We start from the raw sequence: 288,358 nt of genomic DNA, 5'->3' as shown, positions 1-288,358 counted from the left end.
CGAAGAGTATCAAACTTGAGAGTCGCCCAGGGGAGAGAGAGTAGCAGTTGCAGGTGGTGGGGCGGCCCGCGGGGAGGCGCCGCGCCGCCGGGCAGGGCCCCGCCGGGAGCGCTTCCAAGCCCAGGAGGCGGCGGAGAGACGGTGGTCGCGGGCGCCTGCTCCCTCGCCTCGGATACTTCCCATCCACGCCTCTCCCCTGCCGGACCTTCGCCCCCACCTCCCGCACGTGTGTCTTTTTCTTCGCGGGAGGGGTTCACAGCCTCTCCACCCTCCCCACCACTTCCTCCATCACTTCCTCCGCAGCCTCCTCACCCCGCCGCCCACCCCCCTGCTGGGCCGCGGGCGCTCTGGGCTGCAGACGTCCGTGCGGAGCTCCCGGGAAGCAGCCCGCCTCCCGGCGACCTGGACAGACGGAGGGGCGCCTGCCCTGCAGGGTCAGGACGGACGGAACTGGACTTGCCTTCGGGGACGTTCCAGTGCCTTCTGTCACACGTCTTGCTTGTGCTTCTAAGCAGAAAGAAACTCGACGGCCAGGTCAGTAAGTGTAAGTCCTAACTCTGATTCACCTTCTGGGAAGGAAATCCCACCAAGAGGCGCCCAGGTGCTATGAAGGGGGCGTGGGGGAGGTCCTCATGAGTGTAGGAATTTCCCCCCCTCATTTAGGTCAAAAGTGATACCACCCCCAATTCCTATCTTCCGAAGATGCTTGGCCATTTCCTTGACCCTTCCTTCCAGAATAGCAAGTTGTTATTGTTCTTGCCTCTTCTTTTTAAAATGAAACCCATGTCTAAAGGGGTTGGGGGGGTGTCGTATTGGATTCTCCCAAGCTGTTCAAGGACAAACACATTTATGTAAGCATTCACTGGTTTTCCACGTCGGCTTCACCCACTGGTAGGAGCATATGGTGGTTGGAGGAGAAGGAGACAAAAGTAAAAGCCTTAAGACTTTTTTTGGTTTGTTTTTTGCAAGAGGAACACATTATTTAAAGTTAGTGACATGAAACAGACAATGCTGTTTTCAAAGAAAAACCACAAACTCAATTGGAAGAGAGACATTGAAGCCCTTTAGCAAATCTTTTCAACTTTTTGCTTATTAGGTAAACTGCCATATCTTGTATGTAGCATTCTTGAATGTCCACTCCTCTCTCTCCTGGGACCAGCAAGTATAAGGCGCTTGACATGATTTTTGGGCTTTTCCTTTGGGAAAAGTTCCTGGAAGGTTTTGTGATTGATAAGATGTTAAGTTTTATCAAGGCCAACCTGTGACAGTAAGCACACCATTGTTAAAAGTTCCACAAATTTAAATTTATAGTTAAAGCACAGACTGGTTTCTCACTGGGATAAAGCTCTTTGAATCTCCGAAGGAGGGTGGGTAGGGACTTTGCAGCCATTTTCCTGTTCTATAAAGAAATATCACTATAACAGAATTTCTAGAGTCACTTTAAGGTAAATATTCAGTTTTCCTTAAGTGTCTTGAACGATGAGAATGGTGTTATTTCAAGGAAAGGGTTTTCCCTTGTCTACTTCTCTTATAATTTTTGTGCTCCTGAGTTTTTAACCTGGCAGCTCGCTCTCTCTCTCTCTCCTCTCTCTCTCTTTCTCTTCCGCTTTTCCAGAAGTGCGCTCATGAAGTAATCCATTCCCAGGTGAGCTCTGACCTGGCTGAAGTCCAGCACCCATATGCTAATAGCCTGTAGGTCATTAACTGTTCCTGCAGAGAAGCTTTAACTAAAGGGGCTTTGAAATAAAGAAAATGGGACTATCAAGGAAAAGAGGTTAATAAGTAAAATATGGCCCTGTTATCCTTCTATCTCAGGCTCAGTCTCGATTTAGTTTGTTGCAAACCTCTAACTCAGACCTTTGGAGTCTTGTTAGCTCTGTTAATGAATTGTCAGGACTGACTAATCCACTCTGTAAAGTCTCTCTTAGTCTAAGAGAAATGGCGCAGCCTATCAAATATACACGCCAAGATTTGGCTGGTTAGTTTCTCTTTTCCCTAATTACTAAAGAGGGGAGGCAAATGCAAATGAGGACCTGTGCTTCTTGGAACAGTCTATTTAAAATTTATACAAAGAGAACTTGAATATATTAGTAAAGCAAATATGTGAGTACATGGAAATCTCTCTGTATTATGGCTTCTGTGTGTGTGGTGTGTGTGTGTGTGTGTGTGTGTGTGTGTGTGTGTGTGTGTGTGTGTTAAGCCCTTGAGATAGAAAGTTTCCTTCTGAGTATACTGACTGCCAATTTTTTAATGTTCTAATCAGGGATTGGCTTAAGAGGATCTTGGCATCTTGGGACAACTTTCTTGTAGAAGTGGTTACCTGACCAAGAATAAGGAAATCATTACAAGGATGGCATATCAGAACAAGGAGTTCTGTACAGGCAATTACAGTCAGTAAAGGAAAAGGATCAAAATTACTTGGTGTTTTGCTGCTCTCAATTATTCAGCAAGATTATGTTTTCCTTTAGCTTCATATTTGTTTTGCCAAAGTATCGAGCACCTTTAATGTGTTGGATGGAGTGCTAAGATTTAAACAAGGGGTGGGAATGATCCAGTTTCTGTCTCACAGAGATTGCTGTGTGGGCCGGTGGAAGGGAAACAATTGCAATGTGACACGTTTAGCTTTGGGGTTAGAAGTGAGCACAGGTTGTTAGAAGTGAGCACAGGTTGTTGGGGGAAGTTGGCTTCCCACTTTGGGGCAGGGAGGGCAGAGAGACAAGAGAAAGGCTGATGTGCTGCTGGAACCGGAATAGTTTAGTGCAACAGAAGCACAAGTATGTACTGGGATGTCAGGAGAGATGAAACCAGAGGGGTAGGCAGGGATGAGTCCCAGGAAAGCTTTGAATGCCATCCAGTGGCGCTGGGATTTTCTTCATATGCCGGTGTTATCCACCTGTGGTGCAGACCTTTAGTGGGAGAGCTCATCAATGAAAGCAGCAGATCCAGCGCAACAGAAGCTATTCGAGAAGGAAAAGAGAAGGAATTACATGCAGCGAACTGGTTATATAAGTAATGGAAGCCAAATGGGATGTTGAGGCTGCCCAGGGATTAGCAAGAGCAAAGAGTCATTGCTACTTCCAGGCAGAGGGACGTGGGGAGGAGGCAGTGTGACTGAACCCCAGGGACCAGGGCCATCCACTGGGAACAGAATCACTGTGGGTCAGCCCTGCGCCAACCAAAGCCATGGATGGGCTGCGAGGCTCTGGTCGAAAGAGAGGGAAGGAGAAGAATACAGTGGCTTCTGCCTTCCTCTTGCCCTCTAATTACCTGCCAGGACTTCCCATTGGCCGTTCATTCTGATGAATCGTGAGCCCGAAAGGATAGCCTGTAACAGTCAGCCCTCCAGAGGAAGGGTGGGAAATGGGGCTGGGGCACTGCGGCCCAGCCAGCCATGGTCTGTGGGATGAATAAACATATGACTCACCAATGTAGGTAGATGCTGTTATGATGAATACAAAACAAATTCATTTAAATGAGGTTCTAAATTAATGGTGGGAGCCTTTTTTTCATTATGAATATATTCAACAGGTACCACTACTATGATCTTGGGATCTGAGTGTTTTTATTGACTTGAAAGGGGAACTATTATTAAAAGCCAATATATTAAGAAATCTGGGGGCATAAGGGAAGTAATATGATCACGTTTGAATTTCAGAAACCCCATTTTACTATCCAGTAAAATTTCAGAGCCTAGAATAGAGGTCCTATCCTGCTGTCTTTTCCCCCAACACAAATTCTTCTTCCTGACATAAGTTTTTAAATGCTTGCTCAATGCAAGGATGGAGCTATGTCTGGCATTTAGAAGATGCTCAATTATATTTGTTAAGTGAATGAATGAATGAATGAATGAATGAGGAAGTAAAGAAGGAAGGAAAGAAGGGAGGGAGGGAGAAGGAGAAGAGGGAGATAAGATAGAAGACTATTAGAGTAATTATGGTAAGAGAGCAAGGGCAAAACTAATGTGGAAGCAATGATAAGAGGATCCCTGGGAAAGATATGTGAGAGATCAGTCTGAGGGTTTCTTAAATGTGGGGGCTAAAGGAGCTGAAGAAGCCTAGAATGGTAACCTGCTTTTGAAGTTCACTTGGCTTAATGGATGGCGAGAGCATTGACTGAAGTTGGGCATGCAGAAGAAAAAGCCTTGGATTGGGGGGCTGCCATTGGGGAAGCAAAGTGTGAAAACCTTAATATTTAGGGGTTAGAGATGTAGTTCAGATTTAGACATAGTTTTTGCATAGTTCCTATGTAGGATTCTGCTGTATGTCAGGTAGAATGTTTATTTTAGAACATGAAAAAAAAAATCCAGCTGCTTTGAACAGGTTACCTATTTTTAACGCTAACCCCTACATTGGGAACAATGGCTAAGAAAGAGAATCTGCTCACTTTACCCTAAATATTTTATACTCCCAAAGTTCAGGCACCAGGCCAAAGGTTTCAAAATTTCTTTTCTGTGTAGTTTGTTGCTATATTTATAAGAACAGTCAAGATATTGAAGGACACTTTATTTTTCTAATTTAAAATTAATTTGATGAATTAATAGAAGTTATAAAATTAATTGATAAAGTTTCTAGTATTCATCTCATAAAATGGATTGAATCAGTTTAGTGGCATTCACATAGGAATTACATTTATACATAGGTACTACATTTTACCATTGTAACATACATGTCAAGGACCTGATTTAATTCATCCATATTTAGACTTAGACAAAGAATAGACACATTAAAGGGCCTGTTTTATTAAAATATTCGACTATGTGCAATTTGAGTTATCAGAAGACAGGCATTCGGAGCCCCCACCAAAATGAAACCAATCCTTTTGTGATATTCCTTTTTCTCACCCTTGCTTCACAGTTCTTTTTTTGTTTTTAATTGTAGATTCTTGTTCCTGAAAATGGGCCCAATAGGTGCAGAGGCTGATGAGAACCAGACAGTGGAAGGAATGAAAGTGGAGCAGTATGGTCCAGGGCAAACCACTCCTAGAGGTGAGCTGGCCCCTGACCCTAAGCCAGAGCTTAGAGACAGCACAACGCTGATTGAAGTGCAGATTGTCCTCATATTGGCTTATTGCTCCATCATCTTGCTTGGAGTGATTGGCAACTCCTTGGTGATCCACGTGGTGATCAAATTCAAGAGCATGCACACCGTAACCAACTTTTTCATTGCCAACCTGGCTGTGGCAGACCTTCTGGTGAACACCCTGTGCTTGCCATTCACTCTTACCTACACCTTAATGGGAGAGTGGAAAATGGGCCCTGTCCTGTGCCACCTGGTGCCCTATGCCCAGGGCCTGGCAGTACAAGTGTCCACGATCACCTTGACAGTCATTGCCCTGAACCGGCATCGCTGCATCGTCTATCACCTGGAGAGCAAGATCTCCAAGCGAATCAGCTTCCTGATTATTGGCTTGGCCTGGGGCATCAGCGCCCTGCTAGCAAGCCCCCTGGCCATCTTCCGCGAGTATTCTCTGATTGAGATTATCCCTGACTTTTCGATTGTGGCCTGTACGGAGAAGTGGCCTGGTGAGAAGAGCGTGTATGGCACCGTCTACAGTCTTTCCTCCTTACTGATCCTGTATGTTTTGCCTCTGAGCATCATTTCTTTTTCCTACACGCGCATCTGGAGTAAACTGAAGAACCATGTCAGCCCTGGAGCTGCGAATGATCACTACCATCAGCGAAGGCAAAAGACCACCAAAATGCTGGTGTGCGTGGTGGTGGTGTTCGCGGTCAGCTGGTTGCCTCTTCATGCCTTCCAACTCGCTGTGGACATTGACAACCAAGTCCTGAACTTGAGGGAGTACAAGCTCATCTTCACCGTGCTCCACATCATTGCCATGTGCTCCACCTTTGCCAACCCCCTTTTCTACGGCTGGATGAACAGCAACTACCGAAAGGCTTTCCTCTCCGCCTTCCGCTGCGAGCCCAGGTTGGACACCATTCACTCGGAAGTGTTCGTGTCATTCAAGGCTAAAAAGAACCTGGAAGTGAAAAGGAAATATGGCCCCAATGGCTCTTTCACAGAGGCAACCAATGTCTAAGGAAGCTGTGGTGTGAAAATGTATGGATGAATTCTGGCCAGAGCTATAAATCTGGTTGGGTACGGCACCCAGGTGCATCCTGAGTTCCCATTTTTAGGAAGAAAAAGAGCATCTGAATGGATGCTCTTTGGTGTCATTCACGGAAACCTCATCGGCAGAGCCGAGGTGAAAACACACCTGTTGGGAGACAGGACAACAAAACATTTCACGTACGGTTGTATGGCCGGAAGGTGGAATTACGGAAATGCCTGTGACTGTTTCCCAGGGAGAAGGAAACCTGAACAAGGAGCTGGCATTACCAGCACTGCTAAAAGGTAGTGGCTCAATCAGTTGACATTCAAATCACATTGGGGAGTAGGTTGGGGATGATGTATAATTAACTGCTCTCCCCTCATCTGATGAAAAGATGACCAAACACCAATTTCCCTAGGGAGCCCCAGGCTCTCCTTTATTGCATTTTGTGTGTGTGTCTGTTTTAATGAATCTTCCTATAGATGAAATCCACTAGGAAATGCTACAGGTAAATGTTGCCACCTCATTGTATGACTTCAAGGAAGTAAACTGAAATGTGCCATATAATTAGTGTTTTGGAAAATGATGGGGGAAGTTCTTAATACTCAGCTGATTATGCTTAAAACCAAATGCACGTTTAGTGGAAAGTTGCTTCAACTCAGAATCAAAGGTTGAAGTTCTCAGAATTATAGAAATGTAAACCATCATTTGACTTCTCATTTAAGTTGTCCCTGCTTTCTATATATAGATACCATTTCAATAACCAATAAGCATGCAATGTAATGAATTTAGTGATTTATTAAATTAATATTAATTATTATATCTTTTGAACATGTATTATTCCTATGTTTGAGCTGAGTTTGTCTTCACTAGAAATTAAACCAATTAGAAAATAATTTTGTGGCATTTAAAAAAATTTTGTGGTTATTTGTAAGCAATTTTTGCACAGGTACATAGCTCTAATGTGTTCATAGAACACTGTAGTGTTTTTTTGAAATTCATTTTCAATGGACTCATTCATGACACAGTATAATTTCATCAAAATGGAACCCCTCTGACAAGAACGATAAAGACATTGGACTCATTCCATCTTGCAAATGTTCTTTTTGGACCAATTTCAACATAAATTATGATCTTCTCAAAATTATTAGCTAAGTTATTTTGATAACATGAGTATATACCTAATAAAATTGTACCTACACAACCAAAGATGCTTAAAACCCTATTATGTTCATGACAAATAATTGAGATATTAAAATAATTGTAATTCTTTGAATGCTGTTAAGGAAGTTTCATTGTAATCATATTTTTGTAAATAGAGTCCTTAAATTAAAAAAAAAATTCCATGAGTAGTATTATACTTAGTTACAAATATTAACTTTTTGAACTGGAGAGTTTTATTTTATGGATATATTTAAAATTCATACTTTGGCTCTTTCTGAGTTACTTTCTTTCTAGAAATGAAAGACTGCTCTTGAAGAGGACAGCACTTTTGGAATACAGAAAAAGAATGAAAAATATAATATAGATTAGGCGGAAGACTGATTTAAAAGTAAACAAAAAATACTATATCTGTAACATGTCATATAATTAAAGATTTTTCTGTTGAATTTAATATATATGTCCAGAAAGAGGTTTTTTTTGTCCTTTAAATAGCAATTACTTTGCATAAGATATCAATAGAAAATTGTGGTTAAAAGTCTTTGAGAATTCTTGCACTATAGGAAATGTGTATGCTACTGTATTACTGGTGTAGTCATAAGTTATTAGAATTTAATTAATGATCCAGTAAATATACATGATCTAATTAATTCTGTTAGTTCAATAAAAACATTTTTTTTATATAGTGATTTCATCTGTTGATAGATGAATAGAATCTTGGAAACTAGAGAAATTGAGTGATACTTTATATCAGTTCGTACTAAAGATGAGATTGTAAACCTTTCACGTAGTTAAAAACAGGAAGCTAACGGTGGCTTCTCAACAGTTAGTCTATTTCTCTTTCCATATTAAACATGAACCTGGGTCAATGGACTCACTGCCACATCTGATGCCTGAATCTTTATTTTTAAGCCAGGCCTCTCATCTGAACTTGTATTTGTATCAGCTGACCTGACATGTCCACACAGCTGTCTCCTTAGCAGATCAAAACCAGGATGTCTGAAACAGAACCTTCCATTGTGATGCACATCCCAGCCTCCTCCACTTTGCTTTCTTGTATTTCCTGCCCCAGTCACTTCACTACTATCTTCCCAGGTCCCCAGAGCCTTACACTTTAGAGTTACCCTTGACTCTGTCCCTTTGTCACACATGTCCAATTAATTCCCATAGTTCCTTCTAATTCCTAGATGTTTCTTGAATCCATTCACTTTTCTCCATCTCTATGGTCCCTACCATAGTTCAGGCTGTGATTATCTCCCCAGACCACTGTTATCTCTCATCTGGTTTAATGTAGCAACTTCCTAATTTAGTCTCTCTATATCTTGTCATCTTCCCAGACAATCCAACCTTTACCCACTAGCCAGAATGATTTTTCAAAAACTCAAACTTTATGCTGTTTCATTGCCATCAGACAATTCTGGCAATCTTGAGAATTGCCCAAATAATAATTTCTAGTTTCAACCTCATTCTCTCCTCTCAGTACCTTGTTGGATTATTCAGAATTGCAATGATGTGGATAAACTATCTCGTTTTCTTTTTCTATTATGAAGGCCAATATGTTAAAAATATTCTCTAAACCTGAAGATATTAGGGGTGTTAACGATACCTAGTTGAGATGAAAATTTGTTAGGTATGATTAGACATTTCTAGCACATATTTAGGTACCTATCATTAAGCCTGAGTTGCTACATTAAAGTACTTTTTGAATGATATATAAATATCTTCAGCTTCTTCATGCTGAGATCCTCACTTTCATTCACTCCAGAATTACAATACTGTTTTTAATCCACCAGAAGCAAGTTATAAGATATTATGAACCAACCTATTTGCTTGAATAGCAACACCAATCAAAAATCCTTTAACAAACTTATTTAGTTTTGATTTATGCCAGATGTATAAATGATAATTTGAATGCTTAATATAGAACTTAAATGGAAATGCTGAAGAAGTCTGAAATGGCAGAAATGTAAGATGCTTTACAGCTCATTTTATGAAATTCTAAAGTACATTCTTTCAGCCCATTTATTTATATGGTATTGTAACTCTGATCTCAAAACCTATCCAGTCATAATAACCCTATGTTCATTTTACTTCATGTACTGTACTGTTTTCTGCCTTCATCTGTTTCACTCTGAGACACACTCTGATTAAGATAAATACTTTCAGGAAATCAATTGTTCTAAATCTCCCTTCCTCCCTCCCTCTCTCCCTCCCTATCTCTCTCCCTCTCTCTCTCCCTCCCTCCCTCCCTTCCTCCCTGAATATATTCTCAATTGTGCTGCTCTAGTAGTCAATAGTGACATCTTTTTTTTTTTTTTTTTTTTTTACTTTTCATATTTGCAATGCCCTTCTAAAGACAAGAACATACATAGTTCTTTCACAAACAGCCCTTCCCAGGGCAGCCTCACCGCTGCCCCTGGTCCCCCCTCTCGCCCAGTGGCCCCAGGACAGTGGCTTTGCAGCTTCCAGTGTGCCCTTCCCACCCGGCTTCGGAAACGCTGCCTGCAAAATCCTTCTGTTCTCTCTTTCCTTATTGGATTCCTACTTTTCCTTCGTATTTCAGTTGAATCATCACTTTCTTAAGGAAATTGTATTGCTCTTGAACTAATGTATCTTCCCCGTTGCATGCTTTCACAGTGTCATGTACTTTTCACAGTCATCATTTTAAACTTATCTGTGAGATGGACTATGTCCCTCAGTAAAGGGGGAATCTCCGAGAGTGTTAACACTGCGCTCCTCTCCCACCTGGCCTTTTTCAAAAAGGACAGACCATGTTTGCTTTTTTGCTTACCAGTTTATTTCTGAATACTGAGCACATAGTGTCTGGCACACAATAGACCTCAATAAATATTTGTTAAATTAATTTCGACTGGGTAAATCTAATGGGTACCAATTTTTAAAAAATGTATTACTGTAAAATCCTGAGCTACATTTTTATAACATTCATTTAATCTTTATAAAAAGCATATCAAGTAAGAGTTATCCAATTTTAAAGATGAAGACGTGGAGACTTGGAGATGTTGAATAAATTCACCAAAGTGTCACAGCTGATAGGAGAGCTAGACAGCTCCGACTCCAAAGCATGTGCCATTAACCAGTCTGACCTGTGATTTTACCAAGTTGTTCATTCACTGCCCGGTTTTGTTCCCCCCTTCAGCCTAGATTGATTTATCTCTTTACTTTTAAAGGACTTTCACTTGAAAAATATACTTGATTGAGTCAAAACAATTTCCCTCATAGGTACATGTTTTTTTCAAAAGACACGTACATCCTCAGCAAAAATAAGTGCTGTTTTGGGTTCTATGTGTGTTCGAATGTATACTTATATCTGTATATCTGTGTCTGTGATGGAATATTTAGACCATAAATGCCAGAAACTCATGAGTGTTGATAGGATTTATTCCTTATCTATATATATAAAAGCCTAAGCAACCATTCAACCTGTGACCATTCCACTGGTTGACCAGTTGCTATGATGCACACTGACCACCAGGAGGCAGACACTCAGCACAGGTGCTGCCCCCTCAGCTGATCGATGGGTGCCAGACACAGGGCTCATGGCCGGCCGCCACAGCCTGGAGGCCGCAGCTGAGGGGCATCAAGCCTACCTAGTGGCGACAGCAGGCATAGTCAGACCAGGATGGGTAGGAGTGGCAGGCAGGAGCTACAGGCTGCGTTGGACTACTGGTTTCACCCAATCCCTGCAGGCCACGCTGAGGGACCCCACCAGTGCACGAATACATGCACTGGGCCTCTAGTCCCAATATAAAGTAAAAAGAGGCAGAAAAGGACTTATTTTATGGTTTAGCTTTTATATTGTAGATAAATCAATAGCAATGCTAAAAATTTCAAGCTACATAATCCTATAGAATAATATGTGTTTCATCTCCAATATAATTTTCCAGTACTGGTTCATTACCAATAAATGAGATTTTCAACCCTTAATTTGTCTGTCAACTGTTTAAAGCAAGAGAACACTAAAGTATAGGCTTACTACTTTATATTCTTAATTTTAAGTTAACCAAAGCAATAAAATCCTCCCAGGCCACTTTACTTGGAAAATACTAAACTCAATGCATTTTTAGAGACTAAGAAGTTAATTCCAAGCCATTCAGAGAATAGTGTGATTCCCACAAACATGCTACCATGAGCCAAGCCCTCTTTTTTAGTCCATGGGAGCACAGCCACCTGTTGCAAAGAACTGGAGCCACCACTAATTCCCTCAGTCAGTAGTAGTCAGAATACTTGTGGCTGAGGCTGGTTTCCCCACTGGGCTTGGTGGTAGCACATGTTCAGCAAGGCGAGTAGTAATTAAGCTGTGTGAAGTCCCACTTCTCAGGCTGAGAGGTACAGGGGCTACCAGTCATTTTAAACCCATTAGTGGGGGAAGCAGCAGCAAGTAAACACTTGACTGCATTGGGCTCTGCTTGATATATTTTGGGGTGAATGAAGCCACAGGGGTACTGCATTAGCTCTAATGATAGGTCTTGGCTAAGTAACCTCAGTCTGCATTTGCCAAATGGTTAACTGCTCTTATAGTCATTTCATAAATGCTCATTCACAAGGGGCACACCGAGTCCACCCCCTTCAGCTCTTTCATGCACACTCATAAATGTATGAGATTTTCTTACCATTGCTTCAGATTCGAAAAGGAGGAACCATCCTTTATGGAAAATGCAATATTTCTTCAAGGGTGTGAGAAATGCTCCTGGGAGGACTTCTGACACCCTGAGCCAGGCTGACCACAGCACTGCCCGGGGCCCTTGGTGCCCACATAAAAGCCAAGGTGAAATAGTATCTTTATAAATGTAAGACTGGCGTCACCTGCAACACTCTCACTAAAATATAGTCTGTTTGCAGTTATAATTCAAGTGTTCCGCTGTCCCCACTGCTTAGGCCACCTGTAGTTGGAAAGGAGTCCTTTTGCGATGAGCATTAGCCCTTGCAGCTCACGTAGATGGTTCTCTGTTCATTTGTAGACCTTGTAAAACAAGGACTAAATTCTCAGTAGACCTAAGGCAACCAAAGGCCCGGTCCTCTATTTTTTAGAAAATGGTTGTTTTTGTATTTTTTTAAACTTCTCATGTTGAAGCCAAAGCACTTTAATCCTCCTAATGTGTTTACAGATTAATGAGGCACAAGTCTCCAGCTGGTGGCATGCTCTCAGTCTGCCACCCTAACCAGGCCCAAGGCTAGGAAGGCTGGAGGCAGAGAACTAAGGGGAGATGTGGCTTCGCCAAGGACCTCTTCCTGTTTCTCACCAGGAACTATGCTTGAGTTTGGGCATGAATTAGTAACCATATTCCAGCAGATGGCAGCGAAGTATTTAGCACCTGAGATTAAATACCAGGACATAATCATTAATATTTTCAAGAGACTTTACTTTGCTTAGAATGGTTTTTTAAAAATACATTGAAAAATAAACTACCTTTAAAATCATTTTATAAAACTTTTAAAATAGTAAACTTTTTCTTTATATTAGAAAGTTAGAAATTTAGTAGTTTCATGTGACAATAAGTATTTTTTATAAATATTTTTAAAAGATTATATAAGCTGTTTATCTGCCAGTCCATTTCCTACTCCCAAACTCAGCCATGATCATTGTTAATAGTTAAGATTCTTTTCCATACTATTTTTCCTGTGCACATAAAAGTGTTCACTTACATGTGTTCAATAAACTGGGTGTTTCGTGTTTTTTTTTCATTTGAATATCCTGTAATATTAATCAACAGCCAAATTGTCCAAAAGTCCATGGTTATACGATTATGTATATTAAAAACCATTATTCATGTCCCTTTAGCTTCTTTTCAATTTTGATGAGAAGCCTTGAACAAATATTGTGGCATACTTACTTATTTTGGATAAAATCCTAGGTATGGAATCATTGAGTATATAGACATTAACTATCTTTATACTTAATGCCAAAAATGCCTTCCAGAAAAGTTTTTATAACATACACTGCAATATACAGCATAAGAAAAGTTTTCACCTAAAAAAGTTTATTATTTAGCTACACTTATTCCCTCCATGTAAAATGCAATTTTGTTGGTGAATTTTTTCTTCTTCTTTTATCCTGTGCAAGTGTATTTATTGTCTTCTTTAAATATAATTTCATATATTGGTACATATAAAAAACAAAATGTCAAATAAAAACATAAATTTGAATTTTTTTTTTTTTTTTAGTTTTTAACAGAAAACATTAAGAATTAAAGGAAGGAGGAATTATTTAAATACAACTGGAAGATATTCTGTGGGTAAAAATAAAACTTTTCACATTTTCTGAATTATATAACTACTAGAGGCCCAGTGCCCAGATTCATGCACCAGTGGGGTCCCTTCGTCTTGCCTGTGGGAATCGGGCTGAAATCAGCTCTCTGACATCCCCCAAGGGGTCACGGATTGTGAGAGGGTGGTTCTCGGGTGATGCACCCCAGAATCAGGCACCCTCGTCTCTGGTTTGGGGTGAGTTACCTGAAAACTGCAGCTGCCAAGTCACCACAGCTAGGCAGCTCCTGCATTGAGTGTCTGCCCCCTGGTGGTCATTGCACATCACAGCTACTGGCCAGATGGTCAAACGGTCAGATGGTCACTTAGGCTTTTATATATAGAGATTATTTCTAGCATTGGGAAGAAACTAATACAGTTCTCTTAAGGAAATCCATTAGATCACAGGAACTAAAATTAACATAAATCAAAGCTCTTCATGTTGAAAACAGGCTATGATAAACGTTAAGGCATTACTAAATATTTTATGTAACTTCAATGGCATTACATTTGCCCACTCATGAGTTCAATTATATGTATTTTATATATACGTACTATAGTCAAAGTTAGAGTAAACTTTAATAAAAACTTTGTGATGCGAATTTCTTAGCCTTAAAATAAACTTGCAATTTCTGATGCTTTTATTTCTTGACCTGGATTTAAATGTCAACTTTTCATTTTGTCACAGCATGTTCATGCAACTCCTAGTCAACATGTTTTTTTTCTTTTCTGTTATGGAGAATGTATAAAGAATGTTCACTCTAAAATCGAATACAAACATTTTTTTCTGCATTACATATTACAATCTCTTTTTTCCTTCTATAATTGAAGGCCACAAAATTTTTCTTTTCTTTTTTATTATTTTTCTGAGATTATTTTAATTTTTATATTTAACTAAATTTTCCTTTTAAAAAGCAAATATTATATCTTTCAGATAAAGACATTTTTCCTATTAGTTATAAGTGAATCTGGTTTGTTTCTGCTTTTCTCATTTGCTTTGTTTTAAATTTTGGAGTGATATGTGTCTGGGGTTGGTAGGTGTTAGGTAAAACTCAGTGATGTATGTTAAGTTATAGATAGTACAAACTTTGTAATTTTTTTTAGAGGGCTTATATTGCAAGTTTGAACTCACATTTTAAAAAATGACAGCACATCTGTTCACAACATGGTTTACTGAATATTTTAAGCCCACTGTTGAGAAATAAAGTTTCCTTTCAAAATATGACTGCTCATTGACAATGCCCTTGGTTACCCAAGAGCTCTGATGGAGATGGACAAGATTAATGTTGTTTCTTTGCCTGCTAACATAGCATCCACTTTAAAGTCTTATTGTTTAAGAAATACATTTTTAAATCTTTATTGTGGGGAGTATTACAGCTGTCTCCCCTCTTTCCCCCATTGTCCCCTTCCATCAGGTGCTCACCCGGCCCCAGGCCTTCACCACCCTATTGTCTGTGTCCATGGGCAATGCATATATGCATATAAATTCTTTGGTTAATCTCTTCCCATCTCTCTTCCCCGCTTCCCTCTGAGATTCATCAGTCCATTCCATGTTTTCATGATTCTGGTTCTATTTTATTCATCAGTTTATTTTGTTCATTATATTCCACATAGAAGTGAGATCATGTGATATTTGTCTTTCTCTGACTGCCTTATTTCATTTAGCCTAATAATCTCCAGGTCCCTTCATGCTATCTCAAAGGATAATAGGTCCTCCTCCTCCTCCTCCTCCTCCTCCTCCTCCTCCTCCTCCTCCTCCCCTCCCTCCCCCCTCCCCCTCCCCCTCCCCCTCCCCCTCCCCCTCCTCCTCCTCTTCCTTCTTTTCTTCTTCTTCTTCTTCTTCTTCTTCTTTTCTTCTCCTTCTTCTTCTTCTTCTCCTTCTCCTTCTCCTTCTCCTTCTCCTTCTTCTTCCAGCTGCATAGTATTCCATTGTGTAAATGTACCACAGTTTTTTTTATCCATTCCTCTACTGATGGGCCCTTGGGCTGTTTCCAGATCTTCACTATTATAAATAGCACTGCTATGAACATAGGAGTGCATATATTTTTTTCTGGTTGGTGTTTTGGGATTCTCTAGGATATATTCCTAGATGTGGGATCACTGGGTCAAATGGTAGTTCAACTTTTTTTGAGGAAACTCCACACTGTTTCCCATAGTGGCTTTATCCACAGTAGAACTTCTTTCAAAAGTTGAAATCAATCCTCTCAAATCCTACCACTACTTTATCAACTAAGTTTATGTAATATTCTAAGATTGTTGTCATTTCAACAATCTTAATAACACCTTCACCGGGAGTAGCTTCTATCTCAATAAACTACTTTCTTTGCTCATTCATGAGAAGCAAGTCCTCATCTATCAAAGTTTTATCATAAGATTGCAGCAATTCAGTCACATCTTCAGTTCTAATTCTAGTTTTCTTGCTATTTCCACCACACCTGCAGTTATTTCCTCCCCTGAGTCTGGAACCCCTCAAAATCACCCACAAATGCTGAAATCAACTTCTTCTACTAACTCCTTTAATGTTGAAATGTGGAAAATCACTAAGAAATACATTTTGTAAGGCTATAGCTGCCACAGATAGTGACTCCTCTGATTCTGGGCAAAGTCAAGTGAAACTTCTTGGAAGTAATTCACCATTGTAGATGCCATTAAAAACATTTATAATTTATGAGAAGAGGTGTCCCAGCCAGTTCCCCAAGCCTCAGGTGGGAGAGGTGTCTCTCACTGAGCAGAGGTGGTACATCCTTCGGGTTAGAGCAGCTCCCTCCTCATCCACCCCTCATCCTCATCCTTCCCACCAAAGCTCCCAGTGGATTGGTGTATACAGCTCCCAGGGAGCTGAGAAGATGGATAGGAGAGTGGGAAGTTGAGCCACCACGGTCCCCCTCCTCTTCCTTGCCCCCCTCCTCCAATTTGCCCCCATAGGCATGGAAGGACAAACCCTTGTGTGCAGGGTTGTCTTTCAATAGATCTAGATTGCAGTGAGGGAGGTGCTCTGCCCCGGAGGAAACCTGACCCATAAGCATGCTGTCTACAATGGTTTAGCACTAGGTTCCCAGGAATATGTGTTGTGTGATGGACAGGGGGCATGGTGGGGGTAGGGGTGGCTCCCTTTTCCAGCTGGCCCCATTTTCAGACTGAGGGGCCCTCGGCACCAGACCCCCATCCAACCCCCTGCGGGGAACTAGCTATGGAGCCAACCCAGGCTTCAACAGTCCAGTCCAATCTTATGATAACTGGCCCTACTTAGTCAGGCTCAATGAGCTGCTGCTGCTGCTCTACCAGCTGCCCTTCGAGCTACCGCAGAGCCATCTGAACTTGCTTTCTTGCCCTCCTGTTCCAGCAGGTTTTAGCCAGTGTTCTTGGCATCACTTTGGCTGGTCACATCTAATACATCCCCTATGGCCAGTAGAGGATTTCCCCACTCACAGTGATGTCAGCCCCTTGAGAGCCTTCTTTCTAGCCCCTGACCTGGATATGAAAACAGTGGCTTTCGGGTATATATGCCCCCTCCCTGGCATTGTTCCCATATTCTGAATACTTAGTCACAGAGGTCACAATCCCCAAAATCTGTCCTTGGATTTCTTTCTCTGGAATCCCAGTCTGGAGTACACATAGCTACCCTTTCTTTTTGGATAGAGCTCACACTTGAAAATATCTCTTGACCAGAACCTGAAGCAGATCACCTGACTCAGTGCCACAGGCCTGCTGATGGTCTTTGGAGAATGTCTGAGGAAAGTGGCAATGTTTACAGCTGGTTGCAATTTCAACCACATGGTGCAGAATGGAAAATCAGAAGCCCATAGTCTGGTGTCAAGTGGAGGATATGCCTGATTCTAGCATCCTTTGGGTGGTTTCACTAGAGTTCAGAACCCCAGTGATGCGGTGCAACCCCATCTGTGACATTGGCTATGCTCTGACAGTTTGGCAAGTCTTTTGTCTCTGAACAGAAGAGGAAATTTCATTAAATTCACTTTTCTTGGAGTATAAGAAGCAGGTGCCCACAGGCCTGCCTATAATAAAAGGGATCAAGGTGGAGCTATGACATGCCAGAGTAGGGGGGTCTCCCACTCCATGCAGCCTGAGACAAAGCAACCTCTGGCCGGCCACTCTTCAGAATAGATTTTCCTAATCATTTTATATGTCACTATTTACTCTTCCAGAATATAACTCAAGACCAAATGGTCAGAAGGCCTTAGGACCAAAGGAACTCCTACCCCATCCCAACTTCTGGGAGCAATATATTCTTGGGTTGAGTCAAGATAGGACATGGATTAAAGATGGACAAGGAGTAAATAACAGCAATATTCAGCAGTGCCCCTCCAGAGTGTGCCCTGGGGCAAGCCCAGGCCACATGCCATCCTTTGAGGCCAAAAGTGCATTTAGGATGTACTCTGGAGAGCTGGACTCACTACTCTGAATAAGGCTTTTTCAGCAGGAAGGGTTATGTGGGCACTGGTGCTTTTTAGCATTAGAAATAAATTGAAAATCTGGAACAAAAAAAACACACAATGGCACAGCTTTAACCTCATTTCTGTCCTTAGTACATGAGCATCAACATAGTGTTAAAGACACTTCCTTATAAGGCACTATGGCTCTTCCTATATTTAATCACATTTAAATATCCTACCTAATAAAATAGCAATATGCAAATTGACCACACCTTCGCTATGCCCAAGCCACGCCCACCAGCCAAAGCCACGCCCACTGGCCAATCAGGGCGAGTATGCAAATTACCCAACCAAGATGGCGGTTAATTTGCATACGTGGAGGGAGGGAGGAGTGAAGACTGAAGACCACTTAGAAGGAAGAGGAAGGAAAAGCAGAAAGCAAGGTGGCTACCAGAGGGAAAGCCTGGGCGGGGCGGGGCAGAGCAGGGCGGGCGGCAGTGGCCCGCGGGTGCAGGCACGGCAGCCGCAACGCAACCGCAGCGGCGGCTTGCAGGATTCTTCCTGCAAATGGGCTACTAGTTTTTTATAAATAGCAATATAAATTCAAAGGAGAGTCTGTGTTTATAGCCCCATCTTTTAGTGGGCAAAAAGGAAGCATTGAGGATTTGGCTGAGCAGCTTTGTATTAGCAGGGCATCCCAGGCCAGGGAACCCATGGGCCTCTGCCCTTCTCCCAAGACAGGGCTATTGTCAGTGACAGGCATGTTAAAGATGTGCCATTTGTCCTTTATCCAATCAATGCTTACTCAATCCTTGCTCTGTGAAAGGCATTGTTAAACACTGAGAAATATTATTCTCCACTCATTTAGGATTTTACTCTTTTACCATAACATATAGTTTGTGTTTTGATTTAACTCTATAAACTATTGATTTCTGTGTTCTGTTCTCAAAATTTCATCATCCCTAATGCCACTTCAAATTGTCTTCCAAACAGGTTTGAGAACACATACAGTTACAAAATTCAAGTTGATTCATGTAAGTCTTAGAGCAAATAATCCCAACTGACATTTAGTTATAGTTTTGTTTTTCAAGATTAGGTTGAGTGGTTGGCTTTATGAGAAACAAAACCTATAAAGACCCCTTTTTAATTCTCAACTAGACAGAAACTTAGTCTCACTCTGAGGTCTTTCCATGCCATTCTGCAGTGGTACTGGGACCTGTAAATGTCAAGGCAGAGGACCCCTGGCTGGAGCGCAGTCCTGCTGCCACACCACACCTGGCCATGCCACATGGCTTTCAAAGAGCCGCCTCCCTCACCTTTCCATACCTAGACCTCCCCATCTGTAGAATGGGGTCAATACCACCTACCACCTCACAGGGGTGTTGTGAAGACTTAGAAGAATGTCAAACATTTTCAATATTTAGGTGAGTGATGACATTAATGGAATCTATACTGTGTAAGAGTAACACGAAAATGGACATTTGGAAAACTGTACCAGACACTGGAAATGTGTTGTTCAAAAGAGCATTTTAATAACTCAAAACAGTATTCGTTTATAGACTTCATGGCCTAATTAATTTTTTCATTACTACATATACCAAAAAGGGGGGAGGGGGTAGAGGACTGCCCTTCCACAATCAAGGAGGAGCTCATCACAAAAATGATATCCTCAGAGGACACCTTTCCCCTCCAGTGCTAGAACCTATTCTCCCCCAGGAATGACATCTTCCACTGGTACCAGTGTGACTCAATGCTCATGGACAATTCATCAGATGGCATCAAAGCTTGAGGAATGTTCTTCATCAGATGGGTATTTGTTAGCCCCTAGTGACCTTCGCATAATTGTGCCCTGTGTGATGAGGTTTGCATAGCCTTCTTGGTGGGAGAAGGCATAGCTTGAGCGCCGGGCCCGTGGCACCATAGCGATCTCCTCAATCGGTACTTCTTCCACCTCCTCTTTCTCCTCTTCCTTCTCTTCTTCCTGCAGAGTAAAGGGGCAAGCAAGGGTCATCAAGATCTCACACTGTGTTGATTGCTCTTGGGTTACCTGCTCCCTGTGGCCACCATTAATTGACCAGGCTCTTCCATACCCAAGTTTACCCAACTAGAGTCCTCATTGGGACTTGATTCTTGGGTCAACTACCAAGTGCCTTAAGTGCCCTCTTTTGTCTAAGGCAGGAGAAGTTAACCATGGGGCAGCCATGTCTTCAGCCTGTGTGACAAAACATGGCAGGTCTGTGGCCATATCTTGGTCCACTATTCCAGTCAATTCTGTAGCCCAGCCCAGCCCAGCAGCTTGTCCTTCTAGGTTTCTGTTACCTGAGCCAGTTTAAGTCCCCCAGCATTTTTTTTACTGTGGTAAAATAGACATGAAATGTCCTATTTTAACCATTTTTAAGAGTATAGCTCAATGGCATTAGCACATTCATTCACATTGTTATGCAACCATCAACTCCCATCCATCTCCAGAACTTCATCTTCCCAAATTGAAGCTGTTCCCATTAAACACTAATTCCTCCAGCACCTGCTCCCACTATCTACTTTCTGTTTCTATGAATCTGACTCATCTAGGGACCTCCTCCTATGAATGAAACCACACAGTATTGTCCTTTTGTGATTGGCTTATGTTACTGAGCATAATGTCCTCAAGGTTCATCCACATTGTAGCAGGGGTCAGAATTTCCTCCTTTTTAAAGACTGAGTAATATTCCACTATGTGGATGAACCACACACTGTGTTTATCCATTCATCTATGGATGAACAGACACATTTGGGAGTGTTTTTAATCTCCCTTTGCCTAAACCTTTTCCAGGTCATTTCTGTCATCTCAACCCCCAAGTCTTAGATAATCATGGTGGAAGTCTGACAAAGTCAGTGCTGGAACCAGGAAGTGCGGTTTCCTTTCTGGGGTCCCAGAGCCTATTACTTGGCCCCCCATGAGGGCACTGGGTGTGCATCTGGGTCTCCAAACCCCTAACCCCACCTCTAGATCTCCTTTGAGTCCCTGCTTCCAGCAATGTGCAGTGGGGACCCCAGCCACCCTCACCTTGAGACGTAGCTGCTTGAGGGCTTGGTAAATGACACGGAAGGCCAGTACAGGCAGGGTGTTTAATGACACATTCAGCATTATCATCAGCAGGACGTAGGGGTGAGGTATCACGTTTTGTTCAACAGCTGGAGGAGACAGGGCAGGGTCATGGCCTGTCTCAGACCCCCCTCTCTTCCTAACATCCACCTCCTTCCTCACCCTTAACCCCCAGGGTGCCTTTGTGAAAATTCCCTTACAACACTGGTCCCACCCATCTCCAGGGCTGGCCACCTTATCTCTTACTGGGTTGCTCACACAGAAAAGGGAAGGTTGTGGGGGAAATTGTGAAGAGCCAGAAGCTCTGGCTGGCCCTAGTTATGATTATGTAGAAGCAGAGGCTGAAGAAAATGGCCAGCACGGTCAGGACTGTCCAGTACTTGATGATGAGGATGACCTGAATGGGAAAAGGGAGTGTTAAACCAGGGGGGCCAGAATTCCAGGCAAGGCTATGTGGAGGAGATTGAAGGGTGGCACCTGCTAAGGCCTCTCAGGGAGAGTCACCAGGTGATGAGACCTCCATGGCTGGTGTCCAAGGTCCCACTGGGAGTGGGGAGGGAAGCAGAACTGCTTACCTCCATGGTGACTGATAGCAGGCCTGACAGGGACATGACAGTGGCAAAAGACTGATAGTCAATGATGGGCCCAATAATGTCATGGCTGATCCACATGGTCATGAAGAAGTTGACCAGAGAGGTTACTGTGCCATGGGTGATGGCTTGGAAGAAGACCCAGTAGTTGAACAGCTCATCCTTCTGGCCAGCAATGTACAGCTCAGGCAGCTCCAGACTCTGCTCATCGCTCACATCCTGGAGTGGGGGTGCGGGTGGAGGAATTCTGGAGTTTGGTTTCCCAGGAACATGCATACTTGGCATGCCTGAACCATGCATGTGAGAATGATGAGATGGTGAATTTTGTTATCGTTTTACCAGTTTAAAATCTTAAAAAAGAAGAAATGCTAAGTCTCATTTCTCAGGTCACACCAGGCAGCCTCAAGTACTAATTGTTAGCCCTCTGTGGTTGGTAGCTCCTGTCTGGAGAGCATAGGCATGAGGCGCTTCCATCATCCTAAAGGTTTTACTGGACTGCCTAGTCTGGATCACGTAGCCAGACCCCTCTTAAACAGGAGAACCATCTTTTCTGATCTCCTCCCCACTGTGGGATTGAGATTTGGGGGAGGTAGCTGGGCAAGAGAGCTTCATCCACTATCAGGTTGTGCTCTGGTGGGAACAGTAGTACTCTCCCAGTCCCAGCCCCACCCTAACCCAACCCCCAGGGGAAGAAAGTGGGCCAGAGACAGGAGCATCTCCAGGGAAGGAGGAAGCAAGTCCTTGGTCTGCTCACCTGCTCAAACAGTCCAATGTACAGAACCGGGAGGGTGGTGTACAGCAGGTTGAAGAGCGCCAGGAACCAGCCTTCATACAGAGGCTAAGGGTGGGAAGGGATAGGAGAATGTGGTTAGTGATAAGCCTTCAGATGCCAAATGGCCAGAAACCAAAATGCTCTTTACCTGAGGAGAACCACTCAAGTTAACTATGAACCTGGGAAGGATTCCTAGTGAGTTAGGAAGTTGCATTATAATCAACGGGTGGGTTACGTTTGGGAAAAAAAAAAGAGAAAAACAGAATCTAATTCTTTCAAAATAGAATCATTGCGTGTTTAATATGAGAGCTGCAAGTAAAGAGCTATAGGAGGAAATATGGTTAAAAAGCATGGTTTTTGATCATGTTAGATTTAGGGAGACATTGCTGGGTAAAAAGGAGTTGGAAGAGACCCCAGTAGACAATGAGCTCAACTAACTCTCTTTCCAATGCCTGAATCCAGTCCAGTTAAAGGATATGGAGAAGAAAGGGTTTCTGTTCCAAAAGCATTTTTTAAAATGTGGACAAATAGGGACCACATGCTAACCTGACAAGCTTAGAGAAAGCCTGTGTGGCAGTCTTGCAAACTCAGAGATCTAACATAACCACAAAGGATGGTCTAAAATGAAAACTTTTAAAACTAAAAGCAGTATATGGTGGGTAGTCCTGTCCTAGACCTACATCTTCCCTGACAAAGGTCAATCTTTACCTTAACTGAACCTATAGCCTTTTTGCATGTATGATAGTAGATCTTTGGAATGTCACAGTAATTTTCCCTTTTCCAGACCACTCTGTGGAGACCACAAATCCCATTGTTATTGAGTTAATTGTTGATTGTTAACTTTTCTGTACCCACCTATGTAAAAGATGTGTCTATCATTTTACTTTTCATTCAATTCCAGAGGTTTCCTTGTTTTGTTTTCTCTCACACACCTCCCTAATTTATCACCAATAGATTTCATGTAACCCACTTGGATCTGCTCTTTTGATTGTAATATATAAAATGAGGTGCAAAACTGCCATTCTCTGGAGCATTATCTTAATCTGCTGAAATTTTGCTTCCTCGCAATTGTCTACAGTTTGGCTCAAATAAACTCACAAAAATTCTCTAAAGATTTGCATGTTTCTTACATTGACAAAAATTTTTTTAAATATTTTATTGATTTTTAGAGAGAGAGAGAGTTAGGCAGAGAAACATTGATGTGAGAACAAAACATTGATTAGTTTCCCCCTGCATGACCCCCACCAGGGATCGAGCCCAAAATCTGAGCATATTCTCTGACACAGGAATTGAACTAGCAACCTTCGGGTGCATGGAACAACACCCAACCAACTGAGCCACATTGACCCAGAACCCAAAAACCATTTTATGCGCATTCTGCAAGTAAGCAAAAAAGTAATGGTGAAGAATTTTATAAGAATCAAGTTTCTCACTGCTGGAGAAGTGTTATAAATGAATACCTGGAAAAGGCTAAGCTGAGCATTGTCTTGTAGGATTGGAATCAGAAATATCAGTGTGAACTCATATAATTTTTAATATACACAAGCTAGATGGGTAGACATATAAATAAAAATAGACATAGAGATGTGTCTATCCATGGGCTAATATGTGTACATTTCCTAAATCTGTCTACTGAGAGGGTAATAGCACCCAGGGGCACCAAGCACAAACTAAGCACTAAGCTCTTGGTGTCTAACACTACCCTTCTCTGATGAAAAGAACCAGGTTTCCTATGGGAGTGGCTAATTCCAGGATTGGGGCAAGGAAATAATAAAATTATCCTGGAACCTCTTGTAGCGCCAAAAAATGAAGATATATTCAGGGAAAAAAACAGGCTGGGGAAAATTGGAGCAATGAAATACACAATAAAAAATACCCAGGAGTTCAAACTGATAAAAATTATGTCCTCAGTAAGACTAGGAACAAAACAAAGATGCCAACCCTCACCATCTCACTGGTTCTAGCCAGAGAAATTAGGTAAGAAAAGGTAAGAAAAGGCATCCAAATTGGAGGGGAAGAAAGGGAAAACACTATATTTGCAGTTGACCTGCAGGAAATCCCCAGGGATCCACCAGAAATCTCCTAGAATCAATAAAAAGAATTTAGCAAATTTGGAGGGTACAGATCAAAACACACACAAAAAAACCATCTGTTTCTACACAATAAGCTATCTCAAAAGGGAATTAAGAAAACAAATTCCATGCACAGCAGCATCTAAATGAATAAAATACTTGGAAATAAAAAAGTAAAACAAACAATTATACTTATTCAAGGGTGCCCTCTGGTAAAGCTCCCTCTCAAATGCCTGGATGACAATGACAGCAGTTTATTCTCTATCACATTCATCTATTTTCAAACAATTTCCTTATCCCCTTGGGAAACCATCACCCTATGACTCTTCTAAGGCTCTAGGAGGCACACTTATTCTTCACCATGATACTGTCAAGAGTGTCTTAAAGTTAGGACCCAGACCCCAGAGTCTTATCTTCTCAGGGGCTCAAGCTTTCCCTCTTTCCCCTAGAAAGGTTTACCCTTTGGAGCATCTGCTGCCCTGCTCTGGATTCCAGAGCTCAAATCTGTCAAACATCCCTGAAAATGTCGGGCTCAAAGCTGACTGAGCAGAAACCATCCCCTCCCTTTATCTATACTCTATACCTCTATGAATGCAGCCATAGAAATGATTGATTGGCCCTGTGACCTCAGGCAAGCCCTGCCCCATGAGGACCCTAGAGTAGAGTAGGCAGTGCCCACCAGCCTTCAGGAAGCCACAGGAAGGGCACAGAACCCCAACACAGAGAATCCCCAAAGGCCTGTTGCCTGCAATGCACCTGAGCAGTGAAGCCACTATAGAAAGCGAACCAGATCTGAACCATCATGATGGCCAGCGTCTTGTAGATGAAGTAGCGCAGGAACTTGCACACTCGCATGTAGGACCAACGCCCGTGCACCAGCAGCAGTCGCCTCAGGAAGCGGAACTGGGCCAGCATGTAGTCGCTGTTCTGCACCGCCTGCATGCCCTCCTGGCCCGCCAGGCCTACACCAATGTCCGCAGCTGCAGGGGTATACACAGCATGTTGGCCCTGGGCCATCCCCAGCCCGCCACAGGCCTTCCCCCCAGACCCAGTGCCCACCACTCACTCTTGATCATGTTGACATCGTTGGCGCCATCCCCAATGGCCAGGGTCACCACGTTCTGGTATTTCTTGACCAGCGCCACAATCAAGGCCTTCTGTTTGGGTGTCACCCGACAGCAGATGACTGCTTTGCAGCTACAGGCCAGTTCCACAAAGGCCTGTTCCCGCCATACCTCCGGGTTCTGGGGGGTGTTGGGGTCCTTATTCTGCAGCATCGGCCCTGCTGCACTCTTCATCAGCTGGTCCTGGTCAGCAAGGGAGGGTGGGGGCGAGGGGGCACATCAGTCTGCCTTAACCCCTCCCCTTAATGAACGTCTCCAACTGGCCTCTCCTCCCTCCTGGCCTTCTGCCCCAAACCGCAGTGTGGACTTGACCACATGGGCTCCATTCCCTCTGAAAACCATCTCCTAGCCTGGCTTTCATTTTGGCTTTTCTAACAGCCTACCCCCACGAGTTCCTCCCAGTTCCCTCCCCAGTCAAGGGACCCCAGTCAAGCCTGAGTTGACACTGACCAGAAATTCTCCACTAACAATCATGTCAGGGACCCCAATCAAGCCTGAGTTGACACTGACCAGAAATTCTCCACTAACAATCATGGCGGCCATCTTGATCTGAGGCAGGCTGTTCTTGGTCTCCTGGTAGGCTTCAAGGATCGCACTGCAGGGACCCAGTTGGGGCTCAGCCATGCCCAGGAACAAGCTTCCTTCCATCCTCTACCTCCAGCTGTGCTTTAGTTTTCCCTTCTGGGAGTCCAGCCAGGTGGAGGCTGAGGACACTCTGCTGATCCCTAGGGCCACACCTAGGTGGCCATGGGTGTTCACCATTCCCCCACCCTCACCGTGCCCCCAACCAATTCAACTGCCCCCACCCCCAACTCCTTACGTTATCTGCTCCTCATTCAGAATGTGCATGTCCTCAGATAGCAGCTGGCAAGCATAGCCAATGTTCACCGCAGTCTCTGCAAACCAGCCCAGCTCAGCCCCCTGCCTGTGGCCATGCCCAGGCACTCAGCCCACTCCTGGCTATGGCAACTGGTTCAGAAGAGGGTACAACCCAGGCTGGCCAATGAGAGCTTGCCCTGAGATTTTGGTCTGCCACTCTGAGCGAAGGGGCCTGCACTCTGGCTATCTGGGGCAGGGGCCAAGGGATCATTAGACCTATCATGCTAGGGCACTTGTAGGAGCCCACAAAAATACTTTATTTTAAAATCTGAATAAAAAGTATGTTTTCCAGCCTGGACATTCGTCTTTATAACAACACAGCTGTAAAAATGTAATTTTAAATATTTTGTGTGTATGTGCCTCCTACCCACAGAAGCACTAATTCAGAACCTACTGGCACCCACCTGAGGGAGGTGCCAGCAGTTTTAATCATCCCATTTTCCCTTCCCTAGGACAAAGTAGGGGGCAGGACTGAACCAAGACCAGTGGGATAGGTTGATGGTATAGTGCTTTGGGGCATCTATGAGTCCTTTCCCACCCATCGATGGCCACCCCGGGACCTACCTTGCTTGTCCCCTGTGAGTACCCATATTTTGATGTTCCCTTTCTTGAGACACTGGATAGTTTCAAGAACACCATCCTGAAGCCTGTCTTCAATGGCTGTGATTCCCAGCAGCTAGATGGAGAGTGGGCAGGGAACAGACTGACTGAGCAGGGACCCAGCTAACCCCAGCACAAATGGGAGATCCAGGGTCCCAGAGCCAGGGTGCTGGAGCCCCCTCGCTTCCTGTGCCACGCCCACCTGGAGGTTCTGCTCTATCTCCTCGTACACCTGGTGCAGGGCTTGGGCACGGTTCTCAAGAAGGATCTTGGCTTCCTGGTGCCGCTGGTGCCACTCCTCGTACTGGTCCTCTTCCACCTTTTTGTAGGCCAGGCACAGTGTGCGCAGGGTCTCCTCAGCAAAGGACTGGGGGCGGGGTGGGTAGGCAGGTGCCACCCTGTCACCTCTGCCTCCCTCTGCTTCTTTCAGCCCCTTCTCCCTGTGCCTAGGCTCCTTGAACCTTGACTGCACTTCCCCAGTTCTTAGAGACTAGTTGCCTGCCCTGGAGTCCTGCTCCTGACAGAGCAGAGCACACTGAGAAGTCCTGAATGAGAGGCCAAGAACATTCTTTGCACAAACCCTGATCCCTGTGCTGGGTGATGCTGGGGATCCAGCAAAGCCCTTGGGCAATCTCAAAGGGTCAGAGCTGGGCCATAGAGTGATAACCTGGCATGATATGTCAGCCCCATATTAGGGTCAGTCAGAAAAGTCTCTCTGGAGGTGGCAGAGCCCTAAGGACCAAAAGATCCTGAGTGACAGAGTAGAGGAAGGCATCCAAGCAGAGGGAATAGTGTGTGCAAAGGTCCTGGGGTATCACATGAGCATGGGAAAATTTGGGTCCTGGGGAATGCCCCGGGGCAAGGAGAGTTAGTCTAGAGAGGGCAGCAGGACACAGCTTCGAAAGCTTGGCTGAGACATTTAGGGTTCACTCATGGAGACCAAAGATTTGGGGCTGAATGTGTTTCAGAATCCACGCCTGACTAGAAAAGGTTTGAGGGGGCTGGGAGGATCCAGGGTCAAAGCCTAACCAGAGAGGGTCACTTAGAAAAAAAATGCTCTCTTTGTGTAGGGTAAAGGGCACAGCCTGGCCAACTGTATATGACTACCCTGTGTACCTGAGGCCATTTCTCTGCACACCCTCCCTTATCTTTACTCCCTCTACCCAGCCTCCCTCACTTCTCACAGGACTCACAGTTAAGGCCTCTTCTGTAGCTGCTTTCACGGTCCTCCCTTTCCTATACAAGTCTTTCTTATGCAGGCGTTCAAAGAGGACAGTGTCTGCGCCTTTGGTGTAGAGGTAGATGGAGCCCTCGGGGTTTCGGACTGTGGAAGGAGAGACCTGGCTGCCCATAAGTGCTCCCCTTCCTGCCCGTCTCCATCCCTGGGCCAAGGGTGCTCACCCAGCACAGACATCCGCTTTCGGATGCTGTTGAAATCCATCATGGCCAGGACCTGGTATACCCGCTGCTCCCCCAACTCCATCACCGTGATGCTGTCCCGCGTGCGTGCCAGGAACACATAGCCGAAATTCCGGGCTGCTGTGACCAGTGCCTCCTCATCAGGGGATGCTGCCTGGTAAAATAGCTGGTCTGGCAGGGGAGGGGCCATGGGATGGGATGTGGGAGGGGTACATTTGCTGAGAATGTGCTGTCTTTTATGGGAACCTACCACCCATCTCCAATGGACATAGTTGGTGCTCACCAGATATAAGATAATGGTCTCTTGGGCCAGTACAACCTCTAAGCCAAATAAAAGAAGGTGGACACTTGGGCCCCCATCTTGGGACCTCCCCTTCCCAGCTCAGTAACAGATATCCAGCCCCATGCCTGAGCACCCTATAAGGTGGGTAACAGGAGCCCTGGGAGTTGGGATGGACAACCTCGAAGGCCAGACCACCATCTCAGAAGCTCCAGGGCCTGGATAGCCAGCAAAAAACTCACTGTCTTTCTCCTCCACCATCACTGTGTGGCAGATGGCCAGGAGACGCCAGAACTCCCGCACCATCTTGTCCTTGTTGTTGCGCACAATACTCAGGAGCCTTGAGTTTCTGAACAGCATCTTCCCATCGGCAAATACGTTCCAGAGGAAGGGGTTGTCCTTATATGGGGAATCCTCCTGGTCTGGGCCGTAGACAATGCCGTTGATGCAGCACTTCTTGAAGGTCATGATGTTCTGTGTGAGTGTGCCAGTCTTGTCCGAGAAGATGTACCCCACCTGGCCCAGCTGGACATTGAGACTGGTGCTACGGGCTTTGGCAGGCATATCCTGGGGTGCATAGTACATCTCCACGTCCCAGTCAATGAAGATACTGTTCCCCAGGTAGATGAATTCAGCTCTGCAAACACATGCTGGGTCACACACTGTCCTGTTGCCTACCTGAGCTCCCACTTCTCTCTAGCTGAGTAGTGTCCGGAACTCACGTGATGAACATGGCCATGGGCATCATGACACTGAGCAGAATGATGAAGCTCAAGAGTATGAAGAAAGTCTCGATGGTCACACTATGCACGCGCAACTCAGGCACATAATAGTGCTTGGTCTTGAATTCTTTCACCTTGTTCCAGAAGCCCATGGTCAAGGCCATAGAGATCAGCACCACGAATATGCAGATCTGCTCAGCAAAGGGAAATAGTAGAGCCTGTGGGGGAACCCAAGGCAGCACCGACACAGCACAGTGTAAAAGACAAACAGGAGAGGAGCACTCCCACCCATCAGCATGGGGAAGAGTGCTGAGAAGAGGTGGCTGGGAGTCCTATGGGGAGGGAACTTGCAGGGATTTTGCTGGGTTTTGTGGCTGCTATTAAAAAAATTATTGCAATGACTTTTATTTAAAAAGACAGTTGATTAGGCTAAAAGTTAAGAATTGTTAAATAAATGTCCATGGAAGGGAGGTGAACATTTTATTATCTCCTGTAGGTTTGGAAAAATTTCAGGATCAAGAAATTTTTTAAAGATTTTGATTACAGTAATATTTTCTGGCCCACAGACCTCTGTTTGTAGGATCAGGCTTCACACATTTTGCAGAGGAAGGAAACTAAGGCCTGAAAAATGACAGCCTGGACTTGTCTATGGGAAGGGCCCTTTCCCTTCCCTCTTTTGTGTCCCTCAGCCCTCACCCCAGGGCAGGGGCTCTGTGAAGCTCACCATGATGACCAGCTTGTTCATCAGACGGTCTATCTTGGTCCCCTTCAGATGGACCGTGCCACAGTTCCTCATGATCTTTGTGTCAAAACCTGTATGGTTTGCATCCATCCATCTGTCTACCTGCCTGTCCATCCACCTCATCCTCCATTCCTCTGTCACCCCACCCCTCTACACATCCATCCACGTACCTGACTAGCCACCCATCCAAGGAGGCTGGCTCAATATGTTTATTTCCACAGTTTTAGAACCCAAGGCTCCATAGAAGCTGTGCCAAGAGCCCCACATCTTGTGACAGCAAGACACTCAGCAGGTAGGCCCTGGCCTTGTGACTTCTTGCCAACAAGTTTAGGGTTCTCACCCACCCCACACCAGGGCAGCTCATGCTGCAGAGGCCCTAGAGTAGTCATACCAGCATAGATGACCATTCCATAGCAGGTGTCCGTGTTTCGAATCTTGCAGCCACGTAAAAGGATGTTGCCACTGTCCAGGGAGTATTTCTTGCCCTCCCACTCCAGGTGCCCCGTAAAGTAGTGCATCCGACTGTTGGGTTCCTCACACACCACCTTGCCTATGAGCAACAGAGCAATCAAGGAGCTGAGAGGCATGCCTGGGGTAGGGCAATGCTTCTCCAATGCAGGGTAGGGCAGGATGTGGGGAACACTCCCCATCACACTGCCCAAAACTTGTCCCACTGGCACCTCCATCCTCCTGCCGTGCAGCCTCCTCTCCTGGATGCTCCAAAAGCGGGTTCTGTTAAGCCTCAGGGCCTTTGTACATGCTGTTCCCTGACTCGCACCTCCTCAAGAAAACCCTCTCTTCTGATCCTTCAGGTCCCCCACCCCCACTAAGCCCCCTTCCTCCTGGTTACAATCCTGAGAGGTCACTAGACATTTACTCCTGCCAGTGGTGTCTCAAATACCTGTGAGTTCCAGCCTCATCTCCATCATGCTGGGGACTTTGGGACCCAGACCAGCATCTGGCAGACAGTGCCTACCTCTGGCAGACAGTGCCTACCTCTCCATGTAAGCTAGGCTTTTCCTCAGATATCATGAAAACAAATGCAACCAGTGCTTGAATATCAGGAACAAAAGAGTTGTGGTTCAAGAGAAAAGATTCTGCTCCAGCAACAATTAAAGTAACTTGTTTTTGCAACAAGACAGGAAAAAAAATAATGTGTCCCCTTGCTGGGCCTAGGACAAACAGTACTTGTAACCTACAAGTGTGAAATGTCTCACTTTCCAGGTGGGATATAAAAATCTACTGCAATGGGTGTCAGTTCCCTATCTCTGTACACACAACATGCTGCCTTTTTTATTAAACAACCAAAAACATTTAATGTGATCAATGTTTTAAAATTAAAAATGCCTGATAAAAGAGTGCTGCGTGTTTTGTAACAATAACAGAAAACACCCGGACTGTTACATGGATTCAAAGGACATGAAACAGGCCTGGATAAGCTGATCTGTTAAAAGCTATTTCACCTCCCTCCAGCAAATGCCATTGCCATTCCCCAAAACCCAGTGAGGTGGGGAAATTTCATGGCTACTGTACAGAGGGGCAGACAAAGGCCCAGATGGTTGGATGGTGGATAAGCTGCTACCTCTTACCTTGGAAGGAAGCCATATTCTTTACAGTGGTCAGCCCATGATGCGTGACTAACAGGGCCTGCCTATACTTCAAGTTGGTCTCCCTGGTGATGAGAAGGGGAGCGAGGTAAGAGGTAGGGACAGATAGCACCCAGGCAAGATATCCCCAGCCCCTTTCAAATGTCCTTTTCACTGAGCCCCTGCTATGCATGCCAGCTGCCCATCAGGAGGCTGAGGCCCAGAAAGGGAGAAAGCCTTGCCCAAAATCACACAGGGCATTTTCAAAATGGCTGAAGCCAGACTCCAGGCCTTCTTTTGGGCAGGTGTACCTGGAGCACAGTAGGGCTCTAGAAATGTTGGTACAAAGAAAATGGGTCCCTTCACCTGATTTAATGTTATTGCCCCCTGCCAGCTTGCAGGTGCCCCACAAATGCTCCCAGAATGAATGACCTAAATATCCCAGTGGGCTTGGGGAGCCACATGTTGTGGCTATTGGGGAATGAGGAAGGCCTTGCTGGCTCCCAGGCCCCCAAACCCCTACTGATAACCCACATCTCACCCGTCGATGTCAGCTGTCTCCACATAACACAAGCTGCTGGGCTCCGTGCTGGCCAGTAAGAGTATATCGGCCTGGGGTGGGGAAGGTAGGGATGGGAGGAAGGAAACAGCATTGCAGGGGTGGAGAGGAGGAAGACAAGCGGGAAGGCAGGCCCTCCCACCCCCACACTAGAAGTGGGAATTTCTGGGCCAGCTGACAGCTCACCGGGACAATGTTTGTGTCATGCAGACGGACCAGGTCCCCCACATGCAGGTCCTTCCACTTTTTACACATAAACCTATTGGGGGGGGGGGGGTTGGCAGGTGTAAGAGAGGGCCCCAACCAGGCCCATCTTTGAAACCACTGGCCCTCTTGCCACCCTGAAGCTGAAAGAGCTTCAGGAGGTTGGGGCTACAGATGCCTCCGTGGTGCTTTGCTCCCCTGTGTACCCACCTACAGGTCTTTGGGGGAGTGGGGTTCTTAGCCCACACAAGAAGTCCAACCTTCCCTAACCTTGCCCCCCTTCCCCCAGTTCTTTGTCCAAGTCTCTTCAGAACTTCTCTGCCTCCCTTTTCCGCTGAACTTTCAGGCCTGCAAGGCTTAACAATCAGGTCCTCAGCCTCTGTCCTCATCACAGGACACATCCCCAGGCCTGGTAGATAGCAGGCATCTAGTAAATAATGGCTGGGTGCCTGTCACACATGAGACTCAACCAAGATGTCTGGGGGGCATGGAGGGTTCTGGGCACTCTGCTGGGCACTCCTCCGTGATATGTACACACACACACACACACACACACACACACACACACACTTGTGCTGGAGTTCCCTTCCTCAGGATGAACTCCCCAACACAGCACTAGGGGCCTCACCTCTCCCCCACCAGCATCTCGCAGGGCCTGTTGTTGACGGTGCTGTCACTCCTATGTCGCCCCTGAGTCAACAGGGATGGGTCAGAGGGGTGGCCCTGCCCCAGCCTTGCCCCCACCCATCCTGCCCCCACACCACCCTGGTGAAGGGCCTAGGTGCAGAGCAGTTCCAGCTCATACACGTGGCCCCTATAGTGAGCCCACACCAGCCACATCTGTCCAGGGACCCTGGTGGGGGAAGTGGGAACTGCTGGGACAATAGCTATTGGCAGCAAGGGCCAAAGGGTCATGTGCCTGCATCTGTCCCTTATGGAAGCAAGACAAGGACCCCATCCTGCCCCCAGCCCCCTCCCCAACAGTCCTGTGACTCTACTTACGATGTCATCCACCAGGTCTCGGATGGCCCGGATGAGGAGGAGGCAGACGAGTGGGGCAAAGAGGGTGAACCAGGGCATCGTGGAGATCTCAGGAAAGACACCCTGACAGACATGGTGGTTCACACCGACCCACCACCCCTGACACTCCCCACAATTGCCTCCCCCTGCCCTCTCATCTAGCCCCTCAACCTGGCATCCTGTGTCCCACCTGCCAACACCACCACCAGGGCCAGCCACCTCCCCCCACAAACCTTGGGACAATGGCCTATTTCCACACCCTGCCCAGAACTCCCCCCACTAGCAAACTCATCTCCCTTCCATGCCCAGCTCCCATGTCACATCTCCCAGGAACCCCAAGCATGTTCCCTCCTCAGAGCCTTGGGTTTACTATTTCCCTCCCTATAGTTCTGATTTTCCCAGTCACCCTTCAGGCCTGAGCTCCAAGTGAATCGCAGACAAGCCTAGGTGGGAGAGTGGGACCCTTTGCATCACTGGGCCCTGCCGTGTGTCTTAATGAGAGTGGGTGTCAGGGCAACTGCTGGGTCCTCAGTTTCCAGCATTGGACCTGTACACAGTATGTTCGTGGGATTGATGAAGAAAAGGAGAGGGTCAGACCAGAATGAGCTGTTGAGTGGGGGTCAGGGTGCTCAGTAAACTGCCCACCCAACTGAGACAGGCCGACATCTGCCCTTCTGGCAGGGCCGCCCAGGCGCTGGGAAGTAGCCCTGCAGGTCCCTAGACCCTGCTCTTAACCCTTTCCTCCTCACCCTTTGGAGTCAGCTGGGTGGATGGGGCCAAGGGGGTCATGTGGCCAAGGCTGTCTATCCTGGGGAGAGGCTGCACCCTCCTTGAACCTGAAGGAACCACTCATTCACCTTCATTGTTGAATGTATATTGAGCACCTCCTGTGCGCCAGGCCCTGGGCTAGGCAGGGGGCCTTAGCCACCTCCCAGTGTGTGAGGAGCCAGACACTGCCCCACCCCCGCCTCCCCATCCAAACAAACAACCAACCTCACAGACAGACACACTCATCCTCCCACCCCCACCAAGTGTCTACAGAGCCATGTGTCAAAGGTGGTCAGGTAGGGCTTCCTGGAGGAGGCGATTCCAGCAGGTGGAAGGAATGGTGTGACCCTTGGGGCCACTCCCACCCTGCCCTACCTGGAGAATGATGATAAAAAGGAAGTAGGAGTTTGACATTCGATGGAACTGCTCATACAGGTTTAAGGGCAGGAAGGAGAAGAAGTTGTACTTGGCTGTGTGAATGATGTTGTCCTAGAATGAGAGCCAGCATGGGGGCACCGCCCAGGCCAGGACTCCACCGTGGCCTCACCCCACCCTTTAGCTACTATCAGCAATAACTGAGCACCCAGTGCATACAAAGTCTCAAACCAGACGTACTGAGTGCTAGCTGAGTGCCAAGCCTTGAGCCAGCATTAACTGAGCCCCTACTGGATGCAAAGACTCATAGCAGAGGGCTGTGACCCCCGTATTTCTCCAAGTGAGTCACACACAGAAAACGGTTTTAGGTAGAGCCTGATGTACTTTGAAGGTTTAATATTGACTTATTTTAATGCGAATGGGGTGGGGGGATGGCAAGGAAACACAGGCCATTCTAGCACCAAACTGGTGATTTGCTCATGATTAAAACTGGGGGGTGGGGAGGGGAGGCTGAGTGGGAGGAGGTAGGAGAGAGCCTTGGGGCTGGGGCCACCCACCTTGTACTTCGTCTTCTGCCAACACAGGAAGGCCTTCTCCTTGAACTGGTTGTTGTAGGTCCTGTCATTGGCCTTCACCTCCCAGGTGAACACTGAGGCAGGGCGAGTGGGGAGTTGCAAGGGGTGTAAACCAGCCTAATGATCCCCCAGAGGAGGCTCATGGGGAACCCAGAAGCCGGGGAGCCTGGCCCTCGGCCACGGGAGTGGGAGCTGGTCAGCCACCAAGCCTGGAGAAGGGCCGAGCTGCTCGGCGGCCTGGGCGCCACAGCCCTGCGGGCGCAGAGGACAGGCCCCCCCTCGGCGGACGGGGTCAAGGCCCAGCTGCCCGCCCCTCCCACCCCGGCCTGGGCAGCCCAGCCACTGCAGGTCTGCAGCATTCAGTCACGGGGGCCGGAACTAGTTGGACCCCCACGAGAACCCCGTGGTGGGTCTGCCGAATGGGGTTGGGGGTCTCCCCGTCAGCTCCACCTCGGCCACGCTCCTTGGCTGCCTCCCGCGACCCCACCAGCGGCCCCGCAACACGCACCTGCCTCCTCCTCCTCCTCCTCCTCCCCCCGGGCCTCGCCGGGGGGCAGGCTGCACACGCTGGTGGAGCTGCTGGGGAGAGGCGCCCGGGTCACACGGGCGGCCCAGCCTTCGCAAGACACTGTCCATGAGCTCCGCCTTCCCCCAAATGTCATGGCTCCCCTCCCTCCGGCTGCGCCCCCCACCCGCCGCCCCCCATTCCCACACGGACACCCTGCCTCCCCAGCGAGGGGCTCCCTCCTTGTTGACCCCCTACGTGGGCCCGGGGTCAGAGGTCATGTCACTTAGCGTGGCTGCAGGGCCAGGCTGCTCGTAGGTCCCAGGGTGATCTCGAGGCCGTCATCACCGTGATGGAGGCAGACACCAGGCTTTCCTGAGCCCGGAACCGCCCCACCGCCTAGTTCATGGTCACTCCTTCCATCGGGAACGCGTCCACAGGGACCCCCCCATCCCCCCGCCCCCAGCAGCTCCCCAAGTCCTGCCCGCCTGCCTGGTCAACGGCCTCCTCACCCCTCTGGTTTCCGCTCGGGGTCCTCTGGCGGGCTCAGCCTGAACAGGCACCTCTTCCGGGCCCCCCCTCTGCCCGGGCTGGTCCCCATCCTGGGTTTCATGGCTCTCTCTCCTCTGAACTGCCTTCGCTGTCTGGGCGGCCGCTGAACTTGGAAACCTCCGGGGGGGGGGGGGGGGGGGGGGGCCAGGCCGGACCCGGTGGAGCCGTTGGAGCCGTTAGGGGGCTGTCAACGGTCCTGCTGCGCAACACGGGGCGGGGCTTAAGGGCCTTGCCGGGGGCGGGGCCATGGCGAGTGGGCGTGGCCTCAGGGGGCAGGGTCCTGGGGGCGGGGCCGGGGCCGGGGCTGAGTCAGGAGTGGGGCCAGCACAGGGGGCGCTGCAGAGGGTCAGTGGGCAGGGTCTTGCACAGTGGGGTGGGGTGGGGTGGGGGGCGGTCTTAATAGGCACCAGGGTCTTAGGGTCGGGACCTGGTGAAACTGGGCCTGAGTAAGGTGGACTGGGGCCAGCGGAAGCGGGGCAGGGCCAGGATGGGACTGGGTACTTGGGCGGGAGTCTGAGCCGCCTGGGTTTTCTCACCTGTAAGCTGGCAGAGACCACCCCGACGCTAGGACGAATCCCAATGCCATCCGGCTCCGTCCTGGTGTGCGCCCACTCAGCCGCAGCCTGGGCTCTTGGTGGGGAACTTCCTGAGGGAGGTGATGGGGGTGGGAGGCAGTGGCGAGGCTGGGGCGGCCTCCAGTCGGAGATGGGGAACTAGAGCCCGGGAGGGCCAGGGCGGGAGGCGTGTGGAAGGGGCCGCTACAGTGACCAGTTACGGTCCACCTGAGAGCTGGGACTCAGGGGGCGGGGCCACTTTGGGGGCACAAGGGAGATGATTAAGTCCCATGTTTCACATGTTCACTTTTAGGAGCTCCGGGAAGGGCGGAAGTTAGGAAGGCAGTGGGCTCTGGGTACCTTCCCTACAGCCCCGGGGTCCCTCACTTTGGCCCAGTACTGACCCAACAGATGGGGTGCCTGTGTTTGACTCTGTGCCCTAGTGTCTTCCCCGCACCTGAGTCTGGGCTCCCCTTGAGGCACTAGCATCACTGATGAGCAGATGGTGGGTGAGTGAATGAGTGAGAGTGGGGATCCCACCTTCCCCATTAGAGCAGCAACCTCTCAATCACATTTCTTTGGAGGCAGCGCCTGCATGCCCTGCTTGGCCTCCTAGGGGTGCCACGTAAACCTCTCCTTTGATCATTCATGCTCATGCACCCAACAAATGTTCATCCAGCCCTAACCAAGTCGTTAATGAGAAAGACCCCGGGGAAGGGGCTTTAGGGGAGACCGTGCTGGGTGCAGCTGAGAGGAGCGGTTTGGGGTCCTGACTTCCTCTCTGGGATAGTAACAGCAGGGAGAGGCGCTTCCTGAGCCAATGGGCTTGGCAAACTGGAAAGGGTGCAGACACCTCACAGAAACGGGTTTCTGTGAAGCCACTGGCAACCACTTCTTTGGAAAACTCTTGTCTACAGAAGGGGAGGGGTAAAGTCAATGGTTACAAGAACAGCCCCTGAGGGATGTAACAGCGACAGGGGCCTGACTGGGCCCCGCCCTGTCCTTCCCCAGGGCCCCCAGGACCTGGAAAGGAAACCCTGATGCTGCTGTGGCCTAGGAAATCCCTAGGGCAGGGGCTCTGTGTCCTCAGCGGGATCCTGCCCTCTTGACCTTTAGCAAAAGCCAGAGTGACAGGGTGGCAGGGGCCTCCTCCTGGCAGCCTTCCAACACCTTTATGCTCCCAACATCAGGACCTGGGGACTGCCACCAGCTTCTGTCCCGCAAGGCTTTTTCTGGCTTCATTTTTCACTTTGAATAAATTAAAAGCAGAATCCTGAACAGCCCTGGCTCTCCCACCCCCAAGAGCCAGAACAACACAGAAATAGGGTAGGATTCGGGGCACTGGGCACACACGTTTCCAGGGATGGGCAAACAGCACACAGGGGCTGTGGCCACCCTGCCCTTTCCATGGTAGCTCCTTGGACATTCAACTGGACTTGGCAGCTGGCTCCCAACAAGGGGCAGGTCCTGGCCACAGGGGGCAGCTTGGAACCAGAGCTGACTTTCCTGCTCCCCCATTGGGGCAGGTCCTGGCCACAGAGACAATGTTTTCCTCAGTGTGTGGCTCCACACCTGCACGCCAGGACAGCTAAATCCATACATTTACCACACATTTAGTCTGTCCCGGCCTGGGGGTGGTGGAGAGGGGGTTGAGACATTGGGGGGCAGAGAGGATTGAGGCATGGAGGGGAGAAGGGTTGAGGCATTGCTGGGGAGGGGCGGAGGCTGTGGGCCTTCACAGACAGCTCCCAAGTGAGGGCAGGGCTCCACATGCTCAAGAGGTTCGGAGACAGAGAGGAAACAGGGGTATGTATATGACACTCCGAGCCAGGGCGAACGTAATGCACCGTGGGGGCGTCAAAGGTCATTGCAGGAAGATAAGAAGGGCAGATATTTTGTAGTTTCCCTGCTACATAAATAGGTAAAAAGTCAGTTCTGGTGATAACTCTTGTTGTGGGCCAGGCTTCTGATTTAAATTCTTCTAGATAGTTAAGATGGGGAGGCAGAAGTTTCTCTTGAGCCCACTGGGTCTCAGTTACCTTTAGCGCAAAATAATCTGCATGCCATAGAGACACATCCTGGGTGGCTCATTCTGAACCCAACACCATGAGTGAAGAAAAATACTATAGACAGAATCAGAAATACAACTCACTCAGATCTTCAAACGCCCGTGGTAAATAACTGATACAGTATAAGTGTGTTTCCCTATGCAAAATGATAAATGTGCTCAAGTAGAAATAGAAAAGAACGAAAGGCCCTCACCACCCAAAAAACTCTGATCTAAAACTGTTAAATAATTTTCCATTTGTTTTTGCATTCAATTAGCTAACAGTGTAAAAGTAAATGATGCAAGCAGTCTGCTTTTACTTAGAATGAGTGACTATTTTATTACTGGATATGTGAAAAAACATTTTTGTAATATGCATGACATGGATTTTATGGTTCAGAAAAGGAAGAGAAGTAGAAAAATATAAAATACTTTATAAAAAGTTTTTCAATACTATTTCCCCATGACTGTTTAAATATTAGAAATACATTTGTTGGTATATCTGTTTCTCTACATAAATATTTCACTATAAGTTAATTCCTGAATTCTTTTTTAAAATAACTTTTTACTAGTGATGCTTATAGGATAATGAATTAAAATTTGGTACCATAATATTTTCTTGCCTTTGAGTGACTTTTTATGCATTTTTGACAAATGAATCTAAATTACTAAGCAGTTGTTACTGTGGTTAACAGTAGATGCCTGAATTGTATGACTTTGATTTTTCTTGTGCTTTATCAACCTCAATGATTGTCAATTTTTAAAAATTTTCTTTTAAGTTAAGGTAAATTATTTCACACCACATAAAATATGATATTTCCTAACTTAAATTATGTAACACACACTAAGAGCTAGAATTAACAACAGTGCTTATGGGAGAAAGATGAAAACTAACATATTAGGCCATACGGGAGGTTTCACACTTGCTTCTTTTTATACAACTGCCTACATACAAGCACAAGAGCATGAACTGAACTGAAGGGTCTAAGCCTCTCTGGTAGTCATTGAATCATGGTGCCTGTGAGATGTACACGAGTGTATATACACTCAAGTAGATGACAAATACTGAGGATAAATTTAGCCCCCTGATCAAGTCATGCTGATATGAAGGCTGGACCTGCCAATCAAGAGTGATCATGTGGCTTCAGATACAAAGGTATTGGCAAATTTTGTTCCAAGATATTCTGGTGTTGCTTTTGCTTTCTGCTGAAAACAAAATGCTTAAATATAGATTTTTATTCTCTAAGGTTTCTTAAAGATCCATAGTTTAAATTATATATATATACACACACACATATATCTGACACACAATGCATAGTATAAATGGAATATATATATACTAGCAGCCCGTTTGCATGAAGATTAGTGCAATAGACCTTCATTCACCTGGCTGCCTGCACCAGTTTTCTGCCAGCACCGGGGACCCAGCCCTTGGCTGTGGCCACCGCCTTCTGCCTTCTTTCAGGGTCGGGGCTTGGTCCCGGGCAGCGGCCTTGGCTCTGCTGCACCCCAGCCTCCCTGCTACGGATCATAGGAGCCGACCCCCGTGGTTGCCTGCGATCCATGCAGGCTCCCCGCTGGTGCCCAAGGCCGGGAAAGCCTCCGGCCTTGGGCTCCGCCACACCCCAAGGTCTCTGCAAGGGTTTCCTGGTGGGCGTGGTTGGTGGGCATGGCTTGTAGTGAAGGTACGGTCAATTTGCATATTACTCTATTATTAGGTAGGCTATGTATATAAATATATTTGATACACATGTACAATGCTTTCCTGAATTCTGTTACTTATATTAAATCTGCTCTTCAAGTTTTCAAAGGTGCTTGGCATTCTTAGCTATATTTGAAGCTGATTAGTGTTAATAACATTCCATAATATTAATATTAACAAGGCCTTGACAGATACTCTCTTTTTTGCCTTTATAATTTTTCTATAAAAATATTGCTGTTTAGATAAGAAGAGTAGTAATCATATAACTTTAAACAACAGGAGCCATATTATCATAGCAAACCAGAGAGTACATGGCAAGCACTGTCTCAGTAAGATTCTGTGAGGGCAAGATGTTCTGTCTGGAGACTGTTCTGTTTGAAAGAAGAGGCAAAGAGTCCCTTTCTTTGGAAGATAAAGAGCAATGCTGCCATCTAGTGTGTAAGAACTATAAGACAAGGGTTGATATTTTCCTTTATGAGCATCAATTCTAAAGGACCTGGATCACACCGAGGAGAAAGACAAGGACCTGGGCTACAGAGATGTAAAAAGCTCAGCTTCATTTTCCTGCCTGACCTTACAGCTATCTAACGGAGTGTTTACATTTGTGAGAAAGAGCAGAGTTTGAATGACTGTTTATTGCTGACATTAAAATAACTAGTGATTTCCATAATCACTTTGTGTGGACTCAGACTTCCTGCCAAGTGAAGACAGCTGATCACTGAAGAAAGAGAAAGAGAACCTAAGGAAATGGTGTCAGAGGCTGTGAGCTAAGCACTCATTTAAAAGCCCTGGAATGGCAGACAGCCCTAGGATGCCGACTGCTGACCATGAGTACTCCTCTCTGTGGGAAAGACCTCGCGCAGAACTTTGCCCTGCCTTCTAGACTCTGTTCCATAGCCCACATTCCCACAATGCTCCAGGACTCACCAGAAACCAATTGGATATTTTCATCTATTGTAACTGTCTCAGTCAACCATCAGAGATAAACCACTGGCCAGGTTATCATGTAAACAGGCCATAAGATTACACAATCTGAGGAAACTTGGCCATATCTGTTTCACCCAAGTTTAAACATTTCTAGAAATACCTACAGAAAACGAATATGATTCAAGGAGAATATTGTGTCTAAATTTCTTCTCTCTAAATCTGGTTTCATTGAGGTATACATATACAGTGGGTATCCGATATCTTTCAGTGTCCCAGAGGTAAACCTCAGCACCAGAACTATGCCCCATCGCTGCCTCCAAAGTACACCTAACTCCCCATATTGGGCTCTGCTGACTTGAAAATTCACAGAAGTTTCCACTCCAACTATACACCAAATGATAAATGAGAACTAGGCAGGAAAAACAAGTAGCAAATTTCTCTGTTGTAGGGAAAGTGTATATTTTCTTAATAATTTACTTATCCTATATAATAAACACCTCATATGCAAATTGACCAAATGACAGAATGACCTGTGGAACAACCGATCACTATGACACGCACTAGGGGGCAGACGCTCAATGCAGGAGCTGCCCCCAGCCCGCAGGCCCCAGGACAGCCAAGCAGAGAAAGGTAACCACCGGCTGGCGAGTGGGTGGCACCAGGCCAGTCAAGGCAGATGCCAGTGGGGGCCCTCCCGATCACTCTACTGGTTGCCTCACAGATTGGCCCTGATGACCGGCCAGGCCTAGGGACCCTACCCATGCACACATTTTGTGCACCGGGCCTCTAGTTTGATCATAATGAGCCTGTGTAATTCTTTTCCCTCAAATATTTTTCTTCCTTGCGATCAGATGTGTTTTCCATGATTACAATTTAATAATTAAATAGAACAACCGTTATGTTCTAAGATAACATTTGTCAGATGGTCTTCACCAATTGCTCACAAAAGCTCTACTAAGGAATTCCTCCTGCCTGTTTGGGTTGGTGCCAAGGACTCTGTATCAAAAGAATGGCAGTATCTCTGACCAAATGGTATGGAAAATACATATCTAAGCAGAATGATGGAATTTGGTGTTCATTCCAATGTCACCCTTCATGTATTTGGATCATAGAGAAGTAGCATGGTAACTATTCCAGAACTTTGGGTCTGAAGACAAACTGCCTGGATCCAAACTTTGTTTCTGCCATTTACTGACACACTATCAATAGTTAACCTTGCTGTGTCTCAGTTTCCTCATCTGTTGTCTTTGTCAGTGCAGGCTGCTGTAACCAAGTGCTACAGACCGGAGTGTTATAAACAGAAGACGTTTATCTCTCACAGTTCCGGGGGCTGGAAGTCCAAGCACAGGGTGTCAGCCGGGCTGGGTCTGGAGCAAGCCCTCTTCCAGGCTGCAGGCTGCCAACTTTTCCTTTTATCCTTGCACAGTGGGGAGCAGAAAGAGGAAGCAAGGTCTCTCATGACTCTTATAAGGGCACTAATCCCATTCATGACGGCTCCACCTTTATGATCTCACCTAGTTCTAATTACCTCCCAAAAGACTTAACTTCCTAAGACAAAAATATGAACTTGAGGGGACACAAACATTCAGGTCATAACATCTGTGTAAGAATAACAGAAGTGATCAAATTAGAAGATGCATACACATTGCACATTTAATAATTATGTGGGTAAAGTAATCGATGTGTACATATATAGTAGCTACTTCATTTCACTTTTGTTCTTTCAGATTTTCATCTTTTTATCCTTTACCCCCACAATTATATAGAAAAATAGAATTCACATATATTTTTTAAGATGGCCATATTTTGAGCAATGTTTCAACATGATCTTTCTGTAAAGAGATTTGTTTTTCTGCATCTAAAAGTATATAATTTAGCAGTATAAGGTGAGTGAGATAATCAGATTTGTTTTAGATTTTTTTGTTTGTTTTACTTTTTGTATACAAATTAAAAAATAAACAGGAAATCACATTTCAGCAGCTTTTCTCATAATCACCAAAAACTGAAAACAGTCTTCCACCAGAAGGTGAATGGATAAACAATGGAATACTTCTCAGAGATAAAAAACATGAAGTACTGATACATGCAACAAGATAGATGAATCTCCAATGCATTTCACTGAATGACTGATTCAAGCCAGATTCAACCATAGAGATGTTGAACAAACCAATTAGTGTTTGCCAGGTGCTGGGCAGGGAGGACCAACAGCAATGGCACACAAAAGAATTTTGGGGGGTGATAACACTGTTTTATATCACAATGAAATGGTGGTTTCAGGACTTTTATATTAGTCAACTCAGTGAACTTTATATCTCAAGGGGATGAATTTACTATGGTAATTAAATATTTATACATATATGCTATATATTATATTTTAATAAACCCGATATTAAGAAGAAAGAAAATTGCACCAAACATATACCCTGGTAAATTATTATAAGGTGAATACTGTTGTAATCTAAATTATGTACTTTTAGATGCAGAAAGTGAAACTTTCTGGTAAAATTCCAGCAACCTCAGGAGTCCTTCTCTGTGCTCCAACCCAATGAAAGCCGCCTGAGTTTTTAGAGCAGTTTTAGATTTACAGAAAAATTGAATGAAAAGTAGATTTCCCATATACTCTATCAACACCACCACACAAAGTTTCCCTTTTTATTAACATCTTGGTCATAGATTTTGTCAACTGTATACTAATGGTGCAATTTAGCGTGTTCCTCTGTCCTCCGTATTTCCTGCAAATATAGCTGGACTCAGAGGCTTAAATAGACATGCACACTACCCTTGGGTGAGACTATTGGTGCTGTTGTGTTCTCTCAGCAGGAGGCACCTAGTGGCTGTTTTTCATACTTTTTTGATGTTAGCTGCCATTGTTTCTCAAAGCCTAGTACCATTAATTTGTTGGAGGATTAAAAATGGTGATATACCAGTTCTATCATTTTGCTTACATACATTAATCCTATATAATAAAGAGGTAATATGCAAATTAACCTTCATGCCCTCACAAGATGGCTGCCTACAACCAGGCTGGCAGGGGAGTTAGTGAGGGATGACCAAAAGACTGAACAAGCAGGCTGCGTGGGGTGACCAGGCCGGCAGGGGGGTTAGTGAGGGATGACCAAATGACTGAACAAGCAGGCTGTTTGCTTGAGAATTCGAAATATATTACTCCATTATTATGTCACAAGGTATTGTTGAAAAGTCTGATGTAATTTTTACATTTTTTAAGACATATCACATATACTTTTCACTTAGACACTCAAAGGATTTTTTTTTTTTTTTTTTTTGCTTTCTCTTTGATGTCTTCTAATTTTACTAGCTGAAGTCTTGGTATTAGTTTTTCCATATGCTCATTTAATATGTTGTTTCAAATATTTTCTTCCTTTATTTTTTCAGGACAGATTTTCTCCTCCTAATGAATATTTTTAGATTTTTATTTATTTTACTAGAGGCCCAGTGCATGAAATTTGTAAATTGGTAGGGTCCCTAGTAGCTGCCGGCTGCTGGCTGCTGACTGGGTACTCCCTCCCTTCCCCAGGCCACCTGCTACAGCTGGGGCCTCCCTCCCTTCCCCCAAATGGCCCTGCCCCCTGGTCAAACTCCCAGATGACCTCCTGGTCGAGGGGACAATTTGCTTTTATTATATAGGATAATTTATGTTGGTTGTCTTCTTTAGAGATCACCTTTCTCTAGATCTTGGATCTTCTTTGACTAATTCCAATACTTGTCACTTTTTGAATTTTTTGTATGACTTGCTTTACTTTAAGTTTTAAAAGTTTTTCTTTTTACTTTCTATTTTTTTTACATTTTTATTTGATCTGTTTCTTCTGCATTCTTAATTTCTAAATTTCATTTTTTCTTTAGTTTTATTATCTCAGTTTGACTTTGTAATTCTGATTTATCTTGCTTTTTCATATCTTGTATCTTTGTTGAGCACCTCAGCTTGTTTGGAATTGTTTCAGGGGATTGTCTTTTTGAAACTGTTATTTTCTCTAAGAAAGTAATACTCCTTTAAACATTTTTTCTATTACAGTGATTTAAATTGAGCTTTTTCTTTGATTTTTTTAATATTCTCTGTTGTTTCCTTTATGTCAGTTTCTTTTTTCTGAACTTTAAAAGAAAGTTTGGCCACATGGTTTTTCCAGCTTCACAAATCTCCCTCTTATGTTGTACCTATGAAGTGTTTAAAAATATAAAGTACTGTGTTCTGAGCTTCCCCAGCTCTGTAACCTGCTCCTACCTTTACCTGGACCATCTGCTTCTTGTGTGTCTGTTGTCCCCATCCTCTCTCAGGGTGGAGGCCTGCCCTGAAAGGCATGTCTGGGGCTCAGTGTCACCAGTTCTAAAAGCTAGATTGCTCCTGTCCCTCTATGGCTAATATGCCCTGCATTTACCCACTAGCACGGTGGTCGGCAAACTGCGGCTCGTGAGCCACATGCGGCTCTTTGGCCCCTTGAGTGTGGCTCTTCCACTAAATACCACGGCCTGGGCGAGTCTATTTTGAAGAAGTGGCATTAGAAGAAGTTTAAGTTTAAAAAATTTGGCTCTCAAAAGCAATTTCAATCGTTGTACTGTTGATATTTGGCTCTGTTGACTAATGAGTTTGCCGACCACTGCACTAGCACAATGAACCCCTTGTATTGCAGTGACTATCCATTAGATATTAAGGATTCTCCACTTATTATCATTTGTCAGATGCCTGATCATTTCCCTTTGCTTTCTCCTGAGCAGATAAGAAAACATATAGGTCTTGTAACTGTTAGTGGTTTTCCCTCCCATTAATATTTAGGGGATAGCTTGCTTTATTGAAATTTTGGATCTTTCTCTCTAGTTACTCTGCATGTTTTAACATGGGCATTCAGGAAGATACAAAATTACACTGCCGATGCCACTGTGTTTTTAATAGTTTCTTCCAGATTGTTTTTAACAGTGTTCAAAACAAACCCTCTTTGGTTTGTCTATTCAATTTTACTTTATCTCAGTGTCTATCCAAAGTTTAAATGATGCTTGACAGGGTTTGGTCTTAGGCAGTTTAGTTAGATAGTGAATTCTCTGTAAATGTATGAGAGCTTAGGTTTTATCTCCTGTTAAATAGTTTCATGTTTTTTTTTTTCTAGTTGTAGATCTACTAAAGTATGGGCCTATTCTTTATTAGTATCAGTGTGGCTGTTACTATACATGGACAATTTCCTTACTTCTCTGTATTCTTTTCCCATTATTTTGAATGCAGTTGTTTATATTAGAAAAAGTCAAGCATCTCTGGGGGCATTTTTAAATTTCTTTATTAAGTCATCTGCAAGCCCAGTCTTCAAGTTTTGCTATAAAATTTGAACACAACTGACATTTTCATTTTCTTTTTTTGTTGTTGTTAATCTTCACCCAAGGATATTTTTTCCATTGCTTTTAATTTTTTTGTTATTATTTTAAAAAATATTTTTATTGATTTCAGAGAGGAAGGGAGAGGGAGAGAGCGATAGAAACATAAATGATGAGAGACAATCATTGATCGGCTGCCTCCTGCATGCCCCACATTGGGGATGGAGCCCGAAACCCAAACATGTGCTCTGACGGAGAATTGAACCATGACCTCTAGGTTCATAGGTCAATGCTCAACCACTGAGCCACACTGGCTGGGCTCCATTGCTTTTTAGAGAGAGTAGAAGAGAGAGAGAGAATCAGTGTGACACATTGATTGATTGCTTCCTATAGGAGTGGTGCTGGAGATCGAACCTGCAACCCAGGTAATGTGCCCTTGATCAGGAATTTAACCCGTGACCCTTAGGTGCATGGCAGACACTCTAAATATTGAGAAACACCAGCCAGGCTCATTCTCCCATAATTATTTATCACATAGTGAAAATGTTATTGTAGGGCACAAATGTAAAAAAAAGAGATAAAGAAATAAATGTGGGAGAGATTGACATTGAAAGAAAAAGATAAAGGAAGAAACAAAATAATTATGAATAAGATTAAAATTTTATAATTTTTATTAGTAATCCTATATAATAAAAGGCTAATATGCAAATCGACCTAACAGTGGAACAACCGGTCACTATGATGTGCACTGACCACCTGGGGGCAGACGCTCAATGCTGGAAGCCCGGCCCACGGGCTGGCAAGCACAGCGGAGGTGATGGAGCCTCTCCTGCATCTGCAGCAGCGCTAAGGGTGTCCTATGGCACTAAGCCGTCAGTCAGACATCCCCTGAGGGCTCCCTGACTGTGAGAGGGTGCAGGCTGGGCTGAGGGGACCCCCCCAGGGCACGAAATTTGTACACCGGGCCTCTAGTATATTTATAATAACATGATGTACCAATAAACTTGTTTTTGCACAAACAGTTCTATTCCTGGTAACACACATCCATAAATATTTAATAATTGCTTATGGTAAAGTATGCTAGTAAGTTATCAGGTCAGCTGTTTAGTACAAAGTTTCCTCAAGAGGAATACTATTCCTAATGTGATATTTCATTTGTGCTGACCTAGAATCTCTAAAAAGCAGTGGGACTTCTAATTTGTTCAAACATCTGTAATGGCTAGCACATGCTTTCTTTATTGCTTTTTTAATTTTTCAAAACATGTAGGTTTCGGCTCCTCTTGTTTCAATTCATTTCCTTCCTACAAAATGTGCAACATGCGGATGTTTAAAAGCATGACCTGTAATAAAGTTTGCAATTTAGAGAACTGCTAAAATTTTCATAAATGTACTAACAAGATCTCCAGGGTAAAACTCTAAAGCCTCAGAGAATAGGGGATTGGGAAGTTTGTGCTGAATTGGCACCTGCATATATCAATTCCTCATTTGCAAATCTTCTATGTCTTCTGCTTGTCTGTGATTACTTCCACTTGTCTCTGTAAGTACTCCCTTAGTGCATTCCTCTAAGAGTTATACAACCTGTTTTACTAATTCCTTAAAACTCTGTTTTACTTTGTATTATAAATTCTCTTACAATAAGCATGAACACACATAATGTCTGGAGAGAAAAGCAGTGTTTAAATGATAAGATACATTGACAAAAAGCTGAAGACTTACAAGTGAACTGAAAAACTCAAATTTGGATGCATTTTTAAATAAAATGCACCAGATCCCTACCTAATTCAATAGTCATCTTGTTTTATGTTTTAGATGATTGTGTTTGTTTAGGCAAATTAAGCTTAAGTTTATTTATAGTTCCACATTCATCATGTTTGGCTTCTCTCACTTAATTTTTTCCAGGTGAATCAAAATCAGTGCACAGCATTTTGACAGAGGAAAGAGGTTCCTGTTGCTGAATTACCCATTCTCTCAAGCCAGTTTAAACTTTAAATGCTCATTATATTCTGCTATGTCTACCCCATGTCTACCAATTGCTTGAAAAGCCAAATTGAGAAGGAGGTTGTAATTAAATAATAATTAAAACTTCTGATAATTATGATTGAACTAGAGGCCTGGTGCACAAAATTCGTGCATGGGGGTGGTGGTCCCTCTGCCCAGCCTGCACGCTCTCCAATCTGGAACCCCTCGAGGGATGTCCAACTGCCCGTTTAGGCCCGATACCACCAGGCAGTCGGACATCCCTAAACGGGCAGTCAGATATCCCTCTCACAATCCAGGACTGCTGACTCCCAACTGCTCGCCTGCCTGCTTTCCTGATTGCCCCTAACCACTTGATCACTCTGCCTGCCAGCCTGATCACCCCCTAACCACTCCCCTGCCAGCCTGATAGATGCCTAACTGCTCCCCTGCCAACCTGTTTGCCCCTAACTGCCCTCCCCTGCAGGCCTGGTCCCCCCCAACTGCTCTCCCGTGCAGGCCTAGGTCCCTCCCAACTGCCTTTTCCTGCAGGCCTGGTTGCCCCCAACTTCCCTTCTCTGCTGGCTTGGTCATCCCTAACTGCCCTCCCCTGCAGGCTTGATTGCCCCCAACTGCCCTCCCTTGCAGTCCTGGTCCCTCCTAACTGCCCTCCCCTGCTGGCCTGATCGCCCACAACTGCCCTCCCTTGCAGGCCTGGTCCCTCCCAACTGCCCTCCCCTGCTGGCCATCTTGTGGTGGCCATCTTGTGTCTACATGGGGGAAGGATCTTGGACCACATGGGGGCAGCTATATTTTGTGTTGCAGTGATGATCACTCTGCATATTACTCTTTTATTAGATAGAATAGAGGCCTGGTGCATGGGTGGGGGCCAGCTGGTTTGCCCTGAAGGGTGTCCCAGATCAGGGTGGGGGTTCCCTTGGGGCATGGGGTGGCCTGGGCGAGGGGCCTATTGTGGTTTGCAGGCCAGCCACGCCTACTGGTGACCCAAGCGGAGGCCCTGGTATCTGGGGTTTATTTATCTTCTACAATTGAAACTTTGTAGCCTGGAGCAGAGCCAAGCCTTCTGCTCCCTCCGTGGCAGCAGCCATTTCTGTTTGGATTTATGTATCTTCTATAATTGAAACTTTGTAGCCTTAAGCCGAGGCCTGGGCCAGCCAGGGTGTGTGGAAAGCTTGGCTTCCTCCAATGCTGGGGGCAACCCAAGCCTCCCTCCTGCTCTCTCCAGCTCCGTGACTGCCACCATTTCTGTTTGGATTTATGTATCTTCTATCATTGAAACTTTTTAGCCTTGAGTGGAGGCCTAGGCCGGCAAGGGCAGGCGGAAAGCTTGGCTTTCTCCATTGCCGGGGAAATCCAAGCCTCCCTCCTGCTCTCTGTGGCTGTAGCCTCTTGGTTGGGTTTATTTGCATATTCGCTCCTGATTGGCTGGTGGGTGTGGCTTATGGGCGTGGCTTGTGGATGTAGCAGAGTGATGGTTAATTTGCATATTACTCTTTTATTAGATAGGATTCCCAAACATGTTATAAAGCTATTTAGCACACACAGTAATGAAAGACTTCCATTTCACCCATTACCACAGGATTCTTATCCCCATGTAGTATGAACACAAACTTCCTACCAGTGGACTCTATGGGCTCTGAGTTGGCTATCAGCAAAATATTCCACATCCTCAACATACTCTCTGAACATCTTACTGCCCTACCCCAAATCAGATTACTCTCTAGGGACATAATTTATCCTGTAGTACTATCAAGATGTGACACACTTTTCCCCTCCAATACTCTTCTCACCACCGGTTAAAAGTGGGTAATATCCAAACTCACTGATTAATCACCATGTGTTAGGCATTTACATCTATTAAACTCACGTAATCCCTAAAACAATTCTCTGAGATAGCAAATATCATTCCCAACAAGCAATGAGAAAAGTGGGATGCCAAGAACTTAAGTTATTTACCCAAGGTCACCACATCTGCTAAGTAGCAGAAGTTAATCTGATTCCAAGTCCATAATATTAATTACTGGGCTTTGATACCTCAAGAGTAGGTATCATCATTGAACTTTAGTGTATATTCTAGAACATTTACTTTCCCTTTTCCCTCAACAGCATAACTTTGAAGCTCAAATTAATAGGCAATATCACTTTATTTCTCTCTTCGTTAAAGTCAACTATCTCTTTGTCACCATCCCTCATTCATTGCAGAACTAGATTCTGATATTTCTCTTCACCAATCAACATTCATGTCATCATTCTGGGTGATTCCTATAACCATGTAAACGATTAATTCCAATCCCACCCAATGACTTACTACTGATTTGTTCATGTCTCCCAACTATAACCTCCTATCTTCCCTGTGAGCTTGCTCTATTCATCCACTGGAACAACTCCTTGATCCTTCCCACAAACATCACTAATCCATTAACTTGGCCTTTCTTCTTTCTCACCACCTGAATCTCTACTCAACTTTCAGCATTAGTCAGGACTACATTTCCCTAATCAATTCATCCTTCCATTCTTTGGGATGATTATTATTCTCTCTTTTCAAATTTTCAACATCCACTTCTCATTCTCTCTTTCACATGATGATGTTTCCTCTTATTTACTTGGGAAATAAATAGAATCACTTTGAATAGATTTCCTCATCTTCCCACCACCACATACATGAACTGGCCTACATTTATATTCATTTATTTCATTTCGGACTGTTAAAAATACATTATGCATTCATTCTACTCTGTTTAAGGCCAAGTTCTTTGCTTGTGCACAAGACCTTCTATTTTATTTCAGCCATTCTAGCAAGGCCTGTGTGCCCAGGAGTCTAGTCCACTGAATCTGCTCTGACTAGGATCCAATGACCTTTATTTTTCCAGTCTGAACGTCAGCTTCTATCTTTCCAGTCTCATTGGGTCCAGCCCAATGGTCAGTCCTCATTTGATCCCACCTCTCTGTAGCACTGGACACAGTGAATTACTCCTATTACTTTATTCATCACTTGATCTTATTTTATATTTTTCCCCATCACCATTTATCACCCCATATCCTCTTCCACCTCCTACCCCCTGCAATCACCTCACTGTTTGTCCATGTGGAAAGAACTCATTACTCCTATTTTTAAAGCACTTCCATTTTCAGACATTCTGCTTATTTTCCTCATTCTTCAAAGTTTCTCAGTCTCCTTTTATGGATTTTAATGTAAACAGGCATATTGTGAAGAAGAAGGGAATAATCAGGCACTATTTCAAAAATCATATAAATATTACATACCCACTTCTTTATTATTTAGAAAAGAGCCACTTTTGAAAGGCTGAAGGTAGAGGCCAGCTGGTGTGGCTCAGTGGTTGAGCAGTGACCTATGAACCAGGAGGTGACAGCTCGATTCCAGGCCAGGCCATATGCCATGGTTGTGGGCTCCATCTCCAGTGTGGGATATGCAGGAGGGAACAGATCAGTGATTCTCATCATTGATCTTTGTACCTCCTTCTCCTTTCCTCTCTGAAATCAATAAAAATATATTTTTACAAAATAAAATAAAAATAAAAGGCTGAAGCTAGAGATGAGCATTTTCACTGAAATATACTAAAATGTCATATGCACCAAAATGAGAGAAAACGTCCCCATCACTGGTGATTGGTTTACACATCACCCAGGAACTCAGGGTATATATACATCTTTCCCAGAGATTTCATTGATCTGTTGTCAGATATATAGCATTCAGGTTTCAGAATGTGTACAAGAAAGAATTAGAAACCATTTTTTATGGAGGCTACAGAAAAAAAAACAAAAACAGAATGCCATCATTCTTTAGACAACCATGGAAAATTATGTCATTCCATGAACTTTAGCTTCCAAAAGTTTAAGTCAAAATCCATGGGAAATATACGGTGTCTGCATGTGCAGAGGGAAGAGAAGAAATGTTAAAGAAATTGTGCTTCTCTAAAATATTTGAGAAGTTTAAAACCCACTCCACCTTGGTCGAGAGGCAACTCCCCTGTTCAAAGTTCATTTCAAATAATCTGCACTTACGGTATTTGTGAGATCCCTTGTTGAAGATTCCTTTTAAGAACATGGATAAAAGCCCATGTTCCCATGGCCATTTTAGTTTAAACTATTTTAGTTTCAGAAAGAAAGTTTGTTGTTGAGTTGGCGCATAATATTTAAAAATTAGATTTGATTTTGAAAGTTATAAACATAAAATATATTCTTTCTCCTTCCTTGAACTTGTATATTTCTCCTCCTGGGAGCTGGCCTCACACTGGAAAACCCTGCTAGGGTGGAGTGAAGTTGTGTCAGCATCTTTGTTCGCAGGCCACACACTGACACGGGGTGGCTGGGTATTAAATCCATGTTTAATCGCTCATTCCCAAGAGGGCTGCATGAGCCAAACCAACAAAGGAGGAGCACATATTCCTGCTGTAAATAGCTTCAGGCAGATTGCTCTTGAGTAAAGCATCAAGGTCAACTCGTCATTGCTGACTTTGTTTACTGTTTTCTGGGAAAAAATTCACTGTGATGCTAATTGCTTTTTAAATTACACAAAGAATTGTCCAACCATTCCGATCAGAGTTATTATGTCTACTCAGATTCTCTTGCATGAACTGGTTCAAGTCCATAGTGTTTTCCATTTTTGCACAGAACCTAACAACTAGAGGCAAGTACTGCATTAGGCTGTGATGATGGATGTGTCACCTACACTTCTCTATTTGAGCTGATAGTATATCTGCCTGGCAACAGCATTCCCAATCATTTAGTAAAACGTATTCCCATGAAGCCATTACCATGATTTTCATTAAAACAAGGTTTGCTTTCCAGGAGTCAGGTGTTTTCAAAGGCATGTCATCGTGGGACTCTCAGGCTGGAATCCTACAAGGGGCAATGAGGACCCCTCTCTAATAATCAGAACTCTCCTTTCTGGGGGCCAGTGCAAGCAGCCTCCAGTCGTCACTTGACACGCCCCCTTATATCTAGTTGCGAGTGAGTGTACGGAGAAATCTGTATATTTTGGAGACACAGGTCAGATCAAGATTTGTGCTTTGCATTCTATCTCACTCCTCTTCTTTCCCAGTCCAATGAGCATTATTCTTGTGCCTCTGAAGACTCTTTCTTCTTATACTCTTTTTGGAATATTTTCCTCCTAACAGATACACTTATTACTTATGGCTTATGCAAGAAAACCAATTCTATTTTAACACTAATACTAAATTGCTTTTTACTTTTATTCTTTAAGTCATTTCACTGGAGATTGGAAGTAGATAAGATATAAGCCCATATGCCCATAACATCTTGAGCTACAACTATGGTCCATTTAATAGCTGTTTTTATTTGTTTTGGTTTTACAAATGAATGATTTAATTTTGTTTATTCCTAGGAAGTAAGACTAGTCACAACTGCCAAATACCTTGCATATGTTAGCAATGAAACCAAAGGTTATAGTTGCTTTCCTACTATGAATATTAAAAGCTAAGGTATGAATCACCTAGAAAATTCTAAAAAATAGAAATATTTTATCATGAATGGGTTTTGAAATTGCAAAAACCTATATGAAAGTCATAACAAATCTGAATGACTTGGAAACATGTAAAATAAATCCTGAAGTTCTTTCCCCTCTGTGGCCCATTCGTGATAACAGTGTTCAGCAGTTGAGTATCATGCAAGTTTCTTTTTTCTGTATATCTATATAATAAAAGCCTATGTGACCGTTATGGCACAATGACCAAAATGAGTGGTCACTATGATGCATACGGACCACCAGGGGGGCAGATGCTCAATGCAGGAGCTGCCCCCTGGTGGTCAGTGCGCTCCCACAGGGGGAGCACCGCTCAGCCAGAAGCCGGTCTCACAGCTAGGGAGTGCAGCAGCTGTGGCAGGAGCCTCTCCCACCTCTGAGGCAGCGCTAAGGCATAGCTAGCCAAGTGGTAAGGAGCCTGCTCACTAAGGAGCAGCGAGCTGAGAGGTAAGGGGTGAGAGGCAGAAGGTAAGGAACGAGTGATCCTGGATTGCAAGAAGGTGTAAGCCAGGCTAAGGGACCCGCCCCCCAGTGCATGAGTTTTGTGCACCGGGCTTCTAGTCATATATATTTATTTATCACAACATTTTTGTTTATTTTTTAAAATTGCATTCCCTTCTACATATAACTGGGCATAATGCAGAAAACTATAAAAAGTGTTCTATTGTTTCATAGTTTGCTGTTCACTCTAAAATATCAAGGATGCTTTATTATAGTAATAAATTTAAACGTTCTTTATTATTTAGACTGTTGCGTATAGCTTTTGAATAAACCATTTTGTCTACTTATGGGTGTTTAGCTCATTTTCAATAGTTTGTTTTAAAAATTTCTGCAAGGGGCATCTTTTTTTTCTCTCCTTTGTAAAAATATCCTTAGAAACATAGATGGGAAACTGTTGGTTAATTGGCATGAAATTTTAAAATTTTTATACAAATTGCTCCCCAAAAAGAATGTACCAAATTACACTCCCATCAACAGTTGATGCCCGTTTCTCCACACAGCCACCCCCATTAGATGTCACCAATCTGCTTCACTTTTCATATCAGTCACAATACTGTTATAATGTCACAAAAATTAAATAATCAAGAACTCTTTAATCCCAGTGGTTTACTACAATTAAAATTGTATTTGTCTATCACCAAAATTCTCTCTTCTAACACTGTAACTAAGCCATCTGGAACCAATGTTCTCAAAGTTGCTGCAGAAGAAGATTCTTTTTCAACAGCTAGATCCCATAGTGACACTATTTCTTCCTCTTGCCACCCACTGGCACTCATACCGGCTCCTTCTAATTGCCAAGGGGTTGGGAAATATAATCCTTTCATATCCCAGGATGCAGGGGAACAGCGGTCCTGGGTGAGTAGAAGCCACTACCTCACTGTTACTAATGTGAGGTGTGAAAAATGTTTCTCCTTGTGGCTGTAGTTTTCTTCCTCCCTGGTGATCTTTTTATTGTGTGATTGTTTTTTCTTCTTTCTTTTTTAAATTAATCACTTGTAATTTTTATAATTGATTTAGAGGAGCCCATTATGTACTATGAATAATAACTTTTCTTTCTATATATTACAAATATTTTCTCTTAGGCTTTCTGCTCTTAATAGTTACAACATTTTTGGTGAATGATGCTCCCTGAAAATATCATTTATTAAATCAGTGACACACCATCTCATTTGGGCCTTCAATATACACTAACCAAATCTCTTTCAAGCTTCCAGGCTAAAAGAAAAACTTACACATTTAAAAGTGTTTTATGTCATGTGTAAAAGTGAAGATAGTGACACTGCATTACCTAAGCACAGCTTCTGGGTTAGTTTTTAATCTTCCCATCAGTACCATTTTTTTTAAAACAAAGCTTAAATTTTATGAGATACTGCCCATTGTTGGAAACTATCATCCTATATAATAAAAGAGTAATATGCAAATTAACCATCACTCCAACACACAAGATGGCTGCCCCAAGTGTTCAAAGATGGCTGCACCCATATGGACACAAGATGGCCGCCACAAGATGGCCAGCAGGGGAGGGCAGTTGGGAGGGACCAGGCCTGCAAGGGAGGGCAGTTGGGGGCAATCAGGCTGGCAGCGGAGCAGTTAGGCATCAATCAGGCTGGCAGGGGAGTGGTTAGGGGGTGATCAGGCTGGCAAGCAGAAGTGATTAGGGGCAATCAGGAAAGCAGGCAGGCGAGCAGTTGGGAGTCAGCAGTCCTGGATTGTGAGAGGGTCCCAGATTGGAGAGGGTGCAGGCTGGGCTGAGGGACACACACCCCCGTGCATGAATTTTGTGCACCGGGCCTCTAGTTCTAAGATAAAAATTTATACTAATAAAAGGGTAATATGCTAATTAGACCAGATAGACTGGACGTTTTCCAGATGTCCTTCCGGACAAAGCCGCAGCTGCGAGGGCCAAGGGCCAGCAGCGTGGGAGAGGTGGTAGTGCAGGAGAGATGGCAGCGTGGGAGAGGTGGCGGCACAGGCAGAGGTGATGTGGGAGAGAAGGCGGCATGGTCCTGGTCCCACTGCTACCCCTTCCACAGAGGCAGCCACAGAGGCAGCCACAGAGGCAGCAGCTCGGGCCTGGTCCTGGTGCCACACCTCCACAGAGGCTGGATGGGGTGGGACCTGCTGTGCCTCAACCTCCCACAGCCCCTCCCCCAGCCAGGGAGCAGGACATCAGTAGGACATCCCCTGAGGGCTTCCAGACTGTGAGAGGGGGCAGGCCAGGCAGGCTGAGGGATTTCCCCTCCCCCCCAGTGCACAAATTTCCGTGCACTGGGCCCCTAGTAGAACCATAAGAGTACTATCAAGAAAACCAGGCCTGCCTGGCTGTAATGGCTCTATGATTGAGAGTCGACCCATGAACCAAAGAGTCACTGGTTTGATTCCTGGTCTGGGCACAGGCTCAGGTTACAGGCTCCATTTCCAGAGGGAGCATGCAGGAGACAGACAGTCTATGTTTCTCTCTCAGGCATGTTTCTATCTCTCTCTTCCTTTTTCTCCCTCTCTCTCTAAAAAGCAATAAAAACATATTTTTTTAAAAAAGATACCAGGCCTGAAAGTCTAATGAGTAAGAATAACACAGCATATATACAGTAGTTCTGAACAAGCAGGAGAGGGTTGCCAGCAGAGTTACACTAATACTTTAAAAATATACACAAGTAATACAAATTTGGGGGAACATGTCCAAATTTGGAAAATTAGCCAAAAAAGAAAGTAAACAATGATTTAAATCAATACATCAGACAGAGTCGAAGAAATAAATCCATGTACCATGTACAAAACGCTACAATCAAGCAGACCTTGTTAACACACTTCAGAGTGAGGGCTCCCTGTTCACGCCCTGGTCTTATACTCCCTGCTAGAGAGAAGTGGAAACAGTTTCTACAGCCCAAATTGTCATTGGCTTGAGTGACATCTAAACACAAAATGTACAAGCTGTGAACTTGCTCTATGTGCCTTTAATTTGTTTCACCTGCCAGAAATATCTTTCTGCAAAGCAAGTAATAATGGTGCCCGTTCAAATGAGCATTTCTGTTCTTTTGAAAGTAAGAATGGCTATTAGAGGAGAAGGTTCTGAGGGGAAACTTCTTACCACAGCTCCCACAGCAGAGGCCCATGTAGCAGCTCCCCCTCCAGGAACTGTGCCACAGGCACTGTCAGGTGTGCTCACTCCCGTGGGTGACCTGAAACAGACATCTATCAGAGACACAGGCCCTGTCAGGTGTGCTCACTCCCGTGGGTGACCTGAAACAGACATCTATCAGAGACACAGGCCCTGTCAGGTGTGCTCAGAAGCCAGATAGGGAGAATGGGAAGGTTTAGGGAGGCAATCAGACCAAGTGAGTACATGGGCATGGGTATGGACTAAGATGTAGAAAAAAGCATTCACATACATAGATATATCTATCATGGTAGATACATGTGTAGCTTTAAACAAGTGAGAGGAAAGAAGGTGAGAGAAGTAAAATCCTATCTAATAAAGAGGGAATATGCAAGTTGACCACCATCACAACGATGGAGGCGCCCACAGCTGAAGTTGAGTTCCCATAACGAGCCTTAAGGAGCAATCAGCAGGGACCTGAGGCTGTGTGGTGCTGGGCCTGGGTAGGGGACTTGAGCCTGCACTCCCCTGCCCTGTGGGGCTTGGCAGGGGACCTCAGGCCATGCCCCCCACCCCAGCATCAGGCTGGGGACCTCAGGCCATGCTCCCCTCCTGGCAGGGCTTGACGGGGGATCTCAGGCTGCACCCACCACCATGGCGCTGGGCTGGGGGACCTCAGGCTGCACCCCCCGCCTGGCAGGGCATGACAGGGGACCTCAGGCCATGCTCCCCTCCTGGCAGGGCTTGAAGGGGGACCTCAAGGTGCACCCCCTGCCCCAGTGCCAGGGGACCTGAGGCTGCACCCCCCACCTAATGGGGCTTGATGGGGGATCTCAGACCACACCCCCAGCCCAGCAAGGCTTGATGGGGAACCTCAGGCTGTGTCCCCCACCTGGTGGGACCTGACAGGGGACCTCAGGCCACACATCCCACCCTGGCACTGGGCCAGGGCACCTCAGGCCGCGCCCCTGGCCCAGTGGGGCTTGACAGAGGACCTCAGGCCATGCTCCCCACCTGGCGCCGGGCCGGGGTACCTGAAGCTGCGCCCCCCACCTGCCGGGGCTTGACAGGGGTGGGGTCGGATGGGTCTGGATCTTGCCCAATGAGGGTGGGACTGGCTGGGTATGGGTATTGTGCAATTTTGAGGCACTGTGGGTGGGCAGGGACTTGACTCTTCAATTCAAAATTGAAAAAGATATAATTGCTATAGCTTGAAGATCATGTGCCTGTAAGTTAAAAGCCCATGTTTCAATGACAGAGTACAAATTAGTTCTATTATTCTTGAGTTATTTAGAGAAACATGAAACGAAGTAGCCCAACAAACCACTCGCCCTAACTCAAGGTAGTTCTTAAACTAAAAATATAAGCAAACAATTTGTTTTTCACTGAGGATTTTGGTGACTATAAGGGATGTAACAGTAAAATCTCAAGCAAATACAATTCTATGTTCTCCTTTTCAGTAAATGTCAGGTCTTAAAACTAGTTTTGTGTATAACAGATGATATAACTTAGGCTTTTATAGGTTGAAAGAATCCTTCTATTACTACCTGATTGTTAGCATAGCAAGAAAGCCAGTGGGTAGCTGCAAATCTAATTTGCATCTCATCACTTTTCCTAGTGATGAGCTGGTGGCCTCAGCCCTCAGGCGTCCTGGTAACATGAGAATGAAATGGGAGGAGGTAGCAAACCCAAGGAGGCGATAGGGGAAATAATGTGAATATTGCCTCTAGGAACCAATAACTCTAACATAATGTAACAGTTTTCTGATCTCATTTAACTTTAAAGAGCTTGAGAATATCTCTTTCTTCTAAGTAATAGGAACAGATGGGCACAGATGATCCCCGTCCAAAACATTTCATGCGACAGCTTCCTTGTTCCCACACGGTTTGCACATCCTTCTACTCTTTGTTCATATATTTTATAAAATGTCTGAAAAATACACCACCAAATAGTAAGACTGGCTTCAGGAAAAGGTCACTCATTCTATCTGCTTCTGATTTTATGGGTGTTATTAATATCATGAAGCCCCTAGGGCTCATTTCCTGTGTTCTTCAGAATAAACGAATGTTCCATTGTTCTACTTCTGAGGGTATGCTTGGATAACTTGGTGATTTTTTTTCTCCATTTATTTTAATTCAAGCCTGCAAAGTCAACCAACCAATTATGTTTAAATAAACATCCTATTTTCCTTATTAAAAGTACAGTGCACTTCAAACTTCATTGTTCAAATGAATTGTAACATTTTATCAATTCTTAGAAATTAATTTTTATGACTTTTAATATTTTCTCCAAAAAAATTATCAGCCAACTTTTAAATTATTTTTTTACTTGCATCCATTTTGATGAGAGAATAGTGCAGCATTTTTACAAACTCAAATGATGTTAACTCCCATTTCCCTAGAATGTAAGCTGTGTGATTCCACTGATGAGGGCGTCCAGGATCTCCGACGTCATATTCACAAATCTCTGTTTTTTAGAGGAGATTCTGCCCTCAAACACAACTTCCAACAAAACAATTCCAGTGTGACATGTCCTTAATGTAGAGAGAGTGATTTTCCAGTTACTCCTTGAGCTTATAATTGCCAATTGTCACCAAAAATCCACAAATAAAATATGAATTTGATTTTCTACTCCTGCATTAGTTCTGTTTTGTGTGGATCAGCTACAAAGAAACAAATAAAGGGAGGAGGAAAGAAAGAGGCCAAGAAAGGAAGGAGGGAGGGAGACAGACATGAGGCCAAGACAAAAACATTGGTGTTTTTCTGAATTGTCATCATCTTCCCTTCCCATCTCATTGACCTAACTTGAGCTTGACAAGGTTTTACCCCTTCTGCCTTTTACTTCTACTCATGAATTAACAAGACTTCTTTAGCCAAAATGGCACAAATGCATAGCAAGATATTTTCCTATTTGCCAGGCTTTGGGCTTTTATTACCTGTATTCTCTAATATCAAACTTGTTTAAAATATCCAGTGAACCACAGAGCATCCTTGTCAAATACTTGCACCTCTCCTTTTAGACATATGCACACCTAAAAGAAGTGCAGTCTGCACAGGAATCAAGAAGTGCCCGAGAAACATATGTTGTAAGGTGACTAGTGTTGAATTCCTTCCAAGGGGTCCAGTGATATAAGTGCTGAAAGCTGTGCTTCCCAAGGCGGTCTGATCCATGGCAGATCTTAAAATGTTTGAGTAACGCCTCCAAAGCGCGTTTTAAAAGAGCCGTGGGTAGCCACGCATATTATGAGGATTTTTAAGCTTATTTTCTCTGAAGCAAGAAAGGAACATGTGCCACAAGCATGGAGGGAGGACCTAAATCCAGTGACAGCGTCTGGAATCAGCTCTAACACAGACTGTGTGGGTTTTCTCCTCTTAGGGAACAGGGTAAAGAGAGTCAAATAAATTCTGTAGAACTAACTTGACAGACTCTCATAATACTCCCTGGCATCTTTCACATACAGCGTGTTTTGTTTGGGAGAAATTACACTTAGGTGTGGCTACTTAACCATGTTCCTTCTCGAGTCTTATAAACTATTACTAATAGAAAAAAATCCTAGCGGTTCTTCATCAACGAGCTGTGCCAGAAATGGAACAGAGGGGACATGCTGCAGAACTCTGCCACCCCAGTAGTTTTTATGCAACTGTTCTGCTGACAAATGGCTGTTTTCTGGTTATTTGGCCATCAAGCATCTAAAAATAATTAGATAAATTATATTCATTGATGTAGTACTTGAAAATTTTGAAGCATCTATAAATTACTTACTATTGACATCTGCCAGGGTGCATAACTTCATATTAGAGAACTAGAGGCCCGGTGCACGAAATTCGTGCATGGGGGTGTGTATCCCTCAGCCCAACCTGCACCCTCTCCAATCTGGGACCCCTTGGGGGATGTCCGACTGCCAGGCCTAAACAGGCAGTCGGACATGCCTCTCATAATCCTGGACTACTGGCTCCCAACTGCTCGCCTGCCTGCCTGATTGCCCCTAACCGCTTCTGCCTGCCAGCATGATCACCCACTAACGGTCAGCCTAATCAACGCCTAACTGCTCTCCTGCCGGCCTGATTGTCCCCAACTGCCCTCCCCTGACAGCCCAGTCACCCCCAAATGCCCTCCCCTGCATATTCCCTCTTCATTAGATAGGGTTTTTTCTTTAACATATTGCACAGCCCTAACTGGTTTGGCTCAGTGGATGGAGCAACAGCCTGCAGACTCAAGGGTCCCAGGTTCGATTCCAGTCAAGGCCATGTACCTTGGTTGGGGGCACATATCCAGTGAGGACTGTGCAGAAGGCAGCTGATCGATATTTCTCTCTCATAGATGTTTCTAGATCTCTATCCTTTTCCCTTCCTCTCTGCAAAACATCAATAAAATATATATAAAAAAAGAAACATTTAACCCTACCAGACCTGAGGCCCTGAACCTAACTGTCCCCTATACATGGGCTCCTGAGCATTAAAGAGAAAAAATCAACATGATATATAAAAATGTTAGTTACATGCAAACAAGTGGTTAGAATAAGATGAAACTCAGAGACATTGTAGAAAATAGGTCTAGGCAAAGTACCGAAAATTAGGAGTCACCAGAGATTCGGAAATTACCGAAAAATCGGTACAGTGGTCTGATAGATTTAAGATTCCTCCATATCTGCCTGGCTGGTGTGACTCAGTGGCTGAGAACCCAGGCTGGGCCAGGAGGGGATCGCTGTGTGGGTCCGCGCACCACTGCCAGCCTGAGACCCCAGGCTGGGGCAGTCTGCGCGCCGCTCCCAGCTTGAAATCCCAGGCTGGGGCAGGGGCCCAACTGCCGCGTGGGTCTGCGTGCTGCTGCCAGCCTGAGACCTCAGGCTGGGGAAGGGGCTGGATCGCCACGTGGGTCCGTGCGCAGCTGCCAGCCTGAAACCCCAGCTGCTTGGCACCTGCACTCATAGGCTCGGAGTGGCCAGGGGGCGTTCTGGGACCCCTGCCGCTCAGGGCCTAAGTGGGCCTACAGGCTAGGAGCAGCCTGGGTCTGGAGGATGTTCCTGGGACCCAGGCCGCTCAGCACCTGTGTATGCAAATTAACCACCATCTTTGTTGGGTTAATTTGCATACTCACTCTGATTGGCTGTGGGCGTAGCAAAGGTACAGTCAATTAGGATTTTTCTCTTTTATTAGTGTAGATGGGTCTTGCCCTGGATTAAAACCATGTCTCTAACCCCCAGGGAAGAAATAGACACCAAACTCATTTTAAAAATACATGTAATATAACGCTTAACTGGATTTGTAATATAGCTTTTCACATAGATTTATGAGCCAGCAAACAGATGAGGATAACATTTCAAATATTTTACTTTATTCAGTTGTTGCACACATTACTACAGTAGCAAACATATATGTAAAATGCACTATGCTTTGTGAAGCAACAACCTCAAAACAGTTTTTAAAAATTTGAATGCTGACCAATATTAATGTTAACATACACATTTTAAAGACTATGTGTAGCTCTCTGCCAGCTTAATATTCCCAAGCAGAGCTAGAGGGAAATACCCCGTCTGGTCCTGCCTGCCATCTGCTGTCTCAGAGAAACCTCCCAGCCCACACAATTCCCTGTTTTCCTTAAAGTCATTCTTTACTATCTTCCTTGGATCTGTAGCCCAGTATCTCACATCAGCACTTTAGATCACAATAGTTTCATCCTTTCAAAATTTCTCTCTTCTATGCAGAAACCTATTCAGTTTCTTTTTATGATTTACAAACTTGCACAAACTCCATGATCACCCAACTCTGAAAAAAATGTTCCTCTTTTTTTTTTTAATATTTTATTGATTCTTTTACAGAGAGGAAGGGAGAGGAATAGAGAGCTAGAAACATCGATCAGCCGCCTCCTGCACACCCCCTACTGGGGATGTGCTTGCAACCAAGGTACATGCCCTTGACCAGAATCGAACCTGGGATCCTCCAGTCCACAGGCCAACGCTCTATTCACGGAGCCAAACTGGTTAGGGTGTTTCTCTCCTTTTATATGTCATTTATTGTCCATGCACCAGATGCAGATAGCAATTCTACATTCCCTGTTGTTTCTTTCCTTTTGTTGTATATAATCAGCTTTCTCTTCTTTTATTTTTAGTCTTTCATACCATTTCATAAGCTCCTTGAACAGAAGCTTGTGTCTTCAATGTCCTTCAGTCCTCTATACTGTGTTGTAGAGAGACTTGAAGATGTCAATTTCTGATTAAATATCTCTTGCTTTGCTTTAAATGACAGCATATTTCTATTAAAATTTTGAGCCTGGTAGTTTTCTCCAGAAAAATACTACTACAAAGCTGACCAAAATATTAGCAAATATGATATTTTTAATACTATATCATTGCTTCTGTGAGGCTAGCCAAGTAATGTGTCAGGTTTACACAATAATAATTTGACATATGTATTTGAAGAATTTTAAAAAATATTTGTGCCTTATTATAGATAAATCATTTTGGAAGATGAAACTTGGAAAACACACCTAAATGGATTAACTAAGAATAGAGCTATAATATTAGAACTCACACATTGGCAGTCACACTTTTAAAGAAAAAGTCTCCAAAAAACCTAATTTGCCAAACTTTACTATAATTACAGCAAATGAGTTTAAATATGATAGTAATAAAAATTAGTAGCAAAGATATATCTGGGAAAGACAATAAAATGCACCACAACCAGATTTTAGGAGTTACAGATTGGTCTTAGTGGACAAAGACAAGCAAGTATACAATTCAACTACACGACAATTATGAGACAGCACCAAATATACAGAAAATTTTTTGTTCTACTGTCTATCTAGTGGCAAAAATGTTTTGTATTTATATATAAGTAACTAATATAGGAACTAACTCAAATAAATGTTTTGACTAATATTGGCAATGTTAATACTTAATGTTTACTAAATTTATAATATATTCCAAATATTTGTTTCATATTTCATGCAAATTATCTCATTTTATTCTTCCTAAATTCTGAAAAAAATAAGTTGCAACCTTTACAAATAATCACACTTAGACCTAAGTAGTGAAATTGGATTACATTGCAGGCTGTCTGACTAAAACACTGGTGCCCACAAATTAAGCTCTATGCAAGATGCAAAGGATTTTCTTCATTGAGTTAAAAATTAATAGTAAAGTTTATAAAGTCATTCAGAGCTGAGACTGACACAGAACATCTATAACAGATAATACACTTTTAATTGTTTTTGCTGCTTAATATATTTCCATGCAATTAAAATAATTCTACATTTACTTACATCTTACAAAGTAAAATGGAATGTGATAATGCAGTGTTGCACTTTTAAAATTAATCCTTATTGTAGTCATGATGGTTTTACTTTTGTCAAAAACTTATTTTCTCTTAGTGATTAAGCTTGATCCGTTCCTATGGAATTATGTATTAACAGCTATTTATAGACAGAGAAACAGGAAGAGTAATGAGTGGTGCATTACACGTGGGTTGCAAGGATAAGTACTAAATTTTAAACTTTTGTTAAGTAAATGTGAAAAGAGAACCTGAAGGAGAGATGCACCACGCGTAGTCTGCATTAGTTTTATCCTGCACAAAGTCCATAGCAATTAAGTCACTCTCTCCCAATCTGGAACAGAAATAGATAAATGTGACGTTGAGCTTTCTTACTTAAAGTTTAAGGAATGCGCTTTTGAATACAAGAAAGAAAGATGTTGAAATCTACTCAAGTTTAATTTTATATGTAACGATTTCTATGACAATAGCAATTATTACATTTTATTATACTTCTCTTGCTCATATGAGAGATCTTCTAAACTTTAGATCCAACAAGGGAAAATGTAGAACTAAATTTCTCCCAAGATCAAAATAATACATCGGTCTTACATTTGCAAAATCATATTTTTCCTTGGCTGTTTCTCTTTGCATGTGGAATGGGCCAAGAAGCTTACATTTGGAAAGTGGTACAATGTTAAATGTGTCCTTACCACAATATTAATACTAGACAGAAATGTGTAAGCAGAACACATATCGTCTTTATTTTCCTCTCCTACCCACTATGGACCTCAGGGGAGTGGGAGAGAAAATGTACACACAGAATTGAGGCAGGTGTAAATAAAGCCTTGATAACAGGCCCTGGAATCCGAAGGTTCTGAAGACTTCAGATGAGCCATGAGTTTCTTATTTAATAGACACATAATTGTGGCACACATACCCAAACATCAGAGAAGAAAGTGAGTAGCTGATGTTTAGAAAATGGATGTGATAGTATGCTTTAATATTAAAAATAAATACTCAAATAGAATGATCTCATTTGAAAATATTTTTAAGTGAGTGAAAGAAATGCTGTCATCCTATCTAATAAGAGTAATATGCAAATTAACTGTCACTCCATGACAAAGATGGTGGCGCCCATAGCCACAAGATGGTGGTGCCCAGTCCTCTCAGCTCCTCCAGAGTCCCCCAGTCCTGGAGGGGGGAAGGGGGCATGGCTGCTGAGAGCAGGCAGCGTGAGTGGCTGGAAGAATGCTTCCCAGAGGCCCTCCTGACCCTTTATTAAAAAACAAAAACAAAAACAAAAAAATCAAATTCACTCCCCACAGAGTGATCCTCCACACACACACCTGCAGCCTCAGGGTCTCAGCCTCTGAAGCATCCTCGCCCCCTCCCCCACCCCCACCAGCAGCCTCAGGGAGTTAGCCTTGGAATTTCCCTCACCCCCAGCCTAGTGATTAGAGCGGGAGGGGGAGGAGGGAGAGGGGTTGCTGGGTGATGCTGCCCAGCAAACCTCTCCCATTGGGCATAAACTTGTGACCGGGTTAGGGAGGTAAATGGGTTTTGTTTAAAATCTTTACAAACCGCAAAGGAAATGTCTGAGGTAGGGTTTCACATTGGAAGTAACAACTAATTTCTGAAGGCAAACGGGGACATTGCAGTTACATTACTGGAGAGCACCCCGTGGTCCTGAGGTCGGGTTCCGCAGCGGTGGTGGTGGGCACTCCCCACCCTGGTTCCTCAGCATCTCAGGCCGGGCTTGAGCCCACCCAGGAAGGCCTTTTCCCCTATGTCTTCACCAAGGCAGGCAGGTTTTGTAGACATGAATAAGAAGTGCCCACGCACAAGTCCTGAAGATGCCGGGGCCAGCAGAAATGACAAACAAACTGGGAAAAGAGCAAAACCAGAAACACGACCCATCCCAACATAGATCATCTTTTTCTTCAGATGACAGTGTGTTTCCCTCTTCTTAGTCTTCTGGAAGTGAGACAGATTCAAGTACTGATGATTCTACCAACAGAAAAGTTAAGAGAAAGAGAGGACAGAAAAGGAATAAAAGGAGAAAGGAAAGGACAAAAGATGAAATATCAAGAAAAAGAAAGAGAAGGAAAAAAGGAGGAAACAACCACACGATATCACCTTTCTAAGGTCTCATGAAATTCCTGTTTAAGGAGTTTATTTTATGACACTTTTAGTTTGGGTTTGCATGTTTATTAGTTTGTCAAGACCACGGCAGGTACAGTGTCCAATATGTTAACCCTTTGCACTCGCTTGCTTTTTTCTCGATTCCTTTATTCTAATGCTAACCATGTCGAGTCACACTCAACATCGGAGTGAAAAGGTTAAAGAAAAAACCCTATCTAATAAAGAGGGAATATGCAGAGAGGGCAGTTGGGGGCAACTGGGCTGGCAGGCAAGCAGTTAGACGTCGATCAGGCTGGCAGGGGAGTGGTTAGGGGGTGATCAGGCTGGCAGGCAAAAGCAGTTAGGGGCAATCAGGCAGGTGAGCGGTTGGGAGCCAGCAGTTCCAGATTGTGAGAGGGATGTCCGAGAGGGATCAGGCCTAAACCGGCAGTTGGACATCCCTCGAGGGGTCCCAGATTGGAGAGGGTGCAGGTTGGGCTGAGGGACACCCCTCCCCTGCCCCCCAGTGCATGAATTTTGTAAACTGGGCCTCTAGTACCTTAATATTTCGCTGAGTGAGAAGAAATTTAAATTGGAGCTGTTGGACCTTGGGCCAGTCACTTAGAGACATGGACTTGCTTTTCCTTTCTCTAAAGTGAAACAAACAAATGGAATTATCTGAGAGATGTTAAACCTCTAAAATGATATAATTCTAAGAAGTACCAATGCACTTCTGAAAAATTGCTTCTGAAATAAACACCTTTGCAAAATAAAGGTTTTATATTAAATTCTAATAAGAGGCAGGAAATAATAGAGACAATTAAGGAATGAATGGCGGAAATAGTTATTTGAATATGAGGAACATAGTAAATATAAATAACCAAAATAAAAGCTGACTTCTTAAAAGATTAGTAATAAATCTTTTCATTGGTTTTGTAATGATCATTTCTTATAATAAGAAAAATTATACCACATAATAGTATGCTAACTAAAAGATTATTCATTCAACAAATATTTATTAAATGCCTACTTTGTCCCAAAGTAGGGCTAGGCCATGTTATAGGTGCTGTGAATATGGCAGTGAAAAGATAAAAATCCCTGGCCTCATGAATCTCAAATTCTAACTTTCTGCAGACTCATACATACATACATACAGGGTACAATATGACTAAGTTTCAGAAAGATACTCACCCAAGAAAGACAATCCAACAATAATATAAAAAATAAGTAAGACTGATCTGTATGTTCAGATCTCCCATAATCCCTCTTAAAATCCCCCCTTTCCCCTTTGCAATCCTCTCCAACATCAACACTCTTCTAATCTCAGTCTATGTACCCTTCACTCTTGGTTCTGTAGTCCAACTTATTCTATTTCCCAGCACAGGTGAACTTTTTCTTTCTTTTCCTTCAACCTTTTCTTCTAGCTATTCTTTTAAAATAAGGAGTATATTGTTTTCATAAGAATCACACAATATCATATATTTTTCACTTTCAGGCCTCTTAATTTGATTCATCTATTGCTTGCTTGAACTTGTTAGAAGAATATTTACTAAGGAACACATTTCCTGAGTTGCTTCATATTTTAGACTGTTCCTTTGTATTTGAGTGATAAGTTAACTTGACTATAATGTTGAATAATTATCCACCTTTTCTTGGGAATTTATAATTATTTACTCAAGAAGTGTTTATTGAGCACATACTATGTGCCATAAACTGCTGCAGGTGCTGTGGGTATAGCAGTGAATAAGTGAGATCTGGTCCCTGCTCTCAGGGATCTTGATCTAAATCATCTACAGACACATCTCAGTTCCTTTTGACATTAATGGTTATTGTGAAAATGTTTGAGGCAGAAGTGATTTTTTTCTTTTTCAAGTTTCTTGTTTTATCCAGATAGAATGCCTGCATAAGGATATTTTTATTCTTATGATATTTCAAAGCTGGATGTCCTACTGAGATAAGAGTCGATGTGTGCCCTTTCAATTTGCAGATGCAATCATTTCTTCATTTCAGGGAAATTCACCTGTGCTGTCTCAGTTAGTATTGTCCCTTCTATGTGGCTTATCTATTTCAGAGACACAACTTGTCTTATCTTATTCATCTGTCTTGTTATAGTCTTCTTATGCTTTGATCCTTTTTTCTCTCTGTCTTTACTGTGATTGTCTCAATATTTTCTTCTATTTCAGGAACTTAATGTTCAGCTGAACCTATTCTCCTCATTGAGGTTTCATTTGTTCTTTAGAATGCTATCTTGCCAGATAATTTCTTGTTATATTGCTCATGCTTAACTTGACAAGCTCTGTCCAGAATCTCTAATTATTCTTATGAAGTATGCCAGAATTATAAATGTGTGTGATTCCATTTCTAGATTATCTAGATTATTGTTCTCTGGGTGCAACAGTTTGAGGGCTAAGTATTATGTTGCATTCATTGGGAGAAAACACAGAGAGCTGAACTGAGGTCTCTGATCACTGTGGGTGAATGGGCTCTGCCCTTCTGATATTGGACAGTTCTCTTTCCACATTCACTCCATCCCGGGAGTGATGTGTCATATTTCCAGGATGGGGAATACCTTAGAATTTGTGGGGCTTTCTCTTCTGGATCTTCAAAGCTACCACTTCAATATGAAAAGCCAGTTCTACCTCTCTATAAAAAGGCAGCCTACTTTTACATATGTACTTTTCACCCTTCTCTACAAAACTAACATTTATACTGATAAACAGAAGAGGAATTGAACAAGTGTAAACCTCAAGCCTGCCTTTTTCCAAATCTGCAGATATACAAAATTATATATCAAGTCATCACAACTGCCTGAGCAAGAGCAGAAATGAGGTGAGGAAACATTCAAATTTTCTATAACTATCTCCACCCCTGAATACCATAGCTCATTGATTAACACCTTTATACAGGTGGGAACATTGAGTGATTAAAAACAGGAAAACCTAAGCTAAAAAAAAAAAGAGTTGGAAGTAACCTTAGACTTATCTACAAGCTATTCTGACCTACTAAGGTGGGACTTAGTAGGTCAGAATATAGTAACTTCACTGAGGATGAGACTTCATTCTGAGCTGAAAGTCAGTGTATCCAAAGTCAACAATAACAGCTAAATTTGAAAGGAATCAGGATGCCCCTCTAGTGTTACATTGGCCTTTTTAGGGATGCCACTGTGGAGCTGGCCAAGTGTGTGCCATGTCCTTGGAGCTATATAGAGACAGTGAACTAGAGAGGGTCTTAGTCACCTAGAAACAGCTAGAGAGCGTGAGACACCAAGAATACCAACTTATTGGAAAGTGGCCACTGGAACTGTCACAACTGACAGTAAGGAAAGCTCCTGAGAGCTGCTGCATAATTCAGCAGATGCTGGAGCTGAGGGAAAAGCCAACAGCAAAATTTCAAGGAATTGTTAAAAGATGGTCTCTCCACAGAAGAATGGAACTGATGAATTTCAGAGGGAAGGGTGGGGGCAGGAAGAGACTAACCAAAGAACTTATGTGCATACTAGAGGCCTGGTGCACAAAAATTCGTGCACTGGGGATTGGGGGTGGGGGGGTACTCTCAGCCTGGCCTGCACCCTCTCACAGTCCGGGAGTCCTCAGGGGATGTCCTACTGATGGCTTAGGCCCACTCCTGGCGAGGAGCGGGCCTAAGCCGCAGTCTGGCCTCCCTCTGCAGGAGGCAACTGGGCCACCAACCAGGGGGTGGCACCGCCCCCATCACCCTGGTGTTATGCTGCTGCCGCCAGGCCAATCAGGGGACATTGCTGACCCCATCACCCCGCCGCTGCCACCCGGCCTCCCTCTGCGGGAGGCAACTGAACAGGGGATCAGGAGATGGTGCTGCCCTCCCATCACCCCTCTGCCGCCGCTGGTCACCCCCCCGCCCCCCGCATCACTGTTCCCTCCCTCTGCCTGATGGCATGTGCCTTGGTCAGCTTGGTGCCACCTGCACGCCAGCCACGTCCCCCACTGACTGGTTGTTCTGCTGTTTGGTCGATTTGCATATTACAATTTTATTATATAGGATATGCATAAACCATGGACACAGACAGTGAGGAAGGCCTGAGGAGGGGGAGAGAAAGGGGAGAAGAGGTCAGTGGGGAAAAACAAGGACATCTGTAATACTTTCAACAATAAAGATAAATTTTAAAAAGAGAAAGACAAAAATAGACTTGATAGATTTTGATCAGTTGAATCAAACCTGTAAATACACAAATACATTAATGAAAACTAAAAATTATGATACCAATCATATCAGAGGTAAACTTGTTTTCACTAAGGGCATATTGAGGTGTATTAAAAGAGCATTGGCCTGACATCTTTAGGATTTGGTCTCTAGGCTTGGTTTTGTTCACTAACTTACATGAGTTATTAGGTACATGGGTCTCAATTTCTGCTATTATACATTGAGGAAGTTGGAGTGGTGACCACCAAGGCTGCTTGAACCTCTAACTTTCTCCGTTGTTAAGCACTCTTAAATTCTTAAGTGTATTTACTCTTTTTTCTTTAGAGAAGTTCTCCAACATTTTGCTAAAACAATAAACTGTCAATTAAAAAAATGTCCTTTCTCTCTCTCTCTCTCTCTCTCTCTCTCTCTCTCTCTCTCTCTCACACACACACACACACACACACACACACACACACACACAGGCTCTAAACATCATCCAGGAATGGACAAAGACACATCAGGAGAGAGAGTACAAATTATTGATTTTTGCAAAATACCCCTTGCTCTGGAGAGAAAATGTTTTTCCCCAAGAAATTTAATGGATTTCAAACTTTTACAACTCTGGGTATGGTGTCAACCCAATTACAGAGATTTTGATTTTGAACTCATCCATCATATCTAAACATGAACTAGAAAAATAAAACTTTAAAATAAAGAGTGTAATTAAATTATCCTGCAGGCTGTCCTGGAGTCTATCTCGGTGAAAATTAGAGTTGGACTTTGGAAGGTATTACATATCAGTCTCCTTAGTTTTTAAAACAGGATGTCAACCCTGCCTCCTGTACATCTGGAATTTAAATTACATGGATACTACCATCATCAAGAGGATAGAAGGGATGCCCTTCAGGCATTGGTCCCAGGACTCACTGTAAATAGACTGTGATGCAGCACTTGCCCAAGGCTGACTTGGGGGTGCTGACATAGCTCAGGCATCCTCTAAGAACATGTGAAATCTTTACTCCTCAAGTTCCTCCGAACTATCCCTCTGTTAAGGCAAATGTCAGGTTTTTGAAGGAAAAAGATCTGGATCACATTATCTTAATTCCCCAAAGAAAGAATTTTAATGAGCTAAGATTTCAATGTTATATTCTCCATTTTTCTCAGTCATAATTTAAGAAACTCCAAATATGAAAAATGTGACCTTCCATTTTATAAGGCTGTATTAAGGACTCAAGATAACTTCAGTTAAAACATTCACAATCCATTTTCCTAGAAGTTGAGGAAAATAAAATATTTGTTTCTTTACATCAGGTCCTGTAATGTTGTGTTAAGGACATAGGCAGGCACCTGGTAGGCCTGGTTCAAATTCCAGCCATTTCACTTACTGTTTGTGTGATAGTAAACAGATTGCCCCATAGGCGGAATCAGGATAATCATAGTATTGGCCTCATAGGATTAGGGTTAAGTAAATTACTATATGTAGAGAGATTAAATGACTGGTAGATAGTGAGCTATTACAAAAGGGTAGGGAAGACATGACAATAATGCCCCCTTGGTAAGGAGCAATAGAGACAGAGAGAAGCAAATTGAGGGAGAATTAGGAGGTAATATTGACAAGTCTTGGTAGAGAAGAAGGATTTCTAACATTACACCTAGATTTAGCGGTTATACAACTGGAGGAGAAATTATGTCATTCCTGAAAACTGAGTACATGGAATCCTGACTTCAGATTGGATATATTGAGTTTGAGGTGTTTTTGAAATACCTGGTTGGTTGTTTGATATTCAGATCAGGAACATAACAAAGCAGTCTGCACTGGCTATGTAGATGTGGAAATTATCAGTTCCATATGAGGATTGGAGGATAGGGAAATAGTTTAAAATGAAACTATTGAGACCTGAGTAACTGCAAAGGGCATTATAACATTATCACACTAATACACTAATATTAATTCATATATTAATACAAACTAATACATCGACCTCATACTTAAGTATGAGGTAGACGTACTAGTTAAAATCCACACTAATAAGAAGGAGGGATAATGGACATAGGTAAGCCCAACTGATAGAAGTAAGACAAAATGTTCAAAACATGATATAAAATAGGTTAATATTAGTGTATTTTAATCATTATATCCAATATTGGGAAATTAAGTACACTTAATTAACTGTGACAGTATTAAGGATTACATTATTGACATTCTTCCTTATGCAAAGTGACCTCACAATTTGGTTAGTTTGTAATAAAAGAAGAATTATCTGGCTACTCACAATGGCTTTACTTGGTTTATTATTCCCAAATATAAAATTTTAAAAGGCATTCTGACATCCTTAACACTTTCTTCAAGCTTATTTGCACACATATCTTAAATAAACTTTAATATGTTAACAACCATAACATTATTGCAGCTATGGGTCTTTAATGCATGTAAGTCCTCAGGGGATAAAGGTACTACATTGAATAAATATCCTAGGCAAAATAGCTAGATTATCTATATATATAAAGAGGTATTATGCTAATTGGTCCTAACAGTGTCCCAGTCACCACAGGTCAACAGGCAGGAGCTGGTGGGCAGGGATGGGGGCGGGGACTTTTGCCCCCAGCACAGGCACACACAGGCCTGCCCAGCACTAACTAACGTCATGCTGACTCAGAAGCGGAGGCCACTCCCGGCAGAGGCATACGCAGGCTGGAGCTGCTGGGCGGGGACTTGCGCCACCAGGACATGAGGCTGCCGCTGGGGGTGGCCCCCCTGGCGGAGGTGTGCTCAGGCCCGCGGTGTCACCCAGCCCAGAGGGGACATCAGTACGGAGGTGGGGCCTCGGCAGAGAGCTCTCAGCACTCCTGCGCTGGGCTCTGAAGGCCTGGAGAGGAAGGGAGAGCACATAGGCAGTTAGGGGGTTTAGGCCAGGAGGGGAGAGCAGTTAGGGGCATCAGGCAGGCAGGCAGGTGAGCGCTTAGGAGCCAGTGGAAATCATCAGTTCCATATGAGGATTGGAGGATAGGGAAATAGTTGGATTGCGAGAAGGATCACAGATTGGAGAGCGTGCAGGCCAGGCTGAGGGAACCCCCACCCCCATGCACAAATTTCATGCACCGGGCCACTAGTAGTCTATAAATATTGTGAAAGTTAAAAATGAATGAGATGGTTAGTACTCTTTACTATGTGATACAGTTTTGCCATTTGTAAAAATGAATTTATCTTGTAGGATTATTCTGAGGATTAAATAAATTAATGTAATTAAAGATCTTAAAATAGTGCCTGGTACATAAAAAGAGATTAATATATGTTAGTATAAAAAGTATATAATGGAGGATTGTGGTGCTTTCTTCACTAAATGATTGCATATTTTAAGGAAATAATATATTTAAAATAGTTATTCAAATAGAAATTACTTTTAGAAAGAAAAATCATAAAGAAAAAGATTGCTTTCAATTCATCAGTAGTTGAAGGTAACACTAAACTTTACTGAAAATAAAAATATTAAGTGAAAAGCAAATTTCCATGAGGAATTTACATAAAATTTAAAATATGTTGGACAAGTGAATGCAATGAGTGATTATTAATGCAATAATCGGGGAAGAAAACTAACTATAATAGACCAGCTGTCATAATAGGTGTAGCTCATACCTAACATATGTATATGTAGATAGGTAGGTATATAGGAAGATAGATAGATAGATAGATAAAAGATAGTGGTATAGGTATAGTTATTTCCCCAAGAATAATAAACTATTTTAATAGGGATAATTAGAAAAATTATAACATTAACTATATAAAAAAGATCAATGAAACTAAACTGGTTTTTTGAAAAAAAAAAAACACAATTGACAAATCTTTAGTTAGACTTACCAAGCAAAAAAGAGGACTCAAATAAATAAAATTGTAAGTGAAAGAGGAGACACTACAACCAATACTGTGCACATACAAAGGATCATAAAAGATTTCTATGAACAAATATACACCAACAAGTTGGATAACATAGAATGGATACATTTTTATTATTACACAACCTACAAAATCATGAAGATGAATTATAAAGAAATAGAAAAATCTGAACTGACCAATTACTAGTCAGGAGATTGACTGAGTAGTCAAACGAACAAAATTCCTGGCCCAACTTCTCTGATAGTCAGTTCTGAAAGTTCAAATGGCTTCTCTAAAACCAGGCAAGAGGACAAGAATATTTCTATATCATTGAATGGAATTCTTGGTTGATGGGTAAGACACCTTCCAAGTGTTAGATATGGTCAAGTAGCTATTGGACTGTCATTCCTTCCAGGAGTGTGTAAGAGTTCCTGTGCTATATACAGCTTTGCAAACTCCAAAAGTGTTTAAGACTTTAAGTTTTACAAATGCAATGGATATATAATAGTACCGCACTTTTTAAATTTGAAGTTTTTAAATAATAGTAATGTCAAACATGTTTTCATCTGTTTATTGACCATTCTGATCTCTTCTGTCAATCACCCATACATATACTTTGCACATTTATCTCTTACATGGGTTAGCTATCTTTTTCCGTAAAGGGCCAAAATAGTATTTTAGGACATGTGGGCCAACATGCAATTGTCCTCAACTTTTTCACTGTTATTGCCAAAAGGCTAGTCTTAGCTCATGGGCTGTACACAAGGAGGAAGCGAGCTGGATTTGGGTCAGAGCATGTAGTTTACTAACCCTTCATCTATTGGGTGGTTATACCTTATTGAGTTTTAGGATTTCTTTATATAATCTGGGTTCAAATCCTTCATCAGGTATATAGATTGCAAATATTTTATATCTTAATATCTCTCTCACTGAGATCTTAATATTCTAATTTATCATCATGGATTACATTTTTTAAATGATTTTGACAATTTTATATATTTTGAGGGTCTGTTCTTACATTTATCCAACTTCAAGTTTTTAAAATTTAAGTTTTAAAATGTTTAAATGTATCATTTATTGTTATCATTATGGAGTCACCACCAGGTGAACTTTTATGCCTCAAGATTTATTTTATTTAATATTTCTATAGAAACACCAGCTATTTTTTAGCTTAGAAGTATCTGATGTGATTTCCATCTTTTCTGGTACTATGTTCTACAAGCAAACTTTCTAAAAGCTTATAAATATATTTATGATCCAATGTGAGTATATCATTCCTTAAATTAAAAACTGTAGTCTGATTTTTATTGTGATTTATACTTATTTTGATTACCAGTATATTTTATTTTCTTCCTCATAAAATAGAGACAATAAAATACAACTCATAGTTGTGAGGAATAAGTGAGTTAATGTCAGGCATTAAAAAAAACCCAACACTGACAGATGTCAAATTTTAAATATTTGTGAGACCTCCCTTTAAATATCATAAAGGAATCATGATTTAAAATTATTGTTTTTAACTAAATTTCTCTAGTTACTGTTATAAAATTTCCTAGGAGAGCTTTTGATGGATATGAAATTAGTCAGTCCTTAAATGTGTTGTAGAGGTAAATATTATGACTAATAGTCGTATAATATTAGTGAATAGAAGCATCATTGGATCTGCTTTTTAAAATGTAATTTGCAAAATACACTGATGCATTGAGCTCATGTGTAAACTACTATGTATCAGTTTGAATAACCTTGGTTGCTATTTTTATTTCAGAGGCAAGTATGCTCTAAAAGTTTGATAGGCCACAAATGAAATGCTATATAACTTATTTTTCAGCTATACAAAAAATATGGGTAGACAGAGCAGAGTAAGGGCAGTGGGATTGGTGAAGCTATTAGTTTGTATTCGTATAGAAATTACACATAACAACACAAATAATTTCATTACTTACTCAATGCCTTCACCCTGGCAACAAAGGCAAGACAAGATCCAGCCGCCAGGACCTTCTCTCTACACATCTTAAGCTGCATATTGGCTCCTTAGGTCTTCTCTTTCATAAGCTTTAACCCGAATATATTTCCACCTCCAAGTCTTCTAAAATTAGAAACTGATATTTATTGTATTAAAAATTGTTATTTGAGCCATAACTGGTTTGGTTCAGTGAAAAGAGTGTCGGCCTGCAAACTGAAGGGTCCCAGGTTCGATTCTGGTCAAGGGCATGTACCTCGGTTGCGGGCACATCCCCAGGAGGTGGGCAGGAAGCAGCTGACTGATGTTTCTCTTTCATCGATGATTCTAACTCTCTATCCCTCTCCTTTCCTCTCTGTAAAAAAATAAAATACATATATTTTTTAAAATCGTTATTTGAGATATTGTATGAGAGGGACGATATATATGTATAAAGGGCCCAAGGCCTATATCCTCTTTGGAATCATCCTGCATCAGTCTCTGCAGAAATGAGGTGTCAAAGTGCAGATGTGAATCACACATGAGCCTGGATTCAGGTTGAATACAATGGTGGACAGTGAAAGATGGGTGCGTTGAAGGCTGGACAATGAGAAAGAGTAGATGTCAAAAGAAAGTTCAGAGACTAATAATATCCCATCATGTATCAGAGCCAGCTTTGCCAACAATTTTTTTTTCTAAGTTAATGACAAAATTTTTCAGTTTTATAATAACAACACTAAAAGGCTAAAGCTAAGTAATCACTATGTATTGAGGCATAAAATGCTTCCATTCATTCACAGACCAGCTTTTTTTTTCTTTTTGATAGGCTCATATTACACTTTTTTTTTTTTTTTTCTTAAAAGCCAAACCAAGCTGGTTTGGCTTAGTGGCTAGAGCATCAGCCCATGGACTGGAGGGTCTGGAGTTTGATTCTGGCCAAGGGCACATACCTCCATTGTAGACTTGATCCTCGGCCCTGTTGGGATGGGAGGTAACCAACGAATGTGTCTCTCACATTGATGTTTCTTTCTCTCTCTCCCTCTCCCTTCCACTCTCTCTAAAAAAAAAACAATGGGAAAATATCCTCAGGTGAGGATTTTAAAAAAGAAAGAGGGAGAGAGAGAGAGAAAGAAGAAGGCATTACTATAGTTCAAGTTATAAAACTTTAGGAGGTAATTATTTTTCCTGTTTCTCCTCCCATGCCAGATTTAACAAGTGGTATTAAAGGTTTTCCAAAAAGTAAGTCTTATTTTCATTATCATTGAACAAAATTTCCTAACATTTTAATAATTGCTAAGTAAAAGTCATTTTGCATGTCACATGACTGTATTTTACTAAATCTAAGCAATCTATAATTTAATGTTTTTAAAAAATAACTTTTATTCTTCTTTAAAGAATAATAATTAATCATCAGAAGCTTTTAGAGATTTTCTGTATGGAAGAATAAAATTTTCTATTTGAGGCTTCCCATAAAATACAGTAGTAATATAAGTCAAATAAAGGAGACTAAGATATTTAAAAACAAAATTGAGTAGAATTTGAGTATGACACTGTAATATATTAAAATTAGTCTGATAGCAAAAATCCAGCCAATATAAACAGAAAACATTTAAGAACTTCAAAAATATAATTGTTGTTTCCCATTCATTTGTTTAAAAATGTTGTTTTATTCAGGTACATTAAGGCATGGTAATAAACTAGATTAATGACTTTTAAAAATAACTTAATAAAATCATGAAGTGGGAGCAGTTTTTTTTCTGTGTACAGAATGCATAGGAGTAAGAATTGTGGCAAATAGAGAGAACAACCAATATACTAATGTAGGGGTTGAAAATAATTTACAAAATTAATTTAATAAAATGTCTAGAACAGTAACTAACAATTATTAACAAAACATTGAAGCTGTCTGTATTTGCATTTAACAACACATTTAAGCCAAAGTGGAATTAATATAAATTAGTATGCAGTGAACTGATATGACATAAAATACAATAAAAATTAATGACCACACTCAAGACCGAAGTTATGACAACATCTCCACATGCTTTCTAAATACCTTTTAACTTTAACTTCTCAGTTGTGTTGAAGCAGCACATCGTAGCCTAATTGTCAACTGGAATATCCAGAATATTTCATAAAGTAGAACACTACATTCCCCTACCACAGCAGATAAAATAATTTAATATTTATTTTAACAAAAGGCCCATGGTTACTAACGTCAAACTATAGTTATTTTTTTTTTTTAATTTCTAGTACTAGCTGTAGTCCTTGAAGCTATCTACAGTTGATGTTCAAATTGCCATGCTGTTTCTGAAAGGAACAATAGTTTTACCCGGAAGGTTTTACTGTAATTCACCCCTATAATGTACTCAATGTGGAAAAGTTTCATCATAAAAAAAATCTACTATTTATATATGTTAAGACTGATTCTACTACATTTTGTAGGACAAGCACAGATTTTTAGAAGGGACAAGCTGGCTTTCAACATCTGACTACACTGTGACCCTGGGAATATTATGTGCATTCTTTGAGCCTCAGGTCCTGAACTAGAAAATGAGAACATCATCACAGCTGTCAAAGGGAGCATCAAGGTTAAAAAGAGCTAGAGCGTGTGCTCAGTCCCAGGCTGGGCATAGTGTCATACACTAGGTGTTCATGTGTTTTTTCGTTCCTTTTTCCCAATCCTGATAAATTTTGGCTAATTGGAGATTAGTGAAAAATATAGAAGTTACTGGAATAAGTCAGCTCCATTAAAATCTCATTATGTTGCAGGCAATAGTTACACATTTCCAAAATAACATTCAATAAGATGGAATGATTTGTTTTAAAATGTATTTACATATTATAATTCATATGCAGGAAAAGATTCTTTAGAGCAACAATAACAGAACAAATAAACTACATCTGTGTGTATAGTTTAATTTTATAAAAATGAAGAAAAAAACCCAATTTTATTAAATGTTTAATATTCATGGACAGCTAACAGAAACAAAGCTACTTTAAAGAGCAATCAACATAAAAAAATATCAAAATAGAGTTTCTCTGAGGGAAAGAGCCGTTTTTTTTAATGGGTCTATAATAATTAGAAGTTCCCATTATTTGTCCATGAAACTGCCTAAGAAAGGTGCTACTTCATACAGGATTCTAGTAGAACTTGGCACATAAATTTTAACTTTTCAAACCACCCACTACTTTTCACCTCCTTACAGCTTCACTCAGACAAGCTCACATATACATACATTAATATTAAAAACACACATGGCTTTAAAGCAGAAAATCATTTTCTACAACAAAAGCAGGTCAACATATTTATACCCAATGTTCCGTCAGAGAAATGGATTTTCCTCATAGAGCTGCTAATTAACATACACTATTATGTTCAATTTTTCAAAAGATGTGTTTCTAGAAGGATCTGTTGGATCATGTGCAAGAATTCTAAGGCATTATAAGTAGTTGTTCCACAGGACAAGTGCTGCCCTTGCGATGATATACTCTTGATACATTTTACAAGTCTTTAGTCTTCAAATGCCACCAGCCAGACAGAGGGAGACATTCATTGTCTACAGGTGGTTGGCTCAAAGTAAAAAACTTTGTTTAATAAAATGTTCATGGAATAGCACCAGAAAAAGTCTTTCAGAGACAAAACCTTTTTCCAACATTGCATTTTTTCTTAAAGTGAATCCCAGGAAGAAAAGAAAAAAAGAGAGAGAGATACCTTTCAATTCTTACAAGGCCTACTTCCGCTTCATTTCATTTTTTTTTAAATACAACATTAACCATGACAACATCAACAATAACAACTACAACTACGACAGATCAACAACAAAAGTAAGACAATAGCAGCAGTGGTAACTTGAGTATGAACCATCCAGACAGTCATTTCATTTAGAAGAATCCTGTTCACACCGGTTGGGAGTTTTTTGTGTTTCTTTTTTTCTTCGTAGAGTTCATAAGACAGCACATGTGATTTGGTGTGAAAGGCAGTACTTTCGCTGAAAGAACTGAGTTTACCAATCAACTGGGCACTTTTCAGCACTTCAACAAATGATGTCTAGATTTTAATTGCTACAATAGAAACTACTAACATTTCAAAGTTGTCAAAATATCAGTAAAATAACGTGGTCTCAAGATGATCTATGTTTCAGAGGTTAATCTGGCCTGCAAATGAAAATAATGAAGCTGAAATATTCCAGTTTCCAAACATTGGACACACCTACATTTAAATTACAAACCACCCTCTTAAGACTCCTTTTTCACAACATTTTACAAGGATCTGGTTTACACTGTGTCCAAGATACAAAGCCAAAGCAATTATCCTAAGAAACAAGGAGAGGGTTTCCCAGTTTATGACCTGCAAGATCCTTTTATTTCTCCCAAATCTTGCAAAATTGTCAAAAAGAACACTCTGCAGGGCCACAGACCCTGAACCTAATTGTCTGACTTGTGAGGCAACTGCGTCAATCTGTGAACAAAAGCTCGTGGAGTCTTCCTTGCAGCACATCAGGCCCTTCCACCAGCTTTATTTATCCCGTCAGCATGGAGTTCAAATATCCTGGCAATGCTGATCAAGGTTTGCTGCAAACTTCTCGTTCAGTACAGAGATAATTCTGGTCATACAGTTTTCTTCAGTTCGGTTTTATTATATAAACATTTGTGCTAATATCTTCATTTAAAAAAAACAAACAAACTATGTCTTCTCTCCGTTATGCACATTCCTTTCTTTTCTGAAGGAGGTTTTGGTATTGGTTATTTGGTATGCGTGGTATCTTGATATCGAATGCTTTTGTATCTTATATGAAATCCTTTCTTGTTGATTGTGTCATCAGTATGAAAATGAATCAAAACTGCATCCCCATTTGAATAGATCTCTTCTGGTGGCTGAAGAAAATAAACAAACAACAGAATGAGTCACTTTTTCTTTAATGGAATTCATGTTTTTTGGGGGGGGTATATAATTGAATCCTCCTAACACCTTGAAAAGTGGGTATGAGCAATTTCTTCATTTTACAGATGAGAAAACTTGAGTTTCAGAGAAGCAAATGACACGCTCAAGTTCACACAGCTAGTCAGAAATGTAGCTGGGCTTTGAGCATACTTAAGTTTGTTTCCAAATTCTGGAACTTGGTGTTTTGTACCCAAATTTTTAAGCCAAGTTCCTTTGATTTACAAATAAATAAAGTGAGGCTCAGAGAGGATGAAGAGACATTAGTAAACTTGTTTCAGGAGCTGCTCTGAGGCAGAGTCACTTCCAGAATCCAAACTTTGCATTCCTTCTTGTTTTAATAATTAAGTCCAAGAAGGTTTTTGTTTTCATTTCAATTGCTATTTGGACAGGAGTTTAATAGTATCAATTAAGCAATAGCTACTGATAGACAATAAAAAAATTGGGGATAATGTCATCAAAACAATATATATACTCAGATATTGAGTATGTGGATTTGATATTGATGCAGAGGATTCTGGGAAAGAAAGCACTGAGGCTTTCCTTTTTTTTTTTTTTTTAATTTCTCATTGTGACATGCTCTGGCCTGCACCTGCCAATGTGTCCTGTGCAGAGAGACACCCTGCAGTTGCATAACATCTGACTGATCCACACACCTGTGGCGGGCCATCCACTCCCACCTAACACATTTGTTGAAAAGAGAATGTCAATCTAAATGGTGTGCATATTCGTTTTTCTTGTATGCTTTAATTTAGGAAGGTGACAACATTGTCAAATGTGTGTGTTTAAGTATATTCTATTTGTATTATTAAAAAGTTAAATATTTATTGCACTATAAAGCCAAGAATATAAAAGTTAGAATGTGGACGGTAACAAGAAATTATAACTACTGAATTTATCTGTCTCTTTTGATATTATCAAGCAAATTCACCAGAAGTGGTAAGAAGTGGTAAGGCGTGTTATAATGTATTAAGACACTGATAATAAATCACTTTTTTTTTTTTGGTAAAAACACCGCTGTTCTGTATGTTACATATGTTAATCATGAATCAATAGGCATTTTTAATCATGCCTATGGTTTTCTGTTGGTACTATTTACCCCTGATCCACAAAATCGACCAAGCCCCATCGCTGTTGAATCGAGGCCACCAAAGAGCTCAACATAGTCATAGCCACAGTCAGCTTCTTCTTCCACTTCGAAAATCGGGAAAGATAACTCCAGTCGCGAGCCCCGTTCTGACACTAACAGCCATTCACAGTCGACTTGCGCTGGGTAGTTGTTATCACCAAACTGCGCATGTGAGTAAAGGTCTCTGGGCTTGGATTCCGCTTTCAGCCGGCCACCGCACTCTGCCCAGAGGGAAAAAATGAAACAAGTAAGCTCAATGAGCGTTAACAGGTCCAAGTTCCATTTCAATGGAGTCTAACCATTCTCTAACTTCTAAATTTAGAAGTTATTTCTATCTGCAGATGGCGGAAGGCATTATAATTCAATTTTATTGAAAACCAAAAAAATGGCATGGTTTGAAAAAATGACTTAAAATATTTCAAAAAGTTCCCGTTTTTATTTATCTGTTTCAATACACAACTGAATTCCTATGAATCACTCAAATAACCCTATGGATCCTATGAGTCCCATGAGTTCCTATGGATGGCTCAACATAATAAATCTGGAATTAATTTTCCATGAAAAAAAAAAGGAGAGAGAATTTAGTCTGCAGGATAACTTTTTAAAGGATGAACATTTGGCTATTGTATGCAAGACATATGATTGGCCTGGGAGACATTTCCATCAGCAGGAAATAATAGCCAGCGTGGGGCAATTGCTTATGAGTGGCTTTTGAAGTACGTTCAATCATTCATTTTACATGGTCCCTTTAAAAGAAGATATTTAAATAGAGTAAATACATTTCCTGCAAATATCCCTATTCATTTACCAAGTCAGCAAAATATGAACAGAGTAGGTTAGCATGTCAGCAATACCATCTTCAAATCCAATGAAAACACTTTGCAAGCTCCCAGAGCGTCTTCTACAGAATTCTGGGAAATGGAAAACGAAGCTCAATAAGAAAGGTAAAGAAGGGAAGAGAAGCCCAGGCAGGGGTGGCCTTCATTTTAATTTGGAAAGACAAGTTTGTTCATTTCCTGAAAAAGTATTAAATTCCGGGAGAGGTCCTGTAATTTGACCTATAAGTGCTTTTAGTGGTGGGCATTCTAATTTAATTGAGTTAGATAAAAATAATTTCCTTTCAAAGGAGCATAATAATGTATCATTTGATTTTTAAATGGCATTGAAAGTGTGATGATTTGTGCTACAGAAAAGTCCTACCAGACCAGGCCATGTTTTAAAACATTACTTTCTCTCCACAGTTCTCCTTTTTTTTCCTGTATGATAGCTGCATCCTCTGAGCGAATACACCAGATTTTTCTTTTTATTGGGAAGATTTGTTTCTTACCATTCATTTATTTAGAACTGTAACAATAACATTGTTACCTGATTAAAATAAAATTGGACCTACAAGAAACCAGATCTGCTGTGAGGGGGAAACACGGTTCCCTGATAAAGTCCATTGCTGGTGGGTCTGGACAGCATTGCTTGAGGAAAAGCAGCCATAAAGCTATATTAAAGTGTATTTCCAATCACCCGGTTCCAAAATTCATAATGTTGGAAGCTTTTCTTGTTGATAAAATTAAAATTGTATAGAGAAATATGAATTTAGGGAAGCAAATTAAAATGCATACTTCAGGGCCCACTGATAATAGCTATATGTATTCTAGAAGGCAGTAAATCATGCATAAGCACTTTATAAATGTAGCAAAATGGTGGGCAGATGTAGTACTGGACTTGGCTGTCTTGTTAGTTGAAAGTGACCTACACTCAGAAGTTCAGAAACGTCTGAAAATCAGCTTAATTTATCAGACTGTAAGCTGTCCACAGGTGAGAATTCCTATTTTCCTATAAATTCCCTTGAGTTCCTAATTTTCCCTCATAAATTACTAATACCTTACATATCTATCTAAAGCTTGTGCTAAATAAATATTTGACGAAAAACTACAGAATAAAAAAAACTTGTTAAAAAGAAAGCGCTGGGGAAAAATACATAGTAGGCAGTACATAACTGGTAAGAATATTTCAAAAGATGTGGCTGCTAGAAAATAGCAGTATAAATAAACCTGTCTAGAAAATCCCAAGAAAGCTGGTTAAATGAGGGCAAAAAAATTATACATAAAGAAAAAAACCTACAATTTTTGATAAGAGCAAATGATAAGAAGTTGGAAGGCCAGGACTCTAATTCCAATTGTTATTTTTTGTGTTATGTGGTTGTCATCTAAGTTTAGTCATCTCAGAATCCTCATTTCTGAGATGACAGTGCTGATAGGACAATATCCAAGGCACATTTTGCTTAACAAAATGAGATTGAGGTTGTTCTCGGGGGGTTATGAATGGATATAAACTGCACAGGGGAAAAAATGAGACTAATCAGTTAGGTTTTTTTGGACTGAGGATTTGTTTAAAACTTAGATAAGGAAGTGTTCAATCTTTACCTATTGCTTAACATAATAGTGATCCATTTTTTATCAGTTTCCTTTCTAATCCAAAATTTGTACATTAAGAGAAAATATACTACAGTAAAAGTACATAAACTTTGGAGACAGAATTAGGATAAAATCCATGCTTTAATGTAATTTTAGAATTCTTTGAAAATTAACTTCTCTAGATTTTCAATGTCTTCCTCTGAAAAAAATAAAAATAATATCTATATCATATGGCTCTTTTGAACATTCAATGTTTGTAAAGCATATGTATGTTCCTAAAGTGCTGGGTACCAGATTTATTGGGAGTATCATTTTGTAAGTTATATAAATGTCTAATCACTATGCAATACACCTGAAATTAATATAATATTGAATATCAACTTTAATTAGAAGCATGAACAGATTGTTGAACCTCAGAGGGAAGGCAGGGGAGGGTGGGTGGGAAGAGATCAACCAATGAAGTTGTATGCATATATCCATAACCTCTGGACAGGGACAATGGGGTGGAGAGGACCTGAGGGGAGGGGAGGTGGGAGCGGGCTGGAAGAGCTTAAAAGGAGGACCTATTAATACTTTTAACAACCAATATTTTTTAAAATTAAATATATATATATAAAGAATTAGATCCTACCAATAGATTCTTAATGGGAATATAAACGCTGCAAATAGACTCCATGAGCAGATGCCAGGCACATTAAGGTATCATGGAGTTTGTAGTTGTAAGAAACTTTGAAATTATTATTTTACAGATGAAGAAACTGAGATCCAAAGACAGTATCTTTTCCCAAGTTCCCAGGTAAGTGATGGCATAGTTGGATCAAGAGCCCAGATGTACCGACATAATATTTACTTTCCATTTACGACAAGTACAAAGAGAAGTTTCCCTATTAAAGAAAAATTTTACAAAGCTAAAAAAGAAAAAGGAATTTATACTCAGATAATTTAAAATACTATATCATCAGCTATTTTGAAAGTTTTGAAAGCATGTTTTCACACTGCATTCTTGGAATTTGTGATAGCCAGAATATCATCTACCATGACCTCTCTACAGTTAGAAAAATACTAATGGAGTAATGGGATTCCAAATTCCTTCAACACATGACAAGTTATCAGAAAAATATTTAAAAGTAAATGTCAAATGTATGAAAAATCCTTCATTAATATGAAATTCATGGTCCATGAAAGACTTTTCTCAAACCAAAATACTTATATTAATCAGGAAAAATTATTACTTTATGTTACATATGAATCTAATTATTACTACTATGAATCAGATAAATATCCTGACAATTAATATCCACATTATCACAGCCTTCAATGTAAATCTAATGCTTATAATAAAATACACTAGAGTGAAAAAATAATACTGGACAATAAAGTAATTAAAATTCAAATTTCTAAAACAAAATGAAACAAAAAGATAAAAGCAATCAGCATGAAACTGTGACAAAAATTACTGCACTAAAATTGTTTCAAAAATATGTAGACCAGTGATTTTAAACTGGTGGGCTGCAAGAATATTTAAAACATGCAATACTTGACTATTTAGTCAAGGGCACTGACTTTTTTTGCCTTAGATTATCAAATAAAAATATGACAACAGCCAACACAATAGCTGTTCAGTGCGAAGGAATCAAATTATACCTATTTTTTTGTCAGGTTGGCAAAAAAATATATTTTTGGCATGCTGCAGAATTTTAGTAATTAGTTTATGTGTGCCATGAGATGAGAAAGGTTGAAAATCGCTGATGTAGACATTTTATACTGTTCTACACCAAGATAGATTTCTCCCGTGTCTCAATAGCTTAGACATAGTTAATGCCACTAGATGTCACTATAAGCTAAATGACTCTAGTAAACATCTGCAATTAACTGATTTCTCTTTTAAAAAGACTAAAAAAATGACATTTCCTAGACATTCATGGAATATATTATTAAATTGGATCCAAGATATAAAAATACTATTCTACGTTTGCCTAAAATTATCCATATTTTCCTAAATTATAGTTTATTTCTTAAAGACTTGTAGAACAGCTGTAATCTGTAAATCATATTAGTGATTAGGTTTACAGAACTTCTGTGTTTCATGCCAAATAAAGGGGGAAACAAATAAGGTTCTATAAAACAGAGAGATGATTGCCAAATTTGATTTTAAAAAATGTATTAATACAAAAAATAAATTTCTGTTAAATATGGCATATAAGTCAAACTGTTACACTTAATAATACATTATAGAAATATTTAGAAATATGTAGTTCCACTTGATCATACTGCATTTGAATACGAATCAGACCAAACTATTGGGTTTCTTCCTAAATGTTCATCAACGACAAAGCTAGTTAGGTCAGATGTGACAGGGTTCTAGGCTAGACAGTGCTTCAGTGAGATTTACTCTGTGTGGGATCTTGTTATGGGACCCACTGCATTCACAGGAAGAAAAGCTGGCCCTTAGTCAGAAAAGAGAAAGCAGGGCCCTGATTTGCTGACCTGTAGAATGTGTAGCTTGAAAGCCTCTTCTTTGAACAGATGCATCAGAAACAAACCGAACAAACATTTTATTTCCAGTAGCCACTAGGGGCTCTGGGATCTTGTTGCCACATAGTCGTCCAAGAATTGGTGATTTTTCTGTTTGTCCATCAAATACTTCCAAGTGATCGTAAGCACATTCTTGATGCTGCTCTATCTCAAACTCACTAAAGGCCTGTTTAAAGAGAAAGAAAGGAACGAATGATGGGAGTGAAGAAGGAAAGAAGGAAGGGAGTCACTTATTATTATAAGTGGCTTCTGGGTTTTGAAGCAGAAATACAGATCAATGAAATATGTTCAGGCCATGCAAATTATTTAATACACATAGCACATTATTGAAAGGGCTATAAAATCAATAAAATGTAAAAGCTCTGGAAAACAAAATGAGAAAAAAATGTAATAACTCCATTTGAAAGTCTACTATTCAACTACTATAACTAATTCTACTATTGCAATTAAGTTTACAACAGTATTTAGACAAATTAGAATACCACAGTAATATTTTTTTTCCAAATTTAATTCCAAATATTTTATGAATGTATCAGAAAGTTTTAAACCATTATATTAAAAAATTGATTCTTTCTGGTTTTGACGATCATAAACTATTGGACATCATCCTACTTTCAGGCACCTAAACCAAGAAGAAAAATCCATAAAGTAATGATCATATCTTGACAAAAATTAAATGCAGTAAATCTTAAGAGAATAACTAAAACAAAGAAAATGTTCACTATATATTTCTTTATTTATATTTTATAACCCACATTATTAGAAACTAATATAAATTTAGGCTAAACTTTTAAAATTTACTATTCAAACAAATGGTACACTTATTTTATATTTGGAGTCTTACAAAGTTTAGTATGCTTTGCCATTTAAAAATCATTCTATAGTTTACCTGTGTGGTAATTTTTATGTGCATGTCTTTGCAAATTCTTAAAATAAAAAGTTCATTAAATATGTATATAACATTAACTATCTCAAAGAAAAGTTTAATTAATATAGACTGAAAATAACATTGAAATTAACAATTCTAGGTACTCCAGGTTATTCACAATTACCAAATAAGGCTTTTTTCTTCCCCCCCCCCAAACCATCACACATTCAAAAAAATAAGCTATCACTACTGTTTAAGTCTATAGAGCAAAGCTAAAAAATAAAAGAAACCTGAGGAAATATAAAATATATTTGAAAATTAATTTATTTTGCTATAATCCCTGATGCATAAAATATTTGCACATAAACTTTTTATATACATGTTTTCTTTAATGCAATTTTGTGAAGTAATCATAATGCTCAGTTTAATTGACATACATTTAATAATTTTCAAAGAAAAAGTGACTAAGAAGAGTTCTCCCTCAGTGTTGGCCATAATTCCATACCACACCACTGTCTGCTATCGCTTCTGACTTTGCGGGGAGTAAGAGAAAAAAATGAAAGAAACAATTTATATTAATTAGAGTGTAGGAGAAAGGAATGAAAGGTACTTAAAAAAGAAAAGAAAAGAAAGAGGACTGATCTTTCATGTCTCATTCCATTGAATTCTAATTTCTAAAAAGAGTAAATTAAAATGCATTAGAGAATGAGGGTTGTGGGCTAAATTCCCAGTAGGAGGCATGCTGGAGGCAGCCAATCAATAATTCTCATCATTGATGTTTCTATCTCTGTCTCTCTCTCCCTTCCTCTCTGAAATCAATAAAAACATATTAAAAAATAATTGCACTGGAAACAAAAAAGTGATGCAGAAAAATATAGTGAACAGTTTACCCTGAAACACAATATTCAAAGTAGGCAGCCACTGAAGGAGTTTGTCATTGGTTATTACCTATTTTCTATTGGCATAGAGTAGACATGAGACATAGAAGAACCTAAATGGATGGTTGGCTGAATGTCTGGGTAAGTCTGCCATTCATTTGCCTACACACCTATCCCATGTTTATGGCCAAACCCATGAGTGGAAATGCTCTGGGAGTAGCAGACCAAAGCGGCTGCTTTTCTGTCTCTCAGGAGATTGCACTCAGTTAGCTTCTTTCATCCTTGTGCACACATCTACAGTCTTAATTTCAGTTTGTAACCTTAAAAAAACCAATGAGAGAAAGTTGGCTTAACTGCACCAGACAAATTTATTACATATTATATGAAGCTTCTGAATTATAAGATCAACAGTATTTCAAGAAGAAAAATACTGATATCTGAAAACAATGACAAGTAGTTGTCCCTTCGGAATGTGATTCAGAATAATCCACCTATAAATATAAAGAACAGAGAAATATACTGTGTAGGAGAGAAAAATTGTAAGAGTGATGGAGGTAATGGCATTCTAAAGCATATACTCTAAGTAAAAGCTAAACCTGGGATCAGATTTTACAGACCACACATGTTCAGTCCATTGATTGGTCCATTGAAAACTAAGTGAATGAGATAACTGACTACTTCACTCCTTAATGAAATGCAGGATGTCTGGAGTAAATCATAACATCTGTTTTACAGAGCAGAACAACATTACACAAAGTGGCATTGAGCTGGTGGGCTGGGGGGCATACTGACACCTGGTCTGGAGCCAACTGGCTCTGGCTTTTTATCAAATTACTAATGGAATCAGACTGACTCTATAAGAATCAAATTAGGCAAAGATTCTGTCGCTGACATATTTTCAAGCAATGCAGACAACTCTCATTCATTAAGGTATTAATGAATTTTCCTCTTGGAATTGGTGGCAGCTTGTTAGGTCCACTGCAAAGATTGGGTGGTCCTTTCCCAGCAGTCAGCCTAACCTAAATGCTCTACCACACACAAGCAAAGCATGACTAACTCACATACTGAGATCTCATTAATCTGGCCCTAAATATCATCGAGGCATCCGCATAGAGGGACCTCCATGCATAGTGACTTTGCCTCAATACAAAATATTTCTAGGCCATAGAAAAGTATTATGGGAGCCCATGGGAAATCAGAAATCTTTAAAAATACTCTTTAGAGTTTCCAAAGATAAAGTGAGATGCACAATTTATTGCTTTACGCTATGACACACTCTGAGTCACGAATCTCTATATCTAAGTAATGCAGAATGTGAACATTTCCAGCCACCAGGAACCAATGTTACAGCAATGCCCCACAAAAACACTTAGATAACCCACAGGTCCTTCACCTTCACAATGAAGACAGGGCAGCTAGCAAAGCTGATGTATGGAGCTGTAAGGAACTCTGATTTTTGCTGCAACACTATCCTCTTTTGTGGGATTTTAAAATATTTTCATTAAGCATTTATACTACTATTTTACAGACATTTTGGTACTCAAATTTAAACCTTACTCATTCCATGATTATAGTTCTACTAGGCCCGGTGCACGAAATTCGTGCACGGGGGTGTGTGTCCCTCAGCCCAGCCTGCACCCTCTCCAATCTGGAACCCCTCATAATCCAGGTCTGCTGGCTCCCAACTGCTCACCTGCCTGCCTTCCTGATTGCCCCTAACTGCTTCTGCCTGCCAGCCTGATCAACCCCTAACCATCCCCCTGCCAGCCTGATGGATGCCTAACTGCTCCCCTGCCAGCCTGATTGCCCCTAACTGACCTCCCCTGCTGGCCTTGTCACCCCTAACTGCCCTCCCCTGCAGGCCTGGTCCCCTCCCAACTGCCCTCCCCTGCAGGCCTGGTCACCCCTAACTGCCCTCCCCTGAAGGCCTGGTCACCCCTAACTGCCCTCCCCTGCAGGCCTGGTCCCTCCCAATTGCCCTCCCCTGCTGGCCTGATCGCCCACAACTGCCCTCCCTTGCAGGCCTGGTCCCTCCCAACTGCCCTCCCCTGCTGGCCATCTTGTGGTGGCCATCTTGTGTCCACATGTGGTCAGGATCTTTGACCACATAGGGGCAGCCATCTTGTGTGTTGGAGTGATGGTCAATTTGCATATTACTCTTTTATTAGATAGGATGATTTTAAGCTTCCTAATCTAGGTTTTAGAAAGAGTGAATAACTGTGAGCTCTAGTCAGAAATCTTGATGTATTTCCCATAAGATAAACTAGGAGATCAAGGAGTCCCATTCAAAGGAAATGAAATTGAACTCTCATTTTAGGCTTTGGAAAGAATAACTGTGTGTTTCTGGAACACACAAGAAAGCCCAATCTACCTAGCTGGCCACCAGCCAGGCTTGCATATGCAGGCCCCTCATATGAACATCTGTGGAGGTGATTTTATTGAAAATACAGGCACTGGCTAAAGGATAAGGCCATTCAGTGTCACTACATATATCCACAAAGGACAAGATAATAAAATGACAGTGCTGAATGCGGATATAAAATTTAGCCAGGGTGACCATTTAAGAGAATTAAAGAGACTGATGCAATTTGAGCAGCTGTGAAATAAGATTCAGAGCTCCCTAGTCCCAAGCCATCTTTTGCCTTTTCCTGTTTTGGGTAAGAACTGTCATTTGGTTTCCCACAAGATATTGGAAGAATTAGAGGCCACTGGAAAAAAATGGTACAGTGGAATACAAACCCCAGTCTCTAATATAAAAGCTCTTTTTTTTCCCTGTGAGCCCTCTATAACTTTTATTAAATACACTTTTTATGGATTTATGTTAGAGAACTATATGACATTTGAGGGTGTTTTGTTTTCTAAAAATATCCCATATATGAAGCTATAAATAACAACTATGGAACTTAGCAGAACTCTAGGCTATGAAACATCAAATAAAACTAATTACTGTATGCTCCCTTGCCTGGAATTTTGTTTCAGTTTTATTTGTTTTGTTTTTGTTAATCCTTACCTGAGGATATTTCCCGCCCCCTCCCCCCCCCCACCCCCTTGATTTTTAGAGAGAATGGAAGGGAGGGAGAGAGACAGAGAGAGAAACATCAATGTGAGAGAGACATATCAATTGGTTGCCTCCCACTCATGCTTGGACCAGGTCTGGGGATCAGGCCTGCAACCTAGGTACTGTATCCTTGACTGGAATCAAACCTGGGACCCTTCACTCCATGAGCCGCCTCTCTATCCACTGAGCCAAACTGGCCAGGGCTGTTTTCAATGAAGAGTATTCAACATAATGAAAAAGGTCCCCCAAAATTTGATGAGCAGTTTAGTCTCATAAACCTAAAACAGGATGAAGGCAGAAATAATAGATCCTTGTTCTTATTCATTCAGAACTTGATCTCTTTCAACCAAGGTTCCTTTTACTTTGTAGCTATTACAACACAGTAAGTATCTCATGATTAAACACATGCCTGCAAACACACTAAAAACAAGGAAAATGCAGTAATTTCCTACTGTTGCTGTAGCAAAGGGCCACAAACTTAGTGGCTTAAAACAACACAGATTTATTGTCCTAGGGCTGTGGAGGTCAATAGTCTACAAAAATGGTTGGGGCAGCACGTAGTACTTCTAGAGGTCCTAGTGAGAACCTGTTTCCTCGAATTTTTCCAACTTCTAAAGGCTGCCCTCACTCCTTGGCTCCTGTCCACTGCCTCCATCTTCAAAACCAACAGAATAACATCACTTCTCCTCTCTGACCCCCTGCCTCCCTCTCAGAAGGAGCCTTATGACTCCAGAGAGTCCACTCCGATGTTCCAGGATAATCGCTCCATTTCAAGATCCTTCGTTTAACCACAGTTCCCTTTGCCATGTAAGGTAACATATGTATAGGTCTGGGGATTAGGACAGGGACATCTTTGGGAGTTTGGGGAGAATTATTCTACCTATCATAGAAAGTAAGTCCAAATGTTTTCACTCTGCTTTTCAGGAAAATGAGCACATACACTTACGATGACATGATTTCAAACTGCTTTACCCCTGACCTTCTTAGCTTGAGTCAATGAACTAAATCCCACAGAACAAACACAGCCTGTGACCTGTTTTTGTAATTAAACTTTTATTAGAACACAATCGTGTCCATTCATTTGTGGATTGACTATGGCTGCTTTTACAGTAAGAACACAGAATTAAATTGTTGCAACATAGGCGACACAATCTACAGTATATAATATTTACTATCTGACCCTTTAAAGAAAGATTTTTCTGGCAAGTAATCATTAGCTACATTTTTAATTGTTAAAATTTAATTTGAAATTCATAAGGCTACACAAAAACTTGATCATGGTTGAATTATGTAATAAAATGGTGTAACTTTTTAATTATTAATCATTATCCTAATTATGATTAGTATTTGGATATCATACATCAATATTTATTGTCATTCAACAAAGCATTATGCCAAATATTTTATATGCAAATTCATTTAATACACATGAAATTCATGAGTAGTAGGTCCAACTTGTAGATGAGGATATCAAGGCTTTAAAGGATAAGTATCTTCCCAAGATGACATGGCTAGTAAGTAGAAGTGCTATGATCTAGACCCAAGTTTCTTTGAGTTGCAAATATATGTTTCCAATCCCTCCATGTTTCTCTTGTATATTTATTTAAGTCAATCACTGTAAGTTTGTTTTACTAACATGATTGTTTTCTATTTAAATTATTACATATGTGCACATACACAGCAATTATGAATTTCTTTCTTCTCTGATGCAGGATGCTATAATTAAAAATATATTAAGTGAAGAGACAGAATGCCTAGGCTCAAAGGTGTTGATACGCCTACTAGTTTTTAAATTTTTCCAAGTCACCTCAACTGCCTGGGACTACTTTCTCATTTACTGATCCTGATTCCTAGAGTGACAATGAGAGTCGTGTTTTATAGGAATGTGATTAATTCGGGGGGGGGGGGGGAGAAGAGTGGAATCAGTATTACGCTATTATTCAGAAACTTAAGGTGGCAAAAGTGTTTTAACAAGTCCTCTAGATAATTTTGATGCATGCCAATATTTGAGAAAACCTGGTTTAGACTGTAACTACTTCTACTAAGATCACAAAGTCAAACAGTTAAAACAAAGATCCATATTTGCATTAAAGCTCTTCTTTTCCTTCTGAAAATTACCTCCTTAGGATAACAGTAAGTATGACCATTGTTGAACAGACATGCTTTACGTCCTGATCCTCAAGAAAATATTTGCATGAAAACTAAAGCCTGTGAGGTATGAAAGAACAGACTTAGAGTTGAAAGAGATGTTTAATAAGCTGGAAAGCATACACTTGGGAATGAATAAAGTATTGCCAAATTGAGGTACATCAGGAATTCTATTTCCCCGTGGATATAGAAAGCTGGAAATAGCTGCTTTTACTCTAATAAAAAAACTATGTAAACTAAAAAAATCACAACTGTGTTGAACATATCCAAGAACTGAAGTCACCAGTTAACCAAGTAGTATCAAATCCACTGAATCTCAGGCCCATCCAAGGAGAGATGAGACATAAACATCTGCTCACAGTGACAGACTACAGAAGGAAGAAATGCTGCGTGCCATATAACTAGGTAAGAAGCATTCAGCTACAATTTTTAATGGATTGGTAAAGATCAGGTGTGAACAAGGGTAAGAGTATAAAACTCCTGGGAGCTGTAGACATGGGGAGTTTGCAACCACTGAGAGACTCTTCTCTATGACCTCAATCTCTTGTTCATGAGAAAGACTGTAGGCAGAGTAGGAGATGGCCGAGTGCATTCCTTGGTGTTACAGGCTTGAAAAAGGGAATAGGTCATTGCTGTGAGCATGGAGCGCTGTTGCAACTCTTTCTAAGAAACAAAGCCCTAAGCCTCAGGGGGTGGAGCAGAAAACCCTATCACCACCAGGGCAAAGGTATAGACCTAGTGTAGCCAAAGGAAAGGTGTTAAAACAACAAATCACTTCTGCCCCTGGGGAAGTTCTGGGCACAGGTTCCTATCCCAATAATATTAGAGGTCTACTACAACCGTGAGAGGGCAAAGAAACTCTCCTATGGAAGACTAACTAGAGCCATAAGGTGGAGTTTGGTTGCTACGGAGACAAAAAATAGGACCACTGAGAAGGACAAGCCCTCAGACCTAAAAACACAGAACCTGTCTAAAGAAGAGGTTGTGCTAAGACAATAAAGAACCCCCAGCCCTCACTACCAGACTAGCAAGCACCAAGTAATGAGCAAGTTCAGTCTACCACTGAAAAAGGAAAAAAGTGTGGAGAGGGACACAGTTCATGGTGAATATAAATGGGAAAGCTAAAGATGAAAGACAAACATTGATAAAATACCTCTTAAATCTCAGCTTCCCATCCAAAAAAATGAATTTGAAGCCAATGTTACATTGAAGATAATCATAGGAACAAGTAGAACCATACTCAGCTTAATTACTGACTAGATTCACTCAACAACACCCCTCCCAAACATGCACATACATTAATAGCCTAACAGAAGAGATGTGTCTACTTCCAGACATGAAGTCTCTACTATTATATACATACTGTCTGGTGTTTAATAAAAAATTACATGACACACAGAAAGGCATGAAGAAAATATCAGTGTTAAGACATAAAATAACAGAACAGACTCAAACATGACCCCTTTGTTTAAATTATCCAACAGAATTTAAAGTAACTATGATTAATTTGTTAAAGATTCTAATGAAAATGCAGACAACATGCAAAAATAGATGGGAAATTTCAGCAGAGAGATTTTTTTTGGAATGAATTGTCCTCCCCTCAATGCATAAGTCAAAGCTCTAAACCCCAATGTGACTGCACTTGGAGGGAGGTCCATTAGGAAGGTAATTAAGGTTAAATTAGGTCATAAGAGTGAGACTGTAATCCCATTAGTGACCTTATAAGAAGATGAAGAGGCACCAGAGCTCTCTCTCTCCATGCACACACAGAGGAAAGGCCATGTGAGGATAGAGCAATGAAACACCATCTACAAGCCAGTAAAAGAGGCCTTCCTAGATGCCAACACTGACAGCACCTGATCTTGAACTTCTAGTTTCCAGAACTATGAGAAAATAAATTTTTGCTGTTTTAGACACTCTATGTTATTTAGTCATGGCAGCCTGAGCAGACTAATACACGTGAGAAGTATAATAATGGGTCAAATGGAAATGCTAGAGATAGAAAACATAATAAGAAAGATAAAGAATGACTTAAAAGCTTATCAGTAGACTCAAGATAGCCGAAGAAACAATCCCAGAACTTAAAGATAGGTTCATAGAAATTACTGAAACTTAGACTAAGAAAGAATGACAAAAAAGTAACAGAACATCCAAGAGTTATGGGGTAAAATGAAACAACCTAATTTATGTGTAATTAAAGTCTGAAAAGGTGAAGAGAGACAATAGTGCAGAATAATTTTGTGAATAAATAATGGTTGAAATTTTAAAAAAATTCATGACAGACACCACAATACAGATGCAAGAAATTCATAAAATTCTGAGGATAAATTACTACCCACACACACACCTAGATACACTGAATTCAAACTGCTGATAAAAAGAAAATGTTGAATGCAGCCATAGGAAAAGGAATCATTACTTTCATGGGAATAACATTAATATTTACAACAGACTTATTAGAAACCATGAAAATCAGAAAATAATGGATCAATTATTTAAAGTGCACACAGTAAAACAAAATTGTCATCCTAGAATTCTATACCCAATGAAAATGTCTTTAAATAGTGACACTACACAGACATACTGTACACAAAACATAAAAGGAAATTCTTCAGAGAGGACTTTGATACCAGACAAAATCTGAATCTCACACAGAAAAAAAAAGTCTTTGGGAAAATCCATGTTCTTAACTCCTTTAGCTAACTGCACTGTTGAAAGGAATGCAGCCTCTATATTTTAGCCCATAGCTTCAGAGAGTGATCCTCTTAATCAGGACCTTGGACAGGACTGGAAAGCAATCAAGTTCCTACAGTGCTGTCATCTTAGCATCTAGCATCCTTCCAAAGACCAGCTGAAATGAATTAATGTCTCTGTTTGGAAAGTCACTTACTAATATTTTTTAAATATGTTGACTGCAAGGAGTTCCATAACAGGAATATGAATGCATTGGTGACTGTCTCTAATTTTGTTGTTATAATATTGCAGAGAAATTCAGCCTCTTTATTGGCCAAAAAAATAATCTAAAGGAAAGAGTTCAATTTTAAAATTAACATTATGGCTGTACTGGTCCAGTAAGCTATCATGGACTAATAGCCGTATTCTCTACACAATTTCTTGTCTTTTATTATGGTGACTGCTAGATTATTTTGAGCCTTGCTAGCTGGCATTCCCTCATGCTTTTGACAACAGCATATTATAGGAAATTTTTAAAATTTCTATATTCCTACGATTTCATTTCTTAAAATTATACTCTTCAAGTATTCTATAGCCTGTAATGAAATTTAATATAAAATATATTCTGACCAGGACAGAATGTGAGGCTCAAAGACTACAGGAGAAAGGACAAACATTACTTTCATATTTGAATTTGTGAGAAGTCTAAGGATATCACTATATGTCTAAAGAGGCAATTATATAAAGCAAAAAATAATATTCACAAATCACAAAACAAAATTACCTTTATTATAAAAAATGCATATGCTCTGTAAATAAGGCATATAGAATGGACACAGCCAGTAGAATTTACTATGCTGTGTTTAAGTGAATACTTATTGCCGTCTTGCTGATTTTTTTATTTTCTCCATCTGAAAAGATCACTTTCAATAATACATTAGGAAATAGAGCTGGCTGCTTTGCAGTTACTTTGGTAATACCTTCTAAAGCATCCAGGATAAGATCACTATATGAGAAGTTCATGAGTACCAGTACTATCACCTTGATTTAGAAAATCAGGGATTTGTTTCGTGTTAGTAGGAAAGCAAAAGAAAGACAATCTTTTCCATCTGTCTTACTAACTCAATTCAATCAAATAAACTTATTTTACTTCCATGTGCTAGCCATGGAAGACACGGACCATCGGCTTAATGAAAGAAGGATGACGTGCTCACTTACTAATTTGACTCGATGGCCTGGAGTGGCACTGATTTCCCATGTGCATTCCTTCCTGCTGGGGTACTTGTCTGGCCAGTTGGGACTGGTGATGAGGCCACTTGGACTGTGGATCTTCTGTTCACATTCAGCTGTGCCAGTAACAATAAGATCAATCAGTGTGGAAATCTAGCCTAGTATTGGACCAACAATAAAGCAGCTTATTTACCCACTATCCTACTGAAAGATTTGTCTGAATACTAACTAATCATCACTCCAGTCTCTGTGATCATATTCATCTGCTTTGGCACACATGTTGCTGAGCATAATCAGGCAATGTTTGTTTTCTTGCTTTCATGAAATTGTTTACAATGAATTTTATAAATTCCTGGAAGAAAATAAGCTATTTAAAACAGCTGGATCTCTAAGTTCAGACTTTAACAGAGCAGCATATATTGACAATTAAGGATATCAACACTTGGTATGTGCAAAATATTTAATGCAATGCCACAAACAAAAATCAATGGATTTTGACATTTCAATTAATTTTTCCTATAAACAGAAAGATTATTTATAGCTAATTAAGATCGTTAAGCCACTTTATGAATTATGTATTTATATTTTCTCTCTCCTTTAGTTGAAATATACACTTGAATACTGACACTAAAATCCTAGCTGCTCAAGTAAATTAACCCAAGTGTCAGCAAATTACAATGAAGCAATAAGGGGGAAAAATAAGGGACCAGGTACTAGCCATCGTGATAAGCTTCTAAACTTAATTTCCCAGAATATCCAATTAACATGAAATTTCTTTTATGTTTTTCACAATTAAAATAACTTCATCTGAAAGGGGACCATTTGTTAATATTAAACTTCAAAACCACTTAATATCCTCAGGCTCTGTTCATTCTGTGTGATTTATGAAGCAGCACCTTATGCATCCTGACTTAAACTTGGATTATTTGCTATGGATTGTGTATCCTATCCTAAAATACAATAAATTCTGTGAAATTTTCCAAGAAACCTCTTTGGGGAAATTCTTAACTAAATGGACAAAACACCTGTTCCACTGCAGGGCTGCGCAATATGGCAGGATGTCCACATGAATATGCTGTTGTCACAGTCCTTACTATGAGACCTTGACCTTAACTCTGCCGGTGTCCACAGGGAGGTTTGGATTTGTGAGGAATACAAAAAGGGGGGGAAATTCAGCTCCTTTCCAGCAATACAGGATCTACACGGGTGTAGCAAGAAAATAGCCTTCAAGTCTAGATCCTGTCTTGACTTGGGTTTTCTAACTTACATGCTCCCTGTCTTTGCCTTGCCAGATGCAACGTGGAATCTCCAGAGCCTCTGAGACAAAGCCAAGAGGCTTGCTGATGAACTGTGGACAGTGCCCACCCTACAGCAGAGGTCAAAGAAAATCTGACCCCTTCCCTGGCTGTAAAAATGAACTCTAATGAACTCTATTAGTTCTATCTATAAGGAAGTGGCCTATAAAATCCTTTCTTGAATATATTTACTGTAATGAACATTTATTTGCTATCTGTGAGCCCTGGGATACATGCATACTCTACAAAAGCTATCTCTTTTTTTTTTTTTTTCTCTGAATTGTCTTCCATATCTGCAAAATGACTGGGCCTGTTCCCCAGCCTGTCAATTTCATAGAATACTTTACCAAGTTACAAATATCAAAATCTCTAGGGGTCTATATTCATACATGAATGTGAAAAGAGACCAAAATCTTGCTTGCCTATGATTCTGGGTCATGTCAGTAGCTCAATGAAAACATGGGGTTGTGTTGGGGGGGAATAAACTCTTGACCCATGACCATTTTAGAATAGAACTGAATGGAATAAGGGTCACTTCAGGATACTATTCGAATGTGCATACAAACAGTTGCTATCTAACTGTGGTTCTAGGCAGGTAGCTACCAATCCACATGTGCTAATGACACAAGCTATAAAATCTGCCTTAGTAATTCTTTCAAAATAGGCATAAATCCAAATTAAGTAGAAATTTAGGAGCAGACCCTCAGCAACAATGATAGCCAATATGAGCTAGATGGGCACACGAAATTTTATTCAGAATAAGTAAAAAACTGAATAAATATTTATTGTGCCCATCTAGCTCATATTGGGTATCATTGTTTTTATAAAATATTGAAATATTGTAAGGTCTGGGGCCCAAAACTGGTAGGCTACTGTTTTGCTACTAGTATGTTTCCCTTCCTCCCTTTCTTCCATCCTTCCTTCCTTCCTCCCTTCCTTCCTTTTGCTAAAACCAAGACTAAAACTTTAAATGGCACAGTATCTCCATTTTCAAATGCTTTTTCTCTGGTAGGCATCTGAGTTTGACTCTCCTGGTATTTAAAGTGGCATCACTCATATAGCACATATATGAGATATTTTGGGGAGGGAAACTAAAACAAATGCAAAGCCTTTAGCAGAAATTCAGCTTAAATATGAAGACTGTCAAAAGGTCTGTCCAATGAAAACCTGGGGATAAAGTGGTACTTTTCTGGCTGCCAGTTGGCATCATAACAGCAACTATGTCTGTTATACAAAGTTATTCTAATTCTACCCATGTGTGAAGTGCAGGCTCTTTAGGTAATATGAGGTTTCCAATAGTTTGCCTTGGATCTTGGACCACTGCATGTGTATGTATATGTATATGTATATGTATATGTATATGTATATATATGTATATATTTGACATTTGAACACTCGAAAGTGATATCACTAATTGATACAAAAGAACTCTACCTGGAAGCAGTGTTTTACCCAAATGGCCTGAATTTCTAGCTGCTGTCAAGAAAAGAACACTCCTGAAATCCAGAAACATGGAAGCATGGAATAGAGTGTGGAATCTTGGAGGGAAGGGAGGGGAAGGTGGGTGGGTGGGAGTTAATCATCCAAAGGCCATGTTAGATATATGCATAACCCATGGACATAGGTAATAGGGTGGTGAAGGCCTGGGGCAGGGGCAGGGGCAGGCTGGAGGGGGGTCAGTGGAGGAAGAAAAGGGGACATATAATACTTCCAACAATAAAGATTTTTTAAAAAAGAACACTCCCTTCATACCTTCCTTGCAGTCGTGTTTATTTTCATGCAGCACAAATCCATTCCTGCACTGACACACATAGCTTCCCATTGTGTTGACACATTCATGTTGACACCCACCATTATCCTTCGAGCATTCGTCCTTGTCTAGCAAAGAGATAACCCCATAGTTTAGTAAGTAGCTTTAAAAACAAAGAATATCAAAGAAGAATCATTTCGTTTTGGTTAACACTGGAAAAGGATAAACTAAGCCACAGCTTACCCTGTTCCCAACAGAAAAAAAAAGACCAAAAAAACCCAAAAAACAAAACAAAACTGGTAGTGTCTTAGTTCTACCCAGTCCTTGTTTAGTTTGGCACCTGTACCATGAATTGAGTGTCCAAGACCATTTGTGCCAGGATTAGAACTTGCAATCCTCTTTCACTCCTGGAGTAGAAGTTTTGAGTAGGACATAGAGAAAGAGCAGATCTTTTTACAACTAATCCTGAACATTTATTGTCAATATTTAAAAATAAATGTAAAACTGTGAGTAGTTTGAATAAATGCAAGAAATGGCATTAAACTAGAGAGAAATTCTTCAATATATTAACCACGGTGTTTAGAAAGAGGCTAAACAAGGCTCCAAGATTTTGTGTATAATCACTTAAAAAATTAGTTAGTGTAACTACTCTAGTTGATTTTTTTCATTAACATTGTAGTTAGGCTAAATATTGATGAATCTGGACATTTCATAATATTCTAAGACAGAAAAAGGCATCAACAGACTATCCCAAAGAAGAAAGCTAATTTGTATCTATTTTAAAAATCGACTCCAGCAGCCCAGTTTATTAATAAGTAATTCCTTAAAAGGGCTTTTATTATGCTAGAAGCAAAGGTTAGAATGGGAAATATGAGCTTTGAGAAACAGCCAACAAATGCACTACAGGAACAAAAGCCAAACTAGAGTGGCAGGCAGTCAATCCAGGGAGAGGCACCATCAGCACCACATCACGTCCCTCAGCTCTTAGTCCACGGCTGGCTTGTCTGTCAAAGTCGACAGATTGCTCATGACACACATATATGATGACATGTCACTCAAACTGTCATCACTCCCACAGTTGAACCACAGAGAACAAAAGGGACACATGAAGTCGTATCAGGACTTAGGCTGAATTCATAATTTACACTGTCAATTTATTTTTCTAAAGGGAATTTGTGAGCTCATGGTAGGTCACAAATAGCAAATACTATATTTACATTTTTATCCAATCACTATTCACTCTATGAAGATGGGTTTAAGAAAGATGTTTTTATTCAAGTATCTGAGAATGATTTTTAAAGATACATCTATTTTTCCCCTTTTGGAGACTGATTGCATGGCAGAGTCCACACAGCTCCTGGCATATATTCATGCATTGGTAATATCAAAATATTCCAAATAGGAGCAGGCAGTCCCAAAGTTTTAAAGAACATATCAGAATCAATATCTTTATGATTTATGTGTATTCTACCTATTTTAACAGTTTCTTACTTTAAATATTTACTATGGAGACTAAAGAAACACACACAAAATGTAGAATAAGGAAAATTACCTAGCATCAAACACCAACATGTGTAGAAATTAGAATTTAATAGAAAATGAGCCTGGTAAAATTAATTTTAGAGCAATCTATAATAATGTGGAATCCCTGCTCCCTTATTTGCATCAAGAGTGAAAATTATAGTTTGAGCTATTAATGACTAATGCAAAACAGGTGGATGGTAAATCATACTTCCTGCCACCATGGTGGCAGTTACCTACATTTTCTGTTTTAGACAGCCAAGCAGTAAATGTTCTAAATTTATTGTTTTTATGTTCCTTTCCAGAGGGTCTTAAGATGCTTCATTTTCTCATGAGTGGTTATAGAATACACTTCATGTTTGTTAAGTGGAAAGAGCAATATAAAATTTTCTGGTGCCAGAATTTCTTACTCTGCAACAGACACATATTTCCAATGAAAATGCTTATGTAATGATAGCTTGTTGTACTTAAAGTAAATCTGACAGAGTGAACTTTAGTTGTACTATAGGTCAACCGGACTTGAGAGTTGGTTGAAAATCTAACAACTGTAAGCAGAGTAGTTGCTAAGTGTCAAGGCCTATGGTAGCAGGGATTGCCTGAATCCTCCTTTTATCTGGATCTGTTTGGATTGCCATACATCAGATATAAAACTGTTATAAGTAAAAAATGAGTGAACACAAGTTATTATTGCTGAGTTTTTAAATCCATAGTCATTTCATCATGAAAATAATTCTAACACAAAATAAAATTTCTAACATTGAAGCTTCATTCAGGTAGAAATCTCAAGTCACTAGGTTATATTTCTAAGGAGGATTTTTTTTCTTCAGAGTTTAGAATATAATCTGACCTGTGGTAATGATAACTAAAGCGAAATAATGTTGAAAGTAAAACCAATCAAATTAGAATAGTGATATTTCATAGCTAATTATTCATATGTCTGTTGTGATTGAAAATAATAATTTTAAAGTAATTTTTAGAGGAATGAGGAAAAGGAGAAAGAGCAGAAGGAGGAGAAAGAAAAAGATTTTATATATTCATTATTGTCTAAGTATCTATTACATTTTAGTTTCCCCATGGGTTGGTGTGTCCTGCCTTTGTTCCAACATCTAATGTCAACCAATATAATCAATGTTACATAAAATTAAGGACATTTTCTAGAATATATGTATGGATTAATCTAAAGTTTAGCTTAAATTCAAAAGTGGACTAATCAAAACAGTAACTAACAGCAGCAGAGGAGTCATCATGCCCAGCAAAGTAGCGTATAAAACTGCCCCACGAGTCAAATGGCCATATGAAAAGAGAAAATTTCAGTAAACATTGGAACACTTAAAATTATCCAGATGTCTTACATCATTCAGATAAAGAAAGGTACTTAACTTAATATTTTAAGTTGCCTATGAAGTAGTGAACATGGTGAAGTTATTAAAACACATTTGTTCGAATAGAAGTAAATACACTATTCTAATTAAAGTGGATGTAATTTCAGAATATCTATGTTGATGAGAAATAGCAACATTATAAAATACCTAATTCCACAAGTATATTCTGGATTTCTTATGTATGAAAGGTCATCAAACCAGGGGGAAAAGCTATTAGCAAACATAATTATGTTTTCACTTTTTTCCCCATTTCTTCTCTTAGGACACGAATTACAAATATTTTGAACAATGAAAATCCAAAGGAGAGAACCAAGAAGGGTGCAGCATTTTAAATATTCCTCAGAATGTCTGTATAATAAACTTAGTCATTGAGAATTTGATCAATAATTCATTTGAAATTTTCTAGCATTTTCATACTGTAGGCACAAAATTTTTACAATAGCTTTTTTATTAGTGAGAGAAATAAATGTTTTCTTGAGTAGAAATAAAAACATTTATTTTTGCAGATGGAAATGAGCCTCCTTCATTGGAATGGACATATCTACTTCCCATTCTTTCATGTTAGATGAAGGACAGGTCCATTAAAGGGGCAGAGCAGGTGGAATTTCCCCACAGAGGCCTGCAAGAGCATCTCTGAGACTGTCAGAGGCCATCAGTCTAAGAATAATACCTACTGGATGGAACTGAAGTGGCAACCTGTATCAAGTTCTTGCAAGATTCAAAAATAAAAATTTTCTCTTTGCAGAAAGCTTCCTTGTCTGTAGGAAAAAGAAGGGTCCATGCACCAGAACAAAAACACATATGAGCAGTAAACTCCCAGTAAATGCTCAAATATAAAATAAACAGACCCATGCACACTGGTGCACACACACTTCCATGCATGTGTACACACAGACATCACATACATAGATTTCAGCACAAAACTATTAAATGAATAATCACCTTCAGAAAAGCACTAGTAAACTATGAACTACAACAGAGATAACTTATGCTTTCTAAGATATGCAAATATTTAAATATCATTAATAACAAAAACTTGGAACAGAATTCAAAATCATAGGAAAGTTTTATGTTCCCATTTGAAATTAATCACACCAATATTTAAAGTTTAGTTAGAATAAAATTGGGTTCAATTTCTTCTAAAATATCGATGACCATTCCATGACAGAAATAATGTATAGGAGGAATAATGTAAAGAAATATCTGTATATGATGAAAGATGAATAAGGTTAGGAGCCTATCAGTTTAAACCACTTCAATTTAGAGATAGAACAACTGCACAAATCATTTTATCTGACTCCTTTATTTACTACAGACACAAACCTGGGAGTCAGGAAATCTGGGTTTTATTCTATTTCTTCCACAAAACAAGTTACTAGGTCTATCAGTAACAGATTACCTTCAAATTAAAGTTATCCATAAGGAAGACTGCTTTTAAATGAGGTTTATTCTTCAAACACTAAATACTTTAAGATATTAAATCAGAATTCATATGTGATGGTTTATCACTTTTATGAACATAGACATGGCAGGAAATTGATATTAATGACTGCTAATAAGTTCTTAGAGTCATTCTTCCATTTCCTAGGTCTATAAAGTGTTTTTAAAATGAAAGGCTATGTGCAAAAATAATTAACATCTCTGTATGATTATAAATATTTTCATTGTATACTGTATATTAAAAACCTAAAAACATTTCCTTGTCTTTTTCCTTGATGCATCACAGCAGAAAGAAAGCTAGAATGGACTCTAAATAGCTTTCCTCTTCAAATAATATGGAATCACCTATTATCAAATATTATTTCTTCTTTTTATTGGCTCCTTTAATAATTGTTCTTAGAAAAAGAATGTGGAAAAATAGTTGAACATGGTATATTACTCATTACGTTTTCATAAATTCATAACCACCTCTGAAATTTTTAAGACACTGGTTACAAACAGAACCCTTTAAGACTAAGTCTTCAGCCCTAGCTGGTTTGGCTCAGTGAATAGAGCGTTGGCCTGTGGACTAAAGGGTCCCAAGTTTGATTCCAGCCAAGGACACATGCCTGGGTTGTGGACTCGATCCCCCTCCCCAGTAGGGGGCGTGCAGGAGGCAGCCAACCAATGATTCTCTCTCATCATTGATGTTTCTATCTCTCTATCCCTCTCCTTTCCTCTCTGAAATCAATAAAAATATTAAAAAAGGACTAAGTCTTCAAAAATATCTCTTGATTAACAGATACACTAGAGTAACATTTATTCAATTGTCTATAGTAACATAAATATTACAAATTAACTATCAAATTAAAATTGTAAAATTTAACTAAAAGTACATATTAATATTAACTTGTATTACTATTTATTAACTAATCAATAAGTAGATGAATTTTTAATTTTCTTCACTCTCAATGATCAAAGTGTAGTAGGTAATGTTTGCAAGCCTAGAAATGTTTTGGGTAGCAGGTAGGTAAGATATGATATGTGTTTTTCTTCTAAAGTTATTTTTATATTTCAATCTAATAAAAACGGAGAAAAATTTGGAAAGAACTATAATGCACCAACTCTCCATCTTAATATAAATGTTCCTGGTATTTTTGCATAGCAGCTTTCAGGGTTGCTCCCACTCACATGCTTGGCTGTGTGCATAATGCACAGATACTAGTAGTTTTCTACTGCAATTTCCATTCATATTTTATCATAGATAACTATTTACACATGGAATCATTAGTTTATCTTTATTATTAAATTAATACATGGCAATCTATTATTATACTTGAAGCATTATTAAAACTCAAATAATAATTTCAATGTGAGTAGCATCTACCTATCAAAATGGGTGATCTTGCCCTAGCCGGCTTGGCTCAGTGGACAGAGCGTCAGCCTGCGGACTAAAAGGTCCCAGGTTCGATTCCGGCCAAGGGCACATGCCTGGGTTGTGGGCTCGGTTCCCAGTGGGGGGCGTGCAGGAGGCAGCTGATCAATGATTCTCATCATTGATGTTTCTATCTCTCTCTCTCTCTCCTTCTCCCTTCCTCTCTGAAATCAATAAAGAAATATATAAAAAAAAATGGGTGATCTTTTGTAAATTCTGATTTTGTGAGATGATCATAATTAAGACATTAAGTAACAAGTCCTTATTAGTTGACATTCCTTGATAGCACCGCACCAGCTCTTTACTACAACTGTAATGTTTTTATCTTCCCTTTTCCTGAGCAGACATATTCCCCAGGAACTTAAATGTGAAATAGATCTACTTACGCATCCAGAACCACAGTACTTTAAATATGAATCTGACAAACTGCCAAGACTTTTTAATACATCAAAAAGAAAACAAAACAAAACACTGAAAGTTTATACTCAATGATAATTATCTTGGACTTTACAAAATAATAATCTAATAAAAGGGTGAAAAGTGTATCTGGTGATTTTTCGGGTCACAAATATGTTCAGTGTAACATGTAAATAACGCCATTTGCAAAGGGCATGGTCAGCTCTTATAGTTGAGACAAACCAGGAAAAAGGGTGGGTTTCCATGCTCTGTGACACTAAGCAGTTTATCAGCTGCTTTATCTGTCAAATGAATATAACAACGAGAATGTCACAGCCTTACTGTGATTATTAGAGGTAATGTGTGTCTGCATAGAAAGTTCTCAAAATGGCAGCTATCTGACGGCTTGGGGTTCAACTTCCCCTTGAACTTCATTGTTCAGCGTACTTTACTACCAACAAGCCATCAAACAACTTAGGCTAAACTCTATCAAAATGAAGTGCTGTCACCTCGTTGACATAATTTTTAAATACATCACTGATAAATACTAAAAACAGAGACAATTTCTTAAAATCATCTGCATCAGTAAATGTGATTTACAGCAAATTAACTATTATGAGCTTTAGTACTACCAAGGTACTCAGATAATTTTACAATTATACGACTACATAGAAATTGGAATAAAGACTATGTTCACCATGTGCTGAGAACAGCATCTTTTGTATGTGCCCTCATATATCTATTATAAGAATTAAAGTAGCATGCCTTATATTTCAATAGCACTGTTCTAAAGACATAAACAAATGACCTGTCTTTATGATTAGGAAAGTTTTTCCTGACCAAAAATATCAGAGTGTGAATTTTAAATATTCTGATAACTTTCAATTTAATTGTGCTTTGTTACCAGTATACATAACATGTACTTTTAAAAAAAGTATTATTAAATAAAATGAATAACTAATTTAATGTGAGAGGGATCCTGAATAATATTAATATGATTATCAAATGCATTTATTTTATAATTTGTTTTTAAAATGAATAACTTTGTGGCTCTAAGATAAGAAGCCTTATCTCTAATGACTGGAAACCTAAAATTTGCAGCATCCATGATATTTTTAAAACAGTGAAGACTAAGGAAGTCTTTCTTCATTGAAATAGGATATTAAAAGTCTACTTTGAATAATATAAATCTTAAATGAATGCCTCAGAACAATTTTTAAAAGGCAATTAAATCTGGGGGAAGGAAGGGAATGAGAACAAGGGAATCAAATCCATTGTATTTTGAATGTACTTTTGTGTATGACTTGAAGCTCAATGGAGCTTATGAACCATTAACTTCAATTACACTGAAAACTCCAAACAAACCATTGCTATTGTAAATCTCATTAATTTTAAACACATGGGGACTGGAATAAACGGACTTTGAATTAACTCAATCCAAATTACCTAATATTAAAATATAATTGGAATTCAGTTGTTGTAAATTGCTTCCCCAGTCTGAAAGGCAGAACAGATTGCTATACTAAGGTTTATTACAATTTTATCTAGTTTTAAAATTTCACAATATTTCTATTAGATATGAAATTGGGAAACTAAGGTAATTTTACTGATTTTCTATATATTTTCTTAAAACTTGGGGACCTTTTATCAAATTTCAGCTCTTTAAGAGATAAATTTTACTGTGAGTTCATTAAACTATTAAATTCCAAACACAGAAGTGTCAAATGCTAATACATTGTTTTTAGTTAAATGATAATTTCCTTAGTACTAAGTCTCTTCCTGCAATAAGTCACTTCTATGGTGATGAGGCAAAATATGATTTTAATATCAGCTAATAATAAGAATACATATATAATAATAAGAGAAGTATATTGCTAAAGAGTAAGAATTAAAAAATAGGTTTCTAAAATGAGACCACATATTCTAAAAACAAAGATAAATTATTTTGAAAAGGTCTGACAGTTTTTGGAAGTTTGGTATTATTATCCCCATCCACTTGTAAAGAGTGAAGTCACTGTATGAAAATATTATTATAATAATTTCATATTACTTATACCATTTACCATATTTGATTCATTTATATAATATCTAAGTGTTTGAGAGCTCCATTTCAATAGGGCACCTATTATTAACATCCTGATTTTACGTAAAAAATTGTTCATCCTAGGATAAATGTTCATGCATTCTATGTACCTCCAAGTTGCTTTTATAGAAGAGGTAACATTGCTATTTAAGCCAATCGTCCTGGAAAATGTGCAATATGCACATGCAGCTTGAATACTGATACCTGAGAAGAAATGTGCTTTGAAGCCCTTCTTGGATACAGTGTTGTCAGATTTGAATTCAATTCTCATGTTGTTGAACTGGGATGTGATCACTTCAGGTACTTCAGCACCACAAAATCTGCCATGCAATTTAGACTCAGAGGAAAGGCCACTCCAAATCTCCACATAATCGTATTTGCAAACCTAGTAAAAAACACACATGGTTATTATAGTCACCAGATTTGGAAGTATCAGATAACTGACAATTATTTTTTAATTTTATTTTTCAATTACAGCTGATATTCAGTATTATTTTATATTAGTTTTGGCGGCACAGCATAGTGGTTAGATAATCATATAATTTACAAAGTGGTCCTCCCAATATTTCAAGTATCCTCTGGCACCATATTTGATTATTGCAATATTATTGACTGTATTTCCTATGCTGTATTTTCTATTAAATTGGAATTGATAGGTAACAAAACAAAACAAAAACTCAAGGAAAGGGCCCAACTAAGAGACATAAATGTGTGCTTGTTTATATATATTTATAGCATATATCTTATATCTCTTTTTAAATTTTCAAATATTTAAGTTCTCACTAGGAACTGTGAAAAAATTTTGTCATATACCATCTTACTTAATCCTGACAACAGCTATATGAAATTTAGTCCATGAAGTAACCATTAGCAATAGACCTGATCCTTTCTACTGTAAAGATGAGAAAACTGAGGCTCAGAAATTTTATGTAACTTGCCCAAAATTATACATCTTCTACATTGCAGTGTGGTGATTACTAACATAGAATTTGGCTTGGTCTAGAACTGCCTCCCAGAAACTTCATTCTAATCAGAACAGCACAATTAGGAAATTTCAAAGTAAGGCACTTGGTATATAATAAAAAGAATCCTTTGTCTTTCAAACTTATCAAACAAACTGATATTTCTTTTAAAAAATATTTTTATTGATTTCAGAGAGGAAGGGAAAGGGAGAGAGAGATAGAAACATCAATGAGAGAGAATCATTGATCGGCTGCCTCCTGCACACCCCGGACTAGGGATCAAGCCCGCAACCCGGGCATGTACCCTTGACCAGAATCGAACCAGGGACCCTTCAGTCTGCAGGCCGACACTCTATCCACTAAGCCAAACCAGCCAGGGCCAAACTGATGTTTCTTAATTTCTTTGAGTTGCTCTGCAGCATTGCTGCAGGACTACAAACAACAATAATTCTATACAGTGGGATGGAGGCAGACATTTATACTAAAAGGAGATAGAATGTATATGCAATATACAAACACCACCAAAATGGAAGGAGCTAAGTGAATGCCAGGTATTCTTAAGCAATCTTATGGCCACTAACAGATGTTTCCATAACACAATTCTAAAGTTTCAACAGGGCACATTAAAGAACACATCTTGCATGAATGACCTTATTACAAAAATGTGTAACTAGCAAGTGTAACAATGCATATGATTGAACCCTGGGGTATGATCTGTACTTTGCAATATGTCAACTCAAATTACTGGTTCTTTTGGTTTTAATTAGGTGATAAATTAGCAAAATATTGCTAGAAAAAATGAAATAACTTTTCTATCTATCTACAGCTGCAACTTTTGTTTAGAGAGGGCTCTGACATTGGATAGGAGAATGTAACCAAGTCTAAAGTTGACATTGACTTTCCTTTTGGATATCCATTGAGTGAATAAGTAACTAAGTTTTAGCTAAACTCTGTATTCTATAGGTCAGGTTTTTGCTCATGCCTTTATTTTAAATAGCTAAGACATCCAACTATGAAAATACACAGAATTTTGTAATAGCCTTCCACACAGGGACATCGTTATAAGTTTAAGATTCTGAGATATGTTACTGAGTCTGTATGGGGTTTCCATGAATAAAGACCATTACCATGAGAAAAATGCTTTTGGAACACAATGCTCCATTTACTTAAAGCCACCCCCACTTCCTCCTGAATATAAACTTCTAGCCTTCTTAGGAACATTTATCAATGAATGAATCAGAATGTCTTATCTGCCACAACCAATAGCTTTAGGGAAAACTGAGAGAACAGAAGTCACTCAACACAAAGTTCATATCAAACCACAGTACTGGTAAGGAGATTCCCATCTTCAAAAAGTGTCACTCATATGAAAGCTCTTCTAAAAATACTATAGACATTATTTTCGTCATTCAAAGTTCCTCTAAATTTCAGATAATACTAAAGGAAAAGAATGTTCCATATGGATAAAGTATGTTGTGAATATAAACTGTGGTCTTTCCCATCATGAAATGTATACATGATGTAAAGAAGATCTCAAAATGTCCAGTGAGCCCTAAAATTCTACAATTCTCTGAAATACATATGTTAATCACATTTCAGACTTTAATTTCCTTTAAGGAAACACAAAAATTAGCAACTTCTTTTTACCTTGAAGCCATTAGTAAGAGGTTTAAAATCACACAGAAGTGCCTTTCAAATAAATCATTTCACTTGTTTAAATGTGATCACCTGACCGAAAACTGTACCTTCACTACAGTAAGTTTTTGTAAAGGAAAGATAGCATCAATTAAGTGCATTTTTATTGAGGTTAAAATATTAATTTTGTAAATCAAAGCCAATATCAATTAAATGTACCTTTTATTAAGGGTAAAGTATTAATCTTCCCTTATTTGTGAACAGGGAACACATTCATAATAAAATACTAGTATGTAATAAAAATATATCCATTGCCACAAGTCAAATACACCGGGTTCTCCCAAAAAAATATTTTTGTTATGACTCAATCAGTGGATTTTGGTTTATTTTCATTTTAGAAAAGTCCATGTGACATGAAGCTGACCCTAATTTTCTCAAAATTCTTTAATAAATCACAAAATGCTGCATATTAATACACTAAATAAAAACTCCCTCAAAGTAATTTTCAGTCTCTCAGAAACAGTCTAAAATACTATCCAATGCCAACATGAATTATAAGCAGTTGCAGAAATGAGCAGTAGAGCAAAGAAAGATTACAATATCTATATTATTGTACCACCAAAATACATTCTTTCTTTCCTTATATTTTTAGTTTATCAGTTTTCCTTCAGGAAATCCAAAAATACAATAGAAAAAAATTATATTTGTTATTCACTTACTTCATTGCCCTCCAATTCAAAAAACTCAAACTTCACAGAAATTCTGTACTGGGTTGGCGCAACCACCTGCCACACACAGTTTTTATTAGGAGGGTACTCCTTGGGCCAACCTGGAGTGGTTATGGTGCCGTTAAGTTTGGTAAGAAGTCCACCACAAGCCGCTAGAAGAAAAGAAAAGGAAATAATTTTTCCTTAACAAAGTCATCTTAGCACCTTCCCACTGATAACCCAACATCTCACCATTAAATTTCAACCATCTTTAAGATTTTTCAAGATCTAGAGCATTGTAGTCTCTGTTCCTTAGACTTTAGTACAACTATTTTAATCATCTAGTCCCACTTATAAACTGCTATTTTGTAGCATTGGAACCAAGCAAAGTATGGCTGTACTACAGCATTTTAGATCATTTTAAAGTTGGGTGATCAATATAAAGAAAATTGGGTTCCTGCATCCTTATCTTTTTTTAAATATATTTTTATTGATATAAGAGAGGAAGGGAGAGGGAGAGAGAGAAACATCAATGATGAGAGAGAATCATTGATGGGCTGCCTCCTGCATACCCCACACTGGGTGTTGGGCCAGCAACCCGGACATGTGCCCTTGGCCGAAATCAAACCCGGGACCCTTCAGTCTGCAGGCCGACATTCTATCCATTGAGGCAAATCAGCTAGGGCTCATTGTATCTTAAATGGCTATAATAATATCTACACCATATGGTAATTGTGAGAATAAATGAAAAGTACAGGTAAAGCACAATGGAGTCTGATGCTGTAAGACCACAATCAATTGGTTATTTCTTTATACTCTTTTTTTCCCAACACAAGCAATTCTTGGAAACAGTTGTCTGTGTAGCAAGCAAGATAAACTATACTAAATAGAACATAGCTATTCAAAAAATCCAATTAAAAATATTTTTTCCCATTTGGATGAGCTATTTAAAAGAGGTACTATTTATGTTACCCTTCTTCCTCATTGAGAGCGAGTTCAGCAAAATCAGGAAATCCAAGAGGAAGCTGAGTGAAAAGAATATGTATTGTACTTGGTTTACTAATTGCTAGGGAGTCAGGACTTACCTAAAGTAACTGTTCTCTGCTTTCATTGCCTGTGTGTGTGTGTGTGTGTGTGTGTGTGTGTGTGTGTGTGTATGGTGAGGCAAAAGTAGGTTTACAGTTCTAAATATATGAGTTTATTCTTTTATTATTTATTAATTATTGTATTATTTTTCATATGAACAACTATAAACCTACTTTTGTCCCTCTCTCTCTCTCCTCCCCTCCCCTCTATATATACACATATATACACATACACACACACACACATATATCTTAAGCTTAAACTTTTAAGAAAAAACAGAGTCCCTGATTTTATAAATAGGTCACTGGGGTGTGGCATTTATTCATGAAACAAATAATTCTGCCCCCTTTGCCACTTATTATGTCCTCTGTTACAGATACAAAAGAGAACAAGGTGTTCATGTATAGAAAGCTTACACTTTTGTTGGGAACAAAAATAGCCTCAATACATTCATAAACATGAATAATATTAAAATGTCTCAAGTTCTATGAAAATGATTTTGGTAGAAATATTCAGAGAGGAAAAAATGAGGAACAGACTGGAGGAAGCAGATCAATTTATGTATTTTGTCTGTTACTCGAACATGAGGCCTTCAGTGTGAAACAGGGGAAATGAAGAGTCAGCTTTAAATTCTGAAGGAAGAGATCACAGGACATCACAACAAAACACCGTACAAGAAATCTCGTCTTAGAATTACAGAGGAAATGTAGAAAATGACAAAATGTCTTTGTTTATGAATTTTTTATTAACAAAGTGTATTTAGTTCCTGCTTTATGTCTGACTGTGCTAGATGCTGGAAATACAAAGATGACTCAGAGTCAGGACTCTGCAGTTCAATAAGGGAGACACATCATAAATTATGTTTAAGAAAAGGTAATAGTAAGTGATAGCTGAAGGGACAGGAGGATAAAAATATAGGTTCAGAGAGAAATAAAAACGGAAATAAATAGTTAGATAGATGATAGATAGATAGATAGATAGATAGATAGATAGATAGATAGATAGATAGATAGACAATTGGCCTGGTTAGTAACCAAAGGTGGAAATGACTGATTTTATAATGAGAAGCCAGGCAGTTTCACATTAGCTGTGACTAACCATTGAGTCTTTTTTTTTTTAAATTTCTTTATTGATTAAGATATTACATATTTGTCCTCATCCCCTCATTCCCATCCCAAACCCCTCTCCACGCATGCCCCCACCCCCCTTTTGTCTGTGACCACTGGTTAGGCTTAGAGTTTTACTGGTTGAGGAAAGAAGTTATTATAAAGGAAAGGAAAGGAAGAGGGAGGCAGAAAGAAAGGAAATGAGACTTTAATGAAAGAAAGAAATCGGGCAGAGGGTTTCAGCAGGGAATGCCAAGTGCAAACCCAGTCATACCTTCACAGCTCCTTTTGTCAGGCCCCAGCTCATAGCCAGGCTCACACGCACACTGGTAACTGCCCAGGGTGTTCAGACATCGCTGCTCACAGCCTCCACGGTCAGGCTTGGCACACTCATCTTCCTCTATAAAGACGGCAAGAGTTAGAGAATGACTGGAGTATTTTGTTTTTATATACTAAGGTATAAGATTTTTTGAAAATATGATATGCTTAATAGCTCTGAATGAAAATGAGACAATTAATTGCTTCAACAAAGGAGCAAGAACAATTTGCAAGTCCTTAATAGATGAAAAACAAGAATTCATGTCACTGCATCCTGAGAACATGTAAGAACCAACAGAAGTACTAGAAACCTAGAGCAGGGCCATCTGCAGATCACCTTATCTCAGACACAGTACTATTATTTTTCAGAATGAAACAGAAAAACTTACTGAAAAAACACAGCTTCACCTGTTGATGTTATAGTATAGTTTCCTAGATACCCTAAAAAATGCTTTTAAAGAAATATGTCATGGTGAATATAAATTAAAAAGGAAAAATTCAGAAACTTCCTGGACCTCTTTAAATATAAAGCACTCAGTGTTTTTATATAGACATATTAATCCAGAAAATGTAATAATTTCATATTTTTACACCAATATACTCTTTTAATTATATATGGAAACAAAAATGTACTATATGAAAATATATACTCTTTGTAAAAAAAAAAAAAAAAAAAAAAAAAGACGTTCTAGGTATTCACTAAGAGGCCATAAATGTTTTCCAATGTAGTAAAAGCCATTCTATAATGGGTGATTTGGAAATTCTGTCACCTAAAAATAAATTGATGAACTACAAGTCAGTATGAATTCTTTGTTGACTATATTGCAAACATTTTCTCCCAATCTATAGATCCCTTTCTGAATTTTACTTTATCTATTTCATTTTAAAATGATAGAATATCCTAGTAGAACTAATACCCTGTGTTACAAAGTCCAAAATTCTAGTATTTTACTAATAACCTTTGTCCTCAAAACCCACCAAAATTCCCTTATGAACAGTGCATACTTCAACTTTCAATAAAACTTTACTCCAGTTGTCCCTACCTCAAAGCCAAATATCACATTTATCCTGGACAAGGAAAATCTCACATTTCAAATTACCTTTAAAAAAGTTGGCAGCAAACCCTGCCTTGTTCACAGTCCCATCAGAAACAAACTTCATCCACAAGGTGTTGGAGGTAGACCTGATATCTTCAGGTTTATCATAACCACAGAAACGCCCTATCAAAGCGCTATTTTCTTTGGTCCCATCTCGAACTTCTAGGTAGTCATAGGCACAGTTGTCATGTCTTTCAATCTTAGAGAGTAAAAATATGTGAACATATGTCTCATTAATAGATAAAACAATTTCTATAGTAAGATTATTATGTATTCTCAGTACCATAATACTGATTGGTCATATAGCAGATTACTTATATTAAATGAGAACATATCTTGCAAGTGTGCACGGTGATATCTATACCGCCCATGGATAAAAGACCCATATTATTCTGGTAGATATGGAGAGAGAGAAAACAAATCTACAGAACAATACATCTGTATGCATCTGGATCAACAAACGTTAAACTGCCTTTTCAAAGAAAATTAAAATACAAGTGGTAATTCTTTAGAAAATAGAACTGAAAACATATCTGTACTTATAATGGTCATTAAAAGTCTGGGCCAGATTATGCTAAAAGCAGTGTAAAATTTTCTCAGAAATATAGCTATAGTTGCCGAAACCGGTTTGGCTCAGTGGATAGAGCGTCAGCCTATGGACTGAAAGGTCCCAGGTTCGATTCCGGTCAAGGGCATGTACCTTGGTTGCAGGCACATCCCCAGTAGGGGGTGTGCAAGAGGCAGCTGGTTGATGTTTCTCTCTCATCTATGTTTCTAACTCTCTATCCCTCTCTCTTCCTCACTGTAATAAATCAATAAAATATATTTTGGAAAAAACAAACAGAAATATAGCTATAGCAACTGCCCATTGTTAATCAAGGAAATAGCTATTTTATTCAAAGAAAGCTGCCTTCAAATTCTATTGGCAAATATTACACTGTTTTAGGTTATAGATATCTTTTTTAGGGAAGGTCTGATAATATGGATTACATTACTTCCCAGTCTATGGAATTCTTTACTGATAGCTAGCATAGTTACATGTAGAAAGACTATCATACTGTAGAGTCTTTCTCCAAGTACCTCGGCTGATGTAGATGAGCCCTTTTACCTCAACACACTCCCCTCAACCCATATTAAGTGGCAGAACTCAATTTATCTTCTTCAACAACTAAATGTAAATGGTAGATCAGACTATCGGCCTATGAAACTTATGGAGAACTCTAAATTTCTGGACTCATGTTTTTGCCTAGACCTACTTCTAAAAGCAACAGAGCCAAAATTTACAAATTAATTTAAAAGCTAGACAATTTCTAAATAAAATTCTTGCTTTTTATTTATTTATTTTTTTACAGAAGGAGGCACTTGTCCTGAAATCTTAATAGAGTCAACTGCTTATTAGATATCTGAAGTTAGAGAACCATGAAAAGTATCGCACCTTGTGAGCCACTGTCTGACATACATTTTGCTGATATATAGAATTCGGTTGCAAAATATAGTCATTCATGGAACTACAACCAGAATGCACAAAAATACTGTATAGTTGTTTGAAGAGTCTGTTTCCTGAATTGTCAAACATTAATAGCAATAGTCTTAAAATTAAGTAGCATAAGGACAAAAGACAAAAAATAGATTTTTGAAGCACAGATTTGGTTAGAACTAAGAACTACATTTGCTGCTTCCTTTCCCCAATCACAGTAGGATTCCTTCATTCCTTCAACAGTCAGTGCCTATTCTTTGCCAGGCACTCTTCCCACTGCTTGGAATGCACCATTCAGCAGAATGACAGAGCCTCACCCTCGTGGGGCTTAGCTGCTTCTGGTGGGTAGAGAGCAAAGGAACAATCAACAGGGAAATAATTAAATCATACACTATTAGAAAGTAATACATTTCATGGAAAAATATAAAGGTGAACAAGAGGTTAAGAGAAGTGGGGGTAGGAGGTGTGAAGGATGCTCCATCAGGCTCATTAAATTTGATTAATAAATCCAGACTTTTTCCTATAAATGTATTCTCTTTCTGTGTGAGATTATGGGGATGAATAGAAAATATTTAATATAAATAATATCTCATTTTTAAAACACACTTTTTAAACTGTAGCTGTTTAAATGGAGAGATGGGAAGGGAGAGCTAGCAATAACTAATTAAGGCACTAGTAACTTAATTAGTCACTGGAGATGACCAGGCCAATCTGATCAGCTATATATAGGCTTTCTTCTCTTAGCCTTTAATATACTCCTTTCAAAATCAAAGTTCTCTATAAATATGAGACCATTTCCAGATGGCCAAAAGCTATTCTTCAGTCAAGGGGACAAATAAAATAGCATCTAAAACTCTCAAGGTGTAGGGCTTGATAAAAGAATAAGCAACACCGAACTAGAGACAAAACTGCCGGGAAAATAACCCCTGTTCTCAGCAAGCCATCATAGACACACTTGCTTAAAGCAGCACAGAATGAACTGCCCCTGACTCATGAATCATATTGGAAGGGGGGCTGTGAGTTAGAAGAGGAAAAGAAGAGAGACCACAACAGAATTACAGCGCAGCATAAAAATTAAGAAGATTAATTTAAAAAGCTTTTTAATTACTATCTGAGGAGAGTACTGCTTTTAAAAATTACAGTATTACCAGGGGAAAAACAAAATAGACACTATTGAAAATGAAACAAAAATTTATATTTCTTCATATAAATATGAAAAGAAATAAGTGATTGAAAAGAAATAAGATAATGGATACTTCCCTGTAAATAAAACTCAATCTATTTTTTAACAGATATGTAATAGGTTATTTTAAATTTTAATTTAAAGTATAGTCACTGGCTACTTAATAAGTTTAAATAATTTATATGAAACACAAGGATAAATATTTCATGGATAAATGCATAACAATGATCAATTGTAGGATTGATTCCACTAGTAGCTACTTATGAATTATGTATTACTTACATATTAAATATTATGCACCTGGTGTTATGGATAACACAATAGAAATATGCACTGTATTCTCACATAGTAAAGGTCACAGTTGTTGAATTACTTAGAAAATAAAATGTGCCGCATACATATGAATTTATAATATTCGGAAATGCACAACCCCTCCACCAACCATCCTGGATATCTTATCAATGACCTCAGTGATCTTTGTTTACGCATTTTTCCAGCTTAACTGAATTAACCCTAAGTGGAATGCCACCACAATGAATCTGTTATATTGGTGTTAATTATAATTATACCTTTTCAACTACATCTCCACAGAAGTAATGATGAGCACAAATGAAAGTTTCAGTTATTTTATTTATGTCACTTGTGTACCATTTGCTCTAGCTATATCAATTATTTAATCAAGTAATATACTGATTGGCTAGAAATAAATATGGTTGAAGCTAAAAAGTGAATAAGTGTATTTATTGATATTATGCCGGTAACCTTAAGTTCCGTGAGAAAAAGAATATCAAATTCAGTGATTTATAAAAACAATAAAAAAAGAAAGAGCAGTTTCTTGTTGAGTTATAGCCTGGACACAGTTCACAGATATGTGACCTGAATGCAATGCCATGCACAGCTGCACATATAATAAATTTGTTTGGATAATGATGATGTTAATTTATTACAGACTTTAAGGTAACCAAACCATACATGAATGTGGCCAAGTTTATCTCAATGTAAACAGACTTAGCATGCATATAGGAAATACAATGAAAATGATAGTAAGCTTCTAATATTTTTAGGAAACTGATATTTAAGTGATATTGGAAGTAGATGCAAATACACAAAGAGGGGAAAACAAGTACACAGATTAGTGAGAAGGGATTAAGGTTACATTTTGTTACTCAGTGGGGGCTCATGCCTTTACTAGCAGGTTAGAGAGGGAGCATGAAAAAGCTGAGTGATTTCCAATTAGCAAAAATTAAAATCAATTACAGGTTATCTAACGTGGTCAGCCTCACATTCTAAAACTGCCAGGCGGTGCAAAGCTTTGTGGTCAGTGCACGTGGGTGAGCGCCGACACTGAAGGAGAGCCAGCCTAGAGGAAGGCCTACGACCCTGCACAGGACCCATTCACGCACTTTGCTTCCATTTTATAACCAAATTTCTAAATAAACATAACACTGCAAAAATACCTACTGCGGTACCTAATTTGTAAAAAGCTTAAAAAATTCCAAAGTTTCCAGATAATATTTCCAATCTCCCATGCTCCCTGAAAAATTAAAAATAGAATTCCCATATGATTCAGCAACCCCACTTCTAGGTATATAACCCCAAAATTGAATGCAGTGTCTCGAGGATATATTTGTAAATCCGTGTTTATAGCAGTATCATTCACAATAGTCAAAAGGTGGAAGCAATCCAAATGTCTGTCAACAGATGAATGCATAAACAAAGGTGGTACATAAATACAATGGAATATTATTCAGCCTTAAAAAGGGAGATGCCCAGCAAGCATGGCTCAATGGCTGAGTGTTGACCTATGAACCAGGACATAACGGTTGGATTTCAGGTCAGGGCACATGCCCGGGTTGTGGGCTCGATCCCCAGTGGGAGGCGTGCAGGAGGCAGCCAGTCAATGATTCTCTCTCATCATTAATGTTCCTATCTCTCTTTCTCCCTCTCTTAAATCAATATATATATATATATGCTACAACATGGGTGACCCATGAGGACATTATACTAGTAAAATAAGCAGTCAAAAAAGGCAAATATTATATGATTCCAATTACATGAAGTATTAGAATAGATAAAGTCATAGAGACAGAAATGAGAAGGGTAGCTGCCAAGAGCTGGGGGTAGGGGAGAAAGGGAGGTTGTTGTTTATTGTGTGTAGAGTTTCAGTTTTGCAAGGGTTCTGGAGAGGGATGGTGGTGATGGTTGCACAACAATGTGAATGTACTTGACACTACTGAACTATACACTTAAAAAATGGTGAAAATTGTAAATTTTATATTATGTCTACTTTACCATAACAAAAACAACAACACATAACCCTCTCCCGTGACTGTTAGTGTGTAGTTTCAAAATATAAGTAATGCAATCAGCTCCTAAATGATTCAACTTTTATAGAAAATACCCTGTGAAATTATATACATTTGGAACAATGCTCAAGTAATTATTCTTTTTAAAACGTATTTTATTGATATTTGAGAGAGAGAGGAAGGGAGAGGGATAAAGAGATGGAACCATCGATGAGAGAGAAACACTGTCAATCGGCTGCCTCCTATGCCCCCCACTGAGGATTGAGCCCGCAACCCGGGCATGTGCCCTGACCGTCAATTGAACTGGTGGTCTCATGGTTCTTGGCTGGATGATCAACCACAGAGCTATGCCAATGAGTCTAAAGTAATTATTATTTGCTTTGGAAGAACATGTTAGTATATATAACTAACAAAATCAATGTTAGTCACTAAGCATTAGTCACTAAAAAAAATTAATTTCCACAATGGGAAAAATCCAGTAGAGCCTAATAAATAATCCTATCAATAAGAGGAATTTTTAATAAAAGAAGAAAAGCTTAATAATAGGTCATTATTTTTAAATTTACTACCATACTTAATATTTTAGTATTTAATGATATTATTACTATTTAATTTTAATGAAAACTAATACACAAATAATTATAGCTCAAAAAAGGAGAAGAAAAAACAAATATTCTCAACATGTGAAAATCAAAAGTCTAGTTTATGTTAATTTTTATGTGACTCAAGTTTTTAAATGCTGCCTACTTGATTTTTTTCCTTCATGACACAATTATTTTTAATTACTCATAAATTTAGCAAATATTCATTGAAAATCTGTTATGGCCAGAAAATATACACTTGATAGTGTGTAAAGAGTGGTATATACAACAGACACATCCCTGACTGACAGACATATATGTTGATTAAACAGTACAAATGTATAAATGAAGAATGTTATAAAGGGAAAGAATTTAATGCTATGAGAAAGTATCAATGCCTCTCTTTGTGACCAGGTCCTGGGTGCAAGAGTGCACAGGCCATGGAATTGGTGTCAATCACAGTGCTACCAGTTATGAATTGTGTGACCTTGGCCAAGTTTATTTAAACAAAAACATGCTAATCTTTCAGAGTAGAATTATAGCCTTAGCCATAATTCTGTTGACCTACTTCTCTTCAATAGTCATTAACCAACATGTATTCTTTTAAAAAATTTTTATTGATTGATTTGAGTGAAAGAGGGGGGTGGTGCAGAGGAATCGATTTGTTGTTCCAATTCGTTTTGCATTCACTGGTTGATTCTTGTACGTGCCCTGGCCACGACTGAACACGCAACCTTGGCATGTTGGGATGATGCTCTAACAAACTGAACTACCCGGCCGTGGCCACTAATATATGTTCTTAGCTAAACATCCCCAAAATAGTATATCACAAGCATAAAAATTTTAAGTAATTTAAGACCACCCTGTCTAGGCTTCTTAGTTCATTAACAAAGACTAGTCTAATTAAATTAAACTAATACAAAATACTTAAAATGATCAAACGATTACTTTTAGTTAGGCAGTCCACAAAGTGCCAAGATAAAAATTTCTGTAATAGTTTGGAATGTTGCAGCTTGCAGTAATGATGGGTCAGACTATTAAACATCTATGGCTTCTGTAAGGGAAGTACAACCAAATCAGTGTGTAGAAATGTGGACAAGTGCCTCAAAGTTAATCCCACTTAAATTAATGTATGTGGAGATTTCCTTGTAAACATAAGTCAGCTCTGAGTTTATTTCACTTCTTTTCTGCTTTATTAACAGTTCTTGAAAGTCGTTACTATAAACATGTCCAGTCTTCCAAACTTTTTCTCTTCTGTATGTCTGCATACTAAAAGTGCTCAAGTAAGATAGTAGTTTAGAGGCTTCTTTGTGAAGAACATTGCTGCCAAATAGAAGCAGCAGTGTTATTCATAAGTGACTGCAGACATCATTATCTCCATGCAAGCACAAGCTCACTTAAGTACTGGTCTTCGGACACATTGCACCTGTAACTACTAGAGAAGAAAAAGCTTCACAAAGGGTATGATTATAGAAGTATCAGGACTCTACACCCCCAAACAGTGTCCTTTCCTGGTGAAAAGCACCCAAGATTCATTAACCAAAGAACTTGTTCAGATTTTCTTTCTATGCTTACATTAAAGTCTAAATAGCATTAGGAGAGGTAAAGTCGTGTCATAAATTCACAAAAAAGTATAAATAATGGACAGCTAGTAAATCCTTTATAGTAGATTTCAACCGGATGGTGCATAAGTTTATCTTACGGGCCCTTTTATCTAAAAGGGGAGAGAGTAACATAGAAAATTTAAAAGTTACAAAAATAGAAACAGTTTTTGAAAAATGGCAAAAAGTTTTTGAAAAATGGCAAAGACGGGAATAATAACTGAAACACACACACACACAAAACACTGCAGATTGGTGAGGACTTTCTAAAAAGTATACATTTTCAACATAAAATGTATAAGCCGTATATTGAAAATATATTATGCAAACAGAAATAAATTGATATAGAAAGGTAACTGACTAAATGAAATAAACCACCTAATGACCACTAGAGGCCCAGTGCATGATTGAATCATGCACGTGTAGGGTGCCCTACACACTTTCGCTTTCGATCACAGGGGAGCTGGGTGCCTGTCCGCTGGTGCACCAGGCGCCGGAGGCTTCTGAAAGGCCTGGTGCCTGAGCGGACAGGCATCCAGCTCCCACGCTTTCCTTTCGATCGCTGGTGCACCAGGCCTTTCAGAAGCCTCTGGCGTGGCGGAGTCTTCTGAAAGGCCTGCTGCCTAAGCAGACAGGCACCCAGCTCCCACACTTTTGATGGTCCGCGTGGCAGGACGTCAGCTCGCTGCCCCAGAGGCCCCTTCTGTACCGCAGCACAGACATGGCGCAGACGCTGAGCTCGTGCCGCTGCTGGCGACGCAGCTCAGCATCCCGCCAGCCCAATCAGCTACCCGGGCCACCCCGAGTCCCGCCCCCCCGCGCCTCCTGGCCAATCGTGGGCATAGCGAAGGTACAGTCAATTTGCATATTTGTCTATTATTAGGTAGGATCATTTTGACTGTGTGGAGAACAGGATATGTAGAGCCAGGATAGAGCTGTGAGAAGGGGAAGTGTTGGTACCAGACTAGTGGCCAGAAAGTAGGTATCAAGTGGTCATATATGGAACATGTTTTGAAGAAAAAACAAATGAAATATGCTGATAGACTGGCCTTGGGGTTAAAGAGAAAAAGTAGAATTAAGGATATTCTTTGAGTAAATAGAGACACACTGAAATAGTAAATCTATATATATAAAAGGCAAAGCGACTGTCCAACCGTCCAACTGGTAGCTATGACACGCAATGACCACCAGGGGGCAGACACTCAATGCAGGAGCTGCCGAGCTTGGTGACTTGGCAGTGGTGGTTCTCAGGTGATGCACCCCAGAACCAGAGAGGAGAGAGCCTGATTCCAGGGTGCATCACCTGAGAACTGCCCTCTCACAATCTGGGACCCCTCGGGGATGTCGGAGAGCTGGTTTGGGGCCTGATCACTCCACAGACGCCCTTCAAGCCGCAGGGCCGCCCCAAGTGCAGTTGCCAGGGAGGAACCGCGTGTGGTTGGCTCTAGGGCATGTCTGGCCCATCTCGCCCAGTCCCGCCCCGCCGGCCACCTTCTAATTAATTTCTTTTCAATGTGCACGAATCTGTGCACCGGGGCACTAGTACTGAAATAAGGAAAACCAAAGAAGAGTGGCTTAGTGAGTAAGACAACACAATCAAAGGTTTGGTTCTAGTCATTTAAAGATGAGAGGCTTATTAGACATTCAAATATGACTAGTATATAAATGAAGGAGAGAAAAAAGGACATAAGAAAATAAATCATCCCAGCTGGCATTGCGCAGTGGTTGAGCATCAACCTATGAACCAGGAGGTCACAGTTTGATTCCTGGTCAGGGCACGTGCCCAGGTTGCGGGTTCCATGCCCAGTGTGGGACAGGCAAGAGGCAGCCAATCAATGATTCGCTCTCATCACTGAGGTTTCTATCTTTCTCTCCCTCTCCCTTCCTCTCTGAAATCAATAAAAATATATTAAAAATTAAGAAAATAAATCAAAATTAAGAAAGAATAGGAACTAGAGATAATAAATAAAATGTACTGTGAGCCAAACTATGACATAACGTTTTTTCAATCCTAAAGCTTAGTAATAATACATCCATTCACTCAATCAACAAGTATTTATTGTAACTACTCTAGGCATGGTTCTAAGAGCTTGAGATGTAAATCTTTCCTACTTGTCCTTTGTACTATCCTAGTTTTTAGACACATGGAATAAATGCATTTTCTGACATCACTTCTGTAATAAAATTCCATAAATCATTGGATTATATATTGAAAGACAGTCCACTGTTTAATTTTCGCAATATCACAACATATAAGTAAGGAGGTTATTATGTAGATAATTTTTCAGTGAACCAGTTGTTTTGTTTTCTAAATAGCAGGCGAATCCTACCCAATTTTAGATTTCTGTTAACAATAAAATGTTCTAATTTGAATAATAATATTTATAATCTTATTGTTCCATTGAAATAATAAAATGCAAATGTGAATCAAATGATCTCAGAACCAAGGTTTCCAAACATGCAAAATGGATGAAAGCATAAACATCATGACCACAGCAGAAAAGATAACTTTTTCATGATAAAAAAAAATGTATGCCTTGGGAAATTAAATGGTACATGCAAAGTGGTAGAGATGAGTCTCAAAAAATATATTACACAGCTTGCAGGTGGGGGTGCAATATTCTCTGGGTTTCTGTATAAATAATGTCTGGATTCCCCTGGTTCCCCTGCGGTGGGGACAAAGACACCACCACGGTCACTGCACTCAGCACACCCTGGCAGCCGACGGGGTTCCCTACTGCCTTCTACTTGCTTGGACAGTGAATCAGCATTCTAATCCGTGAAGTAATAATCTCTAGTTGTGGCATCTGGTACCCTCTGCCTGGACCTACCACCACATCTCATCATTCCTTCCCATTTCACTTGGGCTCTCAATTTCTAGACTGATTTTTGCCTTAAACATCCTCTGAAGTTCCTGATAGCTTGGCTTCTAATCCCTCGGTTCCTCTGACCTCACAAAAAATAACTCATTAGCCAGTTTGGCAATCTGGGGCCCAGACTTTGTTCCAGAATTCTGACTGGCCTTTCGTTTATCTGCATCATCTAATACCGTGATGCTGGTGCTGACCTCCTCCTCGATAAATATTTTTCATGAAGGCAGAAGCTCCTAAGGACACTTAAATCCCTCTTTCTGATATAAACACTTGTCTGTATAATGGCAAAAATGGATTTCCCCCCAAACAACAACAAAAAAGAAAGTCTACCTTTTAACCTCTTAGTTTAGAAGAGAAATAAAAGTTCTATTATTTAATGGACCTTTAAAACAGTTTTGTGAAACAAGCCTGTGCATTTGTCAGGAGAAACTATTGTCAGTACTTCAAACATTCTGATTCAAATAGCACAGATAATGTAAACGAACTTTAATCTTCTTGCAAATGTCTGCAACAAGAGAAAGGATGGGAGGAAAAAACCACATTGGCTCTTGATGTTACATTTTATAGGCAATCCTTTGCTTCTTGGCTGATTAAAACGCTGATTCTCTGGTTCTTTGCTTATTTAATGAGGATCCCCTTAAATGCCACTGTCATTTATAGAGCATACACTCCAAGAAGGTTGCCTAAAAGACTTTACCTCAAAGGCCTGAAAGGTCAGCCCGACATAGTAGCCTTCTGACACCGTTATTTTCCACACACATTCTTTCATCGGTCTGTAATCATCGGGATAATTAGGAGACTGAATCTGTCCTTCATTTTTACGTATCTCACCTCCACAGATTGCTGGGGAAAGCAAAAAATAAATAAGTAAATCTAGACATGACATTTCATTTTCTTCTAAAAATAACATTTTAGTTCAGTGCCTGTAGCTGAGTAATTCCATAAAAACCAGGTTATAAAAATCCAAGTTGGCCGGTTATACTGTTGTAAAAATTTAGATTGTTAAAAAAAAAAGCCCCCCAAATTCTAGCCACTTAACTATAAATATTAGATAGTAGTCAGCACAGGCATATATGCTTTTTAAATCACCACATCCTTACTCAAAATAAAAAGCATATTTTTAACACTTAAAACCTTGAGAGATTTTACAAGTTTCGTGTGAGTCTGCTCTGTGATTCCCCGAGCTGCTTCTTTCGGTGTTTTGACCTCAGGTAAAAAGAGCTGATGAGGAGAGAAGCTGCACAGAACTCTGTCCCTGGCAGTGGGCTAGTGTCATGTGCTCAACATCTGTGGCTCCTTCCAAATAATCCTTTTCACTGCCATGCAGTTAATCTTTGAAACAAAATGCCTCCATTTACTTAAATGTTTAAGGGAAGCAGAAGTCTGCCGTCTTCTAAATTTCCTAAACCCCTGTCCGAGCAGAGGCAGGCGCAAGAAGGGCCTCCTCCACCCACAGCCAGGCAGGAGCAGAGCAAGCCAGGGGCACAATGCCCGTGTATTGTCTTCGAGAAGGATAGAACAAAGCGCCCAGCAGATTCTTCCTTGAATGCTGACCCTCTCCTTTAGACAAAGCGTGCTCCAGAAATGTGCACAATCACTTTCTGTGCAGTTTCCTCTAACAGAGCATTTCAGCGGTGCAGGCACCAAACAGACACAAATTCAATGCGAAGGAAAATGGTAAGTTCTTCACAATATTCTAATATTATCACGAAAAAAAAAACACACCATTTGCAGTTTAAGAACTCTTGTACCCTTTTTTCCCCAGTACACATCCCTGAGTACATTTATATGTTACTACATCAATGGTACTAAAAATGCAATTTACATTCACTAGGTATTTTTATTAAAAATCATCCTTGTGAATATTATAACACAAAGTTTCAAAAACTTATAATTAAAATACAGCTACAATATCACTGTACTGAGTTTGTATATTTATTTTTTTTTGGTTTTTATTCTCCTATGTTTTTGAGAGAAAGCATATTTCTATTAAGAGCTCCTTAGAGGAAGTAACCTGTAAAACTCAATGTGACTTGCCTTCATAGAGAGCTGCAAAGCCTTTTCCTACCCAATTACTGCTGCTCCGAAACTCAATCCACATTCTGCTGTCTGTAGATGTAAGAACTTCAGGCAATTTGTCCCCACAGAATCTGCCTAAAAGAAATAAAACAATAAAGAGAGACTCCTAAATATGACTCTGTATTCTAATTGCTTTCCACAGTAAAAAAAAAAAAAATATATATATATATATGACCTGATTTGGTTCCTATCACTATCCTTAGTAACTAGAACCATAACTTCACCTTACTATTTACTTACTAGTGGTAGATAAATAAACCAATCCCTTTGTGTCTATTTATAAAATATTAGAACATATCCTCAGATTAACCACCTTTCAGTATCTTTATTCTGTAGAATGAAGACATAGCTAGTTCAAAAGACATACTTGTAAAAAGTCATGTGGGGACATCAAGGTGGGGAATATTATTCTATGAAGAACAGAAAAAAAGTACAAATGATGCTGGGAAGCCCGTTTAAATTGTCAGTCTGGTCATTCGTAGGGGAGTAACTTGGTTAAGGCTATGCCTCAGCTCAAAGTGGAGTTCCTTGTCTAGCCAGGTTCAGTGATGACTCATCAGAGGAGCTGACACGCTGCTCTGAGGATCTCATGCTACTGCATACACCCCATCTCATCTACAACGCTACAATCTGCAGTGATAGTAGGCAGAATGGCAAGTAGTATCAGAAACATGGAATATAAGTTCTAACATTTTTATAACTGTGTATCCATAGGCAAGAACAACACCAAAGAATATAATAAATCCTGTCATGTCTGCCTTCTTCCCTCAACCCTCCACAAATACTCATTACACAATGTCTGCCACTGTGCGGTAAAATTCCATGAGATAACAAAATGGTTAAATTTGACAACACACATGAAATTATTCTACAAACAATAATACATTGTCATCCAATTTTTGCGTGTCCTTGGCAAAGATGTACGTGGCTTTAGTATATTTAAAACGGCAGTCAACGTGAAACAAATTCATAGTAACAGCGAACAGGTGAGGGACTGTGTTCCTAACTGGCAAAGCACAACTCGGGCATGTAAAAGAGTGAAATGTTTCTTCCACTGTAATGTGCTTATGAATTGCCAGGGCTGTGCAATACAGTCTCTAATTCTGGAGGGATGGCGTGGACATAAATTTCTACATTTTTAACAACCTTCCTAGTGATTCTGATGTTGCCAGTTCGGTGACTACTAGGAGGGACAAGGTTTTGGAGGAAATAGTGGTGAGAGCTTTCCACATAAAACCTCGGATCCGACCAGGGCAGTGTGGACCCTCAGACACCACTGCTGAGGGTGCGATTGAAGGAAGTGTTCTCCAATGTTTTAATTTACATTTGATTCTCCAATATGAGTTCAATGAAATGTTTTCTTTGGGACGTACATACATGTATCACAAATTGCTTCATCTAGGCTAAGAATCCAAATGTTCCTGACAATGTTTTCCTCAACCTCAATTCATTTGAATTTTTATGTCTCCTCACTTTTTAAACATTTTTACAGTGTTCTCTCTTGGACTTCCTAAGGCTGCTGTCACTTTTAACATAACAATGTCCATGCAATAGGTTTTAGATGGTAAGAAAAAAGATCTGTATGGTACATAAATGCAAGTGAGAAAAGCTACTTCTAAGAATAAAGGTAAAGTCACAATCTAAAAAAAAAAAAATCAATAGATGCTGACATGCCAACAGCTCTCACCTTTATGTAAAGCAGGGCAACAGGAAAATGCCTCATGCAAGTTAATGGTGTGGTCTGTGGTTTCACGTTGGCAGCAGACTTCCCTGAGCATCAAATGTGAGCTATGATTTATGACACAAACTACAGATGTCTCTTCCCAGCCACAATAAACTCTCTGAGAAGCAAAACTGTGTCGTTTACAGTACCAGCTAATGTGCTTGGCATAGGAAACCAGCTACCAACTGCTGTACCTAACAGCTCACATTCTGCTGCCTGAGCAAGCGCAAGCACACACACACACACACACACACACACACACACACACACACACACACATACACTTTACCTGATGTTCTCATTAAAACTATGATTTTTAAAATTAAAACTACAGAAACACTGTGATGAGTAGTCACTATAAGCATAATAGCTGTGAACGCTACTCTAAGTCATTATTCTAAATCCGATCTGAGTACTACCTCATATTTGAAGCTAGTTTAAATCAATCTACTTATTTATTTGTCGTATTTTTGCTGTGGTTTAAAAAAGAATAATAAAATTAATATGTTGGTCACATACAATTTTAACTCTAAGATGACTCTTGAAAGAATCAATAGTCTTTAGGCAGGACAGACTATATGCATGGCCACAGAGAAGGTAACTGATCTCTTACCAAGGAGAGCTGATTTCCTCCAGTACCCATCTCTTACTTCAATGTAGTCATACCAGCACAAACTACTTTTGTATAAGTCCATCGTGGTAAAATTTAAAACGATCTGCAAAACAAAGCAAAACAGGACCAAGTAAAAATGATTGTAACTGCACATGGTAATTTGATTCTTGGAGGTTAGGAAGCCAGGGCTACTGTGAAAACAGATGCTAATTTATTTTCTACATTAGTATTCTCTTAATTATTTTTCTTTACAAATACCACACACACACACACACACACACACACACACACACAAACACCACCCTGATTTTCTCATTCTCACTATGTTTAATAATATAAAAGCAGAAACATTTTAGCAACTAAAGCAGTTTCTGTAAATTTGACCAACTGTAAAACAAACAGAAACCTTTATTCATATAGTTTATTTTGAATTTTCTAAGATAAACATGACTTAAACCATGAAACATTCTTATTTTGCCATAAATGTCCTTTTTAATAATTTATTTCAAAGATGATCAGACATATATAATCATGTTAAAAATAACCACCATGTGCCATATTCCAAGAACATAATATTATTGTGTGTGTTGAAATGTTCAAGAACAGCTCTAGAATTTGAATTTGTCCATGTAACTATAATCAAAGGCAGATGTCACTATACTTCTCTAGATCCAAGAATATATATTCAAAGATCTTTCAAGTTATATCTTCCACACGACTCTTTATTCTGTACTTTTCTTTGAGATGCTGCTGCTCTTTGTGATGATAATTCAAGAACAGCTCTTGGCAAGACAATTTCCTTACTTCTTTATAAAAAGACTTTACTTTTCAAATATGTAACTCTTTTTATTACTTCATTACATCCAAAGAAGAGTCAAACTAATGAGAAACTCACCTACCTGATGAAAAATAGTACATTTGGAAAATATTTTTTTATATTCTAAAACTCATTCTGGCCTAGCCAGTGTGGCCCAGTAGTTGAGCATCGACCTATGGACCAGGAGGTCACGGTTTGATTCCTGGTTAGGGCACAAGCCTGGGTTGCAGGCTCAATCCCCAGTATGGGGCACATAGGAGGAAGCCATTCAATGATTCTCTTTCATCATTAATGTTTCTATCTCTCTCTCTCCCTCTCCCTTCCTAAAATCAATAAAAATATATTTTTAAAAAAACACACAACTCATTCTCTTTTCTGCTTAAAACAGCTAAGATGATTAACCTGTTATTTATTCCAGAAAATGAAAAAGGCTTAGGCTATAAGCAACAAATTATAAGTATTTGAAATGCTTCTAATATAAAACTATAGTTTGTAACAATACACAAAGAATCTTTTGTGATGATATAAAAATCTAGATGTAAGAGAACTCGCAAGGAATGACTAAAAAAAGGAAGAAAAAAATATATCAATCAATCCTGAATCCATATTCAAGAAATTACTACCATTTTTGTGTTAGAAAACATGTACTTCTCTCCTTTCTTGATTTTTAACAGAAAGTTAAGTACTAATTAAGGCAAACCAATCCTAACTAGCTCACTTTTTCCAAGAATGAAGATACAGCATAATAATAAATATTTTTCATGGCACCTTTTATCTCAGCATCACAATGATCACCCATAATATTGTACAGCAAAGTTGGCTATACTTGCATATGTAAATAATCAATTTACGGAAATAGAAACTAAGAATTTATCAAACTACAATGAAAGCCAAGTGTACCTAATAATGGCATTAACATTTCACCATTAAATTGAATGCATTTCAATTTCTTTAAATGTACTTTCTAGATTACAAAGAGATGAAGTCTACTTAGGATTTAAAAATAGAGACACACTTTAAAAATGTAATACAGTAGATGTGGCATAATTTGGTTTTAAGAAAATGATTCATTTATTTTTATCTACCTTATTCATAGTTTTTCTTTTTCCTTTGCTTTTCTTCTCTTGCACCTAATTTTATCATTCCAAATATCTTCAAAAATGTTTACAAAAATGTCCAAAAGAGCCAAGGATAAAGGGCTTATCTTTTCCTTTCTTTGTAAATAATCCTCAACAGTTGACTATCAAAATGCATTATTTCTGAACTGTTTTTCTGAAGATCCCAAAATGTTTCTCCTCTATTTCTGAATACCAATACAACATTAAGTCATTCTTAGGACATAATTGGGAAATAATTTCTGGTTTTTCTCAGGGAATACTACCAGTGTTAAGTTTCATTCACATTTGTATTTCCCATATGGCAATCACCAGGGATTCAAGTCTGTATGGCCATACAAGAATTCCTTTATTACAGCAGAGTTGGCACAGCTAGAATACAGACACGAACAGTAGACCCCAAGGCTTATTTTTTGCCTTCCCTCTTGGGTTTAAAGGGGAGTTTTATACTAGTGTAAAAATAATTCAATCTCCTCCTCAATGGGGTAAAAAAGATAAGCTAAATTGGAAGTATGTATATCATCAAATTTTATTCAGAATTGAAACAATATGTTTGGATTGCTAACAAATAGTTAATATTTGAAGTCTGGAACACACACACACACACGTTTGGAAAGAGAATAACTCTAAACAGAAAAGTTTCCTATCTTGTTTTTAATCTTCTATTTTAAACGCCAAGCACCATAGAGAAACAAAACTGGCTTACTTTAATATAAAACACAAAGCCCGTTCAAAACAGAAAATGTAATAAAGATAGATTTTCTAAAAATCAAATCGGAGGGCTCTGATGTAGAAGTAAAATGCTGGCCCTTTCCTAAGGTTGCTAGCAGAATCCATACGTGAATTATAAACCATAAGCACTGGAAAATACATGATTGTTTTATATTATACTATTTTATGCAAATATGTTGCATCTTTTTTCAAAGAATGGCAAAATAAAAACTACTGAGCACAATTATATAGACGTTTTATTTCTTACAAGTATTACCATTTATTCATGTGAGATTATCCATAGTTCCCTTGAAAAAGGTGATTGAGGGAGATATAAGGAACAATTTTAAGATTTCCTGTTATCAATCAAGAGTTTTATTTGTTATTCTGTGAAGTTAAATTGATATAATTGTGGTGGAGTTTGCTTATTAAAAATTGTGCTTTCCAATGATGCAGAGAAAGTGAAGAATATTGAAGAAAGATGGATCAATAGTCTAGGGACCAGATGTTTGTACGTCTTCAGAGGAAGATGTAATCAATGAACTTTTGTCAGAATGATGAAGATGTTATTGATTACCTAAACTAATTCCATGAGCACCACAGAAAGATCAACTAGCACATTTATACCTTATTGTGCTGAGGATGGGGAAGATATTACAAATCTTGTCAATTATACTGATAGTATGAAGTGGTTCTTTGGAAAGAGATATTAGAATCAAAAGCAGTAAATTAAACAGCCTTCTGGCCTCAGCCAGAAGCAGCTTAGGAAAGTCTTATAAACTCCCTAGGGAAACTACAGTTTTTTTTCTCAGAAATAAGACTAGGAGCAGAACAGGGATCAGTAAACTATACCCAATGCACCAAATCCAGCCCACAGCCAGTTTTTATACAGAAAGTTTTGTTGGAAACATTCCTTTACATATTGTCCAGGACTAAACAATAGAACCGAGTGTTTGAAACAGACTGTACAGCCTGCAGAGCTAAAAATATTTACTGTATATCATTTCCAAAAAAATGTGCCAATTCCTGGAATAACTGATCACTAAATTTTTGTTCAGCTTTGAACTGTATCATGCTAAAGGGAACAGTTTGCATCTTTTCCTACATCTAGAAGCCGACTGTCATTGGGAGTCAGAAAGCCAGGATTAAAGTTCTAGCTTCTCAGTTTGTTAGTTTACTTAAAATTTCTGAGTTCGAATGAATTTTGTCACTGTAAAATGGAAGTCATCATATCAAGCGGCTCTCAGCACAATTAAATCCGAAGGACTTACTTGGATAATGTGTAGAAAACACTAATAATCTCAAGAATTGTTAAGATTCTCCTATATTATTATTATTTCCATGGTACATATTCAGGCATCTCTCACAAGATAAATGCTAAAACAGTTATGAAAAAAAATCCAATTTACTTAATCCAGCTACACTGGGAAACACAAAAATGTAGGCTCAATTTTGTTGTCATCAATTCTTACCCAAGGACATTTTTTCCATTGATTTTTTTTTTAAAGGAAGAATGGAAGGAAAGGAGGGATGGAGGGAGGAAGAGAGAGAGAGAGAGAGAGAGAGAGAGAGAGAGAGAGAGAGAGAGAGAGAGAGAGAGAGAGAAACATGGATGTGAGAGAGACATATCAATTGGTTGCCTCCCACAATCACTCTGACTAGGGCCAGGAATTGAGCCTGCAACTAAGGTACGTGCCCTTGACCAGAATCAAACCCTAGACTCTTCACTCTGTAGGCAGACACTCTACCTGCTCAGCCTCACTGGCTAGGACAATATAGGTTCAACTTTAAATTTTCTCAGGAAAATCAACATGTCAAAGTAAAGGATTTTTACTTTAAAATATAAAGAATGGACAAGAAAGCTTGTGGCCTTGGTTCAAGGCCCTGCCTTACAACAGACTAGTTGTCTGACTCAGATAGATCCCTAATCCCATCAGGGATTAACTATATGACAGGTAAGAAACAGGAGTTAAATTATACTATGAAAATAATTTTTCTGCTTAAACATATGTGATACCTGAATTTTTAAATTTTGATTTATCATTGCCAACTACTCACAGGGTCTTTTTAAAAAAAGTAATAGATTTTATTATTTCTGAAGTCATATATATATATATATATATATATATATATATATATACAGTACATAATTAGTAGAGGTTTCATTTAGTGATTATATACTTTGCTGCAAACAGTTTGCAGAAATCCCATTTGGTACAAATTAATTTTTTGTTATATTTAGTATATATATTTTATTATTGCTGACACTATTACAGATAATCCCCATTTCCCCCACCTTTGCCCACCACCACCCAGCCTCTGCCCCCCTCTCTCCTGGCCTTCACTGCACTGTTGTCTGTGTCCATGAGCTATGCATAGATGTTCTACCTCCCTTTCCTTAATTCCCACTCCAACTTTATATCCAATCAATTGCAATTTCTATAGATGATACTCTGCAAAAATGTTCTCCTCCTTCCTTTTTCAGTCAGTGCTCTCCATGTTTTTCTGAATTAACTGCACTAACTCCAAGATCTGAGCTCTCCTATCTCTGCAAATCCATGATAAGTTGTATCTTGCTTTCGTCAACTATTTTTCAGAGCTTGCCTATGAAATCACTAGGTATTGTCCTTGATATATGTGCATAAGATTCCTGATAGCAAAGATTTCTTTCACACACCAGAAGACACATTTTAATGGAATCAACAATTTATCTATACAGCAATTGCTAGATTTAAGCAGTGCCTTTGCCAATATAAACATTATACTGTAAATTGACCCCATATGTGTAAACTGTTAGATGAGTGGTTAACAAGACTTTTTTTTTTTTTTGCAAAATTAAAGTAGTCAAATGATAGCTTTAAAATGGGTTACACAGGAAAAGAAAAAATGCTAACTGTATTCAATATGTAAGAAGTCTATCCTTGTTAAAAGATCAATCAGTTCTGAGGGATGGAAGAATCGATATTGTATGCTTTTATCAGCTCAACAAGGCTACATTCTCAGCTGCACAACCTGGACTGTTACCAGCATGTCCTGTGCAATATAAAAAACAGCCTCAGATTGGACAGGACTCTGTCTTTACCTTGGCAGGCTTAGTCTTACAAAGACAAACACATGCACTGACAATCTTATTTGTGTGTGTGTGTGGTAAAATAGCCTATATAATAAAGAGGTAATATGCAAATTGACCCTCATGCCCTCGCACAAGATGGCCGCACCCATGTGGTCAAAGATGGCCGCCACAAGATGGCCGGCAGGGGAGGGTAGTTGTGAGCAATCAGGCTGGCAGGGAAAGGCAGTTGGGGGTAACCAGGCCTACAGGGGAGGGCAGGTTGGGGTGACCAGGCCTACAGGGGAGGGTAGTTGGGGGTGACCAGGCTGGCAGGGGAGGGCAGTTAGGGGCGACCAGGCTGGCAGGGGAGGGCAGTTGGGGGCAACCAGGCCTGCAGGGAAGGGCAGTTGGGAGGGGGGGCAGGCCTACAGAGGAGGGCAGTTGGGGGCAAACAGGCCTACAGGGGAGGGCAGTTGGGGGTGACCAGGCTGGCAGTGGAGGGTAGTTGGGGGCAACCAGACTGGCAGGGGAGGGCATTTGGGGGGACCAGGCCTACAGGGGAGGGCAGTTGGGGGCGACCAGGCCGGCAGGGGAGCAGTTAGGTGTCTATCAGGTTGGCAGGGGAGTGGTTAGGGGGTGATCAGGCTGGAAGGCACACAAGCGGTTGGGAGCCAGCAGTCCTGGATTGTGAGAGGGATGTCCGACTGCCAGTTTAGGGATCGGGCCTACACCAGCAGTCGGACATCCCCTGAGGGGTCCCAGATTGGAAACGGTGAAGGCTGGGCTGAGGGACACCCCCCTCCAGTGCACGAATGTCGTGCACTGGGCCTCTAGTACATAACATAAAATTTACAATTTTAACCATTTCAAGTGTACAGTTCTGTAGCATTACATACATTCATATTGTTGTACAATAATACTTATTTTTTTTAAATGACATACTCCCACCCTGGCTGGTATTGTACAGTAGATAGAGTGTTGGCCCAAGCACCAAAGGGTTGTGGGTTCAATTCCCAGTCAAGCACACATACCTGGGTTTGGTTCCCAGCCCTGGTCAGGGTGTGTGCAGGTGGCAACCAATCAAAGTGTCTCTCTCACATTGATTTTTTCTCCCTCCCTCCTTTCCTGCTTCGCTTCCACTATCTTTAAAAATCAATGGAAAAAATATCCTCTGGTGAGGATTAACTAACAAATAAATTTAAAAAATGAATAAATGATATTCTTTCCTGCACAAAATAATATATGCTTATCACAGAAAATAAAAGAAGGCCCTAGCCAGTTTGGCTCAGTGGATAGAGCATTGGCCTGCCAACTGGGAGGTTCTGGGCTTGATTCTGGCCAAGGGCACATGCCTGGGTTGCGGGTTCAATCCCCACTAGTGGGCATGCAGGAGGCAGCCAATCAACGAGTCTCTCTCATCATTGATGTTTCCATCTCTCCCTCTCCCTGCCTCTCTGAAATCAATAAAGAAATATATTTAAAAAAAAAGAAAAGAAAATAACAGAAGAAATGAGCCCTAGCTGGTTTGGCTCAGTGGATAGAGCATCAGCCTGCAGACTGAAGGGTCCTGGGTTCAATTCTGGTCAAGGGCACATGCCTGGTTGTGGGATTGATCCCCTGGAGGGGATATGCAGGAGGCAGTCAATCCGTGATTTCCTCTCATCATTGATGTTTTTTTTCTATCTCTCTCCCTTCCTCTCTGAAATCAATAAAAATATTTTTAAAAAAGAAGAAATGAAACCTATATATAAATTCAACAAGGAGAAATAAGCATTGTTTTGGTATATATTCTTCCATAATTTTGTCTCTAACGTATGTATTTTAAAAATTAGATATTTTCAAGCCTCTGACTTTTAACCTACTTATTAAATTTTCCAATATATTGAAAACATTGTCCTCTAGTTCCAGGAAACACACAGTCTTAAAAAAAAAGAATGTTTGTAACACAGGTGCCATGATGTTTCTAGATAATAACTCATGTGATAATCTTCAGGGAGATAAATTTAATGACATTTTATATTATGTTTTATTCCTTCTTAATGAGCATGATTTGATAAAGAAATTATCAATAGGTCTTTCACTTTTACATTGGCCATTCTGAATATTTTTGTAAAATAGAATGTTTGATCTTTTAAAACCCATTATAAATTTTTGAACTATTTAGTCTTTTATTTGATTAATCAAACAAGAATAAAAAAATAAAGCAAATTAAATTTGAAAAATGAACCTTTGCACTTATGTGAGAGTAAAAGAGAACTCTTGATGTTATAAACTACCTTCTCCCCTGGGGTCACAGAGATTCTCCAGATGCAGTGTGTGTAAGAAGGGTAGCCATTGGGAAATCCTGGAGAGGAAAGGTTGCCGTTGGACTCTTGTAGGGTTTCTCCACATGCTGAAATAAAAAACAACAACAACATATATTTGATTTTTTTTAAAGATAAAATCTATTATTTCCTAAAAAATATAAGATCATTTTGAATTTTAATGAAAGGTATGGGCATCACAATTAAAACCTTGAGTCTTTTAGTGTTAGACAAGAGTATGTATTTGTATTTTATAAAATACTTTCGCTTTCTAAATTATTTATTTTTATGTCTCTCATAAAAATTTCACTATACCTAATAGGATCCCTAGGGTTGACCAAATCACGAGATTAGGAGATCAATAATCTGGCCTGTAGAAAGTCCTTCCTCCTGGAAACCTCTGCCATTCCTTCCCAAGGAGCCAGTAGCCAACTTGTAAATGACCCATATTTTGATTCAGGACAGTCGCTACCTTGTTGATGTGGCTCTGGGACCACATGAAACATTCCACCAACATATTCAATGTAAATTGAGGCTAAATTCAATTTACACTGAATTATTCCAAGTGAAAGTTGAAAAAAATCTTAACCAATAACTAATAAGTAATCCACAAAAGTGGTACCAAAATGTAATCACAATGAAAATTTTTCTCAAAATAAGCCCCCCGAAACGGAAAGATAAAAAAACATCATGATGCCCTGGCCAGTTTGGCTCAGTGGATAGAGCGTCGGCCTGCGGACTGAAGGGTCCCGGGTTCGATTCCGGTCAAGGGCATGTACCTTGGTTGCGGGCACATCCCCGGTGGGGGGTGTGCAGGAGGCAGCTGGTCGATGTTTCTCTCATCGATGTTTCCAGCTCTCTATCCCTCTCCCTTCCTCTCTGTAAGAAATCAATAAAATACATTTAAAAAAAAAAATCATGATGCCCTGGCCAGTTTGGCTCAGTGGATAGAGGGTCGTCCTGCGGACCGAGGGGTCCTGGGTTCAATTCTGGTCGGGGACACATGCCTGGGTTGTGGGCTCGGTCCAACGTGTAGGAGGCAGCCAATCAATGATTCTCTCTCATCATTGATGTTTCTATCTCTCCCTTCCTCTCTGAAATCAGTGAAAATATATATTAAAAAAAAAAAACATCATGGAAGACTCAAATTTTCCAACAGGATGTAGATGTTTATTTACTCTCTCTTTTCTGTTGATCATAAGTACAAATTGCTGGAAAAGCAATTACATTTTTCTCTTACTAAGCCTGTCTAATTTCTTGGAAGTAATTACTAGTCATCTGAAATAGCAAATTATCAGCTCCACAGCCTTCAGATCTGTATGATTGATATCTCTAGGGCCATTTCAACAAAGGCAAAAGCAGAGTGTAATTAGTTTATTGGTGCAGCCAAGGTCAGAGTCATTCTATAATGGGTTTTCCTGTTGTTTTGTAAGACATGGTATGAGCTACATGAACCTAGGATGCTTTAAGTATCCTTAATCCAAAAATAATTCCTCTGCTGCAGCCAGTCATCTTTAAACTTTTACTCAACAACAATGTGAAAGAGACTGAAATAAAAACTGAGATATTTCCATATGAGAGACCAATAGCTACCAGCAGCTCATTATATCCTTAGTAAGTTGTCAATGGTTTTGCATATCTTAAATGTAAAAAAGATGATGACTTTGAAAACACAAAATAGAGCTGCAAAAAGAGTCTGATACAATATAAATATTTCTTAGAAACACAGATATCATGTTTGCACAGCAGAGTAAATTTAAAGTAAGAGTAAGCAATGTTTATTCTGATAAAAGCAACTTTAGAACAAAACAAAAATGCTCATTGGTCAAAAATACACAATTCAGAACTTTTCATGAATCAAGAAGGGCACTTGATAAATATAATGTTACAAGAACCCTTAGAAAAATTAAAATGTGTTAAGATTTATGTATGCAAACAATGTGCTTCTCACTAAAGTCAGTTTAGATGCTAGATAATCATGTTGGAGTTGAGTGTGTTTCAATGAAAAGAGCTATAATTCACAACAATTTAAAAATAAATTCTATAATGATTGAAACATCCACTAAACTATATAGAATGTTGGTACTGTATTTCCTATAGTAGAATTAAAACAATGAAATATAGTTAATCCACAAACACATCAATAATGATATGATAAAAAAAACAGATTTTATAAATGAAAAACAAATATAACATATAATTCAAAAATAAATTTAATAAATATATAGCATCTGCTTATAATGCAAGAAGTACAAACAATAGTCAAGTTGTGGTAATTATTTTTCCATTTTCTTCAGTACATGTGGTTGTCCCAGGCTACCTAATTCCTACTAACAAAAGATTTTCAACCATTTTCCAAGCCATTTGTAGATTAATGCTCAGATATAAAGAGCAAACTTTATTATTAAAAGAATTAAAGAGAAATTACCAAGGAAAATGTGACAACACTAAGCTAAAATGCAGTCTGCCCATTTACTCTGCAAGGTATGTGGATGAGAAAACTGTTATGGTATTACTAATTATGTCATACAAGTAAGTCTTATAAGCTTCCACCTCAGTTTTCTCTTCTGTAAAGTGACTATCTGGTTGATATGTACTTCATAAAGTAGCTTTGTAAGGGTCAACTATTATGATGCCCTAAGGTATGACGTCTTCTTACATACCTTTTTCACAGACAGGAAGACTGTGGTCTTAATTGTAAGAATGTGTTTTTTAATTACAAATGCAGTCATATCCAGGAAAAAAAAGGTTTTAAAAATATGCAAAAAAAATTTATTATCACTTTCCTAATAGAAATTACTCTAAAACAAAACATAATTCAGAAGTTAAGCTTCTATCTCTCTAAGCAGATGACATGATCTTATATGTATAAAACCATAAAGATGCCACACATTCACACAAAAAAAAATTGTTAGAATTAATAAATTCAGCAAAATTGCAGGACAGAAAATCAACATACAAAAATCAGTTACATTTCCATACACTAACAACACAGGGAAAAAAATTAAAGAAAACAAAGTAATGGAAAGAAATTCTGTGTTCATGGATTTGAAGACTTAATATTGCTACAATTTCCATACCACCCAACATTACCTACAGATTCTATGCAATCTCTATCAAAATCCCACTGGCTTTTTTTGCAGAAATGAAAGAAAAAAGTCCTAAAATTCATATAGAACCACAAACTCTGAACAACTAAACAATCTTGAGAAAGAATAAATATGGAAGCTTCACACTTCTTGACTTCAAAACATATTATAAATCTACAGTAATCAAAACAGTGTGGTATTGTCATAAGATAGACATATAGAGCAATGGATCAGAATAGTCAAAAATAAGCCCACGCATATACAGTAAAATGATATTCAATAAGGGTGACAAGACTAAACAGTGGGGAAAGGACAGTCTCTTCAACAAATGGTGTTGGGGGAACTAGTTATACACATACAAAAAAATGAACTTAGACCTTTATCTTTCACTATTCACAAAATCAACACATAACATTTGTATTTAAAAGAAAGATATCCTTAGAAGTTTCTTTATTGGAAGGTATTTACCTTATATTCCTCATAATTTCACTGTTATTTGACATATTTAATTAAGAAAGAATTATGAAGATAATATTAGAGTTGATAGTTGGTATAAGTACAAAGTAGTTATAAACAATAAGGGCACTGGGCTACAGAAAAAATAAATGAAGAGAAAATGCAATTAAAGACCAGAAAAGCCACAACCTCGAATATCTACGTGTGGACAAGGTCAGGCCTCCTGTCAAGATTAAACTCTAAGGAACAGCTCTGTAAGATGCAGAAACAATAGAACTTTGAGCATAAACTGACACGGAATAAAAAAGTTGGGAGTAAAAAGTAGCCCAGTAGCTCTTATTGACTCTGTTCACCAGCAATTTCTAACAAAACAGCAAGACAGACTCCAAAGAAATATGCAGTTTATAAAACCCTCTTCTCTATTAAAAGCGAGAAACAACCAAGTGTCACTTTATAAATTCTTACTTTCTTAGGTGATTCTCAGATGAGTCATCCTATTTAGACTTCAGTGTATAATTGTGGATGGTCGCCACAATTCCACTGATGCACTTGGAGTTACTGTTAAACTGACAGCATCAGTGTAGCTGAACTGTATTTTGACAATGGCAAGTGTATGTTTATCAACATCATTAGTGCTCCCATTGTGAGGAAATTAAGAACCTTAAATACATAACCATAAACAGGGCTCAGAACTACCACCTATGAAAGAGAGAGAGAGAGAGAGAGAGACAGAGACAGAGACAGAGAGACAGAGAGACAGAGACAGAGATGGAAGGGATGGTTTCAGTGCTGAGAGGGACAGAGAAAGAACAGAAAGGGGGAGAGTTAGAAAAAGAGAGAGGGTGTTGCTTGGTGAGCATGAAGGATGGATGATTACTGGAATTAGTGGGGTGATCACACTGTAAGGTATAAAAATGTCCAATAGCTATATTGTACACCTGAAACTAATATAACCAACTTAAGATTGAACACCAACTATACTTAAATAAATAAAAAAAGTAAAAAATGAAAACAAAACAAAAAAATCAAGCCCAAGTCATTCTCAAAGACTTTGGGAATTAAAAGTTAACATATCTTTTTTTAAAATATAAACTGTATCTTTTAGTTCTCCCTTACTCCTTGCAATTTATAAGCTGCAATACAAAGACTTGCTTTTTATACTGCTTTAGAAACACAAGATATCTTCTTCATTAATGATGATGCTTGCATGCTGTGGTTTTTGCCATATTAAACAAAGCAATGTACATATTACTATACTAGAGGCCTGGTACACGAAAATTTGTGCACTGGGGGCGGGGGGGGGGGGGGGGAGGAGGTCCCTCAGCCCGGCCTGCCCTCTCACAGTCCAGAAGCCCTCAGGGGAAGACCTACTGCAGGGAGCGGGCCTAAGCCACAGTCTGGCCTCCCTCTGAGGGAGGTGACTGGGCCGATTAGGGGAAGGCGCCACCCCCATCACCCCACAGCTGCTGCCACTGCTGGCTACCGCAGCTGCTGGCCCTCCTTGGCTCTCGCAGCCACTGCGGCTTTGTCTGGAAGGACATCCAGAAGGATGTCTGGAAGACGTCCGGTCTATCTGATCCAATTAGCATATTACCCTTTTATTAGTATAGATTTCAAGTAAGAAAATAGCCCATTTCTCTAGTTAATGATTAAAGTCTCAAGTGAAAATTATGCTTACTAGTTATTTTCCTATTAATAACTAAAATATTCAAGAGCCATAGATTGAAAATTAAATTAGTGTCATACATGTGATTCTTTCGATTTCCACTGACTTGACTTTTCTACAATTCAGTGTGTAAATGCATCTCTAGTGTGCTCTTTTAAGTATAATGTACAGACATATATATTTAGAGAGACAATCAAAATGTTTTATATGGGAACTGTCCATTTATTTAGTTGCTATTAATCACATAATATTTTCCATAATTTTATATTTTGAAATTTAAAAAACATAGTTCATCCAATACTGCCAGAAATTAGCCAAGGATCACCCATGTCTTTTATCATAGTGGTGACATCTGCTTATAAATTCATCTTCCCTGTGAAAATTTAGATTTTAACAAATAAATACTACATAAGCATGTGTGTTTTACATAAACACATGGACAAAAAATCTGGAAAATCCATGTTAAGTAAAGTATGTTTCTTTGAAATAAGGTATTTTAGAGGATTTTGAGTGTACAGTAGGTGCATAGAATATACAACATTTCCAAATTGGAAGCTGACTCTTTTTTTTCCCTTGGGCCAATAAAGCACTAGTGTTCCCTTGGAGCTTTCTTATTAAGACCTTCCATTAAAATTTTTGATAACTTTATTCAGTAGAAAAAACAATCAGGACCTTCTATTAATCTTTCCCACAACTTTATCCAGTAGAAAAACAATCAGTAGCTCATTAGCAACATGGTTAGAACAAATTTTTTTACAACAAAGTTATCAATTCCAATAATTAAAATTTTAATTTATATACCATTAATGATAGGTACTTGCAAGGAAACATCAATCAGGACTCAAATCTGAAGTCTAACTAAAGGACATTGTTTTATATTGGCAAGGAGACTCAGCATTTGACAGTGATATCATGCAACTATTTAATAACTATCAGACAAACATGCTTTTTGGTCTTTTACTCCTTAAATTAAAAGAAATAAAACATACTATCCTTGTGCTTGAAATCTGATTTCTAGCAATTTGTTTTTAATTATATCAGTGGGTGTTCCAGAGTTCTCTCCTATTTCATTTTCTGATTACTGACTTTGAACCGAGTAAGTCACTTGCCAGCATGGAAAGAGACATGTAAACAGTTGAGTAAATCGTGGCTTATTCATCTGGAAGAGCACACTCTGGCACAATTACGCATCTGTGTTTGTATGGTGCAATACCTGGACATCTATACAGCTTTCTTGCCTGTGCAATATCTCCTTTGCTTAAACGGGTCCGCTGACCGATTGCAGGACGTATGCCATTATCATCACGAGAAGGGAGAATGGTGTCCAGAAACATCCCCCTAAAAAAAATCAGAAGAAAGCCACACATAAGTCACCCAGCTAAGACACATATACTTCTTACAAGTATTAGGATGTTTTTTCAAACTCAAGTCAATCAATGGGGAAAAACATCAGTGATGGGCTTTAAACAGTGTGTCAGACTTTCAAAACACTTTTATTAAAGTAGAAATAAAATGTGTGCTAAATACAGGGTGTTCCCCTAAAAGTATACATGCTTTAATAGCTGATAGTGCAGTTGACGTTTCTTTCTTTTCAGATTTAACCCATTGGAATTAATAAATTATTCAAATTGTGTATACATTTTTGGAACACCCTGTATGTATGCCTAACATCGAGTCAGTGATGATATTCACATTTTCCTTAGAAATGTATATTACATGATTTTCAAAATCTAGAATTCTATATAGTTCCCCGCTATATACACATGCCTTTTGTTTGGGTCTCTCAAGCAGATCTAAGAACCCCTTGGATTACCAAGTTGTAAAACAAGTCTTCCTCATGTAGCTATGTTTTCTTAAAGACAACCTACCATAAATATTTTTAAAGTTACTAAAATTATAAAATATACACATATATTCGTGTGTATGTGTGTGTGTATGTGTGTGTGTGTGTGTGTGTGTAGGTTCATTTCTTAAACTACTAATTTAATATTAGTATTATTCTAATTAAATCTTAGATTCTTCTAATCTTAGTATTCTTCCAAGTATTACAGTACATGTTAAAGACCAAGGGAAAACAAAGAGTGTCAAATTTTAGATAGAAGATAAATCAAAATAGTTCAATGATACACACACATATAGTATACAATTTTCATGTTAAAATTAATAATCAAATAACTAAATAATGCCTTAATAATGGTAAGGTGTGGCTACTAAGTTGTTTGTCCCCAAGGTTGTAATAGAAACTCACTATTTTTCTTAATATGCATAACTAAAAATTCTGACTCTAGTACACTAAAATTACAGCCTTAATTTTGCAATAAAAACCAAGTTTATAGCTCTAAAGAAAGTTCAATGGGCTGGAGACTGACTATTCTAAGTGGTGAGAAGAATGGAGTGTGTATTTAAGGTTTTTTCAAAAAAAAAAAAAAGATAAACTATAAAGGTATTTTATTTTATGTTAGTTTAGTTTTAGTTTAGATATCATTAATTAAGAAAGATTTCAAAACTTCAGTGGAATGGGCAGCTTCCCATGATGCCATTTCAATAGTGATTTATTTCAATTTACATACTTTCCAAGAATTTCACCATCTTTTTAAAATATATATATTTTTATTGATTTCAGAGAGGAAAGGAAAGGGAGAGAGAGATAGAAACATCAATGATGAGAGAGAATCCTTGATAGTCTGCCTCCTGCACGCCCCACACTGGGGATGGAGCCCACGACCCAGGCATGTGCCCTGACCAGGAATCAAACCGTGATCTCCTGGTTCATAGATCCACACTCAACCACTGAGCCAAGCTGACTGTGTTGTCACCATCTTTAAATAAGAAATAATCCTTGTTATCTGGAACTACTTTTTAATCCCCTGACTTTTCCTCTCTACAGATAAAATCTAGGCCTCAGTTGTATATCAGCTCCAGGCCCAGAAAAGCAGCAAAACCAGACAAGTGACACAGTGACCACATCAGGACCAGCTGCATTGACTAATAACCTCCTGCCCTGGTGCCAGCCAATCAGCGGAGACCACGTCCCTGAAAGAGCACACCTGGAAAGCTGATTAATATTTTATTGAGACCCTTTCCCTGAGACCTCCCCTAAAATTACTGCCTGCAAGAGAGAGATAAATACCCTCAACACAAAAGACCCAGCATACCCTCAATGAAAAAGACCCAGTATGTGCTCTCCCCCAGGTGAGGACGCTGTACCATTCCTTCCCCACCCTTCATCAGGGACCCCATGAGACTTGCAACTAGGGGAGCAATGGGCAGCGGCAGCTCATCCCAGGCTAATCCTCTGAACTTGTCTCCAAGGCCCCCTTGTCTCTGACTTCCCAGTGAGCCAAAGCAGCCCGCCTAGGCTCTCCTGTTTCTTCTTTCATGCCCTTCCTTATTTCACTGTCCTAAGTGTGTGTTTGCTGTGGACAATACATTTTTACTTGCTTTGCTTGCTGTAGTTTGTCTCTTGATTGAAACCTTTCCTTCAAGAAGACAAAAACCAGTCTCATCATCTCACTGGTAACATAATGAACAAAATAAACTCATAAACAAAATAGAAACAGCCTTACAGATAGGGTTCCAAGGCTGGGTAAAAAAAGGGATTAAGCAAAAACAAAACAAAACAAAAAAACCTCATAGACACGCCTAATAGTATGGTGACTTTCAGAGGGAAAAGGGATGTGGGAGGTAGATGAGGGTATAGAGGTGATAAATGGTGATGGAAGAAGGAAACTTGACTTGGGGTGGTGAACACACAATACAATATACAGATGACATGTTATAGAATTGTACACCTGAAACTTACATAATTTTATGAAATAACTAGAGGCCTGGTGCATAAAAATTCATGCACTGGAAGGGGGTCCCTCAGCCTGGCCTGCCCCCTCTCACAGTCTGGGAACGCTCAGGGGAAGGAGGGACAATCAGAGGAAGGTGATGCCCCCATCACACCTCTGCTGCTGCCACTGCCAGCAGTGCAAGCCTTGGCCGGCCCTGGTTACCTGAGCCTCGGGTGGCCCTGGAAGACTGAGCAGCTGCCATCCAAGGCTTGCCTGCACCTCGGGCTGGTCCTGGGCAGCTGGGCAGCTACCATCTGAGGCTTGCCTGTACCTTGGGCCAGCCCTGGGCGACTGGGGGGCTGAGGGGACTGGAGGACTCTGGAGGCAGGCGGGGCTGAGGGGGCTGGGTGCTGCCATCTTGTGGCTGTGGGTGCCGCCATCTTAGAGGGCGTGACAGTCAATTAGCATATTCCCTCTTTATTAGATAGGATGTCACCCCAATGAATTTGATAAAAAATTTCAGCTCTACTTTTTCCTACCTTTAGGAAATATTTTACTGAGAACTGTTATAGGTCTGGATTTACAGCAGTAAATAAAAGACACAAAAATTCCTCCTCTTATAATGCTCACATTGCATTGGGGGGGAGAAAGACATTAAACAAAAGAATGATAACTGAGATAGTGACAGGTACAACAGAGAAAAATATAGAAGAGTCTGAAAGATAATAAAACAGAAAAGTGACAGGAAGTGTAAGTAATTTATGACTGAGCACCCTAGCTTCTAGGCTTAGGTAATGATCTTTAGACAAAACCTAGATAACTCAAATAGAGAATGGAACTCTTAAAACCAAAGCTAAGTATCTATGGAGCTCCATAGGTAAATTATCTGAGATGAAGGTAGGGAGGGGAAACTAATAGTTGTTGGTAATTGACCATCAAAAGTGAGAGCTTAAACATACTTAATAGGATGCAACTCCAGGGAGGCCAGTGCTATTGAAGGGGAAGTTGAGGCACAAGACAGCATTGAGAAAAGCCATTATTCAACTATGTTGCACGAATCAACAGATTATTAACTAGGTAAGTCCAAATTAATGAAATGTTACAATTTCTTCAGTATTCAAAACTAATAAAATACTATTTTCAATTTCTGAAAACAGATTTGTAGTCTGAAAAGTTTTTTTCCCCCCAGTTTTCAAAAGAGATTCCACTTTAACAGTATAAGGGCATCTTAAATTGGATGTATTCAAACTCACAGAACTTTGACTCATTCTGTCTACTGAGGTAACCTCCCTTTCATTCGGTGGGGGTCAGTCACCATTCTTTTGTTCTTTCTTTGTGGTCAGGGAGTTAATAACTATCTTCTTGACATAGGCCATTAAGCAATGCAGACTCTTCCTAAACACCTTCAGTAAGGCACTATCAATAGACTAGAGACAGATCGTTGAGGGCTTCAATTATTAACCTTCATTTGTTTTACCTACAATAGAAGAGTAAATTAGCTATGCTTTTAAATAAACTTCATAAAATTTTACAATTCTTTTACTAGTGGAAAATGGACAGTCCCTATTAAGCAAAAATCTACATTACAAACTATGCATGCATATAAAAGCTCCTTATATTTAGCCTCATTCTTCCCACAAATAAGTACCTTAATCTGCTGATGGGCTATATTCATGAAAACAACTAAAACTTTTATAGACTCTGTGGATGGAGAATAGAAGAAACTATAAAACTTCAATTACTTACATTAATAGAATGAACAACAAAAACCACATGTTCATCTAATTGATGCAGAAAAAGCATTTTACAAAATTCAATACACTTTCATGATAAAAATAAATACGCACTCAGCAAACCAGGGACAGAAGGAAAGTACCTCAACATCATAAAGACCATATATGAAAGCCTACAGGATCATCATATTTAATGGTTGAAAACTGAAAGCTTTTTATTCAAGATTAATAATAAGGCAAGCCTAATTGCTCACACCACCTCTATTCAACACAGTATTGGAAGTCCTAGCCAGAGCAATTAGGCAAGAAAAAGAAGGAAAAGACATCCAAATCACAAAGGAAGTAGTAAAATCATCTGTTTGCTGATAGCAAATGTAAAAATATGTTTAAAAAATGTTAAATGCCTGGTGTTGGCTTTAAACACCAATCAAATGTTTTTGTATTTTATGGAAGGGATATTTGAAAACGCTTCTAGTTCTAATGCTAGACATAGCTTTGTGAGAAGCCACACAGAGGAAAGGAATTAAAAGTCAAAAGGTATAACCTGAGACTCCAACCTTGAGAAGGTGTTCCTGGCATAGTGCATGATACTGTCAAAATCATATCTTTCTCCCAGGGAGTTCACTTCTCCAGGCTCCATCTTCAGAAAGTTGTACTCTTGACCTGAGAAGCAGTCACAAATAACGTTTCAGAAGCCTTCCAACAGGCAGAGAAGAGCTATTCCTGTGCCTGCACCTTCTCTTTACTAAATGGCTAATGTTCATGCATACTGTAATTACATGCAAACACCCACATTGTGCAAAAGTATCCATCCAGTGCCGCTGTGTTACTTAATATCACATTGAAAGTGTAATACTTAATTTCATTAATATGTTAAATATCACATTGAAAGTGTAATACTGAATTTCATTAATATGTTAAATATCACATTGAAAGTGTAATAATGAATTTCATTAATATGTTAAATATCACATTGAAAGTGTAATACTGAATTTCATTAATATGTTAAATATCACATTGAAAGTGTAATAATGAATTTCATTAATATGTTAAATATCACATTGAAAGTGTAATACTGAATTTCATTAATATGTTAATTTTGGCAAAAGAGTAGATTATCAAAAGGATATGTTGGGTCTGTTTTCTATGGGTACTCTTTTATGTTCTCATATTTGTTTCTTTAAATTTTTACCTGTTTTTTTTCCCCAGCACTACAGAAATGATTATAAAAAGTTACATTTTACTTAATGACTTTCCCACCTTTCTCTTATGACTAAAGTTGCCAAGACAAAAAAAAATCCTTATGTCAATTTGCCTCTTATCATAGTCACTAATTTTGCATATAAATGCTAAGCTAAAGTCTGCACTTATTAGACATTGCCCTTGAACAACACTTAAGTTCTTGAGCCAAAGTAAGTCATAAATTTTTTGAAGATTAATCTCCAATATGAATTCTTACATACCAGAATTGCACTACTAATAGTTCCAAATACTCAGGAAATCTCACTTAATAAATTATGTTTTCTATTGGCCTGAATATAGAGTCAACAAAAGTACGAACAGTCATACTTGCTTAACACTGTGTTAAGAATTATATTTACTAGAGGCCTGGTGCACGAAATTTGTGCACTCGGGGGGGGGGGGGGAGTCCCTCAGCCTGGCCTGTGCCCTCTCACAGTCCAGGAGCCCTCGGGGGATGTCCGACTGGCATGGGGAGTGGGCCTAAGCTGGCAGTCGGACATCCTTAGCGCTGCTGTGGAGGAAGGAGAGGCTCCTGCCACCACTGCTGTGCTAGCCATCTGTGAGCCCCGCGCAGGGCTTCTGGCTAAGCAGTGCTCCCCCTGTGGGAGTGCACTGACCACCAGGAGGCAGCTCCTGCATTGAGAGTCTGCCCCCTGGTGGTCAGTGTGTGTCATGGTGACCGGTTGTCCCACTGTTCAGTTGCTTTGCATATTAGCCTTTTATTATATAGGACTAGAGGCCTGGTGCACAAAATTCGTGCATGGGGGAGGGGTTGTCCCTCAGCCCAGCCTGTACCCTCTCCAATCTGGGACCCCTTGAGGGATGTCCAACCGCCCGTTTAGGCCCGATCGGGATTGGGCCTAAACGGCCGGTTGGACATCCCTCTCAAAATCCAGGACTGCTGGCTCCAAACCGCTCACCTGCCTCTGTCTGATCATCCCTAACAACTCCCCTGCCAGCCTGATCGACGCCTAACTGCCCCCCAGCTGGCCCAATTGCCCCCAAGTGCCCTCCCCTACTGTCCCGGTCACCCTTAACTGCCCTCTCCTGCTGGCCGGGTCACCCCTAACTACCCTCCCCTGCAAGCCTGGCCCCCCCCAACTTTCCTCCCCTGCAGGCCTGGTCCCCCTGAACTGCCCTCCCCTGAGGGCCTGGTCCCCCCCAACTGCCCTCCCCTGAAGCCTGGTTTCCCCCCGCCCAGCTGCCCTCCCCTTCTGGCCTGGTCATGCCCAACTACCCTCCTCTGCTGGCCTGGTCTACTCCAACAGTCCTCCCCTGTAGTCCTGGTCCCCCCCCCAACTGCCCTCCTCTGCTGGCCTTGTCACCCCTAACTGCCCACAACTGCCCTCCCCTGCAGGCCATCTTGTGTCGGCCATCTTGAGTCCACATGGGGGCAGCCATCTTTGACCACATGGGGGCAGCCATCTTGTGTCTTGGAGTGAAGTCAATTTGTATATTACTCTTTTATTAGATAGCATACTATACCATTTATTCATTTCTTGCTTGTTTTGGGTACATATATATGTTGAAACAGAGTCCTATTTTAAGAGTAAACATCATTCCTGAAAGTTATTTCCTTTATAAGTTTTGTCTGCATAATAGAAGAAATTTAATAACTAAGGTTAACAGATAACTTTTCATTTAATTGGTAATTGAAATAATTTTCAGAAATATTATTTCCTTTTTATTTCTCACCTAAAGATATAAAGTGTAATATGAACCTTGATAGCTGGCTTAGGCATTAGTCTTCTATTTTGGGAGTATACATTTTTTTACTTATCTTTGATAAGTAAACACTATAGATTATTTCACCAATCTTCAAATGAGCTCTTCTCTGAGGCATGACATTCATTAATTTTCTGCCTCTTAGACCAAACCTTCTTAGTCTTGTGAGAAATTTTCTACAAAATGTTACTTCGTTAATTTATTTATGTATTTGTTTCTTTACTTATTTATTTATTTTCATTTATTGGGATGACATTGGTTAACAGGATCAGATAGGTTTTATATATACACAAAATGTTGCTTTAAATAATAATGTTCCCCATTTTCTAGCCTCAATAATTTTCTTTTCCCTTCAGCATTCCCATACACAGTCAGATCCCCTATCAAATTTCTATCGTAGATATATATCTGAAAGTTTCGACTCATCTTCCCTTTGTCTACTAAAAATCTCAACTTGGATCGCCCAAAGGCTTCTCAAATTCCAGGATATGCTCAATAAAATCATCATTTGTTTTTCTCCCTCTCAAAGTGTTGCCTTGTCCAGATTTCTTATTTCATTTGATGGTACCACTACTCATTCTGTTGCCTAAAAACAAAACCTTGAAGAGATCTCCTCACATGGTGATGCTCCTCTTAAAATATTTTGAAGGATTATTCCCTTTTATTTCTCTTGACCTGTGCTACTTAACTGAGGCCTTAGTTATCTCAACATGACAAGTGTTACCTTTCTCTCTCACTTGCAATCATTTGTATACTATATACTCAGCTTTGTGTTTTTCATCTCAGCATTTGCAACATCTAATAGTGCCTCAAGAAATAACTGTCACCAAATCTGTGAGGGGTAAATAAATAGATCAATGCTGGCAATTACTGGAAATTCTAAAGAATTCAATGGTTCTAATTGAAACTGGCCATGATATAAGTTTAAAAAGACACATTTTTTACTTTGTTTACACTTGAAATACTATCTCATAAGACAATTCTAAGTATTAAGATTTTTCTTTTGATAATTGAAATGTACTGATGTTTATGAAATTATGAGAGTTAAAACCAACAAAAAGCTGTATACACATCAACTGTCAGAGAAAATTAATTTTAAATCATATATTATATTTCAACTGCTGAAAACATTCTTAAATATTTGTCTTTCGGGCAGCCAGGTTTAAGAAAAATCTCAAGGAAACTATTTAGACTATCCTGGGATGACTCATTTCCCTGGAATTTCTCCAAAGTTGTCCTTGATATAATATAGATTCCTATGGTAGCAGCCATGTTTGACGGTAGACTCCGGACTCTTTCTAAATCCATAAAACATAAATATAGAGCTAAGTATATAAAATGCTTTAAAATCTTTAATAATATTTATGGTTCAATAGCCTACACCCATGGTCGGCAAATTGCAGCTCGTGAGCCACACGAGGCTCTTTGGCCCCTTGAATGTGGCTGTTCCACAAAATACCACAGCCTGAGTGAGTCTATTTTGAAGAAGTGGCGTTAGAAGTTTAAGTTTAAAAAATCTGGCTCTCAAAAGAAATTTCAATCGTTGTACTGTTGATATTTGGCTCTGTTGACTAATGAGTTTGCGGACCACTGGCCTACACCCAATCTTGGAAAACACAGAAGTTTGAAATAAAAGAGCTAAATCTTAAGGGGGGGTGGGGGAAGCAAGCCTAAAAAACACATAAGATCATTTATTCTGAAGAAAAAAAACAAACCTAAAAATAGAACACCAGCATGGGTATTTTTCAATCAGGAAAAATATTAATTCTATAATATAAAAAACAAAACAAAAAAACAGTTCACATTTGTTAAGAAGTTAAATGATAACCAGTACAAACACAACCAGAAGAAACTCAGTCACCCTGAATCCCAATTCTTACCCGGCTGGATGTTTTCTCTTATGATGGTTACATGGTTATCTCGATCTGGTCGCGTGTGTTCATGCCAAAAGCCTATCACATGGCCCAATTCATGAACAACAATTCCAAATTTATCACAGTTCTTGCCAATGGAGATTGCCTGAGGTCCATTACCCCGCCGACCTACATAAGAGCAGCATCTGGAATAAAGAAGAAAGAGGAGATGGTGGTGGAAAGGGCAATGCTGGATGAATCAAAATATGATGCAACTTTTGTTAAGAATTGTGATGAACTATAAAGTCCAACACAGTCAGAGGCAGAATAGCCTTTTATTAATAATTATGGCTAATTTCTAGTACCCTGGTTAATTTTTATACAACTAAAGTCTCTAAACAATCACTTGAAGTACTCTTGTACTAACTCATATATTAGACATATGTATTAAATCATTCTTAGGAGAAGATGAATTAGAAAATAAAATACAAATGTTGATTAATGTACTACTGTACATATAGTTAAATGCAAGACTTATCAAGTGATGTTTATTTCTAGTATAATTTTTTATCCTCACTACCCATTATTATATTGTCAATACTGGTATCTGGCAATAATCTATTATTTCAGTATTAAATATAAAAGCAAAGTTTATTTTTCCTCTTTAGGAAAAACAGAATTAAATTTATTTATGAAAGATGTTGGTTAATAAATAAATATTTTCCCTACTTATAAAATAACTTTTTTAAGAATAAAATTTTAAAAGAAATTAACTGAGGAAAATTAGTTTCGAAGGCGAGTTCTCTAAGGTTAATGGTTAACTTGTGGAGAAAAAACTGACAACTGGTAGAATTATGAGATTTATGAGATTGTGTCAAATGGTCAGCAGTTATTTAAGTGTGACATTCTATTTCACTTTCTGAAAGAATCTCCTGAGACATCCAGGGCATCTTTCTGCAAGTTTTCTTCAACTTATTGGTATTTATACACATTCAATGATGTTTCCCTACCTTAAATATAGAAGTTCCATTTATTCATTTGTGTGTCTATGTGTGCATACATGCATATGCATGAGAGTGCATGAGTGTATACTCATGTGTAAGGGTGGGCACACAGGAATATCCACTTTAAAATAAGTTTTAAATGGTATAATAATATAGTAACTACAATTACATATTATAAAAATAATATTTAAAGCTTCGGTCATTAGGATTAAAGTAGCTTATCTATAGGACTACCCTCTAGACAGCAATAGAGGGCAGTAAATAATTGGCATTGAATAACTGGCAATCATTATGGATCAGACACCAAACACTTGTTCTAATTTATTAAACTGGAAGAGAAAATTGTAAAAAATTAATTTCCCAAGTGATTAAGAATTTCACTACTATGTTGCTGTAAAAAGGAAGGAACTCCTACCATTTGCAACAGCAAGGATGGAGCTGGAGAGCATTATGCTAAGCGAAGTAAGTCAGTCAGAGAAAGATAAATATCACATGATCTCACTCATTTGTGGATTATAATGAACAACATAAACTGATGAACAAAAACAGATCCAGAGACAGAGAAACATCGATCAGTTGCTCAAACCTCAGAGGGAAGGGAGGTGAGGGAGGGGATAAGGGGGAGAGATCAACCAAAGGACTTGTATGCATGCATATAAGCATAACCAATGGACACAGACACCAGGGGGCTGAGGGCATGAATGGGAGGGGGGGGGCAATGGGGGTTAAGGACATAAATGTAATAACTTAATCAAAGAAAAATATATATATAAAAGAATTTCACAAATTTCAATTTCCAGAGTAAGTACATTTGATAGTAATTTTATTGTTCATAAATACAAACATTTGTAATTCTCATGGTTTCTGTGGATATTTAAATGCCTAAATATTTTAACCTACACCTTGCCACTTAGATGAACTAATTTGACTTATTATTTATGAATCTATTATAACAGTTAATTAAGCTTAATAAATCAATAATAGAAAGGGAAAACTGGTAGAGAAACAATCAGGGAGTTGTGTTTCTGCTTCCAGGTAGTTTTGTTTCAATAGTATGTTGTAATCCATACATAGATAGTTATTTAGTACATACCCAATAATAAAATATTAGATGTAAAAAACCCACAAAATTTACAGATTTTGGAGAGATTTAAATATTTGCTGCCATATAGCAATAGTGACAAAAAATGATATATCTGATAATTAGGTAGTAACTAAATTAACCACACTGAGTCATTTTTGCTGGTCATAACCACAGAAGAAAGTACTTTGCAAATCAAAATCTGGGAGATAATCAAGAAGAAGGGTCAATTTATTTAATGTCAAACAACTTTTTTAGTGTAATTTCACCCATAGCCCTCTCCAATAAATAAGATGGGGTCCATATGGGAAGCAAAAATACATTTCACATTGACTTTTAATGGTCCTGTGAAAGTAGAAAAAAACTGGTAATATGACCACTGACATATTTATTATAAATTTATAAAATGCCTCAGCTGACTACAGGCTCTTTCTTTTACTTAGAGGAAAGTCTAAAGTACTTACAAAAACCCTAAGATCCTACATGATCTTCCCACACAAATGTCTTATCATCTCATCTCTTACTACGGTCCCATCACTCACTCCACTCAGCTATGCGGCCCTGCTGTGCCTTCAGCCTGCAGATATGCTCTCGCTCACAGCCTTGTGACTGCCTACTCCCTCTGGCAGGAACTCTGTTCTCCCCTACATGCATATGTCTCACTTCCTCATGGTTTTCAGGTCTTTGCACAAATGCCCTTCTGTCCTACATACATCGCTTTACTTTTTGTCCTAGAAGTTAGGGTTTATTAATACACTTATATTTCACTTATTTCCGTGTTTCTTTCTGCTTCCCCACCCTAGAATGTAAGTACGCTCTCTGTGGGCCCACAATTTAACAGCTTTGTTCACTGCTGTATCTGTGGCCCCTAGAATAGAGCCTGGCACATAGTAGAGCTCAACAGATACAGAGAACAGATTGGTGGTTACTAGAGGAAGGGCTGGGGGGGTGGGAGAAATGGGCAAAGGGAGTGAAATGGTACAAATTTCCAGTTATAAGTTCTGAGGCTGTAGAGTACTTTCCTTCAATACCCCTTTAAAGTCCTACATTCTTTTATTTTGAGTTACACACAATGTACTTTAGCTAATATGTAAGTTGTCAGTATTTTCTAGGTCCCTAGTTGTAAAGCAGTGCTGGGTGTCGAGGGACATGGAGATCAGCTAGCTGCCCTCATCACTGATGATGGCCGACAGGGGAATGGGCAACAGAAATGTAGCCATAATAGGTGTGGATAAAGCAAAGCCCCTCGGTGGCCAGCTCAGAAATGGCTGAGAATGAAATGCGTGAAAGATACCCACTGTTGGAAAATGAAAGTAAAGGCATTCCAAGCAACTAAAATATCACGAGCAAAAACATGGAGAAATGATGATGAATGGGGGAAAGTAGTTTAGCAGGGTCAAACAAGTGAACTGTAAAACTCTGAAAAGAGCCAAATGAATGAAAGAAAATGAGTATGAATATGAATTTGTCACAAACAGAAATTAAGCAATAAAATAACAAGTGACCAATGCTTTGGATGTATTTGTTTTACAAAACTGAAGGGTGAGAAAGAAGAAAGATCTGAATACGTTATGTGTTTAGAAATATGTAAGCTGAGTTACATCCTTTTCTATTAAATAACCAGAAGGAAGGACAGTCCAGATTTAGACCTTTTAAATATTAAATAGATATAAAAAATAGGAAGCATTTCAAAAGTAACCAAGCCTCATCAAGTTAAAATTAGAGTAACTTAAAAGAAAACATCACTTAAATAAGTCAGAACTAAAAAATTATGGCGCTATCCAAAAATATATAGAAAAGAAATAACGTATCATTTTTCTTAATGTCACTCAAGGCCGAAATAAAATCCATTACTTTTAACTTAACTGATATAGGAAAATATGATAGCACAAAGCCAAATGACACCCCTCCCCCACCATACCTAGTGAAATATACTCTCTCCGCAAAAACAAAAACAAAAACAAACACACACAAAAATAATACATCATTAGGGCAAGAACTATTTCCTCCAAACAAATTAAGCATTTATTTTCACTTCCCTATATAAAGTACACTAGAGGGTATCCAAATAGATATAAGTGATTAGAGAAACTTCCTCTTCATAGAAGAATTTGAGCTAATCAATGTAGGAAGGATAAGAAAAGAACGCCATTAGGAAAGTCACTATTTTGCAATGATGGGAACTTTTGTGGTGGCAGGATGTGGCTGTCACCATTTGAATCTATTGATGCATTTTTAAAAAAATCTTTATTGTTGAAAGTATTACATATGTCTCCTCCTCCCTCCCCGCCCCACACACTGACCTCTTGCAGGCTGCCTTCCCGCCACAGGCCTTCACCACACTGTTGTCCGTGCCCACGGGTTATGCACATGTACATACAAATTCATTGGTTGATCTCTTCCCACCCACCCAACCTTCCCTGCCTTCCCGCTGAGGTTCCACAGTCTGTTCCATGCCTGGCAGGTCCAGGAGCCCGCGCCTCCCGACGTGATGCAGTGTAGACAGCACACCCTGCCAAGTATTCTTAGCAAGCAAGCAAAGAAAAAGTTCAAGCTGAATTTAAATACGTAAATATAAGTCCCAATGACTACAGGGAAGACGAGTGAAAACTTCCCCAATAGGAAGCCTTTTACAGTATACCGCATTGCTTAAGAACGGCTATTACTGTAACTTGGCTAGATGATGAGATCTGTGGAGAGATGTGGTGGCAGAAGAAGCTTCCGAGGAAAGTTGTGGTAAGTTCACGGCATTCCTTAAATGTTATACCAAGGAATGTGGATTTTCTTCTCAGACTAGCACTTCCCAGAATGCGCGCCGAGATACTGATGCGTGTTTGTCACTTTTAAAAGGGTGAAATGGGTGTTCCTTTTTTAAAGTAAGTTCAAGGGCCCTTTTATTCTCTATGCCTTTCCATGGGTTGAGTAGTAGTAATGTTCATCAGCACTCTGCTATAGAAATGGCTACCAACATTTCATACAGCATTTCCACAAATTACAGATGAGTTGTTTTGGAGAGAGTTTGTGTTATCATCCTGTAAGAAGCAAGTCTAGAAAAGAATCCCATAAAAGTGTGGTCTCTTGCTGTGACTGGTATTTTGTGAAGACAATTCTAGTGGCAGTGAATTGGTAAGGCAACGCAGCAGAGCAGTTGGGATAGATCAGGTGTGAGATGACCAAGACATGAATGGACCAGGGCACTGACGTGGCACAGAAGTGCAAACCAAAAGACAGAGTGAATACCAGTGGAATACCAGTGGATTTTAGAGGAAGCACAGTAGAATCACTAGATGCTGCTGCTGACGTTCCTAACTCAGGTGCGTGGGACATAGGCAACGCCACTTCATAGTCAGGACACAAGGAAAAGCAGCTGGGGTCGCGGAGGAATGCACTTGAGATACATGCACTAAGGTCAGTGATCAAATAATGTATTTACTTATGTAAAATTTATACTTTCTTATGGGCAGAACACTAAGCACATATTAGGAAATGAATCCTGCCTGTGGATTTCTTTCCCTTCTAAGTTGACTTAAGTCATCCTTGGTTCTACTCACCCACAAGGCCTGTATGTGAATACGATGTAACTCTCTTCATCGCTTCTTTCAATGAAAGTCACGCATGTGTGCTTTTCCCAGTGCCTCATGGCCTGCTTGAACATGGCTCGCTGGCTGCCTGGAAAAATGGCATGATATTAACAAACTGTGTCTGCCCCGGAGAGGGCTGCCGTACCCACGCGGACTCCCCTATCCCGGAGTCTGGCTGAGCAGTTCAGACGCCACCACTATCATCAACCAAAGAACACCAGCCCGGAGCGCCCCAAGTGAGCCACTGTTAAGGATGGACACTCACTTTATAATGAGAAGGGTCAAGCTTACTATCTCCACAAATAGGTGTGGACAGGGCCCTGGGAATGGGACATACATGTTTCCTGTCAGTTGAAGAGAAGTCAGCTTCCAGATTTAATGGACACATTTGAAACTCGGTTTAAAAGCCAGGACAGTGCCTGAGACTCCTACAAGTAAGTCAAGACTAAATAAATGTTTCAATTACAAAACATTCTAAACTAACAACTGAGGTGAGGGGAGCATTTCTAAAGTTTGGTTTAATACTATGTTTTATAGATTAATATTCTATAACAATGTCCCCTTTATCTGTATGATAATTATTATTTCTTAGTCACAATAGACATGTGGGGGAGTATCTTACCAGTGAAGTTGCCTCCTATAACATAAGGAATAACACCTCCGGGCCATATTCTGTCTGTTCTTGATGTAGCAGCTCTAGGAACTCGATTTTTCTCATTTTGCCCTGAGAATTTTAGAGGTACTTTTTCCTTAACTGTGTTGTTTCGCTCCAAGCCTGCAGTGACATTTAAAAGATTCTGTGAAACAAGTCCTCGGACAGGGAGTCATATACCTCTTAAAGGACAAAAGTTAAAATGTCTTATTTACATATTTGTATAAGTATGCCTGAAGTCATGCACTAAAGACAAGCTTCATGTATATTACATACTTGGAGAAAGTATTAAAAGATTTAAGTGTACCACATTAAGTGTATTTCTTAATGCTCTATGAGTAGATTCTCATGAATTTTTATACAATAGCCTACAATGGGCAGAAGTCAGGCAAACTTTGCAGGCCACAGAAAAATTCTTTTATGTAAGTATTCTACTTTACTAGGCCACTAGGAAATTCACCACCAAAATAAAACACATTGTTCAAAGAGTTCTATGATATTCAAAACTCTTCTTATTCCTGCTAAATCTTTAATCATTTTTGGCATTGGTATTCTATGGTACAGATTAAAATTATGACTATTACATTATAGAGAAAGTGAAGGAAATAATGTTAATACAGATAAGGGCTCAGCCTCCTGGGACAATGGCTAGCTCCATTCCTATCTCCCCTGAACTCATACCCAGGTACACAGCAAAATCGGTGCACAGTGGACAGGTCAACATAAAAGGCAGTCTATCCTGGGGCAGCTTTCAAATCTGTAAATGTTAACGTGCCTTGGTGGCCTTTCATAAATGTTTGCTACTAAATTTGCAGAATTATTTTTTCTTTTTCATCTGTCACTGCCAACACAAATATCCTATGGCCAGTATATACTTCAGACACAATAAATATTGAATATATGCCCTATGCCATGTCCCTAACGTATTTTAAAAAAATTTATTTTCCAATTATAGTTTACATTCAATATTATTTTGTTTTAGTTTCAGGTGTACAGCATGTCTCTTTAGTACCCTGGAGCAAATCATCTTTTCTTGAGAAAATTAAACCATCAATTTAAGGAGTTAGAATATGAAATTTAAACATTCTTTAAAAAAACAACCCACCAACTCAAATCTATAAATAGGGGCTCATAAATTCAATTATTATAAATATTAACTAATTATGAAACCAGGGGGCAGTTTTTCTATATACGTTTTTGGAAGGGTCAAAAAATTTCAGCTACTCTTTAAATCTAATAAATGTTTGTCAATTTAAGTGAATTTCATTTCAAGCAGCCATGATATTTTTCATTCGATTAAAACTGATGTAGTTCCATGGTTAATAAAACACCTTGGTGTGATATTCCATTTACTAGAAATAAATATTAACAATAATACAAATACCTAATGTGTTTTTAAATAAGGAGAAGCTGAAAATAAGTTAACAAAACATTGCAATTGTCCCCCATTAAGTTCTGAAGGACTTACATCACATATCAACTAACAATAAAAATAAAGGACTCTTTCTTAGCATATATCCTTCACATACTTTGCATTATAATGGCAAACTGAACTGCTATGAGTATAATATTTACTGTACATTAAGTCAAGCGTCTGCAACTTTAAACATTGATATACCAGAGCCAAGTCTTCTTATCCTGTCTATAAGTTGGTAGAGGGCCCCTCGTTTCTTTGACATACCATGGTCTCCATATCCACCTTAAAAATAAAAATAAAATAGTCAAAATCAAACACTGTATTTTTAAGTTCTTTGTAAATAAACAATAGTAATAGGCTATATTAATTTCTCTTGGGACATCTTTTTTTAATGTGGTCTTAGAATGTTAAAGTCATGAATATCCATAAATCTTAGAAGAGGAGAACAATTATTCATTAGCAAATTTTGGTAACTAAAACAAAGGCGGTGAGGGGCTATCCAGAGAGCACTCGACATGACTTTATTTGGACATCATGGAAATTGAGTCATCTATTAGTAATTTGAAACATTTTTCTTCACTGTGGCAATGACATCACACAGGATGACAGCAAACTGTTCTGCCCTGTTGACTGCATTCTAGCTATTTCCCCAATGCAAACTGAGCATTTCAGACACCAAATCAGCAAATGGAAATAAAAACAGTAAAGAAAATGGAGAGTGTGAATTTTGTTCCAAAGTTATGATCAAATTTAAAAAAAAATAGATGTAAGTAATTTTATAACTTAAAAGGTAGAAGCAAGGGTCAAAATAAAGAAATATGTTTTCTTGCAATTTTAACAACAAAGACTAGAATGGGTAGATTCCTGTCAGAAGTCAGAAAACAGATTATTTTATGAAAACCAAGTCCTCTTATTCTAGGGTTTTAATAAAAATGCTCTCTCAACTTTACCTCCTAGTTTCCCTTCTTGAATTTTTAATAGACAAATTACAAAGAGGTATCATCAAGCAAACAACCAATATGATCACGAATGATATCAGAATAAGTGCAAATGAACTCATACCACTAGTGTGCGTTTTATGGGTCTCTTTGGGCTGAAACAGTAAAAGTGGACCAGAAATTCATAAAAACAGCAATCTGGACTTTGAAGTCTTGCCTCTCAATATCTGTTTTATTCCCCTTTGAAATTAACACTGTAACTAAATGACCTAGATTGAAGCTAATAACAAAATAATAAAAATTATTACCATATAAGCACCTTATCAAAAATCAATTAAGTCCTTATAAGGCAAATATGTTAGAGTGCTTGTTCACAGTCTAAGATTCTGTTTAATTATCTGCATTACATGGTCACATTTTTGCTGTGCCCTTTGAGAAAAATGTTTGAAATATTTTTCACTGAACATTTTAGGAAGATGAGATAATACTTAAACATGTTCATTCCTAAACAGTTACAAGAAACATTTTTAAAGGATGGCATCTATATGTTTAAAGTGACCATTATGTAATAATTATGTTTCATAATCTATAGGACTGAAACAGATTGTGAGAAATAAATGTCTTAGTATTAAGGTAATTAGGATTAGAGTAATTATAGACTTGAAAAAGAAAATGTTTCAAGGCTATCAAAGTGAATAATGTTTTTATATTTAGGAATTTTGAATAATTTTTATAGGCATTGAAATAAAATTCTATCTAGATAGTTCACTGGAATAGAAAAAAAGAAAATTAATGAAATAGGTGGTTATTTCTCAGATATTCCAAAAACAAAATGAAAATATTCAAACTAAATAAATATTTATGGGAAAGACCATATATTTTGAAATTAGGAAATAAGAAATATAATCAACTCAACACAAACTAAAAAGAAAGGAAAAAGATAAAGTAAAAAAATAAAACAGGACACTTTTACATTGAAATTTAACTGAATAATGAAAATTACTTTCAAACATGTACCTTTCACATATTCACTTAGAATATGTTGTTTTTATGATTGACAGTATAACCTGTTTTATGCTATTTACCTAAAATAATGATAGTTTTCTTCCAACTATTACTGTTTCAGAGCTTAACTATCAATGAAATGACAAAATTAAATAGTACTGCCATTTTTAAATAGCAGAAAATGAATGCTCCCAATACGAAGAGAGACAATGGGTTAAAGAAATGACCTGACTAAAGTTGAAGCTAACAAAAATTTATGTAAGAAATGAAATGTAACACGATAAATCAAGGATTTGCTGAGTTGTTTCATTGCTCTCTTGTCCAAATCCTTTGTCTCTGTGGCTGGGTTAAGTGTGAGATGATAGCAACTGGAGAGTTGTCAATACACGTGTCCTACAGGAATGTACTATATGTGAGCACAGTGCAATGTAGTGTTCCTCCTATGTTTGGGGTATGTTTCAGAAAAGGCTGTCCCTACATATAACAAAGGTTAGAGCATACAATTCTTAAAGTACTATGTATTATCATTTTAAATAAATCTGTAAGTTGTATTATGATATAAATTTCTTATACGTGATAGTGGTATTTTGATTATCCTATCTAATAAAAGAGAGATGGCTGCCCCCATGTGGTCAAAGATAGCTGCCCCCATATGGACACAAGATGGCCACCACAAGATGGCCTGCAGGGGAGGGCAGTTGTGGGCAGTTAGGGGTGACCAGGCAAGCAGAGGAGGGCAGTTGGGGGTGACGAGGCCAGCAAGGGAGGGCAGTTGGGAGGGACCCAGACCTGCAGGGGAGGGCAATTGGGGGAGACCAGACCTGCAGGGGAGGGCAGTTGGGGGGGACCCAGTCCTGCAGGGGAGGATAGTTGGATGGGACCAGGCCAGCAGGGGAGGACAGTTGTGGGGGACCAGGCCTGCAGGGGAGGATAGTTGGGTGGGACCAGGCCAGCAGGGGAGGGCAGTCGGGGGGAATCAGGCCAGCAGGGGAGAGCAGTTGGGGGGGCGGGGACCAGGCCTGCAGGGGTGAGCTGTTTTGGGGGACCAGGCCTTCAGGGGAGGGCAGTTGGGACAGGGACCCAAGTCCTCAGGGGAGGGCAGTTGGGGGGGACCAGGTCAGCAGGGGAGGGCAGTTGTTGGGGACCAGGCCTGCGGGGGAGGGCAGTTGGGGCAGGGACCCAGGCCCTCAGGGGAGGGTAGTTGGGGGAGACCAGGCCTGCAGGGGTAGATAGTTGCGGGGGGGCAGGCTTGCAGGGAGGACAGTTAGGGGCGACCAGACTGGCAGGGGAGGGCAGTTAGGGGTGACCAGGCCAGTAGGGGAGGGCAGTTAGGGGCAATCGGGCCGGCCGGGGGGCAGTTAGGCGTCGATCAGGCTGGCAGGGGAGTGGTTAGGGGGTGATCAGGCTGGCAGGCAGAAGCGGTTAGGGGTAATCAGGCAGAGGCAGGTGAGCGGTTTGGAGCCAGCAGTCCTGGATTGTGAGAGGGATGTGCAACTGCCCATTTAGGCCTGATCAGGCAGTTGGACATCCCTCAAGGTGTCCCAGATTGGAGAGGGTGCAGGCTGGGCTGAGGGACAACCCCCTCCCCGCCCCCTATGCACAAATTTCATGCACCAGGCCTCTAGTATAGGATAATATCTATTTTTAAGAAGTGAATGCTAACCTACTTACTATAAAAATGCTGTGCAGTTTGCAATTAGTTACTAAATGTTTTATGCATGCTTATGCATGTATACATGCACATACACACAGAGCAAATATGATAAATGTAAGAATTATTGAATCTTTAAGTGGGAATACCATTGTGGTGGTGCCTCTTACAGTATCCTATCAACTTTTCCATATGTTTGAAATTTGGCATAATCAAAAGGTGCAAAAAAAGCAAATTGGACAGAGATATTAATTCACAGTAAAAAGTTTTAAGCCAAGTTTTTGTCTGCTAGATACCACAAATCAACTATATATTTATTTTCTATAGAACAGAAGAAAATAAAAATAGTACTGGGTTTGACGAAAGATTCAATGAGATCAAAAAACACTACATTGAGTGAATTTTTTACTTATAGCTACAAAAAGAATTTTAAAGTTGCAAATGTTCTCCAAAATATAATACAGAATAAAAATCATATCAAGATAATATGAATAATTTTCAAATTTTAATAAAAGTATTTTAAAATGAGAACCCAAACAACCTTTTAAATATTATAAGTCTCATATTGGCATAATTCAAGCATGTCAAACAACTATAATTAAAATTGTCTTCTGGGTTTTCATAAAAATTATATTAAAAGATAGATGAATTTTTCTAACTAAGTTTGTGTATAATTACTCTATGAATACTTTACATTTTGCAACTCAATATTTGCAACTGGAAATGGGAGGCAACTGAATATAATGCTCAAGAGTGAAATTTGGCCTTCCTCGGAATTGAATTTTGGTCCTGACTCAGACACTTCCTGGCTGTGTGACAATAAGCAAACTATATAACCTTCTAAACCTCAATCTCCACATTTGTAAATCACAATTACTTTAGTATCTACCCTCTTGGGGTTATTAGGAGGATTCAAAGAGTTAATATCTCCAAAGCACTTAAACCAGGTCTGGTATATAGTCAACACCACAACCTGTTGGTTAAATAAATTAACTAATGAAATAAAAACTATGAGCAAATCTTTAATTTCTAAATAGGCTCATTTGTGTCTAGGAAATCAAAGTTGATCAGAGAGACATTATAGCATTTAAAGAGTACATTTTCTTCTAAATTAATGCAAATTGAAACCAATACAACCGTACCTGTGGTATGTCCAAGTTTTCCAAAGGGGTTCTGTGTAAGGTCAATTGTCCTATCAATTTGAAAGATATTTAAGTCTTCATCATCTAAGGCAATATCACCCCAAAACACAGCTAAAAAACAAAACAAAAAAAAAAAAGAAAAGTTCAATTAAAATGTAAAATACTTAAAAGCAAAAAAGCAAAATCAATGCAAACAAGGCTCATTAAAAGGTCAGCATAAGCTTCCTTATTTATTTGAGTCCAAAATTAACCAATTACTAAGTACTATCAGAAATCAACATATAATAACTTTAAGAAACCACAAACTTAAGAGAAATAATAAATTAATCATGAGATAGTACAATATTGACAAATGCCTTGAAAATTCTAGGATACTTGTTTTTTTATACAAGTTTACAAATTTTCTTTTTAAAATTTTGCTTTAGATTTTTCTTCTGCAAAACCAAAAGTAAGGCAACACATGAAAAACTTAGGAAGTGACAAAATCCATGCTTTTCAAATCACTGTCCTTTACTGGATTCAAACTGTAATACTTATGAATGTTAGCTATAAAAAGCTAGTTAATAAAATTAGTTATTTTGTGAAATTTAAACTTTAATCCTGAAAGTTATACAATGCTTTAGGCTTTGATCAAAGGTTTAACATGTAAAATTATTTACCCAGTTTAGTTCCCTCATAAAAATACTGATATGCGATAAGGGATTAGGTTTATGTGTAAATCCAGAAAGGAAGAAAATAAAAATTAGTTCAATGTAGTTTATCAGTGCAACATACAGAAACATTTTTATTAGAGTCAGAATTCTCTCATTAACCCCTCTCTTCTGCCCTCATGTCAATGCAATGGCAGCCTGTGGAAGTAAAGAGATGTTTCCTATCTTTTACAATCATAGAAACAAAGTCACGAAAAGTCTGTAAAACAGTTTATAGCACTGGCTAAGCGGTTGCTCTTGATACCTAAAATTGAATCCAGATTCTAATCAGTTTCACTCACATGCAACAGAAACCTCTGATGCTCCACTTCCCCTAAAGCCAGACATCCCAGGAAATAGATGGCCTGCCTAAATAAAATATTTTGTTACTATATAAAAGGCTTGTTAGTTTTCATAAAAATAAATTTTGCATTGTCTTTTTTTTTCAAGATTTCACACTACTTTAATGTAAATCCAGGTTTGGTAATTATTTAAATCTTCTATCCCATGTATTTATTATACAAATTGTTGTGGGCACTGACTGGCAGTGACTCTCAGCCTGGCTTGCTTCCTTAGTGCTGGGGGGCAGCTAGAGACACTAATACTTCTCTAGCATTAATTTGCATAGGAATCACAGTGGATCTGGTTAAAATGCAAGCTCTGATTTAGCTGGTATGCAGGGAGGCCTCAAACCCTACATTTTTAACAAGCTCCCATTAGTACAAATAATTACCATTGTCATCATCTTTATTAGTAGTATTTTTTTTCCCTGCAAGAATAAACTTTTACTTTCTTCTGAATCAGCTGGCTGACTTGGAAGCTGAGGCATTCAACCAAACAAAACACAGTTTGTCAGTACTACATTTATATAATAAAAGTAGTACGGTAAAATAAAACTTAAATGTGTTTTAGATTTTTATTTTCTTGTAATGACTTTTCATGTGCAATAGGATTCATGTCTTGATAGATTATATCAAACACAGATCAGCAATCCAAGGATACGATACTTCACAGAAGCAAAAACATTACTTCTGGGGAAAAGAAAAGGCATAAGGCCAGATAATTCTTAAGAGGAGACAAAACTTCTCTGGAGCACATAAGTTCATTTTTTATTTGTCTTTTTTTTTTTCTCAACTAATAGCTTCAGAATAGTTAGGTGGTTCTGAATATGCCAAGAATTGCTTCAGGAGAAAACCAAATATTTCTTTGAAAACAAGTAGTAGGGAGTGACTAAGTCAATTCATTTACGTGTAAACTTGATAGCCTGTAAGTCTTATCTACCTTTAAATTTTTATATTATCAATAGAAAAAAAATAGACATGTTGGAATTTTCAATCTATTACATAGTTTTCTAAAAAATTATTTATTGATTTGAGAGAGCAAGAGGAAAGGAGAGAGAGAAAGAAAGAGAAACACCAATTTGTTGTTCCACTTATTTAGGCATTCATTGCTGATTCTTATATGTGTCCTGATTGGGATCAGACCTGCAACCTTGGCATATCGGGACAATGCTCTAACCAACTGAGCTACCCAGCCAGGGCAGCTATCACAAGATTAAAATGCACAATTTCCTTCTTTATATTTCACACGTTTAAAGTTTTCCTTAAGGTGTCCTATTTCTTCATGCTAAAATATTTTACTTATCATTGGTATAGCACTGTGGTTGGCAAACTCATTAGTCAACAGAGCCAAATATCAACAGTACAACGACTGAAATTTCTTTTGAGAGCCGAAAACCAACTTCTGCGCCTGGGCCACTTAGTTTTAATTGCACTGTATGTGCACGCCCGCATGTGGTATTTTGTGGAAGAGCCATACTCAAGGGGCCAAAGAGCTGCATGTGGCTTTCGAGCCGTAGTTTGCCGACCACTGGTATAACCAACTGGATCAAGACAATTTATATTAATGTGGATTTAGAATTTGCATTATAATCTAATGTATATTTGTTATTTAGCTCCAAAATATTTGTAATTCTCAAGTGCACTTTGGAGTTTTCTGTTTTCCTTTCTACAAGGTATTTTCTATTTATTTTGCATTAAAAAACAAAACTAGAGAGAAATAGTTTTAAAACTATGAATTATCACTCCTGTGCTCCATTTAACATAGTGACTTGAGGTTGGTGATAGCAGAACTTGAAGCAATATAGGAGACTGGTTATAGATGACAATACTGGGGAAAGGCTCAAGTGCAATTAGAATATTTCCTATCTGGAATTCTGCTTGGATTCCTATGGTCAAAAATGGGTTGAGAGCTAACCAGTAATTCAAAATAAAATGTCAAAAAGAACAATTTTTAAACTACATGGAAAACCACAGGTTTTGTTTTTCTCCTGAAGACTATTTGCATTCATCGTACTACAATTTTTTTTTTAATCGGAAATCAAGAAAGACGGAATTCCTTTACTGTAGAAGACAGAATAAACACATTTTAGAAAAGAGTGTTTGTGAGAATAAGTAGTCCAGCACTGTGGTTCCCTGTACCCTAACTTCACATCATGTCTGTTCCACTCACTTCCAGATCCCCCGGGGATCCTTAGCCCTTCAGTTTTGAAGCTGGGGTCCAGGGACCAGCTTCAAGGAGGCTTCCAATCTGTGATTTCCTAAAAGCTGTCTGCAAAAAAATATGCCTGAGTTCATAAACACAGTCACCACATGTTCTGCCGGGGAAGGTCACCGGTGGATCACCCAAAGTAAAGAACCACTACTGTTGCCAAAAGCAGAGCCTTTCCGTTGACTCAGGAGAAAATGCTTGCAAACTAAATACCCTCAAGAAGATGAATATATTTACTTGAATTAATGCTAAGACATCTGATAGCTGATTACTGCTTCGGAGCAACTCTAATAGACAAGTGGCTAAGAGTCTCCTCAGGCATCAGCTACAGAAAGTCCTCCCAGCAACCTGGTGCTCCCGACTAACCATCAGGTGTCTCATCTAATGTTTCCGTGTCCTGCCTGCACTTCTCTCAGAAATAAAGCGACACACGAGATTTCATAATATGTTTTCAACCGTCTGATTCCTCAATCTACATTTAAAAATACTGACCGCAGGAAGCATGTGCTGCTCATCAGTAACCCTCACGGCCAGAGGGCCTGACAGAAAGTAGGCCCTCAATGTATGTTCTAAGGCACAAAGAACATGTACATAAGAAAATGCCAAGGAATGGGGGATACGTTGTGTACAGCAAAAAGGAGGCTAGCCATGCTACATACTTTACAAGTTTACCTTAAGACCCAAAATACTAGATATTCAACCATTCCAAAGAAGGAGTATTTCAAATTCTTTCCATCTAAAATGGATTGTTTAATAAAGTAAAATAAAAAATTAAAAGGCAGCTGCCTTTCGTTTTTATTTCAGTAGTATATATTAAGTGTAGTTATGGGAAATGTGTCCCCTTTTCTTTAAGCCCCACACTGATATGCTCAGAAAATGCAAGACTGAACTAAACAGATCAGATATCATGAGATTTATGGGATTTGGAGAGATAGCTCAAAGACTCAACAATAGCCAAGAGCACTTTCTTATTATACTTTTTCCGTATAGATCTTAAACTTTCTGCTTTTATTGATATTGGATTTAGGGAGGAAGAATTATGTCATGTGAAGGCCTGCTCTAGTCTCCAAGAAAGGCCTAGTGAAAATCTCCTCAGACAAGAGCAACAGTGAAGGCTCAAAAGTCAAATAGTTTCACATGATTGACAACCTCTAAGAAAATTCCCAAGGAAAAGTAAGATCTGGTGAAATGTCTAATATATACATTTTGGAGACAATGTTTCACTACTTAAAAAAGAAAATAATTTTCTGGTGTCATTTCATATGCGCAGAATAACTTTTTCTTCCATGATGACACATATGAAAGTTAACTTAAGTTCCAAGAAACAATTATCTAAAAATTTAAAAGCTCTTGATACAATACAAAAATAAATAAAGATACGTTTTTATATAGACTTTCAGAAATACTCTTCCAAAAAATAAGGATAAGAATGTTTCCCATCTAGAACATTCCTTTCTTAAATTTCTAATAATAAAAAGTATTTGCAATCCAATTATTTCAGTGTTTTTTCTTTCATTAAGAAAGCATCCCAGGCAGTGTTTTATTTAAATAATTTATAGGTTTTTTTCAAGATCTGCATTTTCACTTTTACCATATACCATCACAAACTGAACAAATTCCTCTAAACTACAATTAAAGAGTGTGCATGCAGTTAGCTACAAATGATGAGCTCCATAAGATGTGCAACCTTTCCCTCTTAAACTGAATTAAAAGGTGCTTCTGAGTAACATGACTCCTATGTGGCCACTTTAAAACAAGATGCCTTGTCTACCAAAGCAGATTTTTTTGGAGTGGGGGTAGAGGGTGTGGTACAATAGAGTGGATCACTGGTTATTAAAATAAATAAATAAGTAAACTGTCCAAACATACTCCAATATTAGAGTTCCCTTCAAAGAACACAGAACTGCTGCAATTCAATTCTTTCCTGAACACGAAATAAAATATAATCTCAATACAAAAGTAAACGTTTGATCTGAAATACAAAACAAATAAATATGCATAAACATATATACCACGCTAGAGCAAGGAATATTCCTCCAGAATATGGAGGCATTTTATAATAAAGTTATTTTTCATGATATGGATGAGTTTGAAGATTAATCTAGATTGATCAATAGATTCTGAACACAGAACAGAAGCAGCAAGTTGTCTTTTTAAATCTTTTTTTGTTTCAAAAGCAATTTTGCACTACAAATATGATTAAATGTTGTTTTCAAATAAACATTTTCTTTTTTAAGTCTGAAAACCAAAATTTTCCCATAACAAAAGGTCCATTGAAATACCATATCAATCTGCCTTTATAGCCCACAATGCCTGTGGATAGGATTTCTCAGGACATTTTTAAAATATCACCCATACCACAAATATTCATTTTGAACTCTTTGTCTCAAAAGAGAAAACACTGACAGAAAAGAAATTTGATCAAGAACTGTATAAATAAATATTAAAAATTTTTGATTCACCCTAATATTTTGTTGCAAACTTCAGTTAAATGAAATATTGGTAGTTCATATGTTTTTTAAAAATGCCTTTCTTATACTGTGCAAATAATGAATATACTATAATCAACCACTAGCAAATTTCCCAGGTCGTACATCTTGTAATGACAGAGCAAACACTTGTTTTTTTCTTCCTTTAGCCCCATTATTATTTGCATTTGTGGCCAGTGTAGGAATCAACCCTGATACTTCTTTTTACATTAAGTCTGTTTATTTTCTAAATATTGACACTAGCTCTTGGAGTAAATCTTGATGTATTTCTGTAAGTAAAACTGTTCATGGGTATTTACTACTTTCTATTTTCTAAGCTATATTTTGCCCACTGGCTGGTCTCCTCCACACACAAACAGAATAATCTTTTTCCCACTTTTTTCCATTTTCATTTGGTCTACTATTATGATAGGTTAAGAGAGAAAATGTTGCATTCCAACCTTTCTGGTTACTATTCATCACTGTAAAACATTTCCTCTTGGGCCCAAGTCAAAAGCTGGAGTCCTTTTACTTCGGTTAATATCTCCCACTGTACAACCCACAAAACAACATGTGCTCGGCGAAATAAACTTTACGAAATTTAAAAATGCACCAACATTCTAAAAACTTGACTCCACATACTGATTTCTATTTCTCCTCTTCATAGTCCCAGAGACCTTAAACAATTGAGAGGATAATTAAAGGAACTTTATTCACACCAAAACAAGCAAAAAATGGAAATATCTGTGACATGTCCCTAGTCAAAGTTATTTTCAACATTTTAAACTTTTACTTTTAAAGTTCCATAAAGTGTAAGTAAGTTATATTAATATCAAACGTGTGGTGCTTACTATTAACAAAGTACCCTCATCACCATTATCCCCTTTGAACCTTGGAAACCTCTAGGACAGTGGTTCTCAACCTTTCTAATGCTGAGACCCTTTAATACAGTTCCTCACGTTGTGGTGACCCCCAACCATAAAATTATTTTTGTCGCTACTTCATAACTGTAATTTTGCTACTGTTATGAATCGTAATGAAAATATCTGTGTTTTCCGATGGTCTGAGGCGACATGAGGAACTGTATTAAAGGGTCGTGGCATTAGAAAGGTTGAGAACCACTGCTCTAGGATATTGATTCATACTACTAACCTGCTCATATAATTTACTTCTTAAAAGCTAAGTATTCCTTACTACTTATTGTATTGTAATATCTACCCTTTACTTGTTATAGCAGTTTATTATCACTGACTTCAGTCATTTGTTAAAGTTAGATATTAAGTCGGAAGTACTGCCTGGCTAAAAATTTCAATTTGAGGTCATGTTGGTGACTCAACCACATGGTGTCATGTGAGATGTGAAGGAATAGATGGTTCCTTTCTTTTTAGAATCAAGGATGTTACCTGTACTGTCAGGTAGACATAATATAATTTGTTGAACAATAGAAATGTCTAATTTAAGAAAATGTGTAGAGGACCTGAATAGGCACTTCTCCAAAGAGGACATGCAGATGGCAAATAGACATATGAAAAGATGCTCAATGCCACTACTCACTGGAGAAATGCAAATTAAAGCCACAATGAGATATCACCTCACACCTGTTAGAATGGCTACCATCAATAAATCAATAAACAACAAGTGTTGGAGAGGATGTGGAGAATGGGAAACCCCCATGCACTGTTGGTGGGAATGCAAACTGGTGCATCCATTATAGAAAACACTATGGAAGCTACTCAAAAAATTAAAAATAGAAGTACTTTATGACCCCACAATTATACTTCTGGATATCTATAATAATAAAAGCATAATATGCAAATCGACCAAATGGCCGAACAGCTGAATGACCATCCACACGACATCTGCGAGGGCCGAGGCAGCCGGGGCTGCAAAGGCCTACTCTTGCACGAATTTCGTGCATTGGTCTCTAGTATATAAATATATACACATATACACACATAAATGTGTATATGTACTAGTATATATCCGAAGAAACCCAATACGTATATTAATCTGAAAAGACATGTGCATCCCTATGTTCATTGCAGCATTATTTACAATAGCCAAGAAATGGAGGCAACCCAAGTGGCCATTTAGAAATCAAAGAAAGTTTTCTTAAAAAAACAGTAATGTTTACAGTATTTTTAAAATATGGGACTTCTAGACTAGAGCATCTCTAAGCACAAAAATAGTGAATATATATAAAAATTATCTGATTAATTATAAATATTCATAGGCAAAAGCAGAGACCAAAAGTTTTTAATTTTTTTATTCAAAAAAGTTGTCTTCTATGGCCTTAGAATACTCACTAAAAGTTCAATGTTTACATTTTATAAAGTAATGAGACATTCAGAATCTTTTTTTGATGGTGTATTTCATGATAATGAATTCTCTTAGTTATTTGGGATGAAAATCTGTGGGAACTGTAGATTCTGTAAAATTACACATAGAACATTACATAGAGTAAAACTCTAGCTAGGAATAACACCTTCTCATAAACTTCCTATATAATATGCAAATCGACCAAATGGCGGAACGACCAGTCGCTGTGACGTGCACTGACCACCAGGGGGCAGATGCTCAATGCAGGAGCTTCCCCCTGGTAGTTGGCAGTGCTAAGGATGTCCAACTGCCAAGGGCTCTCAGACTGTTAAAGGGCACAGGCCAGGCTGAGGGACCTTCCAGAGTTCACAAATTCCATGCACTGGGCCTCTAGGTATATAATAAAAATGTGCTCTAGTGATAATCAAATATACAAAACAAAATTCTTCAAAGATCAGTTAAAGTTTTCAACATTTTAATATGAAAAAGTCCTTCTAATAGTGATTAATAATTCTGACCTTGTGCTCTATAGTTTATTTTGATGACCTCAAAAAGGCCACACATGTATGATAGGATGAAAAAAACAGGCCTCAGTCATTTCTGTTAGGCCATTTCTAAAAAAACAAAAAAAAAACTAAAAAAACCCCAACAAAATAATTTATGATACTCTCTGCTATCATTGCTGAATTTGGAGCCTATTTGAATATATTCAATATACACTGAGTGGCCAGAGTATTATGATCTCTGAATGCATAATAATCTGGCCACTCAGTGTGTGTGTGTGTGTGTGTGTGTGTGTGTGTGTGTGTATGTGTATATATATGTGTATATATATGTGTATATATTTGTGTGTATGTGTATATATATGTGTGTGTGTGTGTGTATATATATATATATATATATATATATATATATATATATATATATATATATATTTTAGAGGTCCAGTGCATGAATTCGTGTATGGGTGGGGTCCGGCCAGCCTGGCCAGTGGGAGGGGACATGGGCGGTTTGCCGGCCTGCCTGCTGGTTGAACTCCTGGTTGAGGGGACAATTTGAATATTAGCCTTTTATTATATAGGATATACACTGAGTGGCCAGATTATTATGCGTTCAGAGATCATAATAATCTGGCCACTTAGTGTATATGCAATATTTTTTTAAATGTTTGTATATATAAATAGTTATGCACTCAACCCTAACAAATGAAAGTTATAGGCAACCTTCATGCTAAATGGCTTAGGGTCCTGATCTCTTTAGAAACAAATGTCCAGTGAAACACAATAATAAAGGTAAAACTACATATCTAATATAAGGTAGAATAATTAAGCATTTCAATATAATTAAACATACTGGGAGTCTGGAGATATATGGCCAATCATCAAGGCACAAATTACAATTTTAAACTGAACTCAGGCTTTCTGGACTGGAATACAATTTAATATTGGCAAAACAAGATTTCTAAGTTCAAAGAAGAAGGTCCCATGGTTATCAGCAATCTCTCATAAAATATTGGAAATGAACCAGAAATAAAAAGATTGCTTAAAATACCCAGAGGTATAAACTTCAGGGAGAAAGGGATTCTCAAAATATGTTTTGAGTTTTGCTAAACATAAAACATCTCAATGTGAAATTTAATTTTGCCAAGTTCAAAACACTTCCAGGTTCTCCCAGGCTTAACACATACATATTTATATTCTTTTCACCACCCAGGCAGCAATGGACGTGGCTTTCCAAAACCACAATCCACATCTCTCTGAACCAAGGTATCACTGTTCCCTATGTAGCTCAGCATACTATCCATCCCTACAGTCACTTGGAGAGAAAATCTGCCTTTTAAAAGATGAACTGTTTATAGTATTTCCTATCTTATGATTAGAAAAAAAATGTCATTTTGGTTGAAAACATTACAGTTTGAAACTTTTTCTTTAAAAAATATTGTCAAAACATAACTCATTATGTTCCCTTTTTAAGGCATCAATGGGCTAAATTGGCTTAGATTTTCTCTGTGGGAACCAATCTCTCCATGTTCATTTGAATCATCATGTATTTAGTGCAACTATTTTGGCAAATAATGGTCCTCTCACAATAGCCCAAAAGAGTATGTTCTAAGCCTGAAACTAGTTACCACTTCCCTAAAGAGCAGTGAAAAAGTAGTGTTTTCACCATTCATTTGCTTGATCTATGTTCTGAAGCTGTGAACTGATGAATTAGCAACCCCAGGGACATGGACAATGATGTGGTAAAGGCCCAAGGAGGGGGAGGGGGAGGGGGAGGTAGGTGGAGGTGGGCAAAAGAGGGGGGATGAAAGGCATCTGCAATAGTGTCAACATTAAAAAAATAATAATTAAAAAAAGAATTCAAAATTGGAAGTGGACATAGAAAAATTGTACTTTGAAATCCTTTGACCTAGAAGCAGTTAGAAGTACATGAGTTCTTACGTATAGTATATGATGATTAGTAACATAATATTTCTTTAAACACAGTCAAAATAACCTCAGAAATTTAGACTCATGCTTCTTGTTTACAAGTTCCATGTTGTGAAAGAAAATTCAACATGTACAAATAAATTAAGATTCTTGTTCTGCAAACAGACTTCTGAAACCAGAGACAAGTTAAGCACTCACAGATCGCTTTTCTCTGATGTACTAGAATACAACTTAGAGAAGGGATGCCAAAAGTGTTATGCCTACACTTACTTCTCATAATAACTCTATGAGATAGATCTATCACCCTTTTACAAATGAAAAATACTGAAATTCAATGAGGCAGACAAACTTGTCTAAGTTTTGGTAAGGGGTAAAGTTCACATCCAAGCATTTTATCATTAAATTATATTAATTCATGAATGAACCTTAAACAGAAACCAGACTAATTACAGTCAAATAAAGGTAAAAACCCCACATAAATTCTATCCATTGCCTTTAAAATAGTTTTCCTTTCCAGTGATATTGTTGAATGTTAGCTTGTCATTGCCCTCTCCCTCTTATCTACCCCATACTGAGTGTGAATCATCACATTCTGTTGACTTGCCCTCCAAATACCCCACTAACTTTTCTGTCTTTTCTAATATTTCTCTCAGCATGCGAGGCCAGGCTCTCATCACCTAGCTGAAACTCATAAGTAGCTTTCATACCGGCTTCTTTTTTAAAAAATATTTTTTTATTGATTGCAGAGAGGAAGGCAGAGGGGAAGAGAGATAGAAACACCAATGATGAGAATCATTGATCGGCTGCCTCCTGCATACCCCCTACTGGGGATCGAGCCTGCAACCTGGGCATTTGTCCTTGACCAGAATCGAACCTGGGACCCTTTAGTCCAAAGGCTGATACTCTATCCACTGAGCCAAATCAGCTAGGACCATTCTGGCTTCTGGCATGCCACTCCACCAGATTAATCTTTTGGGAACACTTTTAACATTACTCGTTCACACAAAACCTTCAATGAAGGTTTATAAGCCTTAAAGTTGATGATGATGTTTATAAGCCTTAAAGTTGAGAGCCCCCAGCCCTCAAAGTGTGCCTTCATCCTTTGCTCAGGTCTTGTCATTGTCTCATGTCCAGTGGTTTTGTTCTATTTCTTTGCTTCATTCAAGCTCTTTGCTGTTGTTCCCTCTTCTCTCGTTCTTGTCCTTTCTAAGATCCAATCCTTCATAAGGCCTTCTAAATACTTTAATGCTTCTTAGTATTCCGGGCAAGTGAACATTCCACATCAAATTCTTAGATGGCAACATACTGCAATAATACACAGATGTCTACCTTCATGGAAAGTGGATGGCTGACATTCTTTCTCAGTGACTCATAGTAGGCGCTATGAACACAGATTACTGGAATCTGCAAGAGTACACATCCATGTTGACATTACAGTCACTATGTCCTCCTCTGGCTGTACATGGGGTCACTTCTCCAGCTATCGGTATATTTACCTCCAAAAGCTTTGCTCAGTCCTTTCCTAGTTATCAGAATCAATGTGCTGTGGATCAGTAAAGCTGATAAGTAAGCTTATTAAAAACCCTATGCTAAGAATCAATAAGGCTCTGGTTGAAGTTCCAAGAAATAAAATGCTCAAATAACACAGGATTTTGGGATGCAGAGGTACAACACAGGTTGGAGTGAGTCTTTCATTTACCGTACTCCAAGATTCAAAACTCACTCTCCAGGGTTAAAAAGCTCTCAATAGGATTTCAGAGTGATTTTGTAAAAGGTTTTAATATGTAGAGTTCCTTAAAGGTAAATATAACCTCATCAAAATAATCCAAACATTTCTATCAGGAAACATATTAAGTCATTTATGAGTCTATATACTATCCCAACATAGTCCAGCTATATTTATATGACTTTGATTATTTTAACTTAACATAGAAATTAAGTCATGGACAAAGTAAAATGCAATTTGAGAAATCTCAGTGATCTGAACAGAAACAGCTAGGTAACATTGGTCAACATGGTTTTCACATATTCAAGATGAAAAATGCATATGCCCCAAATTACACAAGGGTAACTGAGATAAACGAATTTACTTATATTTGCTTTAGAGAGTCTCTTAAAACTCACACCACAGCCTTTTGAGGTGGGGATTACAACATATGAGGAGATACAAAATGAAAGAGACTTCATGAATCATCAGAGTCAAAACTAACCAGCATCAAGCCAGAAGTTGGGCCTAAATCTGTGTGACAACTTTAAAGTCAGAGGTCTTGGGAACATCGGACCCAAATAACACACACAGACAGACACACTCGAACACAGAGACTTTTCATGTCCTATCCCATGTATATTACAATGTTGCTCTCATAACATTTCATTCGTAATTTTTCTTATGACTAATTACTATGTGTAACATGCACTAAAGTTATTATCATACAGGTATTGATACACAACAACGTAAGAGGGAGTCCAGTCATTTGCCTCAAATTTTTTTTAAAAATTATGAAGAAAACGAGCCTAAGAGAAATTGAGCCAGCAAAGCTCCAAATAGATTCAAACCCAGACAGTCTGATTAGACTGTAATATTTAACTACAACTACTTTTCTAATATCTTTCTTTTATGGCACTTAATTAATTTTAATGTATATGCTAGGATGTCTCCCCACTAGGTTGTAAAATCTTAAAGGATTTTTACCATATTTAGCTTAAAATCCTGTGATTCTGACACACTGTCTGGCTTATAGATGTTTCTTACTAGGTGTTAATGACAACACAATTCCACAAAGATGTCACTTAACACATGTATTTCAGTAACCAGTCATATTTTAATAATGTTCTGCGGGACTAGGTATCTCCTTCCATTTCTCCCAACAACACTTTTTCACTTCATCTGTTTTCATGGTGAATGCACAGCTGCAGTGAATCTGTAAACCTCAGGGCAATCACCATGGAGACTAAACTCTCCTACCAGGTGTAGATAGAGGTTCTTATGTATTGAGATTTCACTCTTACTCCTCATCTATAATAATAAAAGCGTAATATGCTAATTAGACGGATGTCCTTCTGGATGAAGCCTGGGTCCCAGGTGCCTGCTGGCGGCCTGAGGGAAGCCCGGGTCCTGGGTGCCAGAGGGAAGCCAGTGCCAGCAGCCGGGGGAAAGAAGGCCTACTCTTGCACGAATTTTGTGCATAGAGCCTCTAGTCTCTATATATAAAAGGCTAACATGCAAAGTGTCCCTGCAGGAGTTTGACCAGGAGACCAGGAGTTCTATTGCTCGCTGTGACATGCGCTGACCACCAGGGGGCGGCATGGAACGAAGGAAGGCCCCTGCCGGCAGCCAGAATGCCCTAATCGGCCCTGATCGCCAGCCAAGCCTAGGGACCCTACCCATGACAAATTTCATGCACCAGGCCTCTAGTAGTGTATAATAAACTATAGACAATTGCAATCCTTCCAGTCATCCACTAATACTATGTATTTTTCCCTTCACCTGGATTATCTTTTCTTATTAGCTTGCAATCTTTACTAGAAAATTCTTAAAATTAGAGAATCAAATGCAACTTCCCTGACTGAAAGGGAATATAACTTCCCCACTTACCTTGACAAAAATAAATAAAAATATGATCTATGACAAACATAAAATACCAAGGAGACCATCACAAGAAGAAACTAATCCAAATATGTACTCATTTAACAGTCTGTTAATATTTCATCTTGAAAACCTAGAGTCTGAAATTTCTGTCTTTTGTTATCACACAATATTGTTCTTTAAAGTGTTCATCCCCCACCTCAGGAGTATTATTAAGCTTATAGTTATAATTTGTTCCACTTATTGTTTTATGAGTCCACCAATATTTTACAGATCCTTGTAAAATCTTCCTTTTGGGAAACCCACTTGTTGCCTGTAAGTGGATTTACTACTCCCCTCAAATGTATAGGTATTCTGATTATTTCTCATTGACGATATAGTTAGAGTCAATGTCACTTAAAGACATTTTGAGAACATTCTTCTCTCCATATCCTTTGGCATCCCCTGTGTCATTGGCTAATGTTGTGTGGCCCTTTGCAACAGTCTTATGCAAATCCAATTAGTGAATACCAGAAAGAAGACAGTAATTATTTGAGGATTTAAAGTAATAAAGATCCAAAATAAGATATAAGATAAATTTTGAGTTTAAAAGTAACAGTCATATAGTAACCAAATTAATTATTCTAGCCACCAAAGTTTGAGCACTGATGTTTGATAACAAAGATCACTACAAAAACAAAAAAAAAGAAAGAAAGAGAAAAAGAAAAGAAAACATACACATAAATATTCTAACTCTTTATTACAAGGCATTCTGCTACAGGATCCCTTCTTAGGTCTAGAACCTCACAAGTATTCTCCAATGGAATTTTTTCAATTACAAAAGCCTAGCTTTCACATTTCAGTTAAGAAACTCTTCTCCCTAGTAAAGCTGCATAAAGAGATTTAAGGAAAATTATGGTCTACTGTTAAATAAACGTAAGTGTATAAATGGCACTGTGTCCTTGATTAAACTGAGTACAATTCACTCTCTTCATTTGTACCCGCCCCCCCCAAAATAAGACAAAGAGCAAGTGGATGACCTATCTCAAAGGTATTTCTTTATGATGAATAAATACAACTGCAGTTAACATCTCTGCAAATGGAAAGCAACAACAAGCTCAGCTGGGTGCTGCAGCATGGTGCTATATATAAACAGATGCTCTTGAGAGGAGAGAACACAGCCGCGAGGGGCAGGTAGAAGTCAGCGCCTGGTGCGGCGTTGGCACAGCTAACCAGACTCCAGACGGAGGAGGGAAGCTTGGGGGAGCCAAAGGATGTGAGAAGCACAGGCTGTCCATCTGGCGTACCTCACGGTTCCTTCAAAACTGCAGGTTGGGCGAGAACCTGAGCAATGACAATAAATAGCAAAGGACAAATACTATACACACTCACTTGGACCTGCCTTCCACACTTGGTCTTATGTTACCCAAAGCCATGGTTAAGGGTCAAAATGTAGAAGTTGTTCATCCTTTCAGAATGACACTCTGGTAATCATGATGTCAAACCTAATACTTATGCCTTGACAAGACAATAACTGCTTTTAACATCTTATTTTGACCTTCATTTTTACTCTACCTCTTTAGACATGCTGAATCTGTTTGAAAGAGATTTCACCCTTACTCCTCACAAGTTATGATAAATTGTAGACAACTGCGATCCTTCCAGTTGTCCAATAATATGCATTTGGCTTGGAAATCTCAAGTAAATATCCAAGTCCTTCACTTACAGTTTCTGCTTCAACATAACCACAGGACGCAATTTTGCTCAGCGCTCTCCACTGCATAGCAATGATCCCATTCTTCCAGTCTCCAATAACATGTCCCTCATTCCCCTCTATGCCCTCATCAGTAGCAACCCTGATGTCCATATGCTACTAGTATCATGTTCTAGGTTGTTTCTATCATGTTCCTCAAAATTCTTCTAGACTCTGCCCACAGCCTGATTCCAAAGGCATTTCTTCAATCTAAGTATATATTAGAGGGGCACCCTACTTCCAGCTACCAAAATCTATATTAATTTTTGTTGCTGCCATAAGAAATTATGACAAATTCTGTGGCTGAACCCAATGCTGTTTATCTCATGCTCCCTGTAGGTCAGAACTCCAGGCACCTTGCGGCTCTGCTGGCTGCTCTGCCTCAGGGCTGAAACTGAGATATCACCACAGCTGCATTCCTTTCTGGAGGGTATGGAGAAGAATCTGCTTCATTCAGGCTGCTAGCAGAATTCATTTATTTCCCTGGGGCCATCGAGCAGTGGTCCCTGAAGACTCTTTGCAACCACATTCCTCTTCACCTTGCACCTCCATCAACAGCAGGTTGAGTTCTTCTCACACATTCTTCTCACACTTCAAATCCCTCTGACTTTTTCTGCTACATCTCTCTGCCTGACTCTTCTGTCTTTTGCTTTTATGAGCTGCCTTGATTAAGGTGGGATCACCAGAACCATCTAGGATAATCTCTTTATTTTAGGGTCAACTGTCTGTAACCTAAATTCCATCTGCAAATCACCCCCCCGCAGTACTTGCAAAGCATCTGATGGCGTAACCTGTGGACAGGAATCCTCCGGGGCCAACTTTAGAATCTGTCCACTACATTTGTGTTCCTCTGATTTTCCTTCCTGCCCTCCTTTCTGATATTTGCATATTTTTCAAATTCCATTTTAATTTTCCTTGGCTTTTTTACTATAATCTTTTATATAGTATGTTATGTAGACTTTATATCATCTTTCCAGTTGTTCTAATGTTTACTATATACAGTTCATACTTTAAACCATCAACGAAGAATTAATAATTTTACTACTTCAGCAAAAATAAATAAAGTTTATGACTATGCAGATCCTTTACCGTCCCCCTTCATGATGTCATGTGGATCGCATTGAACCCTATCAGACAATTTCTCCGCTCTGCTGAATCACCAACCATTCCCTCTACTAAGTGACTCCCATCAATGTACAAAATTGCTCCAATACTATCATTCCTTTTAAAGACCTCCCTTGACCCCAATTCCCTCATGCTATTATACCATCCTTTGGTTACCATCCAGAGCAATTTTTCAAGTTGTTTATACATGCTGCTTTTAGCTCCTCTTCACCTTTTTAACCAACTCCTGACAAGCTTTTGCCCCACAACTACACTAAAACTTTTCTTGCCAACATTAGTAATAGTTCAGGTGGTTTAGTCCATCTATTGGTAGCATTGGGCAAGGCAGACCACTCCTCGCAATCCTAGCTTTCCTTCTACAGTATTTTCTATTCCTCCTGAGTCTATTTGCTGACTGCAAAACTGTGCTTCCTAAATGTTAAGATTTTTCAGGCTTCTTCCTTGGACTTGCTTCCTTCTCAACAGTGCCTCCCAGTTGGTTATATCCAGTTCTGTGTATTTGAAAAATAGTTACATAACAAAGATTGCCAAATTCTTTTTTGTTTGTTTATTGAAACCTCTTTTCTGTGTTTTAAACTCACATTGCCACTGCCGGAGTTGACATCTTTAGTTGGGTCTCAGACACCTTTAACACAGCATGTCCAAAAATTTTTGATCCCCCACCCCAAACTTGTAACAGCAATACTAAATTACACATCTGCAGAACCGCACTGACATTATCTTCTCTCAATTCCTGTCTTGTTTTTCCCCCAACTCTCTCACAACCACTAGAGTCCAAATCACCGTCTTCTCCTCTAGATAATGCACAAGCCTCCTAGGATTTTCCCAGTTTATTCTGCCCCACATCCTAGCCAGTCTCCAAGAACAGTGGATCTGAACTTTAAATTCAGACCTTTCCCTCTTGCTGCCCACTGTGGTCCAGCCACACTGGTCTCCCTTCAGTTTTAGGAACACATCAAGCCCCTTTCTGCCTCAGGAACTTTGCATAATCTGCTCTCTTTGTGTAACTAAAGATATTCTTAATCTTTAGGTGTTAGATGCAGAGACTCTTGTCAAACAATATAGAAATTCCCAGGTCTTTAAGGTCTACCACTTATGGTACAGTAGACAAACCATATAAAAAGGAAACAAAATGTAACATATATATAATCAAGTAAACAGTATTATTACCGACTAGGGGCCTAGTGCACGAATTTGTGCACGTTGAAAGGAACTGTGGGCCATGAGGCTGCAGTGGGCACAGGGGTGGGTCTCCTGCTGTGGGCCCCAGTCCCCTCTCTGCTGACAGTCCCACTCCCGCTGCCACCACTCCCATACACTGACAGCGCCAGCCCCGTTTGCACCCACTGATAGAGTGGAGCGATTGGGGCCGGTGCCAGCAGTGGGTGCAAGAGGTGGCTGCTGGCCCCGATTGCCCCTCAGGAGCAGGGGGAGGTGGAGAAGCCCTGAGGGCCAATCAGGGCTGCCAACAGCCACTTGCACCCACTGACAGTGCCGAGTGACCTGGACCGGCACCAGGTGCCAGCAGCAGGTGCGAGCGGGCTGCTCCAGCGCTGGCTGCAGGTGAGAGTGCCCAGCGAGACTGCTGTGCACAGGAGCAAAGAATTTTCAGTAACCACCAGAGGCTCGCCCCTATGACAGCGACCAACGCCCCACCTTAGTCTGGCGTCCCTGCTCACATGCTCCACCATCCTGCCACGGCCGACGCCCACCATGTTCCGTGCACACCCCCTGGTGGTCATCGCATGTTATAGTGACCGGTTGTTTGGTTGTTCCGCTGATGGGTCTATTTGCATATTAGTCTTTTATTATATAGGATAACATGGGGGTAGGAGTAATTTTGGATTGATGAAGAAGGCCTGAGAATTAGTCAACTAAGTAAATGAGCCAAGAGTATTCAAAGTGAAGAGAAGAGCATGTGCAAAGACTCTGAAGTCCAGAAAGTGTCCTGTGTTAGAAAAACTGAAATATGGCCATGGAGACTTAAGCATTTTGAGTCAAGAGAAGGACCTGCAATAAAGTTGGAGAGCAGATAAAGGGCCAGTCAGACAGGGTCTTGAGAGACCAGATGAGGAATTTGACTTTTATAAGTACTTTGGACAGCTTTTGGAATAGTTTAAGCAATAAATGACACAATTTGATGTATAAAAATAATTTTAATGTAGTGCAGAACTCTTACTTTTTGTGACAGCATGGATGGACCTGGGGATTATTATGCTAAGTGAAATAAGCCAGTCAGAAAAAGACAAAAACCATATGATCTCACTTATATGTGAAATCTAATGAACAAAATAAAGTGATGAATTAAATAGAAACAGAGGCATGGATACATGGAACAGACTGACAGCTATCAGAGGGGTGGGGAGAGGGCCCCTAACCATTAAAATTACCTAACATGTGTGCCCCTAACATATGTTATCTCAAGTCTCACAGTTATCCTATGAGGATGGAAATAATATTGTTACCTGGATGAAAGAAGGTGAAGGGATTAGACAAAGAAGATATATGCATAACCCATAGATACTGACAACAGTGTGGTGATGGCCAGAGGGCTGGGTAGAGGTGGGAAAAGGGGAGTGGGAAATGGGGACATCTGTAATAGTGCCAACAATAAAAATAAAGTTTAAAAAACATATCTCCATAAAGTGTAGCCTAAAATCAACCGTTAAAATCACCAATAACAAGAGCATCTCCAGATACTGAATGTCCTCCAAAGGGGAATTTTACCCTTTTATTATGAAGTTTTATCAGAAGACAGTTTATTCTCAAATAGTTGAGTCCCTAAAACTTGAAACAAGAATTTATTAGCCACTAAAAACATATATACACAAGCATAAAGAAGTCAATCCCCAAGAGGGAGGTAGAATAGCTAAACTCAATATTATGATGGGCAGAAGCCAATATATATTTTGCATATGCCGCAGCAATAAAAGAAATAACTATAAATATTTGTTTCCAATAAAACACACAGAAAAAAATCAGAAATAAAAAAATAACTCCAATCTATGTTAGCAGCTTTATTTATATAGTGTGTGCATTTTCTTTTTCATGACTGCCTAGCCATGGCTTTAAATGATGAGGTCAGTAATAAGCATTTTGCTTCACATTTTCCAACGAGTACATGTGGCTTAGAAAGACTATAGGAAATAATTTCCAAATCACCACAGCTAGAGCTCAGATTCATGGTTTACTTAATACTTCTTCACATGAGTAGTTTAAAGGTTCAATTTTAAACTTTCAATCAAAAGTTTTCTTTTACAGAAAGCTTTCTCTAATACATGCACTTAATCTGTCCTTTTTTAAAAATCGTATTAGAAATATTCAAAAGAAACAGAAAATGTAAAATACTACCAAGAGAGAAGAGTTTATGATCTTTTAAAATTCTGGAACTTCCAAAGCTCTCTAAGATTTCTAAAAGCATAAATAAAACTGACATTACAGTGTATACAACTAATACAGTTATTTTTATTTATTTTTTTTTTAAATATACTTTATTGATTTTTTACAGAGAGGAAGAGAGAGGGATAGAGAGTTAGAAACATCAATCAGCTGCCTCTTGCACACCTCCCTACTGGGGATGTGCCCGCAACCAAGGTACATGCCCTTGACTGGAATCGAACCTGGAACCCTTGAGTCCGCAGGCCAACGCTCTATCCACTGAGCCAAACCGGTTTCGGCCTAATACAGTTATTTTTTAATCACAGAGATTTTGAAGTTAATATTTTTATTCCTTGTATGAAAGCTTAAAATGTATTGTTCTGAAAATGTTTTTAAGTTGTCTATACATGCTGCCTTTAGCTCCTCCTCACAAAAATTAACTAGAGGCCTGATGCACGAAATTCATGCAAGTGTAGGCCTTCCTTCCCCTGGCTGCCGGCACCGGCTTCCCTCTGGCACCTGGGACCTGAGCTTCATACCGGCGGCCAGCCCAGGACCCGGGCTTCTCTCGCAACCCCGGCTTCATCTGGAAGATCGTCCGGAAGGACATCCAGTCTAATTAACATATTATGCTTTTATTATTATACATTAGATTGAATAGGAGAAAAACCCATTTAAGCAATTTTTCTATTTGCATGAGCAAGCAATCCTTTCTTATATACTGAGAATAGCAAATGAATAATGGAGTTAATCTTGTAGGGCAATTAATTTTGATTTAAAGTACCCAGAAAAATATTGCAAATTTAAGGAAGAATAAAAGGAACTTGAATGTCATATTCATTTTGATAACTGAAAAAAATTTGTCTGCTCTCTTTTAAAATTTAAAATACAATTTACTTTTTAAATGATTTACTTTAAAAAAATTTTAAATGTCCACTCTAGAAAATGGTACTGTCTTTTACTAAATATGAGTATAAACTATATACAACTTTGTTACATATTTTTTTTTGTTTTTTAAATAATTTAATTTGATTTCTTACACCCCACCCCCCTGCCTTCCCTCTGAAGTTTGATGGTCTGTTTGATGCTTCTCTGTCTCTAGATCTATTTTTGTTCATCAGTTTATGTTGTTCATTATATTCCACAAATGAGTGAGAGCATGTGATATTTATCTTTCTCTGACTGGCTTATTTTGCTTAGCATAATGCTCTCCCGGTCCATCCATGCTGTTGTGAATGATAAGAGTTCTTTCTTTTTTACCTCAGCGTAGTATTCCATTGTGTAGATGTACCACAGTTTTTTAATCCACTCATCTGTTGATGGGCACTTGAGCTGTTTCCAAATCTTAGCTATTATAAACGGTGCTGCTATGAACATAGGGGTGCATATGTCCTTTCTGATTGGTGCTTCTGATTTCTTAGAATATATTCCTTGTTACCTGCTTTTAAATATTTACCATGTTGTTTAAAACATCACTATTATATATATATACATTTTTTAAATTTATCTTTATTGTTGAAAGTATCACAGATGTCCCCTCTTTTTCCCCATTGACCCCCTCCACCCCAGGCCCGTCCCCCCAGGTCTTCACTACACTATTGTCTATGTCCACGGATTATGCATATATGCATATAAGTTCTTTTTCCAACCATTAATTAAAGTACTCTATCAGAGAAAATAATCAGGACTAGTAGTATATCACATAGCATAGTGTTCTTAGAAAGCCTATGTACGTGAATAATCGAGGACACTCACAATAATCACAGAAACAGCTCTCACGTTTTGAATAACCTTCCCATGACATGTGTGACCTTAACATATGTTATCTCAATTCTCACAGTTATCCTACGAGGATGGAAATAATATTGAGCCCTTTGTACAACTGAAGAAGCAAAACCTAAGAGAAGTAAACTGTTCAAATTATACAACTTACTAGAGGCCTGGTGCACGGATTCATTCATGGGTGGGGTCCGGCCAGCCCACCCTAATGGGGGCCAATTGAGCCAGGCAGGCAGGGCATTGGGGACTCAGGAGGTTGGCCGGCCGGCCCCAACCCCGATTGGGGTGGGGAGGCTGATTGGTGGTGGGGCCGGCCAGGGGGAGGGGCCACAGGCAGTTGAGGCCACAGTGCATGTCATAGTGATCAGTTGTTTTGGTCGTTGTGGTCATTCTGTCATTCCGGTCACTTGGCTTTTATATATATAGATAATTTAAAAATTACATATATCCTTCTCACAATTTCTACTCTATCCTGAAATGTATGCAGCTAGATTCTGATAATAGAAAAATAGGACATAATTTCTGCCTCAGCCTGATCACGAAGACAGACAAATAAAGCAATAACTATACTGCAAAGTGAAAAGATAAAACATAAAGAACCCATGGGAGCTCAGCATCATTTACTTAACTCAGCCACAGGTGGACAGAGAAGCAAGGCTTTCTGCTGGAAGCGATGACAAGGTTCAGACTGGGTCTTGGAGGAGGATGAAGACTTAGCCAGAAATAGAAACAGAAAGGGTGGTGGGAAAGACCTCAGAGGGAAGTACAACACAAAGCCACAAAGATATGAAATGACCAGATCTATTTTGGCAACTACAAGTGACAAAGTTGTTGGGAACATAAGTCTTGTGGAGAGAAATGGCCAAAAATGACACTGGTAAAGATATTAGCAGATATCCTTGATGAAGAAACTCAGGAAAGCTACTTAGTCTCCTGTTTCTTCATCTGTAAACGGATTAATAATACCTATAGGTTTTGTAAGGAATAGATGGATTAATAACCAAAACTGGAAAGAATAATTGGAACACAGTAAATATTCAAATTATCTAAAAGAAGGCAACTTGCTGGGTCCAGATCATATAGCTAGTAAGTGTCCTAGCCAATACCTAAACTCAGACTGGAGGGACTTTAAGGAAAATTATTCTACCACTACCTGATGTCTAGTGGCTTAAGAAATATATATGTAGCAACACAATTCAAATAACAAATGTTGTTTTTCCTCATTTTTACTGAGCTTCCAAAATTTAAAAGAAAAGTCAAGGTGACAAGGAACAAGTACAAAATAGCAAACAGAAAACGAGCTTGAATACAATAATTATGTTTTACAATCACAAAAGTAAAAAACAAACAAAAAAACCTAAAAAGTAAAAAATAGAAAAGAGGAAGGAAGGAAGGAAGGAAGGAAGGAAGGAAGGAAGGAAGGAAGGAAGGAAGGAAGGAAGGCTATTAACTATCAGCTATTGGTTATAGCATTTATTCCCTATATGTGGGAGTACTTCATGTGGATAATTTTCTATTTTTAACTGAACTTTAAGTTCTTTTTTCAAATGGATGTACTTCAAACTTACGTACATTTTCATGTTGGCACTGGGATATAAAAATCACAATAATTTGTTAATGTATAATGCTAAATTAGATCAATTGCTAAATTTCAACAACAATGAATTACTGAAATATGTCTTCACCTCATCATTTATCAAACACCTTGTCCTCTGTTTCCCTCCTCATAAATTCTAAGCTATGCTATAATGGTTGGCATTTTTGTTTTATTCATTTATGATAGAGGTTTTGTTTATGCTTTTAAACAATTTATTATCTTCAATTTACCTCTACTTTCTTCCTAAAATTTAATACTTGCCTCATCACTAGAACAAACTCAATTTATTCTGTAGCCCTCAGAGGAATTATCCTTTCTCAAGGACTCTCTTTTATAAACTGGTAAATAAAGAGTAGAAACCTTCTCTGAACTTTCATAATGGCAAAGTCTTATTCAGTAAATGCTTTATGTTCAGAAATAGTACAACAAAATAACAAATAAACCATGTCTATCAAATTTAAGTGCTGAGACAGCCATTTTTAATTTTTATGTAACCTTGACCCAATTACAAAGCAAAGCTTTGAAGAAACAGAAAATATATATCTTATTCTCAGATCTACATGATGTAAAATAATCATGAAATCTCTGATATAACAAAATCATGTTAAATTCTAACACAATAAAATGTGTACGTAGAATAAGTAAAATGAGCAATTTTAAGGGACAGATTTAAGCAAATGTGTAACATCTCTAGTTAAGTGGCAGGATATAAAATAGCAGGAATAAATAATCCAATAAATTGTGAATGTTTACCAAATGTAATCAAGTCTGGCCCCATCCAATACTGTTCTCAGTCAGAAAATTAAATAACAAAGGTTGGCCATGTGCATTCTGCTCTTTAATAAAATGGATGATATAAAACGAGTAATAGGTCACATATCCACATCATGTCTTTCCTAACAATAACACAAAGAGGAATATATAGGAGGGCAAAAATCTCAAAGTATTTTGTTTGGAACAATTTCTACTTTGTGCATGTGCATATTAATGAAAAATCTTTTCTTGAACAAATTAGGAAATAAACTTTTCTCCATACCACAAATTTATCCATCATAAAATTACCAATCTCTTTCATTATTTTTATGCCTAGTATGTGTATATGTGTGTACATATATAAACATATGCATGTGTGTATAAATATACATTACGTATAGATGTAGATATACTATGTGTGCATAGACAGAAACAGCTATTTTGTACATTTCTTAAGAATTTCAACTTTCTCATATAGTGTGATGAAATTTACACTCAGATTTCTTTAGTTTTACAAATGTGTGAAGTATCTTTTATTAGAATAAACAAAAAAATAGCACAAATTGGATCAAACAGCAGCAATGGAAAGAAAACATTGAATGCAATCACATACAATTTTAAAGTAAGAACCAAATGGACTGACTTAATTTTCAATTAAGTATGTAAGCTGTAGTTCAAGGGAATTCTAAACTGTCAAGTTTGATTGCACAGGAAAGTTATAATAGCCTTCAATAGAAAGGTGAAGAGGAGAAGCTGATATAAGGAAGATATTTTTAAATATATTATTTGACTTTTATAAAAATGGATAGAACATGTAAATAAAAATGCCCAATAAGAAGATAGTTATATAGAACTGCAGTTGGGTTAAAGCTAGAAGTGATAGTCAAAGTGATTACTAATGGAAAGACAGAAGAATAATAATTATAAAAGCCTGAATTATATCTATGTTTAAGAGGTACTATGGAAGAAACTGGCACCATAAGAACAGACAAAAAAGGAAGGAAGCTATAAGAGAATACGAGTCATGAAAAGCATGAAATTCAAAGGAAAAGAAATTCTAGCAATAGTAATATATTCATTGTGTCCAATGCTGTGAGACTACAATTTATGTATGGGAAGTCCATGGGGATTCTTGAGGATATAGATGTAAACTTTTCATTTCAAGATGGATGTGTAAAGATATTTCTATATTCTTGTAGTACTCTCAAAACTCTCCTAAACAATAAACAGAAAAGAAAGCAAAGTCTAGCCATCATCTTGAAAGAAATTAGAAGACATCGGCAATCCAAATAAGTTGATAAAGGGATAGTAAGTGACTTAGCAAAATGGAAGAAAGTGGCCACCACAGGCCATACCAGAATGGAAGAAAGATAAACATTACAGAAATAACAAAGAGGAAAAACAAGTCAACTTGCCCTGTAGAACCTAGAAAGATTCAAGTGTGGAGAGCTGCAAGGATAGTGAAAGGCTGAGATGAGGCTGGGGCTGAAAACAGGAGGGCCACTTGACAATCTGTTTAAAGAATAGTTATATCGCCAGACTCAACCCCATCCAGATCTGTCAAGCTACCCAGAAGAAAGACATTTTACAAATTCTGGAGAAAAGTAAACCGAGAAGATGCCAGATTTAGGGAACACTAACCAAAAAATTAACCCAGGATGAAGAGTGATATTCAAAACAGAAGTCTCGAGTGATATTCTGTAAAGACATCAGTGAGATCCATAGCCCCCTTTAGCTGTCCCACAAATATAAGACCAGCAGCATCCATAATCAGGAAGAATATTGGTGACCCTTTGAGGTAGCAAATCACACCAAGAAACACAGTGAATGGCTAGCTAGTCATACAGCCACTCTGCAGTGAAGCTCAAAAACTGGCAAAGACACGCACAGGCACACAGAGCTTCCAAACAACTCCAGAACTTCACAGTTAATGTGACTGGACAGTAAAGAACCATCAGACATCTGAGAAATGTATCCAACTTGGAGGGGGGCGGGAGGGAGGCAAAACAAACAGGAAAAGGAAACTTTGAGAAAATACAGACAAAACTTCCAGGAAACCATAATTAATATCCACAGACATAAAATGCTCAAAAAAAAAAAATGAAAATACAAGCCAAAGATTTTTACCCAACAAAACCAACTTCCCTTATAAAGGATACAAACTGTTATCAACAGTTAAGAACTCAAAGAATGTGGTTACTATTAACCCTTCCTCAGGAATCTACTAGAACACACTTCAGACAACCAAAATGACTAGAGGGACATCATCAGAAAAATTTTTGTGGAGTATTAAATAAGTACTTTACTTGCGGAATAAAGATAAATGAAAGTTAGAAGAAATTAAATATTGTACATTACGGCTGTAAACTCTGACCAAAAACAAACAAACAAACAAACAAACAAAAAAAACGGTTAATAGATGTATCCTGTGCAAAAACATTTTATTTTATTGTTTTCAGTAATCAGAATTGGTCATAATTGTCCTAGTATTGTTATTCAGAGAATGTTGGGTGTCATAGGTGTGATAGAATAATTACGGAATAGTCCAACATCCTCAGTGTCTTTGAGAACCAAAATGAAATAAAGAGATTGAGTAAAATACCAGACATCCAAAATTTGAACTGGCAGTATCTGAATGAAGTCATCAGGTATTTTATCTTTAAAAACACATAATATTTTTTATCTTTAAAAATACATAATAGTTTTTCCAGTGAGTAAGCTAAGAAACAATAATAAATCATAGATGAAGAGATCTTTGAGCCTGAAGAAGATAGTAAGAAAAACAGAAATTGGGGCATAAATAAGAGACTATCCTCATCCTATATAAAAATCCTATATAATAAAAGGCTAATATGTAAATTGTCCTCTTGACTGGGAGTTCAACCAGGGGCCAGGGCCGGCCAGCCAACTGCCGTGGCTCCTCCCCCGGGCCAGCCTGGCCAATCATCACAGGCCAGCAGGACCCCGCCTGTGCACAAATTTGTGCACCAGGCGTCTAGTAAGTTTTATAAAACATATATGATGATTAAAACAAAAATTATAACATCATCTGATGATCAAGATAATGATACTTATTTCTCCCAGATTTATTGAGATATAATTGACTTATAACATTGTGTAACTTTATGGTGCACAAAATGTTGATTTGATTTTATATAGTTCATTGCCTAACACCTCCCACAAGTCACATAACTACCATTTCTTTTTTGTGGTGGGAAGATTTAAGACCTGCTCTCTGAGCAATAGTCAGGTATATACTATAATATTAACTATTATCACCATGCTGTGCATGAGATCTCCAGAACTTGCTCATTTTCAAATCTTTTAAATTGAATTTACTGGGGTGACATTGGTTAATAAAAGTATACAGGTTTCAAGTCTATAATTGTGTATATTGTAGACTTGACTCAAAGTCAAGTTTCCCTCCATAACCATTTATCCATCCTTTACCTTCCTCCAACTCTCCCCATTCTCATTTCCCTATGGTAATCACCATTCTGTTGTTTGTGTCTATGAGGTGTTTTGTGGGTTTTGTTTTATTTTTATTTTTTTGCTTAATCCCTTCACCTTTTTCACCCAGCTCCCTAATCCCCTTCTCTCTGCCAGCGTTCAGTCTGTTCTCTGTTATCTATGAGTCTGTTTCTATTTTGTTAGTTTATTTTGTACCACAATAAGATATCACCTCACACCTGTCAGAATGGCTATCATCAATAAATCAACAAATAAATATTGGCCAGGATGTGGAGAAAAGGGGACCCTAGCAGACTGCTGGTGGGAAAGCAGACTGGTGCCACCACCTTTGCAAACACTATGGAGTTTCCTCAAAAAATTAAAAATGGAACTGCCTTACGATCTAGGGATTCCACTTCTGGGAATATATTCAAAGAAACCCAAAACAGTGACTCAAAAAGATATATGCACCCCTATGTTTACTGCAGCATTATTTACAATAACCAATATTGGGGAGCAGCCCAAGTGCCCATAAGCAGTTGAGCAGATAAAAAAATGTGTGATATGTTAACACAATGGAATACTACTCAGCCATTAAAGAGAAGTAGGTGGTACTTTTTGAGAGAGAACTTACTCATTTTTAAACTGGAACTTTGTACTATTTGACCAACATCTCCACATTTGCTGCTGGGAGCCAATTCCAGCATGTTATAATTACAAGTGTTTTATCAAAGGGTTGATGAAACTTGGGGGCTCAACAGGGGCTGAGTCACATATGTAATTACCTGTTGGAGTGGCTAGAGGGCACTTCCCCCAAACCTGAATAGGATGATTGTTTACGGCCAGACAGCTCAGGGCTTCTTAATCTACATGTTATTGCCTCCTGTTGGCCAAACACCTGAACAGCTATAGGCTATTCCCCAATCTGACAATGCTTCTGTAAACCCTACCCTTTGAAACCCTACCTTTTGAAGTGTATGTCTCCACCTTGCCTTAGGACAAACTGTGTTAATAAAAAGCAAGGGGTCCTGAGACAAGAACTTTTAGCTCCTTTAGCTGAAGCTCCTCTGACCCCCAATGCCTTTCAAAACTATCTTTCGTCTCTGGACTCCTACTTCATCTATGCAAAGCTTTTCTCCAGATTGCTGAACCCTTCTTAATGCTGGGACAAGAATCCTGGCAATTTATGTCCCCGGCAATTTACCAGCTCCTAGTAACCAAAATTCTAGTCTCTATTTCTATGAGTTTGGCTTTTTTAGATTCCTCATACAAGTGATATCATACACTTTTTAGGACAATGATGTTTAAATGTGAGAAAGGTAAAGGAAACTAAATGAAAGGAAGGTTTCCATAGTTCATTCAAAGTAGTAAAATATTGACACCAGTACACTGGGATAAGCCACAAATGTATATTGTTATGCCTAGGGCAACCACTACGAAAACTATATATATATATATATACACACACACACACACACACAATCAAAACCACTATAAATAAGGCAAGATTTCCTCATTTTAATTGCAGTGGATGAAAACCTATCAAATATGTTTAAATTAGTCAGTTCATGAAGATACTTAAAAATACTAACGTCTTTTTTAAAGGATGATAGGAAATTAAATTATTGACTTTAAAATTGTGCAAATAAAGAGAATTAAATCTTATTCTGCCTTTTTGATATGAACTATACCTCTGAGTAACCAAAAAATAGAAGCGAGGAAGAATGTCTTTATAAAATTACTTATATCAATGAAAAAATAGCATCATTTTGCAACTCTCAAGGAATTAATAATCATTAGAAGCAGTAACTATCAACAGCTACTAATATATTTTTTAAAGTTAAAACCAGACAATGATGTATATCCTGGTAAGAGAACAAACCACCAGCAGAGGGATCTAACTTTAGTCTGATGATACATCTCGATCCAACTGCCAAGTGCAGAAAATACAGAAGGCAGAGGAGCAGGTGGAATGCATCACCAGCCTCTGAATCAGCAAAACCTAGACGATGGTCAACTATACCCATTAAAGGGCACATGTTCTTTCTCAGGTAGATTATAAGGAAAAGAAAGAGATTGAAGGGGAACCTGTAGATCAAAAGAGACTTAAAAGATATATTACATTTTTAAATGAGCCAGACTAAACTATAGTGTCTAGGACTGCACTCTCAGTTGATAAAACCATTGGGAAAAGTGGTTATTATAAAAATTAGGAGGGCAGGGCACCTAGAGAGCTTCTGGGATGGTGGAAATGCTCTATTTATTGACCTGGGTGATGCTTACAAGAGTATCCACCTTATAATTCACTAAGCTATGTGTTTGTTTGGTCTGGTTCCTACATCTGAATTTTATTTTATAATACTAAGGTCTAAAAAGGGTTAAACTTAGATCAAGTGCATTTACTTAATACTACATTTAATTTATATATTTGTAGAGTACAAGAGACTGATGTCAGGTAATAGTGGCATCACTTCTCAGTGTATCCCTAAAATAACTAAGCATTGAACGTTTAGTCACAAGATTTTTTTTTGTCACAAAGGTATTTGCAACATGATCTATTTACTGAATCATAATAACATGAAAAGGCATGGGTGTTGACTACTTTTTAGTTTTGTGATTTAACCTTTATGACTTTTAGTTTCCTTATCTGCAAAATGAAAGTAACTTCTGATTTTTAAAGTTTAATTTTTTATATGTAAGTTCCAGAAACAGTTCAGGCACTTGACATATCATCTGCTATTTTTTTATAGAGCTTTCATTTTTCATTCTAATAGTCACTTTAACAAAATAACAAATCCTCAAATACTGACTGCTCCCTAACAAAGGAAACACAAAATTTTGGTTCAGATTCATTAATCTTAACATTTTTTATTTCATTTCTCACATTTTTAAATGAGTGGACTAGCTTCCAGATATCTTGAACCAATAAGAAACACTACAGTTATCTTTTTATTACGGGATCCTGTGACCGTTGTGACAAACACATTAAAATCTACTGGATTCCTGAAGGTCACCAACGAGGGGACGAAGCCACCAGGAGACTTATTAGAGGTAATCCTGGAGTCTGTTGGAGAGAGATCAAATCAAAACCACTATAAATAAAGCAATATTTCTTAATCTCAATTGCAGTGGACTGAAACATATCAATCAAATATGTTTGAATTGGTCAGTTCAAAATGATATTTAAAAATACTGCCCAGCTGGCATGGCTCAGTGGTTGAACATCAACCTATGAATGAGGAGGTCATAGTTCAATTCCCGGTCAAAGCAACAATTCCCGGTTGTGGGATTGATCCCCAGTAGGAGGCATGCAGGAGGCAGCCGATCAATGATTCTTTTTCATCGTTGATGTTTCTCTCTCCCTCCCTCCCTCTCCCTTCCTCTCTGAAATCAATAAAAATATATTTAAAAAAATACTAACTGGTCACTTCTAGAGGATGACAAGAAAATTGTCACCTTTTAAATTGTGTAAAGAAAACATGTGGTAAAGACAGAGACCTGTTCCTCTATCTCTTGCCTTCTCTCTGTCATCAGCTCCTGGGACATTCTCCTGAAGTTGGACATGAGTTCTTTGAGTCTGATTTCTGAGCACCACTCTCCGTACCTTTTTAAAGACGTGTGAATCATTATCTGATATGTAGGCTCCATCCTCTAAGTTCTAGTTGCTTGGACTAGTGCAGTCGATTTAAGTCACATATCAGAGACTATAGAAATGCTATCTTGAATACATCATTGTATTTTTAAAAATTTTCCTCTATGATGACAAGAGGTTCCCAGCAGTCATTCTGCACTTAAAAAGAAAGAATGAATGTTACCATGAGGAGGTGGACACGACCTAGAAGACTATCCAGCAAAACAGAAAAGACAAGTAAAATGCATAGAAATTTGACGGTAGGAGAACCAGCGGGGAAATCAGAGTGTCCCAGCTCCCACACCATGTGTCGGGGAGGGGAGCAGCTCAGGTGCACTGAGAGCAAACCTGAGTGCACAGGGCACCTGGGAATCTGCGAGGGAAGTGCCTGTCCAGTGGACTCCCTCCGATGTGGGCTTCTGAATGTAATGCCAGTGCAAGTTAGTAATCCCAGCCCCTCCTCAATTCCCTCTGGGCAAGGAGGGCATTCTGGCTATTTCCCTGTGCCCTGTGCAGGGTGCACAGGTAGCTGATGGTGCTGGATAAGACATGGAAGGGAGCTACTGCAACAGTCCAAGTGGCCCTGAAATGAAAAGCTGAAGGACAGATGCCAGGATGGAATGGGTTACCGACCTCAGGATTTTCAACAACAGTGACAGTCTATGGGGTTTGCGTCAGAGGGGACACAAGTTCATCATCCCTGACTTCCACAGTGAACACCAGCCAAGGAAACAGCAGTGGGCACAAGACCAGAATTGTCACCTCCCAGCAGAGGCCAGTGTGAACCCAGGAACAAGGCTCAGATCTGAGGCTTACTCTCCCCCAAGACCATGATGTCACAAAACAACCTCCCCTCCCCACCCTCATGCACCAGATAACATCCCAGGGAGTGTCTGAGAAAAAACTGACCAGACCGGAGGAGAACTTACTAAAAGTTAAGCAAAATGAGACTGAGTGACCACCACTGGCATGCCATGGAAGCTTAAAAAATTACAAATGAGCTAGGGTGTTGTTTTAGGTTTGGTGAGGTTGTTTTTTTCTCATTTGTTTCTGAGTTTGGGGGGCACATATACTAGTAGAAGTATATAAACTTGTGAAGTCTTACACAGAATTTTTTGAGAAATTTCATAGACTTAAAGCTGCTTTAACCTTCTAATCAGAAACAGCAAAGTGCCCAGATAACTGAAGTGTCTTCCTGTACAGTTGGGAAGAGCAGTATTATATCTGACCAACATTTACACTCTAGCTTCCGAAGCTTTTTTCCATACTTCAAATAATTCAATGTCACAATTCATTCTGCAATTCGACCAAGCTTATTCCCAGAGGAACTTTTGTTGTTGTTGTTTTTTATTTGTTGGGGTGACATTGGTTAATAAGATCATATAGGTTTCAAGTGTACATGTATATTGTATTGTGTGCCCACTACCCAAAGTCAAATCACCATATATCTGGCTCCGTTCCCTACCCCCTTCCCTCTGGTAGCCACCATACCGTTGTTTGTGTCTGTTTCAGTTTTATATTCCACATTCAGTGAAATCATATGGTTCTTAGCTTTTTCTCACTGACTTATTTTGCTTAAGCATAATATTCTCAGGTCCCATCCATGTTGTTGCAAATAGCAGTATTTCATCTTTTCTTATGGCTAGTATTCCCTAGTATATATATATAACAGATCTTTGGAGAAAGTTTAAATTATCAAATGACTATATACAAAATGGAAGACTTTTTTTCACAGGGAACTCATAACTGATTTAATATATTAAAATGAATATTAATATATTGATAATAATTTCATAAATAATATAAGTACTATAGAATTATAATTAATTTACATAATCATATCAACTAATTTTGTGATTAAATTATTATTTCTAAATATGTTTTTGACAAATAATTATAAATCTCTTTACTACCAACAGCTTACAAACAAATTCTAAAAGAGGAAATCTGAAATATGAATGTCAGAATATTCAATTTAACTTCATATTCTCAGTCTTCATTTCTTGACTCATGACTGAGCTCTGTCTTCTGAGTTTGCATGGTTACTGCAGATGCTAAAAGGTTTATAAATCATCCTTATTATTCTGACCTCTTGTCTTGATGTAAACAGCTTTATAGTTAAAAATGATGAGAATCAGGGATGGGGCATACTTTTTGTTAGGAACACTCACTTTCTACCCACAAAATATATTTCAAATGAGAATTCCCCAGTTCAACAGGTTAAATAACATTTCAGAGTTAAAAGCATATGGTGACATGCGGAATAGCTGAAATAGCAACACTATGGGTTCAAGAAAAAAATGTGGGGTTCTCATGAGTGTGGACTAACTAGGGGAATTTCTGATCTCGAATGTCTCTGATGGCATTCTTTGCCTTTGCTTCTCACCTCCTTTGTACTTCCGCAAGATACATTCCTGAGTAGGCAAAGCTAGGTGGTGTTAAATGCTGAACTACAAACACCTCACTACCTATTCCACAATGTCCAATCCTTGTCTGACTTCATGCAAAGCTAAGTTTCAATTGGTGCTTCTACTTGCAGTCAAACTCTATCAATCACTCCTCTGACATTCTTATAATCAGCTTAGCATAGCTTCTGCTTTACTACTAAAAGCCACACAGAGGACTACATCCTCTGGTTATCAATTATCCAGCCACCTTCTGAAAACTTATCTCTGCCTCAGGCCACATCATCTTGGTGTGAGCGCAGTGTCTCAGAATGAACTCCTTAATGGAGAACTACCTGGTGCAGAATATGAAGCCAGCCACTGCCGTCTCCAATATGGGCACATTTGAATGTGTTAACTTTAAAGGAAAAGAAAAATAAAACCAGCAGAAACCTAGCCATATTTTAAAAATTCAATTAAACCTCGCAAAAGCTTAAGAAAATTAAATTAAGCTCATAACTGAAAACTGCCAGATTACAATTCAAGATAACTTTCCCTTGTTTTAAAACCATTTGCTATCATTTTCAATAATATACAGTCAGTTCCTTGGCTTTGCAATATTTGGAAACTTAATGAATCATCTGTATTAATAAGTCCATGAAATAAATAATAAATATTATTAGAATATTATTTTTAAATATATTTTATTGATTTTTTACAGAGAGGAAGGGAGAGGGATAGAGATCTAGAAACATCGATGAAAGAGAAACATCGATCAGCTGCCTCTTGCACACTCCCTACTGGGGATGTACCCGCAACCAAGGTACATGCCCTTGACCAGAATCGAACCTGGGACCCTTCAGTCTGCAGGCCGACACTCTATCCACTGAGCCAAACCAGTTAGGGCTAGAATATTATTCTTAAAAAGTAAATTCCTCAACTGTATCCACAACTTAAAAAATGCCCTATATAAAACAAGGAAAATAATCATCCTACTTCAAAGGGTTGCTGATGAAAGGAATTAAAAAGTATTTATAACACAGAATAAGCATTTTAGAAAAATTTGCTCCTGTTATTGTTATATTATTCATTTCGTTAAAATAACTGGTGACATAGAATTCAATATCGCTTTATACCAGTATAGTAATCACTCTATTGCCATACGCATGTTTTTTTTTGGAATGCTTATAGATCATAAGAAATATATTTTCATTTACCTATTATTTCAATACTTGCATTTAAAAAAATTTCTCAGGTATTATAAAGCAAATATGATGAAAAGAAAGTATTTAGAGTTACCACTTCCTCAAAAGAAAAGAATTTCATTTGTCTAGGTGAATGATTACCCTGAGAGAATTTCTCTAAATTGCAGAAATTTATTTTGTTTACAAAGGTATTTTTTCTTTAAAGCAAGGGTCAGCAAACTTTTTCTGTAAAAATCCAGATAGTTCATATTTTTATTTTAGTCTTTGTAGGTCATAAATTCTCTGTTGTAATTATAAATTTAGCTATTGTAATGCAAAAGCTGCTGCAGACCCCATGTGAATGAATGAGTGTGGCTATTTCAGTAAGACTTTATTCCTGCTCTAAAACATGAAGTAAAATGATTCTTCACATAGAAAAAAAAATCTAATAAACAATAAAAGAATATGCACTTATTGCATAATGAACAGTCTTTAAGAACTCAAAACATTTTAAATCCTCATATGTCACACCTGATTGCTTGGGTATTAATTCTTCGTGATATTCCCTCCTCAACTACCACCGAGGGTGTCTATATATACCAAAGGGGATGTGTTGGCCTGGAACACAGTTACCAGTATTTGTACCTCCTTCTCTTACCAAGCAGATAGAGAAAGCTGAACTCCAGTGATTTCTGGGAGAATGCACCCAAGTCTTGATTTCTGAACATTCCCCTTAGCTCATACCAGATTAAAAAGTGTTGGCTTAGTAGTGACCAAATTAGCAAAGCTGTGCTGATTCAACTCCAGCCAAGCTGGCTCTTTTCTGGAATATTTATTAGGTTAAGTGAGGTTGGGACAAATTCATAACGAGCAGTTAACCGTGAATTTTACATTCTGGTGGGGAAAAGGAAAAGTTGCCAAGTGTGAGACTTCTTAGAATTTAAACATATAAACAGGGAACTCACTGATATCCAGGGTGGAAAACTACTTATTGGTGTTAGGGAACCTTTTTCTTCTCAAATACTCTGCAGACATTACTTCCTAAGCAATGAGCAGCAGGTATTCTTCGATTCATTTCTAGAAGGAGAAGTTCAGACTTCAAGAAATAAGTGTCATAGGAAGTCAGCTGCTTGGCGGGAAACAGAAGACAGATTTCCTGAACTTTCTTGGAGTCACTGTGGTATCTACTACAGAGCTTCACCTTCTAGCTGGATATTTCCAAAGGAGAGCAACAGAAGGAGTTATTCCCCGTCAACTCCCCTCTCCCGAGAAAAGTCAGACTTGCTGAGGGAAACCTCATGCGAAATGCGTGGACTTCTTCACGGAAGACAGAAAGACGAATTTCCCTCAGGACACTCTCATTCCTTTTCTGACGTTCTCTAAGGGAAGATGCTGGTTTTCCCAGCTGCAGCAGAAAACTGTGATGGTGGCTTGGCCAAGCTGCGAACCAATTGTTCAGCAATGCTCAGCGGCATTTGACCACACGAAGCCAAAAACCCGTGCTGCGTGAGTTCCCACTGTGCCAGAAGCTTCGGCACTATTTCTGCCATCAGGTTCTCTGCTTGTTTTAGGAGGGCCAAATGGGACGGCGCTGTACTTGGTTCGCTTGCGTTTGTGCATTAAATCAGATGTTTTAATTACTCAAGTCCATTGCCCCAGGGGAGTTATTAAAACTCAAAGTTATTTCAAGGGAAATGGATGGGGGGGGGAGGGGAGTCAGGCACTTTTTAAAAATATGGATTTGTTTTTCCCGACAGCTCAGCATCCCGAGTCCCAGCATTAACAGTGAAGCAGCAGATCGGAAACAAGTTAAAACAAGTAGGAGAGACGGAGCCTGAAGGAATCCTCAGCCTGTAATTTAGGCTGTCTGTGCCTGTGACACACATGTTGGATGGCTCAGGTGTAAGGGGGTAAGGATGAACTAGTCATATTGACTTTTTATAGCTTTAAAAATGTGTGATATTTTAAAGTGATGCAAGAAGAGTGATGATGTCCCAACCATCCAGAAACTTTGTAATATCACCAAACATTCCAGGGCTTCTGTAATTCCAAGCCATTGTTTATGCCATTCCTGTTGCCTGGAATGCCCTTCCTTGCCTTCTGGCAAATCCCTCCTCTCCTCCAATAGCCATGTCAGATTCTACCGTCTCTCTGATAACTTGCCCAACTCTCCTTATCACAGTCGTGGCTGTCCTCTCCTGCTCTGTAGAACTTTGATCACACTTTTATTAGACACTTATCATAGTTCAGTCACTTCTGTTTACATGTCTGTCTCCCCAGTTAAAACACGGGCATTGCTGCCTACACACAGCAATCAGGAATTACACCATCGGATCTTCTGTGCTGTTTCACTCTGCATGTTATTTGATGCAGAGGAGGTGCTCATGTCAGGTTGAAGACATGGTTTAGCCAAATTATTGTGATTGTGTTGGTCTAGAAGAATCCTTAGATCCTATTCAGTTTTGATTCTTAAAGATAAAGAAATGGAAGAGTTGACATGACATGTCCAAGGTCATATACCGACAGTACACATCTCCTGACTTCCTTTTCACTCTGTACAATACCATATCTTGGGAAATGACTTTGAAAAGATTACACTTAGCACAAAACAGAAACTTATTACTTCTCCATTCCAAACTAGACACACCTGGTTAAAAAGAAGGAAAGTCAAAAGAGAAGAGATAAGGAAGAAGCCAAACTTTAAACACTCCTAGATTAGGGTTTCTTAACCTTGCAGGCACTATTGGCATTCTGGACTGGATGACTCTTTGCTGTGGGGGATTTTCCTTTGCACTGTAAGATGTTTTAGCAACATCTCTGGCCTCTACTCACTAGATGCCAGTAGCAAACCCTCCCCCCACACACACACACACACACACACAAAATTGTGACAACCAAAAATGTTTCCAGACATTGCCAAATGTCCCCGGGAGGTAAAATTGTTCCTGGCTGAGAATAACTACCCCAGGTGAATAATCTCAGAGGAGGTAATCTTCTACATTACTTCAATCAAAGTAGCAATAAATTAGTATGTATAGTATACTGATTTCAAGCCAATACTCTCATATTAAGCACAGAAGAGAGAATCTGAAATGCTTAATCCGCTTACAATTTTATTAATCCTTTTTATTAAAAACAGTGATGCTGTCACTTGGTCTATGGCTGCAACTAGAGCAGAAAAAAAAAACAACCTAGTAAAACTTCCAGTTCTAAAGGGAATTAAGCACCCTTAACATGCTGTAGAGATAATCTTAATAGCTTTTATTTTAGTTTTACTTTAAACTTTCTTAAAGGTCCCTCCTCCATATCAAACATAATTTAATATTCCTACAAAACAGTCTAAGAAAGCAGAAATTAATAAAAGAGTAAGCAAATACCCTTCTCTTGATTTCAGTATATAGAGTATCTTACAAAACCATGTCTTTTTATGGTATGTAAAATTTCTAATTGAAATTTGAGTATATACTTGCATTTTTTTTTAATTCTTAAAGTTAGTCCCAGTTTGTAGAGTTCTGTTCTAGTTTCTAAATAAGTAAAATAATATCAGCTCAAATTTCAAAACTGTAATATCAAACATGAATTATAAACCACTAGAGCTGTTACTTTTTATTTTTGATAAGGAAGCTGGGCTTGTTTAAAAAATGTATAACATAAACATAGCATACACTATTCATCTACTGCAATAAAACCTTATTAGGTAGAGTTAATAGGTAGAGTCCAAAACTATAGTTGTTCAAGTGTATAAACAATGAGGTTCCACTACTGTAAAGTTAACAAAACAACACAGTTGGCCAGGACAGCTAGCTAGTCGGGAGTTCTTGGGGTCTGGCTTCGGCATGGCACCACTCTGGCTTAACTACCAATGAAAACAATACATGGCACTTATGCCAGCTGCCATGTCCAGAACAACAGTAGGGATCCCTGAAACTCAGGTGATTTCATCACTAGATTGTGCAAATAGGACCAAAAGATGCTCAAGACTCACCCTTCTGCCTTCCATTTCCTGAGACGGAGCAGCCTCCTGTTTCCCACCCCACGTCACCCTCCCCTATGGTCTTCCTGTCCCCATAAGAACTTTAGCCGGAGGATAAAAGGAAATTACCTACCACATTATATCCAAATTTCATTTCTTTTAATATAGTTACTCATACTTTTAAATGCAGCTAAGAGGAATATCACAGCTTTTGAGTATGCAGTTTTCAACCAGAAATGTTTCCCATCCTGCTTCTTATCTCCTCAGTAACGTCTTAAAATGTGAATTAATATTTTAAAAATATAGATATAGATGACAGATAGATGATAGATCTACACACACACACACACACACACACACACACACACACAGGTGCGCACGTGCACACATGTTTGATATTTTACTTTTATTGCAATCCATATGTTCCTAAATTTCCTAAGCTATCAGAGAACCTGGAATGCTACCAAGGCTGGGAATCATAATTACTGTGACCAACTCTTTGACCCACGAGAGTATTCACAATTTAATCTTTCATTTAATTGGCCTTATTTCCCTACCCCAACGCTTCATTGAATAGCCTAGGAACAAATCTTATATTTCATATTCACTTTTCAAATAATTCATACCATGTGCCTATTTAAAATAAGCACTTTATTTATATAATACTTGAAGTAATAAGTTGCTTGAATCTTTGAAAACTGACAGATGAAATGGTGATAACCTGCTAATTCCAAAGCATCATCGTTTGTAGGGAAATTTCCCATTTTTCTATCGCCCTGTGGCTTGGAGGCAGGACTACTGCATAAGATTGTACTGTTTATACCTGTGCAACAGTTCCCAGTGGCAAACAAGGGCCCATATCCAGGCCGGTCTCAGAGCTGAGCCACACCGGAAAGGAAACGTGCCTTGTTGCAATTCTTCTGTTCAGTAGGGGTACCTTTGTGTAATTTTTCCAAAGACAGGTACAAGCTAGTTACTGATATCCCTGCCTGAGAGACAGAGGTACACTACAGCAGCTCGGCGATCACTCTCTCACACACATGGCAGCCCAGGCAAAGGGAGGAACCTCCGGTGAGCAGAGGCCAACCCTCTCCAATCCTGGGCTGGCACCAGTGCCTGACCCTCAGAAGAGTGGCCTCCATCTAAAGAACCGGTTCCAAACTTCCCAGCGTTTACATAAACATAAATTCTGAAAATCATAAGACAATGCCAACACAGAGCCTAAATTACTGAAGTAATGCTCTGTTTTTAAACTTTTACGTCTTTATCAATATCAGCTTCTTTAGGCAGCAGGGAATTGTTGAAAATTCAAGATGGCATGTGCGTCTCTTTTGAATTGGTATTACTCATGATTGATATGTCGGAGGAGAACCCTGCTGAGATGTCCCATTGTCAAGTCAGGGCTTGTAAGTCTAAGGAAGTCATTCTACAATCTTGGGGCAGGAGAATGGAGAATGAGGAAGGAAAGGAAGAAGAAAGAGACATGGAAAGAAAGGTTTGGAAGGGAAAGGGTGGCAATAATAAAGAAATGAAGGAGAGGGAAATGGAGAAAAAGCAACTCCAGTTTTCTGCCTTGGGGTAATTGCAGAATGGTAAACAGTGTTCAGCAAATACTGAGCTTTCTTAGCCACTCTTTCAACTACATGTTACACAAACAGCCAATAACAAAGAATCACAGCAAGTATTTCATGCTAATAAGTTTAAATCATTTCAAAACAGATACTCCTCTTCAGTTTGTGTTTAAACTATGAGTGCCAAGATAAATGAGTTCCTTACCTCCTTTTACCCATTCATTTTTGGCCTTTTTTCTCCCTTTCCAATGTTCTTGGTTGGCATAGGTCATTTGGCGTACACTGCTCCCCAGAATTCCAGAGCCCCCGTCAGCTTTTCAGACAAGCCAGAGAAACTCTGGTAAAATGAGTTTTCTTTGTTCTTCTTCACTCATCCAACAGCCTTCCTCACATGTCCCATCTAAAAATTCACCTTTGCAATGCAGGATTCTATGTATTTCTTCTCAAACTCTGCTTCCTTTCCGTTTTAACATTACTTTTCTGTTTCTACTTTTCTCTGAGTTTTCATTCTAAACATGTCTTGTGGGGTTTTTTTGTTTTGTTTTGTTTTGAATTGTTAACTGAAAATGGTAGTGACAGGTCTAACTAAAGCGTTTCAAACCAAGGAACAGTCTCAGCTGAAGTGCGGCTATGCACACCTGTCAACACTACCTGTGCTTTCATGACTCACTGGGGACCAAAGACTACGCTCCTCTTTCTGGTCCAGTAGCTTAGAACTTCTCCCTGTCTTACTACAAAACATCAAGGGAAAGGTGTCAAAAACCTCATACAAAACCGGCCAGATGTCTAAGTGATATAACACGCGTAAAGAAGGTATAAAACTCAAGGTCAGGAAACAGGCAAGAAAGTCTAACCGACCTTGGAGAGTAAGTGGGTGGGGGGACAGAATGGAGAGCGGGAGAGGCAGAAGTGGGAGAAGTTGGAGAGAAGGTGGAGGAGAGGGAGAAAGGAAGCTAGTGAAAACCCCAGGGTATGCCATGGTAACTAAAGCTGCTTTTCCCAAACATTTACGTTGTTATTCCGTGTATTTCAGCCCACTATATACTAATGACTTTGTTTCTTGCTCTTTTTAAAAATATAATTTATATAAAGAAGACAACCTTCTCTAAAGTTGCTGAATAAAATACCAAAATTATTTTACACGTTTTGTTCCAAGTGTTGCACCCAAAATATTAGATTTTCTTACAGCTTGTTACAGTTAACAAAGTACTTTCACATCTATGATCTCATTTGGTCTTCACAACAACCTAGGAAGGCAGGCAGGACAGGGAATGAGAGCTGGTGCTCACAGAACTTACATGACACAAGTAATGTGGGTATGGGAACGTCAACTATACCTGGGGCTTTTTTCTCTATTACCATGCTCTTCCAGGACTCTCTGTTTGAATACTTTATAGGATGAATTAAATTAAGGAAATTAGCATTACGTAAAACATTCATTTGTATGACATCAGTTCAAGCATGAGTTAGATCCAAGCCACTAGATAAAAAAAATACAAACGAATTTGAATCTGTGCTTACTGCAGAACTTTGTTTTCCCTTCTATATAGTGAAGTACTATAATTTTACACAGAGAAATTTTCTTCTTGTCTTTAAATGCCATTATCCTATAACTTTGGAGTTATAAGATACAAGAGAAATTTTCTTGTCTTTAAATGCCATTATCTTATAACTTATAAACTGCACAGAAAACAATTCGAAAGGAGATTTAGATCCTCAGGACTTGATGACAATAAAATGATATTATTTTAATATTTTCTATTCTATCATTATTTTCTCCTCTTATCTTTGTTTATTATAACTTCATTATTCTGCCCTAAAGGAAATATCCAACCCTAGTCTTCTGTAATTTATCACAAACAAACATTATTTCTACTATTTCTATTATCCATTTGAACATATACCAAGTATTTTCTGTAACAGCTTACTAAGTGTTACCTTGGAAATTATTACATGATTGGGAATTCAGGAAGTAACATTGAAAAGAAAGAAATCTGTACTGAGCAACAGTGTTTAACAACAATGCTCAAATATATCAATATTAAAACTATTCTCAAATTTTGCAGCTTTTCCCACTTATGCATTTATGAGCCCATTTATGTTCAGCTTTAAAGTAAAAAAAAATTTTAAATTAAATATTCTAAGTTTTCACTGGGTTACACTTGACACAGTTTCAAAGTAACTCCAAGTTCCTCGAAGTGGGATTTTCACAGAATTAAAAATATCTATAGGTAATCCTAAAGAAACAAAAAAACAAAAAAACTGAATGCATCATACTTTTGTACTATGTTTTTCACCAAAGATATATAAGAATTTATGACCTGAGCAATACTTCTAACGTTTTATTTTAGGCCAAGTGGCATTATGTTGGGGTATGATGATGACATAAAACAGACACTGGATATAATCATTTATATGCTGACTTCATACAGATCGGAATCACTGAAGGGATTCAGCCCCCCAAATTAGGAAGTCACTTACATTGACTCTGACCTCCCATCATGAGAAGTCCAGGTGCTTCTTCTTGACTTCAAGGGCTCGGCAGCCCAGGCAATGCCCCAACACTGCTTAGAGCAGTGGTCAGTCTGGAAGTAAAGAAGCACAGTAGTATCCCAGAGTGAGTGTTTTCAACAAGGCCTTCAAGGCCTAACACTGATCCATGTTTGGCCACATGCCATTTGAGACTATAACACTGTCCCACCACAGCAAGAAATGGTGATGAAAACCTAGAATAAACTGTATCTATCCAAAGAATATACAGTATCATAAAAGGGTTATAAACACATTTTTCCCCTATTGCCATTCACTTGGACATTAGCTTTAATGGCATGACAATATTGTAACTCCCTATTTTTTAAAATTCTGGCAAACACAGAAAGCCAATTAGTGGTGGATAGTATATAAATTATATTGTTGTTTATAAATAAGAACAAAATCGTAAGCATTGATATCACAAAATCATTTTAAATGAGCTTTAATACAGAATATTTATTGTTTAGTCTAATATCTTTAAAATAAACTTAATATATGTCCCATAACTAAAGCTAGCCTAATATACATACATTCTATTATTACTGAATAATGTGGAATATAATTTAATTAATACGTAGTGCATAAAACTAAGTGTAACCACTCAGAAGTGTCACTGTACCTCCTCCTGCTCACAGAAGGCTCCATTATTTATGGGCCAGCTCCACCAGTCCAGCTCAGGCATATAGGGGCTGTGCCAACATCTTCACGCACTCCCCAGTGTTTCAGGAAATACAAATGTATGATATTCCTCAGGCTCATCCACCAAAACAAGGCCTGACTACACACAAGCAGTCTACCCCAAGGATTTTTGGAGCCACATAAACTCAATAAAAGAACACAAGCTGGACTGGCCAAAGGAAAGCAGTGTGGGAGTGAAACCACTGGTTTAATAGGAGACCAAGATTCAGTTTCAATTTTGAAGGTAAATAGCTCTGTGACTTCACCAAAATCTAGAGCAATTCTGTGTTTCCTTTCTAAATGTTAGCCAAAAAAACAAACCAAAAAACAGGCGGATGATTCTGACATTGACATCATGGAAGGTTTTGAAAACTAAGACTATTCAGGCCCCATTCACAGAGATTCTAATTTAATACATCTGGAATATGACTAAACATTAGTGTGTGTGTTTTTTAATTTCCTGAAATAAAGATTAAAAACCAGGAATCTAGAATTCCAGATGATTTCAAAGTTTCCTCCCAGCTCCCCCCACCCCCCAAATTTGATAATTCTGTACCATAAAATCATTTCATCACTCTTGGAAACTATAAAATATCACGTTATTCAAAAAAATATTACAAATGATAGACAAAGAAAGCTTTACACAACTACTGAACTATAGTAAATATAACCTTGAAATTTTTTCTCCTTCAAATGATACACTATTATCTCATATGTACATGCATGCTGAGGTGGATAATATAAACGTATTCAATAACTTTCTAGTTAACATTTTCATCAGTCTGAAACTGTGCCTACAATTGACACCAATACCTTGATCCACTTAATATGAAAGAGTGGCATCTTTATATTGCAATTTTTAAAAGTTATACTTTAAATGGCTAAACTTTCTAGGGAGGAAACTGAAAAGCAGTGATCAACACTAAAATTTGAGAAAGCAAGAGTCTTTTCAAGGACGACAGAGTTAAGAAATAAATAAACCCAATCTTAATAAAATGTGCTTTCCAGATGTCTCATGCTTTTGTGCAAACAATGTAAGAATTAGAGTGTGTATGCTTTATTGACAGGACAAATGAAGATGTGAATCCTATAAATAACCAGGAGCACAGTCCCTTGTGAAAGTAGATGTCAGCTATAAATAAAAAGTACAATAAATGAAACAAAATATGCATATAAAATGTTATACGTAAGTCCTTCACTAGCAAACCCTAAGGTTACCACTAATAAAAGTTATCACAACTGCCTTTATCTGTAGGATACTATTATCCTCATTTTATACCTAAGGAAAAAGGCTCAGAGAATGCCAGTAATTTCCCCAAGTTTTCACACTTAGAAATATCACAAACATTAGGCAGTCTTGACTCTAGAAATTCCTACTGTCTAAAAGTTCTAGAAGGGTATAAGAGTAAAGAAGTCGTTCTTAAATAGTCCTTCATTATGACATACCAAACAGCAGAAGCAAAACCAGTTTGTTGTGTGTTGTTTTTTCCCACCTTTACCTTCACTTATATTCTTTAAGAGGAATATACTGATCAAGAAGTACCATATGCATTTTTATATGTGAGTGGAAAACAGAATGGAAAGTTGGCTCAGAAATACCATAAAATACGTATATAAGTTCACAATTGGTTCTAACACATTGAACTAGGAGAAGCATAAAAATTGCCTCAATGCTACCAGCATGAAAATAAACCAAAAAAAGGGGGGGGGGGTGTTGATAATCCTGTAGAATGACTCCCCCCCCCCCCGCCCATATTTGACATTACTCATGATTTTTCTGACATTTAGGTAAAGAAATCTTGGAGCAAATGTTCAAATTTGAATGTAAACCTAAGAAGCAGAACCAGTTCTTTGAAGATTTTTGTTCTAGTCCTTGTTCTGCCAATGTCTTAACCTTATTCTGTCTGACTCTCACTTTCCTCATTTACAAAAATGGGAGAGGTTAAACATGTTTGTGAGTTTTCCCCAAAATAATTTATTAAGAAAAATTTTAAACATATAGCCAAGTTGAAAGAATCATACATACGGTAGGCACCCATATACCCTCCGTCTACATTCTACCATTAACATATTACTATCCTTGCTTCAACGTGTATCCATCCATCAACCCACTTTATTTTTGGTGGATTTCCAAGTACATCACAGACATCAGCACACCTCCCACTAAGTTCTGTGGCAGGTTACAACTGAGTTCAGTAATTGTTTACTTTTTTACATTAAATGCAAATATAATAAAACACACAAATTGTAAGTGTATATTCACTTCGTTTTAATAAATGCATGTACCCAACCTCCTATCAAGATACAAAATATTATGTATTGGTGAGAATTTGAGTTTGATTTCTGAGTAACAGAGGCCCAGATGTGGTAAAAATAGAGTGGCTCTGATTAAATGATCTTCGTCCTCAGTGGGTCCCTCTGCCCTGCCACAGGGTTCCAAGAACTTAGGTTCTTCAAAGGAAGAAGATCACCCCAGCAGATGCTCTCTCAGATCCCTTCCAGCTGAATATGGCCAAAGCCTCTGACTATAGATCAGTGATGGGCAACCTTTTGAGCTTGGTGTATCAAACTTCGCCAAAAAACTGAGCATAACTCGGGTAGTGTGTCACTTTGAGGAAAAAACTAACTCCAAGACTCTAGTCGCAAATGTTTCATCCTCAGGAGCAGCAAATGTTTCATCCTCGGCACGCGGCTGCGTGTCATCAGAAATGGCTACGCGTGTCAGTGCTGACACGCGTGTCATAGGTTCGCCATCACTGCTATAGATGAAAGTAGTTAAACTACTCCGACATTTTCTGCCTCTCACCAAACATGAAACATGGCCAATTTCTCAATGCTTGAAAGTTTCCTGGACAAATTATAATTGGCTTATTGTTTGTTTACTGTGCTTAAGAGAGTCTTATATTTGCATCTCAGATATTCATCTTTTTAAAGTGATTATGAATGGCAATTAATATATTTCTACACTAGGGCCAAGCTCTATTCATAAACTGAAAGGCACCTGCATTCATTCTGGGAAGTTCCCAAACATTAATTTGGGTAGGTATTTACAGTGACAAGTGAAGTTTTCTGTACAGAGAGGATTACAATTCCTGCTGAGAACACTCTTTCTCCTTGTCTCCCTCACTCTCCCCCCCTCTCTCTCTCACTCTTTCTCTCCCTCACTTTCTCTCATTCTCTCATTTTGACCTTAAAATAATGTGCACCTTTGGAGTAAACGCATGCCCTATGGGGAGATGTAAGAGACTATCTCTGCTCCTGGCCTTGTGTGACTTTAGGGAAGGCTCAGACTTCCTGGGCCTCAGCGTTCTAGTTGGTCATACTGAGTAAATAAATAATCCGCAGTACTAATAACCTCAATCATATGAACAGTGAATACAAAACACACTTCAAAAGCACCATCTTCCTGCAGGCAATTAAGCACCTGGCAAGGAAAGATATAAACCTGTAGTTCATCATATCATTCCATCTTAATCATTCAAACCTAACCACAAGCCTTCAATCAAACTGTGGCTAGAGACTTAATCCTGCTCTCAGTACTTATACAGTGCTGCCTGAATAGCTGCACCTTATTTCTCTGGTGCTTTTTCTTTGTTCCATTTTTTTTTCCCTCAGATCATCTTCTTCAAAAGGAAATTCCAGTTTGGGCTATTATGTAACATGTTTCCTAGAACCCCAAAAGGCCACTACCATTTGCCATCTAATTACAAAATAGGGCCTGATCTATGATGACCTGCTGCTCCACTCCTCTGTATGTCTAAGCATTTATGTTTGATCTGGACTATTAATCATCAGTATTGCCTATGATGAAGATATAAGAAGATATACTCCAGTATACCAGAATTGGTAGACAGGATAAAAGAATTCTGGTAGGAACAGTTTAACCCATGAGCATACTCATTGTTCAGGACTATTAGGAGACAATTCTCCAAGGGTCTCCTGGGAGCACATCATGTGAGCAGAAGTACTGATACCCTTTGTTCTAGATCTAGACTATCTGGTCAAAGGTTTCTGTATAAAGAATGGCCTATAGGCAGACAGGGCAGCGAGCAGACTTGTGTGCTGAGCAGTACAACATCTCTTCGGGGCAAAGTCTGGACAAGTTTGCTTCAGTCCATTGGAAGAGAGTTCCCTAAGCTCAGAAATTCCAGCTGGGGCACGACTCCTTTGCATCAGCACCATCCACCCGGCTCATGTCATCACGGCACCCGCAGGGAGAACTCACACAAACCTGAAGTGCAATACTCGTTTTGCCTCTAAAACAAAAGTTTCTGCCGGCGTCTGTGAAAATGAGGCAGGCTAACCCAACAGCCCACCAGGACGATCTACAAGCATCTCAGAATGTTCACATTCTTCCCGAGGACACTGTCATTGTCCAGGCTTGTCACCCCGGTACGTCCCACTCTCTCAGTGAGGACTGCCCTGTCTCTCAGGTGGCACTGGACTCGCTTGAACAGCAAACCTTTAATACCATGCCTGAAGTCAGCGTATTCTATGGGTTTGGACAGCAGTACAAATTGCATTCCACAGACTCCAAAAGTTGTAAATGTCCATTTAGAAAAAAAAAAAAAATCTAGGAAAAGTAACACAAGTTCAAGACTTCTCCAAATCCCCATGAATATAACGTTTTTAGCAGAGCCTGTTGTTCTCTGGGGTAGCAAAGCAAAAACAAACCCTATGAACATTTTACACACGGTAAAAGATGAAAGCTAAGCAGAAAATACTACCTAATGAGGGTAATGAGTATAAACAAATAAACATTCCTGAAAAGAGTTTAAACATTTCTTGTTGGTGCTAAAGGCAACTAAAGAAGGTAAAGAATGAGAGGATTACAGAGATTAACTGCATTGACTTTCTTAAGAGTTTTGGAACTGCCCTGGTGTATGCTATAAATAATTATAAACTGCACTATAAGTGTTTCACAGAGTACCTCGGTTTAAATGGCTCCTAGGAGACAACTGTTATTTTGCACAACTGCAAATTAGGGGTAAGATGCAGAAGGAAGGCTCAGTAATACGGGATTCCATTTTGGAACACAGTACTAACATATTTTCAACTTGACTTTCTTACCTAAGCAGGATCAGCTTTGCCCTGAATAAATTATATATCATTCTATTTGCTTTATACAGTTCTTTGTAATTAAGCCATAGTTCAAAAAGTAATCTATGTGTGCTGTCCCTGGGAGAAAAGTAGCATGAGGTGCCAAACACGAACACTTGGCTCTGAAAAGGCTCCTTTTCACACAATAAAAAGAGAATAGTCAGCAACACGAGGACATAAACCATGTGCCTCTCTAGCATCTAATAAGATTCCTAGCATTTTGTAGATATTGATTAAATATTCGCTATGTTATTTAATATAAATAACTTTATTCTCATTGAATATTTTAAACATAACAAACTCACGAGTACTAAAGGGGATTGGGAAAAAAAAAATCAATGATCTGGACTTATTATTCAAATACAAAATGTATCCACTGGGAAATTGGCCGAACCCTCTTATTTGAAAAACTGTTTGGAATAAACATGTGATTACTTCACAGTCATGTGGTATGCTGATCATAATTTCTAAAAAATATTTGCCTGAAACTCCAATGCATAAAGTGTTTTATATTTGATTAGAGAAGGGAAAAGAAAAGAACTCAGCCCTAAAGGCTTTTGTTAGTTATATGGTAAAATGAATACCTCTATTGGGAATATTATTCTAAATGCAATTTACTATGATATGCTTACACAACCATAAGTATAAGCAGACACATGTTCTTAGAGATTAGAATGCCTTCTATGGAAATTCTCAATACGTAAGTTTCTAATCCAAGTGCCGTGACAGAATGATATCCAATTCCCCAACTCCCAAACCTAGTGAAGAACCCAGAGTGCTGAACCAGGAGAAAACCTACGTGGGCACTGGCTTCAGGTCAACGTGTCACACGGACCAGGATTCCCAGCCTGGTTCTGCATGAAAGCATGCTTTTCAACATAGATTTCCAGGTCCCGATTCCAGCAACTGGTTTTGCACTTCTGAGTTATACTGAGGAATCCCAAGTTTAACATTTTTCTCTAGGTGATTCTGATCCTCTGACAGGTTGGAGAGGTATTCACATGGGTCACAGAAACTGATTAGGAAACCAGAACAGAAGACAAACCAAATCACGTTTTGGAATGAGAATTAGGAGGCAACCGAGGAGGGAGTCCAATCGAGCAGGGCTCCATGGCTGACAATTCAGAGACTCACACTGAAGATCTGAATTAGACTGTGTGTTAAGACCAGGAAGATACACAGGAAACCATGCATCAGCCCCTAGACCAGTGATGGCAAACCTATGACACACGTGTCAGCACTGACACGCGTAGCCATTTCTGATGACACGGGCCGCATGCCGAGGATGAAACATTTGCGAAATAATGTTTTTTCCTCAAAGTGACACACTACCCGAGTTAGGCTCAGTTTTTTGGCGAAGTTTGACACACCAAGCTCAAAAGGTTGCCCATCACTGCCCTAGACTGTTAACGATGGCAACAGTGCAGCCAAAAGAACTTCTACTGTCTTACTTTCTGGATTCAAAGACAATATAGTTTTTAAGAACATTTTTTACTTCAATTTTACTGTAGAAAAAAAGAAATATTGTCACATTAAACAGGCCCATAAATTGAGAAATATTTGTGTTTCAGAAACATTAAAATGTGGGTAATGCATTTTATGATGGAAGAATAGGGAGATAGAGTAAATCATGTGAGGCACACAGAAAGGAGGTGGAAGCTGTTAACTTAGTTATATTGAAAAATTAACTTGAAAAGGAAGTGGGGTCTAGAAATTAAGCACTTGATGAAAATCAAACATACTCTGGTTTTCTCACTTTGTAAACGAAAGTAAATCATTACTTCCCCATATCACGGAAGTTTACACCCCAAAAGACTTGAGAGAGCAGATGTATTTAGTAAGTAAAAAAGAAAGAACCCTTACCATTTGCAGCAGCATGGATGGACCTGGAAAGCATTATGCTAAGTGAAATAAGCCAGTCAGAGAAAGATAAATATCACATGATATCACTCATTTGTGAATATAATAAACAACATAAACTGATGAACAAAAATAGATCCAGAGATATGGAAGCATTGAACAGACCATCAAACCTCAGAGGGAAGGAAGGGAGGATGGGGGGGGGGGGGGGGCGCGAGAGGGGTAGAGATCAACTAAATAACTTGTATGCATATAAGCATAACTAATAGACACAGACAATAGGGGGGTGAAGGCCTGGGCTGGGGGTGGGGGTGGGCTGGGAGAGGACAATGGGGAATAAAGGGGACATATGTAATACTTTCAACAATAAGAATTTAAAAAAAAAAAAAGATTTCAGGCTTAGGACCCAGGCTTGGGTTTCACCATTTAGCAGCTATGTGATCATGGCTACTTTAGCTAATTTTAAAAAGCCCTAATGTCCTTCTAAGTAAAATTGTATGATGGGCAATATTAACAGTCAAGTGTTTGGTGTAATTATGTGAAATAATGTATTATTTTACTCCGTTACTTAGTACTGACCCAAATTACAATTTTAGCATTACAATATACCAGGGTATTTCAGTTACCTGATTTTCTTGAACACATTAGTTCAAAGATCCCTTCTTATATAGTAACTAGAGGCCCAATGCACAGTAGGCCTTCCTTCCCCAGCTGCCAGCACCAGCTTCCTCTGGTACCCAGGACCCGGGCTGGCTTCCCTAGGGCTGCTCACAGGCCCCCGGGACCCGGGCTGGCTTCCCTCGGGCTTCTTACAGGCCCCCAGGACCCGGGCTGGCTTCCCTCGGGCTGCTCACAGGCACCCAGGACCCAGGCTGGCTTCCCTCCGGCCCCGGCTTCATCAGGAAGGATGTCCAGAATGACATCCGGAAGACGTCCAGTCTAATTAGCATATTACCCTTTTATTATTATAGATGAGGGAAGTGCCCATATTTTAAAACATGTGGCTCTCCGTAGGATCACAGGACGCTAGATTTGGAATTGGTTTTAGGGACTCTGACCAAACTCCCTAATTTTATTGGAGGAAATAAGGCTAAGATCAAATGCATATAAACGACATCTTTGATCAATGTCTAGAAATTGCTTAATTAAATTTTGTCTTACAGTTTTTACTCACTTTTCATTTTGGATGAAACTAAAGAAAGTAACACTTGTTCATTAGAAAGAAACCAAACAATACTAATGAGGAAAGTAAAAATCTCCCTTTGTTGCCCCTACAAGCCCACTCTGCTCCCCAGAAGTAACTCTGATATGTGTGTCCTCCCAGACCTTTTTAATGTGCTTACAAATCCTTTCCTATATGAAAGGCATGATCTCGGCAACACACTAAACCCTGAGAAAGTGGATTCAAGGCTTTCCGAAAGTTAAACAGCCAGGACTCATGTCCAAATGTCCTGATTCTCAGCCGAGTGCCTATTCCACCACCCCATCATTCCTCGTGTCCTTGAAGAGCATGACACAGTTTGTATTCTGAACGCTATATTCTTTTCCTTAACATCAATTACTTTTCTCTGTTTTGGTCTCTGATTGGCTCCTGCTTATAAAATATATCACTCAAGGAATTTAGTAAAACTTTTGCCAGCAGGGACTATAGCAGGCATTGAAAATGAACTTGACATTAATACCATTCCTCCCCCAAGAAAACCTGTGCTACAACTGTAACACTGTTTGTTGCAAAGATTTATTCTATTTCGCATCAACTTATATCATTGTCCTGAACATGTATTTCAATATCGTAATGCTGTTTAGCTTACCACAAGTTTATAAAGTGTCCTATGTGAAACTGCCCTGGCTCTGCATTGCGACTACAGTCTCCTATATTCTTATTCTATTACTCCTGACCATAGAGTTCTCTCCTTGCAGGACAAGACACTCTCTCCAAGACATTCCCTTTAATTCCTCACATATTCCACAGGTGCCTCGTAAAAGAAAATGCTCATATTGCTATTACTGAGGTGGCTGTTTGGATGCAATGAACAGAAATTGCTTTAACATCTCGTAATGAACAAAACTCATGCTTCCCACATTGACAGAAATATCTATTACGGCCCTACAAGGGAAAGGACATCATGGCTGGAGTCCAAAAATGGATAAAGCTGTAGTATGATAATGGTCTTTTATAAAAGCATAATTCTGACACATTGTTAAATATTAGCTCATGCTAAACACTGGTCACAAGTATATTTTCCATAAGGAGAAAGTTTTCAAATTGTATGTTTATAATTTTTAAGCTTTGAGACCACTGTGTCAAAAACCCAAACTTAAATAGTTTTAAGAAAAATAAGCAAGCTGTCAGAATCTCTTGAGCCTGTTTTGTTCCACATGTTTCAGTTGCAAACAATTACTGAAATAAATGCTTACTGACTTCTCTATTACAGCGATGCAGAAAATGTAAAACAGGTTTAAGGAAAACTCGAAGTTGTAAAACTAAAATTTTGGAAATGATTTCGATTCTCGGTGGAACAGTTCCATGGATATGACACTGAATAGAAACAAAAAAGATAGAGAAATAGGAAAGCTGACAAAAGAAGCCTGAGTCTCCTATCCTGTAAAATTACAAAACTGAGATGTAGGCCTAATTAAAGAAGTAATTTACTAAGGGTGAATAAAACTAATTTTTTTAATTGACTAGTCACACAATCATTCTTTCATGGATAAGCCTGAAGAAACTGCACTAATTAATCTAAAACTAATTAAACATAACTTATCTTCTTTCTTGTAATTTAAATAATTCCCTGCTCTTCAGTTAAATTAGTTAGATACCCACAAATTCACCATGTATTCTATGTGCTGGAATTCTTTTTTTAAATTCTTTGCTTCCTTTATTTCTTCCATTGGAGCAGCAGTGTGAGACAGCTGTTAAAAGTCCAGACTTTGGAGTCCAGCCACCTTTGTTCAAATCCTGGCCCTACCACTTATTAGCTTTGTGACTTAGGACAAATTACCTAACCACTCTCCGTTTCCTCAGTTAAAGTGGTATTTTAACAGTATTTACTTCATGTGGCTCTTATGAGTATTAGAATTAATAGTTTTACTTAATATAGTAAAACAACTTGGCACATAGTTAATGTTATATTTGCTATTATTACTTTTAATTAACAATAGGGGTTAGCAAATATTTTCTTAAGGGGCCAGAAAGTAAATAATATAGGTTTGCAAGAGGTCCATACTAAGTTTAGTGGTTGCACCTACTCAACTCTGCTATTGTAGCATGAACACAGTCATAAACAATGTATAAAAGAATGGGCATGCAAAAATAAGTCAGCAGTTTGCTGACTCCTGAACTATACAGTATAATGTTTAGAATACTGCTCCTATCCTAGAAATGTGCTGTAGCAGTATTACTCTAAAAATAGAGAAGCAGAGTCATTCCTACAATACAGCGAGGGTACCCACCTCACTGCAGAAAAGTGACTGATGATGCTTTTAGAAATTGGATTAAGAATCATAACTTTGGTCTTAACACACTTGAGTACTATCTCTTTACTTCATCTCCTAATCCTAATAAACTATGTCCAATATTTATCACTCTTAAGTATTATATACTCTCTTTAATGTTGTTATATTTGATACTAATTTTAACCAAAACTTAACTTTCTAAAATAAAAGTAGGTGTGTGTGTTTTTAAGTTCAAGGAGGCAGGGATGCAGAGTATGCCAGTAAACAGGAAGACAGCAGGGTGGGGAAGATGACAAGGTAAATATGGCCCAGGAGATAAGAACTAAGTGTAAGTATGGAAAGTCACAATAAAGAGGGAGTGTTCAGGACACCAAATCCTTTGTGAAATGAGACCTAAAAGACAGAGCAGAAGAAAAGTTTTAAACAATGAAAGGTATTTAAACAATGGAAAAAAATCTTTGTTGACTAATGTGGTTACCATTTCTTATGCACCTCATTCCTGATTCCTTTGAGTAGATTCGGAGTTTCATGTTGTCATCTGCCATTTACTTAAAGGACTTCTTTTAACATTTCTTGTAGGGTAAACCAGATAGTGATAAATTCTTTCCACTTTTGTATGTTCTTTACCTCCCAAAAGTATTTTACCTTCATTTTGGAAATATACTTTCACACTGTAAAAAATTCTAAGTTGGCAATGTTTTTCTTTCAGTACTTTGAAGGCATTGCTCTATTGTCCACTAGTTTGCATTACTTAAAATGAGAAATCTGCTGACATGCTTATATTTGCACCTCCATAAATAATTCCTTAGTATGTATTTCTGTAATATATTCTTTTCTCTGGCTTCTTTAATATTTTCTCATTATCACTGGATTTCAGCAATATGATTATGATGTGACACAGTGCAGTTTTCTTCATGTTCTTTTTTGCACTTGGAATTTGTTGATATTATTGCATCTATAGAGTCATTGTTTCCATCAGATTTAGAAATTTTCAACCATGATTTCTTCAAATAGTTTCATCAACCACATTCCACCTCCCTTTATCTCTTCTTCTTCAGGAACTCCAATTACTTGCATATTGATGTTGTCCCACAGCTCACTGATTCTCTGTTCTTGCTTTTAAAGTCTTTTTCTCTTTGTGTTCCATTTTGCATAGTTTCCTGTATTGGGTTCAAGTGTACTAATCTTTTCTTCTGCAGTGTATAACCTGTTGGTAATACCATCCAGTGCATTTTTAATCACAGATACTGGTTAATTATCTCTAAAAATTTGATTTGGATCTTTTTGATATCCTTCATGTCTCCGTATATCAGCTTAAGTTTTTTTCTAGCTTCTTGGACATATGAAATCTATCTATATAAAAGGCTAATATGCAAAGTGTCCCCTCAGGAGTTCGACCTGGAGACCGGGAGCTAGATCGTTCTCTATGACGTGCACTGACCACCAGGGGGCGGTGTGGAATGAAGGAAGGCCCCAGCTGGCAGCCAGAGCCGGGGAAGGAAGGCCCCAGCTGACAGTTGGAAGGAAGGCCCTGGCCAGCAGCCAGAAGTGCCCAATCGGCCCTGATTGCTGGCCAGGCCTAGGGACCCTACCCTTGCATAAATTTCATGCACCCGGCCTCTAGTACCATTATAATTATTTTTATGTCTTTGTCTAGTAGTTCTATCACGTGTCCAACTTCTGAGAAACTTTTATTTGGTTGATTTTTGTCCTCTTTGTGAATCATATTTTTTTGGTTCTTTGCAAGCTTATTATTATAAATATAACATTACCTAAACTTTGAGGAAATTAAAAATAAAAATGATTCATAAGTATGACATTTTACATTTTTACATTTTCTCATCTACATTTGTCCACATCCATCTATATTTTACATACTTTACATAACAGAACTATCATTATTGTTCACAAACATTTAGATATAAAAAGGGGGATAACTATACATACATCTATCACTCTGAATTTCTTACTGACTCTTATCCATGTGCATATCTCAATTTTGCAGTTGTAATAAAAGTATATCATCAAATTAATATTTCTCTACTGTTATTTTATATTACAAAAATCTTTAATATTCCCATATAGTCTTTGTTGTTTTTCCTCTTAAATATTTTAAATTTTGAAAAATTGCAAAGTAATTTATGCTTATTTTACAAGTAAAACAATGCAATTATATAAAAGAAAAAGTTATATAGCACATCTTACTCCAAGTCCATTTCCTCAAGTAATAAATACTAACAGCCTGTATGTATCCTTCCATATCTTTTTCTATTTTTCTCTATTTCTTACCTGTACATAATATTTCACAAATACATACTTTTTATAGTTGTTTTGGAACACTTTTTTTCATTTATTACACTATAAATATCTTTCTAGATGAACAGATATATGCTTAGTTAATTCTCTTCAATATCTTTATTACATTCTCTACTAAGAATATAACGTATTTTGGTCACCATTTTCCGAAGATAGACAGTCCAATTATTTCCAATATTTTTGCCTCTTAAAACGATGCTGCAATACTGATTGGATGCCAGATGCAATAGTGGCTGAATTTTAACTTGTTAGTTGCTGGATATGTTTATATTCCTGTAAGTCATCTTTACTTTTGTTCTGAGGAGCAGTTAAATTACTTGGATCCTCGGTAGTCTGTTTTTCAAGCTTTGTTAGATAGGACCAGAGTAGTGTTTAGTCTAGAGCAAAGTACTCCCCAATATTGTGGAAAAATTCTTCTCAGTAGTCTACTTGATGTCCAATAAATATGAGGGTTTTTTCACTCTGTTTGATGAGAACAGAACAAGGATTTTGTTCTATGTGAGCTCCAAGGATTTTCCCCTTTTATCTCTTTGGGTGGGTATTTCCTGTGCCTTTGGTAGCCTTGTTACATGAACACACTAATCAGTTGTCAGCTGAACATTAGGGTTGAACATTCTGCAGAATAAATGTAAGAACTCTCGGTAGTGCTCCAGGATTTTTTATCTGTGCTGCTCTCTCCTCTCTGGCACTTTGCCCTGAAAACTCTAGCTGCCTTGGATTCACAGCTCTGTCTCCTCAACACAGGGAGACTTCTGGTCTCTGCCTGGATTCTCCTACTCTGTTCTAATGTAATCATAGGGCTAAATTCATTGATTCCCTATCTCCCAAAGACTGGTGTCCTTGTTGCCTGATGCTCAATGTCTTGGGAAATATTGTTCCATATATTTTATATATTTTGTTCATCGCTTCAGGCACAATGATATACCTGGTCCCTGTTACTCTATCCTGGCCAGAAGCAGCTCACACAGCTTGAATTTATTAAGATATTATCTAATCCCATATCAGTAAATATGATCATTCAATTTAGAGAAAATTTTCTATAAGTAGTGAACACTCACCCATATAGAGAACCTTACTAAAGCAGTTTAAAAATTATCAGTCTGTGGAAGTTTGTAAGACTATCAAGTGATAATCCCACTCAAAAGCTCAGTACTAGCTTACATGCTTACTGATGACTCAAAATGGCAAGCACAATTTGGAGCTGTGAGAAGGAATAGAGTTGAGAGAAAGAGCTACCACCTTGAGGATGAAATCTCCTAAAGTTAGGTCAGAATAATTTCTTTAGAGAAGAAAAACCTTTATAACCACACCACAGAACAAGGCTAAGAATCACTAAGAATAATGCAGAGGCAACAATATAAGAATGCAAAAGGTTAAAGGACAAGAGAGTCATTGGGAAACCCAGACTATGAGCTGCCCGAAAGCAAAGTGTAAAGTAGGCTGGAGTTACTCTAAGAGCTGCTTTCTCCACCTTCTTACTCTCTATCTGCCTAGTACATTTATGAAATGAGCCTGACCTTTCACATTAATGATTTTCATGTTAATAACTTAATGTTAACCCAGCATAGAGTATTTATATTTTAAAAGAAAAGAGGCAGAGAAAGAGAGCACTGCTTAATTCAAAGAAATCATTAATGACATATTTTCAGGAAGCCATAATAAATCAGTGAATGACACACTGTGGGGCACTGGGTGACCTTCTGAATTCACTTCTGTTCATATTAACAAATCACCACCCCCAATTTCACATGGTTGCATCACCTGCTCCAAGATAGGTTAAGCATGATTTTGGATTGGTTAGTTCTTCAGAGTAGCACTCTAATACCTCTATCTAATATGAGGAGTTTGGAGTACATTCTAAACGTACATCCAGAGCTACATTTCTACAAATTAACGAATAAGACTTCCTTTGAGGCCCTGTGTAACTGAAAGGTTATACAGGAAATTTTGAATGCGTGTAAATGTCAATTGAGGTTAAAGTTGTATTATTAAAAGTTTAAATAATCATGTGAGAATAGGTTACAGAAATGCCTCTTATATTAAATTTAAAACAAGAAAAACCTTACTAATGGCTTTTTAACAATTGAAGAGATCAAATGATGGTGAGCTGTTTCTCTATTTTTTTCCAAATCAGTAAAAGCCAATGCATTCAGTATGAAGAGATGCAGAAAATATTCCCGATCTACCTGACTGGAAAGTTTAGGGAAAACTAAAAATAGCTCTTTCCACAAGGTTAAAGAGTAATCAAATCTGCCTAAAGGCAGCACTGGTCAGTGCGGGCAACTTGTAGTGCTCTATTTAAGCAGCCTCTTCCCTGCAGTCACATGGCTGGTTTGAGTTACACATGTATGTTCTTCCCCCATGAAATGTGAACTGAATCCTTCCAAGCAATGGGCATAAAAATGTTTACATTTAAAATGAAGTTTTCACAAATAATGCATGAAATTTCCAGAGGTCTTGTGCATAGTAGGGCTGAATGAATATCCTCAAAAGTCAGCTAAAACCAATCGTAGCTTAATCATTATGAAAGTCCCATGTTAACAAAATTAATTATATGGTATATTCTCATAGAAGACTTTATGGTTATATTTTATAGATAAATGAGTTTTAAATAAAGCAATTTAATTGCCATAATTTTTAAATTCTATAAGGAAGTGCCCAATAATGTTGAACATTTTCAAGAACTTTTTAACATTCAAAGTCCTCTCTAGAGAATGTCGCTTCTGCCAACATGGCAGACTAAGTACTGGGGCTGACCTTCCTGCATAACTAAAAATGCTAAATAAAATATATCTTAAAATCTCCCTGAATGTATGACAAGATGAATAAAAACATTTTCATGGTCGAGTGAAGGAGGGGATCCAGAAAGATAAGCAGAAGACTAAAGCCAGCTTTCAACCGAGGGCACTTCCAAGCTCGGTTGACATGACTATTAGCTTTTGTTGTCAAGCAGGGTGCAGAGGACAGAATATACTGTCCAAGACCCACCCAAGCTGGAGAGTCTAGTAGGATAACCCAGGACTCCCAAATCTGGGACTCCAATGTGATAGGGAAGAAAAAAATTAAATTTATACCACCCCAGGGAACAGCACAAGAACTGATTTCCTTGAAACTTGAAACTAAGTAGGGGAAGAAAGGCAAATACCCTCTTAAGTCTCATAAGCAAAAATCATCCCCAAAGCAAGTTGGCATTCTAAATTTACCTTACCGTGGTAGCCCAGTATATCAAGCAGGAAATTTAGTTTAAACTTCTCATGAACTGTTAGTACACCCAATAGAAGCAAAGAAACATCCTTTCATTAAAGGAACAAATAACTCCAATCTTCCACAAATTATTCCAGAGCATGGGTGAGGCTTATATAATCTTGACACCAAAAACCAACAAGAACAGTAAAAGAAGAGTTTCAGGCCAATTTAACTAGGAAACATAAAAACAAAAATTCCAAGCTAAATGGTAACAAACTGAATCCAAGGATGTAAAAAGAAATCAGCCATACCTCATTTTATTGTGCTTCGCTTTGCTGTGCTTCGCAGATACCATGTTTTCATCAATATTGAGGCAAGACCCTCCACCAGCAAAAAGATGACAACTTGCTGAAGGTTCAGTTGATAGTTAGCATTTTTTAGCAATAAAATACTTTTAATTAAGGTATATACATTGTTGTTTTTATACATAATGCTACTGCCCACTTAAAATAGTACAGCATAGTGTAAACATAACTTCTGTATGCACTGGGAAACCAAAAAAATTGTGGCTCACTTTATTGCAATATTTGCTTTATTGCAGTGATCTGGAACTAAACCCTTAATACCTCCAAGGTATGCTTATAATGGATCATGCTCAAATTGGGTTCATCTCAGGAATGCAAAGTGAGTTAATATTATTAAATCAATTATTCTAATTCACCACATTAAAAGGGAAAATAAAGATAATTATATCATCTCAGTAAATGCTGAATTCCTAATCTGATAAAATTTTTAAAAAAGTATCTATTTTTTAATAGAAAACATCAAATGGCATAACTGGTAAGTAATTGAAAGCATTCTCTTAAAAACTGGAAACAGAGTAAGCTAGCCCTCAGTCATCACTTCCATGCAACACTGGAAGACTATCAGCAAAGTTAGGCAAGGAAAATTAAATTAAAAGCATAAGGATGGTAAAGGAAGAAACAAAGTACATTTATTTCAGATTACTTGATTGTCTACATGAAGACTATACAGATAAATTATAAAAGCTAATGAGATACTGTAAGGATGCTAGATAAAAAGTATGTCAAAAATCAAATACAGCCCAGATGCTGTGGCTCAGTGATTAAGCATCAACCTGTGAACCAAGAGGTTGAGGTTCGATTCTTGGTCAGGGCACATGCCTGGGTTGATCCCCAAGAACGGTGAGGGAGGGGGGCAGAAGCCAGCCAACCAATGATTCTCTCTTATCATTGATGTTTCTATCTCTCTCCTCCCTTCCTTTCTAAAATCAACATAAATATATATTTTTAAATTAAATACATTTCAACAAACAGCAACAGAAAACTTTTTTAAAAGTATTCATTCACATTATGAAAAAATAGAAAATAAATGAATAAATCTATCAAATGTGCAGAAAAAAACTTCACAGGTAAAAATATTAAAAATTCAATAAACAGCACTAAGGAAAGCCTAAACAAATGCAATTCAATATCATAAAAATAATTCTTGCCCTAGCTGATTTGGCTCAGAGTGTCAGCCTGCAGACTGAAGGGTCCCAGGTTCCATTCCAGCCAAGGGCACATGCCTGGGTTGCAGGCCCGATCCCCAGTAGGGGGCGTGCAGGAGGCAGCCGATCAATGATTCTCTCTCATCATTGATGTTTTTATCTCTCTATCCCTTTCCCTTCCTCTTTGAAGTCAATAAAAATATATTAAAATAATAATAATAATAATTCTCTCAAAATTAACTTATAGAGCCAGTGCAATTCCAATCTAAATCTAAACAGTGGGATCTGGCAAATTGATTTCAAACTTAATATAGAACACAAAAACCCAAATATGACCAGTATACTCCTGAAGAACAACATGAGGGGATCTGAGAAAACAAACATTAAGAATTACATACAACTCCAAGGATCTCAAAAGCAACTTTATTTGCTTTACAAAACACAAACTTGTCTTTTTATTCTTTCTCACCTTACTCACCTGTATCACTGTCTCCAATCACTCAAGTAATGCAGCTATGAAGATATCATCTTTGGCTCCTCCTTTTTTTCTATTCTCTTGACCTTTCACCTTAAGACCAAGCAGTTTCTTAAATCCAATCCCTCTTTTCTGTAACTACTCATTCCTTCCGAATGCAAGCACTCTTCAACACTGACCTCTACTACAACTCTAACAAGTTGTCTCCCTGCTTCACTTGCTCTTTACTTCCTATACCAACTACATGAACCCTTCCTTTACAACCTCTCCTATCTATACAATGTGGCTGTAATCAAGCCAATGACTTACTTTAAATTTTCAGTAAATCTCCTTCTCACTGCCAAGGGGATCAAGTTCACTCCCCTTACCAGATAACTAAAGATCCTTTACATTGCAACTTCCAGACTCATTTCTTGCCAAAGCACAAACGCTTCATACCCTTTCGTTCTGTCTGCATTAGACTATTTACCACTTTCATAAAATTCTGTAACTCTTCACAGCTCTTCTCCTGTTAGTTATTTAACAGCCTTCTTGGTTATCACACCAACTGTGGCAGTATAGTAATGCTTGTGTTCAAGAAACACTTATTTTACTTAATAATGCCCCCAAAGTTCAATAGTAGTGAGGCTGGCAATTTGGATATGCCAAACAGAAGCCATAAATTGCTCCCTTTAAGTGAAAAGTTGAAAAGTTTTTGATTAAATAAAAAAGAAAATTATATGCTAGGGTTGCTAAGATCTACAGTAAGCACAAATCTTCTATCCATGAAATTGTCTAATTTATCAATTAAACTTTACCAAAGGTATGTATGAATAGAAAAAACATAGAATATATAGGGTTTGGTACTATCCACAGTTTCAGGCCTCCACTTGGGGTCTTGGACTGTATCCCCCACAGGTAAGAGGAGACTACTGTATACTATAAATAAAGCATATTCCAGGAAATATTTGTAAGAATATATATTCTGATTATCATAATATATAATAGTATCTGTTTTCAAATACTAAATTGGAATAATTTAGCATACAATTATGTGATTTGAATATAAGCAAGTATTTATACATAAACTAACATCTACCTGCAAATGGTAACGTTAAGAATACACCAGATCAGACACTGTATCATATTTCATATCTCTTACACCCAAAGATAAATCCATGTTTCACTCCCAGGAAGTGTTCAATAAAGCTTTGATGAATTTATGAATATTTCTAGCTTAGAGCCATGTGCTTAAATTTAACTCTGCGTAAACATAGGATTGTGAGTATGTAAGCTCTTCAAATTAATCCAGATGGCAAATAAAATCTGAACCAGAAATTACTGGAAGACTAGATGGCCAAGATTCTATTCACACATTAGTTCATATGAATTGAAAATTGTCAGTATGTTTTTAGTATATCAAGCATTTGAGCAAGTAGCCAAGAAAACAACACATAGAAATGTTTATATTGTTAACCTCTGATATCTTTCCAAACAAAAATGTCTATTTAGGGTTTTAACCTCTCAATTGCAATATTTAGAGGACTTGAGATATGCACATATGGTGGCAAGAAAAATGAACTTTATCCCACAAATGTTTTTTATAAAGATCATCTTCCCACAAATAATCAGTTGCAATTCAAGAATAATCTTCCACCTCCTATATATTTATGCTACTATGAATAAAAATTATACAGTGTTTACTACTGTGTTCCAGACAAAGTGATCGTTACTTTACATTCATTTAGTTCTTCAAATAATACGAGCATCATAACACCATCTCCATTTTATAGATCAGAAAACTGAAGTGTAAAAGGGGTTAAATATTGTGCCCAAAAGCCTCACAGTTACTATATGGTAGGTCCAATATTAGAACCCATGTCCATCAAACTCCAAAGACCAAGTTTTTAACAGATGCACTATTCTGCCTCCCTGAAATCTTAAAATATAATTTTTGAAGCCAACCCCAATTTTCAAAAATGTACTAGTGCCCCCTAAAAGTAAAAAAGAAGAAACATCATGGCAACAATAGCAACACATGACATCCAGAGTTTCATATTCAAAATCTAATTCCATCACTGAGTGACATAAGGCAAGTTATCTTAAACACTAAGCAACACGTGCAATTCGATATAGAAATAAGATAAGAGTATCGGATACTCATTTTTGCAGCCTACACTTTGGTGCATGAAGCTGCATCCCAACTCTGAGCTCCATTATTTACACGAGAGATCTGTTCTTACTGCAAACATCTGAACCTGGGACACTAGGGAGGTGTGCTCTATCATCATCATCTTCCTTCGGTATTTTAACTCTTGGTCACTGGTTCACAAATCTCTTTCCCCCATAGAAACAGAAGGCAACAGAAGGCCCCAGATTTAGGTCATTACTTCCGTTACCCATTCCAGATGGCAAATCCCAATTATTTCTCCCCGAACGACTGCCTTCAGTCTACGCTCCATCCAGGTCCAGATAGACACTATTTCTTCTCCCGGGACTGAAAATATATATAAAAGAAAAAGTTTCCCTTGTCCCCAGGTTTCAAAAAGAAGGAGACAGAAAAGGGAAGCCTGTTTTACCAGATTTTGTTCTCACCCATTGGTTAGAGGACAAGGATAAGCAGGAACTCTCCCTCCAGAAAGCCTGATATTTTGCTAAAAACATGTTTCCTTCAAAGAAATTGTAATATAATAAATATTACATATAGCATGTATTTTGAATGTACCAGATTCCCTACTCTTAGGAAACTAGACTGGATTCCAAGAAGTTTAGTTAACCTTATGATCACTCAAAGCTTTCAAGCTTTGGATCTTAGGGCTTTTAGACAAGTTGGGATTGAAAAGGATCAAGTTATTGATGTACCTTCTCACAGTGTATTTATTTTCTCAAAGGCATTCACACGTCATTTACATACACAATGTACACTGTAAACCACTTTCCTGAATTGCCTGCATTTGAAAGGATATTCTTCACACTCCATGGGCTCATAATCATGAATTCACTGACTACTCAGAGAGCAAATTGAAAAGTGTGAAGCAATTTAACATGTACCACACAAAATGCTAGAACCTGTGCCAAGAAGGAACACTAATGACTGAATTCTACTCAAATTCAATTCAACGCCTGCCTTAATCGACATGGAAAGCCTGCTGTCACAATTTATATACTTGGGGCAACACACAGCAGTGTCTCCCCAACGCTATTTAGCATTTTCATTTGTTTCAGACCTTACTGAGGCATTTCAATGGTAGGTCTCCCCATTCTGACAAAACAGTACATGGCTTATAAAATGTAAGGATGTTGAACGCGAGTTGTATTCTCAGTACAGAAAATCACAGTGGATGGATGCCCACTGCACAAAGACCATCACTTCAACTGCCAGGCTCTATACATTTGTGCTGGCTGGAGAGCCAGCGCAGAGCATTCAAAGAGAGAATGGCCTCTGGAACACAGAACCTCAATTCATGTTCTCACCACTTACCGACTGTGATGACAGCCACCCAAGGACATTTTTGAGGCCCAGTGTCCCCTTTTGCCCAAAAGGGGTAAGAATAATGTTACCTAGATGGGATATGGTGAAGACAGGAGCCCATTTAATATGTTTAATGTAAAACTATGAACTAAGTTATTTTGACATGAACCATGAAGGCAAATCTTAGATATGTGAGGTATATGAGGTCCAAAATGTATTCTCTTAAAAGTTCTCAATGTGGCTGTTTTCTAGTTACAAATGAGGGTCTTCCTGGGTATTTTAAAGATTTACCTTCCATGAGATGAGGCATACTTCATAACACAATAACATGAGTACAAAACAAAAAATGCCATCAACCCTCAACTACTAGGCATTTGTGCTCCAAACGATCAAAGCAGAGAAACAGAGTTCCTCCCTTCCAGCACAGTCGCCCCATGAACCTGATGCCAAGGCGGTTCCCAATGCTGCACAAGAACCGAGTTTGTCCTAAGAAACACATCAAGTCCACTCATGGCCGAAGAAGCAAGCTCGAACGACGTTGATATTAGCAACCAGGCCAGGGGCCATTCGAGGTGCCCCGGCGGTACACAACCCATGTGCTGACAGGTTAACGTAGATAAGCAATGTAAGGAATGAAGAAACTATTCCACCCTCTCACCCCTCCACCTCTGCCTCCCCACCACACAAATTAAATGCAATCGATAGGAAGTTCAACAACACAGACAGTATCAAATGCTGACATAAATATGTGGTTTGTGTCTCCCTCCCTGTAAAGATTCCTGTAATTTGTAAAACAGTGCAGTGTATTAAAAACTGTTGAAATGTCTTTATTAAACACTGAAGTAAATGCTTTGAGTAGGATACTAATACATAAAATTAGATTTTGTTGGGGAAAAATAATGTATCTTGGAAGCACTTCTGACCTACTTAATGTATGGTTTCAACTTTTTAGAACTGTTAGCATTTGAAGAAGTTGGTTCGTGTCCCATATGGTCTATAGCAAATATTGTGCCTTAAACCATGCATGTAAATTGCAGGAGAAGAGCTGAGTCAGACAAACATCTTCTCAGTTCACTTTCTGATTTTCAATTAACATCTAATTTACAATACTTCTTAATACAAATATATAGTTGAGCTCTTCAGACGAGCTTGACAGGATTAGCACACATTTTGTAAGGAGCTGACAAAACAAGCATTCCATTAGCCAGCCCACAGTGTCTCAAAATCTAATAATCAAGATCCCATTTTCAGCGCTGACAATGGCAAAAAAGAAAATAAGCAAGGGATCCCCTCCTCCCACTTTCTGGGGAAGAACACATTTTGTAGAATTCATTCCATAGCTTTGAGGCTATAATTTTTTTTTTAATTTTCTTCCCAAATATTATTATTTAATACATAACTAGAGGAAGTACACCACTAACCATATTTCTAAAACATTCTACTGTATGCAGGGTTGGGGAGAGGACACTCCACGCCTTAATTTAGGAAATATAAGACCACGATTAATTCCAGGTCTTGGAATGTGAAAGAACTGGAAGACGCCTCAGAAATTTCCCCAGTAGAGGAAATCCTACGTCCCCAGGAATCTTGCCAGGCACCTGAGCCCTGGCCTAGGCCAGGCCTAGCTGTGGGCTCAAGATGCTGCAGGGGGCTTCCCTACAGTTCGGGGGAGCAGCAGTGCCCCTTCCCCCACCTCCCCAGACACCAGATGGCCCCAGCGGGATGTGCAAGGCCACAGCTTAAATGGATTATTTGCCTCTATCTTTTCTAAGCATTCTTAGAAAAGCTTAGGGAGGGAACTGGATTTAAATATTCTAAAAGATGGGTCTAAGGTACTGCTTGAAATAATAGGTAATATTCAAAAAGAAAAAATATAATAATGATGGTAAATCACTAGCAGTTAATATTTTCTACCTGAGTTCTAGAAAAATGTAAGGGCTTTCTTCTTTCCACTAATCTCAGTGATTGAGAGGCCTAACGGATGACTGATGTGACTAATATTCTTAAGGTTTCAAAGAATATGGTGGCAACCAAGGGAGCCTAAATTTTAAATCAGGGAAATTTGCTAAGATGTAAAAAAATAAGACTCATACATCTACAGTGGAGGAAAACAATATGGTTTCCGTAGAAGAAACCCCGCAATGGCATATATTATAGACTTTCATAGAAAAGTGAGCCATCATGAAGGCCAGAGGAAAAGCTGTGAGATCATATATGAACTTTTTCAAAAGGTCTTCTCTAGACTCTTTCACACTCTTAACTGTTTCAATGTGGACAAAGGAAGCCTAAACAGAGAAGGGATGGGAATCCCTTACCTGGAATCCCTTCTCTTAGGTAGTTCATGTAACAATTCACGAAATTTATCGGTCTAAGGGTATATATTCAAGAAAAATATAACCTTATTCATATCTAATAACAGCAACTGCCATTTGTTGGCCAAAAAATGGATGTGGGTCCTCATGACAGAGGCTGAAGAATTACTATTGCAAATGAAGAACAGAATACAAATATGTAAAATATAATGCCTTAGCCATCCCTTTTGCAAAAACTGAATTTTGTCCACTTCTGAATTGGCCCTAGACACAGGAGGAGAAAAAAAAAATTCAAGATCTGAGAAATGAAAACTAAAACAGAAATGACTGGCTTAGAGAAGTGGCTCCATGGAATGCATTTTTAACATGAGGGTTTGGCAACCTAGAGTGGTGCCAACCAAGAACTATATGTTTGGGTACTTAATATTATGATGGAATAAAGTAGACATGGTGTTGAACATCAATTTTAAAATACCACACCCATGAGGCTGCCAATGAAGCTAGAAAGTACAACATCGAGGACTAAAAGAATGATACAATCTTATGGAGAAGTGATAAACTTAATGAAAACTATCCCTAGAATTAGTATATTAGGAAACTAGGGCACTGGTTATAAAGCAAAGTGGAAAGGAGATACCTTTAGGATGCCAAAAAATCTATTTCTATATAAACAGGCTTGCAAATGTGACTCTAAGGCAAATGTAACCTTGCAAATCACTGACCTTTAATCATGCTTGGATTTTTTTCAAGAAAGAATCATTGACTCAGAAGATTCCAAGTAGAAAGTCTTTTTTCAGAGTGCTCACACTTGCGTAAGAGGATAAGGTTATCCTTCTGGACAAATATTTACCTCATCTGTCTAATCAGCTTCCACGCATCATTCAAAATACTACTTTCTTCAATTTCTTTTGACATTATATTTTCAATTGCCTGAGCTTTCCTGATATACCCTGAAGTACAAAAAGAGAAAAGAAGAAAGAAAAGGAGGGGGAAGGGAGGGAGAACACCAACTTGTTTTATCAGCTCTCTGCTTTTCCAGGTAATCTCTAGACAAATCTGAGAGATTAATTTACACACGGAATTTGCCCAGGCTCTTCCCATATTAACACTCAGATTTACACCTATTAGAATAGTTCAACAGTGAAACAGGACACCTCAGTCTCTGTTCTGGAAGGACTTCCTGCAGCATCAGCGTCCCAGTGTCCCTCAAGACCCTTCTGAACTGTAGAGAGTAAGAGAAATCTGATTGCAAATGCAGGTGGCCATGTACTGCACTGAAGAAAGGCAGTCAGGCACTCCTTTGAATTATCTGCATCTTTGTGTCTATTTATACGGACATTAATTACCTATACTCTGTCCAAATAGATTTGGCTGCATAAATACATCTGAAGCTGTGCTGCATTAACTACTTACTTTCATGTATACCAAAAATGCCCTTTGAAATCAAAATTCAATTAAATTAATACGATTTCTTTTTTGATCTACAGTTTCATGAATTTGAAGTCAGAGTTGTGATTGTTCCACAGATATATTAAGTATTGTTTCACAAATACATTGAGTATGACACAAGTTATCATTATGAATATTCCTCCTTGGATAACATTTGAATTTGGTTAGAACAAAAGTTTGTAGATAAGGGGTAAAGATCAATATTAATAATCTATAGGTATTTGGAACAAACTACACACCTAACAGTAATTCATCCTGTGATAAACATTAAAAATCAGGTATGACCTTTGTCCTCAAATACTATGTATTCTTTTTTTAAATATACTGTATATTTCTATTGATTCCTATTGATTTCAGAGAGGAAGTGAGAGGGAGAGATAGAAACACCAATGATGAGAGAGAATCATTGATGGGCTGACTCCAGCACGCCCCCTACTGGGGATCGAGCTGCAACCCCAGCATGTGCCCTTGACCAGAGTGGAACCTGGGACCTTTCAGTTCACAGGCCAATGCTCTATCCACTGAGCCAAACCAGCTAGGACAAGGACTTTATATTCTAATTGGGTTTGGAAAAGATGAAACTATTTTCTTAGCCATTCCACTCATATCAGATATAAAAGTAACTGCATTTGTCTTAGTCTGGACTCCTCCAGGTAAAGCTGGATGGATTTCTATTGTTTGCATTTCAAAGAAGGCTTCCAAAAGGCCAGCTAAGACTGCAGTAACCATTTCATACAGCCAGACTCTGCAGCCAGGAGACTTAACATTAAGTTCTGGGCAATCTTAGCAAACACATTTAACTTCACCAAGCATCTGTTTTCCACTCTGTGTAATGGGAAGATTAATAAACTCCACCATACAGAGCTGTAGTGTTCAGGTGAAATAATGTACTCAAATGTGCTCTGAAGCCATAAAGCCTTTTGACACCAAGCCAGAAGAATATGAGGACCCCTGTCAGAAAAGTTCAAAAAGAATACTTTATTCCAGGGCCAAGCCCTCCACTCCGAATTTTGGAAAGGGCAGGTCAAAGGTGCCCTGGAGTCTGGAGAGCACAGTCCTTTTTGCTTTTGAGTGGCCATCTTTCACATATCTGTCCTCATCTCACTTTAGGGACTTTTTTTTTTTTTTTTTTGGACTCTTGTTTGGGATTTCAATGTACTATATATTTTTTCTGTCATTACAACTTTTGTCTTATACAGTGCCAAAAGGGAGGCACAAAGATTTTGCCATTCTTTAGCCAAGATGGTAAATCTAAAGCCTTTCATTTCACTAAATTAAAAAGCAGGGTTGATACTTTAAAAAGTGATCTCAGATTTTGGGCAAACTTCTCAGCCTTCCACTTGGGCCATTCTTATTTCACTTTCACTACACACACAAGTATGCTTCTGGTACTCAAAGACAGGGAAGAAATAAGATTAGAGTAATAATCTATTCAAGGTTGTTTTAACTTCAACCGTTATGTTCAAAATAAACCTGTGTTAAAGGAAAAACAAAAGTAAATGCTGTTAAAGGTTATTTTTCCTTACCCTACATCTTATTTGCTGAGGAAAATAAACATTTATACTTGAGGTGTTTCAATCTGTACGGCGCAACTACTGAAATTTTAAAATTGAAAACATTCATAAATAGAAAAGAAACCACTTGTCTTCACAAAATCTTCTTCTGGACAATTTCTAACATAAGATAAGCTTGGAATGGCGTAATTGCTGAAAATGCATTAGCTAATTTTTGACACTGCTTATTATATAGTCACATTTGAAACTAATGATGTTTAAAAGGCAGACACTTTCACTTTAATTTGTGTGCAAAATTTTATTTATTTTCCTGGAATTGGGCCAAGTGAGCCCTGTTCAGCTCAGGTTGATAGCTGGTTGAATCTTTCACACAACGGAGTAGAATAGTTTTCCTAGACAATCTTTAGAAATAACATACTTCATTTCCACCTTACCTAAAACCATAAAGTGCACCATTTTCACCCGGTTGTAGATACTATTCAAAACAAATTTCTCAATAAAAAGCACGTTTAGGAGTTGTACTGAATTTCTGGTTGCTCAGCCACTAGTTACCCCTGGCAGAGCACAGCCTGTCCTCCAAATGACCAAGGAAGGCCCAAGAAACTTTTAGTGGGATAGACTGTTAAAGGTGAGAGGGGAAAATGTATAAGCCAAAATGAATTAAATCAGGTTGTGTGTGTGTGTGTGTGTGTGTGTGTGTGTGTGTGTGTGTGTCCCGGACTGACAAGTTTCTTCTAAGCTACTTCGAGTTTTGATTAAGTATCTGCAGCAAGAGTTCACCAGGAAAGATCTGATAACGCGAACGGAGCCCACACACACACACACACACACACACACACACACACACATCCTCCTTGTCAGAACAATGTGCTATCAGAGGCTGAAATTAACAAGGGAATTTCCATCAGTTTTCCTTGCGTGCATCTCTCCTTCCTTCGGGCGCAAGAGAGGTGTTATAAGGTTACCTAGCTACGGAAGGGAAGCACCCGCAGTCACAGACCGAGGAACCCCGCACACCATCTGGAGAGGCAGAGATGCGTGTGGTCCTTTGCCCACTCCCTTCCTCCGCCCCCGCAAAGCCCACGCCCCTCGGGATGGGACAGAACTCGCCTTCGGCTCACAAACAACTCTCACTGTCCGGTCGGTCCCCACCACCCCTGGAACCTTCCTTCAGAAGTCAGTCGCAAGTCCACACTGATCCCGGGTCACCCCAACCTCCATTCGGCAGAGCCAGGGTTCGGGAGCGCCGGGAGCCCCGCGGGAGGCGAGGCGGGCGCGGGCGTCCCGGGGCGCGGCGCTCACGTGGTCTCCGGCCGCGGCACGTGCAGCTCCGACCCGAGGCGGCGAGAGGGAAGCCCCGCCCCGCGCGGGAGGCGAGACCCGCGGAGGCGCCGGGCGCGCGCCGGGGAGGGGAGGGGAGGGCAGGTCCCTGGCGCTCCGGGACCCGGCGCGGAGAAGCCTGAGCTTCAGGCGGTGCCGGTCCCACTGCACCCCCCTCCCCGGGGGGTGTACGCCGGAAGGAAGACACAAGTTTGAATGGGGTGGCAACTTTGATTTTTTTTTTTTCTTTTTAAATGGGCAAATGCATTGGAATTCCATCTAGCGTGAGAGCTTTCCAAGGGCGTCCCAGCCCCCTTCTCGCCTGGAGCCCACACTGGAAATCCCTGGCAAGGAGGGAGCAGACGGGTCCCGAGGTAGCAATTCCCTCCCCACCCACCGCTGGGGGAACAAAGAGGAGGTGTTGTGCCCGCCAGGCGGAACGCCGGCGGAGTGTTGGTATTTAAAACCCACGGCGGCCAGCTGTGTTTATGCCTCGTTTCGTCTGGCTGGGGGAGGGGAGGGGAGGGGGGATCCACTCCAGGACGTTTTTCCCCAAACTGCGAGCCTGGGGCTTGGCGCCCGGTGCCGCTAGCACACCCCTCCAGTCACCTCGGGCCGCGGCGGCTGCCGCTCGGGGGGTCGGGAGGGAAGGGAAGGGAAGGAGGGGCGGCGGAGGGGCTGGCCGGGGAGGGGAGGAAACAGGTGAGCTCCCACCGCCACCCACGGGCCACGGAGCGCCGCGGTCCCCCGCGCGCCACGTCCCAACCTGGAGAGGCACTTACCGGCTTTACACGGGTCCTTGTAATCTATCACCTCCTCCTTTTCCTCTTCGCTTCCCTCAAAAGTGTAATCGTAATCGAGGCCAGCGCAGACCCACAGTTCCCCGCAGAAAATAATCCCCGAGGCCACCAGCCACCGGAGCATCCTCGGGGAGCGCGCTCCCAACCCCATCCTCCTCCCCGGGAGGAGACGGAGGGGACCGGACCGGGAGGAGAGGCGTCCGCGGTCCGCGCTGCTGTGCGCGGGGGGTCAAGGGGACCGGCGCTCCTCTCCCCGCGGGGAGGCTCCTCGGCGGGACCGGGGTGCTCAGGTGTCCGGAGACATGCGTGTGCCGTTGGGACAGTAGAGGGGGGGGGGCGGCAAGAAGTGCCGGTTACCCCCAGTTGCAGAGAGAAGTTGGCGACGGGCCCGCGGGTGGGCGGAGGGCAGGTGAGGAGCTCGTCTCCCGCAGGCGGCGGGGAGGAGCGGCTGCGGGCCAACTCAGCTCGGGCGGAGTGGGCGCTCGCAGCCGGCCAGGTCGTCCTTCTGGCGGCCGAACTTCCCACGGCCGCGGCTGGGCGAGCGGCGCCCCGCGGGCTCAGCTGCACTCGGAGCTCCGGCTCCCGCGCCGCGCCCCCGCCGCTGCCGGGACCTGGCGGCCGAGCGCGAGCCGCCGCCGCCGCCGCCTGCGCCCGCCGCCGCTGCTCCGGGAAGATGAATCCGGTCTGCACATCAGCACATCTGAACTGAAAGGGGAGACCGAGGAAGGGGGTGGGGGGCAGGCATGCCTACGCCTCGAGACCTTAAAAGCCTGCTGAATGAAGCACTGACTGCAAGGAGAGCCGAAGTATGAGGATTGGGGGATGCAATGTTGGCCTTTCCCCCCCCCCAGGCTGTCTTTTTACCCTCTTCCTAACTTGAAAAAAAAAAAAAAAATCTTCGCCGCATCTAACCCAATCACTTGCATCCTGCTTACTTATTCATACAATCAGGGTCAGGATCCGGGCCACAGCCTCCTCTGTGACTTCTTTTGATAGCCTTATACAAACAAACAGACACGAGCGCGCTGAATATTCCATTTCTATTTTACCGAAGATAAAAAAAAATGTATATAACAGGTATCTGCGTCCGCGAACAGCAATTCATAGACGATGTCCGTGTCAGTCTTGAGAGTCAGACCGGGGAGTGGCGCGAGGGATCCTAACTTAGCCCCAAACCTCTGCTTCCCCTCCCCCAAATAAACAGCCAGTGTGTTTCTGCCCTTCGCTGCCCATTAACTCGAGTCCAACCCAGGAATGGAGGAAAAGTGCCGGAGCCTCCGTGACTTAGGTAAGGAAACGGTTTAAAAGTCCTTTAAAAGCCCCCTCACCAAAAAATTTTGCTAAGAACCAAGATCCTCAAAACTACAATTAGAAGAGAAAAAGCAAAAAACATTCAAAGTCAAGTTACAGATTGCAGCCGCAGGAAACGTTCAGACCTTGCTGACGGGCTGGCGCTAGGGCTCACGTGGGCGCAGGCAGGGAAGTTGGAAGGAATACCCGGGAAGCAAATTTTCTCTGACAGTTCTGGCGCCCGTGCCCAGAGTTGTGCTCGGTAGCCTTGGGCTTGAGCTGCTTCACACCGGAGAAGAGTGTGTAAAACCTGGCAGCAGGGTCCGCGAGGTAAACCGCATGTCAGCCTAGCAGACGCAAGACAAACACAGGCTGTGGGAAATTGGGAAGAAGAAGAAAAAAAAAAAAAAATCAGAGGAAATCTCTGCAAAACCCCCCGGTGTGAGCAACTCAGAGGTTTGCCCACATCTGCAAGTCGTTTCCAAAATAGGTGAGAAGTCCCCCAAAGACCCAAGGGACTGGTGATTGGGAGCCTTTCCTTTTCCAACTACGTCTTGAACTGTCACCTTAGTGGGGACTTCTAAAAAACTCCCGTTGCCTTCACATGTTAACATTTAACTTTCCCAAGCTCCCATCAACATACAGGCTCATCTGAAGGGAAATAGGAAGGTAACTACACACACACGCACACGCCTTTGACAGGTAGACCAGATCTTTGGTTTAGGGGATTTGACCAGGTTTTATGCTGGTTGAAGAGAAATTAGAGGCTAATCTTGAAGAAGTATCAACTATTTCCAACTTGAACTAAAAATGAAAGGATGGGAGGACTAAGCAGAACTGACTGGCAAGAGAAGCAGCCTCCCTTATGCAGATCTCAACCTCGTAACCTCCAGCTCACAGAGCAGAGAGCAGGTGTGAAAAGAGCATGTTCAACGAGCTGGTGGAGGTATTTGGTTTTGAAAACTCTTGCTGAGTCATTCTCAAGTTCTTTTACCCATCCAAAAAAAAAAAGCTTGCATAATTAATAAAGGCGTTGCTCTAGGGCAGGGCTAAACAATGTATTCTGCTTAGCCCCTGGGAAAGCCTAGAAAATCCGACTTCCCTTTAGAGATCCTTGCTCTGGAGCTGCTGACAGTGTCCCTACTCCCTGCCCCCCTCCTTTTAAAATGCCCCTTGGTAATCCAGATGTCAGCAAACATCTCATCTCATTAGACTATGTGATCATATGTAAATTTTCGAGACTTGGTACCTGGAGTTTGCCTAAACACCACTTACTTTAAGGAATAAAGATGTCTCATTCTTTGGTCCTGAAAAAAAAAAAGAAAAGTACCATATAGGGACATCTGCCTCATTATATAATGATTCCTATTATGTTTTCCTTAAAGAATTTGTTATTGCTTAGTTTTATAATTTTATAAATGTGCAATCCAGAGTTAGAACATAGTAGAACCTCAAATCAAAATATAGAAATGTTTCTTTATACCTAAAATATTTGCAGAGAATACTTATTTACATCACAGGCCTTTATTAAATCCAAGTTTATAATATTAAAATACACACTTTAAGCTTAATTTATTTCTAGAGTTGCCATGATTGCAAACTAAAAATAGTTTGCCCTGTCCATGGAAAAACATGAATTTACAAGAATTTGCAGGAAAATATAAAAACAAGAATGTGCACATGAGAAGGGAGTTGAGTGTTTGCAGCCACATACATGTATACCCTGTGAACCCAATCTCCTCAGGAAGATAAGAAGAGGAGATGGATTCCTTTAGTAAGTCATGCACTGAAGTCACCTTGGCGTCTAGTTGGCAACTGCCCTTGACCAGCATGGCCACCTGCAGCAGGACCCCATCAGCCCCCAACAATCCTCCAGAATAAAGCCGCCCAAGATAGCTGAAGCAAGAGGCTCCTTCTATGCCAATTGGTATACCCCGTTTGCTATCACAGTGATTAAAATAAATTTGCCTTGTAGGCAATGTCATTTAGAAATGTCTATTTTCTAATGTAGTCAATTTGTGAAAAGCTAGTTGTGATTGTTTTCTGTTATGAAACCAAGGAATGCATGAATATATTCCCCTCAAGTCCCTGGTTTAAAATAATAATTCAAACGTGTACAAAAAAGTAAAAATGTTTCCCTCTCTCCCTTGATCTCAGCCCTCTCCTCTGAAGTGAACACTGTTAACCTGTTAACCAAAGAGTGTATGTAGATGGACTGCTATGAAATTCTTATCTGCAGATCAAAACCAGCAAATATTGGCAATTTCATATGGTTCAATCGATTACTTTCAGGCTTTCTTTTAAAACCCTGCTTTGGATTCATTAATACTGTTGTGTTTTTTAAATTACTCTATATGCATCTCAATAAATATTTTTAAGTGAATAAGCCTTTGACTCCCACGTTTTCTTTTCTTAAAATGTTATATTCTATGATTTTTATATCACAGTATTTCATGCATCACCACTGCAGTAGGCTCCCAACCCTTGAAAATTAGGTTGATACTACATTCAGTCAAAACCTGGGCTTATTGCTGTTTCCTAGTAATGAACATAGTGTCAGAGACAGAATGAAAAAGTGAACAGAAAGCAATATTTGCTTCACAACAGAAGTGCTAACGAAGGTGTTTATTTGTTTCTCCTCAGGAAAAGAAAAAAAAAATATATAACCACCTTCGTTCGGCAGTTGACTCTGGTGTGGATCGGGGCAATGACCCGAGTCTTTGGTTATTCCTTGGTACTTGGTAGTTGGCTGTGCCTCCCTAGTCTCTAGCATGCCCGGGCTCTGGGCACGGAGGCACCTTTTAATCTTACAGCTGTCAGTGACTCCAGACCTCTCACCGGTCCTTCTCACCCCATTCTGATGTGACCCTCTGCATAACGCTTTATTTTGCCATCCTTTGTCTTAGGCTCTCTCTCTCAGCCCTGAGCATTTCTACACCTCTCTCACATGCAAATCTTATTTTTCATATTTTCTTGCAAATTCTTGCAAATTTATGTTTTTACATGGACAGGATAAGAATAGCATCTCTTAATTTTAGTTGTCTCCCAAAGTATGATACTTCAACCACTAATGGTACATGCGATGATTTTTAGCTAACAGTGATAAACTTAAAAAAAAGGTGTTAATGGTTACATATATGTGTATATGTACATGTGTACATATGTATATATGTGTATATATGTATTAGAAAAAAATTCATTACTAACATATTTGCAAATGCATATGTATATATATATTTCTTATGATGCTTAGATTAAACAAGTTAGTTGCTTTATGATATGAAGTCAACAATAACAGTGGCACATGAAGGTTAACGGATGCTTGATAACCACTATCTAATTCAATCCCTATGTCCCCCTACCCTACATTGTCTGTGAAAAACAATCTGTTTGCACCTTTCCTGGACCACAGTCAATTCCTGCTTTTACTTGCTTATCACCCGTTCTCATTGTCAGCCCCCAATTCAGAAAGGCTATGTTTGGACACAGAAATTGCATGTATTTACTCTTAGCATTTTGGGCTTCTTTGCTTGTTTAGGCATTACTTGCTTCATAAGTCTCAAGAAGAGCCACTGACTTTTTTGTTCAGAAACCACGTGTTATTGCCAAACAACTTCTGGAAATTGATAGATCCTCCCTTCCCCCAACTGATTGACTGAGTATGACGTAACCTGCACCTGCGGCCTGGACATTCCTGAGCACCTAACCAGGCACCTTATATGGACTATACATTCAACCACCAATCAGCACCTGCCAAATACCCTAAGCCCTTGATTCCTAAGTACCTCAGTGCCTAATCATGTGCCTTATATGAAACCACCAATCAGCGTGTACCGAGTACCCTAAGCCCCATCCCTTCCCATTCCTCCCCTCAGAAGGCGTGTTCCCTCTGCACGTGTTGCTGTTCTCCCCTTCGGGGGGGGGGGGGGGGGGGGGGCCCCGGCAGGGTCCTTCTCCTCTAATAAAGCCTGGAGTCCTGGTTTTCGGCCTCTGTCTCATCTTTCATTAATCAGTGTATCCTTTATTCAGAGATCAGCTTTACCAAAGGAAAACGGGGGGGAAAGGAGAGGAAGAAGAAGGGGTCATCCCACTTCCCATCTGGTGGAACTCACAGTAGTTTCAATTGTGTAACCTCTCCACCTCTACTGAATCCTCACTGTCGTCCCCTGGACACCGAGCTGGGGAGGCACAAGAGTATGGAGCTTGGACATATCCCTCAGCCTGCATTCCAGCTCTCTGCTCACTAGCTTGGTCACTTCCATCCCACTTTTTTAACCTCCCGTGTCCTCAGTTTCCTCATCCATAAAACAGGGATGATCTGAGGAGTAATGCTATTTTATAAGGATTCAATTAATTACTATACGGGATGCACTTTCAGTACTGAGGGTATAGTGAACTTTTGGTACGTGTTTGCTGTTATCATCTTTACTGAGTTAAAAAAAAAAATCAAACTCTTTCCAGCCCCTCTAAGTACATTATTTGGAAAGAGCCTTCTCCCCTTTCAGTTTGCCCTAACTGCCATAACTCTAAGACACAGTAGCACATTCGAAGGTATGCAGGAGAGAGGAAGTAGACAAACTGGTTAAGATCATAGGCTTCACCAATAGAAAACATAGACTTTTAAGTCCCATTTTGCCATTTAGTAGTTATTTTGCCTTGGACAAATTATGACCCTTACTTCACTTTTGATTTTTGAAACAAATTAAATACTAAGTAGGGTTGAATTGAGAATTAAGTAAGATTGTGCATGTAAGGTGTAAGCACATCAAAAGGGTGATGATTATTAATTGACATTTTCCTAGTGATCTACGAGAAAAACCTGCTCATTATGGACTATCAGGCAAGAAATTTAGCTTATATACACACATGTACACACACATACTCACATACCTGGTTACAAATTAAATTAAATAGCTAGAAAAGTTTTAGTTAAAAATTCTACTAATACAAAACCTACCAAACTGAAATAAAGATTAGGTGACATCACTTTTGTTGCTTATAAATTCCCCAACAATATACTTCTGTGACTAAAATTTAGTATGTCTCTCATCTGCCATTTTCTGTTCCCTTAATTTAGCTAATTCGGTGCTGTGTCTCCCCGCCCCCCATATTATGAGCATAAGGTAGGTCTCCCAGTTTTTCCTATGCAATTTCCCTAGCAAATGAAATTTGTACTTTATTTCATTCTGCTTAACTCATGAAAATTAAAAATAGCCACGGAAGCCTTCGATAAACATACTATATGCTTTCATGCAATGAGAATAACTTAATTTAAAAATAAATAATGAAGTAGTAGCAGTTTCTTGTGAAAAAGAAACACCCATGCTCCATAAGGCCCATTATCCAGGTCAACCACTTTTCTGATCTTACGCTAGTTTGAAGATAGGGAGTAAGAGTTGGAATGAGTGAGTCATTCGTGAACTTTTACTGTCACCTCATAATCTTTGGCCCTCCACTGGCTCCTGCAGCTGACCACTCTTGGGGCCCTGCTGTTCTGCTAATCTTTCTGACAAGGACTGTGCAATGGAGAACTGCATGTCTGATGGTGACCAAGGGCCTCTAGTCCCAGCTAATGCCCATTCTCCCTTCAAGCATCTGGTCACGCCTCACTCTGCATTGTATCCTTTTGTGTTCCTCAAATTATATTCTAGATAGATAAATTATATTCTAGATAAATTATATTCTACTCTGCCTTGCATTCAAGTCATTGATGTAATCAAGGTCACATCTTTTTCATGCCCATCTTTTCCATGATGGTCTTTTCTGTGCATGAATCCCACAAAAGACTTTGAGCGTATCAGTGCAAATAACTTTTTTTATTGACAAAAATAAAACTGAGTCTATTTTATCAATCCAAAAAATATTCTAATCACAAGAAATAATTAATGCTAGGATATGAAGAAAAATTAATTTTAAAATCTATACATTTATTATAAAAGCAAGGTTTGGGATCAAAGAACATCTTTGTTTTTTGTTTGGAGTTTTTAAAATCACAGTTTACATTCAATATTGTTTTGTGTTAGTTTCAGTTGTTCAGCACAGTGGTTAGACAAACTTCACGAAGTGTTCCCATCAATATTTGCAGTACCCATCTGGCACCATGGATACATATTACAATATTATTGGCTATATTTCCTGTGCTATACTTTACATCCCCATGACTATTTTGTAACTACTAATTTGTACTTCTTTTTTGTTGTTGTTAATCCTCACCCAAGGATATTTTTCCATTGATTTTGAGAAAGAGTGGGATGGAGTGGGAGAAAGAGAGAGAGAAACATCGATGTGAAAGAGACACATGGACTGGTTGCCTCCTGCACGCCCCTGACCAGGGCCAGGGATTGAGCCTGCAACTGAGGTATGTGCCTTCAACTAGAATGGAACCCAGGACCCTTCAGTCCTCGGGCCAATGCTCTATCCACAGAGCCAAACTGCCTAGGGCCAGATTTGTACTTTGCATTCCCTTTACCTTTTCACCCATCTCCCCACTCCACTCCCCTCTGGCAAATCATCAATCTGTTCTCTGTATCTATGAATCAGACAATGTCTTTGCATCATTGTTGCTCTACTTGTTAGTTATCTTTGAACACTAATTCTTTCTTAGCACATTTTTTTCTTTCTCACCTTTAAAACAAAATGCTTACCCAGATGGTTATTTTGCAACGCAAACACATCAGCAGTATACATCACTTATCATGGAGCCTGGCATTTAACAAGGGGCTCAGAGGCTATGAAGTCTTGTCTCTTCTCGTGCTAACAGACACAGTCCTGAGAACACCAACAATCAAGTCAGAGAATCTGAAAGGAAAGCTCATAAATAGTTATAAATTATAAGTATTTATAAAATGGTTGGGAAATACAAAATTATTTCTTCACAGTTAAAAAGAGACTAGCTATAAGGGAAGACTGGAGGACAATGCTTATATCCATAACAGAACTCTTCTACTTCACAGTTTCATCGCTCCATCCTCTACCTGTAAACAATTAATTTACCTCCTCAAAATAATTTCTGATCACCTGGAACTAATACAAAATAATATTGAATGTGGACTGTCATTGAAAAGTTTTAAATGGATGGTAAAAATAAAATAAATGTCTGACAGCTAGATTTATCAAAGCAAATGTCTTTCAGTAATCAGTACCTAAAAACACAATGTGCTGAAACAAGTTAAATTGTAAAAGCTGACATTATCTACTAATTTCTTGATTAAGTTGTTGAGTAATTGGTTGGCATATATTTAAAACTTGTGTGTCTTTCGTTTTTATGATGCATTGTAAAACCACCAAGTGATTTTATAACTTATTTAACTCTATTCATAATATGCAGCTGCACTTGAACACTAGTTTTTCTGTGAGTATTTCTAAACTCTCTATTATGCTCTGACTCTGGTTCTGGAGCCAGGCCAAATTTATTTTGTAAGCTGCACTGGGCTTTCAGGTGGCCATAATTAATGACCTTGGCCTTCATCTTCAGGTATTATAACTCACTTTGGGTCACTTTCTCAGCCACTAAAGCAATAGTTTTGCACTATAAAACCCATCTCCAATCAATATGAACCATCTGATACACACACACACACACACACACACACACACACACACACACACACACACACATAGCTTTTGATCTTCAAAGCACTCTCACAACATTAACTAATGGTCCCTAAAATAGGTGAACATGGTTTGTTTGAGGCTAGCAACACAAACTCTAAAAATCTGAGATGCTGAATTCAAAGGAGACAATTTCCTTCATGTCTTTCCTCTTCCTCACCTCCTGGGGAAAGCTTTCATTCAGATTTGCTCTGTGTCTGACAACCCAAAAAAAAAAAAAAAATCTTGTCAACAGAGCAGAGCACAGCTGGCCCAGGGATGTCAGCTGTCTGAACAGTGGATTCCGGTTGTCTCACAGGTCAGTGGAGCACTGGAACATGCACATGGCTTTGCCAGGGTACACGGGAGAGCTGGGTTATCAAAAGCTAATGATTCCGACAAGTCTTTGAAAGCACCCCTCATCCTCAATTATCTTGCTATTTCAGATGAAAATGGGTGTGGTATTTTAATTTTTTGCTAGTGGGAAAGTGCTGACATTTTTGGATCATTTCCTCCATTTTCAATGTTAGTTAGCATGTACTTGATAGAAGGTAATACCAGTGCCTTCCAAAGTATTCCCACTCCTCTAAAAACACCACCATCTGTGAGTTGAGGTCATAGTTTATCGTAAGGCTATGCTTAGCGTTTCATTCTTCACTAGTAAGCATTGTGGTGTTACAGAGTTGGAGAAGGTTGCTATCTATTTTTTCTCTCTCCATGATCTTGGGATTTTTTAAAAGTGTGCTCACTTATATGGGTTCCAACATCAACATAATTATAATTAATTCCTATTGCTAGAACAATTTATAAGTTCAGCTCCCTTTTAAAATAAAACACTTTAATAATTTCCAAAAGGAGTAACAAAAGGTTTAGACATTTCTAGATAGCCTGTAGAAATGAGTTGGTCCTCCTGTGTTTTCTTGCTCTATAATAACAGTTGTTATGAGAAATTAAAATTGTCATGTGTTTGGCTTTAAAATCAGTACACTTTTGGAATCATCAGCCCACATGCAGAGACCCTAGCTGCTCTTAATTATTAGTAAAACAGGAAAGTAATTAGTAGAGCAATTAATTCAGAATGCAGTGGAACATTTTATTAGCCATTTTAATTCTAATAACCCAGTATATAAATGCCTCCATTCACAGGACATGATGTCAAAGGATAAACAAAATTATGAAATAAGAAGCATTTCATAAAATAAAATGTGCCAGTAAATGACCTTAACTACACAAAAAGCATAATATCAGAGAAGATCAGTTACTAGGCAGGAAGAGTGCATAAAACAGGGGAGTACTAGTTTGTACGCTTCCTGCCTCTAAAAATTAACTGGCTCCTATTACCAAATTGATATTTACCGCTCTGACCTAAGTTTCATTATTTTTAATGAAGAATTTCCCAAAATAATACACATCAAAGTAAGTAATGTAATGATGATTTTTTTATTTAGCTCAATAGAACTTTTTTTTTTTTTTAAATTTTAGAGAGAGAGGAAGGGAGAGGGATAGAGAGATAGAAACATGGATGAGAGAGAGAAACATTGATCATCTGCCTCTTGCATACCTCCTACTGGGGATTGAGGCCAAAACCTGGGCATATGCCCTGACTAGGATTCGAACCGATGGCCTCTTGGTTCATGGGTTGACACTCAACAACTAAGCCACACCAGCCTGGCTGTAGAACTTATTTTATTGCAAAATCAGTTGTTGCTTCTTTTAAATGTTGAGTACTATAGGCTGAAATGATGGCTACCTTTTTGATCTGTAAGATTTCCTATGCCTTTCAGAATTGCTATCAAAGATGAAATCTGTTTTTCCTCAATTGTTACAATATATTTTCCTGTAATATTAGTGCTTTGGCCATGTCACTCATTTCAGAGTAAGTTTTCAGAATGATTTCTCCATATAAAAGATTTCTGAAGCTAATATAATGTTGTATGTCAACTGTAATTGAAAAAGAAAAAATATTCTAAAAAATAAAAATAAAAGTTCTCCTTAAGAGTTACAATTGTTACTTTTGTACTACAATTGTGAGAGATTTTTGTTTCACTAATGTTCTAATAGTTAATATGATGGGCAAAAATCAAAAGCATGAGCTCAACATCAAAGCTTAAATATTGAAAATACTATATATGAGGAAAGTTGAAAATTAAAGTTACCAAATAAATATTTGCTTATGGAAACCACTAAAATGTATTAAGAAAATGGCAGGATAATATTACCTACTCTTTAACAATATGATTAAAACTCTTAAAGAAATACCGATTTTGTAAATGTTGAACTAATAGCAATGATTGTGAAAATAATTATATATTTCTAACACTTCATAAAAGAGAGGAAATCTTATAATAATTTAAATAATCAGAAAACCTTGACTATATTGAAGCATTTGCTCTGGAGAATGTTATGCCAACCTTCAGATCCTGTTTTCCTACTTGAAAGGCCACGTAGCGTTGAAACCGTTAGTTTCAAAGACAGAAGCAGTGCAGGAGTCAGGCACTAATTGGCCTCGCTGTGTTTCAGAGCACGGGGTTCTAATGGAAGTGTCACCTGAGGCATTACCGAGACTGTACCAGGAGGATGCTTTATGCAGATAACTTTGGCAATTGCATCCCTGTGGCTGGTCAGTTTTTTGACATCCTGCAACCTCTAGTGAGAACCAGAAGGTGTCAGCCAACATGAAGTTCCTTGCCCTGTGTGAATCTCTATAGGAACTGCAGATAAAGAAATAAACCTTAGCAAGGCTCATAGAGTACTTTTTCATTATTCAGATCATAGCATTTGTTCAAGTTTGAGAGGGTGAAAATATTTAAACGTATACAGGGGTGGGCAAAAGTAGGTTTATTGCTCCATCATGACATTCTTTTGAGTTAATAAAGCTTTATAATAATCATAACCTGCATGTCTTTTTTTTCCATAGGAACAACTATAAACCTTCTTATGCCCACCCCTATATACCTTTAGAAAATTTCCTAAAAATTTCATTACAGAGTACCTTAAGTTACTAAAAAAAAAAAATGAAAACAAATATGCATACGAATGGAAGGAAAAACAGTGAAAAGTCCAATAATAATATAAGCTGAGTATCAGAGGAAAGTGAAAGTAATGTGCCTCTTCCTTATATCACAACTAGAGGCCCGGTGCACAAAATTCCTGCACTGGGGGGTGGGAATGGGGTGGTCCCTCAGTCTGGCCTGTGCCCTCTCTCAGTCCGGGACCCCTTGAGGGATGTCCGACTGCCGGTTTAGGCCCGCTCCCCGTGGGCAGTCGGACATCCCTCTCATAGTCCAGGATTCCTCGCTCCTTACTACCCGTCTGCTCGCTGCTCCTTACCACTCAGCTCACCGTGAGCCTGGCTTCTGGCTGAGCAATGCTCCCCCTGTGGGAGTGCACTGACCACCAGGGGGCAGCTCCTGCATTGAGCGTCTGCCCCCTGGTGGTCAGTGTGCATCATAGCGGCAGGTTGTTCTGGTCGTTCCACCCTAACAGTTGCTTAGGCTTTTATTATATAGACTAGAGGACTGATGCATAAAATTTGTGCATGGGAAGGGTTCCTAGGCCTAGCCAGCAATCAGGGCTGATCTGTGGGGCAACCAGCGGGGCAATCGGGGGGTCCCTGATGGCACCTGCTTTGGCCGGCCAGGCGCTGCCCAATCGCCTCCTGACCAGCAGGGCGATGGGGGGGTTGTGCCGGCCTGCTCCCCCGCCAGCTCTGTCCCCTGCCACTGCCTGCTGCTCACCTGCCCCCTGCCGCCACCAGTCGTCTCCCTCTGCGGGGCAACCGGTGGGGCAATTGGGGGGCCCCTGCTGATACCCACCTTGGTTGGCCTGGGGCCTGCAGGCTGGGGCAGCTCCTGCATTGAGCATCTGCCCCCTAATGGTCAGTGTGTGTCATAGCAACTGGTTGTTCCACCAGTTGTTCTGCCGTTCAGTCGATTTGCATATTAGTCTTTTATTATACAGGATAATTAAAAGTAGACATTTACTTGACAATTGCTTTTTAGCAAACATTTTTGCAAATTATATCCTCAAATTTTAGAACAATGTAATTATACTATATTTTGATTAATCCTATAAAACATATTATTATTCCATGAAATTAAGATATTAAATAATTAAGTGCACTTCAACGCAAAACATAGCTGCATAAATAAGTATGTAAGATATGTATGAGAATATATTAGGCTTAACTCTGAAAGCACATAACATAGTTCCAGGCATGCTGCTTATACTGAAAAGTTTAGTTGTAATAACTATAACTTTTATAATTATGCCTAATTATTTGAAGACAATATGTATTTACTAGAGGCCTGGTGCACAAAATTCGTGCACGGTGGGGGCGGAGGGGGGATCCCTCAGCCATGCCTGCACCCTTTCCAATCCTGGACCCCTCAGGGGATGTCCAACTGCCGATTTAGGCCGGATCCCACAGGGGCCCCTAAACCAGCAGTTGGACAACCCTCTCATAATTCGGAACTGCTGGCTCCTAACCATTTACCTGCCTGCCGGCCTGATCACCCCTAAACGCTCTCCCCTGATGGCCCGATTGCCCCTAAACGCTCTCCCCTACTGGCCTAATCACCCTAACTGCCTCTGCCTCGGCCCCCATCACCGTGGCTTTGTCCGGAAGATCAGCTAGAAAACATCCAGTCTATCTGGTCTAATTAGCATATTACCCTTTCATTAGTATAGATTAACAGTACAATATGGGCATAGCAAGATGCATCACCCTGACTGTACAATCTAATAAGGTAAAAGACAAGTAGAACTTGATACACTATCATAACTTACATGACAAACAAATGCAACATTATAGATGTTCTATGAAAAATGATCATTTTCACTTTAGGAAATAGGAAAGAATTTTCATAGGGGTGTTGTTCCTTACTAGAGAATATGGGGGAGAATGAAAGAGGAATCAAGCACCTGTTTGCTTCCTTTGAGCTCTCTAAATTCTGTTTGTCTGGGCCTTGTTTTAGCCTTTACTCAAGCTATTATACAAAACTGGAAAATGTTCTCTCCTTAGATCTTACCTTGGGTAATAATCTTATATTTCTTCCCAAATTTCACATGTATTTTATAACTTTCTGTATTTTAATCTTTCTATTATTAATAATAGTGAACATATTAATGCATTGTTTACATCAGGGCATTTGGTATAAATAATACACATTTAAAATGTGTTTTACACTTAAACATTTATCTAGTTTTTTAATGTTTCAAAGTTGCAGTTGCTATGGGAATTATAAAATTTATATGCACTTAGAAAAACTGGAATACTTCATACCTCTTCAGTGCTATAATATTTGAGGATGTCCCAAGAAATGTAAGTTTAATCAAAAATTCTTTCTGAAAAAAGAAAAGTAAGATTCCTTGACCAAAGAAACATATTCTTGGAGATATATTTTATATACAATATATTTTTATTTTGTATATAAAATATACAATATATATATATACATATATATATATGCCAAAGTAAATAAATAAATGTATTTAATTTAATTGAACCTCAAACTATTTTTTGACAGTCCCTTAAAACTTTTTATCTAGGGTCATTTTTTAAAAATATGTCTATACATACTTATGCACAACAATATTCTATTCTCACACATATAATGTAATAGATGTAATATTGAATTATGATTACATAACTAACTAAATTAGATATGTATATAGTTATTACTTCAAATGTAATATTTCTGAGATTTGAATGTGAGGGTGATTCTCATTATGTCCTATAGATTTCATTGGATAAACTCTATCCATGTAATGAAAAATACCACACAACATATGGAATCTCACTTGTAGCTGGCAGAGATACCTTTGAAAGGAAAAAATAAATCAGAAATGTATTCCATGCCTCTCAGGAAGTGAATCCTTATGAACCAACTGGGATTATTTTCTTATGTAAAAGTGAAATAAGGATGCAGCTGAAAGGTACTACTTAGAGAATGCCACTAGGTGCAATGGATTGCCAACATGAAAATATTTAGAAGGAAACTATGAGAAAGGTACAGTCCTTACAGGTCAAAAATCCAAACCAAAAATTTTCCTACCATTATTCCTTTAAATATAGTTAGTTTTTGATGCATATCAATGAAAGCCATTCTATGATGCATAAGTACTTACAAGGTCAAGGGGATAGTCATCTAAAGATTAATGGTGGGTTGGTGGGTGGGAAGTGATCAACCAAAGAGCTTGTATGCATATATGCATAACTCATGGACACAGACAATAGGGTGGGGAAGGCCTGGGGCAGGGGAGGAAGAGGGGAAGGCCAGAAGCAGTCAATTGGGGGGGGGGGGAGGACATATGTAATACTTTCAACAATAAAGATTTAAAAAACAAAAAATAAATTTAAAAAAGAATATATTTCTTAGCACAATTCAATAAGAATAAAAGCATGTAGTAAAATTAATGGAAGAAAATATCATTATTCAAACTCATGTTATATATGATCTTTTTGTAAGGCTTTATCATGTTAATATTCTATCAGCAGTAAATAAGAGTGTGTATTCTCACCATATACCTACTCAATAGTGAGTATAGTCTACTTTTAATCTTTGACAATATTAATGTGCAAAATGTTAATTACTAATGATGTTGAACAATTTCTTCTTATATTTGTTAAACATTTGTATTAGCTTTCTTGGGAATAAACTTGCATAATCCTTGCCTAGTTTTCAATAGAATTTTTTTAGATTTTTCTTATGGGTCTTTTTTCATAATCATTGTAAATATTTTTCTCAAGTTTGTCATTGTGTTTTTAATTCATGTGATATATTTTTTATATATATTTTATTGATTTTTTACAGAGAGGAAGGGAGAGAGATAGTTAGAAACATCGATCAGCTGCCTCCTGCACACCCGCTACTGGGGATGTGCCCGCAACCAAGGTACATGCCCTTGACCGGAATCGAACCTGGGACCTTTCAGTCCGCAGGCTGACGCTCTATCCACTGAGCCAAACCGGTTTCGACTTTTGTGACTCACATCAATTTCTACTTAATTCAACCACTCTTTACTTTGTGATTTTATTTTAGTTTATTTTTTCTTTATTCATATTTAAAGATCAGATGATATATGCAATTTACTTTCTGTATTTTTATCTAAAATTTTTACTAATATGGAAAATCAAGTTTTCTAATACCATTTTATTGACTAGTTTTTTCTTTTGTGATATTATAGTCTACTGATAAATTATAAATTCTGCTTTTTAAAATATCTGTCTAGATAATACTAATTATTTTTGCTTCATATTGTACACATTTAATATGGCATATAGTATATATTATGGAATATACATCTTATTAGGCATATAATTATTTGCTAGTACTGTTCTCATTAGTATTCTTATTCAAATTGCTCTTAACTAATATTGCCCATTAGCACCTGTGATCGTTAATTTTATTGACTGGGCCATAGATGCCCAGATATTGGGATAAACACTATTCTGAGTTTATTTGTGAGGGTATTTCTGAATGAGATTAATATTTAAATGGTAGATTGAGTAAAGTAGATTGTCTTACCCAACATAAATATATATTGATTGTTTCTCTGGAAACCCCTAATACAACTTCTAACAAGTTTAAGAAAATAAAGCTCCAATGAAATTTTTTTGGAAACTATGTAAAATTTACAAATTAATGCGGAGATAAAGGACATCTATTTATGTTTTTATTTAGGAACATGTTACTTATATTCATTTAAATCAGCTTTATTGTGTTTCAGTCAACTTTATACTTTTTCTCCACCAAGTTACTGAACTTACATTTTTGAAGTTATTCTTAGGTACATTTTATTGCAGATAAATGGGTTGTTTTCTATCACAATAGCTGGTAGGATTTTGAGCTTTAAATTGGAATCAGTATACTCTATTCATTATGGTAAAAGCCTGATTTCTTCTCATGACCACTAGGCACTCAAATACTTGTTTAATAAAGGAGATGGCTTTTGCCTTCCTTTGGTTAATGCTCATTACAGAGGCTAGTGAGTTTTGCTCACTAAAAAAGTATTCATTGGACCAAGGGCACATCAGGCTTTAATTGGAGAGGAATAGTTCCTTTATAACATGCAGTTGAAGAGCCCAAGGAGAAAACACTTATCAAGGGCATGCTTCTTCCTGGCCTCTAGGAGTATATTTGGGAGCACTCTTTCTTAGCTTTCCCAGAAAGAGGAAACTAACTCTCCTTCCTCGCTAGAAATGCTACTCAAGTACAGGGGGAGGAAAATAAGCATGTTTGTTTGTTTTCCACTGTGAGTATCTTTCACACGTGTCATCAGTTGACATCAGCAGATGGGTCCACAGCAATGGGGCTGGTAGGATAGGCTCCACCCTTGGCTATTAAAATAGTCAAATCATTTTGATTTGACACTAATAATAATGTTACAACAATAAAGTTTATTGAAAGGTCAATAAAGGAGTCATTCATTATAAATTAAAGATTCTTTTTAAATATAGCACATCAAACTCAAGTTGTCTTGTTTTTGCATATCAAGATAACTGGGGTTTTAAGTATTTGTACCAACCAATGATATATATACCAATTAAATTTGGATATTTGCATACATTCTCTGTAGGTGTCAGCATTGCTTTGTAATAATCCTATACATAGAACTGTGCTTTCATTATGTCATAGGATATAACCTTTATGTTTAATTCAGACTTAAATATCGGAAGAGCAAATCTAAGACTTTAAGACATCTGCAGAATATTCTTTATTTTTTAACATAACAAGTTGTGACCTAATGATTAAGTTTCAGTTGGTAAAAAAAATGTATGTTTATGTTTCTGCTGTTAGGCATAGATAAGTACTTTCAAGATTTGCATGGCATTCTCTTGGTTTAAAAGTAAGATGCTTTGAAAATTTTTGCCATAACATTCTTAGAACCTAATTCTATTTGGCATATTTAGAAATGATATTCCATTTTTTGTTGCTGGGACACCAGGAAGTCTCAGTCATTGCAGCATTACTATGTAGATGCCATTATTCCTAAACTTCCAGGGAAAAAGGTCTTAGATTAGACCTTCAGTATTGTAAAAATAGCTATAACTTAAAAAAAAACATAAAATTATGCAGCAGAAAATGGTACAGATTTTTTAATGGTTCAAGTTATGAGAATTAAGTCTAGAAAGCACTTATTTACGAAGGAGAGATGTCTATAAAATTTACATTCACACTAAGAGCATATTTAATCTTAGGGCAACTTATCATTTTCTCTGTTTCAGAGATTTTATTAATACTTATTATACAGACAGTCCTCGGGTCACTTCGGACTCGACGAACGTCATTTCATGGTTACATCGCCATCTCCCATTCATTTATATATATAAAAAAATGTTCTGTCATTTTGACGTATGTACATATATGCTTTATGTTTTTTATTATTTATTTACCACAAGTAAAGGTCAGGAATTGTTATCTGTCGTTTAAATTTTTTTTTACTGTTTCACTTCATTGCTGCTGTGCATGTGCTCCATGTGAGTGACAGGTTGCTTATGTAGGTAGGTTCCAACATATGGCGAAAAGTCGCGCCGTAGGAACGGATCTCCAACATAACCCGAGGACCTACTGTATTCAAGACTCTGGAGAATCAGCAGTTAGTAACCTGAAGTGGTGGAATCTGATGTAATAAATGGTCCAGGCATCTGAACTTGTACCCACAGCAGTCCTGCTATAGGCAGCTTCTGCCAGTAGGTACTTAATTTGTGGCTGCACAACTCTCATTCTCTCCAGCATTGTGAATAAATTTTTCCGTAGGAACGGATCTCCAACATAACCAGTGTGAGAATTGTTATGGAGATGACAACACTTATAAGAGATTCAAACTGCTTAAATTATGTTCACATTTGTCATCACAAAACCAAGATTGCATGTGCTTATAATTGTAAATGACTATATATTGTAACTTGCAAATTACTATTATAATTGCAAGTGCTTCAGAGAAAAATCAGGGTCTTGGAAAGCATACAGCCAGGTCTAACTATTCAGTGTGGAAGTCATTCCAAGAAGACAAAGAGATATAACAAACCTTTCTGTTCATTCAATTGCTTTAGATGGTACTCTAGTAACTAGCAAAATTACCAGCCTCCTTCTTTTTAAATGTGATGGTGTGATAATATGTTAGTAAATACTATCCATTTTTTCTTCAGTAAATGGTGCCAAAATAATTTTATAATCTATTTTGCAGCTCATTTTTAGGTAGCTATTCTTTGGAACATCTGAAATAGGGTAGTTCAAGTGTGAATAAAATCAAGAGCAGTTTCTGTTTAAATACCACACAACATATGGAATCTCACTTGTAGCTGGCAGTGATAGCTTTGAAAGGAAAAAAAATAAATCAGAAATGTATTCCATGCCTTTCCAGAAAGTGAATCCTTATGAACCAACTGGGATTGTTTTCTCATGTAAAAGTGAAATAAGGATGCAGCTGAAAGATACTACTTAGAGAATGCCACTAGGTGCAGTGGATCGTCAACATGAAAACATTTAGAGGGAAACTGAGAAAGGTACAGTCCTTACAGGTCAAAAATCTAACCCCAAAATTTTCCTACCATTATTTCTTTAAATACAGCTCATTTTTGATGCATATCAATGAAAGCCATTCTATGATACATAAGTACTTACAAGGTCAAGGGGATAGTCATCTAAAGATTAATGGCCAAATAACAACAAAATCATTTTTGGTCGTTGAATCACTGGGACAGAAGTATAGAACATCAATGCTGGAACGGACCTAGGGTACAATCTAATCCAGTTCTTTCATTCTTATAGGAAAGAAAACTTAAGCCCAGAGAGGCTTAACCATTCACCCACAGTTGCTCAGCCAGGTTTTCTCATTGTGATTTCCGTAATCTTTTCATTCATCCATGAAACCTATAGATTGATATTGGACTTGGAGTATTTAAAGAGTCAGGTTGTGCCACTACACACAACTGTTTTAGCTTTATTTTTTAAAACTTATTCAAAGTAAATGTATGCATTTACTAAGTGTCCTAGATCAAATAAGCTAACTTTGAAAAATTTCACATTTTAGTAAAATACCACAATTTCACATAAAATCCGGTTTAAAAATTAAGGTGGAAAATTGGGGAAAATAACTAAATTTAGCCTGATCCTTTGTGCTTCTGTGTACTGTAATACCATTTACAGCAGTTTTTTCCCCTAAAATATTTCTCAGTATTATTAGTTGTGATGATTCCCATCTTAGACTAGATATTAATTATAACATCCTTCTACAACATGGAAACATTACAGAATTATTGTGTGATGATTCATACATATATTTCTTATTGAAATCTCCACAATGTTGTGGAGATAATTACATCCTAGGAATATTCCATTGATAGACCTATGTTTATACAACCATTTAATATCATAGTTGCAATTCACAAGACTTGTTTCTAACACTTACTAGACCATATCATCATTCTCTGTTAAACACAACTTTTAAAGCGCTATGATTAAAACTTGGATGAAATTTTTCTTTCTTTCTTTTTTTTCCCCTTCATTTTTTTCCTTTCCTTTTTTTTTTTTTAACTTGGATGAAATTCAATCACTTTTCCTCCTGGCAACAAATCTCAATGTTGACCAAATTTTGGAGGTTGTACTGTTTTAATTTTAGGTTGAGTCACAAATAATTGGAAACTACTATTGAGGTTCCATAGGGTGCATACTTGTGAATATTCTATGATAATAAAATATTTTCTCTACCACAAATATATTCTTGGGGTGACCATGAATATTTCCCCCAGGCAGTCCAAGTTTATTCCTGCTGTTTCAGAATAATAATAGTATTCCTGTCACTCTCAAAAGTAGCTCAGCGAGGATGATTTATATGGTTACTATAGTGATGATGCAAACAAGAAAAATACAGCATTTACAGTCCTACTGTCCAAAAAAAAAAAAACGAATTAAGATATGGAAGACACTCTGCATTGAGTTTACTGTGTGAGTCTGAAGTCACTGCTATAATTTAACATTAAATCTCTTGTCACCTCTATCTAATATCCTCATGATTGTTCACCGTCACAATGAGGTTATTTTGAGGGTCAACACATTACTTGTTCCACAAGACTTCAATTAGCCTTAGGAATCATTACATTGGATTGCAAGATGAATGCTGCTCATAATCTTTGTCTTTTCTTTCTAAGAAGTTCTGACACTTTTCCAAAATTCTATATGCTATGGTTTCTGACCTTCCTTCATTACCTCAGAACACAAAGCTGTTCTGCTTTCTCCTTTTTTTCTTATCATAAAAGAACATCTGAGGGAGTTCTGAGTTGAAAGAGCTTTCAAACATTGGCCAGAGTCTTCAGACAGTACAGTTGGCAGGAAGAACAGTAAAAATAGCTCATTTACATTGGTCTCTGTGTCTGAAATACTTAAAAATTAGTAATATATTAATTTTTGCATCTCATAAAACTTGAGCTTCTAATCTTGAATTATTCAACTTGTGGTTTAGAGATCAAAGTTGATAGTAAAGAACAATTTGCAGAGCCATATTGTTTTACTTATACAGGAGAGGAAAGTGATATCTCTGTTGCTGCTGGATATTATACGAGTACTGATAATAATTATAATACTAATTTCCCAACTGAGCTCTGGCAAAAGGTCATAAACAAAGAATTCATTTTCCTATGAGCAGTCCAAAGACTCTTACACCTAGCATTCCCCTGGATTGCTACAGATTACTAACATCTTTGTGTGTGTGTGTGTGTGTGTGTGTGTGTGTGTGTGTGTGTACTTGATGTGTGGTATGTGTATATAGTTTGTGGCTCTATGTGGCTGTCTGCATGTGGGAAAGAGAGAGAAAGAAACACCAGCTTTTAACCAAATTCATATCTCTGACCATCTAACAACCATGGCAACTCACAGGGCTAGAAATGGCTTAAGAAGGTGGACAAAGTTCCCTTCTTAACTGGAAGACACAAAGTTAATGACAGAAAATAGATCCAGATAAAGTGTTAAAGTAACATATAATAACATTCCTGGTATAATATATCCTTAGATAAAGAAAAAAGAATCTAAGTGCAAGTTTTCATATTATTGAAGGAAATCCGTGATTGAAACATGTTGTTTGAGTGGCACCATGTTAATCTAACACAGGAGGCTCAATCAGAGGCCTGTGTGATATTTTCAGGGTTCAATTGAAAACATAAAAAAAATTAAATTCCTTACAATTAATACTGTATGGCAAACAAAATATCAACTCTTTGTCAAGTCATAACAAATGTAATCAAGTAAATATTAGAGACCATATGTGTAAGTAAAAATGAGAGATGAAATGAGGAGATAAACTTAGAAGACTTCATAGCTCAAAGAAATCATGTTGAAAGTCAGCCTCTCTAAGTTCAAAGAGGATAAATAAGAAGGTACAAACAAACAAACAAAATATGTCATTGAATGAGCTTGACATTACCTTCATTGTTTGGCCCAGAACTCATGGCATCGTACACATGACCTGGCATCTTGCAAGTGTAGCCTTTTCTGAGATTTCTGTTTAGTATTAGGCCTGCACCACTTGCATTATTCTTTAACTCTGGTCAGGCTTTTAAAGCTCTAAACTGAAATATGAAAAGAAATACCTATATTAAAAAGTAAACTTCAATCTGGATAAGTGTCCAGATCAGGTAAAACACATACAAAAAAATCTTAGACAAGGTTATCATAGCACTATATAAGAGATTATTGAATAGGAGTTATATAATTAAATTATTGATAAATCATTAATATCATTATTATATTTTTAAAAAATATTTTTAAAATACATACACACTTAGCCTTCTCTTGCAGCTCCCTGTGGTCTCCTTGGAAGCCAAAAAGTCCTGATAAAGTTGGGTGGAGTCAATGTTGGCCTTCATCTTAAATTCCTGAGGTTCACACAAGTGTAGCGTCTCCATTTCCCGGGACTTGCCCCTTTCTGGTGTTGGAGCTGATATCCCTAACAATGGGCCACAATCTCCCCAGGCCACAGGGAGAAAGCCTGGCACCATACTTTCCTTCGCTGGGTCCTCTCAGGGACCCTAACACCGCCAACTCACCTGGAGTCCTTGAGGACAAGTCACTGACTAGCTCAGGAGAGCCAGATGCTCTGAACTGGGAGTTAAGAAGGTGACCCTGCTTCTGGAATTTTCCCCGAAGCAAGGTACTTCACGCCTAAATTTTCTAGACAATTAGACAACCGTTGTTGTATATATTCCATCTATTGGTATCAAACAACTCTGCTGCAAATAAAATGAATAGTACTTTTTTCTTAGCGGGCTGGAAAGAAAAGATCAGAAAGCTCCTCCTGATATTTCAGAGGTCAGAATTTTTCTCATATAAGCCTTGGTTATACAGAACATGCAGATTCACATGGCTAGTCATCTCTGCAGATTTGAAAGTGCATGTGCTCATGTGTGTGTGCTCATGTTAGTGTCCATATAAGTGTGTGTATGTGTGCGTGTCAATTGCAAAAAGACTTGTCAAGAAGAGTTGTGTGACTGACACAGAGAAGACAGCCAGGTATTCTTCTGGCAATTTTCACTAACTTCCCTATGCGTTTCTGAGTTATCAGGAGGATATGTTTATTGAGATCGATGGTTACATTTTGATGCAGATGAATATACATCCCTTTAAAAAATATTTTCCAAGGCATACTGAATTCATGCCTTTTCTTTTTTTCCTCAAGTAGTCAAAACCCACAAATGATTTAAGCTGAAGATAAAATCCTAGAGAGCATATTTGGCCCTGATGACTTGAAAATATCGAGTTTATCCTGTGAACACAGACAGTGATAAGGAACTGTTTATGAAGGAGACTCAGGTCAGTTCAGAAAAGATGAATTAAAGGTGTCAGAGTTTGACACTTGGCAAAACTTATGGATCAGTGATGTCACTCACCCCAACTCCACTCTAATATTGTCGAGGACTGATCAGTATTGCAATGGGAAAACTCTGTTTTGTTTTTGTTTGTGTGTGTGTGTGTGTGTGTGTTTAACAAATGTGATTAGAGGCATAAAGCCCAAATGGAGGTGATACCGCAGAGTACAATATCCTGATGTTATTAGAAAGAAAAACAATTAATTTAAAATTATTTTTACCTTAGTATCTACAGCAAAATGTCAAGTTTTATCAAATATTAAATGTCACTTCTCTGAACCCACAATCTTATATGTTACTTGTCTGACCAGGATTAGTGATATGAATTAATTGTTTTATATAATGATTTGACAAGTACTTCTGTCTTATAACTTAAGAATAAATATACATTGTTTAAATATTTCTTTTATTAACATAAAAATGTTAAGTTATAGTATCAGTAGTTCATCCAGAGTATATCTTATCCTATATAATAAAGAGCTAATATGCTACTAATGGTCATGATGCCCTCACGCTGAAACGACCAATCAGCAGGAGGCTGCGTGCATGGCAGGTGTGCGCAGGTGGGCGGGCTGCATGCACAGCGAGGCACGCGTGGGTGGGTGGGGACATGATGCTGCGTCCCCAGCCAGCGCCAGCCCGGGGATGTGATACTGCATCCCCTGCCAGTGGGGCTTGATGAGGGTGGGGCCGGCTGGATCTGGGTCTCGCCCGATGGCAGTCGAACATCTCCTGAGGGGTCCCGGATTGCGAGAGGGTGCAGGTTGGGCTGAGGGACCCCCCTCCATGCACGAATTTTGTGCACCGGGCCTCTAGTTGATTGATAATAGGTCCTTTTTTTTAAGCGTAAGCCATTTTCTTTTAGGTTGAAAGTATTGATCTTTTTAAAAAAATAAAACCTACTGCTTCCTTTCAGTTTTATTCTTTATTGCTTTTTGTAAATGACCATGCCCAAGTTAATAGTTCATATATCGATGTGCTATTAGATTATATCCTATATAATAAAAGGCTAATATGCAAATAGACCAAACGTTGGAACGACCGGTCACTATGACACGCACTGACCCCAGGGGGCAGACGCTCAATGCAGGAGCTGACCCCTGGTGGTCAGTGTGCTCCCATAGGGGGAGTGCCACTCAGCCAGAAGCCCTGAGCTGGGCTCACAGCCAGCGAGTGCAGCTGCAGTAGTAGGAGTCTCTTCCGCCTCCACGGCAGCACTAAGGATGTCCAACTGCTGGCTTAGGCCACTCCCCACCTAAGCCATCAGTTGGACATCCCCCGAGGGCTCCCAGACTGCAAGAGGCACAGGCCTGGCTGAGGGACTCCCCTGAGTGCACGAATTTCATGCACTGGGCCTCTACTGTGTATATAATCTGGGATTTTACCAAAAAAAACATTCCATTAAAGTCATTGTAGGAGACAATTCTGAATTTATAATAGTCCCCCAATATAAATGTAATTTTAATATATCCTTTCTCTTTATTGTGCTTACGTTTCAGAACTCTGGCTTAGAGGCAAGAAAGCAGAGGATAAAGAAGTATACTAGTAGAAAATTCTGTTGTGTGGGACTTCTAAATAAGGTCTTGTGTTTCTAAAGGACTCAAACACTGAAATCTAAGGTAAACTTATAGTTAGGTCCTTTTCCCCTGCACGTTCTTAAAATAGAACAAGTTATTTTTACCATTTTATAATCAAGCGAGAACGATAGCTTTGATATTCCAAAACGTCAAATTTGACACTCCAGAGACAGACCCTTTCTGTATGCAGGGTGAGAATAAATAAGGAAGCATAATTCTCAGACACTTACCTTAAAGGAGAGGAGTTTCCGGAGCATTTGGTTCCATCTGATCATTCTAGTGTCCCTGGAAAAGGGAAATCATCACAATGGTATATCTCACAATTCCCCATATTTAATACTTTTACCTATTGGTATATTGTTTCAATTTCACAGTTTTATGCACAAGACTATATCAAACTCTTGCAAGCCACATTCCTCTCTGCCACTCTATCTGAAACCATGTCTCCTTAATTTAGTGTCTGGCAGCTTTTAGAGCTACAAGTTTGCTTGTATGTTTGCCCATGTTGCTACAGAAACACTGTTCCATACAGTTACATAAGATGTTTCCCCCAAGGACATATAATATCTTTGGGTTCTAATTCAAAATAATGCATCTACTGAAGTCCTACACTTAGTTGTAATATTCCCAATACTTTTTTTTTGCTGAGAGATATAATATTTCACCTGGTAATAGAAAATATAAATATTTTTATACTAAGGACATAGCCTTTTCAAGCTTAAAAAAAAAAAGAATCCCAGCCTACAGTGTCTGCCAGAGAGATATTGAGCGGCGCTCCCATCTATTACAAAACCTGGGTAGAATTTCCTTTAACTCCTATAAATATTTCAGAGATCCTGAGAGCTAAAATATCGCCAAGTCAGATGAGACTGTCATTTTTAGCCAAGTTAAAATAGACCACTCTTAATTATAGCCCTATTCCTCATTATGGAAATGACCTTAATAATCTTAATAATAATTAACAATAATAGCAGCTACCACTTACTGAGTGCTTAGGCACCTTGCTACATCTCATTTAACCTCTATGACACCAGCAATAAGTGGGTACTAAAAATTTCCCATGTTCTTTCTTTCTTTTTCTTTCTTTCTTTTTTTTTGGTTTATCCTCATCTGAGGATATTTTTCCATTGATTTTTATGGAGAGTGGGAGAGAGAGGGAAAGACAGAGAGAACCGTCAATGTGAGAGAAAAACACATAGATTGGTTGCCTCCTGCACGTGCCCGGGGCTGGAAAGGAGTCTACAACCAAGGTATGTGCCCTTGACCGGAATCGAACCCAGGACCCTTTGTTCCACAGGCCAACACTCTATCCACTGAGCCAAACTGGCAAGAGGAATTTTCCCACTTTCTACGTAAGAAAACTGAGGTTTACAGAGGTTGAGTAATAGCACGAGCCACATAGTTGTAAATGGTTGTGTCATGATCAAATCTTATCTATTCCAGAGCCTTCACTCTTTACAACTACCTTGTACTTCTTATGTTCCTCATTGTAAGAAGGTTTTAAATATATCTACAGCCCAAAATTGTTTTTTAAAAATATCCAGGTAAGTGAGAGTTTGTTGTCAGTATCTCTTGGGACCAGGCATGGAAGCTCAAGAGAAATCAAGCAAGTTATTATGATAAAATATAATTTAAAGCGGAGGGAGAAATTTTCATTTGCAATGAAGCTGTTCCAGAAGGACCACCTTAAACCCCATTTGCTGATGCCATGAGTATGTGTGTGTATGTGTCTGTGTTTAGGCTACTCAGTGAACAACCAACCTCCGAAATTTGGCCCTCATCCATCCGGGGCTGCCAATAGAGACCTGGCCGGAAAATGAACGCCATTAATTAGAGTGCAGAGTCAAACATGGCTTTATTCATAAGGCCAGACCCAAGTCAAGTCAGAAAACATCGTGATGTCTTTCACATTAAAGAAAAAGAATGCACAGAAGCTAGAATCTGATGCGTAGACAATTGTTTAAACTTTATTTACAAATGTTTCAAAACTGTCCATGTATGAAGGGAAGCATCACTGAAAACAATATTTGTATAATACAAATAAATTAATATGAAATACAAATAGATCCTTTTATTTTAATTAGCTGTAATCCACTGTAAATGAAAAAAGCGCCATAATTGGAGGCAGACAGGTATGCAGGAAGGGAGTCCAGTGGGGTATACACAATAGGACGGGCCATTCTGAGTAGACAAGAACTTGAGGTTGAAGCAAGGGAGCAAGGGTTTCTTTGGTAGTCAAGGGTGGGAGCAGGGCAGAATAAAGGGATGGAAATACTAAATATTAGTACTAAACCAGAAACTAATTATAAATACATCCGTTAAAGTTTTTATGTTTCTAAAGAATAAAATTTGATTTTTTTGAAATAGCAAATGTCAAATTAAACACACACACACACACATACATGCACACACACACAAAATGGTGCCCATGCCTTGCTATTGTTCCCAGCATAGCACGATCTATGATCTATTTATTTTATAATCCAGGATAACCCGCTCCAGGTAAGGGAACATTAAGGATACAGAATGCCCAGAGGATAGCATGCACGCTGGTAGTGACACAAACATCATATTGCCCAGGAGTGGAGTTTATCCATAAAAGAACAGTAGCTTCTATGAGAAAAAGTGGGATAGAGTCTGTGAATTGCATGATTCTAACTGAGAAGGCGTTTGGTCCTGGTTCACAAGGAGGCAGGTGGTATATGAGATATGGAAGAGGGTAGGTATGTGTATCTAAGCAGTTCTGAGAGTATCAGAAATCAAGCCGTGCCCAGCTGGCATGGCTCAGTGGTTGAGTGTCAACCTCTGAATCAGGAGGTTAACATTCGCACATGCCCAGTTTGTGGGCTTGATCTCTAGTAGGGCATGCAGGAGGCAGCCAATCAATGAGTCTCTCTCACCATTGATGTTTCTATCTCTCTCTTCCTCTCCCTTACTCTCTGAAATCAATAAAAATATTTTAAAAGGAAGTCAAGCCATGATTCAGAAGATATATTGCAAGTTCTTTCTATCCCCTCAATAATATCTTGATATAGTTCTTTTTTAAATATATTTTTATATCATTTTATTTTTTCCATCATCATTTATGTTTCCTATGCCCTCTCCCACCTCTACCCACTATCTTGATGTAGTTATGCTTCTTCTGGCTTATTTATCAAAATTAAGTTGAGTGAACCTAAATCAAAGCATGTTCTTCCTTAAAAGAATCATTTCACCCACTATAAGTTACCCTTGATAAAATGCAGAGGGAAAGGTGTTAAGTTAGTTTAATAGCATTTTCAATATGAATATTGTTACCATAATTGATTTTTAATTATAAACTTTTACACAAAAGGAGACATTTGAGTTTTAAACAGAACTCCTATGGATCACATATTATGAGTTTGATTTTTTTTGAAATGTTAACTAAGCAGAAACTCTGCAAGATTGTCCATAAAACATCTAGCATTCTACGGTCTGCTGTAGTGAGACATCTGACACCTTCTTTCTGTCCTAGAGATAATTGAATTTAGAATAAAAGCAACTGGAGACAGCTAAAATGTCATTCTCCATGAGGACGCTATTCTTCCTGGACTGAGATCCAGTGTCCTTGTGTGACACTAACCTATTGATGGGATCATCAGTTCACCTCAGGTGGATTAATAGACGGAAATAAAATACATCTCAGGGAAATAGTAGCAGAGGAGGTGATCTTTTCTTTTATTGTTCTCCCAGGGGTGGGGGGGATGTCAAAATTTTGTGGGAGGAGTCAATGGACAGTGAAATGTCCATTTAAAAAGAAAAATACATAAATAGCACCTGTATCTATTTTTAGTGCCTCATGATCACAATTTTAGAAAGAATGAGCAATAAGTCAATATAGACCTGTATATTTGGAGTCTACTTTATTTAGAAAGAGAGGTAAGATAAGGCATTGGGGTTATCACATACTTTGCCTTTTTACATTTGTTTTTGTTCTCCCTTCTGGTGGCTTATGCTGATTAGGTGCATTAACCTAGATTAATTAGTTAGGCAAAATTTCATATTCACAAAGCAAGTTGCATCAGTGTCCAATGATTTCAGAATTGTTCAATAAATAATCTAAGAATTTACTCAGCACTAAGACAGCTGGATATTAGGCATTGATTTTCTAGTACTAGAAAAAATTAAATTACCTTAAAAATTGAAGTATACTTCTCCAGCCCAAATTTCCTAGTAATTCAATTTTCTGTCTTTTGAATTGTGTTTTTCTCCCTGAGGGATAAAAAGTAAATATCAGGTTTTACATTAGGCAGGCAAGAGGAAAGAAAATTTACACGTGAGTATGTCCTTTGTATACCAGGCCTTGTGCTAGATGCTTTCATATCTTATTTGATTTATCCGCAAAAAATTATAAGCATTATAATATCCATTTTAACTAATGCTTGTAGGGGAGGTTATTTGTACAGGGTCACACTCTTTCATTCAAACAGCTTGTATTAGAATCTATTCTGATGGATTTCAAAAGTTCTTTCCACTACGTCATATTATACAAACCCATATATACAACAGTTTGCTGTTCACAGACCACCATGAAGTGAGATGCTATAGATATGACTCAACAAAACAAACATTAAATATGTGAATAAGATTTTCTGCCTTCTAATCATAAATGTAAGCCTAATTTGTACTTAAAATGATTCTGTTTTTTTTTTTTCAACTAAATGAGAATTTAAATAAGGCTAATATGACAATGTTATTGCTGCATCCTATATAATAAAAGCCTAATGTGCAAATTGTCCCCTCAGGCGGTCATTTGACCAGGAGACTGGGAGATCGGGAGTTCAACTGCTCGCTATGACGTGCGCTGACCATGAGGGGGCAGCACGGAACATGATGGACATCAGTGATGCACTGCAACCTCTCGCCGGCTACCTGGGGCAGGGTTGACATGGAAGGAGGTGTGATGAGAATGCGGGGTGTCTGCTAAGCTTGCTCTCACTCCCCCTGCTACCCTCCCCCAGGATGCCAGGGCTCTCGTGCTGGGAAAGCCCCTCACGCAGGTGCCTGGCACCCGTGAGGAGCCTGCCCTGCACCCGTGCAGCATCTTCTGGGTGAGCCAGGCGGCAGCTGCCAGGACCATAGGGGCCAGTTGGGCTCCCAGTGGATTTGCGCAGGAGCCAGTAGGCAAGGCCGGCCAGGAGAGAGCGTGCTGCCCACCCGGCTTCTGTGCAGTGCCGCTGGGTAGCCCAGAGGCCCACGCTGCACCCCAGCCCACGGCATCCCGCCACACTCACTGCATCTCTGCGTGGGGACTCGGGGTGCCGTGACTCAGGCAGAGGGTGGTGCGCAGGGGCCTGGGGGCCCAGGTGCTGCCCAGGGCCCAGAGGTCAGCTGGGACCTGCCCTTCCATGCCAGATGCTTGTGCTTCAATCACTGGCCAGGCGTAGTGACCACACCCATGCCTGAATTTTGTGCACCGGGCCTCTAGCTTTATAATATTGCTAGATTAAAAGGCAGAACTAAAATATCACAACAATACTACTTTTAGTCATTGCTTATTTCTGACTCTAAGTTGATTGTATAAATTAATCAGATTTCTCTTAAGATATTTTTTCTTATACCTTTTGTGATTTTTTCTCTTTTTTAATGTAATACTTTTCATGTTTATTTTAGTTTTAAATATATTTTTATTGATTTCAGAGAGAAAGGGAGAAGGAGAGAGAGAGATAGAAACATCAATGATGAGAGAGAATCACTGATTGGCTGCCTCCTGCCCGACCCTCCTGGAGACTAAGCCCAAAATCTGGGCATGTGCCCTTGACTGGGATCAAACCCAGGACCCTTCAGTCCACAGGCTGATGCTCTATCTACTGAGCCAAACCAGCTAGGCTTTTTTCTCTTTTTTAATGCAACATAATTACACCTACTTTTAATATATTGTTATTCCAATTTCTTCTAGAAGTTAACCTCAAAGGTTCTATGATGTCATACGTAAGTAAATGACCCATTCAGTGTTTCATAATACACAAATAACGGTTTTTTTACTAAGATTGATTCTATCACCAATTATTTAAATAACTGCTTTTTCCTACTGCCACAATATTCTCAATTTTTTGCCCCTCTCCTCCCCTCTCTTCCCCTCTCTTTAGTGTTTTCTCCCTCCCTTTCTTCGCCTGCTTCCTCTTCTTCTTCTCACCCCTTACCTGCCCTTTTCATTGTCTTTCCCTCTCTCATCTATTTCAATTTCTCTATCTGTACCTCCCCTTCTTTCTACTCCTTCTCTCTCATTCTCTCCAATGGGGTAGGTTTTTACAACCTTGCCTTTTTTCAATTAATACACAAACTACTGACTTAGTCCATACTTCCCTCTTTTTTTATGTTTTTGCTTTTATTTTATGTTTTTATTGATTTTTTAATCTTTATTGTTGATATTATTACAGATGTCCCTTTTTTCCCTCCATAGCTCCCCTCCACCCAGTTCCCACCCCACCCCAGGCCCTTGCCACCCTATTGTCTGTGTCCATATGCAATGCTACATGCACATAAGATCTTTGTCTAATCTCTTCCCGCACACCCCCCACACCCTCTTCCCTCTGAGAATTGTCAGTCTATTCCATTTCCATGCCCCTGATTCTATTCCATTTACCAGTTTATTCTGTTCATCAGATTTTTTATTCATTTTATTTTTAGATTCACTTGTTGATAGATATGTATTTGTTGTCACTTTGTTGTTCATAATTTTTTATCTTTACCTTTATCTTCTTCTTCCTCTTCTTAAAGAATACCCTTCAGCATTTCATATAATACTGGTTTGGTGGTGATAAACTCCTTTAGCTTTTTCTTGTCTGTGAAGTTCTTTATCTGACCTTCAATTCTAAATTATAGCTTTGGTGGGTAGAATGATCTTGGTTGTAGGTTCTTGCTGTATCACTTTGATTATTTCTTGCCACTCCCTTCTGACTTGCATAGGTTCTGTTGAGAAAGCAGCTGACAGTTGTATGGGCACTCCCTTATAGTCAACTAACTGTTTTTCTCTTGCTGCTTTTAAGATTTTCTCTTTGTCTTTTGCCCTTGGTATTTTAATTATGATGTGTCTTGGTGTGGTCCTATTTGGATTCCTGTTGTTTGGGATTCTTTGTTCTTCCTGGACTTGTAAGTCTATTTTTTTCATCAGGTAGGGGAAGTTTTCTGTCATTATTTCTTCAAATAGGTTTTCAATATCTTGCTCTCTATCATCTTCTGGAACCCCCATAATTCAGATGTTGGTATGCTTGAAGTTGTCCCAAAGGCTCCTTACACTATCTTCATATTTTTGGATTCTTTTTTCTTTTTGCTCTTCTGGTTGGGTGTTTTTTGCTCCCTCATATTTCTAATCATTGACTTGATTCTCTGCATCCTCTAGTCTACTGTAGAATCCCTGTATATTATTCTTTATTTCAGTCAGTGTATGCTTAATTTCTGACTAGTTCTTTTCCATTTTTTGGGGCATTCTCACTAAGATCCTTGAAGGTCTCACTAAGTTCCTCAGAGGTTTCTAGAAGATTCTTGAGTAACATTATAACTGTGGTTTTGAACTCTATATCCCGTGGTTTGCTTTCTTCCATTTCTTTCATTTGTGACATGTTTCTTTGTCTCCACATTTGGCTGCTTCCCTATGTTTGTTTCTATGTATTGGGTAGCTGCTAAGTCTCCTTGAGTTGATAGAGTGGTCTTGTATAGTAGGTGTCCTATAGGGCCCAGTGGCTCAGCCTCCCCAGTCACCTGAGGTGGACACTCTTGGTGCACCCCTTTGTGGGCTGTGTGCACAGTCTTGTTGTAGTTAAGCCTTGATTGCTATTGATTTCACTGGGAGGAATTGACCTCCAGGCCAATTGGCTGTGGGGACCAGTTGCAACTACAGTGGGAGAGCTTCTGTGCAGGAGACACCCTTATAGAGCAGGACTTGCTTCAGTGGGGCTTTGGTGCTCACTGAGTCTGCCCCTTGAGTGTGTCACTTATGGATGTAAAGAGTTGTAATCTGGTATGGTCTCACACTGACCACTGTGTACACTGGCTCTTGGTTCTCCAGGGAGGTGCAAAGTCAGCCACTGCCTGGGACCTCCCAGCAGGAGCTACAGAGAGATCTGCAGATTCCTCCTCTTTGTATTGGTTTGGAAGTGTCCAGATGAGGCCCAGCTGTGAAGCAAGGCAGGCTGGTGCTGGTGCAGGCCTTGGGCCTTTTATTGATAGTTTTGGGGCTCCCTGACCCAGCTGCAGCTTGTTTGAGAGATTTTACCCTGAGCAAGGAAAGGCCATTCATCTGCAAAAGTCGCTGAGCACAGCTTGGGTGGGGTTATAAGTTGGGTAGGGTGTAGTTTCGGGGAATCACCAGGGTGGAGTAAACAGAAATGGCTGCCAGTCAGCCCTGCTCCAGGGAGGTCCCAGCATAGGAACAATGACCTCTGCAAGCACCTCCGTCTGGAAGAAAGCCGCCCCTGAGTTCCTGCCCCAATGCCAGACAGTCCAGTTTCTCCTGGTATATGTCTGGGTCCCCCAGAGCCTCGCCCGGCACTGGAGCTCAGAGGAAGTGGGAGCTTGTAAGTTTAGTTCATGGTGCCGGCCTTTTAAGAGGAGCAGCTGGGTCTCAAACAGTCTGTGTGTCACTCAGCCCCAATCCGCACTGGTTTTTACAGTCCGTAGTTCTTACAGCTCATCGGGACTTCTTTCCCCAGCTCTGGGAACCTGGGCTGGGACTCCTCACTCCTCCATGAAGCCTCCACAGAGGCGATCCCCCCAACTAAAAAAGCAGCACATGTGAGTGCAGGACTGGCCCGTTCCTCGTCTCCTCACCTCTTACCAGTCTCAGTGTGCTTTCTTCTTTATCTCTCTCCTTATAGTACTTCCACTCAGCCAGCTTTCCCGCAGTTCTGGATGATAGTTGTTCTGTATTTTAGTTGTAATTTTTCTGTGGTTGTGGGAGGCAGCTAGTGCAGGCATTTACCTATGCCGCCATCTTGGTTCCTTCTTCTTTCCCTCTTTTTTTGTTCTAGTAAACTTACTCTCTGAATCCTAAGCTAAAGCCCTCTGTGAGAGCTTCCCCAATTTCCTCCAGGCAGAAAAAAAAATTGCCTTTTACTTCTGTTGGAGGAGTATAATAATTATAGCATTTAGTTACAATGAAATAATGAATATAAATGCAGTTGGAGGTGGCATGATATGTGCTCTCATCATAAAGAAGAGTAGGACAAGATTACAATTTGCAGTAGAAAATTTACAAATCGAATATTTTCATTTCGGATAAGCAAAAGTTGACTGTAATCAAACTCATAGCTTCTCAGACTTCATACCACCCACCATGATATGTAAGCATATGATACACTGAAGGATGTTAGAGAATCCAGAGATCCTAGTCCAGGTCTTGGTTCTGTCCCTTCCTACCTAATAATACTGGACAATGCACTTATTCCCTATGATTCTAAATCTGTACATCTGTATTCTGAACATCTGTAAAATCAATAAAATGTCCTTTCCACTTTAAAAATTCGATGTCTTAAGGAACTTTAAATGCCCTCAAGAGAGTAAATCTTGGTGGTTTATCCACTCCTATTTTATAAAGCACTTTGTGTACAAATACCAACAATTTTTAAGTATACCTGATCTTGTCAAGTTTTTTCGCTTACTTATTAGCTGTCTGGCTGTGGTAGGTAAGGTTTTGTTTTGCTTGGGTTTTGTTTCTGTGGCCTCATACTGTGCCTTGAAAACAATGCAGTAGTTTGAATGAAGTGAGATGAGGATAAATATTGTCCTCACAGCAATGGTAGCCAAAGTTCAGCAAGTAGAGAGTGGGATAATGGCCCATTTCCTCTTTTGTATAAGCATGGGTGCTAGCCAAAGGTACTCTGTTGAATTTTGCTTCCTGTATACACTGTGTATCCTTGTGTGTGCTACTCAGGCCAAATTTTAGAAAGTATGCCAAGTGGAATTTCACACCAGGTTTGGAGGAAGGGACAGACAACAAAGTAAATGTACTTCCCCTCTCTTCACCCCTATTCCCACCCTTTCTCAGACAACTGAGGGGGCTCATATATAACAAATATTTTCAATGGAATAAACCTCTGGTTTGCCAAGCAGATGAATCAAATATCAACAGTTCCTTCTTTTTTTCTTTTTTTTTCTTTTTTTTTTTTTTTTTTTTTTGCCAAGTGTCCCAACAAGAACTCCAGACAGCTGTAATCAATGCTAATCTACATGACTGAGGGAGTACACTTTCCTGCCCTCTACTGACAGAAACACTCATTATGACTAATTTCCCAGCTCGCAGTTATCTTGCCATCTAACAGCACACCTGTAAACTGGGCCTTGGGTACTACCAGATTTACTGCGGACTCTCAGATAGTGCCTAGGGATTTATGAGGTGAAAAGGGACTCGCAATTTGAAAGGACAGGAGATTGGGAAGGAACTAAGCCTAACTAGAGAATCATGTCAGGAAAAGTCCGTGCAGGAAAAAGATAGAGGGGAGCCAGCAAAGGAAAAGGAGCTCCAGACAGCTGCAGAGGTGAAGAATCATTGTTTAAAGAGAGCTTTGGCAGAAACGAAGCCAATGAAAAGGTGAACTGAGGAGCGACTGAAAACGTGGGGTGGATTCGTGATGCGCAGTGCCTCAATTTCCTCACCTCTGAAAGGGTACCTACATTACAGGGTTGTTACTAAGGTTGAGTGAAGTAATGCAAAGCATTTAGCATTACACTCATTTAGTATTCCAGAAATATAAATTATTGTAATAATCATAAATGATGGGTGATTATTTAATGAGCAATTTAAGAAAAAAAATGTAGTTACTTGGGGCCAAAAAAGTGGCAGAATGTGGAAAGTAAGGAGTATAACCATCTTAAACTATAGAAGACAGTATGAGGATGAATTCTAGGTGGATAATGAAATGCAAAAAAAGACTTCACAAATATTGTAAAGTATAATCTTTTCTCATTTTGACATAGAGAAGTGAAAAAAATGGGACTTAGAAGCAAATCTAACAACCTGATATTTTTTAAATGAGGATTTACAAATAAACTTTAAAAGAAATCTAAGCAGGTGTCAGAGCCACTTTAGAAAAATAAATATGGAGGTAAATGCCAAAGAGAACAGGGAAATCCTGGAAACTTCTATTAGCCTGCGTAACTTCCTTCCCAATCAGACTCATGGAAGATATATTAGTAGGACAATTTGTAAACAGCTTGATCTACTCCAAATCTGAACAATCATTAATAGCATTTTTTAAACCAGGTCATCAGTGTCCTCACCGGGGATACTAGAATCTCTGTGTGAGAAATTTCCAATGACAGGGGAGGTAGAATCCTCTGGCAAAATCAATTGGCTGCCTTCCAGGAGAGCACATCCTCTCCAGACTGAGGAAAGCATCTCATTTAAATGAACTGAAAGTGAGTTTCATTATGAAGTGGATCTCTAGTGTGCAGTAAACACTAAGTTGATAAATGAAATTTTGTCTTCTTGAGAGTTTTAGATATCTACTAAAAAAATGGGCAAAAAATATATACACACACAAAAATACTTTGGGAAGAAACATCTGAGAGCATTGTGTATGTGTGTAACCACGCACATACACATATACACCGAATTCGTAGACCCTGCTATGTTTAGTTCTATGGCTGATTAGACATACTCCGGATTTTCTGATGGCTGGGATTTTTCAATTTGTTGTTTTCCCTTGTGGAAATTGTCCTTTGATCCTGATAGAAAACCTATAATTTATATATATTTATGTTCCATTCTTGTGTAATAATTAACGAAGTCTCTCACAGGCTCTCTATGCACCGAATTCTTCTAGGGCAGTGATGGGCAACCTTTTGAGCTTGGTGTGTCAAACTTCGCCAAAAAACTGAGCATAACTCGGGTAGTGTGTCACTATGAGGAAAAAACTAACTCCAAGACTCTAGTCGCAAATGTTTCATCCTCAGGAGCAGCAAATGTTTCATCCTCGGCATGCGGCCGCGTGTCATCAGAAATGGCTACGCGTGTCAGTGCTGACACGCGTGTCATAGGTTCACCATCACTGTTCTAGGGAGAAAGAACCATAATATTAAAAAGAAATACTTTTCATTTAGGGCAGTGGTCGGCAAACTCATTAGTCAACAGAGCCAAATATCAACAGTACAACGATTGAAATTTCTTTTGAGAGTCAAATATTTTAAACTTAAACTTCTTCTAACGCTACTTCTTCAAAATAGACTCGCCCAGGCCGTGGTATTTTGTGGAAGAGCCACACTCAAGGGGCCTAAGAGCCACATGTGGCTCATGAGCCACAGTTTGCAGACCACAGATAGGGAATGATAGGAAAATGTCACTTATGTATGTGTAAAATTTACTAGAGGAGACAAAAAAACAAACACATTTACATATGAAATACTGCTCTGTTTAATCCTAAAAGTGTGTGAAAAGCAAGACAAAGTCTTTCATTTATTAACCTGCCCATTACCTTTCTCTGTATTTTAAGTGTTAAGTCTAAAAATGTATGCCCGTCACAGAATTCAGCTGGAAAACCTGAGCAAAGCTGCTTAGGGGGCCCTGAGTACGCATCATGAGAGATTAAACAGTTCAGTGGAACAGACAAGCAGATTCAAGAAGCACAATTGCACCTGACAGGCTTCCTCTCCTGGTTTCTCTTTTGGGTGCCATGCCCATTCTCACAGGTGGGGAATCTGCTCAAGAAAAGTTTGCTGTTTACAGGAACTTACAATACTTTGAAAAACACTAAAACTCAATAACTTGACTCTAGAACATCTTCTACAGGAGCTTAAGCCTCTTGCTGTGGTGTCACACACACAATATTTCTAAAAGCTCTTTGTATGAGGCTCTTTTCTGCATTTAGAAGTTTTCTACTGTCAATAGAATTCAAGGTGTCCACATATTAACAAAGTGCTAGACTGGAAATTGGCAAATATAATGTAACTAAAGAGTAAATATTTGAAGTGGAACTTACTGAAAAGATAAAGAGACTCTTTGAAAATGAAGGCAGATCAGACCATCAATGATGGGATAAAACCAGAGGGAAGGACTTAGTGGTAGGTATTGAAAAATGAAGGGATAATTAGGTGCTACCAGAGAGATCAGAATAGCCTAATTTTACACAAATCTAGCTGGAAAAGTGGGTAGCATATCAATTAAATTCAAAAATCACACTGAATTAAGAGGTGTTGAAAACCCCCACATTTTGCAACTTTATTTCCTCTCAAACCAAATTTGCAGACAGATTAAAGGGGCTATTTTAATAATTAATATAAGACTAATTTCATCTCTGAAAACTGAGAAACAATTTATTCCCACAAGCATTCCCAATTCTATACATTTCCTCTGCTGGATCTCTAATAAATCTTGGAAAATTTCCCCAAATTACCAGGAAATGGCCAAATCAGAAGACTTCTGATCAGCACTGTGACAAAGCAAATGCAAATCTAACACCACAGAAATTACAAAAATGTATCTAAATCTAAACCAACTAAAGATAAAATTTTTGATTCATTCAAAAAGATTCAAATTAAACTAAAATGTAGGCTCTAATCTAAATTATGTGTAAACAACTATGTAATAAAGGAACTTTAACTAGTTGATTATTAGCCTAAGCTAATAATCTAAGCATCTAGTCAACATCAGCTACAACACAAAAACATTCAGCTAATGCAGATTACACAGACCTCTCGGGCAGACGAGCCATGTGTTTAGATAGGTGTGGCTGGATGTTTATTCCCATTCTTAGCTGCATCACATTCCCAAACACCCAGAGAAACTGCATGTCATCCGAGAAATCTGAAACCATCATTTCACAGAAACTCAGTTTTCCCCAAACCTAACAAGTTCAGGATCACATACAGCAACTTTGTAAAGTCAGAATGAGCTCAATCAGAATGGTTCACAATACATTTTAAATATCCTACACGCTAGTGCCTGATAGGTCGAAATCTAGTGGTGCTGATTCTATTAAATCATTATATTTAGCAGAGAATTTGAATCCCAATCAAATACTGAAAAAATATTTATTTTGAAACAAAGAGGCTCCATTATTTTTCTCAATGCTGACAACAAATACAGGGTTTTTGAGTACTGTTAATGTTTTCACTTCCTGTAGACAAGCTTTGCTATGTAAAAAAAGTAGTGTCAAAGCACAATTGTATTGAAGTATGATAGCAATCATCTCAGGTAGAAACTGCTGTTTGGGTTCTGTACTTATTTGTTTTCTAAAACAATAGAAAGTTTGATTTTCTGAACTTATGTATGCTATCCCAATACTCCACTGATGTGATCAATGAATATCCCATTGATTGTGATCTCACTACTGAAGCACATTCTTCTGGGACCCAGGACAGCTCAATTATCCTAAGTTGTCTCAGTAGCTACAGATAACAAGTTTCGGTTGACTCAGTGTTCCCTGAATCAGAACAGACCCTAAATTGCCTCAGTAGCTACAGATAATGCTTTCCGGTTGACTCAGTGGTCCCGGAAACTGGACAGCACAATTTTGCCCCGGTGGTCCCAGATAATGTGTTTCTGTCGATTCAGTGATTCGTAGATACTTTAGATAACTAACTTGCTCAGTTTCACTTCTGTAAAAATGCTTTTTGCGAAACAGGTTCCTCATTCCAGACCCAAAGATGTAATCGATACCTTTGTGATATTCTGCCAATGTAAGCCAGATGTGGCAAGCTGTTCGGGGCTGTGAGATTTGGAGCTTTAGCCCCTCGTATGCCGCCGGCCTTTAATAAATGACTCCATAATTCAACTTTTTTGAGGCGTCCTTTGTAAGATGGGGGTACACTACAACTGTATAAACACCCTTACGTTTCTAACTTGTTTGCCATCGTGTAAGACATTTCCAGGCTTCAGAAAGAATAGCTCTTCTTCAACTTATCTTTGGGTTTGTGGGGATTTTTATCAAGCTATAAAAAAATTGATCCTCTACCTGAATTTACAAACTTTAGTATAAAAAAGCTTTACCAAGAAGGATTGAAGAAAGGCATGTTTTTAAATTGTCAGCAGATCCAGTTATTGATAACTCTGCAAAGCCGTGGCTTTTTTATTTCCCGCCTTAGGCAGCCTCACTCTCTCAGCATCCCATTCATTCATGCCTCCTGGTTCCTAGAAACCTTCTGTCTCCCGGCAAGCTTTCTGAGCAGTTCACCCTCTTCAAAATAAACCAAACTTTTCCACATTTATCTAGGGACCCTCTCTCTTCATTTCCAGAAGACAACTAGTTAATTCCATAAGAAATCTGTACTAAACAGATATATTTGCATGTAAATAATAACTTGGTGGGCAATGGTTTAAACCCCCCCCCCCCAAAAAAAAGGATAGTATGTGCAGCCAGGACTCACGTTTGCAAGTTGATCTGTCAGTGTTTTTCAAATTTGAACATTTAGTCTGTCTATTAAGGGTCACCACCCTTTAAAATGAGTTCCAGCAGCATGTCCTAAGGCAAAATACCATTGACATATTATGGAGCTAAGTTTTATTCCTACTACCTGCACTAACAGATTCACGATCAGGTACTCAGATGAAAATTTCACATGATAGACACTTATGCAGGGAGTTATTTCACTAGATACTTTAAAAAAATCTTCCTCTTTCAAAAATCAAATCACTCTTACTTTTGTAACATGTGACAGATTTACTCTCTGCTCTCCCCCACCCCCTCCCCCCCCTAGCACTGGCACCCTGGCTATTTTCATGCTGTTTTACATAATTGGTCTCTGAGTAGATGAAGCTGCCACCTGTTCACAAATATAACAAATCACTCTCCTTAGAGAGCATGATTTAACTGAATCACGATGGGATAATGAGTTTGGACAGCAGTTTCACATCTGTATAAACATATATTCACCTCCTACGCTCAATCTGATAATTTCTCATAATAGAATAAGCTATATTTAAATGATAGCAATGTAAATATCTTGATCTTATTTTGATTTTAAGTAACTCTTCCACTTTAGCTTTTCCATTTTTTTCTGCTCTACCCACGTTAGCTCACTTCCACTGAGAATATGCTGTGTCCAGATCATCCAATCAAAAGCAAACACAGTTCTCACCAAAGATACCTTCCAATATGAGATCAAATACCCAGGATATCACATTTTTTAGACCTTAGCTTGTCTTGCCTAGCTCAGAGAACTCAAAACTCAATTGAGGTAATCAGCATTAGTACATAGCTAGAAATATACTGTGTCTTTTCATTTTAAAGTGCTTTAAAATATTTAAAAGTATCAACTACCATTATATTATACAACCAGATTAACTGCTAAAAGAAAATCTCTCATAGCTATAGGACTATTTCTAATCATTTTCATGGCTTCATGGTAGACACTATCTTCTGCAAACAAGCGTCTGAAGAAAATGTACAGTTTCCTCAGATTGAAGACTTAGTGACATATGTAATACTTACAGCCAACCACCCAATATTAAGTGATTTAAGAACTAATCCAGCCCTGTCTGGATAGCTCAGCTGGTTAGAGTGTTGTCCCCATATGCCAAGGTTTCTGTTTTGATCTCTGGTCAAGGCAGATATAAGAAGCAACCAATGAATGCATAAATAAGTGGAACAACAAACCTCTCTCTCCCTCCCCCCCCCCATCTTCTTCTCTCTCTAAAGTCAATTAAAAATAAAAATTAAAAAATGAAAGAACTAATCCAACAAGACCCCACTATATCAAGAATATCACTGTATTGTCTATTGGAAACATTCCCAGTGTTATTTGTAAACTAAAACTATATGTTAGAAAAAAAAGAACTTCCATATGATGGTAAGGTGGCTAGGTAGAAAGACTTACAGACATATGACAAAAATATATATAATATACAAATTTTGATATGTTCTAACATCATCCTAATTCTTGATTCCTAAAAGGAGGATGTACAATATTTTCATCCAAAATTTCAAAAAGTTGGAGGAAATGTCTAATAACTTTTTTGACTACCATATCTAATTAATAAGTAACAATTCATTTCTCCCCCACAAAAATCTAAGTTTTTATTATGACTAGCATGTCTTTATGACATTAATACTTACAAAATAAACATATATATGTATTATATTTATAAATGTATATAATGTATGTTAGTTCATGTCTCTAATGTACATATATAATCTTATAAAATATGCTCCATTTATGAATCTTTATATTTTTAAAATCAGAAGGAGTCCATGAGATTATGTAACCTAAACCTTTCCTTTCCGGTAGGCAATGGGAAGGAAGGCTTTGACCAAGGGCATAACATACTAAAGACCTACCAAGGTTGTTTTGTCTTACAGTTCCCAGAAGAAAGGAAAGTTCAGACTTTTCTTTTAGGATCCTATTTAAGAAGCTGAATTATGTGTTGGATTGTACAGACAATAAATACTTCCTTTAAAAAATCACAATCTGTTGTCTGAACATAATCATTTTATTCATTATGAAATGACTACTTATAGCATGAAGGTAGGAAAGAGACATGTGGGTGGATATGAGCAGAGAAAGGGGAGGAAATGGAGAAATAGCTTTTGTATTTTGAGGACATTTATAGTTTTGAGAAAAGTTGTTATACTTTCTGAAATGCTTTCAATATTGAAGATTTTTTGAGATATAAATGCAATTTCTCTGGGAGACCAAGGAAAATATAAGAAATTAAAATAGACAAGATGCAACAAACCTGATGCATATATAGAGGCAGGTGACCCCTCTCCTCTTGAGTACCTATAATAACCACTGCCATGCTCATCTTCAGCTGTGTCATAGAATAATCTAGATAGCACCAGATGCCAACATCTGCTTGATTATTTCAAAAGTATATTTGGTTTGGTTTAATACTAAGGCAACTTCAACTTGATTGTGAACTTTTAATTTACTCCATTGTCAAACATTTGGAGGGAAAATAATATTACATTTGATGGAACTTTTAAATACTTTTGAATATCACCAGCCCACTCCAACTCAAATAATGTTGTCAGAATCTAACAGCATTAATGATTAGACAAACTACAACAGAGTAGGTATAATTGTTGACACCTTCTTTATGTATATAGTATGTCCTAAACATAGCCAGCTAACACTGAAACATATCAAGTAAGTGAAAGTAGATCTCAATTTACAATTAAATGTTAGTCTGTTTAATATCATGTATGGATGCAATGTTATCCCTTTTTATAAACAAATGTATGCAAAAATCATTATTGCTTTAGCATAAAGGAAACGAAATTTATAAATTACCTTTCCCTTTCCCCGGGCATCCTGCAGCCATCTCCCATTGAGATTTAAACTCAGGACCTCCAGAGAACAGATGGTGAAGACCTTATCTTCAGGCTGATCACAGCATGGGGCAGTGTAACTTGGTCTGATGATGCAGTCATTTGAAATGTAATGCTGCTCTTAGTCTTCCATTTGCCTCTGTTTTCCAGATAAATACTTTATTTTTATCAACAATAAATACTTCATTTCTATTTGGCCCGCCTTTGCAAACTGACCTGTAGCAAACAAAAACAACAGAAATAATCTGTTCTGTTAGATGTAGGTTTAGCTGGTAGTATCTAATAAGTAATTCATATTTCTTCCTGCTGGTATTTTTTGTCAAGCAGATTTATTTATTTCAAGTTGCATGCATAAGTTTTGCAGAGGATAAAATAAATGGAATAAATCCTTTGGGGAAGGAAGATGGAGAAGGACAATATAGGAGCTATGATCTAAATGATTTATCCTTTTCAACAGGTAAACAATGACCTTGATAAGATGCTATAATGGACTTTTTCCCATTTTTCCCTCATAAGGATTTCTCATGCTCATTTAGACTAGAAAATGGGCGTATGGAATTTCTCTTCTTTCTTTCTCAAACACATATATGTAGTAGGTGTACCGGTTACTAATGTGGATTTTTTTTCAATAGATGGAGTTACACATATGTTGATATATATGCGATTTGATATGTATGCTATTTTGAAGTATTGACAACAAGTTTCAAAACTTCATATGTCAAATTTTCTGAAAGCATTAACATCATAGATATTTTTACACTTAAAAATGTCAAATTTTGTGCCAAAAAATAAAAGAGCATTTGGGGGAAGTTTTAATTCATTACTTTATTTTGAAGAAAAGTGCTGCTGAATACTTCGGGAAGTTTATGGTGAACATGCTCCATCGCAAGATACTTGTGAATGCTGGTTTAAATGCTTTAAAAGTGATGATTTCGATGTGAAAGACAAAGAACGTCCAGGTCAACCGAAAAAGTTTGAAGACCAACAATTACAAGCATTATTGGATGAAGATGCGTGTGAAACTCAAAAACAACTTGCAGAAAGATTAAGCATTACTCAGCAAATAATTTCTGATCATTTACAAGCAATGGGAAAGATTTTAAAGGAAGGAAAATGGGTGCCACGTCAACTGAACGAAAGACAAATGGAAAACCGAAAAGTCATCAGTAAAATGTTGCTTCAACGGCACTAAAGAAAGTCTTTTTGCATTGCATTGTGACTGGCGATGAAAAGTGGATTTATTTTGAGAATCCCAAATGCACAAAATCATGGGTTGATTCAGGTCAACCATCAACATAGACAGCAAGGCCAAATTGCTTCAGAAAGAAGACAATGCTCTGCGTTTGGTGGGATCAGGAAGGTGTGGTATATTATGAGCTTCTAAAACCAGGTGAAACCGTTAATACAGGTCACTACCGACAACAAATCATTTGAACCACATTTTGATCATGAAATAATCAGAATGGACCAGAAGACAAGGCAAAGTAATTTTGCTTCATAATAACGCACCATCACACACTTCAAAACCAGTTAAAGACATGTTCAAAAATCTTGCCTGGGAAGTATTGACCCACCTGCTGTATTCACCAGACCTTGCTCCTTCAGATGACCACTTGTTCCAATCGATGGCACATGCACTTTCTGAGCAGCACTTCAAAACATATGAAGAAGTGGAAAATTGGGTCTTTGAATGGTTTGCCTCAAAACAAGAAAAGTTCTATTGGGACGGTATCCACAAATTTCCTGAAAGATGGGGGAAATGTGTAGCTAGCGATGGACATTACTTTGAATAAAGCACTTTTGATGTTTCTCTTGAAGTTATCGTGTTTTCTTTGATTACAAAATGATTATTAACCAGACACCTAATATATTAATATACACATTTTAAACTTCGTGACAAAAATTACTTATAAAAGGCAGGGGAATTTGAGAACACAATAGAAACAAAGAACTATAACATCAATAATTATATTACCTTATTACCACTGGATGTCATTAATATTTTGCTCAATTTTCAGCCTATTTAAAGTATGTTTGAGAGGTGTTCTTAAGATATAAAAAGATGAGAAAGAAAAAAATAAAAGGAAGTCTCTGGGTATACCACTTGATTTATATTCTTTAAAAATCATCGAACATAGTATGTGAAAAATAAATCATACCAGAAATCACATAATTTCCACTGATAGTGTAATGCGTAACATGTTGTGAATGTTCTATCACAGATAGGAAACAAACATAAAAGTGAACTTTTAAACAATAATCCTCCTTAAACCAACTCAACGACTTGATAAATCAGAAAGGATTTTCAAATATGTCAGAGCATGCTCAAGAATGTGATGCCTGGCTAGAATCTTGTGCTGAAGGAATATTATTTACAGTTAACAGTTCAGGGAAAAGCATAATTGACATACAAAGAAAAGATAAAGAATAGGGAGCAACTGACAAATGGAGTGGATAACAAAACATTACTTTTGGTTTGTTTATTCTTACAACATTTAAGAAGAATACCCAGTTTCCATTAGCTGTTTCTGAAGGAAGCAATCAATGTAAGCAATACTTTGCTACTTCAAGAAAGAAAACTTTATTTGGAGTTCGCCTTTATTGTACACTATTGTGGCAAGCACTGGTCAGGTGAGCTTTGTGACATGTGTTTCATTCATGATGTATTAGAAATAATTTACAGATTCACATCCTGAGAAAATGATTACTGAAAGACAGCTACCATTCTCTCTTCTTCTTCAGTTCCACTTTGGTAATTAAGATAATCAAGTATGCATATTAGACACCTTTGTTAAAAGGGCTATTGGGTAAAAAAAAATCAGAAACTTTTCTAAATTAATAAAGACCTATTTTTGGATGCTATGCAGAGATACTGTTACTTTTACCAGGAATCATGATTTTTAAGGCTTTTAAAGTATTAAAATTTTAATTCATGAATTTTATGCATTTCAATTAACTCATAATTAAATTAATAGTTTAATATCTTATCAATAACTACAGCATCTTTGGAAAGTTTTATTCCTGTTTTATTATCATACTCCTAAAATCTGGCTTCATAAAACTCACAACTTTTTCTTATAATTAATTCACATATCACCTGAAAATGTTGCAAGCAACAATTCTAGTTTCAAAATCAGTATATTAAAATTGTACTGGAATTTTAACTTAAGAAAAAAGCTATAAATATTGATGACATCAGAATAGGAAGCAACTGTAAAGCAGATAATTTTGTTTAAGAAGTAACACAGGTCAAAATGATTTATACGGATAGCATATAACAGATAATGCTGAGCATAACTCCTGTATAAAACAGATGCCTGCTGTTGTCACAGCTGGGAAAGTGACCTTTTCAACTTTCTAAGGCTCCACCTTTGTGAATTATTGGCAATTTCCTCACGATTGGGAAGGCATCCCCTTCCTCGGCACCATGCTCTTTCTCCCTCTCTCCCTCTCTGTGTACATGGTAACTAAAAACAAGGCTATTGGCAAGTTGAATGTTTTTGCAGCACAAACCACAGTTTTTGCCAGAACTCTTTTTTTAACCCAAATCTAGAATCTTTGAGGGGTGATTGTCACACAAGAGCACCTTCTGGGAAGTGCCCTGGAAATGCATCGAGCTTGTCCAAGGACCATCTTGGATGATGATGGGAAAGGGTTGAGAACAAAGGACATTAGAATAAAACTATGCTGTGTAAGAAAATAATTAGTAGTCATTAATTTGTTCTTACCATTTTTAGAAATAACTCTTAAACTTATTCAATGTAACACTCCTAGTTCACTGGGAAGGGCAACAAAAAAGCAAGGGAGTTTGGAAGCTCTTGAGGTTGCGGATGAGGGGCTGTTGCCCAAGCTGAATTCCCCAGGCCTCTGCACTGGTTCAAATAGTCTTGAGAGCAATAAAAGTCGGGGGGGGGGAAAAGTCTCAAGGGATTCCATTTACATTTGTGACAAGTCTTGTGTGACTTGTTTGTGGCACATTTTCCTCCTCCCAAAGTGATTTTAATCCATTCTTTTGTTTGCTCCTTGTAACAACTGCTCTGTTACAAATGAAGAACTCAAAGGTATAAACTAATTTTCTTTCCTGTCTGAGATCATTACAGAAAGGCCCAACTGGGGTCAAATTCTACTTCTCAGTCCACTGTGCTTGCCATTGAACAGTTCTGCATCCTTGGAGCTCCCACCGGTTTCAGGGCATTCATGCTTCTAATGGGAATCTCATAAATACACTTAGGGTCCCACTGGACCAGATCTATCAGGGGCCTTTCTAAGTCCTGATGAATTGCCAAATAATTAGAAAAAACTGCCAGGTTAAGTTCTCTGAGTCAGTGTTTTCAGAAATAGAATCTCTGTTATTTGCCCATTGTTGGGGTCCTTATAAATATAAGTCAGCATGTTCATCAAAACCTCATTTGGGAGAATATATTATTTGGGGCAATCAATACTGCTATTTTGATTAAAAAAAAACAACAACTTACTGGGGACTTCCAAATCT

At 38.9% G+C, this 288,358-nt stretch overlaps 3 protein-coding genes and 1 pseudogene across 3 annotated transcripts; 2 read left to right on the top strand and 2 right to left on the bottom strand.

Moving 5' to 3' along the window:
• The first annotated feature begins 4,887 nt into the window (after nt 1-4,887).
• NPY2R (neuropeptide Y receptor Y2) lies at nt 4,888-6,039 on the top strand. Its single transcript, XM_008144257.3, has one exon. It carries the CDS (start codon nt 4,894-4,896, stop codon nt 6,037-6,039), a length of 1,146 nt encoding a protein of 381 aa, XP_008142479.2. The 5' UTR covers nt 4,888-4,893.
• Nucleotides 6,040-6,283: 244 nt separating this feature from the next.
• Nucleotides 6,284-17,521, top strand: LOC103290610 (protein-S-isoprenylcysteine O-methyltransferase-like; annotated as a pseudogene).
• Nucleotides 17,522-19,390: 1,869 nt separating this feature from the next.
• Nucleotides 19,391-35,901, bottom strand: LOC103290622 (phospholipid-transporting ATPase IK-like). Its single transcript, XM_054716733.1, has 26 exons — nt 35,752-35,901; nt 35,222-35,356; nt 34,665-34,778; nt 33,504-33,605; nt 33,130-33,191; nt 32,484-32,556; nt 32,280-32,350; nt 31,742-31,824; nt 30,544-30,702; nt 30,135-30,223; nt 29,411-29,601; nt 28,931-29,325; nt 28,391-28,579; nt 28,183-28,313; nt 27,192-27,356; nt 26,954-27,065; nt 26,331-26,406; nt 26,021-26,105; nt 25,453-25,693; nt 25,143-25,366; nt 22,297-22,380; nt 21,528-21,761; nt 21,211-21,349; nt 20,851-21,041; nt 19,677-19,848; nt 19,391-19,645 (listed from the first exon to the last, which is right to left on the bottom strand). Exons 1-26 carry the CDS (start codon nt 35,899-35,901, stop codon nt 19,563-19,565), a joined length of 3,750 nt encoding a protein of 1,249 aa, XP_054572708.1. The 3' UTR covers nt 19,391-19,562.
• Nucleotides 35,902-82,005: 46,104 nt separating this feature from the next.
• On the bottom strand, nt 82,006-240,473 carry TLL1 (tolloid like 1). Its single transcript, XM_008144269.3, has 21 exons — nt 240,305-240,473; nt 167,766-167,876; nt 163,231-163,311; nt 161,583-161,735; nt 160,931-161,048; nt 155,322-155,500; nt 151,032-151,137; nt 146,179-146,303; nt 139,728-139,843; nt 131,757-131,859; nt 129,379-129,495; nt 128,039-128,184; nt 117,324-117,519; nt 116,180-116,305; nt 113,726-113,886; nt 110,614-110,794; nt 102,176-102,301; nt 99,117-99,244; nt 88,226-88,439; nt 83,301-83,551; nt 82,006-82,137 (listed from the first exon to the last, which is right to left on the bottom strand). The coding sequence occupies exons 1-21, from the start codon at nt 240,471-240,473 to the stop codon at nt 82,006-82,008; spliced, it is 3,039 nt and encodes a 1,012-aa protein (XP_008142491.2).
• Nucleotides 240,474-288,358: the final 47,885 nt, after the last annotated feature.

Source organism: Eptesicus fuscus, chromosome 6 (genome assembly GCF_027574615.1).
Source record: "Eptesicus fuscus isolate TK198812 chromosome 6, DD_ASM_mEF_20220401, whole genome shotgun sequence".
Classification (NCBI taxonomy): Eukaryota; Metazoa; Chordata; class Mammalia; order Chiroptera; family Vespertilionidae; genus Eptesicus; species Eptesicus fuscus.
The sequence above is the reverse complement of the archived record's forward strand: the minus strand, read 5'-3'. Positions and strand labels throughout refer to the sequence as shown.

Bases quoted from the DNA above. Each gene is read 5' to 3' on its own strand.
- NPY2R (XM_008144257.3), top strand. From the start codon at position 4,894: ATGGGCCCAATAGGTGCAGAGGCTGATGAGAACCAGACAGTGGAAGGA.
- LOC103290622 (XM_054716733.1), bottom strand. From the start codon at position 35,901: ATGACATTTGGGGGAAGGCGGAGCTCATGGACAGTGTCTTGCGAAGGC. The intron at 33,192-33,503 runs GTAAGTAGAGTC...CTGTTGACTCAG, and splicing joins GAGACCTGGTGGATGACATC to GGGCGACATAGGAGTGACAG. The intron at 21,042-21,210 runs GTGAGCAACCCA...TGTCTCCTCCAG, and splicing joins CACAACCTTCCCTTTTCTGT to CTGTTGAACAAAACGTGATA.
- TLL1 (XM_008144269.3), bottom strand. From the start codon at position 240,473: ATGGGGTTGGGAGCGCGCTCCCCGAGGATGCTCCGGTGGCTGGTGGCC. The intron at 161,736-163,230 runs GTATATCAATGT...ATGTCACTGCAG, and splicing joins GATAAGAAGACTTGGCTCTG to GCTTGGAGCGAAACAACACA. The intron at 129,496-131,756 runs GTAAGAGATCAG...TATTTCTTTTAG, and splicing joins GAGGAAATCAGCTCTCCTTG to GCAGATTCTGTGGGGACAAA.